The 252496-nt window shown below is 28.3% G+C and overlaps 4 protein-coding genes across 9 annotated transcripts in view; 2 read left to right on the forward strand and 2 right to left on the reverse strand.

Moving 5' to 3' along the window:
* The window catches only part of LOC107454760 (ankyrin repeat domain containing protein 6 diego), a 123222-nt gene extending 67575 nt beyond the window's left edge, over positions 1–55647 (reverse strand). The window contains exons 1-2 of one of the 5 annotated variants that reach the window (XM_043040552.2): positions 55336–55634; positions 20693–20807 (exon numbers count right to left, since the gene is read on the reverse strand). The gene's annotated coding sequence lies outside the window, so the exon portion shown is untranslated. Of the gene's footprint in view, positions 1–20692; positions 20808–25596; positions 25727–55335 lie in introns of those variants that run through there. The other 4 variants (XM_043040553.2, XM_043040551.2, XM_043040556.2 and 1 more) reach the window with 4 other exon arrangements.
* Positions 55648–70417: 14770 nt separating this feature from the next.
* Positions 70418–75911, forward strand: LOC107454756 (Vesicle transport through interaction with t-SNAREs 1b). 2 transcript variants are annotated; one of them, XM_016072036.3, is made up of 2 exons: positions 70418–70630; positions 74334–75911. In XM_016072036.3, exon 2 carries the CDS (start codon positions 74340–74342, stop codon positions 75024–75026), a length of 687 nt encoding a protein of 228 aa, XP_015927522.1. In that variant the 5' UTR covers positions 70418–70630; positions 74334–74339; the 3' UTR covers positions 75027–75911. The 2 variants fall into 2 exon arrangements, with proteins under 2 accessions (XP_015927522.1, XP_071035142.1); XM_071179041.1 differs by lacking the exon at positions 70418–70630 and adding an exon at positions 72047–72137.
* Positions 75912–77773: 1862 nt separating this feature from the next.
* Positions 77774–180601, reverse strand: LOC107454755 (dynein cytoplasmic heavy chain beethoven). The gene is made up of 74 exons (XM_043040557.2): positions 180102–180601; positions 177444–177744; positions 175308–175574; positions 174119–174351; positions 172650–172898; positions 170858–170931; positions 169139–169292; positions 168161–168330; positions 166437–166629; positions 164473–164700; positions 163755–163853; positions 163513–163652; positions 161280–161508; positions 161078–161205; positions 157732–157978; positions 156930–157079; positions 156226–156428; positions 154988–155140; positions 154784–154907; positions 153821–153988; positions 153392–153550; positions 152367–152590; positions 151115–151247; positions 150801–151031; positions 148251–148370; positions 147121–147389; positions 146716–146855; positions 146057–146175; positions 145018–145200; positions 143767–143990; positions 143560–143678; positions 142513–142718; positions 140015–140191; positions 138682–138769; positions 137123–137330; positions 136911–137040; positions 136032–136187; positions 134058–134156; positions 133815–133972; positions 131399–131645; positions 129810–129961; positions 127897–128041; positions 123297–123573; positions 120661–120777; positions 120121–120353; positions 118330–118552; positions 116994–117136; positions 115232–115435; positions 113664–113801; positions 112480–112609; positions 110777–110921; positions 107755–107878; positions 107238–107359; positions 105655–105868; positions 104189–104440; positions 102868–102966; positions 102214–102337; positions 101858–102021; positions 99662–99916; positions 97781–97924; positions 95279–95434; positions 95067–95186; positions 92640–92844; positions 90068–90228; positions 89075–89200; positions 87504–87614; positions 87225–87380; positions 86257–86338; positions 85739–85932; positions 83247–83468; positions 82363–82578; positions 80089–80288; positions 79015–79213; positions 77774–78047 (listed from the first exon to the last, which is right to left on the reverse strand). Exons 1-74 carry the CDS (start codon positions 180300–180302, stop codon positions 77889–77891), a joined length of 12813 nt encoding a protein of 4270 aa, XP_042896491.1. The 5' UTR covers positions 180303–180601; the 3' UTR covers positions 77774–77888.
* Positions 180602–180638: 37 nt separating this feature from the next.
* Positions 180639–243404, forward strand: LOC107454758 (sister chromatid cohesion protein PDS5 homolog A). Its single transcript, XM_043040559.2, has 34 exons — positions 180639–180863; positions 185486–185616; positions 186754–186951; positions 187368–187454; positions 187540–187640; positions 189750–189876; positions 189954–190034; positions 191534–191668; positions 193082–193197; positions 193279–193376; positions 195025–195170; positions 196303–196460; positions 196873–196986; positions 197698–197730; positions 198108–198205; positions 200256–200395; positions 202066–202275; positions 203657–203817; positions 203898–204027; positions 205945–206121; positions 207125–207193; positions 207738–207871; positions 208975–209098; positions 210067–210271; positions 212796–212910; positions 213264–213396; positions 217687–217806; positions 220218–220274; positions 223973–224073; positions 225220–225819; positions 231421–231705; positions 234450–234558; positions 237695–237766; positions 243243–243404. Exons 2-33 carry the CDS (start codon positions 185521–185523, stop codon positions 237719–237721), a joined length of 4485 nt encoding a protein of 1494 aa, XP_042896493.1. The 5' UTR covers positions 180639–180863; positions 185486–185520; the 3' UTR covers positions 237722–237766; positions 243243–243404.
* The last annotated feature ends 9092 nt before the right edge of the window (positions 243405–252496 follow it).

Consider the following 252496-nt stretch of genomic DNA (forward strand, 5'->3'; position numbering starts at 1 on the left):
ACAAAGTAGCGTTGCATATGAACTTTAAAATCATTTTATTTGTAGCGGTGTGGAAAATAAGTTTAAATGAATAACAAATAATGCCCAAAAACATTTACTTAGTTACCACCAGAATAAAGTTTTACAAAAAGAGTCAAAAGTTGGCAGCCCTGCAAAATTATGCCTCCTTTTCTAAATATAAGGCTAGTAAAACACTTACCCTGAAATAATTAAACGTTATATCTGGAAACGTTATCTAAATTAAAATGTGACTTATTCTGTAAATTTTTTACATACGTCGGAACAGAAACTATTTTAAGTTAATTGTAAGTTTTTGAACAAAATTAATTTTTTTTCCACGAAACTACCACACATTGTTCCCAACCATTTGATATAGATCTCGATCACCCTAAGAAGCTCCCTACGCTCTAATAATAAATGTAAAAGTAAAGATAATATAAATCATAACCTGTTGAAACTCACCCCGTCATCTTTATGACAACAATTGCGCTTGTCTATCTTCCAAAGATATGCCTTGTATAACACTTACAAAGCCACAGATATTGGACAAAGGATGCAGCGAACTCAGCTGCACTTCCTGTTCCAGCTTACAGCTCTAATTTCCCGCTGTGGAGCAGTATTGGAAATGCGGCATTTGCAATTGACATCACGTAGAGAAGCAGTTAACCATCGCCGGCAAATCCGAGAATGCGTGAAGTCGAAGACAAAAACCGAGTTCGATTTCTCAGCTCCAAGCATTGATGCGAGGAAGATGCCGAAAGTGTGCACTCCGTATTTAGGTATTGCTTTTTGTTTTTAACTTCTCATTGGAATGAGACAGAACGAACATAACTGAAGAATTAAAAGACCGATAGAAGCGTGACTACTTGTAAACTATTGTTGTCATTCGAACAAATGGAACATATTGAAGAAAAGCATAATTCAACAAATGTAGCTGGCAACCTACATACGTTTCGAAGTCTATTCGATAACTATGAAATTAAGCATAACGCGGTTTGTTAAAGTAACCAAAACCTCAACTAACCAAAGCTCAGGTGACATGATGAACTTATGACTAAACGCACCCAGAACAAAAGGTGATGACCTTGCACGAGGTTTTGATTCCCATTGTATCGTTCACCTGCTCTTTAGATTTAATAGTTAGGGTCACAATTGTATGCTTCTTCAAATTATCCAAATAAGATTCACATTATTTGTCAAAATTATTATATGAAGCAAACATTAAGACAGGCTGATATAGACAAACGGAAACTCTTCTAACCAGCAATTATAATTAAATTTTATTAGCATCAATAAGGAGTTTATTCACGTAAGTGGATTTGAGGCAATAACGTTTGATTTCGTAACGTTAAACTTTTGCATATGATCCAGAAGGCAAACCCCTTGCACATTCTGAGAGACGCACTAGCACATAACTAGACATAAAATGCTGCGAATTTAAGAATTTATCTACAGAGAAATCAAGTAAGTCTATGTACGATAATGCTGAAATTTTTTTTAAATACGTAAATTGTCGCGTTTTTATTTTATCTAACAGCTAATATAACAACAAAACTATGTTTTTCTTCCATGATTTGTGCTAAAGAAAAAATTTTTCATTTAGTTTGTTCATTTACATATTTATTTCGGCTCGCGCATTTTTCAGAATATAGTGGGAAGGTATTTTTCCAGGTCTTACAGCGTCCGATCAGATGGGGTTACTGGTTGAGGTTTTAGAGAACTGTGATTGTTATCCCTTTCTACTTTTTAATTTATTTTCAATGTAAACTTATCCATATATTTGAGAAAGCAGCTTTATTAAAAACAAAAAATAGCAAAGTGTCGATGTAAACAAATCTTTGTTACATAGATGTTAAAAAGTCTATGTCTCATAGACTCAAAAGTCAATGTAACCAAATTAACAACACTGATATATAGTTGAGACAATATCAATGAAACAAAATTTGCATTAGCCAGATCAAACAACTCAAGTATCGACGTAGAGATTAGAACGTATTTACAATGTTGAAGCATAAAGTGAAGCTTACAAAATTAATCTTCCGAAAACATAGGATGTCCGGAACAGTCTGACAGCTTACGACGAAATGTTTGTACAGCGTGTTAAGTTTAAATTAACAACATAAAATTTTGATTCCTGTCTCTACTTCTTCAATCCCGAGGTTAAATCTTGTATTTCGAATCTCAATAATTCCTGATTTTATGTTGTTATTTCTCCAGTTAGAACAGACGTAATTTTCGAAGAACCTACAATTCATAAAGTAAGACTATTCCGGTAATAGGCAAATACCTCAATGAAATTAGCATACTTAAGTAATAGGCAAATACCTTTATGTTTTTACAATAACTCGGTAATAGGCAAATACCTCTATGAAATACAAATACTCCTGTAACAAACAAATACCACCATTAAGTTAGAGTATTCCAGAAATAGACAAATACCTCGATGAAATTAGACTACCACAAGATTGATCAAATACCTTCATGAAATAAGAACATCCCATATGTTGGAATATTTGTTTCATTTGAAATATTAACTGTACTAGCTATGATTTCGATTTAACTCATTTTTTACTAATTTTTCAATAAAATGAATGGATACTATTCATGATCATGGTACGAGTCAAAATTCATACACGAAACAGGAATACCGAAATATCTTAATGAAATAATAATACGTCAGGAATAGGCATTACTTCCATAAAGTGAGAATACCCTGGATAAGGTTTATTTGCTAATACGTCGTATTGATGGGCTATTGTCGACAATAACCCAAGAATAGTCAAATGTCATCCTTCATGAAATAAAGAATACCCCGAGGCAGGGTAAATACCTCCATGACGTAAAAGTAACCCCGATAGTAGACAAAATAACTAGATGAAGTAAATATATCCCAGGTATAGGCGAATGTCTCAATCCAATACAAATTTACATCGGTGAAGAAAAAAAACCTTCATAGAAGATTAAAAGTATTTAGACCCACAGAAGAGTTGATGGTCTATCATTTTAAAGCACGTATTCCAAATGGTTTTTCGACTCTTCAATCCAGCTTTAAGGATCTTCTCGCTTCGCACGTGTTTAATGAATCCAATGAAATGAAATAAATCTACAGAACATCCGAAGAAACTGCACCATCTCAGGAACCCTATTATTATAGGTCTTCAAATCATCGATCATACATTGACAGAATTACATTTTAATGAGCCTATGATGATGACCCAGTCCCGGGTAGGCTCTGTTTCAATTAATATCTTCTGCAAAGATGAAAATTTCTCAACTGGAGGCTCTTTTTCTACAGAAGAGTGTTACATGTCAAAGAAGCGGCCTTTTGATTTTTCTTCTATTCCTTTAATTGTCCCAATGGAAATAAATGTTCCTTATCTTGACGTCAACGGAAAGATTTATCGATTAGCTTTAATTTGAAGAGAAAATAAAGAAGAAATTTTCTGTGGGTATTTACATTTCTTTATTTGCTAACGGTGTTGTTTTAACCTTTAATGCAAAGTTTATTCCTGAATTGCTTCTTCTTTATTTATTATTCAAGCATTACTATAAAACTAATTAGAGAGTTTAGTGGAAAAACATGTAAAGTGGCCGCTTGGAAGCACTTTATGTTCCAGGTTTGAAAACACGTTAAGATGAGTTGCCGAAACAGAACAGGAATTTATTTTGTTAAAGGTGTTTTTAGAAACTCTCTCGCCTATGAAATTAAAAAAAAAGCCACTCTCTTAACTCGAAACATAGTTTTAATTTAAACAATATAAGCCATCTAGCTAAAAAAAAATTAATTGAACTTAAAACCGACTAAAATTTTTAAAATTCTAAAAACTTATTTATTTATTTTTATAAATCACCAACTTGTTAAGTTTTCCACATTATAAACAAATTTCGTTAAAAACAACGTTTAAAATCACAACTATTAAGATTTTATTAAAAGTTATACCGGTTTGGTGGTCACTATTGTACACCTTAATGAGTAGGATAAAAGTCAGGAATAGTAAAAACAGAGATGATTTAATCCGACAGAGTTTACGTCATACTGAAGGGGAAAAACATATAGTTAAAAAATAAAATGAGAGAAAATTAATGCTGTTGTTGTTGTTACTTTACGTCGCACTAGAGCTGCACAATGGGCTATTGGCGACGACGGTCTGGGAAACATCCCGGAGGATGATCCGAAGACATGCCATCACAATTTTGATCCTCTGCGGAAGGGATGGCACCCCCGCTTCGGTAGCCCGTTTGAATAATAGGTAAAAAATTAATGATGTCCAACTATTTGACAAATGTCTTATAGCCGTAAGGTCATCCATAATAGTTTTGGTTTTCGATTATGTAGTTATTCCTAAAATTCCAGATCAACACATGAAATATATTTATGGGTGACGATGAAGCTCTTTCAAGAACTCCACCGTTCATTCATCGCAAAATATTGCTGGACAGATAGTCATTGATTTCTCCTCACCTCATGAATATATTTTATGTGATGAGCTGGATTTTTGGGAGAGTTTCTACATCTTTAAAAAAACAACAATTCTATTGTTAATGACCTTACAGCTATACCATATCAGTCAAATATTTGGATTTTTTAACCTTCTCTCATTTTACCTTTTCACTGCTGTATATTCATCTCTTTAATATGACTGTCGGATTAAACCATCTCTTATTTTACCATTTCTGTCCTTCATTCTACTGATGAAGCATTGCGACACCGAAACGCATTTTGGAATTAATAAAACTTCAATATTTGTGATTTTAAATAGCTGTTTTGTTAAATTCTTTGTTTTTAATGAAATTTAATTTTAACACAAGGAATTACTTTACTTTATAGAGTATAGTTATTAACAGTGTTTTTCAAAGTTCTTTGTGCAAAGAAAATGAAGAAACTCACAGTTTAAGTACCTTATACTCGAGGAAAATCAATAATTTTAAACTCTACGCACCATCTTGCCATAAATAATTATCTGGACATTAGAACGCACAAATAACTTAAATATTTTAATTTTTTTTTTAAAACTTTTCTAACAATTTGTAAGTTTAGTTATTGCAAATTTTTTATAAGCTCAGATAATGCAGAGTTGGAGAAATTTAATAAATATTTAAAAAAAATTAAATTACCAACTCTTTTTCAATTTACCGAGCTGCAGCTTTTTGTCATTTTGCCGTTTCTCAACGTTTTTAAAATTTGAATTGATGGCAATGGCTAAAGATAGTCTTAACTTGACATAAAAGTCATGAATAACTGTTGCTAACTCACAGCATTTAGAAAAATAGCATATTATTAGTTATTTATGTTTCGACAGAGTTATATATATATATATATGTATATATATATATATTTATAATGGCCAATAAATTACACGAAGAAAAACTCATACCAAAATATACTGTATTTAAACCATTTATTTGGTAATTGTTCCGTTTATATGGTAACGATTTGCCGGAAATTCTGATTTTCAAAATTATAGTTCTTATTGTCACACATTTAGTCAATACAAAACTGAAAAGTGAATTTCAACAAAAAAAATTTTTTATGCTATGTTCTGAAATATCTTGATACAATTACTAAATTTTATTAAATTTTCCAAATTTTTTNTATAATAAATAAATACAAAGAGAAGAAAAAAAACGAAGAAAATTAAGAAAAACAATAAGTTTAATTTAAGCTGCAAGAAAATAGAATTCATAAAAAAAGTTCAAAATCTAGAGAAAACATGGAGAAAATTACAGAACAATGAAAAAGGGGGAGAAAAAAAAATAATTAAAAAAAAATCCTAGCTCGTTGAAAAGAATTGGCTCGACTTTATAACCGATAAAAGACTTAAATATTTAAAAATTTATTAAATGATAATTAATATTTAATAATTAATAATTTAATAATTAAACTTTATTACGACGTCATTTAATAATGAAACTTTATTAAATGACGCCGATATGACGAGATTTTTGCTCTTAGATAAAAATCATTAGAACCAATGTGTCATTTCCAATGCACATTTTAATGAGTCCAAAAAATATAACTCACAGCACTAACTTTCAAAGTAACTTTTCAAACATTATAAAAACTAAATCACATTGCATTTCCAAAAATCTGCGGATTTCCTTCATATTGACATTTTGACTTATTATTAACTCAGAGGACGTTAGTTAAAAACATAGCAACCAAACTCTGCCAATCGAAATTTCGGTCAATCATCGAGAAATATTAATGTATTTTTTTAACAAATCAGTGATATATAAGATTCTGACAAGCATATTATTTAAAACATTAACAAATTTGATACTGATATTTCTCTTAATAAAAACAAATTAGAATTTAAATGGTTTTATTACCAATTGTTTCTCTTTTCTGGGTAAGAGGCAGTCCCGGTTTCGGAAGCAATTAAATTTTCTTATTTGTAAATAACGAGGCTGAACCCACAGATCCACTTAGCTTAAATGGACACCATGTATATATGCTATACTTTTTACAAAGAAAAAAAAACTGCCTTAATATATGCCTTTCGATTTCCTCAATCATTATCAATGAAGTTTATTCAAATTACATTTATGGAGAAAAACAACGAATCCAATTCCATAATGATTGATATATCATAGAGGAAAACAAACACTATCATTTTGAACCGCATTTGAAATTAGCCATATTATATTACCTATAATTAACCTATTACTTTATAACCTTCGACTAACAACCTGATCAATTATTCTTTTTTTCTGTATTCATATCAACCAGTATTCGATTACTCGACTACTTACTTATTTGGATTGTAAATCTTATTTAAAACGAGTCGAAACTAATAATCGTGTACATCGAACACTTTAACGGAACAATCACTCAGGTGGCGTATCAAGCAGTTCTGGAGAAAACAAAATGGCGATTGTGACATTTTATGAAATTGCTGATAGTCAGTCTATCAGTGATAGAATAATCCTGTTGTAGGAGCATTATTATTATTTTTTTTTCTTTAATCTTTGAAAAATAATTAACGTTTTCACATATGACCTATTTTTACGTAATAGATCATTTTCGCTGTGATGAATGGTTACACCGAGCCTTCCATTATTGGAAGTTATTAAAAACAATGTTTAATTTGATAACTTGAGACAGCAAATGAGCTCGAAGACAGTTTTTGTTTTAAGTAAAAGTAATAATTACTGACAGTAATATGATTGCTTTTCAGATTGGACTGACAGTAATAGGATAGAGTAAAATTCTAGATATTATTGAAAAGTGGTACAATTTGAAATCTTTAACAATATTTCCATTTATGAGTGATTTTTTTGTCTAAAAGAAAAAGAAGTGCTCTTTTTCAATTATTTTTAATAAATCAAAAAGCATTTTTACGATATTCCACATGTTTCGAACTTAATTTAAATTTAAATGAAGTAGATTATTTGAAATAGCCTTAATTACAGATAATATTAGACTACGATTTTTTTGAGAAATTTAAAGAGGGCTTTAAAAATGCTGACAATATTAATATGAAGATGCGGCAATTTTTTTATTACCGATTTTAAAATCAAATAACCTTATATTCTTTTAATTTTATTTCTGGAATTTTTAAATTAATTTTAACCCTCAGCAAGTTTGATAAAATTAAATCTAGATATAATTGCATGATAAACGTACGAAGATGTGTGTGTGCGTGTTAGTTTTTTTCCTTCAACTAATTGTATTAGGATAATTAGCAATATGGAATCAACATCTTCATCTACTATTCCACATCAGAGCAATTAACAAATTTGCACCATCATCAAAAAGGGTAATCAAAAAGGGTAACCCTACGGGTCAGGTAAATCGTCGAACCATTTCTAACTGCCCCGCAGATGAGGTGCTCAAAATCTCGCAAAATATAAAAATGCTTTTGCTGAAATCTCAATTCCTTATCACTTGAATACCTGCCAACTTTTCTGGATTTTCCGGAAGATTTTATTTTTATACTACTTAATGTGGTAGCAAATTTTATTCACTCTTTATTCTTGTTTGAATGAATGTGATTTAAAATTATTTTAACTAATATTACATTCAAATAATTTAAGCATAACTATGGTAAAACTGCTGGCTCTCTGAGTGTTTTTTAGTGATGGCTAAACTTCAACGAAACACCAGATTACCTAAGCTCAATTGAATTGAACGTTCCTAAAAAAAGTAATAGTTGGAAGGTATGCTCTTGGAAAAATTATTCTTGGAAAGAGCAGAAGTTGGTACGTAAGGTATGGATGTAAACAAGTTTTCTTAAAATAATTTTATCAGGGCAAAAAAAGTTGCTACCACAACTTTTTTTCAAAAATATATTATGAGTCGTGGTGTCTCGAAGGGATAGAGAGTTCACCTTCCAATGAGGTGAACCTGGTTCGAATACGAATTCCGCACCGACCATAGTGCTGACATAAAATAACCTCAATGATAGACGGATCATGGGTTAGAGTCCCCTTGCCATTGGGCTAACCGTGGGAGGAACTCTGAGTATTATTCTCTTATTTATTTACCCAGGGTCCTTACAAACTCTAAGAAGCACTGTTAACATTCTAATCAAGATGTTGTAAATTTTTTTTCGTTTGCTTTTACTTTAAAAACTCAAAGTCCTACACTCCAGATTTTGCAACTACATTTATTTAATTAGAAATATAAAGCACAATTGTAAATACAAATTTATTAAAATGCATTTTATTTTCTTAATTTTGCTACCGTTTATTAAATTTTTAAGGACCATGGTTATGCGTCAAAATTAAAAGCGCTACCCAAACATTAATGTCTACTTTTTTATACTATAAGTTAATTTGAAGGTTTCACCAGAAGCCACATTCAGAATCTGCATTGCTTCCTATTCATTCAAAAAGATCTAATAGCAAAAGCAACTTATGAAATGTTATAATGCTTGATACTGCTGAGACTAGCTTAGAGCAAAAACCCAAATGATTATCTGAAAAAATGGCTTAGATCAACCTCGCACCTTTCCCGGGAGCCGTGGAAGTCGAACCACCAATTCTTTACATTTAATTCCAACCTCATTTGTTCCCGGAACAAAATATTTCGGGCGATGTTCAAAACACCTTAAAAGATACCTGCATCCTTCCAAATCACGATTCCATGCTGTTATCGAAGCGAATCAAAATAAATAAACACAAAGTGAAGACTAAATCACAAAGATTCAAAAGGGAAAGTGCCACCCGTGTACCATGATAAGCGAAATTAAGTAAAATGTTCTTTTTGTGTTCTTAAGTTCTGGTTTTTCTTGTTCTCAGATCACTATTAATGATTTATTAATGCAGCGACCTTTGCACCAGAACGTCTACACAAGTGGCAAGATCTTCGGGGCAGTGTGAGGTAGAACTTTCAGCCCCAAGAATTAGAGGAAGGAAATAAAATTACCCCATCAGCGTTTTGTTCTAAATGCATTTCTTTATTTCTCCGAAATGATGGGGCCCAACTTCTAGAGTTGCAATTTTCCTATCAGCCTGATGGACAATCCGTAAATCGTCTGTGCAATCAAAAGCAGTCTCTTGTTGGCAGGGCTGACTCTAATTGGTGAAGAATATCTACGTTTGATGTCAGTTTTATTCTGTTATTGGGTCTTTGAAACGCAGGTGTTCCGAATTATGACGTGTGAATATTTCAATTTAAGTCAAAACAAAGTTACGATGTAATTTAGATTAAACAATAATGAAAGTGGACAAATGAGGTATCCAACTAGTTTTGAATTTTTTTTTCTTTTTTTTAAAGAGATTCAATTACAATTTTAATTTTATGCTTCGTAAGAAGGGGGCCTAAAATTATTAATTTAAACTATATTTTAAAACATTTTTCAAAATAAGAGAAATTTTGAGCTTATAAACTGCAAATTTTTCATGTTTCGCGAACAGCTCTAACCATCTGTCATACAGAAGTTTCAAAATAATATTTTTTCTAGATCAATATTGTGATCAAAACAAGTTTTAAACTAAAACCTTAAAAACATTAACAAAAACAATAAATTAGAACTAAATACATTGTTTAATACTGAATTTTTAAAGAAAATTTTTAAATATTCTTACTTAAAGCTTGATAAAAGTATCAAATTCACACTTAGACCTTAGCTTTTAGTTGAAAACATCGCTAACATTAGAAAAAAACTACATATAAAATTTAAATGAATTCCATAACAAACTTTTTTTGTAATGTGTTAGAGTAAAGAAATTTTCTCAAAATCAACGTTCTTCAGAAAATGCATTAAAATGCAAGAAAATTCTAACAAAAAAAATAATAATTCGGAAATTAACTTCAGAAAATGAATTTTATTTGTCTTTAAAATATAATTTAGTCAAATAAATAAGGGTTAAAATCCTGAAAGCAAAAGAAAAGAAACATAATAATTTCATTTTCGGAAGTTTACTTTCAGTTTCGGTTTCAGCTGTCAGAATACAAAAAAACAACTTTAACTTCATTTCTAAAAGTCAGAGATTAAAATTTTGAAAAGTATTGGAAAGCTAATGAATTAAAGTTCAAATATGGTAAGTAAAAAAAAAATCGAAAGTTTCGCCAAAATTTCCAATTTTTGCTCGATCGAATACCTTAAAAAGTATTTGTAAAAATTGAATTTTAGAAATTGTATATGTTTTTTGGATGAATGTGAATTTATGATCTGAGAATTGATATCGATGCAGAGAAGTCTACTTCTAAGGCTCAAATACGAGGAGTTTTTTTCAAATTACTTAAATTGCCCATGAAATGTTTTTCCTCTAACATTTGATTACTGTTTAAATTAGTTTGGCTTAAAATGATTTTGGCCAATATTACAAATGAATGTTTTAAAGACATGTATATCGTATATACAGTACGGGACAAAGTAATTGAGACTTTCAAAAAAAGCTTTACTGAGGTAAATAAAAGTAGAAATTAAAATGCAGTTTAAGATGTCTACTTTTCTTTATAAAACATTATGCAGATAAATCCCGTTGTAAATTCTTTCTCCCTTAGCATCAGTAACCATTTGAAGCCGTTTTGGCACAGATGCCACAAAAGACATCAGAGCGTTGAAATTTGTTTCTTATACTTTTTCCAAATCTTCTTTTAATTCTTGAACTGTCTCCTTTTCCGCTTTTTCAAGTTTATTTTTCAGTATTCTTCACGAACTCTCTTTGGTACTGATATGAGGGGGTGAAGAAGAACACTTTAAAATATTTATTCCATTATCATCGAGCCATTTTGTGATTCGTTCAGAAGAATGAAGAGAAGAATTGTTTTGTTGCGACAGTAAACAGCAATGCTAACTTGTAGCGGACAGCGGATAAATATTTTCGAGCGGTACTCTTTTTACGCATGATTTTTGATTTAGTCAATTCGATTTAAAGGGTTTTTACTCAAAAATACTTCTAAATAATTGAAAGGCGTATGTGATACGCCATTTTGGTACCGTTTAGCCGTTTTGAGCCTTTTAAAAAATTGGCAAAATTAATCATGAAGCGGCAAATTTTAGTTGGTAGTTCTCTACCGTTTTTAAAAATATATTGTCGAATCCGGAGCAGTTGGAATCTCTGAGCTAGGGTAATGTGCTTCTATAGGGAAAAGTGAAAAGGAACTTTTGCTAATCGTTCAGAACTTTAAGGGAGTTGAAAGGGCCAATAATGCTGAAACTGACCTTTTTCGATGTACATATGGTCAGCATCTTAACAAGATATTGCTTCAGTTTTTTTTTTCTTCACAGAATATTTACATGTATGTGTATACACTGCATGTCTATACACATTAATGCATATCTTTGGTGGAAATATTTTTTTTTTAAAAAATATGAACTTAAAACTTTTAATTTTTATAAGTTTCATCATTTTTTGAGCAAAAAGTTTTCATAACTTTAAAATACTACTACTGATATAATCTACAGCATACTACTGATATAATCTTAAATATCCCCCAAAAATTTCAAAGCGATATTAAAAGTAGTTTCTTTGAAAAGGTACATCGAAAAAGGTGGTCAGTTTTAGCATTACTGATCTATTCTCTACCAACTCCCCTTAATAATCATTTTTTCATGCTAAGCATGATATTATGAGATTATCATATGCTCAGAAAATTAGAGGTCATCCAGTTCTTGGTCTTCGTTAAGCCCCTTCCTTAATTTTTTGACGGTTTTCCCATACAAAAAATTGTAGCTCTGTTCTTTTCTATCACTACCATCAGTTTCCCTCCAAGAATACACACGCTCATTAAAGTTCAAAGTTTATTTACTCGAAATAAATTTTTTAAATGAAGTATATTTTTAAACAAAAAATTTTCATATGGCATCATGGATGCCAACTGCTCCGCTTTCAGCTAAAGTTTTAATAAATTTGCCGGACGAGGATAATTACGCTCACTTTTTTAAAAGTCTTATCACGAGATAACTGCAATAAAGTTGCCTTTCATATGATAATTTGAATTATTTATATGTAGTGGGGGGAAAAATATTTAAAAGGAAAAATACTAAACTGAAAGTAACCGAAATTTCATTACCACTAGAAAATATTATATCGAAAAGCGAAAAAAGTAGACATTTCTGTGTATTTGGTATTTATATTCAGTTGTTTAGATACCTTTTAACATCTTTTATATTCAATATAAAATGTGACAAGAATAAAAGAAATTGCAATACTTAAAAAATCTCAATGTTTTTTGCTTAGAACAACAAATGTTGGAGAAATATCTGAATGACTAACACCTCTCAGCGCTTTTTCGCATATCTGCAAAACTAAGCTTGACTTGGATTTTCTCTGCTCTCTTCTACAATTTAACACTGAAAACTGCTTTGAATATCTATCTCCAAAAGAGCTTATTGCAGTAAGGAAAAAGAATTGACCACCAATCTGTTTAAGTTTCAGCGGTGAAGGACATGCGGTTTCTCTGCATGTAGCGTCATTAGTTTGGGCGTCTATACCATTTTGGTTGGGATAATTGCTGTGTGATGATTGGTTATTTATTATAAGCTTCAGTCATTTTATTGCTTATATTTCAGTTTTTATTTGATTTTTGATGATTTTGTGTCAATTATAGCAAAAAATCTATTTTTAGTATTTAAGTGACTCAAAACGGTTTTCCCTCTTCAAAAAATTTTAACTGATTGTTTTAGTGCCTTTTTTCCGGTATTCCTTGACCTGCATATAAAAATAATTATTATTCTTCACTGTAAAAAATTGTGGATTAAAGGGTTAAAGAAATTTCGGCTTCGCGAATTGTTATGACACTACCAGTTATTGTGGAAGGAGGCTGTTGGTAGCTGAGTAGATGGAAGGTTTCGGTGAAAAAAAGGAAACAAACCCATATTTGTAATGTATTAAAATTAAAACAGCTTAAAAAACTCATTCTTACAAGTTAGTTTTCCAAACTTGTGAAAAACAATACAATAACTTTTAGCATACTAGGGCATGAACGTGTATTTTACACAGATTAAAAAATCGATTAAAAATTAAAACAATTTAACTATTACCTTAGAATTAAATTTATTTTTCAAACAACTCTTTTGAACTGACTGATTGAAATTTTCTGAACGAATTTTTTGATCGGGGGATAAAATCGTTGCAATTAATTAGTGCAAATGATTCTGGAGTTATACGAGAATTAAGATAGCGTCCAGACATAAGTACAGAAAAAAAAATACTGAGAAAGCACTGAAACATTACTAATACTAGAAATTCGAGCTTGATAATAGATGAAACAGCACCATGTAAGTCCGAATTTGCATTTATGCAGGCATTTACAAGTATAATTTACAAATATATATATATACATATATATATNAAACAAATTTTTTAATAAAAATCGGGAGAAAAAAAAACATATAATTTCTTCATCATCTCACACGGATATAATCGTTTGAGCTGATGAAGAGATTATATGTTTTTTCTCAGATTTTTATTATGTTGTTTTATTTTAATAATTTTCTTAATAATTTAATTTTTCCGTGTTTTCTCTATATTTTGAGCTACCATCGGGGGCAGGCATTAAATCAGACATTGAAGGAATTGTAAAGGTATCGTCGACTTCGGATGATCTTCAATGCAATTTTTTTCTCACTAAGGGGGCCAATGCTTCCGTTGGACACCGAGAAGATTTATTAAATCTATTAGTAATGCATTTTAGTCGACACTGTCCAAAGCTGTAGAAATCAAATCCAGAGCTTCTAAAACATTTATTTTAGCTTTTGAAACATTTTGTAATTCACCGGAATAATTTAAAATTGAAAATTGCTAAAAAATTATTTAAAAAATGCCAGTTGTTTAATGTTACGTTCTTTAAATTATAGGGATTTCCAAGATTCAAAGACTGAATTTAGCAGAAAAAAACGTCACTCTAAAATTTTACAATTTAAGCTCCCATATTTCATTTAGTCACTTTTCCCATGCTTTGCCCATCCTACCACCCTTCTGATTTTGACTCATGGGGAAAATCTCCACTCAGGACAAAATGACAATAAAATAGAGCAGAAAAAAGGTTTTATTTGAAAAATTGATTAAACGTAGTTTTATAACGTACTTTCTTTCCTTAAATATTGATTTGTGACCCTTAATAGGTATATTTACGACTTCATTTTTGGAAAAGAATTTTAAAATATACTACGTTAAGAATGATCATCATGGGACAAACTGAATACTGAAAGCTTTAACAGAGATTTCGAATAGTGTTTGTCTCACGTTAACTGAAACGCAAACATTACTTCCTACCCCTTAGCGATATTGAGATTTGTTGGGAAATTTCGCGTATACCTTGTGAAATTCGAAAAGCGCTAAAATTCTAGTAAGCCGCAACACTTTACAAAATCTCTCTCTTAAGTAGAATTTACACTAAATAACTTTTAATTTATTAGTAAAAATAAGTTAAGCAAGAAAAAACCAAATTACAAACTAACGAACGTCTTCTATCCTGACTGAGTTCAGCCACAATCAAAGGAACATAATCAAAACTCTAATATCAACTATTTGTTTTCCCTTTAGCTAAAGGCATTGTTTTGAACAGATTTTTATCTTTAAATTAATATTCTTTTAATGGTAATGGCTGCCATAAAAATTCTCTAACTTGAAGATAGGGCGTTGTATATTCATAACTTCGGTTAAATATTTGAATCGAAAAATATGCCTTGCAAGTTGCTCTACAAGATATATAACTAAGATTCACGCCTTTAATAATGAAATATGACAAAGAGGGACATAATTTTCACACTTGACAGAATCACTGACGTCGTTATTTAAGTGACTCCATGATCAGCTTTTATCTGCTTAAAATCGTGCATTGTGGCCCAGAACTTGAAACAAGTTCTCAATTGTGACCGAACAAGTTATCTTAAAATTCCAAACACATAGAGCCATTTCTCTTTTTTTAATGGATGGAAAAAAACTTAGATTTTTTTCTTTATTTTTTAACGCCAAGCCTTGATAGCTATTGATTTCCAGAGACTAAAGTTGAAAAATGTTTCAATTTTCTTTCTTTTAGTTTATAAGATATTTTGTTAGGTGTATAAGGAAGTAGAGAAATTGTTAAGAAATGGATAAGTTTTTGCGATTTAATAACACTGTATTTAAAGGAATTATGTATTTTTTTTCAATATCAGAAAGATTAAAAATAAAATTAACCATATCATGAAGATTTTTACCCACCGTCCATTGGAACTGAAAAGCGGATGAACATACTGAGCAAAATACTTTGTCTTAAAGAGCGAAATTGTTAGGATGAGCGAAATTGTTAAGCGATTTGAAAATTTGAAAAATGTTTCAATTTTCTTTCGTTTAGATAGTTTGTGAGTCGCATACGTTTTGATTACTTAATAATACTATATTTTAAAGATTAATGTCTTTCTTTCAGTAAAAGAGGGGGGGGGGAGAAAAACACTATCGAGAAGATTTTTGAGATAGTAGATGAAGAGCTTAATTGAAGAATAAGTTGATCGAAATTGTTTGAATGGTCGAAAACAATTGTTGAAAAAATTGATAAATGTTTCAATTTTCTTACTTTTAGATATTTTGTGAGTAGCATACGCTTTGATGATTTGATAATACTATTTTTAGAGTGGGGAAGGAGGGGGAAGAAAAACACCATCGAAAAGATTTTTGATATAGTAGATGAAGAGCTTAGTAGAACAAGTTAAATGGCATAATTCTTGAGCAAATTAAAAAGCTGAAAAATGTTTTAACCACCCAATTACTGTTAAGTAATATTTAGATCATTAAAAAACTCAATATGATACGCTTCCAGGTATCCAATTAAATCTGATCCGAAAATTGATTCAGTGTCATAAGAAACCCAAGCTTTAGAGCTATAACGTGAAGAAGCAATGCACAACAGCGTGAGTCGGAGCAACCATGTGATTCGTTGCAAGTACCCATTCGTAGAGAAATTAATCGAGAAGCCAGATGTGTTTCTTACAAGATTGTGGCCAGATGTGTGAATTCTATAAATATTGGTTACTGTTATAATAAACTACTGCAAGGAAAACTTTTATCAAGACCTCTTGACATTTGTTTCGCATTAATGATGTCAAACAATTTAGTAAAATAACATTTGCTTTGGAAATTCATTACTAATAAAACCATAACTTATTCTAAAAGTAAGGCCTAAAAACATACAAAAAAAATTATTTTTTATTATTAATGGAAAAAATTTTCTTTACAGTTAGTTACAGAAAATTGTACTCTACTTTACGAATGCTATACGTTTGATTTTGGATATCACAAATGGCTTAGGCATGAAGATAACCAAAAACTAACTTATTTGGAATCAAAATTCTATTAAGATTTAATTCAGTCTATTAAGATTTAAAACGATCATAAACGTAAGGGACCACTCACATTATTTGAATGCTAAATGAAGTTTATTCTCCTCTTTGTTGTATGTAACTTCTCTTAGAATGATATAATTCATTTAAAGAACTTACTATCTGAAATTATTAATTTCTCTCAACTTTCAAAAAATACAGAGGCACCAAGGGTCTCAAAAATGCTGTAAGGGGTATATACGATGAGAAACTAACAGTTTTTAGTAGGTTGCCCTGAATAATTTCGTTTTTTCTCTACAGCGGATATAATTATATTTTTTCACAGCTGATTTCACACTTAAGCCGCATAATCATTTTGACTGCAGATAAGCAAGGTTTGCTTGTGAAAAAGTTTGAATGATTCTACGCTGTAGCCTCTGGTTGGTGCCCTATTAAATATGGAAAGGGAGAAGCAGAATTTTCCGCATATTTTAATTTTTTAATACAGAAGCAAAATTGTTGTTTAAGCCAGAAACAAAAATTATCCGATGCTTATTGAGAAGATGAATCGGCAGTAAGCCAGGGCCAAACTGGTTTACAAAATTTCTACCCGGCAAAAATTCTATTAAGATGCATGAAGATGCAGAAGACCACGCCAGTTTAGGTTGATGAAACACAATAAAGGAATTAATTGGCGCAAACCGATGAATAACAACTGAAATCCTTGAGACATTAGATTTATTGAATTCAACCGTTCGTAATCATTTAAAAAGCCTAGGGTTTAATCTTAATGCTCGACATATCGTTTCTTCATATTCTTACGAAAAGAAATTTGTGGTGTCACGTTGGCGTTTGTGATTTGCTTTTCAAAAGTCAAAAAAATTATCGATTTTTGAAGCGCATTATAACTGGAGACTAAAAATGGGTTGTCTACAACACTATTCTTGTCTCTTGAAATTTTTTTAGACTTTATGGAAAAAGGTATTAGACCAGAATTGACAATATATGATTCAATAAAATATTTATCACTATAAAAGAACCGCCGTCGATTTAAAAAAAAAAAGAAAGAAAGAAAAGAAAGGAAGAGAACGAAATTACTTTTTGCACAACCCAAATACATTCGGTTATGCTAAGCAAACTCTTTCAAAAAATTTAGAAGACCAGCATTTTCCAACAAAAAACAAAGTAGTCACTAATATTTATTTCGTGTCATGCTTTATGGACTAATATATTTAACACTGTATCACTATTTATTTTTAGCTAAAAATATTTTGTATAGACGTGGCAATTAAAAATAATCAATAATTAGCTTAAGTTTTAATAAGAATAAGTTTTTTAAAAGGCTATATAAAAAAAACAAGCAATTCGTACATTCCGGTCAGGCTTAGCAAACTTTATAATCTATTTTAAGAAAATACCAACATTTTATGAAAAGTGGTCATTATTAATCATTTTTTCCTTCTGTGTCATGTTCATTTGACAAATAAATTTAACATTACATAACTTCAATTTTAATTGTTTACATACTATAATAGACAACTCAAAATAATTAAAAACTTCAAAATGTTTCTTAAGTATATGAAAAGAGAAGCAAACGTTTACGTTACGGTTAAGCTTAGCAAACTAAAAATCATCGAATGTAAGAAAAAAGACCGATATTTCCTAAAAAGTAGTCATTATTATTCTTTTCGTATCAGATTCTTATAACAAATACATTCATTGTTCACCAATTTCTTTTTAGTATTTTATCTATTGTATAGACAAGTAAAAATATTTTATAATTTCATAATATTATATTTACAAGGCAGGCAATTTTTAATAGTATGTTTAGGCTTAGAAAACATTGTCATCGAATCAATACTATATTCTTATATGGGATAATTAATATTCCTTCCGTATTATATGTTATGTCGGCAAATATATTTCATATTATATATCTATTTATTTTGAATTCTCTTGTTGTCAATATAATGTATTTAATACTAAAAATAATTTATGTCTCAAAATTTATTCTAAAACTATACAAAAAGCGACAAGCAATTTTTACATTATGTTTAGGCTTAGAAACTTCTATGGAATTTAAGGAAAACAGACATATACTTTCTAAAAAATGCTCGTTAATATTCCTTCCGTATCATGTTCTGTCGACAAGTGCATTTTAACTACCATGCATGGACAAACGACCATTGTTTCGATTGTAATAGAGTATGAATCAAATCCTGCTGGTCAATCTGACGAGGTGAAATTTTCTCCCAACTTTTTAACTACTTGACCGACATTTGAGATTGATGAAAATTCTGATAGACTTTCCCGCACGAAATCCCCATATTTCTTGTATATGTTTACGCTGTTAAACTCATTTTAATGCGCTATCGTGTAATTTTCCTATTATGCAATCCATCAAACGCCCGGAAATTACAACTTTCGATTCTTTTCGTTACATTGATGGAGTAGATGAGAATTTATTCTTTTTGTGGAACAAACGAAGGAAAGGTTGTTTGGGCCATTCTGAAGAAGAGTACCAATTTAAAATTGATCAGTATGTGAACGTGGTGATGACTTGACATGGAGAATATTAACTAATTTTAATGACGTAATTGTACCAATTATAGGAAGTAGCGAAATAATATTACAGGATGGTAAAATTCATGAATAAATAAAAAAGGTGCAGCGCAAAATAGGAGATAACTGATTAAGAAGATTTTTTTCTCCCCTTTATTTCTTATCGTTATCATTTTGTTCGGAAGAAACCTATTTCTTCCCAGACACTGAAAGAAATTGAAAAAAAAAACAGGAAAAACTGGACGAAATGGGAAAATCTGAAAATGACCAAGGCAGTTGCTTAGCAATAAGTATCCTAATTTTGATTTTAACTTGTTTTACTCATATGAGATAACAATTTAACTTGACGGGAAATTTCTTTGAATGTTTGAAATGGTATAAAAATTTTTTTTCGATATTTGTGTTTGGATTAAACTTTTTAACTAAAGGCTGTGCATTCATTTAAAATAAAGCTTTTTAATGAATATGTTAATTTTAAAAAAATGAGTTCGTAAAAGTTATTCATGTCTGTTAGATAAAGTAGCATTGCCCATCTTTAGTCAGTGATCTCTGTACTTATTATGAAAAGGGAGCAAAATGTTGAAGAAATAATAATGAATTAATTAATTAATTGATAAAATTAGAAAGCCACAATTTAACGAACATTAAAAGTAACTGTGATCTAATTTTCTGATATTTCAAAACTTACTCGAACGCTACATTGTTTGGTCTTATAAAATTTTTGCGGAAAATTGAGAATTTTTCATTTTTTTAAAAATAATTTTCAGTTTTTGAAAAAATTTCGCCGAATTGGCTACTTTTCTTTAAAAAAAATTTTAATTTTTTAAACTTAGGCTGATTCTAAATTCTACTTTATTCTTTACGGTAAGAAAGTATATAAAATTTATTTTCTTTGACATAAGAACTTCGAGAAGCCGCCCCTTAAAAGTTTTTGATGACAATGACATTGTAACAAATTATAAGTGCAGATTTTTTTTTTAACGAGTTATGGCTGGCGAGACCAAATTCAGCATTTTCGTCCATAACTTTTTCTTTTCAAATTATATAGCCATTTAACAGATCGCAACCAATAAATATCCAGTAATATATAGCCTCAAAAAGTCGCCTAAGAATGTAGAACATCCATGTGAAAAAAAAATGGGACATATTAGTTGATTTGAAGTGGATAATTTTGCTCTCTTACCTACCACTTTAGCCTTATGAAAGCACCAAACTTTGACTTCATATCCAAACATTAATATTTACATTATTACTGTGTTGTGGTAGACATTTTTATCTTATTTCGGCAAATTAAATCTTAATTATGAAACATGCTAGTTTTACTAATACAGGTTCGCTCTTTCTTTCCTTCAAAAAGAAAAAAAAAAGAGCAGCCCTTTAACAAAGACACTTGGCACAAATGGGTAAAACTATAAACATGTGAACTCTTAACTTACTATTTTAAATTAAGGCAGTGGCTATTGCACCAATATTCAGTAAAATATCCTCACCGCTATTCTGCCGGCTTTTGACAACAGCGACTCTTTGCAAGAACTAATCCGAGCACTTAACCTTAAAATTAAAAGAGAAAGAAGAAAAAACATCAGTCATCAGTGTAGGGTAAAACAGGTGAATGTATACCGGTCCAGGTAAATGTATGACCGGGCCATAACACTAGGCCTTAAAAAAATCAGTGTAGGCTGCTTATACCAGTCAAAAGTGTAAACCAGAAGATGGCACTCACGTTTCTTGAATATTCAGATTGTAAAAAATAAGCGGCTATTTTTAACACATTGCACGTGGGCAACTTTTCTAAAAAATGTATTACAGAGCTGTCAGAGATTAAAATTTTATAAAAGTGGAGGGCAAGAGTTCATAAAAGCTAGAGTAAACTCGTCTCTATAGCTACAGACAGCTTCAATTTTTTAAAAAAAAATTAAGACGTGCGATTGTAGTCCTGATTACATATATACTAAATCATTTATGTTTATAGTAATCAAGAATGGATAATTTCTTTGAAAAACAGAGAGAAAACGAAGTAGTTTTGCCATCACTTCTTAAACTTTTGTATGGATTGCAGAAATTTCGAAAGAGTATTTTTACGTGACCCGCTTGCAATGTGTTAAAAACAGCAGTTTTCTCTTAATCTTTCGAAAGAAAACACTTACAAGTTCTAAAAAATCTTTCATAAGATGATCGCCGCCATGATTATCGAAACTAAACATAATTCGGAAAAGGTCACGTGAACAGAACACTCAATTCTTCCAAATTTGCCTCGGTATAATATCAAAATGAATTTTATTGTACTGACTGATCGGTGTGAAAGACACTCTGCTAAATCAAAAATTATGACTTTTAAAAGTAAAGTTTTTATTGGAAACGAAAACCATTCATCAGTGGAATTTTAGCATGTGTGTTTCAAGACAATAGTATTGCTTATTTTAATCCACTCATAAATTTTCTGACTGTCATTTACAACCAACAACCGAAAAACAGACACAAAAGCTAGTGACACTGCCTCACTTGGAGATGAACAGAACCGAGCAAAGGATTATCAGAACTTCCGAAATTGCCACAAATCAAACTTGAACGGTCAGAAATCAAACCTAAATTGCGCAATCAGTGTAAAAAGGACCACTTTTATGTTACTATTATTTTTTTCTAAGAAAAGGGGAGGGGTGAAAACAAGAAGGAGGAGGATCACACACAAACCAATTTTGTATTGGGTGGGGATGTTGCAGAAAATGTTACAGAAGTAAAATTAGCTGTAAAACTGGAAAGGGCACTGGTGTACCTATCGAAGCTTCCTAGACGCCACAGGAATTCAGAAAAAGAAGAAGAAAGAAAAACCAGTGGTTACTCTCAGTGTTATTAATGAAACCGTTTCCGAGATTTAGATCCAGCAGGTAGTTTTCTTTAGATCTGCGTAACCTTCATTGTAGTTTATTTGTGCGCTTTTCAACGCAAACTCGTGAAGTTTTGAGCACATAAAACAATGATTTCTAGTTCGTAAATCGTTAATTAACTGGTATTCACACTTAATTTTCAGTAGATAAACGTCTCTTCTGCTTGTTTATAGCATATTCTTCAACATGTACTTCTTTTTGGAGGGGGGGATAGAACTAAGCTAATCAGCGTCTCCAAAGAAACGAAAAAACTGGTATTAAAATTACTATACGAATGTTGGAAAACAGCTGCTTTAATTTTCTGAATTAATATTCTCAGCACAGAGATCCTTCGCAGGAATTCTCTAACAGAGATAATTTTTTTTAAAGAGATAAAGAGGTAAGGTTAGGGATGGTAAGTAAGTCAGTATTAGTAAATGTCAGTGATTTTGTCGAAACTTTTTTTTTTAGTTTTCTTAGGTCACCTTAAATATTTGTCATTGCTACAGAAACATATACTGGCTTGCGAATTGTGCACTAAAAAAAAAAAGGATCAGTAGTTCGTGAATCGAATAATAGATATACGACAAATTAGAGAAAGATATCACAAAGATAAACAGTTTGCAGGGGATTCGAACTAGTTACCTCCACGCTTCGAGGCACTCGCGGACGGAGGAGGAGCTTATCGTTAAATACTTTCCTTGGTGATATTAAACTGAAGCAGAAGTTTCTCGAGCAGATTGACCATTTATATAACTTATTCCCTAACTTTGGAATAAGCCCCTGGTTTGGATGACCATTTATAAGTTTAATTTATTTTTATGAAGTAGTGGACATTTTTTTTAAAAAATTCGAGTTTATTAAAACAGTAATGGTGCACTCCTGTTATTATCATACAGCAAAATATTTTCTGAAACTACAAAAATTCCGTAGTAGTTCGAGTACAGTGCGCCAAAGGAAAAAAAAAGTGGACACCCTGAATAACTTTTTGATCTAATGATCGAATTTTCACTCTGTAGAACTCAAACTTAATGGTTAGGGGGTAACTTCAAATATGCTAATTAATTAGTACAGGTGATATTTTATGTTACAAAATCAAACACAAAAACGTACTTTCTCTGAATAAATGTAACTTTTTCTGAATGGATTTGAATTTTTGACGCCAAAAATATAGGGGGTAGTTCGATTTAAAAAGTCCTCCACGAAGGCTATTTATTTATTTATTTTTTTCAAAACTTCGCCGTTTTGTGAAAAATGAATTTTTAAAAATATCCTACGTGCAGCGATAACTACATTCATGTGGTTTAAAAAATCAAAATGTATTTAAATTTGGGAGATTTTTTAATTTATGAGCAATGCAAGTTATGGGTAATTTAAAAATAAGTTGTAAACCTGGTATTTTAAAAGAGCATTTTTTTTTTTAATTTTGTATTTGTAACATTAAAAAATCCTTCTTTTTCACAGGCCTTTACTGTGTTGTTCCCTTTTAAATCAAATTTGTGAAACAAAGAATGATACTTTAAATCATAAACTTAGCTACCACTGGAAGAAAGATTCCCAAAAAGTGTAAGTTGGTAGCCCTGTCTTAAACAATACATTCTAAGTGAAGCAACAAGCTTTAGCTCTTTGTTGTTTAAAGAATACTCATACTCATACTCATACGTGGTGGTTATCTTAGCATCAGCCCCGCCAGAGGCTCTAACTAATTCAATTTAAAGAATAGTTGTTGCCAAGCATTTAAAAGCAATTATAGTTTTACATTTCTAGTGGTTTGTACCATTGGGTGAATTAATATTGCCAGATTGGCTCTACGACGCAAAGTGTTAAAGCACGACTTTACTTTTACGAACCTGCCAACTATCTAGGATTTTTGGCAAAATTTCTTTTATTGGTAGCTAAGTTTATGTTTTAATGTACATGTGAATGATTCAAAAGATTATATGAAAAGCAATTTTGTTCCCTGTCTCTAACGTGGTGTAGCTTTATAATTTAGCAAAATTATCAAAAATTCTGAAAACTTTAGTTTTTTATTGTCCATCACTCTCTAAAATATTCTGAAGAGAGTGTAGCAGTTGGTGGAAGCCCCACAATTGTGTAATCGTAACAGCTAATTTTATACCCATTTAGCCTTTAAGACTACTGTGACGAAAACGCACCGTTACGTTAAATGCACCGTTATAATAAAAATGATAGAAATCTAATGCTGAAACTAATCAAATATCTTGGGTCGTATTAAAGAATCATTTTAAATGCTGTACAGAGATAGAACGTCGGGGTTCCATGTTCCCGTTGGCATGGTTGGCGTGGGTTGGCAGCTCTACTCTTAATTTTAAAAATGATATTTTAAAAAGAATATTAATAAGAAACACTTTAGTAATTATTTTACACAGGTATGAGGTCCGGAAACAAGCATTTTCAAGAAGGTCTTTCATTTAGAAGTGAAAAAAATAATGATATTTATTTCCTGAATGGACAAGTGCTTAAATGATAAAAAGAAAGAAAGTTGCTAAGGGTGCAGTATGATTCAGAATAAAGTCCCTCTTCGCCATTGGAATACAAAAGATAACCTTTAAATGTGCAGTGTTACCCGCAAAGACGCACCTCTCTTTGGGATTGGCTGAAGAAGAAAAAATCCCATTTCTTCCTGGTTATATTCATAGCACCAGCAATCACTCAAAGACAGTGTGTGTCAGGTCACATAACACATCATTTTAAAGCACTCAGTTGACAGGTAATGCCAAAATTTAAGTAATATTTAATTCTGACCTCTAATTCCTCCACCCCTCCTATATATAAAAAAAAGAAAGAAAGAAAGCAATGACCTAAAAATTTCTCTCTCAATACATACATCCTTCATAGTTTTATAGGCATGGAATATCTTAAGCAAATCGTTTTGCAATTTTAATGTTCGTACAACAAAAATTATTGCACAAAAATAATGAAATAAACATTGTTTTCGTGAGATGTGAAATAAGCTCTTATTATTCTAAACTATTAAAAAATCGCAAACTAAAGGGCTGAAAGTAAGACGGAAAAGTGAAAAAAATTACGGAAAAATCATTTCATTTATATCTGGTTTTCGTGAGGTGTAAAACAAGCTCTTACTATTCTAAATTATAAACTGTTCATCAGTATCCACTTATTGAACTTACTGTGTATTACTGAAACGCTTACCAAAATAATTCTCAGTTATTCTCGTTTTCTGTATAGGATGCAGAACGAAAAGCATAGAATTTCATAAACTGTTACAGCGGATAACTACAAAATAAAATTCATTTGGAAAATCAGAAATTTAATATAGTAAATTAATATTAATACATTTAATTCATTTTTATACACCAAAATATATTTGCATCAAAACATAATTTGCACGAGACGTAAATATGTATTGCAATTTCAATTATATTTTAATGCATCCAAAATTTGTTTGAATTTTTAAAAAAAACATTTTGCATAAGAAAAAAAATATGTCTTACATATTCTCGCTCAGTTGAATTTCCGATCCGTTTCAATTTCGCACAAAAAAGTGCTAGAAACATTGCCTTGACCAGTTGACTTATCTAAAATTATTTTAATTCTCACAGTATAATTGTAATCAAAGTAATTTGCATTTAAAAAAAAAGAAATTATAGTTTCCTGTTCAATTTATTTTACATTTTGCTCTTAATCATCTGATTTGTACCGTCCAATAATATTGATGATATGCAAATAATAAACAAGTTAACGAGGGACCCTTCTCCCTTCACCAGTTTAAACCGAACATAATCAGACCATCCTAACAACATAACCAGAAATAACGTTTGCAAATCAAGTTGGGTGAGGAAGGAAGGCAGGTGGCGCCTAGAAAAGGTTGGTTGTTGACCTTGGTGAGGAAGGAAAGGGAGAGAACATATTTCTTACCTCTGTCTTTATTCTTCTTTGGAATCAGGTAAAGGACACAGGAATGTTTTAGGGAGATATCAGTCCCCCAAAAATGAAAGTGATGAATTGAGGGGTCACGTTCCCCTAAAAACACCAACAAACGGGCAATTCTAGCAGGTCAAAAAAAAGAAAGAGAATTCGTTCCACCCATTCGTTAGAAAGGGCTGGCTACTCTTAAGTTTGTTATGACAAATATTTTTCAATTATATTCTTAACTTCAAAAATAAAAATGTAGTGTGTGAGGCAGAAGATAATGAATTTAAAGAATGGGAAAATGGTGGGATGAATATGCAATAAAACCCTTTTTAAAAAAATTTCTTAAGGAAAAAAAATCGCTTAAAGGATCAAATTTGTTAATCGAGTAAACTAAATTATTTCTCTAAAAAAATAATTTATTCTATTCACTATATGCCTAATGTCTATGTATTACAAAACAGATTTAAAAAAAAAATACTTGGTTACTTTAGAATATTATAATATACATATTGAATCAAACTTATTGAAATTTGACTCAGATATTAATCGACTTAAATTAATAAAGAAAATATGAACTAAACTATTCACCTAAATTATTTTTATGTTTTTATACTTTATTCACCCAAATTACAATAATTGTGATATTATGCATTCCCCCAAATTATTTTTATGTTTTTCCTTCCTGCCTTTAAGGCAGGAAGTTTCTATTCTACAAAAGTCAAATGTAGTGTATTGACCGACTAGAATTTTTTTCGAGAATCCAGAGATATTTGAGGTGAGAAAACATTTTAATCGCAATAGAGTTGAAAACAATCAAACTAATTAATTAATTAGAAATTTAATTATAATTTATTAATTAAACTAATTAATAAAATTTATTAGTTTGCGAATCATATAATATCCTTAATTATAGAAACTAGAAAGCATCTTCAGCAAAAAGCGTATAAAAATGATGGTGATTATGCCTATTTACTTTTGCTAACACTAGGGTTTGTTGCCTAGTTTGCAAAATAGGAGTTTGCTAAACCTCTGGGTTTTAGTACCTTACACTATTTAAGTTGTAGTGAACTAACAATTTAAAGATAATCCAAAATGTAATGCAGTATACGTATGTTTAGTTTTCAGTATATTGAAATAAACACCACATGATTTTCACACATTTCATATTGATGTTTAAATTTATTTCGTTATCGTAAAAGTTTGAATAATTTAAAATCGAGTTTATAAGAAACAAATATCATATGTTAAAAACACAAATTAAATTTACGGAGAAAAGAGGTCTGGGAAATTTCTTCTTTTTCATGAATTTATAAAGATAAAAAAGGGCGAAATATGTATATCGAAAAAACATTTAATTACTTCCTATGTGTGTAGAGGGGCAAAGTATGTTTCTTTAGTTGAAGTGACAAAATACGTGAGAAACAATTTACATATTACACTGAGACAAATTTTCTTAAATTTTTATTAATAAGTTTTTTTTATTATTTTTTTTTTATCCTGGGAGATCCACTCTCATAATTGGACTTTCAATTTAGTTGTTTTGACTTATTTGATTCATCATGATCATGAATTACTTCTAAATCAAATTTATTAAACTCTGTTTCCTGTTTGCTGACCCTCTCCAACTCCCCCCNCCCCCGATGATTGCTTTTGCATGCTCACTTCGCTCGCTACTAAGTCAAACTAGGCCTGAAAGTAATCATTCATCACTCACCCCCCCAAAAAAAGTAGCGACTTGAATTAGATAAACAACCGGTCACTTTTTCTTATCGCTTTTTTATAAAGCTTTTCGTTTTCCACCAGAGAAAAGAATTTTCACTCAGAAATTTGTAAGCATGCACGTTTATGCTTATGAAAGCTCACACGCTTGATGTTTCAATTCTTTGCTGCTAACGTGAAAAAGAAATGAGAACTTTCTTTGTCCCCATATAACAGGGATATGTATACATAATAAATATTTAGAACTATTATATAGGTTAGAAATAAAGGAAAAAATATATTACATTATTATATTATATATTAGTTTTGTAACCATGTTTTTCTTTGGTTTGTCGCCACCCTTAAATTCAATCATTAAAAGCATTCAAGTCGAATCTTCGACAAGATCTCGTAAAAAGTATGAAAATATCTCCAAATTTTAGTACAATGAGGCCAAAAAATATACAGTATAAGACCTTGATTATCCGAAATTATTGGGACCGGTTTTGCTTTGCATATTCGAAATAATTAAATTTAGTAACATCCTTTCTTTTCAATCAAAAAACTCTGAAAATCGAAACTCTGAAAATATTAAAGCCCTATACTTGTTAAATTTAATATAACCATTTAAATCTCCAATAGCATATTAGTATAACCATTAAACTTGTTAAATTTAGTAAAACCATTTCATTTTGTCTAATAAGTACCAAGGCATTTAATTTTAAAATTAACTCCCACTATTGCCCCAGATATTGGCACTTCTAAGCTCCTACTTAGAATAAATTACTCGTTCAAAGCATCATTATAATTCTGAATTGTTAGCTGAATGCATTGATTTTCTAAGTTAATTTCATTATTTTACCCTTACATGCTATATATTTTTCCCGATTCCGTTTGCACTAACATTTTATATAGGAAGACAAAAATGATGCTTTTAGTTGAAGTAAAAGCCTTAGTGAACGAACTAAACTGCACTAAATGAAATGACTCAGCTGACCAGCGTCTCCGGAAAACTAAGATACTGGTAGCGAAATTTCTAAAAACGCATTCTAAAACTCACCCTTTACCTCTCCAATTATTTAAAATAAATAAATAAAAAATTATGATTTCTGTTAAAGAATCACTTCCAGGGATTTCCGTTCTAAGATTGTTAAATTAGAAAGTTGAAACGAAGAGTTTTCGAATATCTTTTTAGAAATTTTACTACCCTATTTTTAGGTTTGCAGGATGCTGGTCAGCTTAGCAATGATTAAGGAAAATTTCAAATTTTTTTCTGTAAAGCCAAAACAACCCACTTCACTTACTAACAAAAAATTTCGTAATTGTTGCTGTTGTTCCTAATGCTACTTGCCAATCTGCTTTATGAAACCAAGCATGTTTAAGGCAGAGGGTACATTTCTTTTTTCTTTTTTTTCTCAGTTGTGCCATCTATGACCAAGAATACAACTTCAGCCACACACACGTCACAACCTGTTTATAGGGCGGTCACACTCATGCATCCATTTATTCATCCACAGATCATAATTTTGACCTGAACCACAGATCGAATTTCATAATTAGTTCTATGTATCAACGCAGTATAACTCTTTGATGCAAATGGGACACCGGTGTCTCGTTTATATATTTTTTCGACGCTCTAACAAGCAAAAATATATTTTGGTATTTTTTAATTATAAAAAACAGTCTATCATTTACAAATAAAAATTTTTTTGATTATTGGAATTATATTTGTACAAAAATATAAAATCCAAAAAAAAGTAGTTTTTTAAAAAAAATGTTCCTTCATATTAAAAAAATTCATCAATAATTGATTTTGTAAATTAAAATAATTTCAATGATGAATAAATGTTTCTCTTAGATCGAAATAACTGCAAATAAGTGAAAATTTGAAATATTGTTTGGGAGATTTTATCTTCAATTAAGAAAAAGACACCGGTGTTTCATACTGTATTTCCTAACCATAAATTATTAAAATCCTAAATATGTGTTTCACTTATTCATTACTCTCCCAAATTAATACGAAATAATAATTAAAAAAAAAAGTATGAAAAATATATTGAAAAAAAATTCTTCTCCGTCAAAGGGATTGAAAGCTTTATGTTTATTTTATTATTGCAGAATATTACTCAAATAGAAAATAAAAACAAATAAATAAAAATAAATAAATAAAAATAAACAATAAAAATAAGTGTTGGTTTAAAATTTAAAAAAAAAATAATTTTAACATTTCGGAATCGACTTTGATTAACAAAGGCATTTGGAATAAAGATGTTCGAATAAACGAAGTCCAACTGTAAGAGAAGAAATTTACGCCACTGACACAATTAATAAAAAATTCCCTACTTAACAACAAAACTGAGTCATTGAGATAATTGACCAAATTAAGGTTTTGGGAAAAACTCTTTTTAAGAGCAATGACACGCTAAGGTTTCAAAAACATCACATCTTAGTTATGCCTCGTAGTCTTAATAAAATACAATAAAAATTCCTAGACACACCGTAAAAATCTTTTATGTCGTGTCAGGCCATAAATTAAAACACCACGCATTTACGGTGGAATCATAAAATTATTTTCAATACCTCTTTCAGAGAGTGGTTTAATTACGGTTGTACTTTTATGATCACTGATGCTATAGCCGCGAGGTTGCTAAAACCGATTTTCTAAGTCATTCCGTTGTTATCGAATTAATAATCTTCTCGATACAACAGACACTCTCGGTTACAATGCGATAAATCTTCATAGATTGAATACTCTGCCGTTCACAATGTCTAACTTTTTCTTCCATCGTAATCAATAAATCCAGAAATAGTTCCTAAACTGGTCATTAAATGAAATTTAACTGAACTGGCTAATCGAAAATATAATGATCACATGCTTGAAGAGAGTAATATCCTAGAACAAATTAATTTTTTTTCCTGCTACGTACCAAAGCTTGAAAAGAATGTAAGTTGGTAGTCAATTACTCTTAAGCCTATTTTTATCTAAGCTCGAAGTAAAAGTACTGTTTTTACATTCATAATTCCTGTAATAAACACAGCTAAATTATCTTTCAAATTTCACACAACCAGAAACCATTAATGTAAAATTACCCTATTCACCATTTTTATAATATATATATACTAGAGGGCTCCTCCCCCTGCTCGCTACCGCTCGTCAAAACCCGATAATTGCTACGCAATTACATTTTTGTTCGCTTTGTGAACAAAATTAAAGTCGTTTTGTCGTTGTTCTATTGAAATATCATTATATTTTGGCAGTCATTCCTGTTACCACTGTGTTCCGCGCAAACAGGAATGGCGCCAAACATAAGTCACCAATTTCGCCAAGGGCGACCCTCAAGTATATTTATACCAATTTTTTTTGTCATACTGAATACTAATAAAAACACAAATATAAAGTGAAAAAATTATGTTACCAATGATTAATAAACATTTTTGTCTGAATTGTTATAAAAAAAAATAAGGTGAAAACAATAAAATTAAAAATTATTTACTATAGATCTCTGAATATTCACAAAACCTAGCCATGTACATTTTATATTGATTTTTCTTTTCACATAATTTTGTGCACCAATGATTTGCACTTTTATGCATTATTTATGATATAACTCAAACAAATATGAACTGTTAATTAATATTTCTTACTGAACGATTTTTGAAAGTAAGTAAAAAACAATTAAAAGTAAGAAAAACAATGATAAAATTAAAAATTATTTACAAAACCTTCTTATATACAACATTTTTTATCAATTTCTTTTCCATATTATTCGTTTTCATTTAAACGTCTTGACTCTTCAACGTTTCTTCGCCGCGTGTTTCGCTGTCGCGTATTGATAGATCACTACGATTATTTTCCCGGTAATTTTGCGCTGCTAAATTATGTTCAGCCCTATGTCGCTATTGATATCGCCAAAGATATTCGCGGCGATCCATTTTTTATAAAAGATATAAGTATTTTAAAGTAAACTCTGTTCAATATATTTCACACATTCAATACAAAATAAAAATCGCAGCAAGATTTAGCTGGTAAGTTTAGTTGTAACATTTCTGCAGACAGCATAATTAAAAATTACTACTTTTTCACACACATGCGTTCTCAATTTTGATTGACTGTTTCGTGCGTTACTAACCAGAAGTCTTCTGTGATTGACTATGTGTTATCATTCCATTCTCTTCTTATATATACATATATATATATATATTAATATATATATATATAGTACCGCNATATATATATATATATCGATATACCCTTTTAAAAAAAAGTTATGCTCTTGGGAATAAATAAATGCTGCTGGCGAATGTGAACACTTTGGGAAATACATTTATTTAAACAAAGGTATTTATTTGGGAATTTTTTATTTTAAACATTTGTATCTAAGAATCCATGCATTAAGAACGATTAAAGAGAAACGAGTTTAATCATTTTTCGAAATAAAGGCTTGAAAATTTTCACAACCAATAAATGGAGCACTCAATTCATTAATCACTATGTCGTGGGGTTTAATTCAGTTTAAAATTAATTCTAGGCAATAGAGATAAATTTAGCCTTCAACTATTAATTCAACTCCAATAAAATAATAAATTTAGCTGAAAAGATAAATTTAGTTCCCCACGAAAGATGAACTTTACTACAAAGACAAACCAGCTCCTTAGTGTAATGATAAATTTAGCTATATTTAAATAATAGATAAATTTATTTTTAAAGAGAAGAATTCAAAACTTAAATTCTTTCCTAAGAGCACACGAAAAAACTTGAACGATAAATTTAGCTTCCTACTAAAGATAAATTTAGCTTCAAAGAAAAAAAAAATCAAAAACCTCAGAACCACCCATGAAGACACACTTACTGTAAAGCCTAGTAAAGATAAATTAAGGTTTTCATAAGGTAAATATAAAAAGAAAAGAGAATAGTTAATGCTGCATTTCATTATTTAGTAATTTATGATTTTAAATTATATAAATATTTTAAGTTTATACCAACACTCTTACCACGCATGTTATTATGGTATAAATGGTGTTAATCAATATGCCATAACATTAAATCACATTTCCTAATTTATTTACAGCGTAAGAATGAAGACTTTACAAAATATATAATTGAATTGTTTGAAATTCAATTTGAAATTAAATATCCGAAACTTATTAAAAACTTTTAAAATACAATTATATCTTTTAGTTTAATTTGCTGCAGATTAGTTTAAAAATAATCAGAGTGTTTTTAAAATATGCCGTTATTCTTATCCAAAACATGAATGTAAAAATTTAACCATTTGTTTTGGTTTTTAACCCGTGGAGGAACACCATTTCTTTCTCCTCAATTATTATTATCCGAAATATCTATGTAAAAATTTAACCATTTGTTCTGGTTTTTAATCCGTGCAGGAACACTATTTCTTTCTCTCTAATTATTCTTATCCAAAACATGTATATAAAAATGTAAACATTTGTTCTGGTTTTTAACCCGTGGAGGAACACTATTTCTTTCTCTCTAATTACTCTTATCCAAAACATGTATATGAAAATTTAACCATTTGCTCTGGTTTTTAACCCGTAGGGGAACACTATTTCTTTCTCTCTAATTATTCTTATCCAAAACATGTATATGAAAATTTAGCCATTTGTTCTGGTTTTTAACCCGTAGGGGAACACTATTTCTTTCTCTCTAACTATTCTTATCCAAAACATGTATATGAAAATTTAGCCATTTGTTCTGGTTTTTAACCCGTGAAGGAACACTATTTCTTTCTCTCTAACCTCCAGGCGTTTTTTCTTCTTCACTTAAAATAAGGTCTGTTGAGTAAAAACTTGTTAAAATTACCGGTTTGGTAGAATATAGCTTTAAGAGACTTTAATGACAAACTCAAATTTTAACGAATACCTAATTGCTGCTATGAAAATAATTTACATTGCTTAAACTCTTGAATACGAAATTCAAAATTCTTTTGCATGAATAAACAGTTGAGAGGTGAACCGCCATCCTATCTTCATAAACAACCGAAAGTGAACGCCCATAATTGCCAGTTTAAAAAATTAAAAAAAATTTCTTTCTCATAAACTGCAATCACGACAAAAAAGAATTTGAACTGACTATACCTTAAAAAAACAAAATTTAATTATCTATTCAAAACTGGATTCAGATACAACCATTCAGATATGGATGCACCGAAGTCGTTGCAATCCATCAAGAAGGGCGGTGCTATGCAGTTTAAGTCTTGATGGAATTAAAATGTCAAGTATTTCACCATGTGAAGTAAAAAAAAGAAAACTATATCATTTGCCTGACAAAATGGCCAGCTTAAATCGAATATCTATAGGCAGCAGTAGCTGTTGTTGATGGGGTTTTTGGTTTCACGACCCTGAAGATACTCTTACAAAGATTTCAATTATAATGTCAATGCGTAAAGTGATAAGAATTTGATTCCCAGACAGGCTATTCTTTGTTTTTATTAAGCGTGGGTTGTTCTGAGACATATTTGGTCGCAATCATCGTAAAAGGAAAGAAAGAAACCAATTAATTTTCTTCACTATACTAATTACTTATATATAGCAGTAAATTTGAATGTTCATTGGGAAAGATTTTATTAAGTGGTAACTGTTATTAAGACACTTTTGCTTATACATAGCTGCCAATTTATACTGTTATTGAGAAATATTTTTCTAAGTAGCGGTAAAATAAAAATTGGGAAGAATTTTCAGTCAAATGTAAATTACCCCGTGAATATCCGAACGGTAAAAGCTTTTCCGCTTTCAGTCGTATGCCTGCTCTCAGTCATTGCATTAAAAATCTATACTAATTTTATAGCATTAAACAACACTGATTACTTTTATAGATAGCCGACCTGGTGGCCGAGTGGTTAGCGTGTCTAACTGCGGAGCCACTGGCCGAGGGTTCGAATCCTGCTCAGGGCATGGATGTTTCTTTCTCTTTCTGTGTTCCACGTCCTTTCCTCTTTGTGTAAATGTGATTCGCCCTATAAACGGGTTTGTAGTTGTGTGAAGTGGGCGACGCTGCTCCACCACCTGTGGCTTCACCACAGGCGGTGGAGCAGCATCGCCCACGCTACAGGCTTCGCCACAGGCGCCCACTGGGTAATGAGAAGAGAGTAGCAGTTCTGGCATTTCTGTGACCAATGGGACAAACCCCAAGTGCCCGCCATTTAGGGAAAAAAAAGAAAAAAAAACTTTTATCGATAAGCTTTGGAAATATATTTAATTCAAATTAAATTAAATTGTGTCTGTGTAATAGCGTTTTTTCTTTTATAAAAAAGAATAGTATTTCTTCCCTTCAAACCTGCTTGTTATATTCATACATCAAAAACTATTTCTGATCAGTATGACAACTATATCGAAACTTCATATGAATATAACGTAGAAAATTTAACTAAATGTAGATAGGAAAAAAATTTCTATAATCCTCCTCTACTCTGTAAAAATTTTAGTGTATCTTCACACTAAAAATGGTGGCAATCACTTTACACGAAAAGTGGTAGAGTGAAACGCCACAAATAATTCCAAAGTGTAATAAAACTACTTTCACTATTCTTGGTGTAAAAGTAGTTGACCCCATCTTCGGTGTTCTGAAAAGCCAACATTTATAATAGCAAATAAAAATAAGATATGATACACGTGGGAATTATTTTTACAATATGATTAAAATAATAGTATTAATTGAATATTATAAAATTATTTAATACAATTAAGAAACATAATTATCCTTATTTCACAATTAAAAACATCAGCGATGCCGAAATTTTGGTTTTGTTGACGTAAAGCAAAACATTCCATACTCTACAATAAAATGGTATTTTAAGATGCGAAAATAATTCGCAAATGGTGTGAATGCACGTGAGTTTGGGCTAAAAATTCTACATTAATTGATGTTTAGATTTAACTACTAAAAGTTTTAAAGAATGTATGAACACTCTATTTGGAATTAACTTGAAATGAAGTGTTTTGACACACAATTTGTTTTAGTTGCTCAACACCGAATTTTAAAAGCTATTACCTCACAAATTTTATAATATATATTATTTTTAAGAAAATGTTGAAATGTAATTTTTAAGAAGTGTTAAATTTGCCACAAACACACTGTTATTTATTATCCCGCAATCCACTTATAGCGTAATGAAGTTAAACGAAGATAAATGTTTTTAAAGTTATATCACCCGTTGTATGAAAATATTTAAGAAATCATTTATAAAATATTAAAGTATTTATAAATCGAAAAGAAAACTATTGCATTCTTATAAATTATTCTATTTTTATTGGGCATAATAGTATTGTGTTCTTCGATAGAATAGAACGCAATTTGCCTCTACTTAATTTTTTGTTTAATCAATTTAATTTAATTAATAAAATTTTATTTATTTTTTAAATGAGATTTTTTAAAATAAATATCTCCATGGGTTATTGAAATTGCCTTCAAAAATATTATTCAAATTCCACGCCTCACTGATTCGAATGGAAAATATGCATATAAAGTTTCATAAAATAATAATTGTTTTCCGAAAATTGAAATTGTTTTCTGATTTTTATCAACAAAATTAAAGGAGCTATGATTATATTTCTATAAAAAATAAATAAAAATAAAAATAATCAAGCGATATTTTATCTTATCAAACGATACTGTTCAACTGTAGAATGAAAACAATGGATAAACACGATTTAATTTTGATTTTTTGAGTTATTTAACAGGGTATCCTCATTTTCCCGTGAGTAATTTAATGCACGGGTGAGTCTCAAAATTTCGATTTTTTTCGTTAAAATTGAACTATTACATCTTACCAACTACAAGTCCCAGCAAAAAAAGAAAAAGAAAAGAAAAGAAAAATGACATTCTGTAAGTCAAACGATGCATGAAAATATGTGACTAGGTTTTATAATACAAGCTTGCATTCACTATTTACGAGTTTATAGTTTTGTTTTGTTTTTCCTTTTTAGATACAGAATTCTCACTGGAGTCAGTTGTTTCCAGTTAAATTTTTAAAATTTTATTCTTATCTTAGATGTTTCGAAAACATTTTATCCGTATTCATATTCAAACTAAAAATTAAAATTACCAATTTTTATACGCTCCACAATAAAAAAAAAAGTAATAATAATCCTTCTTTAAATAGTCTTGCAATATGTGAGTTCTGTTAGCCTGATGTAAACAGAACTTGAGAAAAAGGGAAGCGAATCATTGAGTCTGCGAAATCAATGAATCTGTATTAGTTAATCGGAAACTTAATAAACCGGTTTTTTAATGAATTCGCGAATCGTTTAATCTGCACAGAGTATGGACGAGTTAGTTTTTAAACAAATAAAATATTTATAAACCTATATTTTGTGGCATTACAGAATCAGATGGATGGGGCACATTTTTTGATGCAAAGATCTAGATCCAGTCAATAAATTGACATTATTGAAGATCCGGGGTACATGAAGAAGAGGCAGAAGTGTCTGAACAGCGAAGAGAAGATAATTTGTGGCAACCGTAACTCCTTTTTTCAAGGCAATACTATTTTATTTCATCGACGCATTTTAGGATTTATGACTTTCTATATTCAACTCTATCACTTTACAAATTTTTAACTCAACTCAGAAGACAAGGGATCTGAATTGGAAGAAACTAGTCTTCGTGAAGGACATTTTGATGGAGATAATTTGCATTCGCTTTACATGGTGAGAAAAATCAAGAAAACCTCCGACGGTTAGTCCAGTGACAGGAGGATTCTAATCCACGATCCGTTAATCACCGAGAAAATTTTACTACAACACTGTGAGATTGTTGCAAAATTTATATCGACCAGACATAATCAGGTTTCGAACCTGGGTCACTTCATTGGGAGGCGAACGCTGTACACCTTGAGTCAACGCGATTTTCATAATATTATAAAGAAAAATTATTTAACTTTTAAATACTATGCAGGAAACTAAATGTAGATTATTATTTTTCAATTTCAAGTATTATAAACATTAATTATGCAAAGTATACAAAATAAATAAAGTAGTTAGTACTCTGTAAGGGACATCATAAGAAAACGAAAACTTTTAACTTCAAATATATAGTTAGCTTATAGTCAATATACTTCAAATATAAAGTTATCAACATAACTTTTGGTAGGGAAAACGATTAATTATTTTGACAAGAAGTTCATTCTATAGTGAAAATTCTCGATAGTTTCAAATACAACAATGGAGGTTAATAGTCATGAATTTACGAGACAACGTGAGGGTTATTTGGAGTAATAGTTTACAATAGAAAGGAAATACCTGAATTTAAAATCTAACTAGTATTTTTGGTACTAAATTTGAGCGATAAAATAAAGTACACAGAGAAAGAAAGTTCAGTGCAGGAAAAAAAAAAGAATGTAATCCAAAATACTACATTGAAATCGCCTGCCGTATTTCAAACTAGTGCTTAACGAAACTACTTCATTCTAATCTTAAATTTATGAGCAAAAGAGTGTTTAAAAATAGAAATGAATTCTAAAGACAACAGGAAGTAATAATGCAATGTCATTAAGCAATAATTATATATTATTTCAACTGTTAAGGATACACACATGACTACACTTTTACATTATTTTAACATTTAACAATAACTGCTTTTCACAACACTGAAGTAAAAACAAAATCTATCAAGAAAATAACATATTCGTTCCGCATGTACTTTAAATGATATTCATGGGCAAACTCTTTGAAAAAGAAACGAACAAATAAACATTTTGTTAATTCTTAAACATATACTGTGTGTGCTTTTCCTCCCGAACAAATAAATGCTTGTTTAGTTTTCATAGCATAATATTCTTTATGAGCAATGTGCCATGAAAACTTAATTAAAACAAAATTTCGTTATTTGAACGAGAGTTCATTGATTTTTATTATTTAATATAGTAATAGTTAAATTATTAAGAGTAACGATAATCTATGTATATATTTCTCTTACTCGGCGACAAAAAAAAGCCTCATTACATCTCCCCGAATGGCAACACTAGAAAATAGACCAATGGTTGCCGCTAGAAATGTCACGTGCCAAATCTAGCTGAGGTGGCTCAACATGTAGCGCTTTTAAGAACGGAAACTGAAATAACCAGAGAAAGCATTCTCACCAAATGTGATCTCTTCCGAAATTCACCCTATCAGCTGCGGCAATCTTATACTATTAAGCTAGGCAGAAGTGAGTAGTCTTTGTCGATAGATCTCTATTTTAGTATTTTCTCGAAAGCGCTTTTTTTTCACGAATTTATATATTACGAATTTATTTGACGATTTTTGATTTATATCACGAGTTTATTTGTTTTATTATTGTTATTAGTTATTCATTGAAAAATGAGTCTCAGTCGTGCTGTTACGCTTTAAGATTTTATACTATAGCATATTTCTAATAGGTTTACGGAATTACATGTCATTTATTTGAATTCAAATTTATTTTAATGGCTTAGTATTTACTAAAAAGATGTAATTTTTTTTTAAAAAAGAAAAGTTGTTATATGGATTTGAATGATTGTTTTGAATTCTTAGAATTTTGTGCATTTGCAATGTACCTAAGTTAGTAGCGAGCGAAGCGAGCTTGGTTTGCGAAGCAAACCATATAAGATATTTTCTGGGGTTGGCGAGCGTTAGCGAGCAGGGGGCATTGCCCACTAGTGGAATAATAAAGTACATTACAAAATAAGTAATGAATTTTATTTTGAACTATCACAGTTTTGTTTTTATTTTAGGCTTTTGTTTAAAACCTATAAATTTTCTTCAATTAAAATATTTAATTTGAATTTATATTACTTAATTATGCACTAAATTTTCTCCTACTTTCATTCTGTGGGCATTGCAGTTTTTTTCTTAATTTATTAGAATTTAATTCTAAACTGAATTTTCGTATTGCATGATATAATGAAAAAAAACATTTCTTTTCTTCAATGTTTATTTATTTTGATAACTCTATTGTTCATATGATAAAAATCGCAATTTTTTTTGTAAAAAAAAAATCGCAATTTTTTTTGTAAAAAAAAAGTGTAAGTTTTTTTTATTTTTGAATGAATTCTAATAATTGAACACCTTTAATTTTTTACAAATAAATTACTGAGTTTATTGATAAAAAAAATAGAATGCTAATGTTTAAATAAACATTACTACATTTGTCATTAACATGTCTAGATATATGTGCGGCCCTTCGTTAGTCAACCTGCTGTGCAAGTGGCCCTTCACTCAAAAAGGTTGTGTACCCCTAGGTTAAACCTCGATCCAGCATTCCTGCATCTTTCCTTATCCTGTATGTATCCCCTTGTTTTAAAAGTCCAGTCACAAGTGTTATCATTATAACGCTAGTTATTATTAATTTTAAACTCCTACGTTTACCTGGTAGCAGGAACTCAATGCCAAAAATACGATATGTCCAAGAATTGATTTTCTTTTGCTCAATCATGATGATTCTATTTTATTAATACACAAACATTATAAGTAAGAGCGATTTTATTTTTAGAAAACGATTTAATAAATGAAGCAATTTACTAGAAAATCGTTTTCTGGTTATGAATTCTAAATGCTTGTTTAGTTATATAACAAATAAATATTGAAAATGAACCGAATAAGCAAATTGAAAAATTAACTATTTTAGAAATTCAAGTAATGTTTTTTTAATAAAAAATTGAATATGAATTCTAAATGTTTGTTTAGTACGTAATATAAGATAAATAAGAATTCTGCTAATTGAAAAAGTATCTGTTTGAAATGTCTGATAAGGAATTTTTTTTAACAAAGAACAACATGATTTGCTTATGTCCATTTAAATAAAATATTTTGAAATGTCAAAAAACATTTAATTCATCACCTCCTCCGCTATTGCATAACATTGATAAAAGGGCGACGATAAGCAAATTTGAACGTCAACTTTTACGAACGTATTCCTTCAATTTGTGACAAGTTAAGCTCGTAAAAAAAAAAAAAAGTTTTCGTGACCAAAGAACATTTTTTCCAACTGTCTCGACAAACATCTATGAGGAAGTAAGGACATGTGGGTGTATTTACATATTGTTCTTCCGCCCACACTGCCTGATTACGAACTTAGAAGAATAAAAGAATGTTGAAAAGCAATGGTGTTGGATACATTACCTGTATTAGATTTATGTAAATGTAGGAGATTTGAAAAGAATGTTTTTTAATAAGTGATTATTATTCTATACAATTTAAAATTAAACTTAGCAGAAGAAGAAAAAACTTGTCGTTTTCAGAAACTAGTTAGACCCATCAATGCCCCTGACAGAGAAAGTGATTTATATCTAAAATCACAACTGCAAGTTTTTGACGATTTGTATTTTTATCCGATTTTAACCATGGTTTTAACCGTCATGTCAAAAAACCCCTTTGAAAATTTAATTTTTGACAATTATTTAAGATTTTGGTATAAAAAATAATCATTAGTATTATAAAAATGAAGTAATTATAAATAAAAGTATAATATAAAATAACAAGGGATCAATCAATTATGCTCCTTAATTATTTTGACAACCTTTTTTAGTTTTGATAATTACTGTCAAAAACCCCCCAAATTTTAGTGTAGAAAATTGTAATCTATTATTATAAATAGTAAATATATATAAATAAAAGTGTGTAAAATCGCAATTTATCTGACCTGTTAATTTGTTTAATTACTGAAAATTTAAATTCAGAAACATTTGTGTCAAAAACCTCTGTACTCCGAGTTTTTTTTTTTTTTTTTTTTTTCAGTTTCGAACGTATAAGACTGATCTATTCTTTCAACTGATGCTGAGCTGTATGGGCAAGAATGCAAACATACAAAAATTATTATTACATACTAAAATAGCATGTATTAAGAAATTTATTTTAATAATTATGCTAAATATTGATAATAACTTAATTAAACACTTGAATAGATTGAAAAAAACTATTAACCCATTTAAGCAAACATTTAGATTTTAGCAAATTATTATCAGTTTACTTATCAGGGAATGTATTATAATCACGATTTATAGCACGGTTCATTTAGCTTCATTTAACCTAAATAATCTACCTAAATTGTGGTATAAACGAATTCAAATCAATATTTAAGTTGATAACAATTAATAACTCATTACCTGTGATATAAAGTGAATAATTATAATATAGCAAATAATATTGATCATAAAGTATTAATTATACCATGTTTTTTTAAAAAAAACAGTTAATAGTTTAAATATTTTTTTAAGGATATAATATTAGCCATATTAAAAGACCATAAACATATTAAAGATATAATATTAACCATAATCATAGTAGTAATTATAATGCATGTGTTGCAGTCGATGTTTGGAAGATATTACCTTCATCTCAGTAAAAAACATGCTGCATTTCATAACATTAAATTATTAAATTTCTAAATACAATATTTTTCACTTATTTTGACTTAAATTTATACAAAATATTGTAAGAAGTATGAAAAATATGTTTAATAAACATTCTGCGTCAAAAGGTAATAGCTATAATAGCTGTTCCGTCTAATAGCTGTTCGGAGAAAGAGTCGGCACCCATGGTATTGTGCATAATTTAACCTGTCCATGACTTTGCATGATTAATCTTGTTAATGCTTAGTTGTTTACTGTGCATGATGAATAAAATGTCATTAATGACAAAAAAGAATCTTGCCACAGGATTATGACAGTTTCCGACAGGTTTTTGACATGTCATGACAGAAGCAAATTTTTGACGTTAAAAACCCAACTTGGTCAGAAATAACTCTTTGACTTCGTTTACAAATACAAATATTTATATAAATAAGATATTCTCTTACATACTAATACTTCATATTAATAATACATTATGTATAATTAGGATTATACAGTAACTATTTTGTGTCTGCATAATATTCCAAGTAATGAAGCACTCATGCAGCCAATATTTTCTTTCTTGAAAAAGACACCCTCTTTTTAACATCGATTTACTTAAATTCTGAGTCAAGAGGAAAACATAAAATAAAAAAACTGGTAGTAAAATTTTGTTAAAGAAATTTTTTTACTTTATTAGTTAGTTGATTAGCTATATCTAATCTCATACATTAACTAAATGCTTAGTCATTTGTAATATATGTAATCTATGCAATTAAGCGGGTTATTCGATTAAAAGGGGAGTGCAGTATTCAATCTTAAATTCTGGATTTTTGCGAAATTGAACTTTTTAATGGTATTTAATGCATAGTATGGCATTTTGATTAAATAAACTCAGTTTTATGTTCTATAAACAATTATAATTAAAACTGCCTGCGTTAGTATCATAAAATATAAATGTTATTTAAAGTTACATAAAAATAAATCAATGTCAGAAAAAAGTATCATGTAGGTACTAAAATACTATTTGATCCCTTCCGAAAAAATCTATAATTGAAGACTGTTTTTTTATACTCGTTTAATTCATCCATTTATCAAAATTAGATATTCCCTTTCAGTTTCTACTAAAATTTTCATGACTTGGGCGTATTTCTTTCAAGCACATTCAGAATTAAATTATTTTTTTCTTACTTATTATTCATTTTTTTAATCTTCGAAACTTGAGAAATTCCAAATTAATGCGCAATTTTAATTGACGATTTTTTTTAAATTTATTGTTTCTAAGATTCATTGTTTTGCCTTTTTCCGATTAATTTAAATCATTCCTTTTCACTCTCAACTTGCAACCCACTCAAAGTAATTCGCTGGATTAGGCAATCATTCTATTTAAGAGAAAGACACTCTGTACACTAGTGTGTTGGGTTTTTGAAACTTTTTCTTATCAAAGCTAATAGTGCATCAAGAGGGGACCACAAGACAAATCACACTATCCCTTTTTTACATTCTAAATGTCAAAGAGGGGTAAAACCCCCTTCGTTTACTTCAATGTATAACTGGCTGCAAGATTTGATTAATTTTTCAACTTTACCCCAAACAACTACTAATGAATAAGAAGCTCCTATTGAAATAACCACCTGTCTATCCTTATCTTAACTGAAAAAGGGAAATTCCACTTTAGCTGGTAAAACTTTTTTCAAAAATAAAAATAAATTTTTTTTTCTCATTTCAGTACCACTTCTTTATGCAATTAAGCAGGGACAAAGAACAACAAATATTCTTTTAAACGGGGAAGTTTATCATTAGTTTCATATTAAATGATTTGGTTCCATTTAAATTTAATTCGTATAAGCGGGTTATTCGATTATCCGATATGCGATTAAGTGGGGACGACTGTATTTGAAATAAGGTACAGTGCGCCAAAAAAAAAATGAACCACCCGGAATGACTTTTGATCGAATGATCGGATCTTCACGTTCTAGGAATCATTCTTAATGGCTCAAAGGGGTGACCTCAAATATGCTAATTAATTACTGCATGAGTTTTTTAAGTTACGAAATTAGAGAGAAAAGCGTACTTTCTCTGAATAAACATACCATTTTTTTTTTTGAACAACTCAGAGTTCTGATCCCCAAAATATAGAGGATAGCTGAAATCCGAAATGTGGGAAATAGGGTCCCTATAGCTTGGTCAGGAGAGGGCTCCAAAGTTTGGACATCTTTATGTTAATTTTACTATTTACGTATTTCGCTATACCTTGAGAACTTTCGAAGCGAAATGAAAAAGATTTTGCACACAATTATAAAATTCGTTTATCCAGAGATAATTCCATGCAAAAAATAATTTTTTAGTAAATATTTATTATTTTTTATTATTTATTTTATTGCTATTCAATAACAGTCGAGAAAAATTTAAATAGTAAGCTATACGATTTTTTTCATTATTTTAAAGAATGAAATTTAAATCAGTTGAAAATTTCCTGAAAAATTGAATCTCAAAAATACTTAAAATTCGATTTCTCAGTTGACTGAGTTTGCTCAAATGTTGTATTTCGCCACGTAAAATTGCATTCTCTAAAATAATGCAACAAAAAATTTTATATTTTAAACGACGATTTTTTTTCGTCCATTATTATATGAAATATTAATTATTTATAAAAAATTATTTTTTTGCCTGGACCTATCTTTAGATAGACGAATTTATAATCGTGTGCAATATTTTTTTAAAATTTTCTTCGGTAGCGAAATACGCAAAAAGTAAAGCGATTTGTACATTTTTATTTATTTTAATTACTACTATATTTTAAACAAAAAGTTATTTTCGTGATGTTTGATTTTTTTGTATCAAATTATATTTTAAGATAGTTGAGGATAAAGCAATTCTTTTCATAAAGAATTTATTTCAAAAATGAGCATTTACGAAAAGAAATGGAATACATTTTATTTCTAAATGATAATTTTTCATCGATTTTTAACTTACAATAAATTAAATTGTAGACACTTTTTTTTTCAAGAGTTATAAAAGTGCATGAAGCGTTTTAAAAATGCTACAAAGTATAATGAAAGTAGACATAAAATATAGATATTCATAAGTTTGAAAATTAATATTTAAATGAAATGCTCTATGAATGTAAATGCGACATTGTGAGACACTATTTATGACTAACAAAGAACAACTTATTTTATATATAATAAATTACTATTTTAAGTATGATTTACAGAGCCTTGAAAGCTACATAATTTATAATTTCAACAGAAAGTAGAAAAAAATATGCAAAGCAAAACTAGATAAATTAAAAGTAGTACAAGAAAAAAATTAAGAGAANGCATTTACGAAAAGAAATGGAATAAATTTTATTTCTAAATGATAATTTTTCATCGATTTTTAACTTACAATAAATTAAATAGTAGACACTTTTTTTTTCAAGAGTTTTGAAAATTAATATTTAAATGAACTGCTCTATGAATGTAAATGCGACATTGTGAGACACTATTTATGACTAACAAAGAACAACTTATTTTGTATATAATAAATTACTATTTTAAGTATGATTTACAGAGCCTTGAAAGCTACATAATTTATAATTTCAATAGAAAGTAGAAAAAAGTATGCTAAGCAAAACTAGATAAATTAAAAGTAGTACAAGAAAAAAAATAAGAGAAAACCCAGAAAAATATATTACTATTCTGTATTTTTAAAGTATAATAACACTTCATAGTTTCAATCAAAAATCAGTGAAAATTGACTTTCGGAATATTTGCAGCCATCGAACCACACGAGAAACAGAAAGCAAAGCATGGTAGGCTCACACTTTCTCTACATTTACCCATTTATAATAAACACGTCCTTTTTTTAAAAGGAAAAAAAGGAAAAATTGCAGCATTATTATTATTAGGATTTACAGGGGCTGAACTAAAATATAGAAATACTTCTATATTAACTCCATGTAAACAATCTTTCTTTTGGTGGTAAATATTTTGGAAGACATGGCAAAACTGTTAATACAATTTGAAAGATAATACTTTCAGCTTTTATAAATGGTGTCATTTTTAATCATGCAAAGTTTGCGTCGACCAACATGAGAGTATTCTAATATAAGTACTGTAAACCTATATAAAGATTTTAAAATCTCTGGTATTAAATAAGAAAAAAATTATTAATTGTCTCATCTCATTTTGATCGATCCGAATTTTGCCTGGGTAAATATGACACCATTTCTGAAAAGGTTCAGCCATGATCTTTCAAATTGTTTTTTGCCGCGTAAAATGTTCCGAAACATTTGCTGTTAAAAGAAAGATTGTTTACGTAGAGTTCCAAAAAGTCAAAGAGATTCCAAAAAATTTCCAACTACAAAACTCTAAAATGAAATCTACCCCTCTCGATTTCTTAGTTGTTGTTATTTTTCTCCTTTTCCAATATGTTTTAATAATTATAAATCTATAAATTAAACACAGGCTCTTCAAATAGTCTTAAAAGTATTATTTTTTTTAAACTCTTTTGTATTTTTTTTAAATAATTCGATATTACCATAAAAAGCGATTTAGCAATATTTTCGTCATTTTTTTTTTCATCAAAGAAATAATGGATTGAGCTATCAAATTCTTCTATTAAGAAATAACTGTCAAAGAACCGATGAAGAAAACAGCTTTTGTTTGATCGATGAAGAAGGATTATTTTTCAACCGAGCGGAGATTAAAGGTGTGAAAAGCATGGATTTCAATCGATATCCAATAACATATAATTAAAAGCAATTATTCTCAACAGCGCTGCCATTTCTACAAAGCTATTGCTGGTAATATACAATATAAAGATGGCAATTTAGATCGAATCCACAAGAATATTCACATGAAAAATATTTCTAAGCATGAACGCCTTTGATTACAAAAGATAGAGCCGACAAATCCGCGAGATATTCTTATATATCGAATAATTGCTGCTTTTAATCCTCAAATAAATTAATAAACTATTCACTACAATCATCAATGCAATTTATGACATGAATTCGTTTAAAGACACATCTTTCATTCAAAACGATAAAAGAAATTGATGGCATCCTTATTTCATGATTAGTTTTTTTCTTATTTGTTAGCAAATCAATACCTTTAGGGGTACTGGATCGGAGATTGATCTTGCTCTGTTTCAGGAAAAAATTACGATCTTCGAATGGATGGATGGTGAGTGAATCTGTCCTCCCGGTAAAACAGGCTGTGACGTATGTATGTGGCAGAAGTCAAATTCTTGGCCATCAATGGGGCCACTGGAGAACAAGAAGAGGAGCACCCTCTGCCTTAAAATAGGCTAATTGACAAGAGGCATAAGACAACAACGACATCTTATTTGTTTTTATCTTATTACTTCATTATTAGATTTTCAGAGGAACAAATCATGCCTGTCCACCGTGATATATCAGTATTTAAGTTGGGATCGAAAATCATTACCATTACCCAACAATAGCCGAGCCTCATTTTTAGGGCTTTATCTTTTAATGGCTGTTGTAGGAATGTCACGTAATTTCGACCCTAGTTAGACGACGTAGACAGAGCCTGAGCTGATGCCACTCCATCCAACTTCCATCTCTCCCAAAAAACGAAAAGACGGCAATCAACGACACAACCAACAAAAAAAAACATTTTTCATTGGGTGGACGTGGCCGAACGGTTACTTTGTTACATCGAAAATCGCGAAATTGAAAACATTTTATCATTACAAATATTTTATTTACTCGAAAATAAATCCACAACGAATCTCACTTATCAAATTGGTTAATGAGGACTTTTATTAGTTTATCCAAACAACGCTCTTACTTGGCTTATTCTTATATTCATACAAAAAGAGACGCAAATTAGAAAACGGTTTCTGAAATCATTTATAAAATCATTTTCTCAATTGTGTTCTTTTTATCATTTTAAAATGATATTTTTTTTGATATAATTAACCACATAATCATTTAATATAACAGATTATTATACAGTTATAGTTCGTAAGTTTTGTAAAAAAATAGAAGTTTAGTTTGTTGCTTTTTATGTATAGTTTGTTGCTTTTCAAAAAATTCAAATGATAATTTTATCATATTCTTCTGTTCTTTTTAATGAAATATATCGTTTTTTCAAATAATTATTTTTCAAATTTATTTTAAAGTATTTTTTTATGTAACTAAGACACTTTTGGCATTATAGATTATTGAACACCTACAGGAAGTGAACAAAAATGCTTAAACTCTTTTATACTTACTCTATGCAAACACTTTTTTTTTTAGTATCAAATGTTTTTGGAAAATTTTACATGTCAAACCTATTGCCTCAATTTTGAAGATCATGCTTGGTGCTTCCTATTCACGCACAACTTACATCGACCAAAATGAGTTTAGGAAATTAAAAGCTTTTTTTTCCTTTAATTATCACTGTAGTTTAAAAAAATCATTTTATTATAAATATTGCAATCCTATAAAGAATGATGTCAAAACTACTGGTGCTAAAGTATAAAAAAAAGTTATTCACTTCCTCTCTTCGTTTTGGTCGATCTCAGTGTTGCATGGTTAAAAATGACACCATTTCTAAAAGCTGAAAGCATGATCTTTCAAATTATGCCAACATTTTTGCCGTGTAAACTCCTTAAAACATTTGATGCTGAAAGAAAGATTGTTCGCATAAAATTAGTGTTGTCAATTCGAGGTGTTTCCCTTTTTTTGTGCAACCCTTGTATAATCTGAAAATTTAACAGAATTCAAATGAGAATATTATCGTAGTTTGAACAGTTGGACCTCTATTTAACGAAGTCACTAAATCCCGATAATAAGTTCGTTCTGTGGAAAATTCGTTGAATAGAAAAACACCTTTTGAAATACTTAAACAACACAAAACAGGTTTTAAATTCATAAACATTAGACATTATTAAAATAGCTATTCACACAGCTTTATCTTATATACTAGCATCTACTATTTATTTTATTAACTACAAAAGAAATCTGCATAGAAAGCGAGAATCGAGCAAAACATTATCCAGTGTTACATTATCATGCTACATACATTTTCGACTAAAAAAGGCTCAATTTATGTATAAAATTATAGTTGCATTTATTATGAAAGTAATTTTAACCATACATTACCACATGCGTTCTTTAGTTTAATTTCTACTGATAAAATCCGTTGAATTTGTCTGAGTTTTTCGTTCGAAATGCAAACAAAAAAGTAAAGGGATTTTGCAGCTTTCTCTAAAAGTGAAGTGGCTCCGAAAATCAATTCAGGGACATTTCCCCCATACAATGCGGTAACAAGTTTGAAACAATCTGAAAAATTTTGGGCAATAGAGAAAGTAGATCTCAAAGAAAAGTTCGTTAAATAGAAAATTCACTTAGCTATTTGGAAGTTATTTTACGAGGAAATTTCCAAAATCTTCTTGGTTCCTCGAAAAAAATCTCAAAATAGAGAAATTCGCAAAATGGAAGTTCGTTAAATAGAAGTCCGACTGCAATTCTATTTTATTTCGTACATATGTTTTTTTATAGTATTTTTTATTTTATTTTATCATGTGTAGACACACTTTTTTTTAATTTTAAAGTAATATTTTTTGATATATAAAAAAGCTCATGTAGACACTTTTGGTGTTACATGTTATTGCTCAACTGTAACCAATAAGTTTTACAGAATTCAAATAAGAATTTTACCATAATTTTTTCGTTATAATTTTTGTAATTAAACATAGCGTTTTATTTTAAAAAAATTTTCTTCTTTTGAAAGTAATATTTTTTTTTATATAATTGAGCACATGTAGACACTTTTGGTGCTACAGATCACTGTACAATCGTAGTCTGTAAGTTTTACAAAATTCAAATGATAATTTTACCATAATTTCTTTTTAATCTAAACTATTAATAATGAGTTCTCGTATACTTTAGGGATAGATGACAAGATCCTTAACTGATTTGTTACTAATTCATAATCAATCATGCTCAACTGAAGCTTAAAAGGTAATAATTATGCACTTTCAACAAACTTAATGTGCTTTTAAATGTTTGCTACATTTTATCCATTCATGTACTTGATAGTGGTATGCGGCAGCATTTATAGATTTAAGACAAGAGTAGAGCTCGTTTTATTTCATACAAAGCATTCTTCTATAACTAATTCTGTCTTAACTGTAACCGTATCATCAGATGATTGATAGTGTATACATTATCCAACACAGGGCGTTTATGTCTACTTGATCGCCAAGACAATTTAAACATGTAGTCCTACGCAAATACGACTTTTTAGGCAGATTCGAACGTTATCTATAATGCATACCTTTTAAATCTCCTTGATTTCCGGGGGAGATTTCTTTTTGTAATATTTAAAGCGGTGAAAAATTATTGACGTTAATATTTTTCGTCTTGTTTTAGCAGAGTTGATTTGTAATGATTTTTAATACTACTACATGTAAAGTAGTAAAATAAATTTCTAGATGTCCTAAACATTATTCTATACAACGATTAAATGTCACAGCTGAAATAACTGTTATACTGCTGTTATATTGTTATCAAAGAATAACAATCCAAAAATGTTAAAAAATGACAGTTAAGATAACACAGTAAGCAATTTAAGCATAGAAAAATAACTGTGAATCCTGTTACAAGTAACAATTGTACACATTTACCGATGAAGAATTCATTCTTTTCAATAAATTCCTATTTCTTCAAAAAACATTTCATGCATAGTAGATTCTCTGTATCTAACTCTGTTAACGCTCTTTTTCTAAGCTCTGTATCATCAAGGAAAATAAAAAAAATATATAGTTTAAGTGCCTTACACTTGAAGCAACGCGATGACTTTAAACTATGTATACATAATCTAGTCGTGAAGAATTATCCGGACTTTAAAACAGACAAATAACTTAAATATTTTAAAAGTTATTAAACTTTTTAAAAATCGCCAATTTGGCGACATTTTCCTCCCTAGATGAAAATTAGCAAAATTACTGCCTTATTCTCAGTGTTGGCACATTTTTCTGAACCCAGGTAATGCAGCATTGGAGTAAGTTTTTAAATATTGAAAAATTAGACCACAAACGCTTTTCATGTTCACAAAATTGGCTTTTCTCCATGTTGACGTTCTGCGCAAATTTCAAAATAAGCATAGATAGGCTAAACTCAACCTAACAGTCATGAGTAACAGTTGCAAACTCAGTTTCTTAAATGGATTTTTAGATATTTTCGTGTTGTTAATTTTAAATCTGCATTCGGTTTCTCTCTACAAGCTACAGTTTTTATGTAATTTAATAATATATTCCAAATCAAAAAATTTTTTTAAAAATTTCACTCGAGTGAATTTTAAGTGCCCTCTCTTTTCTGTTACGTAGGAAGTAATAGGAAGAAGACGATAATACATTTCAGTTTGTGAAGTGATACGTAAAGATCATGTATTTTTTTGTCTTAAGCATTATTTTCAAATAAGTCCATACGTTCTTAGTAAACTTTTACTACATTCAGACAAAAACTAAACAAAACAAAAAATATTGTTCTTAAAAAAAGAAATTTTTAGTTTAGTGTGTATTATAGAATCAAAAAGCTTTATTTCATTTGAAAAGAAGAAACGAAAATATCAGAAGAAACTTACGAAATTTAAAAGAAAAACACATTATCTAAAATCCCAATTAAAAATGTCTGCCTGTTTTATATCTTATGCTTGGTAATCTCAGAAGAATACAACGTTTTAAAAATGCGGATATGTAATTACTGATATAACAGACAAAATTGTGAAAGGAACTCGAATAAATAAAAAAAGAGGTCCTGTTTCGGAAGTAACTCAGGTAACTACAATAACTCCCCTATTTTGGTTCCTCAACGTCTCAAATAACTCTTGTTTTATGTCATACATTAGGTTTGAGTTCATTCGTTAAGATAACAATAGACTGTAACATTACTTAGAGCCTTTGTATTATCTATTGTAATAATGTTACATATTTTCTACAAGAAATACGACTAAGTCTTTAAATTTTACAGTCGAATGTTGTAAAATAATCTTTTTCCCCCAAAATTATCCGTATATTCTACAAGAAGAATGTTAAAATCAGCTTTCAAATTTAGCCGGCAATTTAGGTTAAATAATCTTCTCTAAGAAAATTATCTATAGAAATGTATTAAAATTAATTTTCTAATAGAAAAATTGAGGTACAACAATATTTTCTCGAAAAATTAATCATATTTTAATGCATCGAAAATTATCCATAAAAATAATTTAAAATTAGTTTTATAACTTCACAAGGAATCTAATTAAAATAATCTATTAGCTAATAAATATATAAATTTTCTGAAAGAAGTATGTTAAAATTAATTTTCAAAATTTGCAGACAACTGACACAAAATAAGCTTTTTCTCCAAAAGCTTTTCATATTTTCTACAAAAAGTGTGTCAAAATCAGCTTCTAAACTTCACAAACCAGACAATTTAGGTAAAATAATATTTTCTCCGAAAATTATTCATAAGAATATTTTTAAATTAGTTTTCTAACCTTACAAGCATTTGAATTAAAATAATCTTTTCTCCGAAAACTATACATAGAAGCGCATTAAAATTAGTTTTCTAACTTTACAAACAATTGCTATTAAATAATCTATTATCCAATAAATGTATAAATTTTCTAGAAGAAGTATGTTAAAATTATTTTTTTCAAAATTTGCACTCAACTGGCAAAATTAAGATATTTTCTGAAAACTATTCATATTTTCTACAAGAAGTTTTTTAAAATTAACTTTTAAAATTTACAGACAACTGATGTAAAATAATCAGCAGCAAAAATTATCCTCGTTTTCCAGAAGAAAATTTAATAATATGTAATTGCAGTGAAACATATAATGGAAATTTCTCCATTATTTTCTAATTAGCCTGACAATTTTTATTATAATTTCAGAGCACTCCCCATATAATTGGGCTATTTAGAAAATAAATAAAATATTGCATAATTAATATTTCAGACAATTTGAAATAAACCCTTGGGTAAAAATAAAAAGATTAATTTCACTAAGCCTAAACTAATTCAACCTGACTGAGTAACTCTTCTCGCATTTCCAAACTAGTTGAAAGGCATATGCTTATTTTTAATGAACCTAAAAAACGGCAGGCATATTAGAAAATACTGGAGACTTGGCTGGCGACAAATAACTACCGACATAGCAATAAAATTGGCACGCTCATTCATACATTGACTCCTCAATTCACTTATCCACTATCACGCAAATTCACTCATCTTTTTTGCTCTTTATTTTTTCCACTCACTCTCTCTATGAAAAATCATACATTTGCTATAACGACTCCCACTATAAATTTAAAATAAACAATATTAACAAGAACGGCTTATAGAATAAATTAATTGAAGAGTAAAGTGAAAATATCTCAAAAAATGACATCCTATTAAATAAATACCTTTAAAAAAATGTAGGGTTGTCCTATCAGCGGGAGAAAATTCAATGACTCGCGCTAATAAGTGACGTTAGCTAGCGAGAAGTTTCGTTTTTATTGGACTAAAATAAATTTATAAATCAGCAAGTTGACACCTAAAAATATAACCAAGTTCACAAAAGAATATACAGATAAGTTGACGCTCGTATTAAATAATTTTTCAATAATTAGTGGGTAAACAAAGGAACATCTTCTAAAGAAAAGATTCGATGTGACCTTTTGTGATTATTCGTAACTGTTCTTAATAATTTTTGATAAGCGTTTTCACTTTATTCAATATTATTTTATTTTATCAACGGCGTTGAACGGATCTAGTTCTGTGTTTACTTCAATCAATGTTTAACTCCGCAGCCTTGTAATTTTGAACCCAACCCAGGAAACTCCTGAATCAAGCAATTAGGACAAACCATCCTTCCTGGGGGACTTTTTGATGGAACTAACCAGCATTTGTGTTACTTAGGAAAACAACGAAAACCTCTCACGGTTAGCCCAATGTTGAAGGGATTCTAACCCATCATCCGTCTACTACTGAGGATATTTTTATGTCAGCACTTTGGACGGCGCGAGTTGGGAACAGAATTCGCATCAATCAACCACATCTTTGATCCGAACCTGGTTCACCTCATTGGGAGTCGAATGCTCTATCCCCTTATTCACCGTGGCTCATTTAATATTATCACAATAAATAGCTCTCAAATTTGTTTTCTAATCTTTTCAAATTAAAAAAGTTAATACCTTTTTTTAAATGAGTATAATTAAATAATAGACACTTTTAATATAGTTAATAATTGATACAAATTTCTTTTATAGTAGAAATCAATCCTTAATTATTTCAGTAGTTATCGATAAATTATATTTATATTTTTGATTGTAATTTTTGCTAAGTATAATAATAATTTATTATTATCTAAATGATTATTATTAAAATTGCTGATTGTAATAATCGGCACTCCTTATTAATTTAACAATTCTTGTCATTTATCAAAATATTTACTTATCTTTTGGATAGTTATTTTTCTCTGAATTTTTACTTATAATTTCAAACAAAATTATTTAAAATTGCTTTAACTTATTATTGTTCTTTATTATTGTTCTTTATAATTACTCTCAATCTTTATTATTGAAAGCGCCGATTGCAAATATCAATATTTTGAATATATGTAATGATTATTATCACAGTTATTTAATAATTATAATAATAAATTATTAAATAACTTAATTGTTATTAATAATAAGTAATTACATTCTTGTTACTTAAATTTGACTGAATTTTCAATAGTAAATTCGAACAAAATTATTTAGAATTGCTTTTAATTAATATGGTCATTTATAATTACTTTAAATCATTATTATTAGGAGTGACGCAATTATCGGTGCTTTTAATGTCTTTAATTATCATCCGAAATAGTGAATAATAAAAATTAATTAAACAAAATAATAGTTATCAATAACTTATAATTATTTTTTGGTTATAATTTTTATTTATAATTCCAATCAAAACTATGAAGGATTGCTCTCGTTTATTGTAGCCATTTATAGTTATTCTTAATCATTATTGCTAATTGTTCCAAATTATTATTTATAATTATTCCAAATTAATATTATTTATAATTTCTCCATATTAATAATATTTATGATTTTTCCAAATTATTATTATTTATAATTGTTCCATTTTATAGCCATTTATAATTTATTCATATTATTTATAAATCCACCAAACTATTATTATTGTTTTTAAATTTACAAGCTTTTTCTGTTCATATACACTCTATCTCATGTTTCAACAGAAAGATTTTTATAAAGTATTGATTAGACTATATTTAGATACGAACAATTTAAAATGATCCAAAAACAACTGTTTTGAATGAAGCATGAAAAGAACAACATACCCGAAACCAGCAGACGACTTAAATTTCCCTCATCAAACATCTGCCGCCAGGTGATAAAAAAGTCGAAAAATTTTCTTTTTTTCAACAATAAATTGATGTATAAACTCCAATCAATGTAATCCAAAATTTTGACAGGGCAAATAAAAACACACTTCACTATTTCTTCTTTCCAAATAGAATTTTTTTTTCCTCTGAGTAAATAAAAAATCCAGGTAAACACGCCAATGACATGTATCAAATACGGATCATATAGACATGGGGTTGCCGTCTGAATGGGACGGTGAAAAACACGTAACTGTAGTATGGTCTGGTAGGTAGACCAGGTAGTTTGCAAACGCCTTGTAGCCTCCCCCCCCCCCTTTTCTAAACAGGTTTCCACTTGTTTTATATTCTTTCTTCGTGGTTGTGATATTTCGCCAATGATGAAATCGTTCTACGCCAAAAAAATATATATAAAAAAATGCGTCTTCATCTTTAAATAGTTGTTACTGAGTTTGCGGCAGACAGAAATGAATGAAACAATTCGATCGGCTGAAAAAATAAATTCTAAAAAAAGGAAAATAACGGAGTGTAAAAAATAATTCCTTATAAATATAATACGGAAAGTAATAAATAATTCATTTTCATTTAATATGCGGCAAAAACAATTGTGATTTTTTTTTCTTTTGAAAAAAATATTGTTATTTTGTAGTACTGATTAGATAAGAAAAAAAATTGCAAAATGATTGGTAATTCATAAAAATCTAGACATATATTTTATATAAGCAAAAAAATTAATATATGATATAAATTTAATTATTTCACAACAAAATATTATTCATTTTTTCTTTAACATAAAGAACACTTAAAATTTATTGGCGTTATTTCTTTTTATTTAATAACATTAGAACTTCATGATTGAATTTGTTTTCGAATAATATCATATTCTTCAAAAAATATTTTCCTTCATTTGAACCAAATATTTTCCTGTTAAAAAATTTAATATTATAATCAAAACGATAGTTCGAAATAATGGTAAATAATCAAAATAATTGTTCATAATGATAGTTCATAAATTGAAGTTTTTGTGACTTAGTCGTTGCATACCTTTGACTGGATGAATGATCTTTACCCCCCTTTTTTTTGCGGCACTAAATTAAACTTTTTAACCCTGTGCATTCAATTATTTTTTTCCAAATTAAATAATTTACTTCGATTTTTATTTTGCAAACTAAACATATAATGCGAACTTAGAGCGGAATTAACTGAACTTCGCAGCATTTTTGTTAACACGCTTTCGTGTTTTTGAAGGTGGCATCTTACAATCGAAATTTTGACCACTTTCCAACTTAATAGAGAGTTCAAATTTCTACTTAAAATGTGTGCCTAAAAATCTGTGTTTCAATTATTTCCCTGCTCGCTACCAGAAGAATTAGTGAATAGTAATAAGACGACGCGGTAATTGAACTAGAGTGCTCAAATCTCTAACTAGAAACTAGAATACCTGATGACAATGAAAGTTTCAATTGTTTAATGATCTCTGGTAGAAGAACTAGGGATTAGTAACAAGAAATAGTAATTGAATTAAATAAGAGCTCAAATCTCAAACTAGAAACCCATGCCTGATGACAATGAAAGTTTCAATTGTTTCCTGATCACTAGTAGGAGAATTATTGAATGGTAACACGAAGCAGTAATTGACTAGAGTGTTCAAATCTCTTCTAAAAATCTGCGTCTGATGAAATTGCAAGTTCCAATTGTTTCCTGATCATTACAAGCATTGTTTATCACAAAATAGAATTTTTTTCCTTCAGATTTCCGACTAACTAGAGAGCTCAGATCTCCATTAGAGTTCCGTACCTGATGACAATGCAAGTTTCAATTGTTTCCAGATTACTACAAGTAAAATTTTATTTCAGCCGAAAAATATTTTTTTCATACGTTCTTCCCGAATAGACAGCCAAAAATTTTTAAACAATTTTTAAGAGGAAGCTTAAATTGTACTTTTTACCTGCTTTCAGAATTTTAGGATTCTGGCACAAGCGGTTGTACTACATGGAGTAATAAGAAAAACACACTTTAGAAATACAAACTTATCGTTTTATTATTAGGAACATATCTTTATAATTGTATTTTGTAATTTATGGGGAGATTTCCGCATCGTGATCTGTGGCAAAATAATTGCCAAGTTTTGGCAACTTCCAGGCAACAGTCAGCGATAAACTAAAAAAAGGATAAGAAGAAAAAAACATCGTAGAGAGGGACCAAACTCGAAAAGAGTAACTCGTAGCCACCCCCAGGCAAACCTCTACATTTAAAAAAAAATTACAAGCTTAAAATCTATTTGGCGATCGTAGTTGGGCAACAGATCACGATGCGTAAACATCCCCCAACCGTAAACATCACGATACGTAAACAACATGCTCAGTAATCTAAACACACAACTTCAACAACCTGAAGCGAACCGGGTTCGAATTCAAGCGATGACTGGTTGATACGAATTCCGCACTCGGCTTGCACCGACGACAAAGCTGAAGTAAAATATCCTCAGAGGTAGACGAATCATGGGTTAGAGTCCCCTTGCCGTTAGGCTAACCGTGGGAGGTTTTCGTGGTTTTCCTCGCCATGTAACGCAAATGCGGGTTAGTTCCATCAAAAGTCCTCCACGAATGCAAATTTCTCCCAATCCTTGACTCAAGAGTTCCCTTCTCTTTCGGATTGGGTTCAAAATTACGAGGCTACGGAGTTAAGCATTAATAGCCGTAAACCCAAAAAATTGTGTCGGCTGTTCAACGACGGTTATAAAATATAAAATAAAGCTAACAACAACACCAACAGCTAATTTCTTTAAAGTGAAACGCATGCAAAAATCGATTATGTTTCTTCTTTTCTATTGTTATGAAGAATTCCGCAGTGCAGTAGTAGATAAACAAATCTATTGACAGCCGAATCATTGTAGGATGACATGTGAAGGGCTATGCATAAAATTGACCTTAGTAATTTGTTGATTTCAGTTTAGCGAAGCGTTAAAAGGTCTGTTTAGTTTCATTAAACACGCCGTCATTATCATCAATCGAAACTGGAAACGCACATTTATCGCATGGATAGATATGTCTTGTAAAGTTCAATACAAAAGAATTACAATAAGCAATAAATTTTAAACATTAAAGATGCTGGCAACATATTTACATTGTTTAAGATTAAAGGGTTTATGTGATAAGTGATGAGACTTTTTTTCCCTAACCATGAAAAAATATAAAGTGATGACAAAATTTCATAATCTGTTTCAGACGCGTTAAGGATGCGAAATAACTATTATCGAGCGAATAGATAATTTACGTTTCATATGACTATTTGAAACAAGTTTTTTTTTTCTTTTGTATCTTATCACTTTCTCAAGGATGCCACAAATGACTAAAAATGCAAAAATGGTAGAAAGTCAATTTTTTTAAATTTATTTATTATGTCTTTCATTATTCAATCAAAACAACCACAATGACTGACATTTCAAATTATTCATATGTCAAACAAAAACATTCTCCGCATTAACACTAGTAAACCGAAAAAAATATACTACCAAAATTTGCTAAATTTTAAATTCTTTCAACAAAATTGTTCAGATTTTTTGCGTTTTCAGTCGCCCGTGGCAAGCCTGCTTTCTCCCAATGCTGTCTTTTAATTGAATCTCTGATTGAATAAAATGAAAAACTTTCTATCACTCTAATTTTAACATGACTTTTAAAGAAAATATCAGTCCTAAACTATATAACGTTAATTTTAATTATAAATATTCACTGTGTGTACTTAACCGGGAATCGATTAAAAACACTAATTTAAAGTAATCACAATTTTTTTTTAATATTTTATACGATAATATTAATTATATAAAAATATTAATGATAGAATTTAACACACCTCTAGCATTTTTAACTAACTTTCCCCTCAGATATAAGTAAGATATAACGTACGAATTTATAGTCTGCTACCGTTTCTTTTATTCTCCCATACTGATTTGCTACAGTACACTGTCATTAATTCGGTCACCCTCTGGGGCATCATTCCATGGGAAGAAGTGTAGAGTCCGTTCGGCGGACAGGAACATATACATCCTCAGTCTAAGAATTTATCAACCTCATCGTCTGCTAACTTGCTTTCACATCATCGTTTTAAATATTTCAAGATGGATGAGATGAAGGCCTCTGCCCGCCCCCAGGTGCTCAGATTTAAAATCATACTAGGACTAGAATTTTATTTTATAACCGTCGTTGAACAGCTGACCCTATTTCGGGTTTACGACTACCAATGTTCAACTCCGTATCCTTGTCATTTTGAGCCCAATGCAGAAGGATAAAGCATTGGAAGAAATTTGAACCACCCACAGGTCTGACGGCTAGGGGACTCCAACCCATAATCCGTCTACCACTGAGGATATTTTACGATAGCACTCTGGTCGGTGCGAGCCGGATGCGGAATTCGTATCGACCAGCCCTCGCTGGGATTCGATCCCCGGTTCACCTTATTGGAAGACGAACACTCTATCCCCTGAGCCACCACGTCTTTAGGACTAGAATTTATTAGAAATTAAAAGTAAACGCTTTAAACTTGGGTAGTCCGGAAAGTTCATTCCAATTTTCGATAGGCGGAGCTTTTAAAGGTCCGCCAAAAATATTCAAGCTGCGGCAAACTATACTCATCACAGCAATTTGAAGTTTTCCTAATTTCGCAACCATTTCAAACTAAATAATATTCTTCCAGCAGTTTTCCGACTTCTATACATGCAAATAAGTTTCCAAATCTTTAGGGCTATTAAGAAAATCTAATGATCTATTTTTAAAAACAAGAAATATAGTTAAGAGTATAAATCTTGCTATCACTTGAATAGTTTTGGTGAACCTTAGGAAGCTCCGCCTATTGAAATTCGTCACGAGCTTTCGGAACGACCCAATAAATAAGTTAAAGTTCAATAAACAAGAGAAACTCCTCTGTTTTTACTCCTCTTTTTCATTTAATTTCTAAAATTCAATCCTTCATTTGAACAGCCGATTCTTATCAGATTTGCAGCTATCGTCTTCAACTCATGTAGAATTGTAATATTTTAAACCTACGCAAAAGACTGTGGAAATTTCGAAACTAGCATTGGGACAACATAGTCTTGTGAATAGTGATGGATGACTTTTTGAGTAGAACTAGTCATATTATACGGGGCAAAACGCAAGAAAATTTATAAATCAGCATAATAGAATTAGATAATAAAATTAATAAAATGTATTTAAAAATTCTAGAGGACTGTTTTATAGGGCCCTCAAAATGCTTCAGTACAGAGGACGACAAATATATTAAAAATAAGTATGTAATAGTATAAAATTTGAAAGTAAAATTACAAAAAAAGAAATGCTGCGTTTTTTTATTTAGGAATAAAAGGGAAAAAATTATTTTAATTTTATATTATAGATGAAAATCGGGGGGCTGAAAAGAGTGATGGCCCAGAAGAGTACATTTAAAGGGCCTCCCAAAATGCAAATTAGAGCGATGACTCTATAAATCAACCCTTTGCATAATCATAGCTGCCAACAACTGCGGATTTTCCGTAGTATTTTATTTGATTTAAAGAAGTAATGAATCTTAAAAATTTCTTCTTAGTTCTTGAGTTTATAAATTTAATTTAATATGATTTTGCCTATCACTAAATGCAAATAAATCAATCTTTTATATTAGAGCAACTTAAGGAAATGAAAATGAGTGTAAGCGCAAATGAGTGTCAGTAGAAGCAATGAAAATGACTGTGAGTAGAAATGAAAATGATTGTAAGTAGAAGCAATTGAGAAAAGTTAATTTTATTTTCAATTACATTTGAATCAGGCTTTCACTGTCGCTTAGGAAGTATTTCTTCTAGAAAAGGAAAAGTTGTCTAGTCTGCATATTATTGGTGAAGAAGTATTTTTAAGCTCTAAGTTTTTCTTAATTCTTTTATATTTTGTTAATTCTCTTAAATATTTGAATTTTTGTGAATGATATTATTTACTGGTCTAAATAATATATTTTTTCTTGACTAGTGATTTCATTATGACCCAGAAAAGTTCCTATTTATTTGATCGTATGGTCAGATATTTTGTTCTCCTATTTCGAAATACCTGCAGGTCAGTTCTTAACGTTAGCTTACATACTTTTTTTCCTAACAACTGATTAAAAAACCTATTTTTAAAAGCAAATAACATTATTATAGCTAAGTTTAAAATGGTCAATCATAGATAATTCAAAATGCTCACGATTACAAACCGGTCTCAGGTGAACGCTGGTGGACGACTACTCAACGATTGATGTAAATCTGATGGATCTTTCCAGGCTTTATGGACGTCGTTTAGGCATAATTTTATAGGTTAGTTTAAACTTTTATTTTTATTGTAAACCATCTGACTACGTTAGTGAACTTCATTAAACTTTCATTAAAAAATGAAAAGTATGGCTTTCTTAATGTTTCTACCTTTTTAAATACCCATAGAATGAATGAACAAATGAAAGTATTGACATAGTATAGTTTCGATTCTATAGACAAGTACCTTCCTCAGTGTCTAAATGATGGTTGAGAAGTAAAGAGACAAACGCATGAAAAGGGGTTTAACCAATAGAGACAGAGAAACAAGTTTATACAAACAACATCATAAAAAAGGGAGATAAGAACAGAGCGAGAGGATCTGACGGAAATCTCAGGATGCAATAGAATAAATCAAAATAGACTTCCAAATACTGGAAAACGGTATTCTAAAAGATCATCAACTAAATTATTATAATTTTTCAAAATGTGAAATGTCTCCCAAAAATCAAGTTCAGTAAATGAACAGCAATGTTAAATGATTTTAGCAGAAGAAAACTCATACATGTGATTAGAATTTCAACTATGAAAAGCAATTTAAGATCGGTTAATATCCTAAATTTTTGATACATCTTTTGTGTTCGAGTTTATGTTAAGTCGAAGTTTATGGCTGCTTTTAGTTCGACCAATAAAACTAATAATATATCACATTGACACGAAATTTAATGAATACTCCAGCGATTAATATCAGCAGAGAGAGACTTTAGGGTTGGTGAAATTAAGTTTGTTTACCTGGAAAAAAACGACATTAAACTCACATTTATACAAAATCTTAGTAATTTTGAAACTGATTTTCGAATTATAGTTTAAAAAAATTGAATTATTTGAGTTACTCGAATTATTGAGTTTCTTTAAGTGAAATCAATAATATAAGAGAGAAAACCGCTATGTATATCGATCGTTTTAAGGTAAAGGAGGTTCTTCATTGAAGAGATAACAATTTGAACAAATTTTAGGAGCACGGCAGGAGGAGCAGCTATATTTTGGTTAGGGGGAATGGATGAATGGTTAAGAGGGGGAGTTAAAGCGTAAATGGTTTCTGATTACCAGAGTTGCAATGAACAGTAGCATATTAAATTCGGAACAAACACTTAGAAATACAGATGGGGACATTTTGCAAATTTTTTATAATTATTTACAATGTGGAATTTTCCTGAAATATGTTGCATATTAAAAAGCCGTATATCTCAATACATTTTTAATGAAAAATTTTTGTTACAAATTGTTTGATTCAGAACATGCTAAGATCCGCCCATGAATATTGCTAGCATGCGGTAGGACATTCTACTAATTCATTACAATCTTTGCAATATTTTTTTTCATTTAAAACTTGTTTCATGCTTAAAAGTGGGGGCTAATTGGTTGAAAATACCAATATATGTCAATACATATTTATTAAAATTTTTTACTTACTATTTGTTTAGCTCAGAACATGCTAAGATCCGACCATTGGGGCCGGGATTGCCTGGTTGGTAGGGCAGTGGGCCCATGCCCAAGAAGTCGTGGATACGATCCCCACCGGCCGAAGACTCCCCGTGCGGTAAATGGTGACTGATGCACGTTGAATCTGTTGAGTCACAAAGTCCTCCATGTTCCCATAACAAATCCTTCCTCTGGGGGTACTGATACAGGAGTTTCCTTGTCTTCTAGGTTGGTTCAAAATTACAAAGCTACGGAGTTAGTAGTATCAGTAGTCGTAAACCCAAACTTGGGCCGGCCATAAAATTATTTAAAAAAAAATAAGAAGAAGAAATAAAAAGAAGATCCGACCATGAATATTACTATCGTGCGAAAGGAAATTTGACAAATTCTTTATTTTTCTTGCAATGTGTTTTTCATCTAAAACTTGTTTTACGATTAAAAGTGGGCGCTAATTGGCTGGAAAATATGAATATATATAATACATATTTAATGAAAATTTTCAGAAAGTTATTGTTTTTTTTTCCGAACCAAACTAAAATTAGAGAATAAATATTACAAGCATAAGGTGCACTCTGAGAATTTCTTATAATTTTTTGGAATGTGGAATATGTTTGAAACATTTTTTTGCATTAAAATGTTAACCAATTAATTTGTTAGAAAATAATCATATTTGTAAATGGAATCAATAATATAAGAGGGAAAACCACGATCTGTTTTTAGATAAAGGAGATATTCTTCATTGAGAAGATAACAATTTGAACAAACTCTAAGAGCAGATATATTTTGATTAGGGGGGGGGGGGGGAACGGAAGTGTGAAAACGTAAATGGTTTCCAATAGGCAGTAGTATGCTAATTTCAGGAAAAACATTTAGAAATATATAATAGGACATTTTGCGAATTTTTCATAATTTTCAAAATCACTTGAAGCATGTTGCATATTAAGAAGTGAGAATCGATTTGTAGGAAAATACCATTTAATGATATTTTACATATTTAATGAAATTTTTTAGGTACAAGTCGTTTAATTCAACACAGACTAAGATCCGACCATAAATATTACTAGCATGCTGTAGGACATTCTACAAATTCATTATAATCTTTGCAATTTGTTTTTCATCTAAAACTTTTGTCATGTTTAAAAGTGGACGCTAGTTGGTTGGAAAATACCAATGTATGGATGATTCCTTGGAAACATGACAATTCGGAAAAGAAAATTTCTTCAAATTTAAAGTCTTCAAAATGATCTAAATTTTTTTGGTATATTTAGTTACATTTATTAATATCTTACAGACAGCAGTGTAGTTTATTGAAATTTGCTCAAGCAAAAAATATAACAGAAATTCACCAAATTTTGAATGCCAGGAAAATGACATATTAGCTTAGAAGTTAAGAAAACAGTCGTTTTAAGATAATAGAAAGTAACTCAACTTAAGAAACTCAAAAAAGACAAAGTTGAAAAGTTAATTTTAACTTTTCATGTAAATAAATTCCAAAAATAATTATTGTGAACAATTTGAACTTACCGTTTCTTCTCGTCTTCTCGTTTTTTTCTTCCTTTTTTTCCCCCCTTGATTGTTTTTAGGCCCCATGTTTTAAAATAACCAAGTAAAATTAATTTTATAATAATCATCGGAAATTTTTTGATAATATTACATAAATTTAAAATGTTTGAAATCATTTTACTCTGCAACTTTATTACATTCTTTAATTTATGCATCCAAGTAAAATTTTAAGACTATGACAGAATTAAATTGTACAGTGATGCTCTTAGCTTATCCTTTAAATTTTAACTATCTGGTTTTTGAAGAAAAAATAACTTAAAGCCTTTGCGTTATATGGACCACGAATTGTTTAAATTAATTCCTTTAACCACTGTTAAAAGAATCAAAAATGTTTTTGTTGTTGATATATTCAGAATAAAATTGTGCATTAAAATCATTAAATAAATAAATAATTTCGATTACATACAAGCATATTACGTACAATCTTACATAAATTGGGTATTAGGCTAATATTTGCTTTCCCTCTTTTCATTATACTGTTTAAAAAAATTTCTGATAACTGATGGCACTCATAATCCAGGAAAATGACAACCAGGATAATGACAATTTGCCATTTTACAGCATTTAACTTTACTTTAATTTAACATTTCGGCCAACGAAGTTTACTTTCCGTAGAAAACAACAGGATTTCTTAAAACAACTCAGGTAAATCTATGTAGTTTATGCTATTCAAGAAGACAGGGAATTTACTTAAAATTTTTAGGAAGTTTTTGTTTTTTTCCGAAACAAACTAAAATTAGAGAATAAATATTACTAGCCTAAGGCTGAGAATTTCTTATAATTTTTCGGAATGTGGAATTTGTTCGAAGCCTTCCTTATACTAAAAAGTGAGAGCCAATCGGTTTGAAAATAATCATATATGTAACGATGTATTTATTAAAATTTTTAGGAATGACATGTTTATTTCAAAACAAGTTCAGGGCATAGGCCGGGATAGCCTGGTTGGTAGGGCACTAAGCCCCTGTCCAAAAAGTCGTGGATTCGATCCCCGCCGGCCGAAGACTCCCCGTCTAGTAAAATGGTGACAAATGCACGTTAAATCTGTCCAGTCACAAAGTTCTCCATGTTCCCATAACAAATCAATACCTCTGGGGATACTGATCCAGAAGTTTCGTTGTCTTCTGGATTGGTACAAACTTACAAGGCTACGGAGTTGAACATTAGTAGTCGTAAACCTGAAAATGGTCGGCTGTTCAACGACGGCTATAAAATATATAAAAGTTCAGGGCATGCTTAACGAAATATACGGGAGGACATTTTGTGAATTTTCCATACTTTTTAACAATGTGGTATTCATGGCATTCAGAAACATGTTTCATATTGAAAGGAATGTATATTTTTAGGTATGTGTAATTCATATGAACCTATTTCATGTTAAAAAGTTGTACAAAATCAATCTGTTAGAAAATATCAATATCTGTCAATATATATTTATTGAACATTTTTGTGAAAAGTTTGTTTATTCCAAAGCATGCTAAAACCAAATCTTGAATGTTGAGTATAATGGAGACATTGCGTGTTTTTTTTCTAACTTTTTGCAATGCGTAATTCATTTGAAACTTGCTTCATATTCGAAAAGAAGTTCCAATTTCTGTGAAAATACCATGCATGCAGAGATGTCAACTTGCTCCGCTTTGAAAAAGTATTTTTCTAGTGGTAACGAATTTTAAGCTATTTTTAGTTCATTAATTTTTCATTTCAAGTAATTTTTCTACCACTAAAATTAAGGTTAGTTAAAGCAAATTAAAAGTATCATTTTCTATACGTATTACTATATAATTTGCTACCAATTTATTAAAACTCTTGCTGAAAGCGGAGCAGTAAGCGTCCCTCTGAGCGTTGCTAGTTTCTTTAATGATTTTTNTTTTTTTTTTTTTTTTTTTTTTTTGCAATTAGTAACTAATCTGAAACTTCATTAATATTAATGAACGTTAATTTGTTTGAAAATAGCTATATTTATTAATACAAATTTATTAAAAATTTGTAGTTGAAAACTGCGTCCATTATAGTCTATTTCAGAACATGAACAATCATATCGAAACTTTAAAGAGGATATCTAAAAGCAAGAGAGGGTATATACTTTGTACTACAAAAACTGAAGCAAAAAACGACTAGAATAAAGCACAAATAAAGTACAGAAATGATTATGCTTTAGTTTCGGTTTTACTAAGCAAGAACCTTCAGCAGTGTCGAAACGATTTTTGTTTAAACATTGAGAAAGATATCTAAACGAACCCCGTCTACTACTTGCTAATCGAAACGAACTTGTTCATCTCTGTACTTAATTAGTGCTCCATTTTGCTTCAGTACAAGAAAAGACACGTTGTTTCTTAACCTTTTTTGCGATGTTGTATCCATTTTAAATTTGTTTCATATTAAAAAGTGAACTTATTGCTATCATAATGGCGGACACTTTATCAAAAAGTGAGCGTCAATTTGTTTAAAACTACCCATATTTTTCAAGATATACTTATTGAAAACTTTTAGGAAGAATTTGTTTAGTCCAAAATATGCTGAATTCAGAATAATCGCATCGAAAAAATAGCGGGGACAATTTCCGATTTTTTTTAATAAATCATTTTCATCTGAAACTTGTTTCATATTAAAAGGTAAGGGTTAATTTCTTTAAAAGTACACAGATATGGCAATATAGATTTATTGAAAATTTTTAGGAGGAACTTCTTAAGACCAATTAGTAATTTTAAAACAATTTGTTCAGTCGAAAATACTTTGATTTTTTTTTTTTTTTTTAAATTTCTTACAACGGGAAAATTCATCTGAAACTCATTCTTTATCAGAAAGACAGCGTCAATTTTATTTTATTTTATTTATTTATTTTTGCAGGACCCATAATATTTCAAGATATATTTATTGGCAGTTTTTAGGAGAAACTTCTTAAGTCAAAATGGGCTTATTTCAGAGCAATCATATCGAATTATAAAGGACATTTTGCGAATTGTTTGTAATTTTTTTTCAGGTGGTATTCATCTGAAACTTGTTTTACATTAAAATTCGTTAGTCGTAATATACATATATGTCAAGACATGTTTATTGAAAATTTTAAAGAAGAACTTTTATCTGAAAGCAGAGAATGCATTTTGAAGAGTAAAGGTTTAAAATTTGTGAATTTTTTATTATTATTTTTGCTGTGTGTCATTCATCTAAATCTTTCTTCGCTTCAATTTTTTTTTTTTTTTTTTTTTTTTTTTTTTTTTTTTTTTGTAATACCCATATACTTCTAGACATATTTATGAATAATTTTAGGGAGCAAAATATGCTAAGCATGCATATCACTAAAAAAAGGAAGGGCACTTAGCGATTTTCTTATAATTTTTTGCTGTGTAGAATTCATTTGAAAATCGATTGGAATAATACTTTTATATCAGCTGATAACAACAATGAATCGTGGATAGCCTTATTAATTACCATGGATATACCATGATTATAGCCTTAGATACTATGGATTATATTATTACCATGGACAGCCTTAAGCAAAATTATCTGTTCAGGAGTATTATATTAAAGTTAGAAACTGTTCATTTAAAATATTCTAAATTTTTTTATTGTATTGCCGAGACTTTGTTTTTAATTCCATTCTGATTAAATTTAAACTTAATGATTTTGCTTGATTACTATCTACAATTTTCCGTTTAATTTTCATTTAATTTTCGGTAATAATGAAATTTTTTAAATATTTTTCAACAGAGATATTTAGCAATAATGCGAAAAGTTAATACTTAATAATACTTCAGAATTTTTAGCAGCAGATTTGTACTAATTATTTTAGTCACATATGTTCATTATTCACAATTTTATAATATAATAAATCGTAAAATTCATTGCACAATTAAGTATGTATTACTTTTTTAAAATGTCAGTAGAACTTTTTATCATTTAATAATTGTAAAACGGCAAATAAATAACTTCGTCATAAAATTTTGCGTAATAAGATAATTATGCGATTGCTTTATAAAGCAATAACAACAATTTTAGTATAAATTTTTTGCAGAAAAGGAAAAAAAATGAAAACTTTTTCCTATCATTGGCGTTATCGATCGGAGAGTTAAAGTCAATTTTTAGAAAAAATGACTTGAATTCTGTCTAGTTTTTTACATTTTGTCAATTCGCGATCACAACGCTTGAATACGTCCTCTAGAGGAAGTACTTTTTCAGGCTTTTATTTATTAAGTTTTCATTTAGTTCTATCATAATAATTGCTAGAGAAGAACGCCATTTTTTTCAGCAGAAAATAAGAAGTAAAATTTCATTAAGGAAAAGGCAGAAGAACTTCAAAAATTGACCCAGAACGCACCCAACATTTGAAGAACAATTTCTCAAAAATTTTTTTCTTTCCATTATCGACAAACTTGCTATCTGATAACTTCTGATTTCGTGATCGCAAACTGCTAAAGATTTGCGTATTAAGGTAAAATACGTTTCTTTGTCTTTAATTTATTATAAATTAAAGTGAAGTCTACATTGCTTACTTCATTCCACTTAATAAATAAATGTGATTTCAGAACGTGCAGACCTGTAATAGTAATAGAATATTCTTCTTCTTCATAGAATAGTATATATTTCTGTATCTATATAATTCGGAAAACAACAATAAAGAATCATCCGGATTACTTGCTATAGTACCATTTGTGTTGATTATTAATAAATTTTAATTGTTCTCTTGCTAAATATTTTTTCAATTTTGAATGATTAATTTCAACTAGAATTCAGCTTTCTGTTTTTATGTTACATATTGAAATTCATATCGAGATCTTGCAATTATAAAATTTCATTTTGTGGTATATCATTTTAAAGTAATGAAGGGATAATATATGTACATATTATTTGAGAATAAAATTTTCAAACGAGGAACATTTCATTTTAGAATTCTCCGGATTACTAAAGCAGATAAGTGCTTTGATTTTCATTAAAAAAAACATTTGCTTGTAAAGAATTTTTTTTTCTAATTTGATGATAGTTCTCTATAAAATGGTTTTCTACGTCTGATTAAGAATAAAAAAAACAGCATGAAAGTTTTCAATTTTAATGTGAGGAATTTTTAGAATGGTTTTTTTCGTAATCATTCTTTATTTTACGTATTTTTGTTTATAAATAATAATTTTTTATTGAAACTTAAAATTTTTTGATAAAATTGTCAATTTTTTTTTTTTTTTTTTTTTGCAAATTAAATTATATAACATTATTGGTTTATGTATACTTTTTACCTATTTTAATGTTTAAAGTAATATGATTCATAAAACTATAGAATGTAAAGTTTAGATAGATCTTTCGTGTTATATCATTAAATTTACTAAAAACGATTTCGAAAGCATAAGGTTTTAACTCTAATAAGAAGATAAGGTACTTTTTTCTTTCGTTTATTTACAAATATTTCTCCGATGTGTTTTGAATGTTCCTTCTCTAAAAAAAAAAACGATTCCATTTTGTTTTCGCTTGCATAAGAAAAAATATCAACTTTTTTTTTTAAAATTTAATAAGCCACAATAAAGATGGAACGTTACCATGCTACACTGAAGAAATCTCCAGTGCAACTGATGATCGTGTTGTTCTGCCAGCAGTGATTCGTCTCAAATAACTCCTATAGGTCAACTTCTCCTTCTCTCTGGACGATGATTAAAGATGTAGCAATTGTGTGCAGTGAGAATTCTCCCTTGAACTGCTCAGGATCTTTTTCTTTGCATTTCCGTTCCCGTTGCTTTCAACTTCTTCATGATAAACTCAGATCGCTTGCCGATTGGAAGAAATATCAAAATCACGGTTATCGTTATAAGGGAAAAAGCTTTTATCAAATGTTAAAAGATACTGTACGTACTGTACGAAATTGTTCATTAGATCATATGCTGCGAAATAATTTTGTTTATTTACTGCAGGATGCATTTGATCTTTTGAAAATTTTATTGCCTCCTTATATTGATTTAAATTAAATCAGGTTTATGAAATTAGGTTTGTTTGTTTTCCTTTTTGTATAGATTTCGGTAAAATGCATGATTTAGACCTCAAGTTTATTAATACCATTTATTTGTAAATTTAATAATGACATGTTATCAATTAAATTAAAAATTGATATTCTTCTAAGGAGTGTTTAATATTTTATTGCTAGTTCAGTACTTTAGTTCCATATTATGAATACGTTTAAAAGCAATCTTTGTTTGCTTCTTAATATGTCGACGAAGAACTAAACAAAAGCAAAACATTTTGACGGGCCCATTCAATATTTTCTTATTTCCAGAAAAATGAGTCGCAGTTTAGTTTAAATCATCAGTGTTAATTTTCTGTTATAATGTTCGTTATTTGAGTAAATAAATCTGCACTAAAATTAATAGGTAATCAGGTAATATTGATTGTCACACCACATTCCATTACAGTTGAATTAGCAATTCTAATGAGTAAAATTAAATTTGGTTTTTATACTTCTATTCTGAATTTGAATTATCCATTTTCTAATGTTATAACTATAATTAAAGCCTTTGTTTCAAAACGAATTAATCACCACTATTGCTGTTTTAATACTAAGCATATGACTAAATCAACAACCTTAAATATTGCTATCACTTACATATTGAATGTTTAGATCAGCAGTTCCTAATTTTTCTCTGCTATAAAAATTTAATGATCGAGCATCATTTGGTGGAACCCCAAGTTTACAAATAAAATAGATGCAAATATACAAACAAAACAAAAAAAGACTACTAATTAGTTTGTTAATATTTAATGTGAAGGAAAAAAAGTTTTTTTTCATTCATCATTATTATGAATAATAGTCTTTAAAATTATGTTTTGCTTTAAACAGTTGAATTTGTTGTTCTAGTTCTGAATTTGTTTTTGGTGTACGCATAAACTTAAAATGAATTATGTACTCTGAATTATAATTTTCGAAAAAGAACTATTATAAATGTTAAGATTGGTATAGTGTGTCTGCGACTACAAAAATACTATTCCAATTCACAAGTATATGAGACATATTAAATCGATTGTATATTGGGGTACCTTTTCATAGTTGATGAAGGTTGATGTGACTCTCCCCATAATTGCTTATCAGATAATTTTTTATTTTAGAATTTGGCTATTTAATTTTGAATTGAAAAAGCTGATTCGAAGCACTGACACATTTTTTTTTGTAAAAGTATATCTTTTTTGTAATTTATGCCATAAATTGTTCTTGGAAGAAATATATATATATATTTTTTAAATTACTATTTCTTTTTTTTTTAGTTGGCATTTTACTTAAATGATTTCCTAAAAATTGCTAAAATATCAAATAAATTATAATAAAGTAAGGATTTTTGACACCTGTAATTAAATTAATAGGTAAATAATAAATTATGGTTTATTATTTACCTATTAATTTAATTACAGGTGTCAAAAATCCTTACTGTTAAAAAAAAAACTAAACTCTAGGAACCCTCGTGACCCTTCTGTGGATCCCGCCGGTTTCGCGGAACAGTATTTGGTAACCGCTGGTGTAGATTGAATTGAATTCATTATTTAATGAAATTGTGCTTATAAATATGCTCCTAAAATTTATCACCTAATAATACAATAATTTATATTAATTTTTATTCTCAATATTAATATGAATTATTGTATTATTATTTCTCAATAAGATTGTTTGAATTAAAATGATTAGCTATTTTAAAAACCAATATTCTTAGAATAGCTGATGATATTTATGGATGATTCATTGTTGCATTATGGACACTTTTTAACTAATATACTTTCTTAATTTCTGCCTAATTAGCCTGATGTATCTTTATATCCACAAAATTGTTTACTTGCAGAAAAATCAACATTTCTTTGTATGTATATCTTTAAATAAGTTATCAACTATGGTTGAGTTCCGCGACACGAAGCTTTTGGAACACATTCCAAATTCTTTCTACTTTTGATATCTAAGCAGTCCTTTTAAGACTACCCAATTTTTTAACAATCCAGTTATCTTTTTCGCATGGTGTCATTATTTATTATTTACTAAGGATAGTTTTATCACTATTTTAAATAAATCTGTTAGGAAAAAAATCTACAACAGAAAAAAATTAAAAAATAATAATTTAATTCACAATTTTTAGGAAGTTAGGCAATATTCTTATTGGATCTAGTTTGACTTGTTCTGCTTAAATTGCACTCATCAGTAAATTTTTAAATGTATATTTCATATGAATTTTTATCTTGATGAAAAAGTTTACATTTAAGAATACAGTTGGTGTATCGTTGGAAAATATTTTATATTGAAGTTAAACAATTTTTTCAAACATTTTAATTCAACTTACAATCCTTTATTTGTAACAAATATTGGAGAAAGGAATATTTGTAATGTCTCTTAAGTACCTATAAAATCAATTTTAAACTTTTTGTGCTGTTTTGAACAGCAATGTCAAAACATTTTATAGCTTAATCCAAAAACTAAAAATCTGAAAACTCACCCATTCAATTATTAAAATAGCACAAATAAATAAATAAATGGAAGGCAATTAATCATTCAAACCTTTTTTAAAATCTCTAATCTGTATCAGGATTGATGTGATGAATTGAGATTTTTTTTTTCAATGCAAGAAAGTCTTTGTAACTTACTTATGTATTGTGCTTCATATTTTGTATTTTATAAAGAATTTATTCTGAAAAATCAAACAGACCAGGTGCTCAAATTTAAGTCTAATGATTCTGTTTGAGAGCATTATCCCAGTTATCAATTTATATTTTTGCAATCAGAAAGAAATAAGAGTACAAGGGAATTTCATAAAAAATAAGTGAATCTTTTTTTTTATTTTTAAAAGAGGGTTTTTCTGAAAATTAATTTTAGATTCATTATAATGAAATTGCTTTTTGAACATATTTTCAAATGCTGCTTATATGGCTACACAACATAAATTTTTATTTAGCGTTATATTTTAAAAATATTTCATGATTTGTAACTCGCAATACATTTTTGTTCTTTTCTTTATTCATTTTTGCATTCTTTCAAATTTCCCGGAAATTTATTATTAGTTTTTTTTTTTTTATATACAATTGAATTTGTGTTGAGTATTTTTAAATAGAATTATGAATTTTAAGACCTATGTTATTATCTAGCAAGTTTTCTGAGTTAGTTTCATAGTGCTCTTATTTTCTTAAATTATCCTAAAATATGAAAAGATTCTATATTCAGCTATTAATTTAAAAAAAAAAAGAACTTCATATTAACTATAAATTCAGGCAATAATTTTAAAATTCGTTAAAGTTATGTCTATACTATTTGATTTAAATTGATTTGTCAAAAATATGTGTAATAGGGCTAAAAATTCTGGGTGGTTCGTTGGTCTGAGACCACGAAAACTTAACACCATTAAATAATTTTCAGTGTTCTCCAGGACCAGCAGTCCATGTTAAAGAATGGTTTTGTTCTTTGATTTTCAGTTTTATGTTTGGTTTGAGTTTTTGTCACAAAATAGCATTATTTGTGACAATACTTAGTGTTTACATTGTAATTTTCCCATTAAACTTTCCTTATTAACTTTTCTTTAAAAAGAAATCTTATTCAGACATATAAACAGACTAGTGAAAAGACATAAAAGCTAGCAATATCTTTTAGTTTAGTTAGTTATGTTTAAATTAAATGACCAAAATGTCTCGATTTGTACCCTTATATAATATTAAAAAAATTCTATTTTAGGGTAAAATGTCGTCTGAAATCTTTGAAAATTTAGAAGAGGATTTTATATCTTCGAGAGATGGCTTGAGTATAAAAATTGATGAACTTGTATCTAAATCTTCAGGACAAGCCAGAAAAAATCTCTTAAGAGAAATACAGAGAGAATTAGATGATGCTCAAAGTGTGTTAGAAGATCTAGAATTGGAAGCTAAGAAAGCTCCATATCCTTTTCGTTTGCAAATGAATAACCGATTAAAAAGCTATCGCCTAGACCTCAATCATATGAAGAAAAAAGTTAGTCAAAGTGAAAATAATCTTGCAACATCAAAGCGAAATCAGCTTTTAGGGCCTTCGAACCCATCGAGTAGTGCAAATTATCCTTCCGGCAACGTTGCGGCTGGAAACCGTGGGAGGTTGTTGCAAATGAATGAAACTATAGAACGAACTGGGCAGACGATAACTAGAACACAGCAGATTGCTGCAGAAACTGATCAGGTTGGTATTGCTGTTGTTGATGAACTTGGAGCTCAGAGGGAGTCTTTAATAAGGACTAAAGAAAGACTTGTAGACACTGACGCCAACCTGTCAAGAAGCAGGAAAATTTTACGTTCCATGTACCGTAGAGTTATGACTAATAAATTAATTTTAATTGTAATCATAATATTAGAAGTGGCAATTTTGTTTGGCGTTGCATACTATAAATTTTTTCGATAGTGATTATTTATTAATTTTTTTAAAAAAGAAAAGAAATTGCTTATTTATCACATTATCAAACTGTGCCTATATATAAAGATTGAATCAAAACCAAGCAATTTTTTCTATGCAAGTATATAGAAAATATTTATGCTATTAAAAGAAAGACTGCTTTATAATATTTACTTACATTTTAAAAAGTAATTTTTATTAGTGTTATATTTTTTTCATTTTCAATTGTATTTTTCTAATAAAACTTCCTTTTGCATTAAAATTATTATTTTTTTTTTCATTCTTGTATAATGCTGGAAGCTTAGAAGCACTTTATAATATCTGTCGAAAATAAAATGCATTAAAATCTATATTTATATATGCATAAAATGTATGTTTTTCTTTAGTTTCTAGTATGTTTATTCTAGTATCTTAATTAATATTTACTTTATCTACTAAATAATTTTAATTTGTAAAAGTTATTACCATTTCATTTAGTTAAAATGGTTCATTAAGTTAAGTCAAAATGTATATTTGTCACATTATGAAACTTTGCCTACATATTACGATTGAATAAAAAATCAAGCAACTTTTTCCATGCAGACATAAAATATCTTTATTATTTAAAAAATATAAGACTGCTTTTTAATATTTACTTGTATTTTAAAAAGTAATTTGTGTTTGTTATGATTATTTAACCTTAAATTGATGGCTCATTTTTTGCTGATAAAGCTGTCATCTGCATTAGAATTTATTTGTGTGTAATGTAAGAATAGAAGTGCTTCATTATAACTACCTATATTGTGATGCATTAAAATCTATATTTATGTGTACATAAAATGTATGTTTTTCTTTAATTATTCTAGTATGCTTAAAATATGTGAATTATCTAATAAATTATTTTAATTTGTAAAAGTTATAATCATTTCATATAGTTAAAATGCTATTAAATCTGTTATATGGGATGTTTGATTTTAAAACCAGCTCAAAAGTGTTAAATATAGAAAATAAAAAGTAACTTTTATTGGAGGAGAGATTGTATATCAACTCAATTAATCACTGATGATTATGTTTAAAGGTTTTGTTCTCAGACTATTTTAATACACACTTTTTGAGTCTGTTATCAACAAAGAAAGTTGGGAGTTGATTTATGCACCATTTATAAATTTAAACTGGAAGGTCCCCCCCCCACNAAAAAAAAATCTAAACTTTTATGTACCAAAAAAAAAGAACATACTGCACATCTTTTAAGTTAGCATTATTCATCAAATGTTTCAACTGTGCCAGTTTCAGACAAATGTCAAATTGGTTAGCATTTTTTTTCCAACTTGTATGAATTCAAGAGCTGACTTGTACTTTGAATTATCCCAAAATCTTCCATTTAAAAAAGGGTCACATATAATACTGGACTTAATTAACTCAACTTATTAATTGATGATCAAATTTAAGTACAGTATTTCTCTCTTTTTTTTTTTTAAGAATTTTTAGATTTTTTTAATATTAGAAAATTTTTTTCCAAACATTTAAAAAGTTTTTTTTTTTTTTTTGTCTTATCAAAAATCTTTTACTTTTATAATATTGAAGATTATGTTACAATTACTAATTATTGTTTGCATAAAATGTATATTGAGTTGTAAAATCTACTGAATTTTCTTTTTTACTGCTATACATATAGATGGTTATATGTTGGTAGCTATACATCTATATGTTGGTAGCTATACATATAGATGGAGATAACTTAACTAAATTTTCAGAAGTTTGTGCATTTATTTATATAAACTAATTTTTCAAATCTTATAAAGTTACTACAAAAGTGTTTACATAATTTCAACAATAACATGTTTTTTTAAATTGGTTTTTATTTAGAATTTTCATATAAAAAATAAACTGAGTTTTAAACTTGTTTAGTACATTATGATAGATGTACAGTGCAGGGGTGATTGTGTGCCCAACTCAAAAATCCTGAAAATTTCTTGAGTAAAAGCATTAATGATCCATTTCAAAAAACTAATTTCTTAATAAATTTAAATCATGGATATTTTCAAAACATGAAATTCTAAACAAATTATGTATAAGTTTGCTTTTATCTCTAATCACATTTATTATTCTACCAAAAAAATTTTTACAAATGAAAAAGATGCCAAGTATAAATTCTAGTTCTAATATTTTTAAATAAAATATACAAGAATTTTTATATATAAATGTGAAACTTCTGGATCTTAGATTTCCAGATTGCGGTTAGCGAAAAATCCAGATTTTTTCCGCAGCACAATTATCTCTGCCAGTGCGCCAAAAAAAACAGACCACCCTGAATAACTTTTGATTTAATGATCTAGGACTCAATGGCTGGAGGGGGTGATCTCAAATATGCTAATTATTAAGTGCAGCATGAAAATATTTGCATGGATTTATCTTTGGATAAGCAAATTTTATAATTGTGTGCAAACATTTTTCAATTCGCTTAAAAAGTTCTCTAGATATAACGAAATACAAAGAAAGTAAAATTAACATTAAGGGGTCCAAACTTCGGAGCGCTCTCCAGATCAAACTATTGGAGCCATATTTCCCAGATTGCGGCCAACCCCAAACAAAAAAAATCAATCAATGAAAGAAAGCAACAGACAGAAATAGTATTTTTTTTTAGAAAAGTTGTTAGAGTAAAATTTCTCCATCAAAGCTCATGAAAATTGCTACAACATTACTTAAGTATTTCTATTTATAATTTGATAAATGATGTACAAAAATGTTTCTTTTAGAATATTAAACAAAACAAGATATTCTAAGACTTAAAATACTTTATTTATAATCAATCCATCAAAATATATATAATCATCATGGACGGTTAAAATGACTAGTATCACAGTTTTTGTTGCATTATTTTTATTCAAGTTCTCAGCTGTTATTCAAAAACAGTGCAGCACCCGACTGTATCCACTGATCGTGGTTTCCACCACAGGGCAAACTGATGCATGTCACTATCTGTTCTCTGTCAGAAGTGAAATAAAGAGGTAATGAAATAACGTCATCTTCATTATATGGTGAAGGATAATCCTAAAGGACAAAAATAAATTATAGTTAGATATATTCATTTCAAGTAATTAAATGCAGATTTTGCACTTTAAAATTACTAGTTATGTTTGAAAATCCAGCTTATATATTTGTTCAACTTCATAATTTATAAATCAATATTTTCCATAATAGTTAATTTTATATTAAAATATTTTAGAAAATCAAGTCAAAGGGGTATAAATTGAATAATTGAGAATAATAAACATGAAATGGAAGATAAGAAAGATGTCTTTAAAATTAATGTAATGTACTTTGTGTTATAGCAAGTTAACTGTTTTTGTGGCTGACAGTTAATTATTAATTACAAAATTTTATAAATTTGAATTTAAATGTGCATAAAATCAGCGAGATAGGAAGGAGTTGGCATACCAAAGTTACCAAAACATACTTTATTTGGCATACTACCTAGTTGCAGAAAAGTACTCGTATCGATCGATGCATTCGCTACGGCCGATACAATTGCTATGGCCTAGCATAAAACATGTTTTCTAAATAATTTAATAACTTTATAGCATTCAATGCTTATAAAGGCGGTGATTGCCATTATTAATATTATAGTGGTGGTTGAAGTATTATCTCAAGGAAAATGAATAAAATCGTTTAAGTAAAAAATTCTATTTACTAAGTAGGAATTAGTATATTCAAAATAACCATATTTAAAATATACACATCATTAAAAAAAAAAATCCCTTAAGGGGACCAAGATAACATTCTCGACATCATATTAACACTTTACTTATCTATTCTCAAGTATTGTTTCAATTATTTAAGTTCTCAAAGCAGTCAAATTTTATTTCAATGTTAGGTTCCATATCAATTATTTATTCATCTAATTTCTATTCAGGAATGGTTTCAATTTTCAAAATCGTGAAATGAATCAAATTTCAATGTTTTACACCTCATGAAAACTACAAAAATACTTGATACATCAAGAAATGAATGTAAGGACCTTTGGTATCCATGCAGCAGTGAAGGATGGAATGAGTGACACAACAGGTGAATCATGCTGACATTTTGATAGTTGCTGACCATTGAATAGGCATCCTTCTAAGTAGATTCCAGTGATAGTAATATTCAGTTTGGATTCTGAGATTTTCCCTTTCCAGCTGCAGACAAACTTCAAATTATCCATTGATTCTTTGCAATGCCTAAAAATATGGTTTTGTGAAAAGAATGGCTAGAAACTCATACATATATTTATGAGTAGATAAATTATATCAATTTACCGTATCATTACTTACGATGATGGATTTATGTAGTTTTTATCAAAAGACATAAAAAGTTTTGCACGCAAAAGCTCTTAATGGAAGAAGATTCTAAGTAACACTTTCGGGAATTTAAGATACTGCTTACTAAACACACGTACTACCTTATTTAATAACCAAATTAAAAAAAATTCTATATGTATAGAAGATCATACCCACCCGCCAGTTCCGCATTGATATTTATATCGGAACTAATATTAATTTTATTTATATTTAAATTGCTTTGATGTCAAAATATTTTTCATTGTAGAGAGCACGTGGATAATCAGGAATAAAGTCGTTAAAAATTTGTTGAAGTGAATTTTGCGTGTGTAAAAATTATACCAATAGTCCAAATTATTAATCTTTGCGGTCTGTGATGCAACACTGAAATATTTTGTCGGCCCTTCGAATAAATCGGGTTGAGAGGCACTGTTTTAGATCCAAAATTTTGAGCCTTTAATGGGTGCCTCTTTAATTGTTAACATTGGTTACAAGTTTTTCATTTTACATGGCAAATATGAAGACTGATTCAAAGTGTAAAAAAAGTGCCAACATTTAGGTGAAGTTTTTTTTTAATGATTTACAGGTGAAACGTTTGAGCATTTGACAAATTTCTAACTCTTTATGCTATGCACAACACAATCACTAAACATTAATACCAAGTGATTAAAAATAAAAACTTCTCCATTAAAAAAATTTCATGAATATTTTCAATTTATAAAACATATAACATTGATTAAAATAAAATAAAAAATTACTTGATGAAATATAATTACCTAGCAGTTTGCTGTCGCAGAGCATTCAGGAATGTATCAGGATGGAAGAGATGAGATAAATCTAGGTTATCATCCAGCAAGACACCATTTTCGGCTTTTGGCAGCCATGTTTGGACAGCAAGAGCCCTACGCATAACTCCACGTAAATAGGACAGAGGGTCCTCTGGTCCTTCCCATTTCTTTTGCCAAGCATTTGGAGTCTGTTACAAATTTTTAAAAATGCACTCAATTTCAATTTATGAAACATGACAATAAATAAAAGTTTTGATCATTAGTTTACATTATTCTTTACAAATACTGAGCATAAAAACATTTTTTATTTATTTTATAATCCTTTACATTTGACTCCAAAATTTTATCAAAACAAAATTTTATCAAATAAAATTTGTTCTGCATTCCAAAGTATAGTACTGTTAATAAGTTATAGATTTGTAAGAGACATGGCTCAGATAGTTTTTTGAAAAACATAAAATTAACAACCAAAAAAAATTTTTTTTTAAGAAAATCTTATTCTACAAGCGAAGTAAAGCAGGAGTGTTTGCGATAAGAAATTTCTGAAAGTTTTATGCTACTAGTTCAGAAAATTTTGAGCTGAATTTTATAAAAATATTTCGGAGATTTGGATAAAAAGAAAAAACTATTTGTTTTTTTTATTATAGCAAACTATTTTGAAGTATCATATCTTAAGTTCTTATTTCACAAGTTTTTGCCTATGTCATTGGAATGAACACGATGTATGTACTCTTGTCTGTTATAATAATCTGTACACTATTCTATATTGTAGAGTTTCTTAATTAAAATTTTTAAACTATATTATTTAAAAAAGAAAAAAATTAATTTTTTTTTTAATATAAGGGTATTGTTACATTTTTTTCCTGAGGGGATGGAGGCTGTGTATAGATTAAACTTTCGTATATTTTTAGAAAATTTCGCAAATTTTTCAGATAATTTTTTTTTGAATCAATCACTCTCCTGATGCAAAGTTTTCACTGTAGTGTTAGTTTCCAAATGAAATATTTTTACTCATTGAGATATGTAAACAAATTACTCATAAAATAAGAAATTTCATTTGAATCTTATGTTTTTGATGCAGAAATAAGCATTCACCAGCTAGATTAAAATCTGTCCTATAGTTGCATAAATCCATTTTTCATTTTTGTATTTAAGAACACCAATCTATTTTAAACATTAATGTATTTTTAAATTTTTGATTCACCATGAAATATGTGTGCAATCCAGTTTAAAATATGCAAAAATTTAATTACTTAAAAATTTATTGTATGCATTTTGCTAGTCCTGCCCTCCAAAATTCGAAAAAACTCTCTGTTTCAGAATACAAATAAAATATACATATTTTTACTAAAAATACAATAATTTTAGTTGTTTTAGAACCCCTATTAATTTTATGGATATAAATATTGTGAAAAACATTTTTAAAAAATATAACTATCACTGTGGAAAAACAACATGGTATGGCAAAAAAATATTTTTTTAAACTAAAGTGGCATGAAGTATTGATTGTTTGGAAAATGGGAATCTTAGTTATTTTAAAACAATTTTATTATAAAATTTGATTTAGATGCGAAAAATGTTTCTTAGAGTTCAAATTATTATTTTAAAACTTCTCTTAGAAACTCAAAAAATGTTTTTTTGAAATGACATTGCTATGTGTCCCCATCCAACTAAAGCACAGATTATAAATGAGCTTTGCTTTTTTTTATTTTTATTTGAGATGAAGAGATAGTATGCATCAAAAATGAATAGAAAAATAAGAACTTTCTTCGAACCAAAAAATTTTTAAAAATGTAAAGAAAAAAAAAATTACACCAAAAATCTAGCTTTAAAACATACTTTTTTTATTTGTTAGTGCTTTCGAAGCGATTAAATACAGATATAATTAAATTTGACTGATACCCTCAATTGTTAAAATATATCTATAATAAATGTTTAAAAAAATAAAAATAATAAAAAAACCTCAGAACCTTATCTCTCATATAAAACTTAAAATAAAAGTATTTACAATACTTAAATGTCCCTCCTACTAAAATAAAAAAGCTTGATAAAGATTTATTAAACATTTAGATCTTTGTACCAGAGCTAAGCAGTATACGAATTATGTATTTCAAAACACTAATTTGAATTACAATCTTATAGTTTAATTTCTTTTTTATTTTGAAGTTTCATTAAGTATTGCGCATAAAAACTTTTAATATGTTTTACGCCTTTTTGTGATGCAGACTAAAAATTTAATTTTTATTTAAAAATATATATTACCTCATGTCTCAAAAGTGAAGTGGCAAGTGTATGTATTTCATCAGTCAAAAGAATCGCTCCTCGTATGACTTTGCTGACACAGGCTAATGATGAATGTATGTTCTGGACAAGTCTAACACCAGAATAGTACTCCAGGCGAATAAAGGAGAGAATGGGGGGTTCTTCATCTATTTGACTTTGAGGGGGCGTCAGCTGCAGGTGAAGAAGTTGAGATCCCTGAAATAGGATTTAAATTAATTTCAGAATCAAATTTCATATCATTAGCTATAATTTGGATGTAAATAAATATAACCATAAGATTTTAGAGCCTTAAATTTTACATTACGACATCTTTTAAGTGTTTCACAAAATTCTTACAAAAATAGAAGTTAAAAAAAAATTAAGTTCAAGAGTTTAATAATTCTATAATAAAACTTTATGAATATCTATTTTATAAGCAAATTAATTTTTATGAAATGAAATTATTTTTAGTATTACTTATTAGTTAAAAATATGTTAAGTGTTTTTGAAAAAATATTTATACTTTATTTCTTTGAAACACTTTTTAAACTAAATGTATAGATATACATATAAATTTTTTAAAAGAATCACTACATTTAATTTTAAAAAATTAATCAGTAATTATCCTTTATTAATTTTACAAATGGGAAAATTACACCTAATTAAAATGATAAACTTAGATAACTTTTTTTCACAATTTTGAGTAAATGAGACTTATGTAAATGACTATAACTTCATCAATTACTTTTTTTTAAATCCAAAACAGCTACCTTTCCTTTAACTTTTTTTCCCTTTTAACCTATTTTTGTTGGGTCTTAGTTTTAAATAAACACATGCATACAGATTTTAGAGCAAAATATCTAAAAGAAAAATAGGTTTTGTACCTGATTGAGTTTTTTCCATAGAACCAGTATTGGCGAGAGTTCTGCATTCCATCGATTGACATCGAATCTGTCAGCTATCTCACTCGGCCTCAGAAGTCTCTTCAGTTGTTCAATCATTCTTCGACTAGAATTTAACTGAGCAGATCTCTCTATGTTTTCAGGTAGTCCAAACAGATCTGGATTGTCTGCGTCTGGTAAGCCACGGATAACCTGGAGGTGCTCCTGTCAAACAATTACCATAATTCAGCTTAAAAGCATTTCATGTTTTTACTTAAATATGAAAAGCACTCATTTTGCTATATAAGAGAAAAAATTATTAACTATGAAACCGTTTGTAACAATGCTTGTTAATTGGAAAGGATTATGTAACTACAATATTTCATAGACCTGTTTACAATTTGGTGATTAAGTCTTTTGAGTGGTTTAGTTTTTCTTATGTTTTGTTTTTCTTATGTTATGTTTTATGATAGGTGAGGTTGAACAAAAGACAATCCCGATTGTACTTGTATGTATATATATATGCCTGATTTAGATAATTTATTGGATTCTTTGTTATATTCTATACTGAATCGAAAGAAATCAAAAACAAGTGGATGAAATAAATAATTTAGAAGTTATAAGAATAATAAATGTTTCATATGTGCAGAGTATCTTAATACCAAAGTGCTTCATACTTTCCACAATACCTATAAATACTTTTAACATTGCTTTTTATACAGGTGCACTATTGCCATGTATGCAATTTTTATTCTTAATTCAATAGGATCAAAATAAACTCAATAAAACTAATAGCTCAGTAATGAGTGTTTTATGAATAAAAATTATAAATTTTGACTTGTACCTTTTATGCATATAACTCCAATAACCTTTAAATTATTAGTTCTATAAACTTTGCTCTCATCTCATTCAATTTAGCATAAAAATATATTTAAAAACAATGCTTTGCTTGTCTAGACAACAATGTCAGATGTGTAAAAGGAAATTTTTTAAAACATTTAACAAATTTTTTTTATGTGATACCTTTTTATAACTTTGGAACTGCATGTTAGTAAGTCCTATTGACTTGGTACTATACAAGGGTAATTGTGAGCCCAAGTCAAAATTCCGGAAAATTTCTTGAGTTTAAAAAAAACCAAAAAAAAAAACAGTTTAATTTGAAAAATGAGAAAGAAATTTAAACAAGGTTTTTTTCCTTTTTCTCAATATTTCTTAGTTTACTTAAAATATATTTAAAATTTTACACATGCCTATACCATTTACACATACCTATGATGACCTGGAGAAGTAATTAAAATTTACAAATATGTCTTTCTTTCTTGAGTTTATGATTATAATAACTATTTACTCATAAAATTATTATTAATCATGAATATAAGCTTATAAAGTATCTGGCTCTCCCTTACAAACAAATAAAATAAACTGTGTTTTTAAGTTCCACCTTTGAAAATTTGATTTCCGGAAACTTCTATGATCAATGATTTTTTGAAACGTCTGGACCTTCGATTTCGGAAACTTCCGGATCACTGTTAGCGAAAAATCTGGAAATCCGGATTTTTCCGGAGCACAATCAGCTCTGACTATCGATAAAAAATACAACAAAGCAATACCCCACTTATCTAGATAGTTCTAAATGCATACTTTCATTTTTCTTAATGCACAAGAAAAAAAATTAGATGGCTCATAATTCTATTGATCCCATACATTGGTGTACCATTATAATAGATTTTCAAAGGAAAGAAATACTTCATAGCAGTATTACTAATGCAAGTGGCATATGAACATCATCAGGGAATACTTTGTATTTTTTTATACCTTTGTGCCAATTATGTAGTACAACTGAATAACAAATATAATAAAAAGTAAAGTATTTTTGCAACTGCCAGTTATTGACCAAGAAAGAATAATGGAGGTTAACAAATAAAGTAAGGCTCAACAAATTTGAGATCAAAGTCATGAACAGAGGCGATGAAGCACACCTTTTACTTCCCAGACTAGCTTAGAGTTATTAATCTAAAGCTAGACAGGCTTCAAAATTCTACTGTGGATAGAAATCTGGTTCTTCACAATATCACTTTAATTATTCACTGAATGAATATTGAACAGCTACAATCAAAATTGTAAGAATTGACTGAATGTCTATTAAGATGCACTAAATTACTTTTGGAAAACGTTTCTAACTTCACCAGAACGAATTTTACCAAGTATCTCTGATTAAAAGTATCCATGTATTCTAATAAAAGCTTCTAGAAAGCAATAAACTCAAATAGTTTTTTGTATACTTAATACTATTTAGACCCGGATGAAATATACTGATTGCTTTTCATCAACTGGAAAACAAGAGCTTCAAGCTGTCATCTACCATTTTAGGGTTAATAGCTCCGATGCAGATCCAGAAATTTACAAAAGTTATTTTAATACAGTGGCTAGTATAAACTTGGTACAGAAGCTAACTGTTACAGATTTATAGTTTGAATGTCACTTATATTGTTTACCTTAAAGTCAGCTGATTTAGGAAGTGATGTGTTTCCACCTAGAGCTTTCCTAGAACCACCGCTCAATATTTTGCTGTCAAAAAATTCTCTCAAATAAGATGAGAGGACACGTAAGTCGAAGAATACATCAATCCTTCCACCATACACAGCAGTCTCAAAAAGACCCTGAATGCATTCCCATTGAACTGTTTGATCTAAATAGAAAAATCATTAAAAACAACTTATCTTTTTGTGTTGTGAGCATAAGCTTATATGTAAAACTATATTAGAATAGAAAAACAGAAATCCACACAAGGGAACATTCTGCATTGTTTAGTGACATTTTCATTAAATAACTTTTTATTCAGGGAAATTTAATAAAATAATCTGTTGCTAGACAACTGAGAAAAATTTGATAAAGGTCTGACTTTTTCCGGTTTCTAAACGTTTTCCCCTCTAGTTGCTAAGCAACAAGTTTGTAAATGAAAAAATTTCCCCCAAATGCTATAAAATGTTCCCTTGTTTGTTTCTTTTTTTACTTGTGTTTGAGAGGAGTCTATCAATAATATCAGCTGCTACACGTAAATCGGCAGAGCTAAACTCATAAAATTTGGTCCAACCCTGAAATTAAAATAACTCTTAGATATTGTCTTTCAAAGTTATAATCTCAAATAGTCTGAATAAAAGTGAAAGGTAATAACATTAGAAATCTTGTATAAAGAATAAAATAAAACAAAGAATAGAATAAAACAAAGAATAAAAATAAAATAAAGAATAAAATAAGACAAAGAACAAAATGAAAACAATTTCATACATTAGCTTTTTGGAAAGACTATTTCACATAGTGTTCACATAGTTTGGAAAGACTATTTCACATAGTTTATAGTTCCATTTAGTGTGTGTAGATCAACAAAGCAGTAAATAAAAATGTACATGCCTAAACTCTATACCTAGCAGATTTTATTTTATTTCTTAAATCTATTATAAATAATAATCAAAATTCTGTTATAAATCATAATTAAACCATTAAATAATTTTGGTGTAGAAATGTACACATTTTTATGAAGATTAAAAAGTTTTTTTTTTAAAAAAAGCAGGTATGCAGTCAATTAAAATTCATTTCCAAAAAACAAAATCTATTTTAAATAACAAAAATTACATTTTTGATTTTTTGTGAATTCAGCTTCAGATTTTTACCAGAAAATAGTAATGAAACAGTTCTTTTTTAATTTATTTATTGTAATAAAATTGGTAATTGTTATTTGTTAATTGCTCTTTATTTTAAAGAAATTATTTTTTAAAAAAAAAACAAATCAATATAAACTAATAATTACTACTAATTTAATATAAACAGATACAATGAATTAGATTGCTATGAACATCCCAATGACTTTTCACCAATAAAAAGTTTCAACTGATCTTTCAAGAATCAGTAACTTAAAACAATTTGCTTCGAACAATATAATAATAGACAGTACGTAAAGTTATCAAAAAGTCAAAATAATACCTGAGGAATATAAATTCTTCTTTCTTGTATAATGGCATGAAACCAGGATAAGATAAATAGAGTTCTCGATCTCAAAACATTTCCTCCCTTTGATAGGTATGGAGGAGGCCAGGAATCATATGTTCTTAACATATTTCTACGTATTCCAGGAGGAGCCTACATATTTTTCAACAAAATAAATAAGCTTGCTACATTTCAATAATTTGTTAAGAGTTCTTCAACCCTTTTTTTAGAAAATGTTGCAACAATTAAACATTAGCAATAAAACATTATTATTACCTCATACGTAATTTTAAGACACATTTCTAGGAGAACTGGTGAAAAATTAGGGTGGACTTCAGATGTCAACCAAAGTCGAAAATTTGAAGATGGTTTCAAAAATGAAAGTTCCTACGAAATTATTAACACAATAATTGAAATATTAATTTAACACAAGCTTAATTAATTAAACACAAGAAACACAGATTATATTTGTTTCATAAAAAAAACAATACATTTTAATGCAAATGCCAAAAAAATTTAACAAAAATACAAGAAACATACATAGGGTCACCAAAGAAGACATTTCTTTTGTTGCAGAAATTATACAATATAACATACATAATATATTACAGTACAATGTTGAAAGTTGATATAATATCTATACAATGGTATAATACTAGCAAGAATATAATTATAATAAATTAAAACCAATTATAAAAGAATGTGCAAAATAAAATTTTACTATAAAACACAATCAAGATAAAAGTTTTAAAAATAAATAACACAACATAATTAAATGCATAACATTTTAAAAAATGTTAGAATAAAAATTCATTTGATTATATAGACATCAGACTTGCATTCTGTTATAAAAACACGAGTGAAAATATCTTTAAAATATGTAAATAAACAATAAAATTTCTTCTAAAAGATCTTTTTTATTTATTTTTTTAAAATGTAAAACACACATTCTATTACAATGAAATGCACTAAGCCGCACAGAAATACATTCTATTACAAAATTCTTAAGCACATTTTATAGAATATATGACAACAACTTATTATACTGTTAGAGAAGTTCTAAAAAATTGTATAACTTCATAAATATGAGTGAATCAGGATTAAAACTTTTAAAAGTTGAACCATTTGTGCACATGTAAAATAAGTATGAATCATTATTTTTGTCAAAGATTAACGCTGGGTCCTTTTCTCGAATAAGAATATTTATGAAAATATTAATCTTTATAAAATAGGAATAGATTTTTTTCGTCATTTTCAGATTTAAAACAAAGGGCAAAAAAGTTCACACAGCAAAAAATCATGCTTAAAGGAGTGTAAAAATATCTATTGGCTGGAAAAGTGATTTTTTTTTTGAAAATTTAGTCATTAAAAAGGAATCAGTTCATAAATGTTTCATGCATTTTATCATTCGGCATAGGTTAAAATTTCTACAATCTGGTACGTTTGATCAAAGTTAGTTTTTTATAAAAAAAATAATAATAATAAAATAAAAAATTTTAAAAAAACTCTTATATTTAAAGCATTCTACATTTTCCAAAGATTCGAACACCTGAATGTTCTATAGTAAATAATGCAATTTAAATTTTTTCCTTAAGCTATTTTACTGTTTCTGCCATCTACAAAAGGTCTTGAAATTAAAAAAAAAATGCAGCTGTTATAAAATTAATGTAATGTCATTTTTCAACTCTCTGTTGCCTCATTTGAAGAGAAGAATATTTTTTATTTTTACAGAAGTCTTTTATAGACAGTAGTAGTATCAAAATCTAACGTGAATATTTCAAAGTCTGGAAGTTTTCAATAAGCAAGCAGAAAGGCAAATAAAAAAATTAATAGAAGGAAGAAATTACTTTGAGTAATGTTGGCAACCAATGAGTCACAAGGTGCAAATTTTTCAAGCACAACCAATAACCATCCGCAGCACACGTTTTAAGGTTTTCAACAGCAACTTCCATCTGCCCTTGACCCATCGATACCTAAAGATGAAAAATAAATGAATATGTAAATTAGACAAAACCCTCTAAATGCAATTTATATGTCTTTTAAATATTAGAGATGATACATTGTAGAATTTAACTACTGCCCTTGACCAGTTAGAAAATATTGATATTTAATAAATTTCCAATTTGCATTATTTTTTGCATTTATCAATATTTTCGTTACCTATATTAAACTATTGAAATTTCCAAATAATATCTAATTCCATCATTATTTTAATAGATAACAATTGCAACATTATCTTATTCGATATTTATCATCGTCAACAATGATCACAAATATTATTGTATTTGATTATTATAGTTATTGATATAATCTAAATTGGTTTCAATGGTTGTCTATAATTATTGTACATTCAATATTTATAAAAAAAAACTAAAGTATTTCTGCAACTGATAATTTTGTGCAAAGGAGTTACGAAGGTTAAAGTTTCACTGTTTGTGATCAAGAAACAGCATGATGGTAACAGTGTGAATCGCATTGCACACCAGAATCTTTATTTCTCGTAATCAGGCAGGTGAGCTTCAAGCAACCGCTGGAGACTGAACCCTAGTACTTCACAATGAGAGCCCAGTACCATTCGGAATTTATATTAAGATATAATATTTTAGTTGTATTGTGAGAATAATTTTTAACTATTGCTATGGCAAATTTGAAAAACTATCTACCTCGCACAATTAAATATGGAAAATAAAAGAAATATATACTTGAACATAGTTTTCCACACCAATAGTGGCATAATATTTTAGTTGTATTGTGAGAATAATTTTTAACTATTGCTATGGCAAATTTGAAAAACTATCTACCTCGCACAATTAAATATGGAAAATAAAAGAAATATATACTTGAACATAGTTTTCCACACCAATAGTGGCAGTTGCTAACTCATACAGTTCTTGAGATGGATCAACACCAGGAGAGATAATTATCAAAATGGGTTCTTCGTAAGAAGTGGTCTGTAGAAGGTTTTTCAGATTGACAGCTTGAGGAAACAGCTCTTTCAGACCTATAGATGTTTAGGGCTGATAATTACTCAGAATTCAAACAAGAATTATATAAACTCTGCTTTGCCTTAACTAATTGAAAAGTATTACAGAAGCTAATGTATGCAATATAAATTTTTTTATTTCGGTAATTGTAATTAAAAATATTCATTACAGAGGAAAATTGGAGAAAAAATATAAAAATTGAGAGCCTTTTTAATGTTAATCATATTTTGTTATATACGTATGTCATGTTAATCATATGTTTTAAACTGTTACAGCAATATTTAGATACATATTATGTGAGCATGCAATATTACACGGACAAAGTTAAAACTTTTATGGCTTCAATTATTATAATTATTTAAATTATTTTTTTACAAAGGACATATTTATTATTCAAACTATTTAAGAACTCTAAAGGGCAATTTTTGGGAAATTTTCAATACACTAGTATATAAATATCTCAGTTTCCAAAATGTCAGTTGAAGTACTTTGGGTATTGCAGAGTGTGATTATGCAATTAAAACAATCGATAAAAACATTAAAAAAAACTCTGAGTTTCTTGTCATGCAACATGTTTTTTTCTTCTTGTTAAATACACAAAAATACTATTATTTCAATTTCATAATTTTTTCTAACATCTAACCAGTAAATAACTTTTTGAACTGTCATCAACATGTACCAGAAAGCAAGGTGTAACACTTCTCTTCAAAAGTCTTTCATTCATTAAACATTATTTGAAAGGAAGGGAACATTATTTGAAAAATCAAACTTTCCTGTAACTTAAGATTAAATTAACTCATAACATTGCAGAGAAATTACACAAGACTTACAGACTTTATTCAGACCTAACGATTCTTACTATTATTTGAAATCCTTAAATTCGATGCAAAGTAACCTAGTATTGGATTTGCTAGCATATATAAATTGCATGATAAATTGTTTGGATAAATATATTCAAATGATGTTACTAATATTAATTTATTTTATATTGAACAGGAATGAATGGTTACTATGTAATTAATTGTTGCACTTGATGCATAAAAAATTATTCTTCCATCTTAAGAACCATTCAAAATATACTAAAGGGTATTACAATGCATGGCAATATCCAGGTATATCTTCGAATCAAAATACTTAAATAGAGAATAACGTTTCCATTATTTTCAATTTTAAAAATTACTTCTAAAGCACTTAAAACAATACATGATTTTCAACTCATTCTAAAAAGAAAGAAGTCATTTTGTTTAAATGCCATTGTGTAACCTAAAAATATTTAAGGTATAAAAAAATATACAGTTTATGGCATCAAAAATCAATCAACTCTAGATAATTTTCAACAGTAAATTATATACATATAAAAATTAAGTTTCCCACAAATATTGAGCTTCTGCAATTAACAATACTGAGTTAGACAATTATAAAGAGTATACCGTATATTCCGGCGCATAACGCGCACCCGTAATTTCTAATACTTTTTTTAAATTTTAAGATATACTCTTCCCAAATGTAATTTTCCAAAAGGTATTTTTGTTCATGTCCACGAAAAATGCTGGATGGACGAAAATTGTACTAAATTGTGGGTAAAAAATGTCTGGCAAATCCGTCCTGGTTGCGTAAGAAAACCAGAAAACCTTTTAGTGTGGGACATGTTTAGGTTCCACCTTACAGATAATGCAAAAAAATTGTTGAATGAATGTAACACCGATATGGCAGTTATTACGGGCGGATTGACACCATTAGTTCAGCCATTGGACGTCTGCTTTTAAAGCCAATTTAAAAAAGCAGTGGAACACTTGGATGTTGGAGGGCGAGAAAACCTTTACGAAAGGAGGACATATGCGTCATGCAAGTTTGGAAACAGTGTGTGAATGGATATTAAAAGCATGGGATGAAATTAAAGCCTGAGATGCTTAGAAAATCATTCAAAAAATGCAGCATTTCAAATCATTTGGACGGATCAGAAGATGACTGTTTATTTATGGATGAGGGTAACACAGATGATGAAGACGAAGCAGATTGTGATGACGTGCCTGAAGAAATAACGGAAGACGAATATAGTGAACTACTTATGTAATAACGAAAATCAATAAAGTATATAGGTAAAGGTATGTTATTTCTTTAAAATAAAAGTATTTTTCTATATTTAAATTTTTTAATCTATAATTTTTTATATTCGGTGTATACCGCGCACCCGTAAATTCCAATGTTATTTTTTGTATTAAAAGTGCGCGTTATACGCCGGAATATACGGTAACTGTATTCATATAAATATTAAGTTCAACAAGCTTCAAAAAAAGAGCTAATGCAATTAAAGAAATTGAGTTCATAATCAGGAGTGAAATTATAAAGACAAATACTACAAATATTGGCCTAGTGCCATTGATAGGACATTTATAATAAGTGAAATAATTCATAGTTTTACATTTACCTAATACTCTACTAGCAAAAAGAGCACTTGCACTGTACAATCTATCAGGCCTTAAGGCTTGCACAAGTAGAAGCTGTTGAAAAATACTAATTTTGGATGACACTGCAGGTGGTAATTCATGCTCACAGCGACTACTTTTAGAAAAGCTCTCCCACAGTTTTGCATCTGGTAGTTGCAGCACACTGAATAAATGTGGAAAGGTGGTCTGAAAATAAATATTATTACCATGATTGAACAATTGATTTCATTAATCAACAATTGACAATAAGATTGAGCAATATCTTAATTCTTTACACAACAATAATGTGATACAATTAATAAAATGATGAATTAAAACATTATTGTGCAATTTCTTAATCTACTCATCGTGACTTATACCAGTATTGCTATTTCAGCATCTATATCTTTTGATGAAAATGGCGATTTTTAATTGAAAACTAAATCATACTGTATTACATAAAACAGGCATATTTATTCTTGATCTATTGCTACTGTCAACTATAAAGTTTAGTTGATATTAATAATCATACTATTTCGATATCTATCACAAATTCAAAAACTTAACACTTAAATTTTACAGTATAGAAGCACATAAAGCAACATTCGGAAAACTTTAAATTATAAGCAATATGATTTATAATAAAAATCTAATTAAATATTTATCATAAATTCATCATCTTTTTCTTAGTTTATAAGTTGAAGATTATAGCTTACAAACATGCTGAGCAGCATTCCCAAAATTTTACATTTTCCATATTTCAGAACCTGTTGTATCAGATATAAACTTTGATTTATTACCTGAAGTCTTTAGATAAGGTGGAATTCAATGGAAAAATGTTTGCTTGAAAACTTTCTTAAGCTACAAGCAAAACCATCAAAAGTTAAGCATATTTGCATCACGAATGGTATGGCTCATGAACTTGCATCATGAATGCAATATTTTAGAAATTTATATTAAAATAAATAAGAGAGTCATAGATTTGAAAAAAAAATTCACCCAATAACAATTTTAATTTTTAATAATTTAATTCCTATTCATTGCAACAAGATATTATAGGCAACCGCGTTTCATTTAAATATTTAAAAGTTACTACAAGAAATAGAAAATTTTGTGAGTACGAACTACTTATTGACGAACTTAGATAAAATGAAAAACTTTTAGGAACACATATTCTCAATTAAAAAAAACTCTCTGCAAACAATTGATTAGCTATTGTAGCTAGTTTCAACCCTTTTGTCACCACCTCATTCTGGTGACATTCGTTTAAACAAATGCTTTAATTTTTATAAAACTATATATTGATCCATACCACAGGGATGGGTTGGGTAAAAAAAACAAAAAAGCAGAAAATAGCAATCCAAAAATGTAATGCGCACACTTTTTAAATAATTGAAGAAAAAAAACACTTGAAATTTAAGCAAGAAAAAAGTGTTCTTTGGAACATTGGTTATCAACATTTTAATAAATATATCAATCAAGAAGATTTTATTCATTTACTCAAATTGTGTGAATATTCTCAATGTATGATTTATAAATCACGAGAATACGTATCTTGATGTTTGATTTAAAAATCGTTTGAATACAAATCTCGATGTTTGATTTTAAAATCGTGTTGATATGAATCGCGATGTTTGATTATCAAATCTCGAAAATACCAATTCTAATGAGCAATTTTTAAGTTATTTGAACACGAATCGTAATAGTGCCTTTTAAATTGTATGAATACGAAACGGGATGTTTGATATGAAATTGTGAAAATACGAAGCATGATGTGTGATTTTAAATTGCGTTATTACGAATCACGAAATGCGAATTTAAGTCATGTGGATGTCGCGTTTGCATAGGTAGGTAGGAAAATGCGGAAAACGAATTGTTTTCTTCTCGGGAATTTGAAAAAGACAAACTGTCTTTGAGAGGGCCGGGAAAACCTGGTTGGTAGGGCATTGGGCCAATGTCATTTAAAGAGAATAGGCCAATGTTCAAGAGATCGTGGGTTCGATCCCCGTCAGCTGAAAACTCCCCGCGTAGTAAATGGTGATTGATGCATGTTACATCTGTTGCATCACAAAGTCCTCCATGTTCACATAACAAATCATACCTCTGGGGGTACTGATCCAGGAGTTTCCTTGTCTCCTGGATTGGTTCAAAATTACAGGGCTACGGACTTGAACATTTGTAGTCATAAACCCAAAATTGGGTTCAACTATAAAATAAAAACTTTCTTTGAAAAAGCAGTTTTTTCTAATTAAATTGAAAAGAGCCTCATTCCTGATACCAGCATGTCTGAACTTCAAATGCAATGACGTAATTGCAGGAAGTGTGCAGCAGGAAAAAATTCTCATAACAACCTTTCGGCAATGGTGACAAATTTTTCTAAAATGGCGCTAGTATATCTGCTTATAGAATTTAAAACAAATAATTTCAACCTTCAACAATGCAACGGGTATAGCTCTTCCTTCTTCCATCCAATTTGGAAGGGCAGCCTTCAGTTCTTCCTGATCAAACTTTGATTCAGTAATCAGAACACCTGTAAAAGCCTCCCATTCCTGCAACAAATCATAATGGCTAGTTAGATTATGATGGGGTGTAAAACAAAACAGAACAGCTACAGATTGCAAAATAGAATCCAAGATATAACCTGATGCTCAAAAAGCTGTGAGAAGACACCATGTATGAGATGAAGAGCAAATGTCAATCTGTCGGATTTGAAGAGTGATCGAGAGACAGACTCGTAGGTTATGTTTTGCAAAGACTTGATGAGGCTGGTAATCCTTCCAGTAGTTTCTTTATTGCTCTAAATAAGTAAAAAATAAAGGAATTAATTATGATATGATTTGAGAAGTTATAATAATATATTTACAAGTTAAACCCTTATTTAACTGAACAACTGCTTTCGGTTTTTAAAGAATAATGATAAAAGAACCTATTGCCAGCATCAAAAAATACAAAATTTAAAAAAAAATTTTTTTTTTTGAGATAAACAGAATAAAAATTTGCAATTATTTCTACGATATACAAAATGAAAGCATATACATTTCTAGACAACTTAGATATAGAGAAAAATTAAAAAATTCAATGTGAAAATTGACAAATTCGCAGATTGGCTATCTCATTATAGTGTTAATGATGTGATGTAGCCTATAGGCAAAAAGTAAAATTAAATAAAATATAAAGCTTTAAATTTCTATAAAAATTAATTTAAAAAGTTGGAGAAATAAAAAGATTAAATTTTCTTTCTTGTCTTATTAATTGAGTAGACAAACTACCAGATAGCGCAAAATAAAGTCATCGAGTGTTCAAACTTAACATAAACAATAATAATATTAATTGATGAAAATGATAAAGTTGAAACTTGAGCCATCATTCTCACATCTTTTGTTTTCCCATATATATCATTTTGTAAGAACAATCTCACCCCAAATATTATTTTTATAATTTTAATAATATTAATTTAGTTCTATTTTTTAGGCAGGCAGATTCCTGCATCTATCATTCTAAATTTCTACCAACATTTAAACAAAACAACAACAAAAATTGAAGTTATTTTGTATTGTGAAGGAAGCCAGTAACTCCTGATGCTAATGAAGAAGAAGAACGCTTCAAAAATTGATATTTATGCTGCAATTGGTGAAAATATTGAAACTTGAGATATTGTTGTTTCAAGAAATGGTTTCAAAAACTAAAAAAGCACAAAGTAATACTGATAAAGACGATGCAACAGAACAACAACTTGTGTCAACATTTGCAGAAGGTCTCAAAACATTTAAAACGAAGAGGAACATTTTCTATCCACACTTAACTAAAGTAAACTCAGTGGCTCGACAGCACAAGGAGGGCCAAAGCCTACAGTGCTCATCCCAATTCTCTTAACCTTTGGCTCTGGAGTGCAGGAGCAGATGTTCCAGTTGGGTGGTCAGTTGCACGCGGAACCCCTAAGTCCCCAAGCATTCCTAGCGATCATTTTATTGACCAACTGAAGGGTTGAAAGACTGATGAGATTTACACAAACTTGCTAAAAATGAAAAGTGGTTTGTAACAAATGTCCAAAATTTATTGTTTATTTCCCTTAAGTCCCCAAGCATTCCTAACGATCATTTTATTGACCAACTGAAGGGTTGAAAGACTGATGAGATTTACACAAACTTGCTAAAAATGAAAAGTGGTTTGTAACAAATGTCCAAAATTTATTGTTTATTTCCCTTAAGTCCCCAAGCATTCCTAACGATCATTTTATTGACCAACTGAAGGGTTGAAAGACTGATGAGATTTACACAAACTTGCTAAAAATGAAAAGTAGTTTGTAACAAATGTCCAAAATTTATTGTTTATTTCCCTTAAGTCCCCAAGCATTCCTAACGATCATTTTATTGACCAACTGAAGGGTTGAAAGACTGATGAGATTTACACAAACTTGCTAAAAATGAAAAGTAGTTTGTAACAAATGTCCAAAATTTATTGTTTATTTCCCTTAAGTCCCCAAGCATTCCTAACGATCATTTTATTGACCAACTGAAGGGTTGAAAGACTGATGAGATTTACANTTTCCCATGTATACAGTTTTGCTAAAATAGCCCTACCACAAATATTATTCTTATAATTTTATTAATATTATTTTAGTTCAATTTTTAAAGCAGGCAGATTCCTGCATCTATCATTCTAAATTTGTAAAATCATTATATTGATAATTTTTTTATACTTATTCTAAATTTAAAAATTTTCAAGTTCATTACTTTTTTATTACCTTTCATACATTCTCAAGTCATTATTTGATACTCTAAGCAGACTCATATTAATCATTTTCCGATATATATTGGCCCCACGAGAAATAATCAACCAAAGTTTCGCTGTCTAATAATAATTAAAAATGCTCTGGTATGCGCAATACTTTTTAAAAATTAAAAATTTCTACATAACAAAACTTATTTCTTACAACAAAAATTTAGAAATTTTTTTTTCAATTTCATCCTTTTTGCAGATTTGTAAAAATTAATAAATGAGTTTATGATTTATTACTCTTAAAATATGTCGTCCTAAAATTTTTAACACAAAAAGAGTTATTAATGAGTAAAAATAGGTCCATTGTTCAAGTTCTAATAATCAAAAAAGTTTCACACAAAAACGAGAAGTAAGATTTCCTTACTGTTGATGTCTCTAATGCTTGGTTAAATAGTTTGAAAAAAGATGTTAAGCTGAAGCAATACATGTTGTTCATTTTTCGAAGTTCTGCTATTAAGAAAAACAAAGTGCTGCCAAATTCAGCTAAAGGTAGATACATTTTCCTCTCCTGGAAAAAATTATTTTCATAAGTTAATAAAGGATACTTGAAATAGTTTAAGACAAACTTATAATACAATGGAACCCCGGCTGGAATGTGGTTCGTTATTTCACTTCCTACGTCATTTTCTGCTGGTTAGTGTAAATTGCCTCATAATGTTAAACTATCCCATATTTTACACTACTCCTTTTTAAAAAAATCCCGCTTTATACATTTTTCGAACAGATCAATATAATTATTTCTTCACAAAACTTGCACAAAATTTTTCTGGGTTTTCTTTTTCTTTTTTCCTATAAAAAAGACTAGTTTATTACCTGTTCTGAGCTTTTTTGAAATTTTTTCTAATCTATATTATCCTTTTGTCAGTGAGAGGGGATTTTTCCCCCCGAGTCATAATCAAGAGGGTGGTGGGATGGGCAAAGCACTGGAAGGGTGGTTAAAGGAAATATGGGAGTTTAAATTGTAAAATCGTTTAAAGATCGTTACACTCAACAACTGGTAAGGTAATCATTTCTTTTTCTTATTTCAGTAACCTACAAAATGCTTCTAAAGCAAAAAATAAATATTCTGTAAGTTCTGAATTTGATTTCCATAATGTTGGATATTGTCGATTAAATGCATTACAAATGGATTTAGTAAAGCTTATTCAGGGTTAATTGTTTCTTGTTATGGCCATTCAAAATAAAATTACGTGGCAAAGATCTTCGGAAGTCGATGACGCATACATCAATTGCAACACACATCCCATTACCTTACAATTCTTTCAATATCTGATTTAATACCTGCTTCTGATAATAGAGATGAAAATGACAAAAATGAGCAAAAAGTATTGAAGGATATGCCCACAGCTAATTAAGAGTTTGAAAGCATAAACATTTTTGACATTTTGAATGTAAAACAAAGAAAATTTATAAATAACAAGTATTGAGAGGGATATTGCTGAAATTGTAGTTAAAAACTATAAATATGTAAAAATTACACATTTTTTCTAGAAGTTCATCTGTAAGCATCCATTTTCGAAAAATATGTTTAAATTTTTTACCCCAAGTTTGCATTAGCCCTATTAATACTTTTTGTAATGCCAGTGTGTCAGAAAACGTAAAACCAGGGTTCCACTGTATAGTTATCAAATAGAAATTTAAAATAGTAAAATCTTGATAATTAGACGATAAAACTACATTTATTATATAATTTGAAATTTCAAAATTAAACTCTTTCTAAATAAATGCGTCATATAAGCAACAAATAAAAATACTAAGAATTATAATAACAAGAGCATAAAAGCACAGATTGTCCAAGTCCACACCAAAGTAAAAAAACAATTAAAGAAAATGATAATTGTAATATCATTTCCATATTATGAAAGGAGAAAAAAACTTTATTTAACAACAGCAATTTTTTAAACAATAATTTGATAAAAATTCTGATCTTTACTATATTTTTTGCAAAACATAGTAAACATTAGAACTGTGATCAAACTAATGGTATTAAGCATACTTCTTCTAATGATTGTTGCAGTTATATGATTTTTTAAGAACCATAGCGATCTCGTTGCTGCAGATTTTGGTTAAATGAGTTTTGTAAAATTTTGTCAAATGATAATTGTGATATCATTTCCAAATTATGAAAGGGGAAAAAACGTTTTTTAATGACAGCAATTTTTTAATAACAGTTCAAATCGTTACTGTCATTTGCAAAACAAAGTAAAGATTAGAACTGTGATCAAACTAATGGTATTAAGCATACTTCTTCTAATGATTGTTGTAGTTCACGCGATTCCTTAAGACCCATAGCGATCTCGTTGCTGCTGCTTTTTGTTTTGTTCAATGATGCAATAAGTTCTTCATTTTCCAGCACATTTCCTCGAGCTGATGCCAGTTCCTGGAGCAGTGATTCTTCCAGCTGAGTCAATTGGAGTTTCATTTCTTCCTCTCTTCTCAGAAGTTCTGTGCGTCTCAATTCCAGTTCAGGCTTTTCACGTTGCAATACAATAGCCAAAAGCTGAGAATAATAAAAAATGTCAAATTTTATAAAAGATTAGAACCTATTTACAGTATAAACACATTTTATGTAACTTTAATGAAACTAAAGAGAAATCATTATCTTTTTATTTGAAGTTGTGAAATTTCATTAGCTGCTTGCTTCAATAAGATCGTTTTTTATGAAAATCACAAACAAGAAAAATAATTTCTATTATTTACATTAAATTGAGGTTATTTTGGAGAATATTTAAGACACTTTTTAATAAATTTTATTAAATTAAACAATGTTCTGCGGCTCAGTGGTAAGACTTCACGCACTCCTGCCACAGATGCTTGGTTCAAACCCAGAGCGGGGCTAGGTTGACTAGGCCATTCATCTCCCTCCAGCCAAACGCAGAACCCGCAGTGTTCTGCGTTCCACTGACCACCCAACCGGAACATCTGCTGTTGCACCTCAGAGCCCAAGGTCAAGAAAACTGAGATGGACACAATAGGCCTTGGCTTGGTATGGGCTGTCACATCACTGAGCTAAGTTTTAGCCATTATAAACATTAATTCTATGATATTTCCGGGCAGCATGAGCAAGGCTGTTGAACAAGTGGGTAGGTTCTAAAAACAAGATAAAACAGTTTTTCTTTCACATGGTTAGTTTCTGGAAGCGAATTGCATTACACTTGAATTCAAATGATTTCTTAGAGATGAATTCTCATAACTTGCTGAGAAGATGAGTCAATTTAAAATCCTTGTTTTTTTTAAGTTTTATTTCAGCATAAAAATAAATAAATACACTTCAGATGTCCTACTGAAATTTAAAATTACTTTAGTAGAACTTAAAAAGATAATATATATAGTTTAAATTCAAAGCATTCGTGGCAAAAAGGATTTTAAAAAACACCGAATCTCTAGATTTTTACAACTACTTTTCCAATATTATTTATTCTGAAATTTGTTAAGCATTGGTAAGGTAAGGCAGGCACTTTCAAGGATTTAGCTTTTATTTTAAGCTTTCCTATTTATTTTATTTTAACTTGTAAAAAATTAGGCTGAAACTTCTGACAAAGAAAAGAATGCATTTGTATTTAAACCTCATTAAGCATTTAGTATTTACATATTAATTAAATTATAGTAATATAAAGATAAAAACCATAACATATAACCTTAGCAATCATGAAATTGTTTTTGCCAAAAATTGCTTCAGCATTATAATTTTTTAATGATTTCATTGGAATCTCCAAATCTATTTCATTGCAAAAAAAATCAGTTACTTAAAAAAGTAAAAAGAATACTCCTGTACAAAATTTCAATTGCACTCAATAACAGTTTATAAGAGTGATATACAATGTTAACAAATATATCCAGACAATATATTTTCTAATTAGCATTTAAATTGATATTATTTTTCTGGAGGTTAAATTCTAATAACATACCAAGTTCTAATTGGGATTACAAATATAATTCATAAAGTTCACAAATTATAATTATTTCTTTTAATTTTAATAATACTTACAAGAAAATTTATTAGATTATAATGATTAAAAACAATGTATAGTTTCACAACATCAATAATAATACAATATTTACAAGAATTAGAATTATATTCCAATGTAAATTATAAACATAACATTTTATTTTATTGCATTAGTCTAAACTTCTGATTTGGTTAAAATATCTAAATTAAAATATGTTTCTTAACAATGATCTCTTTCCTGATACAAGTTTTTGTATATGGGCAAGTTTGTTAATAAATGTTTCCTACGGTCTTCTAACTGTCATAAACGGTTAGCTGCCTAAAATATTCCCTAGTTAAATACATTTTTTCCATATTATGATAATTGATTTACAGCTAAAGTATTATGCAGTTATTGTAAAATTATATGATAATGGCACAAAGGGAAAATAAAAAAAGAATTAGAATACAAGTCTACTATAATAACATATATGTTGTTGAAATTTTATTTACCTGTCCAGCCAGTCCAGCTTTTGTTGTACTAAAATTGATTGTAGACACAACAGCATAAAAGTTTGGAGGTAATTCTATTTCTGAATATTTTGTGACTAAAAATAGTTGAAACTGAGGATTGTAATCCACCACCTTTTCCCCTATTTGTACAACATATCTTGGTCCTAAAATATACATTCATTTTTGAAATTTTTAAAAACAATTATCCTCATACAATAAACTGTTAAAAATAACTTTGAAACAAAAATCTAAAAAAAAACTATATTACTTTTAGCTTTGAAAGAGATTTTTTTTTTTCAAATTAAAAATAAACTACATACAATTTAATGCTAAAAAACTTGGATGGAAGTTTTTACCTTGATTAACCAAATCTTTGCGCAATAGAGGATATAAAACAGGGTGAATAATATCAACATCTTGAATCAGGAGTGTTTTACCAAATCTCACAGCCATTTCAACAGAAGTTAAGAAATTTTTATCCTAAAAAATGATAAATAAGAAGTTTGCTAAAATTTAAGAGCGATAATGTTTTTAATAAAAGTAAGAGAAAACAATACAATTAAATATGTAATTCTCAATCTTGCTCTAATCAACATTAAATACAAAAATTTACAATATATTGTGCTTAAAATTAGGATATAAATTACCTAAAAAGTGACATAGTGGAAATTTTGCAAAAAAATTTTTTTTTTAAATTTAGTAGATATTATTTTACTTTTTTACAACATAGTTAAACAAAGTTGTGTTTTTTTTCAATTTATTATAATATATTTTAATGATTAACATAACTAAAATCCTTAAAATAAAATCAATATTATTGCTTATTTTGATGAACAAACTTCCTGGTTGAATTGGCAAATTATGTTTTACACACTATATTTCATACAAATCTTAAAATTTAGAAAAACAAATTATTTAATCCTTTTAATCATCATTAAAATAAAAAATGAAATAATTTCTTCAAAAACAATTTTAAAATAAAAAAAAAGAATATTAACAAAGCAACTTACATGAAAGTTGACAACTTCTAATTGGGAGCCAGCCATATTAGCTTTCAGCCAATTAGTAGCTTGAAATGCTGGATCAATAAGAAATGGAACTAAAGAGTTCTGAAATAATCAATAAATTATATAAGTTATAGTATTTTTTTGCATTTCAGCAATCAGATTTATCAAGATCTTAATTATTTTGTTCAGATTGCCACCCAGTTTTGCTTAAAAGTTTAAGCTGTACTTAACAAATCTAAATCTACACTCTTAACAATCTCATAACTGTTTTATGTTAATCAAAAACTATTCTTATTTAACCACTTGAATAGAATGAAATATGTTTTTGAGAGACAAGAGTCCTCATATTTTTAGATATAAATTATGTCTGGTGCATTTTCTTTAACATGCTTTCTAAGTAGAAATTATTTCAAACTAAAAGCATTTGTTTAATTCTAAGCACTATTTTGAATATTTAATGAATGCAAATAAAATAATTACATACCTGCCAACATTCACTCCTTTCGAGAATGGATTTTCCAAGTGGTAGTGAAACAATTACCGAAAAACAATCTTCTTCAAAAACTATATTTAGATCTTAATCAAGTTGAAATTCGCAATTGTAAGAACTAATGTGCTTTTATATATGACAAACTGATCTAAAATTATTATTATAATTCAAAAAGTTTAGTGAAATAACATGAATTTTGCTACCACTTTAAATATGAAAATAAAATCTTCCAGGAAAACCGGAAGAGTTGGCAGCTATGTAATTAAGTTTATTAACTTAAACATTCACAATTTTTTAATGAAAAATAATATAAATTGACTTAATTTTGAACAATTTTTATAAATAAGTAGAGTTGAAGTAAATATGCAAAGTACTAAAACACAAATAAAACATGTGTATTCATCTTTGATAAAATTTTATTTATGATAATTTATTTAAACTTTTTTTAACTCTTGATCCTGGACTGTGCTTAGAAAAACAAACCAGTTTTTCTTGTTTAAAACTCTTCCTATGCCAGCAGATTTTTGTGCAAATTTAATTGAGTAGTTTCAGTTAAAGAGAGATTAATGAACATTTTGTACAAAAATTATGTAATTTGATTTTAATAAAAAAAATGAAAGACCATATTTTGAAACGTTCATTAATAGTTAATATTTTAAAGTTGAAATTTTCAATTCTGATATAATTATATGTAGAGCTATTGGTAAATAGTTTTCACCTTCAAAATAGATGCCTATTCTCACATTTTTTCAAAAATAAAAATGTAAATAACTAATTTTTGAACAAAAATAAATACTAATGCGCAGTTACAATTTAAATTTACAGAAAACTTACATTTAAAATGCATATAGCATTTTCAATGGATAGAGCATCCAATGGCAATCCTTGATTTTTCCAAACAAGTTGTTCCCGTTCAGTACTTAATGTTTGAGCTAGTGAAAATTTGTCTATTCCGAACTCTTTGCACCAGCCATCAACAACTAATCGGCGTGTATTTTCAGGCTCTGCACACAAATAAGTTATGAAAGCAGCAGCAAGCATGGCTTTCATTGGTAGTTCATCTAACTGCTGATCAATTTCTTGAAGCTGAAAAAAGGAAATAGCTTATATGCATTAACTAAAAAATTTTAAATTATAGTCGCTGTCATATATTTTAAAAGAAATTTATTTGAATTGTTAAGACAATAAAAATAAGATGTATGGTACATAGATTAGATTTTATATTCAATAAAAATTAAAGAGATTTTTCAGAAAACTATTATACAAAAGTACAATATTATTCATTTCTTTATTAACAGTAAAAACTAAATACAGATTTTTTTTCTTCTGTTGATTAAAAAATTAACTGAAAAGTGTTTGGAAAATACACAAAGAAAAGGTAAAACGAATATAATTTCTTGCCTGAGTTTATTTTTTTTCACTTAAACTTTTTTTAATTGACAAAAATAGAATTTTAAAAGAAAAACAAAATTTTTTTTTCTAAAATTTTAAAAATGCATTCAAAATTAACAGTTTTAAAAATTTTCAAAATTTAGAAATTGAAAAAGGAAATTTTTCAAATGTGGAGAATGATGGACTATTTTCTTATTAAATACCAAGTAATACACTACACATAAAATATTTTAATATGTTTACAAAATGATATTACAATTTGAATAAACATCATACATATCTTGTAATTAAGAAATATTAAATCTTGAAGGAATACTAGAAAAGTATTTGCAATTTTTACTAAAATTTAAATATAAACGTGTGTGCAATAATAAATTTTTAAGTTAAGTTTATGACATATTACCCAGCTATTTTCAGATATTTCTGAAATAAACTCATAAAAATCAAATTAAGAATAAAAATCTCTTAACTAATTCCCATCTAACTAATATCTAACTAATTCGCATCTTTAATTTAAAACAGAAACTTAATAATATTTCTAATTTTAATTTATTAGATTTTTATTTTTAATAGATTGTAGTGGATATGTCACATTTAAGTGACAAATTGAGACAGGCATACGGCTACAGCAAGAACAGAACCTTGAAATTGCTCAACTGCGAAACGAGTTATGGATATGTGATTTATGACGAAAAAAAGTGGTGTTTCAATATGAAGTTGCAACAACATTATAAAAAGAAAATTCTTCGGATAAAAAGGCATAGAATAAATACCACTTGTAATATATATTTCCAAATTAAAAATAATTATGCTGTTTACCTACACATAATTCATTATATTAATTTTTATTTGCAGATTAAAATTACAATCATAAGTAAAATAATTAGGCCATAGAAAATTAAAATCACCTGATGAGTCCATCTACGATATTCATCATCTAACTTGCTGACCAGGGACTCAGCAGATGCGATAGTCTCATTTGCTTGCTTCAAATTGATCTCTATCTGAGCTGCTTCTTTAGTAAACTTGTTCAATCTGTCTCGTAAGACTGACACTTCTTCTTCAACGTCTTCCAGAGCAGAACTCAGCTTAGTAATTCGTTTTTCAGTTGAAGCTAAATTGCTGCAATAAAACTTTGTTGTAAACTTCAAAAAATGCATTTTTAAATGTTAACATTACAAAACAGATGCAACTAGTTTGAATTTATAAAAATTAAGTTAATAAAAATTTTACTTTGTAAAGCATTCTTCTCTTTAAAAAAATAAATTAAAAATCAATATATAGGGTGTTCACCAATAGTGTGAAATTTTTTTGGACTGGCTACATTCTTTGAAAGACTTGCTATCTGAATGTATATAAAATCCAATGTTAACAACATACATAGAACAACTATTCAAGAACTATAAAAATTAACAATATAGAACACAGTTTTTCAAATTATTATTGTTGTAGAACAGTTTTGTTATCCAAAGAATGCTAATTAAAATTAAAAAGTTATACCGTTAAGAGAAAAAAGAGCAAAATTTAAAAAAAAAATCTATAAATTATATTTTTTCGGAATTGTTTCAGAGCTTTCAATTTTGAGCTTTAGTTATAGTATGAAATCAGACATACTAAGATATTTTTTGGAAAACAAATTATTCTAAAGTTTAGCGTATGAAACTAGAAATAACATTTTAACATGTATCTTACAGAAAATATTAAATCAGAGTTTTACAATACACTTGAACACAAGGAGACAACTGTTTTAAAGAAGAAACCCAATATGTTATCCTATTTTCTGAAATACAAGTATGCTTGTTCAAGTTATATACTCAAATAAAAAGAAAATGTAAATGTTTAAATTTTTTCAAAACTTTTTAAGCATTTTTAACTTTTATGTTATCGACACTTTTACAAAGGTAGATAAAAATTTATCTATTGATTGCCAACACTAGAAATAAGCAAATTTTAAGAACAAGAGAGCCTGCAAGAAAATGAGGTACCAAAAATTAAAAATTAGCACTTTTTAAGAATATGAGAACTAAGAAGTGAATATGAGATTTAAGAAGTGATATTTTAATATATCTTATTTATTCAGAGTCAATTGTTTTCTACAAAAGCAAAAAATAGATATTTAAGTTTTATTAATCTTTAAAAAATTATTTTTAAATTATGTGTGAATGAAGCTGACATTTTTTCCTAGATTTAAAAATAATGACGTGTGTGATAATGAAAGAACACATTTTTCATAAGGAGATTTTGTTTTAAAGTTAAAATATTCAAATTCTGAAAAGCTCTGAAGAAGAGTTTAAAAGAGTTTAGAAATCTGATTAAAAAAAAATAATGAATGTTTTTATAAATTGTTTAATGTGAAAATTGAAAAAACTGTTCTAAAAAATAAAAAGATTTGTGAACTAAAATCTTTTTGGCACACAAATTTATAAAAATTATGTAAATTTTAAAATATACTTAACAATAAATATAGTAAATATATCTTCATGATACATACTGCTTCAGCTTTGCTTGTTCCTTTTCAAGTGGTTTTATTTTTTCCAACACCCTGGAATATATAACATTAGCTTTCACCCATGAAGCAAGTGGTGCAGCTGCAGCAGAGGCTCGTTTGGCATTCTAGAGAAAATAAAGTTTAATTTATCTTCCAAAAAACAAATACTAAATTAACCAAGTACAAATTACTCATGCAGTACTCTGACTCATTCCAAATATAGATTTAAAAAGGACAACAAAAAAATTTTAACAATAAATCTTTTTTAATATACATTTAAAAAAGCTCAACTTCATTATAAGACTGTATGTAAGTATAATATGCTTCATAAGGCTTAAGAAACGATAATCAAAGAGAAAATGATAATATATTTCGAGAAAAGTCAGGAAATTGCATAGGAATGTTCACAAATGACACAAGAATGTTTGTGTGGAAATGTTACAAAAAACATTTACATGATAACAGTTCAAAGTTGAACAAAGAGCATATGACTAGTAATTGAACAAAAAAGAGTGCAAACCTTGGGATCAAATGATTCTGCATTCTTCTTTAGCAGTTTTTCAACACTCTCTCTTATTTCAGGTGAAATATTTCTGGCATCAAATGCTAAAATCTCTTCTTTGATGCCTCTTTTTGAAAGAAAACTACAAATAAAAAAGATAACACATTTAATAAGAATAAGCATAACTTCAAATTCATTGCTTAGAACTTGGCAAGACAAAAGCTTTTTTATGTTTGATTTCAAACTGGATAGTACAGCATCTTAATTCCTTAGAAAAAAATAACTGAATAATAATTTTTTTTCCTAACAAGCAAAGTTGTTATAAAATATATTTGATGGTTCACTAACTTTCTCATTCTGCATCGATTTTAATCTTTTTCCAAATGTGGCTTAGATTAATCTCTTATATTAATCCTCCTTTAGCTTAGATTAATGATTGAGTGAGTGGGGAACGATGGCAACCTTCAGCTATCAACAGTTACCCCAAGATTGAATCAAGTTAGCATGTCTTAAATACTAGTGAATTGATGTTTAATAATAGTAGTGGTAGTTACGCCACAATACTCCCCCATCAGAATTTTATCAGGGATAGAATTTGATAAATGGATACCACTAGCTGCTGTATTTGAGAAAAACCAGGAGAGCTGTATTAAGCTCACAGTTGTGTGTGTGGTCCCTGTGTTGCTAGTAACAATCTAGTGTGTGATAGAGACAGAATAGCAACAGCTTGGGGAGGACAATGACATAGCCCCGAATAGCAAGTCAACTGTTCAGTGTAACTATCAGTTCAACCATCGAAGTAAGCATGTTCTAATTAAAGGGGACGTTACATTCAATGTTCATATCAAGTCCACCGGTCACCGAGGTGGGGAATGTGTTATCGGCAATGCCAACCTTCATCTATCAAAAAGTACCTCAAGATTGAATGGAGTTAACGTGTCTTTATATACTAGTAAATTAATGTTTAATAATAGTAGTGGTAGTCACGCCACAAGTTTCTATGCCAATGTTTTGGTATCTGATCGCATAGTTGCCACGTCTACAATACTTTCTATATTAAGTGGCTGGAATCCACTAAATGTATCATTTATAACTTTGGTACTCTCAGATCTTTATCTTTTAATAGTATTTTCTATGAACTTATTAAAATCTAATATGTGCTTCTAGTACAAACGCTTCTGCAAACTTTTATAAACCAGCAGTAATAATAATATGATAAGAACATTTCAAAAAGTAGTGATGCTCATAGAAACGTTTTGTCAGATACTTTATAATTATAAACATGCTTTCTCCTTGATACTAAAATATTAGTGATTCTACATTGCGCAAAATAAAAAACGGATCACCCTAAATAACATTTGATCTAATGATCAGATCTTCAAGTTCTAGGACTCTATCTTAATGGTTGGAGGGGGCAACCTCAAATATGCTGATTAATTGGTGCAGACAATATTTTAGGTTACGAAATCAGGCACAAAAAAGTACTTTCTCTGAATAAACATGCCTTTTTTTCGATGGATTTAGATTCTTGACCTTCAAAATATAGGGGTATCCCTAATCTGGGAAATAAAGTCCCCATAGTTTGGCCAGGAGAGCGATCCAAAGTTTGGACCCCCCAATGTGAATATTATTTTTTTGCTTATTAGCTAGATCTTGAGAACTTTTTAAGCAAATTTAAAATAATTTGCACAAAATTATGAAATTCATTCATCTAACATTAAATTCATGCAAATTTTTTTTTTAAATATTTGTTATTTTTTATTATTTTATTTAGCAATAGTCGAAAATATTTTGAATTGTAAAGTATACAATTTTTTACATTTTAAAGTATTTTATTTTATATGGCAAAATACAAAGTTTGACGGAAATCGGCGGAATAGTGTCTGAGAAATCGAATTTTAAAAATATAATATATTTAAAAATTGATTTCTCAGGAACTATGCACGAATTTTGTATTTTACCAAGTAAAACTAGATACTTTAAAATTATGTAAAAACTTATATACCTTACAATTCAAATATTTACTGAAATTTATTTTTTGCATGAATTTATCTTTGGATAAACTAATTTTATAATTATGGGCAAAGATTTTTCAATTTGTTTAAAATACGTAAAAAATAATATTCTCATTAGGGTGTCCAAACTTTGGATCGCTCCCCTGATCAAATTATGTAGACCCATATTTCCCAGATTGGAGCTACCCCCTATATTTTGGGGGTCAAAAATCATAATCCGTCAAAAAAAGGTATGTTTATTAAGAGAAAGTACGTTTATGTGTCTGATTTCGGAACTTAAAATCCTGTCTGCACTAATTAATTAGCATATACAAGGTCACCCCCCTCTAACCTTAAGGATGGAGTCCTAGAATGTGAAGATCCAATTATTAGATCAAAAGCTATTCATATTTCTTACTTAACACAAAGACAGGCAGGAAGCCATGTAGAACATAAACAAACTAATTATGCATCGAAGTTGCTAGATACACAAAACAAAAATATATCATGTGTTACAATAAAACACATAAACAAATAATAAATCTAAGAAGGAATTATATTTCAAAAAACTCAATGAGCGATACAGAGCTGTATTTAATTAACTTCACGTTAATTAACATCCTAACTTATGTAGAAAAACTTAGCTGAACTTTGACACACCATTTTGTTTATTGATGATCAGCTGGCGCTGACGTCATGGGTCACATGTGTGGGTATGTTTTATCTTCTTCTTTTCAAAGTGCAAGTACCCAATTACTAATTTAGATCAACAGTTACTAATAATAATTTTCCTAATTAATCTCACTTCAGACCTTTAGTTTTAGATAAGGGTAAAATGTGAATTCATTTTTCTGCGCAACAAGAATATAAAAAACATGTAAAAGTTCTTTTAAAATCACATTTGAAAAATTAAAAAATCTAAATTTCAGTTTCAGTGCTTAAATAATAAAGTTGAAATTTATTAGGCACTAACCATTATCATTATATGTTAATCTCCTAATCACTATAAAAAGTTTATCAAGTATGTATTTTAAATGAGTTTTTACCTTTTCATGCTGACCCAAGAAGTGTCAAAGATGCCCATGAGTCGCAGCACCCCTTCTAATATATCTCTGATAACATCCGGTGGGGCTCTCAAAGACCTTATTTCTGACAGTGATTCAGATTTTATACCACCAACAGCAGATTTAGCTTGAACACAATTATTAAATCAGAATTTGAAAAGAACTTTTATAAATTTATTCTATTTTTTTTCCTTTATACCGCATTTAGAATACTTTAAACTGAAAAATAAATTTTTAAAAAAAATTTCATTTAGAGAATTTCTCAAAAAAAAATATAATCAATTCAGAACAACACAGATGTTTAAATATAAAGAATTGAATTACATTTTAATTTCATATGATGTTAAGATTAAGAGCACACATTTCTTTTATTTAAAAAGCATGCGCATGGATTCATGTTAATTGGCAAAACTGCCCAAAGTAATAATTAATTAGTGCTAATGTATATAAGGAACTGTAAATATAAATCAACAGAAAATTGAAAACAAAACTTGATTAATAGATTTAAATATTAAAAGTTTAGGTTTTACATTTATCATTATATTAAAACTAACAATTCATTATACAATATATTGCTTCATTTAAATAACAAGCTTAAAAAAAGTATTTAAAAATAAATTTCCAAACTGAAAACTTTAACTAAAATTGTAAAACTAATGCAGTGAAATTTCCAGGAAAGACCACCTCTATGTAGCAACTTCTTGCTTTTATGACCACTTTTGGGAGACTTTTTCTATAAGACTTTGCATGGGAGAAAACCTTTAGAAGAGACCATCAACCCCCCCCCCCCGCCCCAGTGACTGGGCAAATCTCCACACCAAATGCGGTAAAGGTCAAATAAGAAAAAGACAAGAAAAAAAATATTAAAAAATCAAACAAGTAGATTAAATGAGTCTTCAAAATATTTGCGTTAGGTTCTTACTTAGAGAGCTCTTTTTGACAATCTCTGAAAGAAATCTACAATAGCATGTTGTAGTCAGAATGCACTAAAGACGATGCTACCTGTGATTTATTTTTACAGTTGAGAGTTCAAAGAGAAAAAAAATATTATTTTAGGAAAAACTAAGGATCTCAAACAAACAAACCTCTTCTCACGTTTTAAAGCCAACTAATTTTTATGATACAAAATGAAATGCAAACTTAAACAAAAAACATAATTGTTTGTTTATTTAAAATAGTTCTATTATTCATAATTGGTAAATTTGTTTTTACACATTATTATATCAGTATGGATAATTTTTACTGAGGCTAAATTTCATTCCATGATCTAGTTTTCATGACGCTAAGAGAAATAGCATTTTCACACTAAAGAAATGACACTGACAAAAATTAAAATCATTTGCGAAAAATCATGTACCTTTGATGACATTGTAAAGTCAACGGAAATAACCTCTAAGAACGACCCACCTCCATTAACGGCCATTTAAGAGTGGTTGCTTCCGAGAAGTTTCACTGTATTTTCCAACATAAATTTGTATTCAGAATATGAATATATTCAGATATATGAAATGCGTTAGATATAAATAAGAATTTTTCACCTACACATAAAGCTTGAAGTGCAGTTAACATTAACACATGCTGAACGAAAACACAGTGCGAGTTAACTAACAGTCAATAGCACGGACACAACACATTCTTGAGTTAAATAAAAGGTGCAGCAGAACAAAAAAATTGTTAAAAAATACCTTCTTGAACAATGGGTTCAATTTCTTTTAATTCTAAATCAATATCTTTCTTCCGTTTAGATAGTTTTACATTTTCCTCTTCAATTTTAGCTTTCAGTTTTTCTAGCTCAATCTTTTGATCGCCTGTATTCTATAAAGTATAATGTATTGTAGAAATTCTTACAAAAGATGTTTTCAAGAATAATAGTTCAGATAAATAATTTTTTATCCTTGATTTTATTTCCTTATGTGACAGAAATTTACATTTACTTAATTTTAGTTCAAACTTGACATTTATATTCTAAGCATTTTAATGATAAGAAAATATAAAAAAATTATTTTGTGGTGGATAGCTAACCCTCTAATGATAATTATCCCTTTATAACAAAATAATTATAGCAATTGAAAACTGTAGGTACAGTCACAATAGCTAAGAATGTAAAGCTGTATTAAAATTAATAATAATGCTGTAAAAAATGGAAATTTTACTAAAAAATGAGTTAGTAGGCAACATTAGCTAGTAGGTAAGTTATATACTTCTTAATTATTTAAAAATAATTCTTCTCAATTATTCTAAATTGTAAAAGAATTAAAATAGCAATAATAAAGCTTCATAATTAAAATAACAAAAAATGTTAATTAAAAAAATGAAATTTGTTCATTTTATGAAAAGAAAAGTTCAAATATTCCTCAAAAAGAGAAAAAAAAGTTCAATTGAAAGTTGTCGTAATTTGTAACATAGACATAGTAATTAAAAAGGATATAATAATAAACACTTACTTAAATATTTAATGAATATTTTTAAAAAATATTAAAACTTAAATGGGTTTACATGATTGGAGTTATCATTTTCTAATTAAATCTTTAAACAATATATTAAAAACAAATTTTTACTTTTGTGTTATAGGATACACAGGTGCTTAGTATTTACAAAAATAAATTTTATTTTAAAAAAAAACATAATAAAGTGATGTTTAGGAAAAATAAAAACGTCCAATTCATGGTGGTCAAGTAATAAAATTTTTAAAAAAATTATGTATGCTACGTACAGACATGCTGGTNGGATAAACAGGTGCTTAGTATTTACTAAAATAACTTTTATTTAAAAAAAAAACATAATAAAGTGATGTTTAGGAAAAATAAAAACGTCCAATTCATAGTGGTCAAGTAATAAAATTTTTAAAAAAATTATGTATGCTACGTACAGACATGCTGGTTGTAATCAACCTCAGAGCTTCATCTGCCTCAGCTTGTTTTTCAGCTAACAAAGCACTTTGTTCCAAAGCTTCAGAATTCAATTTATCAACAAGAGAGCGAGCTTCATTCAGTTTGGATACACCAGCCTAAAATAATTTATAACAGTCAGATATAAAGTAAAGTAGGAAAAGTTTTTTCATATAATTTACATGCATTTTTTGAGTACCGGATTCTAACATTTTAGAGAACTTCACTTATATTTCATTTTTTTGTTTGTTTATAAGCTTTTAGAAAACGTAAATATACAATTGAATTTACCCTGGCAGAATTTTCAATAAGAATGAAAAGTTATAAAAAAGCAGACCTGCTAACCACAGATATTCAAAATGGAGATTTTTTTTTGTGACTACAGCAGAACGTTATAAACAAAAAATAATAAACATTTTTTTAAAGTAAATTCTGGCACTCTTGCAATTAAATTTATACAACCAACTTTTTATACCTAAAAATCACCAAAATAATAAATTATTCTATTAAAAAAAGTTTGAGTGACTAATTTAGCATTTTTTAAAAACATTACATAAATTTCTCTGAAGCTCTATCTGGTTTGCCTTCTTAGTTTGTTTTGACCAAGAATTTAGGTCTGGATTTTCATTATGTGGCAAACTATTCTCTCATAAGATCTGTGAGGAATACTCCCAGCTCAACTTAGTCAACACACTTGTAGGTATTACTTTCACTGATTTTACACCATTTTGATTTAGTCCTCCAATTTATACACTTAATGAGTCAGAAAAAATACTTTCATAGGCTGAGGACACAAAAGCCTGACACTCAAGGCCTGTGAGTTGGCAAGTCTTACACAGGTGATTCAAGTAACCCTGCTGACAGTTTCATGGCACATAAATATCTCATTATTAGAGTCCAGTTTCACGATCAAAATATGAAGTGATATGCTGTAAAAATATTTTTCAACATGTAAAAATACTAAAAATTAAAATTTATCATTTTTAAAGCAATAAATAAAACAATTAATTTGGATCAACTAATTTTATTTTATTTTATAAACCTTGTTGAACAGTTGACCCAATTCTGAGTTTACAATTACTAATGTTCAACACTGTAGCCTTGTAATCTTGAACCCAATCCAGAAAATAAGAGATCTCTTGTATCAAGTATTGGGAAAAATTTCCTTATGAGGAGGAACTACGGCCCATTTGCGTTACATGGAGAGAAAAACCATGAAAACCTCCCACAGTTAGCTTGCAACTCTAACCCATGATCCGTCAACCATTGAGGATATTTTTTCAGCAGCACTGTGGTTGGTGCGACCCAGGTGAGGAATGCGAGGCTTAATTGAATTTTTTTTTAAATATTGTGTCAAATTATTTTAAGCTACATATTTTTAAGTAAAAATTATATTTTCAGCCATTATTTAAAGCTTGATCTGAGGAGATTATATAGAATTTGCGCAAATTAATACCACTTACTCCCAAATATATAATTTGTGTAATTGATGAACAAAACATTTATTTTTAATAAAATGATTATCCAAAGATTCAGTAAGTTATGACACCTGTAAGTGTTGTTTTCTCGTCTGTATTTCAGAAGACTTCATTAAATAAATTTTCTTGTAATTTTGTATAAAAGCAATGAACTTTCTTGGAGCTTGATTTTTCTTCGTATTTTGCTCATGGATTCTAGAAAACCAATCATAAAACTCATTTTCTTGAAATTCATCAGACTCCACACTTTTGTTAGACAAAAGCAATCTCGGAACCTTTAAATAATTAACAAAAAAGAACAAAATTGCAAATTAAGAAAAAGACAAAAGCTTCTTCAATATAATAATAATAAAAACAGTTGTTTATAAATAAATATTTTATAAATTCAATATGAAACATTGAAAGAATAAGAAATACATAATATTTTTTTACTTATAATAATTGCAATTAACAACAAAAAATGCGTTTTTATCATTTTAAAACTAGATTTTCATATTTAAATTCATCTTGTCAAGACACATTGTGTTAAGAATACATTTATCTAACTATTACTTTAAGAACTATGCAACCAAAAAGATATTGAACTGAAAAGATATTGATATTGAGATATTTCCATAAATTCTTAAAATTAAAAAGGACTTTGGGAAACGTTTCAAATCTGTATAAAAATATCAAAAAGAAAAAAAAATACTTAAAAATGAATTGTTTATTTTTTTTAAAATTTTACCATTATATTTTGAATATTTTATTTAGCACTATATAAAAAATATTAGTTAAGGGAGTAATAAAAATTATTAAAATTCTTTGACTTAAAGATTTTTTAAATTTATTATGAAATTAAATGACTAAATATATAGAATAATAATTAATGTTTAAAAACAATACTGTTTTTCAATAAAAATAGCAAACAGAAACATCTGAAATGCTTCATAAGACAGCATAAAATAAATATAAAACAAATAATAAGAGAACACACATGGTAATTAATTAGACTAAATAATGAAAGCTTTCATAATATGAAAATATATATAAAAAAATTTATGTGATAAATTTAAAGCTATTTAGAGAATTGGTTCCAAAAAAGAAGTTCTGCAGAACTGTAAGGTTCTACAAAAGAGTTAGCCAGTAATAATATTTCAAACCTTTAATTATATTTATATCCAATTAATAATCCATTAGTTCAAACTTATGGTTGCTTTTATGAAAATTTAACTAAAAAGTAGAGCAAAAATAGCAAAACTGAAAAAAATATTTTCTTAAAGAACAATATATATTGAATAGACTTTAAAATTGATATGTATTTATAAAAAATTGCATTAATATTTCTCTTGAAACTCATCAATTAAAAAACCAAATTAAACAATAAAGAAATGTTTCTGATAACCATTTTCAATGTTTATAAACTGTTATTTCTTTTTATTTCAACTACCTCAAATTCTGCCTATTTTATTCATTTTTAAACTGAAGAAAATGAAACTCCAGACAAATGAATTCAACTGTCTACAGTTGAGCAGGTTGTGTACACAACCTGCTTTTTAAATTATTATTTTTAAAACAAAAAATTTTCTTCTTCACAGTAAATATTTTCAAACTGAATATTAATAATGTTTGCAATAACTAAATAACTTTATCGGTAAAGCAGAGGTTCTGCCGAAAGAGGGTCGATAGTTTTGTGTTCAATAGCCAAAAAAAAGAAATTATAAGTAAAATAAAGCAATTCTCGTTTATAAATAATCAACCATTTGAAAGCGCAATAAAAAAAAAGATTATTCAGTTAAAGGAGAATTAAATAAAAATTTAAAATTCATGCAAAAAATACTTCTTTTTCTATACCTTATGCATGCTGGATTCACTCCATTCGTCAATCCACAAAACATTGCAGGATTTATAAAGAGAAGGATTACTCTTGCAGCGAAAGAGGAATTTTGAATCAGTAAAATCCATTATCAGAGCAATATGAAGATTCTTTCTCACTCCTAAGTAAAATAAAAACATTTTTTAATTAAAGTCCAAATACTCATAAATTTGCACTTATAAGAAAATTAAACGTAACTTTAAAATAATGATGCATATAAAAACTTAAATGTTATAAAAATAACACAAAATAAATTACATATGAAAAAAAAACAATATCTGATAAAATAAAAACTTCATTTTCTTCAAAAAATTAAGTTGAAATATTTTGAGCTTTCAAAAAGTAGGCGCTCATTCTCAAAAAAAGCTAAACATAAATGTGGAAAACTTGAAACGGGGAAAATTTGAAATAATCAAATTAGTCAAAATTTATAAAAAAAAAAACTATCTGAAACGGAATGAATATATAATATGCGAGTAAACCTTTTATTGTCATAAAAGTAGAGAACCACATTTTGATATGCATGGTTTATCTGCCTACGAAACTCTTCACTTTTAAACTTTTGATTTAATACTGAATTTTTGCGCACTAAACATAATTATAATGGTTTAAGAGAGTGTCCTGTAATAGGATAATCAGACTCCAAAACATAAACAATTTCTTTAAATAAATAAACGTTTTTTTTTGTACAAAGTCAGATTTTGATTCTTAAAGTATGGGCCCGATATAGAAAAATTGCTACGATTTGAAAAATATTAACATATTAATATGATATCTTTATTTAACAATTCCATCAAAAATGATTTTTTATAATTATTAATAATTTTTATCATAGAAACATTCCTTCTCTAAATAAATAAACCTTTATTTGCTGAGATTCAAATTATGATTCGTAAAGTATGAGCTAGAATCTAGAAAATGTAGCAACAATTGGAAAAATGTAAATATAGTTATAAAAACACCTTTACTGAACAGTAATTCCAAGAAAAATGATGTTTTATATTAACAATTTTGATTATGGATTTTAATCATGACTGAAAATTCAATAATAACTAATAATGAATTTAATAATAAATGAAAAAATTTTGAATTGTAAAATTCTATAAGTTTTTATGTGATTTTAAACAATGTTTAAGGGTCAAAAATCTGAAATCATCAAAAGAAAGATATATTTATTTAGAGAAAGTATACTTCAATATCTGATAGTTCTTCAGGTGTTCTGTTTGTCCTTTTCTGCACAGTTTATATACAGTAGTACCAAGTGAATGTATAACTAAATTATTAATAAAATGTAGATGAAAGCTAGTAATTTACGTTGAGCAAAAAAAGCTGCTGCAGAACCCTGAAAGCCTTCTTGTGAAGCTACATCTTTTAGGGGATTCAAAAGTGGTTCCAGTTCTTGAGGAGTGTAAAGACCAGGAACATCTCCAGAACACAATAAGCTGTCCACAAGTTCTAGAAATTCTTCATCCAAAATTTGGTAATCTTCTATCATAAGTAGAACATCCTTCCCTTCAATTCCAGATAACTGCATCGCCTAAGAAGGTTGAAGACTTTATCAATGTAAAGTAAAAAACAATATTTTCATTTCTAACAGCAACAATTAATAGAAATTATTCGTAAGAGTGTAAAAGTAGGAATAACAATTACAATGCAAAAAAATTATTAAAATATAGAAGAAATTTATTGTGATTAGGTTTCTTATGTTTTTAAGAAGTAATTTTTGTGGTTTTTGTAGCAATTCAGCGTTAAAAATTTTGTATTTTGATGGTAGTTTGAAGCATATATTTTAACAAAACAGATAAAGGAGAAAAAATATGACGACAAAGTGGTTTAAATCACTTATCAAATATTCTGGGTATTCTAATATCAAACGTGTTAACTTTTTTATTAAAATATACATTATTAAAATATGAATCATGTTGTAGTACGAGATTCTTCTCATTCTAAGTAAAATCAGTTGTTTTTTTTCTTTTCAAAAAAGAAATGTTTATATCCTCTTTGATAAAACTAGGTTTTCCTATTTGAGAAATCATATAAAGTTATGAATTAAAATTATAAAAGAACTCATGTCATATTTCAATTAGTTGTAATGCTACAGAACTACAGTTTCATAATACTGCAGCTGTTTGGAGCTATATTTTATCTTCTCCTGAAATAAGGAATCAATTTCATTTTCATTGCAACATGAATGATTTACTTGATTATTATTATTTTTGGACAAATTAAGTAGTTTTCTAAAAAAAGCTAAAGATTTTATAAAGTAGTGTTTCATTCAGAGAAGTTTGATGAAATTATAGTTTAATGGAACAGTTTGGAACAATTGGAGGAGCACAGTCACATTACTTAAATTCTAAAGAAAAATTATAAGCACAGAAAAATGTTTTTAAGAAAAATTAAATGCTAAAAGTAACACACAAAAATCATAAAATGCTCAAAATGATCAATAAGCATATAAAACAAAATGAGCATCATTTCCTAAGAATAATCTTAAGTAATGTCCAGAGACTTCAATGCCTTAGATCCAAGAAAATGCAAACGCAAAAAGAAAAAAAACACTTCTTCAAGAGTAGGAATCCAAATTTAAAATTAATTCTATCCAAAATTTAATTTTTAATAACATTACAAACCCTGGTTATTATTATGATCAAGTGATTCAAAGCTGCCATTTTTAAATAACGAAATAAAAAGCTCTAGTGAGAGAAAATCTATGCTGTATCAGCAACCTTGTTTGGATAAAAAAAAATATAATAAATTTGAATGTTATGATTTTGAAATTAGACTTGATGATAGTGAAAAACGAGGTAAATCTTTTACATCAACATCCATATATTGAAGAACTACTATTAAGAATTTAACATGAAGTAGTGTTCAGCAAATATTATCTTTATAAAGAAAATACAACTGAAGTGCAAAGTAAAAGAAATTTTTTTTTTACTTATTTCTAAAACACACCAGAAGCAGATTATTTTTTTTTTGCATTGTGCTCAACTCTGATGAGGAGAGGATCATTCCTTTCAAAATGCATAGTATTGTAGTACATCTCTTAAAGGTATATTTTCAGAGTTTATAATAAAAACATTTTATCATAAAAATAAAACTCACATTTTTCAAATCATTGGAAAACTGTTTCAAACCATAGTTTGGGTGTACTTTAGGAGTAAGAATTGGCATCTGCTGAGCATGTGCAACAACAGAAACAGACAAGCGACGGCCACATCCATTTTTGCCCACTAGCAACAAGGATCCATTTGGCTGAGACAGTGCTCGATCCACTTTAGCCATATTTTGCAATACCTCTTCAAAAATAACAACATCCAGTTCACGCATCTCACTACCTACAATCAAACAATTATTGAAATGAAAATTTCCAAAGTTAAAAGATTTAAAAGGTTTTGTGTTGGCGCATTCGCGTCAGTAAGTCCAGACAGTCTGAACCAGATGGCTTCTAACTGAATTTCAATGAAGTGGGCAAATAAAATTTCCCTGAAGCTCACAATTAAATTAACTACTTATTGTAAATAATGTAAAAAGTACATATAATAAATTTAAAAAGATGCAATGGTTGTGGGTCCATCTTTGAAATAAATATAAATTTCTTCAAAAAGATTAAATAACATTTTGAATATGATAAAAATGCCTTACTGTATAATTTGACATTCCTTTGAACAGTAGCGAGCCAATCATTTGATGACAATTTCTCCAGAGGTTTACCAAACAATTTCGTTTTGGAGCTGTGATTTCCAGACACATAATAAAAATCTAGAATGAAAGAATGATATTGTAGAATTATAGTTTTCAAATTATTTTGTCAAATAATTACCATCAGAATTACCTAATCAATACATATAAGACATGTGGCAAAATATTAAGTTAGCCTTTAAGTAAACAAAGATCTATCAGTAAGTAAAGCACATAATGTAAAATAAAAAGGTAACTGTAATTAACAACAATATGACTGGGGAATCACTTTTTCAACATACAGTCGAACTAGAGATCAGGGGATAGAGAGCCGGGCTCTCAATAAGGTGATCCGGGTTAGAATCCGAGTGATGGCTGATCGATGCTGATTCCGCACCCGGCTTGCACCCACCACAGTGCTGACGTAAAATATCCTCAGTGATAGACGATCATGGGTTAAAGTAGGGTTCCCCTGGGGCCCCTTGGGTTTCTCTTCAAAGTTGAATCATGTGTTCTCCTTGAAATCATCTGACCGTGGGAGGTTTTCATGGTTTTGCTCTCCATGTAACGCAAATTCATGTTTGTCCCATCAGAAAAGTCTTCCACAAAGATAAATTTCTCCAAATACTTAATACAAGAGATCTCTTATTTTCTGGATTGGGCTAAAATTACAATTACAAGGTCATAGAGTTTAAATATAGGTAAGCGTAAGATCAAAATCGGGTCGGCTGTTTAACAAAGGTTATAAAATATAAAAAAACACACAGTCGAACTATCTGAAAGCAACTAAGAAGAGACCAAGGCGATTTCTAGTTAAAATAATGAGCTTGTTAAATTTATTCAGTCAAAATAAAATATAATGATTAAAAATACACTAAAAATGAATAGAAAAGGGGTAATTTTAAACTGTTTTTATATTTGTTCTGAAGAAGAGAATGTGAAATCTTTGTTTATGTTTTAAACGTATGATTTCATCTGCAACTTAGCTGAAGTGCAAGACCTCATGGCACAAAATACATTATCCCCACAATTATTGATAACAAAGTGTTAAGTGTTAAACAAACTTCATTAAAGCTATGTTTATGTCTTCTTCCTTTAAAAAACGATTTTTTTGTGTGAAAAAATTCTAATTTTACATTTATCAATTATTGAAGCTGTGGGTTAAGATAAAGAGAAGATTGGACAAATGATTCACAAGCCTTTATGTAGGAAAATGCAAGCAAACATATGAGTATGAAAAATTGGATTTATAAAGGTAGAATCTAATATTAAGTCATTACAAGTTTCAAACGAATAAAAATATTTGCCAAACTCACTAAAGAAACATAATTATTTGAAAAGGTCCTGTTGATATAAATTTTTTACTATGGTATATCCTGGTGTATAAGTAGACATTTTAAACCCTCAAAATTTAAGGAAAACCAGGGTTTTGACTCATACACTGGTTATAGTCAGATATTTGTTGATCATGAAATATTGATGCATTATAAACAATGAGACAGACATGAACAACTCTGCATCAATTTAACATTTTCAGAAATTATTTTGAATGCAATTAAATTTTGCATTTTCTCTCATCATACTTTCTTTACATATAAAGGTTTTTTTTTCACAAAAAATACTTAAAATTGTGTTCAGAGAAAAATTAAACAAAGAAAAGTTAGTTCATTCTTAAAATATAACACAATAAAAACTTTTAAAACATATCATAAAGCTACTTCATTCTTATGACCTAAGTACTACAAAAAATCATCTTCACCCCCATTCAAAGAATTCAAAATTCCACACAAAAATATTTTACTGTAACATTAGAATTCATATCCTGCAATGTGTCTAGTATCAATTGACACAAGACATCTATGGGAATAATAATCGACTTATTGACAGCAGTTGACTCATGCAACTTACATACCAAAAATTTGCTTTGTCAAAATCAAAAACAGAGTTTTGACTTACACACCAGAATATATAGTCCTATTGCAACACCATGAAAAAATCTAAGATGTATCTGCAGAGCTCATAATTAAATATTTACATTTATTAATTTCTGCCAAAAAAAAATTAATTATGCAATTGGGCTTGTAATAAATTTTCTTATTGCCTTTTAGCAAACTTTGATGAAAAATTAGGTGAAACAGAGTTTTAATATCATTCAAACAAAACAAATTTTCTCATTTTATCCAAATATTGTTCAAAACTGCTAAAGTACTAATTTATATAAAATGTTTTTAAAAACTACTAAACCAAAACAGTGTCTAACACAATGCAAACATTGCTTATAGTTTTCAAAACCAAATAAAACTTTAAGGAAAAAAATTTGAAGGCTAAAAGCATTTAATGCATCATAAATTACACAAAATGAAAAATTCTTATCATTGAATTTACAGTTATAATTACTTATATCAACTCTAAGATAATGTGCAGAAAACTTTAAAATTAATTCATTACTTTTATTTTCAAAAACTAAAGAACACAGTCGGAACTCATAAAGATTGTAAATATAGAAAATGTTTCCAACTATTCTGTGACTTTTCATCTTTGAATAAAATATCATCTAAAAACAATGAAATATTTCATAGTTCAATCTTTTTAACAATCACCATTTATAGTACTGATGTCTGGAGCTCCCCAATCTTTTCTTAATATGCTTGATATGATGCTATTGAATTTCATTTTCGCTTCCATATTCATCAGTCTATCCAGAAATATTCTACAAGCTTCATAAGTCCATGCCCTAAGAAGGCCATCTGGTGATTTGGAGGTAGAAAACCCTTCCTGGGCCAGGTCATAGCGAAACAGAGAAAATGACCAGCGGGTTAAATCAACTGGCGTAAATCTGCAATTACCATAGACATCACTGCTGAATTCAGCCCTCATCTACAAAGGACATTTGAATGATTAAAAAATTATTATATTTGATAACACTGATAACAATAAACTTGACCCCTTTGACCCTGAATAACAAACTATGCAGATAAAAAATGTAGCAATGACTGGTAGGATACACTGGACTATATATAAGTATACATTCTGCCAATTATCAAACTAATTAAAAAATTTACCAATGCAAAGCTGTCAACATGGATAGGAAAACATTCAGTAGATTTTACAAAATAATACAAATTTCATGATAATTATCGCAAAATGTACGAAATATTTCACTCATAGGGAATTTTAGAGATTTTTATAGTCATCAAAATAGAAAAAATGCTATACTTTCCAATTATAATTAACATTAAATGAACTTGAAATGTTATGCTTTAAAGCATAGGTTCCCAAAGATGACAGATACGGTTCCTAAAGAAAAATTANAATATAGAATTATTTTACTTCATTTTTGATAAATTGTCTGAAATTAAATAACTTAAACTTAAATCAAGAATAAATTTTTGAAATTTTAAGATAATAACTTTCAAAAAAGCACGTGCTTTCCTCTACTAATCAGCATTATAATCAGCTTGTTATAAATAATTTGCAAATAAGAGGCGATAAAGGATAATCCTCTAGCACCCCTCTTCAAGCTTCATCTTAGTTCTTCACCCCTCCGATTTTCCTTCTCCGATTTTGACAGTTGAAGATTGATTAAGGATTACGCCCACTGAAGAGGGGGAGAATTCCTGTGACGAAGGAGCTCGCACACGGTTCCCAAAGTGGTCCAGGTGGACCCCCAGGGGTACATTGGAGACCACACGGGGGTTCACATAGAAGTGAAAAGAAAACAGGGGTTCACAAGTTGTAAGTGGGGGTCCACAAAAAATTTTCTGGTTTTCATAATAAAGAACAAAAATTTTGGTGCACCAATGAGGAACTGAAGGTGAAATTTAAAAAAGGCTATCAAACATTTTGGCTGCAGGCAGAAATCCCCGAAGAATATCCTGGGCTGTGGGAAATTGCGAGAAAGTTTTTGATAGCGTTTCCTCGTCATATCTTGTCGAAAGAAGTTTTAGTGCCGTTACCAACCTGTTAACAAAGAAAAAAGGGGAGCAGATTGAACATCACAAAACGGGGGTATTTGAGATTACTTCTTACAAAACTGAAGCCAAATATTGATAATTTGCTGTCAATTCATCAAGTACATCCGTCTCATTAAAAGTATGACTATTTTTTATTGTTTTACATTTCAGAGTTCATTGTTGATTTTTTGTCAATTGTTGATTATTTGTAATAATAAATGTTTATAACTTTGTATAACCATAAGTATTATTTTAATAAATAGGACACAAGAAAGTGTGCTATTTTTTTCTTCTTTTTAACACCCCCAATTTAGGGGGATATTTTTTAGGAGCTTTGGGAATACAGTAGAAATGTAGCAGCAGGGGGTCTACGGAAAATAGTAAAACTTTAAAAATGGTCCAGGGGAAAAAAAGTTTGGGAACCTCTGCTTTAAAGTTACTATTTAATTAATTTAAAAAAGAAGTTATGAATAAAAACAAACGCAGCATTTTAGAGCAAATAAAATTTTTAACTGAATTTTTATAAATGAGGCTCGCTTTATTGCGTACTAGCAACACTTATTTAAATACTCAAGTAAGCAAGAATCTACGCAAAAGTTCTATTTTGATAGGAAATTTTCTAATGAAACTTAATCAATTTTAGGGAATTTTCTAAAATATACAAAAACTAGGAGAATTTTTATGAAACCAGTAGACCAGGAGAATTTTTATGAAACCAGTAGACCAGGAGAAACTGGCCAAATCCAGTAGTATACTGGAAAAAACAGTTGGGAAGCTATGCCAATAGAAGGACACCAGGTTATAATTAAGCAAAATGAGAACATTTTATTCAGTTAAAGCTACTGAATTGGCATAAAGAGTCGAATTTGTATTATGAAATAACTTTAAGATCCAACGAATTACATATAATATTTTGAAAACTACTTATTGATGCATTTGCCCTTTAATGCAAATGGCTAGAAGAATTTTTACATATTTTTTCTGCGGTGGAGGTGCTGCCACCAACAGAGCAAATTTGATAACATGCTTCTCTTCTTGCATGTATTATTAGTAGGGCACCAGGTTTCTAAAACGCTACTGATACTAAAACAGTAGGGTTGAAGCGGTTAATCACCTTATTGTTGTTGTTCACCTTATTGTTAATTGCATTTAACAATCTATCTAAATGAAAAAGCTATTTGATCATTGAGCATACGCTTCTTTATGTAATGTAAAAGTTGTTATTCTTAAGTTTTAATAAATAATCCTTTGCAATATTTATAAGAAATAATAAAAATATTAAATAATGATCAAGATCATTAAAGTTTGTATCCTTTACCACAAATCTAATAAGGTTACATAAATTTATAAAAAGATTTAACATTTTGTAAAGTTAAAAACTTCATTTTTCAATTACACTGTGATTACCAAATACAGTTATGAATTTTGGATTATGTTACTTCACAACTAACAATTTGAAACAGTTTAAGCTTTGATATTTCAATGAATACAGTAAGTAGTCAGTTTGCCAGCCAGGGGGCCATGGAGGTTTATGGCTCCTCATTTTTCAAGCCAAGTAATAATAATTCTCAAACCGACAACAATTGTCACAGATTAAAAAGCAAGAAAAATAATGCTTATTTTCTCCTTTTCTTTACTTCTATACTGTTCTCTTCAAATTTATCTTCTATTCAATTAACAATAATTATGCACTGCTATGATCAGGGCCGGATTAAGACCTCTTGAGGCCCTAAGCACTGAAAATATTTTGGTGCCCTCCCCCCTCTAACAATAAAAAATATATCTAGTACTAAATCACGTTTTAATTCAAAATATAAAATCAAATTTTTTTTGTAAAAAAAANTCATTAAGGATTTTCCTTATTAGTTATTAAACATATTTTAAAATTCAATTAATAAAAATATCTTTCTTAAATTTGCTATTTATTTTTAATTTGAAATTTTCAGTACTTTTCTTATTTCTTAATTATAATTTTTACAAATTTCGTTACAAGATGCACAAAATATAGTTTACTTGCACTAAACAAAATACAATGATTGAAAATTTGATTTTATTGCTACTTATTTCTTACATTTGCTTTCAAAATTAAATTAGTTTTAATGGGTAGTCTTCTTAAGGTATTTTTTACCGTCAACGAACATCCGGTTCACATTGAGAATTTACACATTGTGCTCAACTTTTATAACATTTGTATTTATACAAGACTCTAAGGACTAAGGAACCTATAATTCTTTCCTTATTCAAAAACTAGCTGCTTGCATTCATATTACGTAGTATATATTTTAAATCTTAAAATCTAATTTCGGTATTCGATATATATATAGATAAAAAAAATCTTAAGTGATGCGAAGTGTGTGATCATATTTTTCGCAAATATAACCTCTCCTCCACAAAGAAATTTCGAAAAATGATACTTAAACGCAACTCCTTTTTCTTAATTCAGTGAATAAAAAAAATTCGTTGACGTAAATTTTTGAAATAAATTTTTGCAACACAACCTTTACGTAATTTGAGGACTTCTTTTCCAGTTGCAATGAGAATATAATTAAAAATATAGTATAAGCAAATATTTTATGTAGTATAAACAAAAACATGCACAACATAGATTTTTTTTTCACATCAAAAATCACATTTTTTACATCATCAAACCATTGCATCAAAATTTTGAGAATAAAATTTTTTTCCATAAAAATATCAAATTGCCGGAGTATTAACTTGCTATAACTGCGAAAAATATTCTGTAAACATGAATCGTAGCAGTATGTTATGGAATCCTTGTAATGGATAAATAAATATAGCTTTTATCGCATAGAAATTCACTTCCTAATTTCATTAGAAGAACGAAAATTTTTGATACAAAACATTTTTCGTTTTTTTTTCTTTTATTATGTGAAATTTCGTACTTAGAAATGGTTGTTATCTACTCTTAAAATGGAAGCTCAAAATAATAAATTTATTATCAATGTTTCTAAAAAAAAATAAATTATGTACTGCGAACATTTAGTTAGACTTTGTGGTGCCCCCCTATCCTCTGGTGCCCTAAGCACGTGCTTAGTGTGCTTAATGGTTAATCCGGCCTTGATACATTTCTGTACTTTTATGATCCAAGTTTGAAGGCAGTTTAAAATTTATAATCATAAGTTATTTTATATTCAATGTATAAGCAATATGCAAAAATATTTTATAACAATAAAGTTTTTAATATTTTATAATATTTAAAAGTGCATTATAAATGATGTAATCATACCGCTTCCAATAGTTGAACCATAGAGCCAATGAGTTGACGAATTTTTGAAGCATTTCCCCACACAACATGATCTTTTAAGGAATCATAAATAGTAGGAGTCAAAATGTAAGAATATATACTTCGTAACTGCTCCTGAGTAGGATAACTATAAAAAAAAAGAATATATTCCCAACACCAATAAATACTAAAAAAATATACAATATATTCTTGAATGGTTTAAAAATCACAATAACATACATGCAGTTATGTAAAAGCAAATTCAATAGGTGATCATTTTTTATAATATGGGAGATAGTATACATTCAAAAATCTATACTAAAAAATAAAAAATAAAAAAATATATTTATATAAAAATATAAAAATAAATAGTTATTTGCAATTTAAGTTTCTATCCAGATACATGGGTGCTACTCTAAATAATTTTTAAAGCTAAACTTACATTTTAACCAATTAACACAGACTAACATTATTAAGCATAATTTTTCAGAAATTTATAGTGCACTTTGTATGAGACTGATTTACATATTATGTCAATAATTTGATTATTTTTTCTATAAAAAAACCCTATATTTTTCTTTATTTTACTTGTTTATTTTTTACTGCAAACTGAACAAAAATAAAAGCAAAACTCATCTATCTTTCTAAACCAATTACTGAATTACACCACTGAACTTTTTCTTGAAGCCATTCACATGTCAACTTAGTTTTTACTTCATCATCATTAATATTTTGTCCCAAAATAATCTTATATTGCCCAGCTTCTCAAAATGCTGAGGGGAAAATGCAAACTCAAGCATATTCATATTCAACAATGCAAATTTTATTTGCACAAGCAGATGGTCAGTCTATTCCATTTTTTCATTGTGATGTGACACCATTCTTCATCAATAATTATGACATTTGCAATAAATATGAAAAATAACAATGTTTTCTTAAAAAGTTAATTTTTTTTGTCAATCGTTACATTTTTTTTAAAGGGAAAAAAGGAAAATTTAAATTTTTTCTGAAAACTTAATTTACAAAACAAATTAGACATAAATATTAATTGTAGGATGGAATTCAGTCCACTAATCTTTTCTCTTGACTGATTCCAGTCATTGGGATAGAAGGGTGGCACCTAGGCAGACAGAACTTTCATTGAAATTAATTATTTTTTAAGCACTAAGTTTTTTATTTTATATTAATGACAAGTATGAAATTGCAATATATAAATAAATTAAAAAATTTAAGCAAATTATCACCAAAAAAAATAGTTTTAAGAATACACAGGAAACAATTTAAAAAACTATTTGTCAGTGATAAATTTATCAAGCAACAAAATATTTTGCTTGAAAGCTGATTCATGGGACATTTTACCCCATGAATCAATGCAATGAAATTGAAATAATTTTTTCAAATCACAATAATAAGATCTAGAAAAAAAAGAAAGAAATGTTTTATTGACTTTGATTGTTTAAAATTTTGAAATTGAGTATTACTCAATAATATTAGCTAGTTGCTTGATGTACTTTTAAATAATGAGAAAAAAAGACCTTGAATGTTTTTAGAAACACTATATCACAATTTAAAACTATATATTATTAATTAAAACAAGTTTTTTTTAAGTTTTTACAAGAATATGTCAATAATAATTGTACAGGATGTCAATAGAATAATAGTTTTAAACATAAAACTTAAAATGATAAACTGGTTAGATAAAAATAAAAATCTTTGGATATTGGTGAGTTTTTATTACATATAAAATCCTCTAAATCTGATTTTTAAAATCAATAGCATAATATAGAATAAAGAAAGCAATAAGATACAAAATAAAAAGTTTGTGTGTTAGTTGCTAAGCAGTAATGATAAAGAATTTGAACTGATAATTTTTTTTTTGAAGTACAGAATATTTTATGGAAAAGAAAGATACTTACTCTACTGCACATATGCGCATAATGCTTGTAAATCTAGGAGTGAGCGAATGACGACCCGATAATGACACACTGCTTACTGAGCCTGCAATTTGTATGCCTTCAATACTTATAAACTCTGCAGTTTCATCATAATATCCATGATAGGTCAGAACCTTTAGAATATTAGAATTTCAGTCGACAAAAAATTTTAAAGTACTACAATAGGCTCATTCTGCTCGAAGCTCGTATAACAAAGTAAAATAAAATTTAAAGCAGCATTTCAGTACCTATATTCTACTCAACAAAAGTTGAAAAATGTTAATCTCACCCGATTATATACCTGAAGTATATTTTTTATGACTTTTATGAAAACTGCCAAGCAATTGAAAGGATTTCTAAAGAGTAATTTCAACATTGAATATTGTAAAGTTGCAATAATAAATGATTATGTGCAGTTTTGAACTAGTTTTTATCAATCACACAAAAAATTATTTCCATAAGTAATTTTTTTATGTATTTTAATTTTAAATAAAAATAATTTAACTAACATAACTTAATTCACAATATTGAAAAAGCACATAAGACCCATGAAAAATAAATTAAAATGAAGCACTTTTGTTTGCAGGACTTAGAAACAAGAGAAAAAAATTTTTCATGCAAAACCTGAAAAATTATGATTAAGATGATAGTCGTAATAAGAATGCTTAGTTTTGTATGAGATTATAATTCATCTTCTCCTTCCCAAGAGAAAAAAGTTTTGCCACCCTTCTCTTGATATTTGAATCCAACATAAAATTTGAAATCAAATTCTCTTTCAATCTATAACTACAATGGTAGTGCATGTTTTCAAAAAATGATGAAATATGTAGGTCGTGATGAAGATTCAAAAACTATGGCGCAAATTTAAAAAGTACTTTTAAAATTCTGAAAAATGTTGCAGATGCTTGTTTATATTGTTCTTGGCTAACTTATGTGCATCGCAGAAAAGTTTGAAATTTTGAGAACATAGAATACCATCAGATTATGCAATAGAATACCAACAGATTAAGCAATAAAAGAACATTACTTTTATTTTATACAAAAACAAGAAGCTTTAAGTACATTGCTTGTTTTGTTTCAAAAACTCGTACTTTTGTTTTCGTTTATGACTCTTAAATATTTTTGTTTCAGACATGTATTTTGAAATACTCAGATTAATTCTATCTGAAGTAGAGTTATTCGTTTTAGCTGTGATTTTTAAAGACCAGGATTAAAACTTTCTAATAGGGTGCCATTTGTATAGATCATAGAAAGTGGATCTATAAATAAATGGATGGCAGGAGGATGGGCTCAGGACCAGGGTGCCTGGAAAAAGATATTTGAAGCCTTTTTGCAGGCACCCCTGTCCAGAGACTAAATGGAAGAGATTTAAAGCTTCTTTCCTCTTTGAATGATAGCAATTTAAAAATATGTTTGTTTTTTTAAATATAAAATTATATTTTAGTAAACAAGAAAACAAATTTGATGCACACAGAAATAAAAATGTACCTATAGACTTAAAATTGTACTTTTATAAATAAATATTCAAAAAAAATATTATCAACACTCTTAAAATAAATTGTTAATACTACCTGTTGTAACCAAGCTAGCAACTGTGAGGTTCCCCACTTATCAGGTTTAGGCAAACTCAGATCTCTGAGATACAAGACTAAATGATCATGTTCTTTTGGTCTTAAAACTTTGTTGTTCTGTGCACCAATGATTGTACAAACAGTCATTAGCTTTTGCAGAACATGGTGTGGTTTTGTTTGAGCATTGCAATGTACCATAGCAGAAGTGATAGTTGACTTTTGTTGAAGGCAGTTTCTTAGCAGAGTACTAATAAAAAACAAAGCCAATTCAGAATTAATGGAATGGATAGGAAATAGCAGAAGCTTTTAATTCATTAGTATGTGATACATTTGAATGTATTGTGATATAAAATACTGAGACTCAAGGATTCTTGAGAAGTTTGAATATTTCCCTATTTTCCATCATTCTATGTGATTTTTTAATTATTTTCTTTATTAAATATGGAATTATTATAAATATTTTATAATATTCTGAAAAATACTTTATACTTGTTTCCGAAATTTTTTCGTTACTTTAAAAAAGAACTTTTATTTACACTACTTATATTCATTGTTGAACAGCAGACCCAGTTTTTTTGGGTTTATGACTACTAATGTTCAACTCAGTAGCCTTGTAATTTTGAACCAATCCAGAAGACAAGTAAACTCCTGGATCAGAAACCCCAGAAGTATGATTTGCTATTAATTGGAACATGGAGGACTTTGTGACTGATGCACGTTAAATCTGCAATCAGTCTCCATTTACTTCACGGGGAGTCTTCGGCGAGTGGGGATTGAACCCACGACCTCTTGCACATGGACCCAGTGTCCTACCAATCAGGCTATCCCGGCCCAGAAATGAGCCATGTCATACTTACCATAGTTTGATAAATATTTTAAGGAATGCCTTACATTATTTTTTTTTATCCTACACCTAGCCCGTGCCTATCGGCCATGCACTGTCTTTGCTTCCCAATAAAAAAGTGAAAAAGAAGAGGTAGTATTCCCATTGTCAATAGCTCTCAGTTTGGTGCACACAAAGAAGTGTTGTCGATTCATGGGACTACTCCCCCTCCTCACAAAGAATATGAGGCAGAGGTTGATATGCCAATAATATTAAGAGGCTGCTGAAGGTAATCATGATCTATCAACATTCCAGAACAGGCAACACCTATCTTCCTCGGTAAAATAGGGGCAATTCTGTTTCATTACATTATTAATAACACTAGCTTTTAAATTCCTTAAAATTTTCAATTTTTGAAAAAGTAACCACTGTTAAAAATCCTACAATTGACTAGCAGAAAAAATTCTTAATATTGCCCTATATTATATAGTATAAAAAGAAGTATGAATTAAGGCATTATTACTTTACATAATGATAAAGGAATTATTATGCCTTTATGTACATTAATGCAATATTTACAAACAATCCTGACATAAGAGACAGATGTAAAGTTATTTTATCAGTGCCTTTTCAAAAAAGACCCAAAACCATTCTTAATAATCATTAATTTAGTTTTTGAATTAAGTTTTATGAGTTTATTTTCCTTAGATACTATTTAAAAATAGACTAAATGTATGTTTCGTTTAGGTATAGTCAATTAATAATGAGGCAGATAATTTCATACTGTTTATTTAATTTAACTCAAAATAATTCTTAATTTTTTTTATCTGCTATTGCAATGGTTTAGGCATTTATCTCATGTGAAACTAATTGCACAATGCCATGTTCCTAAAAAAACTTTTAGTTGTTGTTTGCATCAGCCACACGTATATTCTTTGACTTTATGGTCAATTTTAAGCCCCTATGTCAGAAGTATTTATTTTAATTTATTGAAGATGTGGCAGAGACGCAGTGACACAGATCTGAACTAGAGAGTGGATGTTTTAATCTATAGCTCACGTTCAAGAGTCAAGTAGTTGGAAAATTGTAACATGAACACACTGTGGAACTTTAATGTTTTCCTGCTTATTTTGAGAACTGTACCATGGATAAATCCTAGCATGGTAGAAATGACATCTTATGTTATGATTTCAACAAATTTTATAACATGCTGAGCTTGCTGTGTCAGTCATCACTGCCAAACATAAGACAGAGACATACAGAGCTCACGATATTGGTTGATGAATTCTATCTCACCTTACATCTTTCTCTGTCAAATAACACTCAACAATCTTTTTGGATATCATCATTACACACCATTCATAGAAATGCAATGGGTGGACTGATAGCCATTCAGTTTTTGTCTCTTGATCATTGAATGCAATTCAACTTCTGTCATTTAGAAAATTAAAAGCATGTGAACCTTTTTGGTCATACAGCAACTACATTTCAAGTCAACCTCCAAGTTTTCCAAAAGCCACAGTTTGAGTTTAATAGCCCCTGACTAGTTATTATTTGACGCAACCTAATATTAATACACTCCTGATATTTTACCTTTTTCCACATCCATCCGGTCCTACCAAGAGGAATGGTTGTAACTTGTCATCTAGTAGCCAAGGAGATAGATGATCAAATGTTCTGAGGCAATCCTCTGTTTGTATCACAGGAAGTGAGGTATTGTTTTCAAACTCAGGTGTCATATATTCATCTTCCTTAAATGGCAACCACATCATTGTTATTTTTTAACACATTAATGAACAAAGTGAAGTAACATGGATACAAGAGGCTCTGCATTACCTGCATTTGGTAAGAATCCAATCTGCCAGATGTCTCATTGTAAAAGGTGTTAGAAGGAGAATTAGGATCAGGAATAATGATGTTAGCCCACGAAAATATCTAAGAGTAATGGAAAAAATAAATATATTTAAATGACTGCCATTATATTTACAAAAAACTTTAATAAGACTCTAGAAATTATCAACAAAAAAAAATGCAAAATTCCTTTGAAATGGTTGATATCGGTGAAACTTTTTTTTAAATAAAAAAACAATGCTTGCATTTTAAGTTTAATATTGTCTGAAAAAAAAAGCATTTATATTGTGATGTAATCATTGAACAGAATTGTTACTTCACAAAAGTTGATTTATTTATTTAGAAAAGTCACTTTAAAATGACGGTCTGCTTTGTTCATCATAAACACTGATTTAACGAGAACATTAATTTAACAAAGTAAATTTTATGTATTCAGGGGTCTATCTAGGTTTTTCTGAAAGGTACCTATTTTGTGAAAATTTAGATATAATTTGTGAAAAATTAAAAATTATATTAAAAAATCAATACAAAAACATGGTAAAAATATAGATTTATCGTTTCTTAAGGTATACAAAAATAAAATTTCAAGAAAAAGTATTTTGTGAAACTACCGTTTTTCCTTAAGTTGAATTTGTGAAACTACCGTTTTACCTAAAATTGAATTTGTGAAGGTACCGCTAAACGGTAGTAAATTCGGCCTGGACAGACCCCTGGTATTGGTTGGTCTTATCTGTTATTTTGAGCATAACTACTCAAGAATTATTTTAATGAAGCTGTCAGTAAAAACCTTTGACTTTTCACAGAAATTTAATTTTCTTCTAAAGTGCATGAAAACATCCTTTTAGTTCAATTTGTCAAAAAATTGTACGTAGATAAGTAAATTAGGCAAAAATCAATGTGAGGTCCTCCTTCATAACCAGTCATGAATCACTCAACTAGCGGAAGCTACTAAGCTTAATAATAGATTGTTGATTGTATTTACAAGAGCTAAAAAATGTTGCTATTCAAGCTATTAAAAAGATTCTACACCATCTGCTGTTGTCCATGCGCCTGCACATACGCGCCAGACCAAATGTTGGCAAAATGCAGAATCAAACAATAATGGGAAAGAACAATTAAACCACCACAAATCCCCATTGAGAGATAAGATATGAAGTTTGGTGAGAAATTTTCTAAAATTAATAGATGTTGTAAAATGTATTTTGTACCATGTGTGTTGCATAATTGCCAAGAAAACACGCAAAATTCAGATAAAAAAATTAATTTCCACGTCATGTTCTTTTAGTATCACTAAAAGGTAAGTCATTTTTATACAATTTAAAAGCAATTTTTTTTTTGCAATTTAAAAGGTAAATACTTAATAATAATAAATATTCTTAAAAATAATTTTTTGTTTGGAACTTTTCGTTAATAAACAAATTTTACAATTGTATGCAAAAAATTTTTTAGTTTGTTTAAAAACTTCAAGAAATGGCAAAATTCACAAAAAGTAAAATTGACATTAAGTGGTTCAAACTTTCGACCACACACTTGAACAACTATTGAAACCATATTTCCTAAATTTGCAACTATCCGCCACATTTTGGAGTCTCAATCCATCAGGAAAAAGGTATCTTCATTCAATAAAAGTGCTTGGTTTCATAACTTAAAATATCATCTGTACTAATTAATTGTTAGGATAGATACAGTTAGGCCCTTGAACTATTAAGATAGGGTATTAGTATCTGTAAATCAGATCACTTGTTTTTTCAGGGTATGCCATTTGGGGGGGGGGCAAACTGTAAATTTTATCTTTAACAATCTCTGCATACTTGGATTAAACAAGCCCCTTACGCAACAAGCTATTTGCTTCAGCCTCTACATTTTCCTGTTAAACAAATTCAATTTGCATTGAAAATGACCATGTAAACATACCTATGAACTGTCCAAATCGAAAATATTAAAATAAAATCGGAATACCTCTCTTATCAAACCATCTTTGGAAGGTTTCCTTAGGTTACCACCAAGACCTCTACTCAAATCAACAGCAAACTGAGCCACAGATCTTGACTTTTTTACTTGAGAAAGCCCATCCATGATAGTTCCAACTATAGAAGTTTCCAATACAAAATCATTCTGAAAACAATAGCACTCAGTACGTGAACACTTTTACACTTAATAATGCTCAGTACGTGAACTAGTAAATAAAAAAAACCTTCTAAACAGTTATTTTAAATGCTTTGAAAATGACAGCTATAGCTAGGTTTGAAATGAAGAAATATCGATTTAGTTTATAGACTAAAAATTAGAGTGTTTTTTTAAGTTCTTATTCGGTTATAAACTGCTAAGTTCTATATTGATTTATAAACTGCATAAATCTCCAATTCAAAATTATTTTTACTACAAAATTACTATTTCTACGATATTTTTATTAATTTTCATTATAAGAATAAATTTAGTGGGGAAAAATATACTACTAATTGCCAGACATAAATTACAAACATTTTGAGCTTTTATTTTTTTATAGAAATACATAAATTAAATTATGAAATAATAAAATCAGAATAGATAATAATTTAAAATGATACTTTATTTAAAAAAATATGTGCCATTAACCATCTGGAAGAATCATAAATTTTGTATAATGTTTTTCTCCCCGTAAACTGTTTTTTATTTAAAAATACAGAATAATGATTTTGGCTATACAATGAATGCAGTTCAAATTAAATTTTCGATAAGTCCTATACAGTTGAAGGGTTATCATTGATCTCGTTATAAATATCATTGGTCTAAATTAAATACAAATACATATTTCATTCTTGTATCAAATTTATGTCTTGTAATTTCAAAAACACTCACTTGCTTTAAGACCCAGTCTAATGCTTTGTAAAAATAATCATCTATGTATGTTTGAAGTGTTAATCTCTCATTCTCATCTTGTTGAAGTAACCAAGCAGTTACTATGGATTTCACACTAATATCTTCATTGCTAAAAATAACATACGAATTAAAAGAAATATAAAGGACATTGAACTAATTTTTTTCCAATTGTCAAAATGAAATATTTTCACCTCAAAAATATAATGCCCATTCTTGAAATTGTTGCAGGAGAAGCACAACTAAGATCATGTGTTTCAAATAAAAAGTTGACGTTAGACCCAAACTGTATCCGTTCCCCTGATGGCATAGTCAACAATCGATTATCGTCCAGGACAGAATTGAGAGATTCAATCCATTCTGGATCAATATCCCCATCACATATAATCCATGAGAGAATATCTAAAAATATAAATAATTGTTTTAAAACAATTAAGAAAACAATTATTTCTAAATATAATTAACTGTAATGCAAAAATAAATAAATAAATAAAATATTCAGCTAAAATGCGATTTAATAAAAAACATTAAAACTGTATAGTGACCTGTAGTTATAAAATTGCATGTTTCTATTTTGTATCATTCTTTAACATGTATAATATTAGTTTATTTAATTTATATTACTCTTTTTATCTAGTGATAAGACTTCATGCTCATTGAAAATTTATATGCACCAATTATTTGGTGAAATGTATTAAACAGAACAAAATTGTATTATTTTTGTTTCAAAATATGCAAACAAAAAGAAAGTCTAATTAAAACTATACAGTAGAATATATCATGTTATTCATTATAATAGCTTCAAGAGAAGTTTTCTATGCTATTATAATACATTATTATTATAACACTTTATTATGATAACACTTTATTATGATAACTTAAATTAATATAGCAATAATAACTTAGATGCAAATATTTCATAAAGAAATTGTATTTAAAATTTCAATAACATTTCCTCAGGGTAAACTTCCAAAATATAACACTTACATTTAATGAAAATAATTTTTGATAAATGAGCATGCTAGATTTATTTCAATTTTCAACTTTTCAATGAACAAAGATCGGAAAATTCTTAAACTTCTAGTAACTGTAAACATTAAAATTTCAATCATTCAAAATTTTAACAAATGTAACTAATTTCAGTAAAACTAAAACTTAACTTTAACTAATTATGCTTTTAATAGTATACTAGAATAGTAGAAACATTTTTTATGAAAAATGTGAAAGATAAAAAGAAAATCCTAAAATAGGGATATACTTTAATATTTAAAAAAATAAAGTTGCAGTATTTATGATTTTTTTTCTATTAGTCTTCAAGCTTTAGGGGAAAAAAACAAAAACAAATTTTTAAAATCATTATTCTTTTGCTCATATTTTAAATGAATATAGTAAAAACTTACAATAACTAGATAAATATATTTTTTAAAAGGTGCACAGTATTTTTATTATTTTATTCATGAGCATTTAATATAAATTATTGTAAATAGTCAAAGTATTGTAAATATATATATATTGTAAATATATTTATATTGTAATATATATTTACATATATTGTTAATAGTATTGTAAATATATTTTTGTCTTTAAGACAAAAACTAAATGAATGAGAGCTAAAACAATTCAAAACAAGGATATTGCATTTTTAAATTAAATTTTAAAGAAGTAAGATTTGATATAAAAATAGCTACATGCTAGTAATTTGATTAAAAGGTCATAGTAAGATGACGTGACCGGTGAAAATGAAAAATTATACCATCTTGCTCCTTTATAACTTGTCGTGAACTTAAAGTTAAAACTCCATCATGCCATTCTCTTGTATCCAAATCAATGAACCCTAAAAGCTGAAAATAGGATTAAAAAAATCACAATTTATTCTCATTTATTTTTGAAATCACATTATTATTGCTAGAGATACTTTCTTATTGGATTTACTAAGCCAAAAATTAAAAATTTCTAAAATAATATTTTAAATCTGTTTTGAGATTGATTATCACGAATGGGAAGCATGAATGAGAATTTGTAGGTAAAAGTTCATATTTAAGGCATTCAATAAAATTTTGAGATTTTTAATTTTCAATTTTCTGAGACACTTCAGATGATAAACAAAAATTTTATGAGAAATCAAAACTTAACTATGTACAAAAGGAAATCAATACTACTGGTTTCGAAATAAATGAGTAAATTTCTAAATATAAAAATTTTACTTATAAAAACAATATAATTAAAGATTTAATACCCCTGAATTCTTGATATCAACTGAAAAATTTAATTTAGAATGTTACAAGAAAAAAAGAAATCTAATTTAAATTTAAAAAATCTGAATTTTATTGCAAATAAAGTCAAATACAAAACTAAATACAAATTTTTCATAAGAAACTGATTTTATCTATCAGAGTGCGTAGACAAATCTTTGAATCAAAAATAAGCACTTTTTAAAAGATTTTCAAGCACATAACAAAAGTTTTCAAGCACTCAAAAAATTCATATTGAACCAATGATATTATTGAAAAACAAAAACTTTTTATGAACAGTTTTAGCATTAAAAAAAAACTCAAAAAGTAACGGACGTAAATCAAAACAATCAGTACTTTCCCACATCACCGAGTGAATTCAACTTGACTCTGAACTCAGAAACAAAGTACCCTTACCCCCTACATCAAAAAAGTGTTAGAAGTAAAATAAAATAAACAAGAATAAAATAATAAATTAAAAAGAAAAACATTTAATAAGGATCTGACTCTATCCGAATTGGAGCACTCGGGTTTCAGTTTCGAGTGTGCGCGCATGCGCAAGTCATAACGTGGGTACGACATGAAGTCCGTGTGAATGATTACGTAGCAAACACCCCATTTTTCGTGAAATGCAGGGGATCCGCCAGATATCACTGAAGGAAAAAAAAAATTTTCGTGAAAAAAAAGCACTTTTTAAAAACGCCAGCTGAAAAAAGCACCTTTAAAAGCTTTTAAAAACGACATCTCCCAAAAAGCACCTTTAAGTACTTTTTACAAACGCTACGCACCCTGTCTATAATAACATTTTCCACCAAAGAATGGATTATTGTAAGAATGTTGTAAAAAAAGGCTTACTTGTGGCTTTGGTATAGACTTAGGGTTGACAACATAATGCTTGACTTGCTGACCAAGAAGAATCAGGGATTTCATAAGAATTTTCCATAGTGTTGATTTTCCAGATCCACTAGGTCCCACTATAACTACACCCATTCTCTGTTGCAATTGCTCATGTAGTTCCAAAACTTTCTTCACCTGAAAAAGGATGCAACTAAATCTCTAACAAAACTTTTAAAATAATACAAAAAAAACTATATAACATTTGAGAAAATTTTCATATTTGAAAATGGTTTCTAAAGTAGGAAACAAAAAGCCTGTGGTACACAAGTAACTAAAAAAAATAAAACTATTTTCAAAAAAACTCTGGGAGTTATCTATTTGTCTGGTGCTTTACCATTGTTTTGTTGACTTGTCCAGTGTAGGAGTCCTATCAAAAGCTATGCTACGGACGTCATAGCTCAGTGGATCCTCAACCCTTAGCAAGCCTACTCACCATGAGACACAAAAGCTATTGCAGATAAAGGTGTTAAAAGGTATGAGACACGAAAGCATTGTACGCACAAAAAATATTGCATTTCATTTTTTTTAAAAAAACTTATTACAATTTGGAAACTTGTTGTTCAAACATTCCTGTCATAGACATTTGTACTTTCCATAAAATACACAACTACACAATTCAGTTTACAATCAATAGGTAAAAACAGCCTACTCTATATATGTACATACAGTTAACTCCCAGTTATCCACGGGTGGTCCACCCACTTAGCAGATCATCTGCGCTTCACTTTTCTTTTTGCAATGATAAACAACATGGCATTTAGAATTGAAAATTAATAAATTCATAAAGATGGAACTATTTTAAGAGATTGGAGAACATACTACCAAACATTCATGTTTGTAGCGCAGGTGTTGACAATTAGTCAAATAATGGGTCTACATTTAAACATTGCAACTTCAAGTGCAATACCTAAGTAAAAAGGAGGATTGAAAGGTTTAAAATGGGGAGGAATTCAAAAAGAGAAAGACAACATGAGTCATGTTACAGCTGTAGAACTACCAATGCAGGATGAAGTTCAAATTTCAATGAATAAATTCTGCATCCATCAAAGCACTATCTTCTTCTGGATCCTATTGTTACTATTCAGAGCAATGATATTGATAGCAAGATGATAGCAGCATGATTTGCTTTCTTATAATGAATGGGAATAAATTATCCTCAGTAATTTATTTAGTCAACATGCAACACATTCTTGGAACTCTTATCAATTATAAAATTGATAATTAACAAATGAGTATAGGCCTCACACAACCCCTGATATACTTAATACCTCTGAAGGAAAAAGAATGAATCAGGGAATAATTTATGGACCATATTCATGACTTCAGAATTGCTGTCAGTTGTTTATTTTTAGTTTTGTTACTGATAAGAGTTTCTAAGAGTAGTTTAGGTATGGTAACTCTTTATAAGAACTAATTCATGTGTTTTGAACATTGTTTTGGGTTTTGTGCTAATCTTTTCTAAATAATGAATGAACACCTGAATTAAAAGTCTGCTTGCACATGTTTTATTTTAGCCTCCTGCCTTTCCAACATCAAGCATACAGTAATAATAAAAAAATTTAAAAGACGAAAATGTGAAGAAAACCGCTGATAATAGATAATCAAAGATATTAAAATTTATCATTTGTATTAAAATTGACGATGAGTGTCTTTTTTATGCATTTTGCAGATTATCCGTGAATTCGCTGATCCGTGCTAGGTAGACCAATCAATTCCACATATAATCGGGAGTTTACTGTATTTCAAATAAAAATAGACGATCAAAATAAAAATAAAAAGAGGTAAATATATACATTTCCTTATTTGTCTTTCTTCTACTATTTATACATTATGTTTATTAGTCTAAAATAGGTTTGTGATGTATCTGAATTATTGCTATAGCGGACTTTATTGTATTAATTAATTTATTGATTTAAACAGAAGTAAATGTTTAAAGAAAAACAATTATTTCGAATAACATAAATCATACTATTCATCAAACCATTACTAATAAAAATATCATTTGAGAAATTAAATTTACAGAAATTAAATTACCAGTATTATTGTAAATTTTCAGTAGAGGAACATTAAAAATTCAAACGTTTTGCAAAAAGAACTTACATAAGTGTATAGAAGCTTTTGTTTTTATTTGAATTTGGCTTAAAATTCTCAAAATTACAACTACTTTAAAGTAAGATTTTGCCCATTTAGATAAAATTCAAAAATTTTAATTTAAAAAAAACAGTTGTCATAAAATACAAACACCACACAAAAATATTCATTTTTATTCCACTTATAACATAAACCTATATGTACTAAATAAAAATAAATTTTAAAATTAGTTTTTAAACTAAGTTGGGATATTAACAATTAAAACAGAATTTTATTGAAGAATCATTGAGGGTACTCCCACGTACAGGCTTCACAATGCCTTTGCATAAAACTATAAATAATTTATAAACAAAACGTTCACTTACTTGAATTTCAGAATACACTAGTTTCATTTGTTCCATAGAAGTTTTAATAGCTTCTGAAAGCTGTTCATATTGAATATTCTTGAATTGAACACCAGGAAATAAATCACAAATTAAGGCATCAAAACGACAACAATCAGTATAAGTAAGTTTTGATAGTGTGTTTGTACGAAGGGCTTGTACTACAAGGTCGCTTTCAAACTTTTTATCTGGAAAAAAATATACTAATGAATTTTATACTGGCAAAGAACAATTAAGGTAAACAAAATATTTAAATAAAAATATAGCATATTTAGATAGTTTTTATTCCCCAGTGGACTGTTCGAAAGACACTGTTCCCAGCAGAAAACCAAAGTCGAGCATCACTGACGGTTGTGGTCAATAAGTGGGTGGGGGACCACTTTGATGAGTCTGCATAGGGACCAAGGGTGCGCTGTATAGACCCTCGTTAAACTGTTCCATCGTAAAATTTTCGACTTCATGCGCAGGTCGTCGGACTACCGAAGGCAGGGGAGCCACCCCCTTTGTAGAGGATCAGCATTGCGATGACGTGTCTTCGATCATCCTCAGGGATGCTTCCTAGACTGTCTTCAACACCCCATTTTGTGCAGTTCTAGTGCAATGTAAATAAAGTACCTAAATAATTTTTAAGTTAATAAAAAAAAATTTAACCATTTTCTTGTAAAGTGTTGTGAGGAAAACGTTGATATAAAACCATGTTATAAAGTTGTTCCTATCTATAGTAAAAGAATTAAGTCACTATAGGGCTGGTTAGTGAAAAAAATTAAGAAGAAATAGTCAAGATCATATTAATAAAACTCCAAATAAAAATATTTTTATACACAGGATGCCACTAAAGCCTCTTAACTTTCAAATAGCTGCAGTTGTAATGGTAGCTATGTTATACCTAAAAATGGTGTCTAGATATAGGAAAATTACCAGATGAGGCCACTTAGGTGTCTGGTGTCTTTAATTCATCCTATATCGCACATTAGTTCACATAATATCAAAATTTACTTTTCACAAAGTGACAAACAAGGTACTGAATACCTAATTCTTTGCCAGAAGATGAATGCTTAGCTGATTGAAGCTGTTCTCCACAACTTTTAAGAACTGTTTTTAATGCACGTAATCCCCAGTCATAATGCTGCTGTTGAGATAAAAGCTCTCTGCAAATAAAAATTATAAACTGTCTTTAATTGAATAAAATAAAACAGCAAAACTTATAGAAAGGATGATCCGTCCCATTTTTCATACTTAGCGAGTGAAAACACAGCAACAACTTTCCGTCCTAATTCTTTAGAATTTTTGTAGCCTTCAGAGAAGAGGAGAACTTCAGCGATGAGATCATTATCAGGTGAAGTCATAGCAACAGGACGAAAGAGCTGTTTTAAATTGTCTGGCAATTTTTGGCGTCCACCATATTTTTTTCCAGCTGGATTCATAGTAATAAATATGCCAGCATTAAAATCAATGCTCACCTGAAAAAAAAACAGGTTCAAAGGATTTAAAGTATTAATGATTCAAGCTATTATGAGTCAAGTAACAGCTTGATTTTCAAAAAAATAGTAACGAATGTATATATTAATACGTACATTAAAATATATTATATGTATTAAAACGTATTATATGTGTATTAAAATGTATATATTAATGTCATATATTAAATTTAATAAGCTAAAGTTCATTAAATTTAAGATTTGTAAGAATTAAACTTAAGAAAGATATCAAAAATTCTGATCTGCATAGATTGTGACAAGCTGATTATTTTATGGCAATATACAGTAAATTCTCTTAAAAGACATAAAACAATTTTTTTTTATTGAAAATACATGTCACTGTAGTTAGAACAAACTAGTAAAGGACTTAATATGTATAAATCGAACAATAGAAAAGGCAACTCTTTTAATAAATAATTAAGTAGCCTTATTAATTTAAAATGGTTTTCCGTTTAATAGGAAATACTCAAAGTTGAAATTATGTATATAAATAGTCAAAATGAAACAGTTTTTAAAACATGGAATTGTTCAATAGGTACTTATTTACAGTTTTTACTCAAAATTGAAATCATTAGTAAATAAATAGCTCGAATGAAATAGTCCTTAATAAATAAATATGTTCAAAGTAGCCATTCACATTTATCAATTAAAATAAAAATAATTTTTACATAAACAGTTCAGAGGCGACAGTTCTAAACAATGAGATTATTCTAAAAAGGAACAAAATAATTTCAGAAAAAAAAACTTCTTATCCTGATTCCTACATATATTTTATTGTTTTTAAAATGTGTTTTATTTACAATTATAAATTAATAAAATCAAATAGTAACTAAAAATACATAGCATGTTAACAGAACAAATTCAAGGGTGAAATTATAAAGAATGATCATCAAGACAGTAATGATCATAGATACTAATGACTATTACTTTATTTTGAATGAAACCACAGTACATGCAAATGTATTCAATAGTTACAATATAGTATTTAACAGGATAAGCATTTGTTTACTTTTTTAGAATCCAATTCAATTTCTCTTGTGTTTGCTTTCAGAGCTGTTTGAATTATTTGTATTGATACAGATAATGCTGATAGGACTGATTCTTCGAGTCGGTTAAACTCATCGAAGCAGCCCCAGGCTCCACATTTTGCTAAACCAACAAAAATACGACTCATTGACTTTACATCAATACCCTGAAATAAACAAAAAAAAATTTCAGGAAATATATATTAAAATTAAATGGTGCTCAATACTAAAATGACAAAATTTAATCTCAAAAGCTAAGAACAGTTGACTCTTAGTTATCTAACAAGTATAGCACAGAAGGATTTTACATTGTTGAAATATGAACATGTTAAACATACTGAAAAACAGTTTAACCAGTATGTTTCATCGGTTAAAAGTTTAAGAACATACAGAAACGGGTTACTATGCATTCTGAAAAAATTGAAGCAATTCAAGAAGAATAATGGTGTACTGAAAATTGCTCAAAGCTTCACCTGTGCTCTATTTATTTATTTATTTACTTTTTTAATGGTAGACACCGAATTTATCCTTCTTCGCCATGGAAGATGCCGAAGGTGTTGTTCATTTTGCGTTGCCTGGTGAGCACCTTGTGACCCAAAGTTACAGAGGCACGCAACATCACACATGAACACACTGCCACAGTACCCTTTTGGACCCGCGTGGGCCACATTCATACTACAGAGGATAGCACTGAGAGAAACATCCTTACCCTGAGAGGGTTCAAACCCGCAACCATTGGCTTCACAGTCAGTTCTAACCGTTCGACCAGCTGGTCGGCTGAATTCATTTTACTCTGTTTTCAACAAATATCAATTCAAAATTTTGATTTGTGAGAGTAAAATTCAGTTTCATTACAATTTCTGAGATACATCTGCTACAATGGAAGAGGAGCTCATAAAATAACGAAACATTGTTTTTATTTACTATTACAAAGCTTTAAGCGTTTACATCCAGTTTAAATTAATTCATGCACTAGAGTAAATCGAATAAGTTGATGAATTTAATTATGCATTCCAAGATTACCTCATCACAGTTAAACACCAAGACTTGGCGACCAAATAAAGAGCCCAACGCTTTGACAGATTCTGTTTTGCCAGTACCAGCAGGTCCATAAGGATTTCCACCCATGCCCATATGCATGCCTGAGAAAAATTAAATAATCTATTTTAGAATTTAAATTAAAATAAATTGCAAATATTAAAACAAATGAAGATATTGAAGCAATAAACAATGCAAATGCAGCACAAAAAAGTACAGAAATAGATATACTTTAGTTTCGGTTCTCTAAAGAAGAACCTTCTAAAGAAGAAACATCAAACATTTGATATTTAGATGCAGAGGAACGTTCTCGTTAGGGGAACCTGTACTTTATTTTTGATTTAGTCACATTGTTTTGTGCTTCGATCTATGTAGAACAAATTATACCCAATCCTCCTTTTAAATAGTTCTACATAATAATATACAATAAAAATTCCAATCTTTTAAAATTTCAAAATAATAACACTAAAAATTTCAACCTTTTGTACTCACTGTTAGTAATTAACAGAAATAATATCAAACAAGTAAAATAAACAAATATAAACAACAAAATAAAATAAATTTAATACAATTTAGAAAAAAAACAATAAAAGATCAAATACAAGGAAAAAAAAAACATTTATTGTCCAGAAAACGATAAATACCTTGAGTCAAAGTAAGATAGCATTTATCAGTCAAAGGAGTATGAACCAGTTTTGCAGCAATACCTTGATACTCATAACTATACTCAAATTCCGCATCAACCATTCTTCCATACACTGTACCATTAGAAATCATGTAAAATCTGGAAATAAATATATTTTAAAATAAGACACACTACAAAAAAAGTAATAAGAGTTAATTCCTAATTCTTCATGCAAATTAAATTTTTAAAATAAAATTTATTTTTAAACAAACAAAAATATTGATTTTTATTGAGTCATTATGTTCGGTCCTTTAGTTTCCTTATAACATCTTTTACATAAAAAAAATGGTGACGAGATTCACAGAAAATGCAAAACTTATAAAAGTCTCAATTTTTTGCTCCATACTGCAAACCCAATACACACCTGAGTCTCCTAAGCCATGACCAATCACTTTTAGCCCTCACCTTGTCCCTCAAGAGCTCTTCTACAACACTTATATCATAGATAGTGTCAAGAATGAGGGCTTTCAGTTTTAAGTGTACAATGGGCACCTCTCTTGAAGAAGTCATATTGGCTGAAGTGTATGAATCCAACTGAGACTGCAGTTCCTTGAGGTAACTTGAGAGCGAACCTCTGGAGATGGCCTCTTCACATCGCTCAGAGAACAAGATCTGCTCACTCAGGCACAACACCTAAATAAGAATAGTAACAGAGAGTAAATACTATAGAAATGACTATGTTTAAATAAGAGGAACATCATTAGGCGATAAAGAAGGCAAGAAAACAGTTGAAATTAAAAATACAGATAAGAATTGCCTTGATTTTCTTAATGTACATTAAGGAATTTTCATTTAACAGCTTTTTAATATGGTATTAGATAAGTAAGTACAGTATTAGGTAAAAAAGAAACAATTCTTGTTTATTAACTATGGCAGAAAAGTATTCATACAGATGAAAATGGATTTGCATGATGGAACTTAGTACTAGTCTTAATTTATCAAAGTTTCATTTTTTTATATATTACAGATTCAGTTTCTGAAAAAACTTATGATGTTTAGACAGGTTATAGCAATGCAAAAGCCTAGCTATAAATCTTTCTACTGCATAAACTATATATCTTTAAAAATGCAACAAAAATATGCTACACATAAATAGCTTTTAAATATTAATTTAAAGATAAATGATTTTTCCAGAAATAAAATACATCAGTCATACATTTTAAGAAAATTACATTTAAATAATGAATTATTGTATTTTTTTTCAGATTGCATGATGAGATTTAATAAAATATTTTGTAAGAGGCTTGCACACATAAAAATTGTTAAAAGATTTATTTTGTTAATATGAATCCTTTGAAAGTTCTTAATGATATATAAGAGTTTTGTTAACATATCATTTTGATATAATATGTAAAATTTAGAATTGGTACATGTAAAATTTAAAATTGGTACATGTAAAATTTAAAACTGGTAATCTGGAAAGACTGGTAAAAAAAAAGATCTTTTGTGGTATCAACGTTTTTAAACAAATAATAAAAGAGAGGACAACCTTACCTGAGTAGGGTATTGAAGAGGATTAATATTCTGATCTCCTTGCCTGCTTTTCTCAGTACATTCTACTAAAAGAGATCTCAAAGTATTTTGCATTTCCTTGGCCAATTGATGTAACCATACCTGAAACAAGAAATTCACTGTACGTTATAATTACAATATATGTTTTACAATATTGAATCTTAATTATATTGTATGGCAAATATAAGTGCAGACAATATTTAATAGAAGAGTCATAATACTCATCCATGAAGTTGCAATATTTCAAGATTTACATCTGATTTTTATTTACTATAATTGTATTAGTTGAGATTTAAATTACATCATTACTACATAAGTAAAATTTACTAAGAATGAATACACTTTGCAATTTTACTATAATAAATTATACGTGATATTCTTGATAATGTGATTTATTAAACTTTTTCTTACACATTAAAGATACTGACATAAGTATTAATTCTAGTAAAATAAGTTAAAATTTTTTATTTCCAATGGCAAGTTACAAGACACCTGAAATCACAATAACACAAAAACATAACAAGAATAAACGTGACATCAGTAAATCTATAAACTTAGGGCGGCTTTTGCCACCCAATAACACTTCCAAATTGAAATATGGGGAAGAGCAGGGCAGATGCGAAGATGACAATAGTCCACCTCCTCTTTAAGACCACAAAGAGTACATAGAGAGTCCGATGTGACATTAATGGAATGAAGATGTTTAAGTAGGCAATCATGCCCAGAAACAAGATGAAAAATTGCAACAGATTTCTTTCTGGACCAATCGGGAATTTCACAAATCTGTTCTATCCGTGGTTTACCACTATTTTTATAAGTAAGATCCTGGAAAAAGGAGGTCCTGAAAACGCTTCTAACAATAGCCTTAATGAAGTGATAATGGAGACCAGAAATTGTTTGCTGGATTGAAGCTCCCTTCTTAGCCAGGAAATCGCAAAACAAAAATATTACGCATTTAAATCTTAAAATGCCCTTATATTGAGAAAATTATGATTATTACAGTAGTTTGAATACATCTATTACTGTTAATATTTTTTTTTTCGATTTTAATGGCTTGGGGGGAAGAATGAACAAATCTATTTCTCAAATTCAGCCTTTTTTTGCATTAAATATCACAAACAGTAACAAGTAAAAAACACCTTATTGCTGACACATAAAGCAATTTTAAAGAAGGCTATTAATCAAATTTTAAAAAAATTAAAAATTTCCCATTTAGTAAAAACTAAAATTTCAAATCTATAAAAAAAATACTAAATACTTAAAATTACCAGATTAATGCAAATATTTCTGCTAAGTTTTAGAATATTATATCACAAAAGCTCTTAAACTATTGAGTACAAACTAAGTTTAGAGTAGCACTTAGTTTCTACAAATCAGTCTTTTTCTATGTTTTTTAATAGAAAAGTTCTGAATAACAGGGAAATACATAGCCGTTCAAATTTCTCAAAGTAGCTGAACAGCTAATACGTTAAAATTTATACAAACAAGTATTATTTTTATTAGTAAAAAATTAAATATATAACCAAAACAAAATTATTAAAAAAGGTTAATTTATAATGAACCATTTAGGCCACCGTGCAACCATATCCTACCATTAATCACAAAATCATGAATGCTTAACTTCCATGATCCCCTGGCCTACAACAAACTGGTGTGGGAATAATTCACTTTACTTTAATATTCTGACAATGAGTTCCCATTAAACAAATTGACTTTTTCAAAAAAAAATTTTTTGAACGACATATAATGAAATTCTTGTTGAAAAAAGTTATTTTTTGCATCAGAAACTTTCAAAATCTTCTGATAATATTTGAACGCAAAATCTACAAACTAAATATAACTTAGCTATTCAATGTAAATGCAAGTTTAGAAGAAAAATATATTTTCTTCAATAGTTTAATTATTATTACAATAACTCAACTATTTTTTTCAATAATTCAATTATTTTTTACTTTTTAAAATTGATTTTAAAAAGCATTAAAGAATGCAATATAAATAAAGTGGGTACAAAAATAACAAAATAAATTTTTTTCAGACAATGTTAAAAGCTTTCAATAATTTAATCTTATAACCGAAGACGAGGTATAACAAACTTAAAACATTTTACTGAACATTATATGTAAGTTTCTGGTCTTCATCTTTTAATTATTAAGACAAAATAATATTGTTCTTAATACACTAAGAAATTAAGAAATAATTTAGTTATAAGATTATAAAAAAAAACTAAAATTTATAAAAACTAAGTTCATTAAGCTCTCTGAAAGCTAAATTTTCTTTCCTTCTTTCTTTTTTTTTCTTCTTTTTTTTGTCTCCCGCTTATAAAAAGAGTGTAGTGCGCATTCTTAATCTAGAAAAACATTCTTTTCTTATTACTCCCACGGTGTGACAAGAAAATTTTTAAATATTTTTTCCTTTTTTTAAATATTTTTTTACTAATAAATGCTACTTATTTCACTTGCCAAACAACAAAACAAAACTTTCTAATCAATTGACATATTGAAATTTGAGGAAATAAGGCTCTATAGTGTATACCTCAATATCTGATGATATAAAAACAGGCTTTTTAAGGTGAACAACTTCTCCTTCAGAAGAAACAATAGATGTTATTTTTGTGATATGTTCATCAAACTCAACATGATGAATACCAGCAAACAGTTTTTTAAGATGTGACTGAATGACTGTAGCTTTTGTTGATTGTCCGAGAATTTCAAGCAAATCCTCATCTCCCAAGAAATAAAACCTCGGAAACATTGACCGTTTTTCCTGGAAAAAGTATAAAGAAGATAAATTATAAGAAATTGGAGAAAAAAAGTCGAATTCAATAAGTTAGAAAAAATGGATTGTACTTCTAAAAATGCATTTAAAGCACGCTGGCAACGAGTCAGTTGGTCTTGAAGGTTGTTCAGTATGTTTGGCAAACCTGATATTGAAACCAAAGACAGGACCCTATCATCTTGGCTAATGCTATTCATTATAAACCTGAAAAAGAAAAGGATAAAATTGAAATGAGGCAACAAAAAATATTTTTCAAAAAGAAAATATTCGCATGCAGTGTTAATTCAATGACTTGAAATAGTGTTGGAAGTAGAAAAACTTATATATTACAAATTCAACTATAAGAAAATTGAATTTTTCATGTTTTTCAATAAAAAAAATTTTAAAAATAGTTTGCATTTTTTAAAACACAAGAAAAATGTCGTTAAAATCAAAGAATAACAGACACTATTGTTTGCACCATCATTTTCAAAGTATGTAGTGGAATACCAAAATAATTATTAAAAAATGCAATGTGTACGATTTGTATTTATTGCTTACGTCAAATCACATCTAAATGTACAATTTTTATCTAATAATAAAAGAAATGGTATCAGACGGTTTAAACTTTTTGAAAGAAACTTAAAGAACCCAAAAAAAAATTTTTTTTTTCGGGTGATGATTTATAGATATAAATTGTGTATAGATATAGATGGTGTTATAGATTTATAGATATAGATGGTGTTATAGATATATAGGTGATGATTTATAGATACAGGTGATGATTTATACAAATGACTTACCTTATTTTAGTTTCCAACTTAGAATATAAGTTTTGAAACAATTTTACACTTTACTAGGAAATGAGGTTCTAAGCTTTATAGACGACAGAAAAAAAGTTGAGAGAATTGTACAAAAAATTTTATAGTTCCGTAAAGAAAAATAATTCTTTCCAGAGAATCCTTCCTGTCTGTAAAATCCTTTGGCATCAGCAAACTTTTTCGAGAAGTAATATTTTTCTTAAAAAAATTACTTTTAGATGTGATTTGACATTTAGGAGCATTTGGTAAACAAAAATTGACTTGAATTACTTAGATCCAAACAAATAAAGCTATAATTACATAGTTAACACCCAAAACTTCCTTTCATGTAAAATTAAACTTTAATTTTACATGAAAGGAAGTTTTGGGTGTTAACTATGTAATTATAACTTTAAACTTTAAAGTCAAACCCATATAATTCGTGCATTATAGGTAGAAAACTACAAATAAATTATTAAGAATCAGTTATAATAATTAAGATTAAATATAGTTGGCAGATAAGGGAATAAAAGAGATAAGATACCTAAATTCTTTACAAATGGCAAGAAAACGAGTCTTTTCCGAAGGTAGTGAACCACGACCAAATATGGGTTCCAAATACACCCATTTTCTTTGGATGACATTGAGCTGATGTAAAGACTGATCTAAAAGTCCAAGTCTAGAATCCCAGATGGATGCTCTATCTTTAAAATGTTCATAAAAAGTGGTGTCTTTAAGAGATTGAAGGAGACATTGATTTTCACCAACCTAAATTATATAAAATATTTTTTTTAATATAAACTACAAGAACATACTCCTACAGAGTTAATAAAAAAGTGTTCTTAGTTATCAAAGAGTTAGAAGGAAAATATAAATCCAGGAATTGAATTTAAAATATCAATAGTGCAGTAAATTTGGCATTACATCTGATATCCAAAAAGAAAGTTCAAATCAGTGGCAAGCCGTTAACTAATTTCCTTTTAGTAGGTGGTAAAAAATTGCAAGATCTAATGCGTCAGGTTTTGGAAGATAGTAGTGAGTGAAGGTAATCTTTTTTTAAAAAAAAAAAAAAATATGAGTTAAANGTGAAACACGAATAAACCTTACTTTCATAACCTATCTTTAAATTAACTTTTACAATTTCTCAAATTTTATAAGAAAGATATATTCAAAATGAACAACCCTCATATGCATGTAATCCTCATATGCTTTTTTAAAGAAAAAAAACTGCGTTTGCTAATAGTGACAGCCAAATTTAATAAGCTAAGCAACAAAAAATGTTACATAATTACATGTGTTAATATATTTCTTAGGAAAATAATTCTAAACGCACTACAAAAATATTGTTTATTGAATATACCAATTTTTGCTACTTATTGCATTTTAGAAAGAGATTTGATGCATAAAACTACTGATAGATCAAAATGGGCAGCATTATAATACAATTCTGTTCTATTTTAATGTACTAGTTAAAATTTTATTTTATTCTTGCTAAACTTTCAAAATTAATCGAAATATATACCATTACAATGTGATTAAAATAGAGTGGACACATAGACAATGACTCACTTTGTTGAGAAGATCTCGCCAATCCTTGATGAGTGAGATTGCATTTCCAGCAGAATCCTGATGTTCAGTGAGTGAGAATCTTGCTTTGGCTCCCCATAAATCCAACTCATTCAGAGCCTCTCGTATGGTGACCTCTCCCTGAGCCCTATCATTCAAATTCTGCAGAACATTTAAATATGACTTATTACCACTAATATTTTCTCTTAGAGAAAAATATGACACATTTTCTATAAAATAGTCTCTTATTTATTTTTGTATCTCAAGCATCAAACAATTAAATAAAACTTAATATTTTACTAAAAACAAAAAATTAATATAAGTTTCTTTAAAATAAAATCTAGCTTAGGAATTTATTTATTTTGAGACTACATAAAATGTAAATTCAAAATTTTCCTCTACATCCTAATGTACATTGAGTCAAATAACTACCTTAAGTGCTTCTGCATTCAGCTTGATTAAAGCTCTGGCTCTGAGAAAGTGCCCGAACTCCAGACGATCAACAGATACTTCAGGAATATCCAGTAACCTAAACATTTCTCCCCAGTGTTGAGGGGAGAACGTGTCGCCACGACAAAATTTTAACAATGGAAGAACCTCCTATAAAAGAAAGAAAAACATATGATTGAAGCAAAAAAATTCAGTGCCAATATGAAGAACCAAAAACAAAACAAATTAGAAGAAAAGGTAAAAAAGGATAAAAAAAATTCTATTTTAGAATTGTATAATAAAATGAATGATATATAATTTCTTCAGCGTTCTTGGCAAGTATCATTGATGCACAGGACAAAATTTACAGTCACCACTGGTAACATGGCGACTAAATATAACAAGTGGTGATAAAAAAAAAAATTGTGGTGATTAATGACACCAATCATTACTTGATTGCCACGTTTGGGTCCGAAAATTTACTCCATGTGTTATTATTATTATTTTTTTAAATAATAATAACACAATCTATCAAATTATTAAGAATACTTTATAATATTTGTTTATTTCATGCTTATTTCTTAAATTTTTCATTTTTGAAATAAATCTAGTAATGTTTACCATACTTTGAGAAACGCTTCAGAAGAAATGCTTTACATTATTATCAATAGTTTTTTTTATTCCATTAAAATTTTCATTTTTGAAAAAGTAGCCTAAGTATTAAAATGTATGCCGTTGTTAAAAATGCTGCAACAGCCCAGTAGAAAAGTTTCCTTTCTGACACATTGATGCCAACATAGAAAGATTCCAATTCAAAAGATAAGTTCCAAGAATGTAAATGATTTTCAAAAGCACTGAACCAGTTGTATGTCCCTAAATGTTTTATTGCTTGACTGTGCATTATATGTCCCTCAAACATAGGGTTCATATTTTTTTTATTTAAAAAAAACAAATACGCAAACCTACCAAATAATCTACAATATCTTGATGTAGTCTTAATGACACTGAGGTGGAATCTCCGGATGAACTCTCATTGCGAAACTTTTCCATCCAGTCATTCAGAAAAGACTCAAAGAGGTGAATTTTGTTTCTGAAGAAAAACCAATACATAGCAATCAAGTACGACTCAGGAATAGATGACAACAAAAGAACAAACATCTGAAATCCTACCGGAAGACAATCCACTCCTCTTTAGAATATTCATCCAACTCATTGTGGAATTCATCATATGTCAGCCAAAGTTTTTCTGCCGTCTCAATATCTTCTCTTAAATGTTCAAGTTGAAAAGTAGGTTCAGGCAAGTTGAAGTGGCGAATATCACCTCTAAAAAATCAATTAATTAAAAACTGTCACTTAATGAAGCATTGTAAACTTTTATAGATTTAAATTTACTAATTTAAACAATTTTTTCTTTTCTTTTTAAAATGCTACACCTAAATTTTATTTTATCTGATTTCCTTATTAATTTATTTAATAACAACAATTCATGGTATTTATCAATAGGATTAGGTACATAAAACTGATAAACATGAATTAAGAAATTGAATAAAATTAATACGGAAACAAATTTCATGGACTATTCTCCACTGGTGAAATTGCATTAAACTCAATATCATTGGAATATATTGTATATTTTACAACTTTTTAATTTGATTACAAAAAATTTAGCATCATAAGTAATTCCTTGGGATACTATGAACTTATTTATGATACTAAACCAACTAAATCTAATATTTTAAATTAATTTTTTTCTTCAGTTTTTGATAAGTCTCAGGTACCTCATATATAAAATGAATAATGTAAACCTACTATGAATAAATGAATAAATTTCAATGAATGTAATAAAAATATAGATTTTCAAAACACTATGAAGTACATTCAAGTAATTAAGAACTTAAATAAAAGAAATTTAAACAAAAAAACTTAAATATAAATAGCTTGAAAAAAAACGTAAATAAGTGAAACTTAAATTCTTAAATCTGAAATTTTTTTTTAAAAAAAATAAAGGGACTTTTGGAACTATCCCGAATGTTTGATGCAAGTCATAACACAAACCTAATGTCTAATGTATAGAATAAGTAATGTAAACCATATTAATGAGATTAATAAATGCATTAAAAGCATGGATTTTCAAAATCCTCATTAAATTTAATTTAAAAATTAAGTGAAACATAAATATTCAAAGTGAAATAACTACTCAAAATACATTAATTTTCGATCAGTGTTACAGATTTTTGATTAATTTTGAATGTTCAGTGTAATTACCATTAATGAGAAAAAAAATTGAAGGGTTTTTAACAAACATAATTTAAAACTTAATTTCAACCAAATATAAATTTTCAATACAATTCTATAATAGTTGGATTTATTTTTCCTTCATAGTATAGCAGAACAAAAAAAAATCTTACAAAAGTCTTTGATTTTTTTCTTCTAAGACATTAAATTCAGATCGTTTCTCCTTAAGAAAGGTCACAATGTCTTGTATTTGCTTTGAATCTTGTATTTCCACATCGCTTCGTGGCTTCATCTGGTGCCAACGTGCTGCAAACCGTTCTTCATCCAAAGTATAACTTTTGAGTTGAGAAGATACAGCAGATTTCAGTACTTCCATCTAAAACAAACAAGAGCCATTTTTGTTTTAGTTTCCTAGTATGTTTGAAATTTAATGCATATTTTTACAATAATTATTTTATATACTTATCCCTTATTTATTGCTATAAAAAAGTTAATTACTATGCCGTTGATTTTAAAATGTTATTTTTGATACAAATAATTTTTTCCATTATATTTTAAAAGTGTCTCATTAGCTTATAAAAAATTTTAAGAGCAAATTTAACAAGGCCAGTTATATACAAATGAGGTATACTTTTCTATGTATGAATAAAAAGAATTAAAACGAACAATGTGAATAAAACACAAGTGAACCTTTATTTGTGCTTTACTAACGGTTTTGTTTTCTTCAATGAAAGTTTATAATCATCATAATTATGCAGGTAAGAAAATGGGAACTGTATTAAACACCCTTCATATTACAGCATATTTAGTTGCTGTACTCAATAAAGCCTTAAAAATCACAACTTTAACAACAAATTAAGCATCTTTCAGTTCTTACTTGTTGTTCAACAATTTCATTGTGATCAGACAAGGTGTGTTCAAAGTTTTCCCACAATACTTTAACTTCTCCTAAGTCAAAAGAGGCTTGCTTCGACCATTTACTTAGAAATTCATTTTTAGCTTCCAACTCTTTACACTCATTCAATATCTAATAAAGAAATTAGCAAACAATTAGTAAGAAAATGACAAATCAATGATGTAAGAAGACTGAGCAAACAATTAGTAAGAAAATGTCTGAAATGACAAATGAATGATATAGGAAGAATTAGCAAACAATTAGTAAAAAGATTAGAAATCAAAAGACTAGAATGAAAAATCAAAAATATAGGAAGTATTAACAGAGAAATAGTAAGAAAATATCAAGTCACTAGAATAACAAAACAATGATCTAGAGTGATTAGCAAACAATTAGTAAGAAAAATGACAAATCAATGATGCAGGAAGACTTAGCAAACAATTAGTAAGAAAATGACTAAAATGATAAATCGATGATATAGGAAGAATTAGCAAACAATCAGTAAAAAATGACAATGACACATCAATGATCTAGAAAAAATTAGCAAACAATTAATAAAAAATGAGAAATCAAATACGAAGAATGACAAATCAATGATATAGTAGGAATTTGCAAACCATTAATAAAAAAACAACAAATCAAATGACTATAATGGTAAATTAATGATTTGGGATTTATTAACAGACAAATAGTAAGAAAAGTAATTAGAATTACAAATCAATGATCTAGAAAGAATTAGCAAGTAAAAAACTGAGAAATCAAATAACTTGTACAAACTACACACCTGTTCCCTTTTCTGAGTGAATTCCTCATGTTTTCTGGTTGCTAAGGCAATATCTTCAATGGATTCTGGATGTTTTGTGAGAGTGTCTGTGGCATCATTAAGAAATTGCTTCACAGAGCCCATTGATGAGGATATGGATTTTTGAAGACATCGTATCATAGTATTCTCCAATTCTGAAATCAAGTAATCAACATAGGCTTTGGTAGGAGCATAGCTCACAACAATGCAGTCGAATTTCTCTTCATCCCTAAAATAAAGCTTATTTTTATAGTAATTTATCTTTAGCTATAATAAAGTGAAGTTAATTGACCCTGAAACACTTAATTTTACAACAGGCATTGTGGTTAATGTTTCAAGTTTTTATAAGAATAAAACCCTGGTCCTTCCCAATGACAACTCAGTGTTTCAACCTCTGTGCTAACACAGCACTAAATAATGATAAAATAAAAACATATAATTTTTGTATAAATTAAATGGATAATTGTTTTTCTTCAGAGGTATGTGGGAAGATAGAATTAATATACTTAACTATATCAACTCAAAAAAAAGGCTTGAAAAAAGGAGCATATTTTTAAAAATTCAAAAAAAATGTGACAAAATAAATGTAGGAGTTGGTGGAGAGAGGGATGAAATAAAGACAATAGTTTAATAATAAAACTTAACAACTAATAAAAAAAATAATAAGTTCAACAGCGATATCATGAGCTGCCAACATGCAGGGTTGCCGGATCAAGTATAAATGCGAAATTAGATTGTTCTATGGAAAAGAGTTAATTATAAATTTGGGACTTTTCCCGTCTAGGCTATATGGCTCCGTGGATACCAGGGCTTTCCCTTCTGGAGAGGCTGGCGCCCTTCAACAAGGAAGAAGATGATGCAATTCTCTCAAGTATTACATTCTGAAACTCTACATAAATTAATTTAATAATGAAAGGAGCTCAAGAATAAAAGTGTTGCACTGACTACAGATTAGAAAGAATACATATTTAACCTAGTAAATCATATAACCTCAAATAAAATTATTAGTTAAAAATATTAAATATTTTTCATTTAAATTACTTGCATAGTAGTTTCACTGGAGCTGAAGAAAAGAGTGTATGAAAACTGAAACACTGATTCTTGTCTTTGATTGGTTCATTTATTTGCATTTAATGGAATTATTAAAGGTCACTGCCAATAAATTCAGGCATTAAAGTGTTCTTTTCAAAATAAATAATATAAGGAGAAGAAAAGAAAAGAAAAGGAAATATGAAAATAGGGACAGAAAAACAATTTTTTTCAAAAAAAACTTTTTGACTAGTTATCAAGGTACAATACATGCAAATAAGGCATAACGAAAATCATTGTCACTGCTGCAAGTAGAATTAGAATTTGAAAAACAAATAAATTTTTACCAATATGGTATTGGCAAGAAATGGAAATGCCATAAGAGGGCGTTTGCTTGGTTAAAATAAAGAATACAATAAAAATAGATAATAAAACACAAAGACTCTTTATTATTTAAAAGCTTACAACAAATAAAAAAAACATGAGGTACAATGCACCAAAAAAAAACAGATCACCCTGAATAACTTTTGATCTAAAAATGGGACTTTTATGTTCTAGGATTCAATCTTAATGACTCGAGCGGGTGACTTCAAATATGCTAATTAATTAGTGTATATGATATTTTAAGTTGAAAAGTCAGACGCAAAAACGTAATTTTGTGCAAAAATTTTTCAAATCGCTTAAAATGTTCTCGAGATAAAGGGAAATATGCAAAAAGTAAAACTAACATTAACTTTCACAGACTTTTCTGACCAAACTATTGAAATCATATTTACTAGATTGCAGCTAACCCCTATATTTTGGAGGTCAGAAATCCGAATCTATCAAAAGAAAGATATGTTCAGAGAAAGTACGTTTTCGTACCTGATTTCATAACTTAAAATAACGTCTGCATTTATTGATTAGTATATTTGAGGTCATCCTTTCCAGCCATTGAGTCCTAGATCATTAAATCAAAAGTTATTCAGGGTGGTCCATTTTTTGCGCACTGTACATTGTTGATTTCATAGCTGCAAAGGAGATAATCAGGCTGGCATTTGAAGATTTTTGATATTCCATTAGTATCTGCGTCTCCCACAGAAATTCTGATGACAAACTTGCACCCGTGGCATTGCCACTTGAAATCCCGCTTATAAGGTCTAATCTGCCTTCTCCACATTCTAATGTGTCAATATCTCATAAACTCTAAAAGATGATGCCTTCAAAATGCAACATTTCATCCACCCTACAGAAAGCAAGACCACCCTACTTGGCTTTTTTTTCTTTTCCACTCTAACTGTATGATGAAATTTGTTTGACTTGGAAAGGTATAAAATGCCTTACTGCTATAATTATTAGTTTTATTACATCCTGTATACTGCGGTACAGTTGAAAAAACAAGGTAAAGGCTTTACAGCAGATTTTGAGAAAAAAAACTTGACATCTATTTTCCTTTCCTTATTGCTAATGCTGTCAACACTAAAGTAAAATTTCAGAAAACAAATTTTAAAAAAAATAAAATCGATTTTTTAAAAAGGATATATATATATACAGTAGAGTCCCGATTATTCGAGTTAATGCGGACCGCGACTAACTCGGATAGCTGAAAAACTCGGTTAAAACGAAGAGTACAAAAAGGAAAGAAAAAGAGTAGGTATAAATGTAATATATATAACAAATACAACATTTATACGAGTATACAACATACAATTCATATTAAAATGAAAAAGCTTACTTAAAAACACATAAAAAGCATACTTTACTAGAATTAAATAGTTTTTATTTAAAAAAAGTCCTTAATCTTTTTTTGTTTTGCATAACTTAGGTGCTTTTCTGCAGCAATATTTCGCCATTTTTTAGGGATAATAGGAAGGCTGGTGTCACCTCTTTTTGTTGTTCTATATATTCAATAGCATTTTCTCTCTCTTAGTTCATCTGTATGAGAGATTTTTATATGTTGATTTTAATCATCGCTGTCTTCATCATCTTCGCTAGATTCATTTTCATTGACGATATTAACGATAATTTCATTGGATCAAGTTGTTGGATTTCGTCTTCCTGAGTGTTTGGAAGATAAAATTCAGATTTATATTTCGGCGGTTTTTTTAAACATAAAAAATAAACTAGAACAAAAAAATCCATAAAATATTTGATAGCTCGGTTAAAGCGGACCGAGCTCGGATAGCTCGGACTCGGAAACTCGGATTATCGGGACTCTACTGTATATATATATATATATATACAAACAAGTAATAAAACATTAAATAACATAATCATTTCAAAATCATAATTATATAAAGATTAAAATATAAGTACATACAAAGATATTTTACTAAATTCTTGACTCTTCAGTTTTATAGCTTTGAAGTTTCTTTTCCAATCATCTATGGAGACACAATTCTGAGAGACAAATTCTTCTAAATTCACAGAACCAAGTGAAACCCAATCCTAAAAAAAGGATACAAAATAAAAGTAAATAAAGTCAACTATTCATCAAATCAAAAATGAAAAAGCAAACTTACTTGGAATTTGCTTTTTGCTTCATCTAATCTCTTAAACAAAGCTTCAGTTTTACGATACAGATCAAGAAAACTGTAGGCATTACGATCGAGTATGATGGGAAATATGAGATTGTCCAAAACATCATTTACTCCCTTAAAAAGTATTGGAATAGATATAAACTTTTTCATCTGATTATAGTATTTGGCACGGACTTCTTCAATTGGTGGACGGAACTGCAAGCACCCATTCCTAAATTTAAAAAAAAAACTATTAAAAGACAGGCGCTGTGACATCGAGTCACACTATAATCTATTTTCTGATACAAATCATAAAATTTAAATAAATACTGATCCAATTCTTACTCGCCCCTTAATGCATTAGTGTAATTGGGACACGCTCCCTGCACATTCCTTCCCTACCCTTTTTTCTTGGAACAACACCTGGCCCCGCGGTATCTTTCATGTCCATGTGAAGGCTACGAGTGTAGGAGTATGCATAACCGTAACTCCCGCATTTTCCATCAGAAGGTGGGAATGACACTGAAAAAATAATTGATATGACTACTAAACTTCCAATGGTTAGGAAATTTCACTTTAACTTTAAGCATTTTTGTATAAATATCTGAGCGCCAGACGCTCGAGAGCATTCGATACTCAGTCGTCAAAAATAAGTTGCGGCTCTCCGCTTATCGGAGTTTTATTTTTCTTTGCCTTCTCGCTGAGGTGGGGAATTTTTTTGTTGTTGGAGAAATGGCTTCATTTTGCGCCATCTTTATTTTTACCAAATTGATTTTGGGATCCTCTATGTTAGTCAGTTTTAACAACCAGCTTGAAATCTGCCATGCAGTGACGTGGTCTACAAAATTTTCCTTTTTTCCATGTTTGATCAAGCATCCTTTTTAATGTGATAAGTTGGTCTTACATTGCAATAGAAGTTTTTGACTGACTATGGATTTGCGACGACCAGGTGCATGTGGTAAATGAGGCAACGCCGACGAGCTTGCCTTGAGTTATCCAGCCAAGTTGGACGGAAAATGCTGACATAACCACGCTCCTATGTTTTCTTGAAGATCTGATATCCATCCACTCCTGTGTTTTGTTTTTTTTGGGGGATTTATTGCTCTGAGTTGAAACCACGAAACTCCCAGATACTCCTAACCACCACGCTCTCCATACAATGTGCAGTCTGCGATTTTTTTCTGATGCTGCCATTAAGCTAATATGAAATAAAACGAACTTTATTCATCTTAAAACGTGAATCTTTTTTAGTGAACTTTTAGTTTTCTTTAGATTTAGAAAGGTGACCTACTGTATGTGGTAATTCTCATCCCTATCATTTTTCTTCTAGATTGTATTGTCATTTTGTTACAAGGGTTTTTGTCAGAATACATTCGCCATGTTCCAAGCCACTATAATTTTTATCACGTGCCACCTTTTTTCATATTGTAATTTTCAGTTGTAAAAATCTCCCTTTTAGTTTTTTTAATTTATATTTTTTTACCCAGCATTACCGGTACAGGCGAACAACAGCATTTTAACAGCGGAACAAGAAAACTTATTGAATATTTTGCATAATAAAGCATGTTTGTCTAATAAGTATATTAGTGTATTTTAATCTTACAATACAATACTTCATATGTTTAAATTATAATTAAGATTCATTTTTTTCCTACCTAAAATTAAAATTGTCTTCTACTTTCTATACTGTTTTTCTATATCTGAGCTATAACTTTTTAAATTAATAAGCAAAAAGTCTTTCAATGAAGTCAAATAATATGTTTAAATGGTTAAAATTGGAAGAAAAAAAATCCCAAAATAAAAATTGACAAAACTTAATAATTTCATGGTATTTGTACAAGAGCACTTTTTTAACAAATTTTTATTATCCTAAATATTTGCTAATTTGAATTTAAACAAATTAGAAAAACATTTATTCAGAAAAAAATATTCTTGGGCCTGATCATGAAACTAAATATTGGAAAAAAAAACAGCAATAATTAATTTATATATTTATTTTTGATTATTAATGTTTAAAACATGAAAATTTCATTTTAACAGTTAAACATTTTAAGTCTTAATCAAAAAGTATTTAACAAGTGTCACTTTACTGACTCTAATTATAACTAAAAGTTTAATATTTCTGAATTTGCTTAGTTTCAAAGCAGAAAATCACTCATTATAAAATAAGTTTATTTTTCAAGAACAATTTACACATACCAGAAATTTCGAAAAATAAATGAAACAAAAACAATACCTGTATATCAAGTCAATTCTTATTTCAGGCAAGTGTTCAGTCAATACTTCAAGACCAAGTTCATATTGACATTCTAAGGCTTTGTATAGTTGCCTATCCCAATGTGCTCTCCAGGGTCGCATGTTCTCAGCAGAAAATCCCTGCAAACAAAATGAGTCAGTTCATCACATTCTTCATTCTGTTAAATATTTAATAACATCAATTTGTTGTATTGTAAAAGAATTTTGTTTAAAATAATTTACCTGTTCTTGAAGTTTCACAAAGATACTACGAATTTCAACTAGAATGTCTTTCCATGTTTGTTGTAATCGAAGTAGGTCTGTATTCATTAATTTGAGAACCTAAAAAGAAAAAAGTTAAATTCTCATTTATAGTGTATTATATTAATGAATATAAGAAACTTGCATGCAAACAACACTGAAGAACATAATGTGCTGCTACTTCACATTCAGACTGAGAAATATTTTGTGGAAATTAAGACATTTTTTAACCAAACTACTAAATATAAGTTAAACCAGTATTGAGGAATGAAAAATCAAAGTAACAAGATATGGTCTAATTTTGAATAAGGAAATCTTTGTAGACCATATATTGAAAATATAATAACTTTGAAATTACAATCAATACTTAATTTTCACTTAAATAAATAGTAATTAAGTTATTTTTAAATAAATCAACATTAAATATTTTAGTGAAATTTATTAAAAATAAATTGAATAAATCATTATTTTTTATCACAATAGTTTCAGTCTTGAAATTAGCTTTGTGCATGGGGTAGACAAAAGGTCACGATAGCAATTAGCCCATTGCAGAAATAAAAATAAGATTTTTTATTTTAAATCTTATTATCTTTAGACAGTCATAGAAATGTTTAGCATTTAGACCTGGGAAATATTCTAAACATAATGCTTTACATAAATAGAGAACTAATGACTCCCCCTCCCAAAGAAAAGGACAAACCATTTCTGCAACCATAAAATGTTGTTTCCTCAAGAGCCTATTTTCTTTTGATAGCCTTTCCACTGATTGGTGCAATCTGCCAATGTAAGTGTCCAGAGCAACTTCATCATCCCAAGTAACAGCATTCTTCTCATCCACTACTCTGGTGAAAGCCCTGGCAGCTTCCAACATTAAAGGCTGCTGGCTTAATATCATGTGGTCAGCAATGGTTTTATAAAAATTCACCACCTAAAATGAACAAATCCATATTTTAGGAATCTATCCTTTTATCCATATTTTAGGAATACAATATCACCACTTGCAAAACTGAATGAAACAAATTTTGGTAGTATATTAATATTAGGTTTAATTTGTACACCAAGTACAGACTGGGTATCAAGTAGGATCAATAAAAATATATGAACATTTGAATCATCATATATAGAGGGTTTCTATGGCAGATGGAGAAAAAAAAACATAAATAAGAGTGTTAGAAAATTGTAGCATAGATATACTTATTTATTAGGAAAGGTAGAATTTGCTTAGGCATGTGCCAATAGTATACATTAAGTAAAGAATCAAGAATTTAATTAACTACAAACTTTTTATAAGCAAAATTACTTGTTTTATGCTTATATATTTAGTTATCTCCCTTTTTTAAAAAAACTTTTTGCAATTTTTTCTTCAAAACTATATAGTATTTTTCTACTTAGTAACTTTGCCTCATGTAAAATACCATAATATACAGTCTAAACAAACCAAAAAAAAAATCGAAATTTTTGAGCCATTTTTCTACCTACCTTTTAAACACTACAGCAATAGGAGAAAAAAGTGAAAGCATTTTTCGATGCACTCTACTGTACACTCCGTTTATAAATTTGAGTATGTCATCAAACTGCGTAGATAATAAAAGAAGGATATTTCATCTACCATTTAAGAAGAAAGATTAACAGTTATTTAAATGTGGAACATTTGAATAACTTTTTTAAATAACATTTTCCTTTTTCTAACATATAAAACCAATTTCATCAATCTTTTAAGAAATTCTGGAGTAATTAGTTTTAAATATAAATAAACAATATTATCCTGTTACTGCTTTAGTTCTTACTCTATTTTTTATGAACTTGTATGCACTATTCTGAAAAGACAATTGTAAATAGTAGGTAATGGAATATAATCAGATTACCAAAAAATAAATTAAAAAAGTTAGGAGTAAAATAGAAAACTTTTTTATTTTTTGTTAAAAAGGTAATTTATTACTTTAAAATAGCTTAAAGAATTATAAGCAAAAACAATATCCTAGTATTTGAATTTTGAAAAACACTTCCTAGTTCACTATGCACTAACAGAAAACTTTAAAAGCCACAAGGTTAAAATTTGAGTGGTTATGCTCAACATTCACTAATTGACTTCAAATTCAAACTGCAATTTCATAATTATTTTTTTAAAAGAAATACATGATTTACTTTATTTTATTACACATTGACATAGTTGCATTTAATTGATCATATTAGAAAAATTTTAAATTTTTCTCAAAAAAAACATGCCAATCTTGAAAAAATTAACATATAAAAAAATTCTATGTACGCATTTTACACTAATTACACATTTTACTTATTAAAATGTAAACTCTAAAAAAAAAAAAAAAGATTTTCTCTAAAAAAAAAATTTTTGATTTATTCTATTGTTTTGCTTTGAAGTATTTTCACATTTTTTTTATCTACCACTAAAGTAGCTTAACTTATAAGTTGATTTGTTTACCTAAGAAATTTACTTATTTTTAATGCTTTATTGATAGGTAACAGAGGTTTTCTGAAATAAACAATTCCATTAACACTAAAAAACACAAACTACTGTCTGGCAATCATGAGGTGAACTCTCAGTGAAGTTGTCTTCAGTTTCGTCCATGGTTCAGCTCGTGATTGTCAGACAGTATAATTGTTTCCTACATCTCAAATCAAACTTTCTTCAGAAACAGTAGATACCTGCTGTAAAGTTTTAGCTTGGGCATAATGCTTCTTTGCCTTTTCTTCCATTTCCAAGATTTTATTAGGAATGCTGTATCCAAGAACTCTCAATTGTCGAACTTCTCTCATAAGGGTGACTAAACGAGGGCTGTAACTCACCTGTGGTTGCCCCCTTTCATTAAGGGATATGACTGGCCTGCCAGTATCTAAACTGCAATAAAAATTTCACTCTGTTAAAATAAAGATTATTGAAGACCTAAACATCATTGAAAGAAATAAAAAGCTATTAAAAATTATTAAAATTATAAAATATAATAATTTTATAAATATAAATGTTATAGATATATAAATGTTATAAATGTATAAATATAATATAAATTTAAATCCATTTGAAAAAATATGCAAACATGTAGAGAACATTGCAACACTTAAACAGGATTGACAAAATTCATGATTTTTTTTAAAAATAATACAACAATAGGATTTATTTCATTGAAATAGAATTGTTTTGATTTAAATCAGATTTTTTTTATATTTACCAGCCAAATCATCTGATAAAATATGTTAACAGTAATTAATTTTATTTAAAAACAATAATGCAGCTAAAATAGTAGATATTTATAACTAAAGTGTTTCAAAAATTATTATTCAATTATGACAAACTAATCACTGAATCAAAAAAAATCATCGTTATTTTTGTTCAAGCTAAACATCTAAAAGTTTTAAAGGCAACTTTTTAGTTAGATATCCAATGAACAATAAATTAGTTTAGATCAGAATACATTATGGAAAAAAATATTTATAAGTTTCTTTAGACAGAACACTGACAAAACATGTAATATACTTTAAAAGTACTTAAAGTATTTAAATAAGCATAAAATTGAATGGGTATAATTGAAATATTTTTATTTCCAGTAAACTATTTTACATACAGCTAATGGAAAATTATAATTTAACAGTTTAAAGTTACTTTTATCCACTTTGCTTATAATTTTATTTACTTATTAGCCTATTTAGAAAAATAATAATTTACCCTTTCGTTCTTTCTTTTGATAAAATTTTCATTATCAATGAAAACAAACATAAAAAAGAATAAAGAATATATTTGTAAAAATATTTCTGACTTAATGAATTAATTATTTTTTTAAAAAATAAATTGGTTTAAATTAATGATTTCCTTCAAAAAATCCCAGTTGATTTAAATCACTGATTTTTTAAAAAATTAAGTGATTTAATTTCAATCATGATTTAAATCGCGATTTCAATCATTATTAAAACAAGTTATTTAAATCATGCCCTACACTTTAAAGATCTGTTTTAATCATGCATTTTACATATTTTTTTTTAAAATAAAAATAAGCATGTAATAATGAATGATACAAATGTAAAAATGATGGCATAATGAACATAAATAATACTTATCTGTTCAATTTTGTACAAATAAAGCTGTTCAAAAGTATTAATCTTAACATTACATACAAAACAATTATTGCTACAAGAAAATAAATTATTTTTTTATTAAAAAAAAATTCTTGTAAACCCTAATCTGCAGCTATGCCTTAAATAGCTTTCTACAAAATACGAAGAAATAAAATTAGTTTAGCTCATATTTTTTTTAAAAAACGTTTCAACATCATAGCAATTCATAGCTTCTTATTATCAGATACACAACATGAAACTGCACTATATTGATTACAAATTATTACAATAAGTAGTTAGGTTTAAGAAATATAACATTTTACCCCAAACTACGAGTTCTCAATCCATCCAGAATTTCTTGAGTCCAGTTGTCAAATTTTTCTTTGTTGTAACTTTGAAATTCTTGTAATATATCATCAATATCTTTGCACAAATTTTGATATCCATCAATATCATGAAGAAGGGACTTGCTCACTTTTCTTATTTCTTTTATCTAAATTGAAAGAAAAATATTTTTAAAAAATCAAATAAATGATTAAACAAATAAAAAATTGTGCAATCAGTCATACTTAATGTTAATTAAACAAATCTCAGTATTTCTTGTCATCACTCAATAGCCAAGAAAAAATTGAACCATTAAACCTCTTAAAGACAACCATCCGATATTTTTTTTAAAAAATACATTCAAAAACAATGAGTAAGCTATAAAATTGCTATGAAGTTTAAATAAGATTTGATCTGATAAAAATTCTATTTTAATTTTAAAACTTTTTTGTCCCTTATTTTTTAGACTTAAAATTCTCTTAGGTCTAAAGAACAATTTTCCTCTTCCTTTTTGAAAATCTAGAATAGCATTGCTATTTAATCAACTGAAGAAGATAGGTTGATGCTAGATACTTGGATCTGAAACTTTAAAGTTGGTTACCTGTTTAAGTTGATCATTACTATCAACTTCCAAATCCTTGATACATAACTTGCAACATAATTTTTTTCTTTATCTTGCAGGTAGCCACTTAAATTTTGGTTAAAAGCTTTAGAAGTAACTAATCTGAACTTTTTGTAAGTTGACTACTTCATTCACTTAACAATTCACAAATTCATTACTTAAAATTATCAATCTGTACATTACTTGTGATAATTTTTTTAAGACAACACTGAAATTTTACAGAGAAATTTAAAATATCCTAGATTATAACATTAAATTTAAGATTTAATAAGAAAAAACAGCAAACTAACTCAAAAAATAAAATAATGACTACTAATTAACTTCACAAATAAAATAGATAAATACTGAGTCAAACCTTGCTGTCCAGTTGTCGAATCCAAGTTATGTTGTTAATGAGTTCTGGGGCGCAATGTGTGGCAGGTAAAATAGATTTATCTCCACCTGAACAATTCATAAAATCTTTCTGAACAGTTTTCATATATTCCATAAGCTGACCAAGTAAGAGTTCTCTATAAATAAATTTTAAAAAAATAAGTATAAACAGTCATAAGCAGACTTAGATAAAAATGAAAAACTCACTTAAAACATAAAATCTCAATTAAAAAAGCACATACTGATTAACTCTTGCAACTAGTTTCAACCCTTTCATCTCCACATTTTGGCGCAATTTGTTTGAAAATCACAGATTTCTTTTAAAAATTTTACATTTTCATAGAACTTTATATTGATTCATATCAGAGATAAGTTTGATAAAAATTTTTAAAAAAACTAAAAATAGAAACCCAAAAATTTTATGTGCAAAAAATTTTTTTAATTAGCTGAAATTTGAGCAAGAAAAAAAAACACACATAGAAAGCATTTATCCACAGAGTGTTATCAATGTTGGAGTAAAAATATTGATGCGAAACTTTATTCATTTATTTGAATAGTGTGATTAAGATAATGTTAAAATAGTGTGAATACGAATCTTTATGTTTGATTTTTTTTCGTTGCAAAGACAAATTTCTGAAATAAGAAGATATTATTGTACTTACTATAACATGGTTGTCTAGGTAAAAGACAGATAAATGTCCCAGTCTCTTCATAAAAGTATAATATTCATACTAATACAACTAACATTTTGAGGCAATTAATATACATACGTTACCAACAAAAGTTGAAATTTAATATTATAAAGAATGCCAAAAACTGGAAAGCATAGACTGAACATTTTATACATTGCTGAGATATATATTACATCGAATAGAATATTAGTACCTAGCTCTTAACTATAAATTATTGTAATTCTTTATAAATGGGTAAGCAAAAGCCATAGTTAAAAAAAACTAGAAAAGTAGAATAATTAGAACTTCTATTTGCTTAAAAGAAGGAATATTTAGAATACTTTTAAAGTAGCTTTCATTTCAGCATAAGAAATCAAGAAAAGTCATCAGTCTAATTCACTAGTTTATATTAGAAGTTAGCTGTTGTTGTAGCTCATTTACGTCGCACTAGAGCTGCACAATGGGCTATTGGCGACGGTCTGGGAAACATCCCTGAGGATGATCCGAAGACATGCCATCACAATTTTGATCCTCTGCAGAGGGGATGGCACCCCCGCTTCGGTAGCCCGACGACCTGCACGCGAAGTCGAGCACTTTACGGTAGCACAGTTTAACGAGGACCAATACCGCACACCCTCGGTCCCTATGCAGACTGATCCAAGTGGGTCACCCACCCGCACACTGACCGCAGCCAGTGATGCTTGACTTCGGTGATCTGCTGGGAACCGTGTCTTAACGATCAGTCCACTGCGGGACTTAGAAGTTAGCAAAAAAGACAAGTTATAGTTCCAATTAATTTTTAAAAAAATTTTTTTTTTAACATTTACCTTAATTTTATAACGTTTTTTAATCAGATCCTTAAATTTCAACAAATTTTTTAAATTTCAAATTAACTAATTCAACTAACTGCAAAGTCATTAGTTTAATTTAGTCATACTAAATAATAAAAGTATTTCTGTAAAATAAAATAAAAAAAAGTATTACACAAAATTAGCTTAATAACCTTAATTAAATATCTAAACATGCATTACCTTTCAGCAGTAAGTTCTTCTCGAACTCCAGGCAACTTTATAAGTGGCTCATACCTTTTAAATTCCTGCATTAGCTAAAAATACAACAAAAAATATCAATTGATAAACAAATGTTTTTTTTTTATTTTTCATATTTATATTTTTCAACAGAAAAAAAAATTCTCTTTTAAAATATATGAGGCAGTACTCTAAGGAAATAAAGTTTAAAAAAAATTTTTGTAACTGTTGTCTAGGGTTTGGAAACACTTTCAAATTTAATAATAATACTAAAATTATTGAAAACACTTTTAATCTCATTTTTTAAGTATAAACTCTCAATTTAGATTGCGTGTTGAAAGATTACATTATCTTTCAAAGTTGATACAATTTATAAATAATCGTTGTCTGTTAGATGCATAATCATCTTAATGTGTTTTAAAAATAAAATGAAAAATTCCCTACATATTAGCTCTTTTGCCAAGAAAAAATAACAAATCCACAGTCGAACTAATTTAAAATTGAAAAAGCTTTGATTTTAAACATTACATACAGCAAAAAAGAATTGCCTGGACTTATTTAAAAGTATATATAGATTAAATATTTTAAAAAACTACTGTAATTTTTAAAAATTGCCAATAGGGTGAGATTCCCCAACACCTAGATGAAAATCAATAAATAATTTTCCAACTTTTATCTAGTTTTATTTTTCATCTAACAATGCTGCATTGGAATAATTTTTAAAAGATTGAAGATTTGAACACTTTTCATTTCTTCAAATTGTGGCTTCTTTTAGCATTGATACTTAGTTTTTTCATTATAGCTAAAGATGGAAAAAATTTAAAATAACAGTCACTGATAAATGTTTTTAATGTATAATAGTTATAAGTATAGCCTATAATTCACTAAAAAGGGTTATTTCATGTCATTACAAATCCCTTAAAGAACAGCCTCAACAATATGCATAACCAAACAGTTGTTTTTTATAACATTGATGTTTTTTATATTTTCATAAATATGATAGAGGATCATGGTTAAACATGATCAAAACTTTGTCTAACAGTCATTAATAACTGTTAACAACTGCGCTATAGATATAGAGGAGGCCTGAAGCATTGTAACAGCATTGCCCCAAAACCAACCTGATGTAGAAAAACTATTCTTGGCATTGTTGTAATAGACCATGGAAGCAAGGGGTGCATTTGTTCTTGTCTTCCAGTGGCCCCATCAGCCAAGAATTCATCTTCTGCCACACCCATACATCACACCCGTTTTACAGAGTGAACCCATTGATACATCCATTTATTCAACCACAGATCATGATTTTAACCTTAACTAGAGAAGGATTAATCTCCAATTCAGTACCAACATAGGTATTGCTTTGTTATGGGAGCGTGGAGGACTTTGTGACCCCGACAGATTTAACGTGCACTGGTCACCAATTAATAAACAGTGTTTCCTCGGCCGTTCTAGAAGATCTAAATAACACAACAATGAATTAAATTTGTATATTTCAAGTGCGCTGGTGATTATGTTATAGTTTCTTAATGTTCTTATTTATAAAAAAAATTTCAAATAAAAATCTGTAACTCAGAAACGTACAGAAATATATGGTAAAATTGCAGGTGCCAGAGAGCTAGTTTTTTTATCTGGAGCGGAGCTGGAGCTTCAAAAATTTTTTGAGGCAAGAAAAGAAAGAACTCGGTGCTTCAAAAATTTTTTGAGGCACCGGGTTCTTTTCTTAAAGAATATAAAATATTGACTGAGAATAATAGCTGTTTAAGACCAATATTTATAAGATGATGAAAAGAAGAACCTGAAGAGGATTTGCCCTTGATGAGCGCAGTTGCTCTCGAAGTTTTGATGCAACTCTTTTTCGAGCAGTTGACATATTCTGTTCATACTGAGCAACAGATGCCTCCCACAAAGCTTCTGTGTATGGATTATAATTCAAAGGATTGAGCACAGACAATGGTTTTAAAGCCTTATCGATTTCTAGCAAAGCTTTTTCTTCTGTATTCAGCAAACTATTTACTTGGCTATGAACACTTCTTAAATTCAGAACCTAAATATAAATTTCACAGAAATTAGTCAAGACTTCTTAGTATAAAGAATGAGTTAAACATTATAACAAAAAGCACCATTCCAAATTTGGGCATAAATTGCTGCAACATTGGGATAGGGGATAAACAGTAGCAAGGAAAGAACTGGTAACTACAGTTTAAAGAAAATCGACCATACTTGATAAGGTGTAGGTGTTACTTGATTTATTTAAGTAATTATAAATATGAAGAAAAAAAATGAAGTAATAATAATTTATTTAAATAAATGAATAGTAGTTTGAATAACACAAATTCAATCAGGATTGTTTTTTTAATTATCATGTTTGATCAAAATACAATAAAAAATCTTTTTATAAAGATTAATGAATACAAAATACTGAGATAGATCGACTGATTTATGTATTACCATGAACACATGCAAGTTTAATAACGCAAAACCCCAACCTAATCTTTTTTTCTTCAAGACAACTCTTAAAAAAAAAAAACAAGAATACTTTTGTTTAACCCCTTACATTCATTTATTTTGCTTTCTTCTTCAACTCTAAAATTTTCCCTCGACTTGTTGGTTAAATAAGCTAATTCCACTTAACCTTCGTAAAATGCTCTTGAAGAATATGCATTGCAATATCTTTTTTCTCTTTTATCAATTTGTGTTCCAAATGAATAAATGAGTTGAAATATTAGACAGAGGTAGAAAAAGGTCTTTTGGGGGGAAATAGCAGTAAGGAAAAAAAAATAATGGCTAGATGACGTTGAAGAGGATCTTAAACCTATGAAACTCATAAATTATTTTAAAAAAACCTACAAACATGAAATTTGGAGGTGAGTAGTAAAGGAGCCCAAAATCATTCATTGGTTAAAGAGTCGAGTAATAAGTAGGTATATAATTAGCACAAACAAGTTTGAAACACAAAAAATCTTTTTGATTTAAAGCAAAAATCATCATCACTACCAAAACACAGAATACTTTTAATAATAACAACAACAAAAATAATTCTAAAATAAAAGTAAATAAAAAGACTTGAACATTTCATTTATGTTCATTTTTTTCACATTGACTTTTTATAAACTGAACTATCTTATTTATTTCATATGATACTACACATAAAAGTTGGAAAGATAATTTTAAGAGTCATCCTATATTTATTAAACATTAAACATAAAGAACAACACATTTTTAATGCAATACTATGTGAAATAGAATATATGAAAATTGAGTTACTTCATTCAATCTTTTGCTAAAGTTTTGTAGATATGCAGGAATGAAAACATTTCTTCTCCATGGGTGTGGTGCATAGTTTAGCCAGAAAAGTGCCGTAAGCTTCTGGCAAGAATCGATCCAAGTATCACAGAGGTCAATCCCTTGCAGAAGTTGATCTTCTATGTATGAAAACTTTTCTGTCCATAAAGACACCTCTTGAAGCTTAATTTGAATGAAATTAACTGTACTATTGCCTAGAATGAACATTAAAAGAACTTTTTGAATAGTAAAATAACTTCAAGTTTATAAATGATATTTTTCATATTTGACTTGAAAACAAATTCCCCATACAAAAGGAATCACAAATATAGCGTAATGTGTGTAGTTGCCCACCCTTTAAACTTGACTACCTGTCTATTTTGTATAATGACCGCTGAAATAGGTAAATATAATTTTTCTAAGGGTGATAATGAGGGGTGGCTCTTTCAGAGAAATTTATTAATTAGTATGCTAGGCATGCAAATTTTACTAAATTAGTAGCTAAACCAAGACCTCCTCATGAGTTGACTGAGTTGACCATAAAAGAAACTTATGAGAGCTTATGAAATAAATAGGTTTGTAAGTAAAACAAAATAAATTTTAAATTGTTAAATAAAAATACTGTTTAGTTTTCTAATCGTGACTGATTTCTGATGTATTGATATTTGAAAAATTATTTATGATAAATTACTGACATGCATAATTGACAAAATAGGCTTATCTAATTTTAAATTAATTATATTAATATTAAATCTATTAATATTACTAATTCATTTTGTTAATAATTTTACTCTTTAAGATATATGGGGTTTTTGCTAAATAAAATTTTAAATTCATCTTAAAAGAAACTTAATTACATTTAGAATATGTAAGAAATATGTGAAAAACATGAACAACCTAAATAGCATTGTATAGATAGTAAAATAACATGATATAAGAAAGGATAATAAAAAAAATGACATAGCTTCTTTTATTAAATGACCTCCTGTTTCGACCACAAAAGCAATGCACAGCAAGGGATCAACTTACACAGGTTTTACTGTGTTACTAAAATTAATTAAGTAGCAAATTTTGTAAAATAAAATAAATTACTTGAATACTAAGTTTAAAAGACAATCAAAGTTAAATATTAAGATATTGTTTAAAACAAAATCCTTTTTACTCTCATTACCAATTATTTCCATAAGGTTTTCCATGCGGTCTGTAGGAAATCCCGGAGAATGATCGTCTTGCTTCCAAACATCGTCTAAAATATTAAATGCAGATTCCAATGAGTCTTTCAATTCCCCATAAGTCAGTTTTTCTAAATTGGTAAAGGCAGATTCAAATGGTTCCAGGAGCTTAGAGAAAAAAATAGCTCTTTCTTTTTGCTTTTGGGTAGGCAAGTCATCAACCATATCTTTCCAATAATTATATTCATCTTTTGGAGTGAATATAACTGCAAGAGTATAAAATTGTATGATATAAAATAATATTTTAAATAATCCAAAATATTTCATTTCTCATAAAAAAAATATTTTCCAAAAATAGAAGTCTTTTTTTTTGCTCAAAAATTATTATTTTTAAATATGTATATCATCAACTTACAAAAATAATTAATTAAAAAAATGCCTTAAAATATTTTATTACAAATTAAACACAATTTATTTAGTATTTTCTATTAAATTTGAAATATTATGGAATATATAAAGGAACTTAGACATAAACTGATCTGTGGGGAAATTTATATAAACAGTTCGGTTTTAAATATAAATTGTTCTGCAGGCTCTTGACTGTTCTGCAGCATACATCATAATTTTGAAAACTTTCTGCCTAAGAGCTTGGATGCATTATGAAAAATTAATAACTGCAAAATTCTTAATATGGCACATTCCGCTTGATTCTTATAGTAGCCTATACTGCTCATGGGTAGAAATTAAGAAAATTTCGAAACTTTTCCGTGGACCAGTGATTAAAAGATGTTACATGCAACATGCAAATGAGATACTCATACAAATGAGCTCATACACATTTTCACTGGTCCATTTACGCGTCTCTATTAAACTTTTTATTAAAAAAAAAGTTAATAAGGTGAACTCAAATTAAAAAAGAAATTGTAAAATAAAAAATGTGTAACATTTTAAATTTTTAATGAAATATGCTATTTTAAAACAATAACATAGACCAAAACACGAAACTGAAAATCAAAAACTAAAACAACATACTATCCCTTCACTTCGATTGCTGGTCTAAGGCAACACTGGAAATTATTTTATGGTGGTCCAAGTCAAATTTTAGTAGTCCTGGACCATTGTTAATTTTTAGACCTGCTGTTAGATTCTAAATGTGGCACACATCGAATTACTGATTTGTGTGATCAGATATTGACCAGATATAGAGACAAATACTCAGTGTTCTCCCTAAGTGTTTTTAGGAGGGAAGCCTGCCCTTTGATCCCTATAGATACCCTTTGCTCTTTTTTGTAAAAATAAGTTGCCATCCCTTAAAAAAATATTGACTTTTTATTCAGTTTTCATTTTTAAAAAAAAATTTATTAACTGTTCAAATAATAATTACACACAAAAATTATCCGTGTTTACATGTTTAATTCTGATGACTATAACAAATATTTACTTTGTTAGGATTATTCTCAACTTTTTAAATTTTCATAAGTTATTTCTTTTTTTAAGGGGGCATATTAATAAATTTCTCAATTGATTTTAAATTTTAAAAATATTTTTTTAAATAAATACCACTTTTTTTTCTTCCTTCATTTTTTTTTTTTTAAAAAAGCCCCTTTAAGTGTTTATTTTTTCATAATTTTCTGTCTAAATCATAGAAAAATCTTTTAAGCTGGTTATCAAAAGATAAATTTTTTTAGTTTACTTTCTTTTGATAAAAAAATTTATGCAGAGAGATTGTCTCTTACCATGCCTTTAATTATTATTTATAAACTACAAATTTTTCTCTCATTTAGATAATGAGTGAAAATTACTTTTCGAAATATGCACATAAAATAGTATAAGATAGTAACTTAAAAATTGTTGAGGATCAAATTCAGTTATTACATGATATTACACATTATGATAAATTTTTAGGGTGTTAAGTGAGTGCCCTTTCAAAACTCAAAGTGCCCATTTCAGTGCACCCTGCCCTTTTTTATTCCTAGGGAGAACTCTGATATACTGCTAGATTCTAACTGTGACACATGTCAAATATATCTTTGATATTAGTAGCGAAATCATTAGAAACACATCAAAAATAATTATATGGAGCAAAATAATTTATAAATATATGGTGGTTGTCATGATAATCAAAAATGTTTTACTTGATAAAGCATCCCTCTTATTTGAGACATCTTCATCCTCGTTGAGTCGGAGAGACGCGGCCAATCCATCTTCTAAATGCCCTAATAGATTTTGTAATTTTGGATCAACCTGTCTACTCCACTTCTCATCTTTCAACAATACAGGTGCAAAAACTTTTTTTACAGCATGGTAGAGAGAACTAATGGGAGAATCAACCATGGATGCTATGCATATATTTGAGAGTATGTTATCTGGAGTAACAGAATCGGGTACTTTTTTGAAAAAGATAAACACTCTATCAGAAGATCCCTTTGGTTCAACCTAAAATGCAATAACATTTTAAATTCCTAAATAATACAATAATTGTAACTATATTCTGATTAATAAATTCATTAATTTCTATTGCAGCAAAAAAACAAAACTACTTTTACTGTAACTTTATTAAAAATAAATAAATTAGCAAAATATCACAAATAACAATAAAAGTCAGATTTTTATTGATAAATAAAAATAAGTGGAGTCAAAGTTGCCATCTTTTACAGTAATGCAGAGATGCAAACGCTTGTTAAAATTTTCAGCAATGGACCACAAGTCTCCTAGCTTTAATCTATTCCATTCTCCCTGAAGCGATTGCTTTAAAGAGTTCAAACTACACTGTAATCCATGGAATTGAGATCTAGTGAGTGGGATGGCCATTCATCAGATGATATCATGCGCGTAATACCACCCTTGTGCCTTTTTTGGCTTTGTGAGCTGATGCAGAGTCTTGTTGAAATGTTCAGTTTATATTGAAGTGCTTTTTGGCCCATAGAAGTAGAACATCTTTTGGAATAACTAGCTGATACACCTCTTGATTTATTTCAATACCCCCAACCACAACCAAAGATGATTTGCTGCTCTGCATAGATTTCCAGGGGTGGTTGTGAGCTCAAGTCAAAATTCCAGAAAATTTCTTGAGTTAAAAAAAAAACACTTTAAATTGAAAAATTAGAAAAAAATTTAAACAAGGTTTTTTTCTTCCTTTTTCTTAATTTTCTTAGTTTACTTAAAATATATTTAAAATTTTACACATACCTATGATGACCTATAAAAGTAATTAAAATTTACTAATAAGTCTTTCTTTCTTGAGTTTATGATTATAACAACTATTTACTGATAAAAGATGAATATTAATCATGAATATAAGCTTATAAAGTATCTCTCTGGCTTTTCCTTACAAACATATAAAATAAACTGTGTTAAGTTCCACCTTTGAAAATTTGATTTCCGGAAACTTCTGTGATCAATGATTTTTTGAAACGTCTGGACCTTCGATTTCCGGAAACTTCCGGATCACTGTTAGCTAAAATTCCAGAAATCCGGATTATTTCCGGAGCACAATCAGCCCTGGATTTCAGCCCCAGATCATGACCATTGGTTTTCGGCGATATTCAACAACATCCAAGGCACTAGGAGAGCCTGCAAACTGCTAATCCTATCATTCTGGAAGTTGTGAGTTTGTTGGATGGCAAAGAACTTCTCATCAGCAAAAAGGAATGACTCCCAGTGCTGACTTGCAGAAAATTTAAGCATTTGCATCTGTGCATAGTTGCAAAAAGCAGTGACTTTTAAACAAAAAAGATTTTTTTATTAGTAAGAATTGATTCTTATTATTTATTGTTATATTTTGTTAATTTATTTTTAATGAAGTTGTCATAAAAATTGTTTGTCTAGGTTTTCTGTTACTACACCCTATAGTATGGTTATTGTGACCAGCACCTTTTTAAAAAATATTTGTCTGAGGTAAAAACTCAATTGCAGTTTTTATCTATAACGCATTTGACTAATTAACATTTATAAATTGTCAAATGTAGAGCACTATTACTGTATTAAACTATAAAATGAGCTCTCAGCAGTAATGTAGTACTAAAAACTTTTATTAAAGAAGTTCAACTGTGGGAAAACTCATTCAAGACTCATAATGATGCAGAATAGTTTTTGTTTTCCATACTCTCATCCCCAGTAATGATTTGTTAGACTTTGATAAGGCTTTTTTGCTTTTCCTTGCTTAAATATTCATTTATGATAACTAATGAGTATACTGGTTTTACTTCATTTTCGACAAATATTTTAAAAAATCTATATATACTGAATTTAAAGTCCCCAAACGTAATACCAGTATATTCCAGCCCCACTACACCCCTGACTTTCAATGAGGATAGAGGTTGGACAGTGTGGGACATTTAAATTGAAAATTATATCTAAAAAAACAAAATTCTTATCGAGGAAACTTTATAATTAAAACAGTTTAGAATACGTAATTTCAAAAAGATTATTTTTGGAGATGTGTTTTAAAATATTTCTGATTTGTTTTCTAAAATAATTTTGAAAATGTGGTTTTAAATCATTCTAGAAATGTGTTTTTTTTTTTCTGAGACTGACATTGCTTCCAAAAAGGAACACTTGGGTTTAACTCAATCACCAGAGGATGTCCTTTTCTTTGCTTTAATTTTTTCCTAATCACATATTATATGGACTTATTTGTTATCTTAGAATTATTGTTGTCTTTCTTATTTACTGAAATAAGCTTTATTTTTCAGTTCACCGAAAAACTAGACAAGCAAAAATAGTAAAGAAAAAAAGAAGAATTAAATTTATTGGGATAAAACACAAAATAAATGCAGAGAAATGATTATTACCTTATTACACAAAATAATTTCCTGCTTCTCTCCAAATCCATCTACATATGCACACAGAATTGAACAATTTCTATTATCGAGAAAAGTATCTAATGCTTCTGATTGAAGTAAACGAGAAATATTTTCCTCGGATACATCTCTAGCAAAAAAATCTCTTAGATTTGTCAAAATAAAAATTTTCCTGCTATCATTAGACTGCATAATGATTTTAAACTGAGAATGAAGCTGTTATAATATTCCAAAAGAAGAACTATGATATTTTGTAAAGAGCATTTTTGACGAAACTAGACTATAGGGATTCGGTGGCAAATTTGGGAGCATTTCTTGCTATTAATTTGAGTGTTTAATAAAACTGAATGCGAAACATGCCTTTATTGTTATCATCACCATGGTAACGGTTTATAGCTTTTCGTTGCCGTTCAATTAAAAAACAATTTTTAGTTATCGTACTAAAACTGAGAACAAAATGAAACCAAACACCCTCAGATGCTTGAAATATAAGTATTTATTGCCAAATAAATGTAAATAGTTAATCCTACGAAAAGTAAAGAGCCGGTATAATTTAAAACAAGAATTGAAGCCGTTATTTTTTTAGTGGCATCACTTTCTATACTTGGCGTATGAAATCGAAATGTTTACAGTTTTGAAAATACTGTTAAAATGCTTTATAAAATGAAAAATTTACAAAATTTTCCTTTATCTTGTTGATTTAACCAGTTTATAACGTATTTCGTGTATCATCGCTAAACTTTTTATACACTGGTAAGCAAGATTGAGGCACATAAGTTGTTCTGAAAATAATAAAATTAACTCAGCAACAGATGGACAATAAAATACTTTCTTCCGTAGTTGTTTTGAAAAAATGTTTTTTATACCTCATAATAAAATCTATTGCAATTATAAAAGTAATTCTCGACTGTTTTGTCTCTGAAAATTTAAAGTAATACAGATTTCTTCAGCGATTAAGTAAGGAATCACCCATCACAACATATTGGTTTAATTTTAGTGAAATGAAATCTAATATGTTAACGTATTGTGTAATTTTAAATTGGTTTATTTCAAGTTAACCTTTAAAATAAAAATTTTATTCTTAGGTTATATGTTAAGATCGTGTAAAAACTTATGAAGTGGCAATCTTATACTATTAATATTATATTAATAATTGAATGAACATTAGTCATCTTATCTTATGCATACACATGATTGTAAGTCATCGATTTCTATATGATAGATAAACACTGTAAGATCTATAATGTTGTATTTATGGTTTTTTAGCCAACCTTCATCTTGGAAAACTTTAGTAAGTTATTTTTCTGTGAAATAAAATTGTGTGGTAACATTCATGCATGTTAATGTTTAATTACATAGTGGAAATAACTTCTTTCACTGGGATGAAAGTGCAATAAAATTTTGCCTTCCAAGTTAGAATGTTATTTCTACTTTAGGGAAAAAAATTAGTAAAATCTCATCCCAGCTATTATGAATCAAGCATATCTGCACTTATTTATTTATTAAATAAAATAAAGTTTGAAAAAAATTTTAGTAAATTATTGACAGATGGAAAAAAGTTTTTTTTTTTTTACTTGACTTTTACTCCAACCATCAGGTTTTCAAAATAGCAAACCAAGTTAAAAATCAAAGAATTTTAAAAAAAAAATTATTGAATAGTAAAGTTTTAAAAAAGTAAGCGTAGTTACTGTTATAATTGTATCAATGAAGTAAACTATCACTGATATGAGTTCAGAGGCGTGAGATGTTTTCACAAATTCAGGATTCCCCTCCTTTTATGAACTAATCAAAACTTAAAATGGATGGATTTATAAATATTAAGGTCACATTTTGTCTTTTTAAACGTTTGATTAAAGACCATTCACTAATAGATTTTGGTGGTATTTTTTCATTTCCCTTGCATAAGTAAATTCATTTATAGATATTTATTTTTTTAATTTTAACAAAAACTGTCATCTCTTGGTAAAATAACTGTCACCTCTAAAATAAAAAACAGTTGAATTTATGTGTAGCGATATCTTTGCATTGGAATAAAAAAAGTACACCTTTTTTCTTAACTTCTGTATTATACACCATTTTCCTGTTTAAGGCTTTCATATTTATATCAATAATTTTACTTTTGTTTAATAGTATAATCTTATTTTTTAAAAAAAATTTTTTGATGCTGACTTTCTAAGATGGTTGATATGGTAGGGATTTATTAATTCTCTTGTTGAAAGTTAAAATAGCTTGCATATTAATTTTAACTAATACTGTAAATAAAATTGTCATTTTTAACTGTTTTTCATACATGTTCTTTTAATTTCTCACAATTTTCTTCTCTTTTTTCGATCTCATGCCAGTAGAATGATTTTTTTTAATAAAAACATTATATATGTATACAAACTAGTTACTTGGGCTGACACAAATTCAAACATTTCTTAGTATGCCACCATTTTATTTTTATTCAACCACTTGAATGAGGAATCAGTTAGTATGTATGACATAACTTCAGGGATGTGATTCTTCCACGGATCCGCTGATTTCCGCTTTTTTCAGATTTTTCCATGTCTTCCGCTCTTTTTTCATAAATTTCCGCGTGGAAAAAATTTTTATGCAGTAAATTATATTTTGTTGAAAATTTTTTTCTTCCTCGGAGCGAAAGTATTGAAGCCCCCAATAAACCTTTCTTCACATGTCAATCTGCTGGCTGGGGTAAAAGTGGTTGACCTTGGTAAAACAATGCCGTCTCCTACTCCACTACTCTCTTATCTTTTCAGGGATGAAAGACTTTTTAAAATTTCCGACCATGTTCCAAAAACTTTTGGGGAGTCGAACGAACGATATTGTCGGACTTGCGACGAACTCCCTCCCCCCCTGCAGTAGCTTCCTGAGAAAATGATCTTCAGAAGAAAATGGGTAGAATTTCGGCATGTACGCGGTTGTCAAGGCAACGGCTATAGATTGGAAAAAAGAAAAAAAGTCCTAAGCAGTTTCGTTTCGGTCGCTGATATTTGATTTCTTTTGATTGGCTGATTTATTGAATTTTAAATATTAGGAACTGGGCCAGAATCTGCTAAAATTGTGATTCTTATTTAGATGATTTTTATGTAAACCATCAATTTTCGTATTTAACTGATTTAAAAGTTACTTAATGAGATTCATTTTTACACAATTTAAAAATCATTACTCGCAATTCCCATTCACGCAATTTAAAAACCCAATATCGCGATTCATATTCCCGCTAGTTTAAAATCCAATGTCGCGATTCGTATTCATATATATTTTTAAATTTCAATATTGCGATTCGTTATCACGCGGTTGTAATATCAAACATCGATTTTCGTATTTATATGCGGTTTAAGCATTACTCGTTGCAATAAGTATTCACGGACTCTGAAAATTATGCATCGTGATTATTATTTACGCGATTTAAAAATTCAATACCGCAATTTGTATTTTCGTGCTTTTAAAATCCAATATCGAGATTCTTATTCACGTGATTTTAAAATTCAATATCGTGATTCTTATTCACGCTATTTTTAAATTGAACATCGCAATTCTTATTCACGCGATTTTAAAATCAAACATTGTGGTTCTTATTCACGCGATTTTAAAATCCAACATCGCGATTCTTATTCAAGCGATTTTAAAATCCAACATCGCAATTCTTATTCACCCTATTTTAAAATCGAACATTGCGATTCTTATTCACGCACTCTTAAAATCCTACATCGCGATTCTTATCTACCCTATTTTAAAATCGAACGTCGCGATTCTTATTCACGCAATCTGAAAATCCAACATCGCGATTTTAAAATCCGATATCGCCTTATTCACGCGATTTTAAAATCCGGCATCGCGATTCTTTTTCACGCGATTTTAAAATCAAGCATCGCGATTCTTATTCACGCGATTTTGAAATCCAACATCGCGATTCTTAATCTAAGGCCTCTAAAAATTGTGTGAGAAATGAACTTTCTTGTCCTATCAACACTGATGATCAAAAGTCTGCAAAACGCAGTCTACAGATCAGTCATGTTAATAAAAGACCATCGAAAAAACAAAGAACTGATGAGAAAGTCCATAAAGGTCCTTTGACCATTAAAGAAATGTTTTTTAAAATGATGTGATACATAAAATCCTGCTTATGCATAATTACTCAAAGTTATCTAAATTATTAAAAAAAAATTATTTTAATCAAGATTTTATTTAAGAACATAATTACCATTTATTTATATTTATTTGAATAGATAATAATGTAATCATTATCATATTGGCTATTGAATTCATATCATTTTTTCTTTTGCGCGTTTAATGCTACAGTTATAAACTTCCTCTTTTTTGTGTTTTTGTCAATCACATCCCTGATAACTTGGTTATTTCTCCCTTTTTATATCTTTAAAAAATTTAATTGTCTTTTCATTATTGGTAATTCAATTTATAGTATAATTTTGATATGATGAATATCATCAAATTTTTGCAGTCTTGTTCTGGCAACCAAAGTTTATTAAAAAAATTTATGTTCACAAAAAATTAATCTCAGAATTTTTTTGAATATTAGTAATTATATAAAATCTACCAAATACAAACTGTAAAATTTAATATTTTATGATTGTAATTTCTTGTTCATGTCGATTTCAAATGAAAGCTGAATTTTCAAAGTTACAGTAATGTTTAATGCTATTTGTTTTAAAATCATTTATTTAGATGAGAACTGGTTTGTTGGTATGCTGTACCTAATATTTCTCGGTTATTTTCTTTTTCCATATTTTTCTACTAAAATCAGTTGAAATATGGATTCAACATAATAAATTTTGATAATCCTATATTGGCAACTTAAATTATAAATATTACCTGAGATGACAGATCATGACTGTTTGGGGAATACCTCTATCACAATGGCTTCTACATTACTTAAAATTGTACCACCTCTACATGGGGATTCTGAGCTGTCACTGTACTAGTAAGACAGAGAAACAGATCATACCTGTGCTTTACATGTTTTGCTTATTGTTTCCTGTTATATTTATTTTCTCCATGTTTCTTTGTAACTCGCCCTGCCATTGAAAATATCTCAAAATATTTCCTCAAAGAAACTGAAAACATCTGTTATTGTAGTGAGTTGTAGCAACACTACAGTATTATAAAAGTAAGCCCCTTCCAAAACAAAAAAGATGAGATTGCACATATTGTTTTTTTTATATTTTTTAATACACCTTATTGTTTATGAATAAATTTTGTCATTAATAAATTTTAAGTTTATTATCTAGCTATGTTTAATTATAAAAATATGTCAGATGAAAAATAACAATAAAATTTGATATCTGTAATTCTAGTTAAACCGACTGAAATGGGTAGCTTTCCTTGCTAATAAACATGTTTATTATTTTCAGGTATAGATTTTTTTTTTTTTTTTTTAATATAATCAATGGCACAACAAAAAGAGAAAAAATTGGTGTACCCTCCAGGAGTGAAGGAATTGACAGAAGATATATCAACTGATGAACTGTATCGGCGCCTGAAAGTAATATCATTAAAATTGTTTTACAAAATAAATATGATGAATGTCTGTTTTATAATTTAAGTTTAAATATGTATTATGTTTAAGTACATAAAATTAATTCCAATGATTTTAATTTATGTTGTTAAATTAATTTTTTTCCATTTAACAGCTTGCATATTTCTAATATAATGTACATTTATTTGGGTGGATTATTAATCTGGATTTAATTTCCTGAATATTAAATGTTTAAAAGCTGATAAAATCACTCCATCCTTTATATATTTGACTATAGATAAATAATGATTTAAAATTTAATTTGATGAAACTTTTTTTAATATTCTGAACAGAACAATATAAAAAAAATAATAAGCATTTTAAGTATGAGGTATTTTAGAAAATAAAATTTTAAATTATGTAGCATGTTGTAACAAAATTGGAGTAAAAAGTTATTCTTAATTATACTGCTATTTTGTTAAATTTTATTGTTTAAAAAAAGGAAAATGTGTTTCATTGTGCCAGATATTGAAAACAAAGTTAATATCAAAAATCATTAAAAAAAAAATACTTCTCTATTCAAAAAATTAACTAAATAAGAAAAATTTAAAAGAATTTTTTTTTTAATTAATTCTATTCTAAAACAGTTAACATTAAAGAAATGAAAGATAATAGTACCTAATGATTGTAATTTAGATATAATTTTACATTTTTTAGGAAACTTAGAATATCTTCATTTAAATCAAATGAAAATTATTTTATTTATTTTGGTTTTATACATAATAAATTTAAAAATAATATCTTTAAAAAATAAATAAATGTGAAAAAATTTCAACTTTCTTGCACTAAATAAAGTTTTATTTGTTTAAACTATTCATATCTAAAAAATTGACAACTTCTTAAAAAAAATTATAATAACAATTGTATTGGATGTTTTTAATTTTATTTATTTTTCCAGTGTCATGCAGAGCGTGTATTGCATTTTTTTCTTGTATTTATTACCAGTTGTGAACAATAAGTAATATTAAAAAGATTAAATAATATAGTTTGGCTGTGAATCAGAAAAGGTTATAGAATGTGTCATATGAACTGGACTATTAGAATACTGTTTCTTATTTATATATATTTGCTTTTGTATTTATTTCATTTCTTCTTTTGTTTTAGGTGTGTGTTAAGGTGCTTCAAACAATTAGTCAAGAGGATGATAATTCAAAATACCAACCTTTGGCATTTCATCTGGCATCTGACTTTTTCTTAGACCACCGCAGTAAAGACATCAGACGTGGCGCTGCTCTTTGTATTGCAGATATTTTCCGTATATTTGCTCCAGTCAATCCTTATAGTGACCCAAAAATTCTTGAAGTATAAATTATTTTGACTTTATTCTGTATCTATTTTTTTTTAATAATTTTAAAGGACATTTAATTATCTAACTTTTGTTGATGATTTCTGACTTTTTTAAACAATAGCAATAGTAGTTTTCAAATTAAACTTAAAAAGAATTTATGGTTGTTATAACTAAAAGCAGAAAATTAAAATATATTTTACTAAAACTGTATTAAAATAACTAAAAAACTTTAATTATTTTGAAAGTATTTACTCATATGCAAACACCTGAATAATAAATGTTACGTGGTACTTCAGAAAACTAATTGAGTTAGTTTTAACTGTAAAAATATCTCCTTTTATGTAATTCATAATTTTTTAGAAAATATTTGTTTTTCATGTTGCATTTTAATAGTTCTTTTTTTCACATTCTGATTTGTATGTATTTACAGGCTCTATTTAATTTATTCATTGATCAGTTGAAAGGTTTAACATCTGCAAGTGGTACTAATTTCACTGGTTCTTTTTACTTACTTGAGGTAATTTAAAATTATTTCTGAATATTTTATTAAAGCTTTAAATGACATTTATTTCAAAAATGACTGAATTGATTATTTGTTTCAGAATTTAACAATTATGAAAACATTCAACTTGTGCCATGATACTATGCAGAAACCTGAAGAGATTGTGATTCCATTATTCAAACAGATGTTTAACATTATAAGGTTGCTTTTGTATAAAATTTTCATAAATACTGTGTTGTTTAAATGTATTAATACGAAACCTAAAGTGATAGTTTTGTATGCCTTAGCCATAAATGCTTTTTTTTTTTAAATTACATTATGGTTTTTGAACTTATGATTTTTAAAAATTATCATATGATGGGTTCGAAAAATGAGACCTGCAAACATCTTAACCCTTTATAAAAAAAAATATAGCGTTTCGTCAATCGACAAGCATAAAAAAGTCAATCTATCCACTTTGCTTTCTTAGAATTTGTTTACTTCAGAGTTTTTATACCTCTTACGATAATCTCTTAATGATTCGTCAGAGGCAGAGCTGTCACGTTGTGTGTCAAGATAAAAAAAATTAACTTATATTTTCATTTTTAATTAAACTTAATTGTTATATTTATGAGTTGGCATTAACATTATGCAGGTTAGGCTGAAGTTAAAAGCCTGATGTTCCATGTTTTTTCCACTACTGTTGCAGATAGCAAAGGTCACATAATCCTGTGCCAAGTTCTGTATGTATGGCTATTTAATGAAGTGGAAACTGGCTCAAAAATTTTTGTTATTGAGCTGTGTCTTTATGGAATTTAGCTTGTTTTGATTTTGAAAGCTGATGACATTTTTGAGTCAACTTCCAGTATGATTTTTTTCACAGCTAAAACTGTCTGATTCAACTATGGAGTTTCCCAACTGCTATAAATGTGTTCTGGAATGGAAGCTGAGCATTACATTAGTCCACCATCTCAGAGATATAGTAGTAGAATTAGAATATTGAACTTGTTCATTGTAAATTCATGTGTTATGAGACATATTCTGTTCTTTTTGTCAGCAAGTGTGAATCATTGTTAATAACCAATATCAACTAAATAAAGCTCTTACTATTTGTACTATGTTAATTAAGATTTACAAATTCATTGAATAAATTTTTTTGTGTTCCCTCCTGATTTTTTCAATGTAGCATGTTACAAACAATTGGTGTTTATTATTCCTGAACTCGGGGAGCTTTAGAAAGATATTAGTTATTTGAATATCAATTTTTTTCCAATAAAAATAATATATTTTCCTTAATTCCATCAAAAATCTGACTCATTTCAATCAGTGATTGAATTCCAACCTCTCGTAATTTTTACGTTTTTGAATCTTTATAATAATTGTATCCAATTATCTAATCTATTTACTGTCCAATTATTTTAATAACTAATGGAACTTTTAAAGGATGCCATTTATAAGTTTGCAATTTTAAATTTATTTAGGTTTGCCTTTACTGTCTAATTTTCAACATTTCTAATAATGTTAGATGTTATTTTCAACCATATTTGATCTCATCTTAGTTTGAGTTTAAACATTGCACATGTATAAACATTTGCAACTTCCTTTAACCAGAAACTATTGTTATAAAGAGAGGCCATTTTTTTGTTAAATTATAAGCAATGTTTTCCATTTTTAAAGACCTCGTTTCTACTTGACTTATTTGAATTAAAATCAACACTAAAGCTGCACAATTTAAACGTAAACTCTAAATTAAAATTTTCAGAACAAATTTAATAAGTATTTCTGCATGGAATGATATTTGTAATTAAAATAAGCAATAGGAATTTTTACTAAAATCCCCTAAACTATTTTTTACAGTAGAGAGTTTTTGTGGATGAAAATGCTCTAAAGTTGTTTAATCGAACTAGAGATTATAGCTAAGTGATGAAAAAAATGGTAAATAAATTATTGTGAATTAATAGTAAAAATGCATTGTATCAAATTTTTTGTTTCAAAAGCATAACTTTTAACCCCATGATGTTCCAAGTGTGCATTTTGATCTGCATTGTTTTCCACTTAGGAAAGCAAGTTTTTTCATCTTATTAGATTAATATTATGATGAGGAATAGTGTTCTCTCTGTCTTCAAAATTGCCTATTTTTGTGACTGTCAAATTTCCTGTTTGTGTGACTGGCAATTTCCCATGTTTTGTAACAACCAATTTCTTAATTTTGTGACTATTACACATGGTAGAGTGTAGTAGTAATTCATTATGATGATAAAATATTAGATTTAATTTAATAGTTTACAACTTTGAAACATTATGTACTAAAATGTTATATTTTTTCTCCAGGGTCCTTGACAATCCAAAAGTTAGTCGTTTGACATTAAACATGTTATGTCCTCTGATTGCAGAATCTGATAATGTGCCACACCAGCTTTTAGAGTTCATTTTAACTCAAATTATTGAACCAAATAAGGTAATTACTATTTCTTTAAATTTTTATGTAAAGATATTTATTCTAATTTATAAGTAACGATTATGTTACAATTTCAGTCTTCTTGTGAAAGAACTTACAATTTGGCTCAAGATTTGCTCAAGCAGACAGCAACAGTATTAGAACCATATATACAAACTGTAAGTATATTGCAAGAATATCCTAGATTTTTGTACTTGACTCTCAAAATGCACATCTGCAACAAAAATCTTTCTAAGAGGAGTCTGCTATTCTCTTAATTTATGTACAGTTCCGAAAAACAATCTTTAAAAAAAGAAACAAGTTAATCATCATTTGGCATTTTTATTTCTGATGTTCAATGATTTAATAATATTTTAACATTAAAAATAAATTGTAACTATTAAAAAAAAAAGCATTGAAATTTTAAACTTGCAAATGTGAATTTGTGTCCATTTATACTAAATCAGATACATATTACACTCCCAGCACACCTAACGTTCAATAGTGATTCTGCTTTTGTACCATAACACGTCAAATATGCCAAAAAGCGTAAAGACCTGAAAAATAAGTTGGGACTAGTATTCTAAATCTTGAAAAAGTCTTCGCTAAATTCTCTTCTGCTGCTTTTCTTTGATCAATCTTAATTAAAAGCCTTAATTGTTCAAATATACATCTCCTTATTTGCCGGCCGAGCGGTTAGCGTGCCTGACTGCGAAGCCATAGGCTGCGTGTTCGAATCCCGCTCCGGGCATGGATGTTTCTCTCTCTCTTTGTACTGTCCTCTGTTGTGTGTGCGCATTATGTGTAATGTGGCCCACCCTATAAACGGGTTTGTGGCAGTGTGGCGTGGGCAATGTTGCTCGCCTCCGTGACTTTGGTTCACAGGTGCCCACTGGGTAACGCGAAATGAGCAACAATTCTGGCATAGTATAGGCAAAGATTCAAATTCAGTGCCTGCNAAAAAAAAAAAACATCTCCTTATTTTGGATTTTGTTTATTAACAGGTAGAATAATTACAAATATGAACATTAATAAAGGGATAAAAAGGCCCGTGAATATTTTAATAGATGAATGAAAAGTCATATTTTAAATAAGGACTCGCTTTTGGCTTAAAGAACCCAGAAATATGGAAGTCTTGGGTCGTAAGGATCCATAGTTTCCTAAATCTAATCGAATCTCTGCTTAAAGCATTATTTATTCTATGATAAATAATGTTCTGCCACCATAAAATAGCTAGCATTAAAATATTATAAAATCTAGTTAAATGTGACAATAAACAATTACAGATTCTATTGATAAGAATGGTAATAATTATGAAAAATCAGAAATAACATGAAAATTCTTTCAACTTAAAGCTATTTAAAAAAATGCTCACTGATGAAAATAAAATAAAAGACCGATTTACTCACTTATGGGCATATATTAGTTCTGGACATTTTTGTTGTAACCATTCTTCATATTTCTATATATTAAATATACAAAATCCTGTATTAATGTACTGTATTAAATATACAATAAGAATATGTTTTTACTTAAAAACCATTCTTTTATTTCAGTTCAGAATAATTATGAACATAAATTTAAACATGAATTATTTGATTGGCTCAAAATTTAAACATAATCTATTATTTTCTGGAATAATTTTTTGTTTTAATTAATTGTTTTTTACCTCTTTTAGACATTTATTAAAGCAATGGGTGGTCAGCAAGAGGATGTTATTTCTGAACATCTTTATGAATTAATATATGAACTGAATCTAATCATTCCCTCTGAAATTATTGTGGTGGTAAATAACTTAGAAAATAAACTGATGGTAAGTCTATTTAAACTTCATTTCATTTTTAAATCTATTTTTTAGCATATTTTCAAGTTATGTAAATTTTGACAACATTTTCAAATGTAATCATAGACAACTTAATGTAAAATAAATTTATTCAATCTTTGAATGGTATCTGATATATATGCTTAAAAATGTTATGACTTCTTTAATGTTAAGTACCCTCCAAATCTTTTGAAGTTCATAGTTTTCATTTGATGTTATAATTATTTAATAAAAATTTCAGTTTCCCTCTTTTAAAATAATTTTTTTAGAAAAAAACTAACTATAAAATTACTCATAAAAATACTTTTGATATTAAACAGGGTGCATAGCGTTTTTAAAAAGTGATTAAAGGTGCTTATTTTCGTTTTTTAAAAGCCCTTAAAGGTGCTTTTTTCATTGTGTGTTTTTAAAAAATGCTTCTTTTTCCCTTTTCTAAAATGAGATTTTTCCTTTATGATGTTGATTTTCGCTACGAATTATGCAGATAGACACTGTTCACATTGTTCTATTCAGTGTTTTCATAATTAATTCAACCCCAATCTATTTCCCCGTAGCATATGAAAACGCCATTCAATTTGCATGATTCAAAGATTTTGACAATTGTCAAAGACAATGCTGAAAGGTTTTTTTTTTTTTGACGTGACGGTTAAAACTAGATAAAACAGTCAATTGTCAAAAACTTTCCAATCCTACCTAATTGTGATTTACAGTGCTTAAAAACATTTGAATACTTAAAAGGTGCTGATTTTTTGTTGAATAATTTGGCTACGTACCCTGTTAAATTCCTAGTTTTAAAAACTAAGTTGTCTTAAATCCACCTAAGTCGTGAAATATTCTGGTACCCAGCCAACAGATAAGAACTAATATGGATAAATAATTTTATGTGGTTTATACTGTAAAACATAACTTTAATTTCTAACTGTTTTTCATGAAGTTGTATTTTTAATCTAAATGGAGTATAATTGTTAGACATGTGTTATTTAACTTGTTATACTAACTCTTAAATTTGTATTATATTAACTCCATAATTTGTATCCCTTTCTTATGCTAGATCAAATACCCTTAATTTGTGTTTTCAAAAATATGCAAATAATTTTTATATATTAATTTTGTATTTTGCATAGTTTTTTAAGATAAAATTAAACATGTTTTTATAAGAAGTAGGTTTGTCTATTGTTTTAAATACTAACAATATACTATCGAAATTTTTAATTTTGTCAAATTATTTAAGACACATCAAATTTCTCTATATAAAAGAAAACTTAAAACAATAAATATTTTTTTGCATAAAATTTGGTCTGTACTTATGAGCATATGTGTGTAAAGACAACAATGTATTGCTCGTAATTTTCTAAAAGATATATATATATATATATTAAATTTAAATTTTTAAATAATTTACAGTCCAGCCTGGAAGAGGAACGGATTGAGGTTCTGACACTTCTGTCGAAATTGTTCTCTGATAAATCATCAAAGATGATTGAACAAAATAAAGTCCTCTGGAGCAGCTATATTTCAAGGTTATTATTTGATTTTTATATTGACTTTTAAATTTAAAAATTGAAAAAAAAATTTTAAATGTTCTTTTATTTTTTTAATAGATATAAAGATGCATCCACTAAAGTTCGCTGCTTGCATATGAAGTTCTCTAAAAATTTACTAATGAATCATCCACAAACATCAAAACCAGCCCTGATTGGTATAGTTTTTTTTATTATCATATAGAACCAATGATGCAGGCCCTATGCTCAAAATCATTAATAACATACTTTGCTCCAATCACATAATTTCAGTATAATTTTAAAATGTAGTCATACTTGTTAAATACAATGTACATGGTGCATTGTGTTTTTAAAAAGTGCTTAAAGGTGCTTATTTTCATTTTTAAAAGCCCTTAAAGGTGCTTTTTTTTATTGTTTATTATTTTATTTTATTTTAAAGTGTTCAATTTTCCCTCTTCGAAAATGAGATTTTTTTCTTTACCGTGTCTATTTTCGCTATGTGTGATGCAAAAGCATGCTTTTCACATAACTCTATTTAACGTTTTCACAATTCATTCAACCACAATCTATTTCGGCTTACCGTCATCCATAGCGTATGAAAGCACCAATCATTTTACATGTTGAATGAAATACTTGCGAAACCGTACGTGCGCCTACTGAGCTGGGTTTGATTAAATTATTGCATGTGCAACTCTGCTGCATTTAGTAAGATATTCTCAATTTCAGGCTTCATTTTCAGCCCTCTGAAATAGAGAAATAGAACAGAAAAATATCGATTTTTTTATGGTGGCTAATATAACCAAGAAAAGAGTTCTTTGTCAGAAACTAGTTATTTTATCATGATCATGTAAAGTATTTGAAAATTATTTTGCATTTTGTTAATGTATATAGTGCTTAAAAATATTTTTTGAGTGCTCATAAAGTACTTAAAAGGTGCTTATATTTTGTTGAAACATTTGGCTACCCCCCTTAATGTAAATTTAAGAATTTCTAGCCATGTATGTTCCACATAGAATTACACTTATCTTTACTTATTTGATACCATTCATATACTTATTTGATATCATTACTTATTTGATATCATTCATATACATGTATTTCATACGTTAACATTGATTTCTGGGAATTTTTTTACAAAAGCGAAAACTCTATTGTTAATGATCTTACTACTATACTATAATTTTCAAATATTTAGAGTAATTAATATTTTAATCTTAATACATTTACTGTCAAGTTAATTATGTTATTTTTAACTGTATATTTATCTTTTTACTATGATGTAACCTCTGTTGAATTACATAGTCTCCGTTTTGTCATTCCTGCCATTTAACCTTCCCTAAGGTGTAATAATGTGATACCAAAATGCATATTGGTTTTAATAAAATTTTACTATTTTTGATTTTTAAAAGTTTTTTTTTATTGAAATTTAATTTTATAAAAACAAATTACTCGCATAATTTTACAAAGAGGTTTCAAATTATCCTATTGGATAATTTGAAAAGTTGGCTTTAAAAAAACCCCTGATAGATTTGTAAGAATTTTTGAAATAATGTGCAGCTATTGCACTTTAAATTTTTTGTACAAAGGTGTTCTGAGACAGTTTTTATAAATTAAGATAAAATCAAGTCATTCCTCTTTTATTGACATGCAATTGGCTCATTGTAACTAACTCCCGGTGGCTTAAATTCTATTCTTTCTTACAAAATATTATTACCTTTATTATTTAATTTACTTAATTTCTGATAGAGTCTTTCTTTTTAAGTTACATTAGTTTCATTTCAAATTTTCCTGATAAGTTTAAATGTTTAAAAAATATGATGTAAAAAATAATATATTTTATTTTAGAATGCTTTATGTTCAATATTGTTGATCCTGATGATAGAGTACGCAAGCAGACTTGTCAAACCATTTCAGAAACTGTTCCAGAGCTGTACGATGTCCTAGATCCTGAGTTGTGGGAAAGCTTCCAAGAGCGTGCACGAGATAAAAATGTAAGTTCTATGTTTTATAATTTAAACAAAACTGTAGCTTTTTTAGGAATGCATGGTACATTTTGCTACTATTCAATATTCTATACCTCTAGAAAGCGTCCTGCAGTGGACTGATCGTAAATACACAGTTCCCAGTAGAACACCGAAGTCAAGTATCACTGACTGCTGCCAGAAAACGGGTGGGTGACCACTTTGATCAGCCTGTGTAGAGATGAAGGATGCACTGTATCGGGCCTCGTTAAACTGTTCTACCAAAAGTGCTCAAGTTTGCGCACAGATCGCTGGGCTACCGAAGCAGAGGATCAAAACTGTGATGGCATGTCTTTGGATCATCTTCAAGGATGTTTCCAAGACCATCGCTTATAGCCCATTGTGCACTTCTAGTACAATGTAAATAAAGTGCCTACTCACCTCTAGAGAACTATCATAATATCATGTAGAAAATTATTTGGTTTGCTGAATATTTAGCTAAACCAAATAATTTCTTTAGAAATCCATTTGTAAACAACCATGTGCTTTCCAAGTACTCTTTTAAGTATTGTTAACATACTATAAAACTATTTTAACTTATTACTGTTTTAATTATTTTAAAGATTATCATCTGCAAAATGGATGTTTATTTCTCATTTGAAAAAATATTTTTTCTAATTTAAAATCATTTTATTACATTCTTTTCTTCTTTTTTTTTGTTACAAAAAAAATCGATTCTTTTTTATAAGGTAGTAAAAAAAAAAAGAAGATAAGTACAAAAGGGTAGTGAAATTATGTGCTGGAAGATATAACTGATATAATTTTTAGCACCAACATGTAATGATAAAATTGACTTTCAGCAGTCATTAAAATTGAAATTATTTATTTCTCATCAATAATTTTCGTGTGAAAAATATTTTATGAATATGTTTGTGAAAAGGATTAGTGGTTTAACTATGAACTTAAGTGTTAAATAATACTGTAAAGCTAGGAAATATCTAATTCCTGTTAATGGCATAATAGCAATATGAAATGAAATATTTTATGAAATTCGTCCAACGGTCCTAACATGTTTCTGACTTACAAGTAGCTCAGAACAGAAAAAAAAACTTACACTTTCCATTTTATTTTTAAAACTCTAATGTGTCTGATTAATTTTTAGTATGAAATTCGCCAAACCGTCCTGACATGTTTTGGAAAACTTTGCCAGCGTTGGACTGATGAAGGAATTCCACCAGTGCTGTATGACGCAAATTTTAAATTGGATTGGATCAAGAACAAAATCCTGCATCGATATTATGGAGAAAGTGTACAAGAGAAGTAAGTCATGAATATCAGCAAATCATTTAAAATGTTTTATTTTAAATGGTCAATAAATGAATATCTAAAGAAACAAACAAACATTTATCGACCTTGGGACCAGAATAACTTAACAATATAGTTGAAAAAATAGTTATTTTGTGAAATATTTTATGCTAAAACAGCTTACAGCTGTATTATTTTCACATCTGAGCCAAAATTATTTTGCTAAATCAAATACATTTTTTCGTCCTAATTTGGATTTTGCTGTATACATTATTTTATGCATAATTATTACTATGTTTAGTTCACAAATTTAAATATTTAAAACTTATTTTGCTTGTTTAGATTAATAAACCATATTTATGTAATTATATTAAAATAGATGATCACATGTAAGCTTTTTAGTCAAAAGTTTAATTTTTCTTTTTAGGCAACTTGTAGAACAGCTTTTTAATCGTTATGTGGTCCCTTACCGGAAACCTGCAGAAGAAAGAATGAAATTATTTTATCAATTATATTGTACGATAGATGAGCCTGCATTGAAGTAAGTGTTTGCTTTTAATTTGATTTTAATCCTTTGATTTTTCTTTATGATAGTATTTAATTGTATTTTTTATTAACATGTGATTGCATTTTTCAAAACTGGATAATAATATGCTGCTTGAACTCAATTTTTGAAATATTGCTGGATATATTTTATTTAATACAGTAGGGAACCGATTATCCGGAACGATCAGGACCATCGCTATTCCGGATAACTGATTTTTCCGGTTTTCTGAATCGCTACAAAAAGCCGTTTGTTTATTGTTTAACAAAAAAATGTTTTTTTGGAAATAATCTTAAAAAGAAGAAAAAATGATGAAGGAATACACTAATGATTATTTCCAAAATGATGGTAAGGTAAACATCTTTCAAAAAAGAAAAAAAATCCTAAAATCTTATGAGGAAAAAAAATTTTTTTTTTTAAATGGCGCGAAAATTTAGCGAATTTCGTTCCGGTTTTTTGGTTTTCCGGTTTTCTGATTTCCGGATAACGGGTTCTGTACTGTATTATGATGTTTAACTACACATATTGTGGTGTGATAGAATCTTATTGATTTGCTATTTGTGACACCTTCTATTATTGTTTAAACTCAGTCATTATTAACGCATTAATTAATAATTTTGTTTTATAATTAGCTAAACTTTCTATTATATTTAGACTTTCGTTAAATTATAATTATTTTAAAGAATTTAAGAAAACTTTTTTTTACAGGGCTTTAGCTGAAATGATCAAGACAAGAAATGTGTAAGTGTAAAAATTTTTATTATTTGGTTTGTGAACATTTTATAACTTTCTTATTTTTAAAATCATTTAAGCATTTTAGATTATTCTAAACTTCACTTCTTTTATAAGTTTACAAATATTTTATATAAGTTCTTATCAGTCATACTTGCCTATTTTTGGATAGTTTTGTGAAAGGCATTTAAATGACTATTGTTCAAAGTGTACTTTATTTTAGCTTTATTATAAGCAGGATAATTATTTTTATATTTATTATTTGTCTTTTAATGATTATGTTGATTCAAAAATTGCAATTTTTTCTCTAATTTATTTGAATATTTCACTAAATTAAAACAAATTGCATTTTTCTATCGTAATTATAATCCTAAATTTTATCCCAGGTTGCGCTCTCATGTTAATAAACTTTTAGGAGTAATGAACATGGACAATTATGAAATGAAATGGTATAACGTCTACAAAATTGCTCCAGTGCTATCAGGTAATTTAGTTTCATTTTTTTTTTAAGAAATCTTATTCACAGTTGGTCATAACACTATATCATCCTCAATAAATATTTTAACTTACAATTTTTATCTTTGAGAGTTATTTTAGATTACATATTTACACTTTGAAAATATCAAAGACAAAGATAGGAAATAATTTGAATATGAAAGTTTGTTCTGCATCTAAAACTAATCTAATTCTTAAAGTAAGACATGTTTTTAAAAAGAGGTTTGTTGGCCTTAGCTTATTTAGTCAGGTCTCTGCTTTTTGCTCTGGTTGGTTAAATCCTATAGATTAGAAGAAAAACAAAGTTTTTAATCTCGTGGAAATAAGTATGTGAACAAAAATATGACTTAAATGAATATTGTGAAAATTATTTTAATTTAACACATCACAAATTTATTTATCACATTTGAATATGCTTCGTGTTTAATTGAACGATTGAAAAAGTACCTAAATTTTTTAACCACATTTATTTATTGAATGAATTCTTTGCAATTGTTTCCTTGTTCCAGAATATTTCCTGGAAAAAAAAAATTTTGTTTTAATTTTTTTCTTAGATTTTTTTTGTTTTTAGCTTCAAATACTTTATTTTTAGGTTCAACATTTTGTGCTTTGCAACACATGACTTGGTATAATTTACCTCTCATTAAAATCTTCATGAATCAAATAAAGGCTCAAATATCTGATCACCATTTGATTTTTGGGTGATAAAATAAAAACAGAAATAAAATAAAGATTTTTTTATTACCATTCAAAAATATAAGAAAACAATATTTTAAATACCATAGAAAGAGTGTGAGCCTCAATTACTGCCTAAACTTAGTCTTAGCTACTATGAAGTATCCAAGCTCGTCTCATGCCTAATAAAGATGAGTTGTGACTTACTTTTGGAGACCAAAAAATTTCATTTGAGCCTCGTATTCAGATGGGTTAACAGCTTGATTATGATATTGTGTATATGTGTCAAATAAATGCCTAAATTATTGCCAACGGATTTTTGGTTTGTTAAATTTTAAAAAAAACCACATGTTGTCATTTAAAATTGACTATCACTACCTTAAAAAATCTATTTAACCTCAAGGGCAAAACCCAAAAAGGTTTATGCAAAACTTTATCCTCGGTTAAACGAAAATTTGAATGAAGTTAAGTTTTTTTTTTTTCGCTTTAGATTTTCATGAGTTTGAACCAGTTATAAAAATAGTAAATCTTTTTTTTTCTTTAACGCAATTAAGAAATTCTAAAAAGTTGGTTGTAAGTATATTGCATCTCTATCACTAACCACAGTTAGGTACATCATCACATAAGCACATCTCCATGTAAGCAAATAACAGCTAAATGGTGTTAAAGAAGAAAAAAAATTCTATTTTGTTTATCAAAATCTTCAATGGATAATTTCAACTTCTTTTCTCCTTTGATGTTTCTAATGCAAATTGTTTTTTTGCCTTCCCTTCAATTCATTTTATTATTAAATTTTTTTATTTACGGATGTAAATGTATAGTTGTAAGGAATTCTTTTTTATTTAATAATATTATGCAAAATGGATTTTCCTTTTGCTATTTCATCATTACATAGTTAATCTGTTATATTCTTTACCTCCACTATTTCATCTCTCTATAGCAAAATTTTTCTAATCCTAATTTTATGTTGTAAAAACTTGAAAGAAGAAAAAAGATTTTCTAAAGTACTTGTATTAATATACTTTTCTCATTGTTTACTGTTAACAATTAAGCTATTTTTCATTACAATCTCAAACAGTTATTCATTTTAACTTGATAATTCTTCATGAAAAGTAAAATATAAAATTTTACTAGATTTCTCTATTTATTTACTATAACACTTTCCAATCCTAATTTTGAGAAATTTTTTTTTTAAAAATAAATAACTGGTAAGTTGTTTTATTTTAAAAAATATTTCAAGATAGATAAATTACATTGTATTTTTTAAAAAAAAAATCATAGCTTTTCTCTGTTTAATATTATAGTCTTTGCTAAACTATATAGCAGATGTTTTTTCGTACTAGTCATCTAACATTTATTTTTAGTGTTTTCTAAAGAACCAAATAAAGGAAATGCCTATGCCACTGCCTTTGGTAAACTTTTAGAAAAAAATGCTAGATTAAGTACCCTTATTGGTTCTGTTGCCAATGGAAGCATTTCTTGCTCTGCAGCAGCCATACGTTATGTAAGTATATTCAATTATTGGTGGTTACTGTCATATCACTTTTTTTTATAGTTCTGTACGTTTTAGTTTCAGTCATTTTGTTATTACAATTAATACACTGTAATTCAAAGTGTGTTATAGATCAATTATTTTTATGAGTACCTGATCATTCTACCATTAATTTCATGATAATTATTCCTGATTATCTTATATATCCAAATGTAGGCTGATAAATTTTGGAAGAATTTTTAAAGCTTAATTGAGAGGGTTGGCACATAATCAGATCCTGTTTTGTAAATTTCTTGTGAACATTGGCAACAATAACACTTTTTGTTCAGTTGAACATTAGCTATAGATTGCTAAATACTTAAAAATGGCACATATAAATTCATAAAATAGCAATTGAAAATAAGATCCTAAAAATAACAGTTAGAAAAGGAAGCACATAAAAGTGACGATAAAAAATAAATACAATACAAAAAAGTCTCGGTTAAACGTAAAAGTCAGTAAACTTAGATGGCTTAGTAATGCAAAAGGGAAGTTGAGAAAGTAATCCACAAAGATAGCTTCCTTCCCCTCCCCTTCTCTTTGCTTATGAACTATGGGTAAATTTTCTAAGAAAGCATATTCTTGGCTTATCCACGAATAGGCTTACATTCAGTACTTGTTTTTATTTCCTATAACTAAATTTCGTGTTTACTCTCTTTTTTAAAAAAAGATACTGTTTTTTTTTTAATCAAAGCGGTTATAGTTTCTTGTGCCCTCTCATAAAAGTTATATAGTTCCTGAGAATCAAATTTTAAAAATATCGTAAGTTCAATTTCTCAAGAACTATTCATCTGATATTGCTCAAATTTTGTTACGTAAAATTACATTCTTTAAAATGATGTAAATAATCGTATACCTTACGATTCTGAATTTTTTCAACAATTATTAAATAGAATAATAAGAAATACTACCACCTATATTTTGGGGGTCGAAAATCCGAATTCATCGGAAAAAATTATATATTTATTCAGAGAAGATAAGTTTTTACGTCTGATTTTGTAACTTAAAATATCGCCTGCAGTAATTATCTAGCTTATTTGAGATCACCCCTTCGAACTAAGTTTGAACTCCTGGAATGAGAATAAGATAGATTAGATTAAAATTTATTCAGTGTGGTTAATTTTTAATTTTGTGCACTGTACATTAGACTAAACCCATCAAATTAAGTTGATTTAATGTGATGAATAGATAACACCTTAGTTGAATGAGCAGACTTGTTTTCTTTTACCCTTATTGTTTGCATTCTCAGAATCATTACTCAGGTGTATTGTATTAGAATTTGGAATCAATATGAATCAAATTTATCCTGTACATTTCATACCCATCGAAATCTGAGCAGTGTGTTCTTCATATACTGTGAGTTGAGTTGTTACTTCATATACTGTGATACTGACTTCATATACTAGAGTTTGAGTTGAAGCAATTATTATTTCTAAAGTTGTCAAATGAACTCTTATCTTGCAAGATAAAAATGATCTAATTTATAAAGGAAATCAAACCATGAAAAAGAAAGAAGTGGTATTGTAGTATGGAATTCTCTTGCATATTTTTGAACGATATTAAGAGAAAAATATTCATTTTTTGTCAAATTAAACTGATTTTGTATCTTTCAATTTGTTATTCTATTTTATTTTATTTTTTAGAAAGAAATATTGGAAGAAGTTAAGAATACAGAAAAAACTGAATTAGCGAGTTTTGTTGCCCAAATGATTACACGCATTGTACCTATTATTGACAAAGAGTGCGTAAAACATCTGTTGACTATTGTGGATAATTCATTCCAAGGAGATTGTTCTATTGAAGCTGATTTAGGTTTGGAAAATTCATTTTTGAAAGGATTTGAATTAATAAAAGTAAGTGTGACTGTTTGCTAGAAAATGTTTTTTAAATCATGCATTTTAAAAATTTATAAATGCTTAAATTAGTTTTCTTCTTGAGAATTATTATGTATTCTTTGCTGTTTTTAAGTGCCAAAGTTATATTTAAATAATTTACGCATTTTTGCTTTTATATTCTCCACACATATATAGTTGTTTTTATTTAAAAATATTTACATATATTCTCTATGTGTTCCGTTATCTTCTTATGTGGTACCATCAACTCGGGTGTTTATCTATTGGCCACGCTTATTATTCATTTTGTTTGATGGTCTTAAGTAATAATTTATGCAGTGTTAAAAAATTTGTTGTATGTTCAATATTTATTTCATTTTGTTAGGTTGTCTTAAGTAGTGTTGAATGGTTAGTTATGTATTAAGTATTTAATTACAATAATTTTGTGTTTTTATGAAAATAAGAACTTCGTTACAAAGTAATTTAAATTTATTTTTGATAATTTTAGTAGCTGTAGAAATTTTAAACATGAATAGTGTTATGGTGCCTCATACTTTCAAATCAATTACTGGTGACGGAGCTTGCCTTTTTCAATGCTGAAATATCCCGAACTTATACTTATGGTTGTTTGTGGGATTTAATAGCTGTTGACATATTTTAAATTATTACGAAAATTCAATACTCAAAAAACTTTGAAATTATCTCTTGCCAGATGGCGAAAAAAAATTTGGTTAATGTATTGTTTAAAAGTTAATTAAGGTGTTGAGATAAGAGGAGGGGTTGAAGAACATTTAAATATAGTTGTGCTGTGCGTTCAGCTTGGTTGCCATTAAAGTTAGTATGTTGTACAAGAAACAAATATTTATTGCCCCTATGAATTTATTAATGTACCAGTGAAACCACATATTGTAAACATTGAATTAAGTATTATGTTCGATTGTTTATGTACCATTCATTTTCTTTACTTTGTTTATAAAATTTATATTGTTTGAAATTTTTTTATTGACTACTATAAATTAGCATAAAATAGTGCCAAGTCTATATAGAAACACCAAAACATTATAATACTCCTTAAAATAACATGCTTTACTAGCTTAACTAAAGTTCATTGCCTAATTAATAACAAAATGTCAGCATTTACTTGTTTATTTATGTCATTTTTTCTGAAAGCATTTTATTCACAACTCTCTTTATTGCCTCACAAATACATTATAACAGACCATTTAATTTATGCTATAGCTATCTCCGTGGGCCGTTTAGTAGTTCTGTTTACTTGTGAGTTCTCCGATATTATCTTGTCGCTCACTTGTGTGTGTTTTGATTTCAGATATATTTCTTCATTTCCTATAATGTACTAGGAGATCCAACTGAAATTTGTATTTATTCTGAAATCTTTTCTTAGATGTTATCTTTATCAAATCCTGCTTTGTTTCAAAATGAAGAAACATTCAAACTTCTGATGTCGTATCTTCGTGTTGAGAATGAGGAGGTGACTGTACCAGCCTTACAAATACTCTGCAACATCTGTAAAAATTTAAGTGAAACTTATCCTGCCATTTATGAGTAAGTTTCGCTCATCTTTATCTTCATAAGTATGGTTTATTTAGTAAACTTTATTCTTTGTCTGTTTTGTTTTTCTCTAGGCAACTTTCTCCCATACTGTTACAATATGCAGAATATGGAAAACCTATGCAAGCAAAGCATTCTGTGTTTCTTCTAAATAAAATTGTGCCAGAAAATTCAAGGGCTGAATTTTTTATGACCTTGATGCGAGTATGTGAACTAGTTTGCTTTTCTCTGTGTTTTGTAGAGTATATGCTTTTGTTTGTTTTATAGCAAGTACTATAAACATATGATTCTTCCGCTAATTTGTGGGATTCCGCGAATCTCAATACCATTGATTTTCGGAAATCAGTAATTTATATTCCAGCAAAATTTTCTCACAGTTCCACTAATTTAAATTTTTTTATTTACGCAAAACATTTATACCACCCTTATCGGCAGTTAGCACTACTGATTTTTTGCATATTTCTTAAAATATCGATATTTTTAATAGAATATTATTTATTACAACATGTGAATCTCGAAACTTACGTTTAATTAACCCCTTTTTGATGCGCCCAATTGGTGTAATTATGCCTTAAATATTTTTGGTTTTATCGTCCATCTTTTTTAGTTATTGCAGTGATTTCACTGTTTCTTGATTTTTTTTCTTTTTGATGTGATGATAACTTTCAAAGTGTGAGAGGGAGGAATATGTAAATTTTTTTCAGTCTATATATATATTTTATGTATTAGTGAGAAAAATTTTAGTAAATAAAAATTTCTGTTTTTAAATTTTATGTATCTGTACAAAAAGAAGAAAAAAATTAAGTGCGAAAAAAAACTGCATGTAGGAAAAAAAATTAGATAATTTCATCTTCCAGCTATTGCTAGTAGATGAAATAGTCTATATTATTGTGTTTTGATTATTGTGCTAACAGGGCGGTCATAAAACAGGGAAAATTCAGGAAATTTAACTAAAATACCACATCTGGAATTCTAAGTCAGAAAAATTAATTAATTTGAGTTTCAAGTACCTAAAAATTTAATAATTTTTAAAAAAATGTCTTGTAATAATTTTTTTATTCTGAACTAATGGCAAATATATGTGTTTATAATAATATGTAAACACTTAACTATTTTTTTAACACTTTTACTTTATGTTAACATATTTTATATTTAATAATAAGATGTAGTTGAAATATTAATAATGAAGTTTTTACCTCCAGTTAAGTCAGGAAATATTAATAAAACCAGTCTGAGAAAAGTCAGGGAATTTTTTTTTTCTGTGTATTTGTCATCACCAGTGAAAAAGAATCTATGTACAATTTCTTATTTAACAAAAAAATTACAATTGGTAGTAAATCTTACTAGACTATAATTTCTCCTTTGTTCTACTTTCATATGAATTATGTCTAAATATGTTAAATTAGGTATTCTAGACAGTTACTACCTAAAAATATCTCTATTGAATGGATGTTTTACTAGAAGAAATCAATTATAAAGAAATTGGTATTTTAGAGTTTTAATCAAAGCAGAAGCAATATGACCCATGATTCCCTATCCTCAATTTTTAGAAATAGACTGTTGTTACTCACATTTATCATGAATTTTCTCTTCGCTGTTAAATTAGTCGGAAATAGGTATAAGCAATAACTTCTTAGCTTAATTTAATTAAAAATAATTTCATTTATATGATAAACTTACTGTTCCTAACTGCTAGTGCTTGACACTATTAGAAATATATCAAGTATAATTAATATTTCATAAGGTTTTATGATATTTTTCGATTTCAACTAATTTACTTTGTTTTATGTTTACCGATAGAATGTTAAGATGTAGCATACTCTGTGATATCATTTGGACCAGGTCCGTTTGTAACGCTGTATCAGTTATTCATTTATTTTTTTTTATCAAAATAAAATTTATAAACTCGCACAATAACATCGTACTCAAATACGCCTAATATAGGGTAAGCCTGCAAGCTTATTTATACACAGCCATCAACCAGAAAAGTTGTGAAATTGTGCAGTGTTTCGTTTGGTTAGAGCTTTTTAATTCCGGCCTTATATACAAACTTAAAAATGGCTTGTGGCATTTTGAAATTTTGTTGTTCTAAGAAGTGATTGCTTGAAAATTCTCTTTCAGACTCTACAGATTCATTTTACTCTCAAATCTGAGCATTTTAAAACTGCTTTAGTATCTTCTGGTCATATTGCTCACAACTGGCGTCATTTGTTCCCAAATCCAGAATTCAAAGACATGGTCACCTTCATCGTTTCAACTGTTCTTATGCATGATGGCGTAAGTATCATGCATGGCAGAGTAAGTACTCTGCTTATATTGTTTTTTTTTTTGTTTTTTTTCTTTTCTTTTTTTTTCTTTTGTGAACTTGCATAATAAGTAAAACTTACCAAATACACACACATTTAAAATTTTATCGATTTTAATGATAAGCAGGTTACTCACCTCTTATTTAATCCTAGAATTGTTGAAAAATTGAATGATAAACACTTAAACAAAANTCATGCATGGCAGAGTAAGTACTCTGCTTATATTGTATTTTTTTTCTTTTCTTTTTTTTTCTTTTCTTTTTTTTTTCTTTTGTGAACTTGCATAATAAGTAAAACTTACCAAATACACACACACACATTTAAAATTTTATCGATTTTAATGATAAGCAGGTTACTCACCTCTTATTTAATCCTAGAATTGTTGAAAAATTGAATGATAAACACTTAAGCAAAATGTAATAAAATATTAAACCTTAGAAATTAGAAAAAGTAATGTGTCGAGAGTTGATCTAATTTTCTATATCGCATTTTGTCCATGAAAATAATGAGAAATTTCTAAAAAAAATAAAAAAATTCATATTTCATTGCGCAATTGCCAACTGATTTTTATTTATAATTTTTTATTGCAAATTCTATTTTACTTCGCTAATTTTTTTTCCTTCCAAAAATTTTATGTTTTTTCATTGATATTAAAGACATTCAGTTTAATATTCTTTTATTTTTACCATTTTTTGGCTTTATAAGCGAATGAAATCTATGGAATTGGTATTTTTTATATCAACGCAGATTTTATGTCCCCCAAATTGGCATACAGGTAAAAAATAATTTTCGGCAAGAACCAATTCAAAAATATAACTTTTGTCAAAATATTGTTTTTAACTTTTGTGTAATCAGTGAATTTGCAAGGAATATGCTGTTTAGTAATTTATATCCTATTTGCAGTCTTAAATAATAATAATATTCACTCAAAATATACATTTAAAAGAAAAGAAAAACCACTCTTACCATTGAATGTTTTTCTCCCAAAATTTCAGGATTTTCCCCGAGGTGGTACTGAACTCTGGGGCCCTTATGACAATCTCCCAGATGAATCAAAAGTGAAGGTATATTTTGCTTTATATACTATTTAAAAATACTATTTTACCTTACATTTTTGGCCCACTATACTGATTTGTGATAATTTATATTTGTACTACAGTAAAACTGCTCAATGGTAGTATAAACATCAATTTTTTTTAAATGCATCAACTTTACAATCTCTAAAGCAAACCAAAATTGATAAATTTGTTTTAATGCTGTTATAATTTATTTATTTTGAAAATAAGGAGTACTTAAGTGCTTATTTTTGTGTTTTAAATCAATTTTATTTAAAAATCATTTTAAAACATTAATCTGCATCAGATTTATGTATTGCCATATTTATTTGGTAAGTTAAGCGATTGGTCAAATCATCTTTGTAACACAAAATATCTATATAATGAAAAGCCTCACGCTTCAAGGTTTGCAGTTTAAAGATCTTTTACTGTAGAGTACTATTGAATGTTATATGTTTATTTTTCTGTGTTTTGATGACAAATTCATATTATTTACTATTATTGAATAGTTCAGTAGAAAGAAAAATCATATGGTGGGCATTTTTATAAATAGATTGAAGGTATGAAGTGTATTGTTCGATGGCTTACCGGAAAAGAAAAATTTGTGAAACCCACAATAACTACTTTGAGATGTTTGTCAACATATATTGAAAATGGTGGTGATCTAACTGAGCAAAGACATAACTCGTGAGTATTTATATATGTGTATGATATGTTTAAAAAAAGTATTTTATGTATATTTAATTTTAGCATATGTTAAATGTATGTATTTCTTACTATATATAAAAATCTAATGATGCTGTTGTACTTTTCCATTGTTGTCAATACATTTTTATTAGCTGGAAAATTACGTAGGAACCAATTTTCCCTCATTAATTTTCTTATTGGTTTGGTTGTCATCAGCATAAAATTTATATAAGTCATAAGGTGATTGTTTTGCTATAAATATTTTTGTTTCCCTAATTTAAAGGTTAAAATTAACTGTACTGGGTAAGCCTGTTGGACTCCGTGGAAGCATGTTGAATTTGAAGAAGAGCCTCAGAGCTCATATAAATCTTGTTAGGCTAAATTAAGCCTTACCTATTGAAACGCAGTGCTATAAGCGAAAGCAGAGAGCACGCCACACTTTACGATACTCAATGCTTAACTGTACTGTTATTATGTTTTTGATCTTGTTTGATTTCTCTATAGAGTTTAGGAGGATTGTTTTTATTATTATTAGAATAATGTAATTCTCTGTCACATTTTAAGATTATTTAAATGGATGTCAGATTTTATTAATCGTTTTTTAAATTATAATTTTTTGATGCAAATTACATTAATATATTAAGAATTACAGTTAAAGAGATTCGTTAAGTGATATAGAACTAAACTTTCAGCTTCATGCACAAAGTGAGGAATGCAAAAATTGTATTTAAAATACATCCATCTGTTTGGTAAGCAAAAATATTAAATTACTGTTGTGAACCCACCAAATTTGTTATAACAATATACTTTTAATTTTAAATGTTATTTCAAAAAATGATCACTTAAAAAACTTTTTATGATCGATCTTAATAGTATCATAAGAAAAATTTTTAGATATGAGAAATGGAGGCACAAGCATTCTTTTTAGTACATTTTTAGTTAAATAATTTCAACCGTTTTATGCCAATAAACAGCAATTATTGCAAAGCAATCATGAAGGTTTGTGAACAGGTGGTTTAGCTTCCTAGTAAATGTATGTTAACCTTTTCTATTGTGACAAAGTATAGAAAAAATGTAGTCATATTTTTCTCCCCTCTTTTTAGGCCCATGGAAAACTCATGGTTGAGATTGAGTGCTGCTTGCCGTATGCTTAAACTGTGTCATGTTCCCGATTATGCTGTTGCCCTTAGCCTAAAACAGTTTCAAATCCTTGGTTATGTTTTAAATGTAAGTCTACATTTGTTCTTTATATAATCTTATTCTATTGCTGCGTAGCCTCAGAAAGCCAAACAGCTGAAGGATTTGGAATTTCCGGATTTTTGAAATTTACGAATATCAGATATTTAATTTAAGTCAATAGAATTGTCGAGAATCTATTTTACCATGGTTAAATAGTGGAATTATCTTTAGAAAAGCAGATATTCTTTCCAGAGAGTCGGAAGTGGAAATATTCCTATTCCAGACTTTTCTAAGAGTTTGACTCTGACTTATATTCTATTTTAGAAAAGTATTAATATTAAGTCATTTCTAATTACAAATTATATGTTTCTACTTTTTTTTATGTAGGATTAAAGTAAAAAGCACTTTATTTAAAATTTCATTTTGTAACAATAACATAACAATTTAAAAAAGTAATTTGAAATTGTGGAAAATCATTATTAGAAAAGAATTGCGTATCAATATCAGAAAGTGTTAATTTAAATAATAGTCACAATATTCATGCAAATAGTATTTTTGTATGAATAGTTTTTGTATTATCAACAAATAAAAAATTTCTTTCTTTTAATCCACAGGACTTTGAACTAATCAGAGTAGCATGCATTTTTTAAGCACTAACTTCGCACCCCTGCATCCTTCAGTTTGAAAGTTGTGTGTGTTTCTTTTAAAAGATTTGAGATGGTTGTAATATTTTGAGTTTTTGATATTTGTTTATTTTTAAGTGACGCGTAATTAAGTTTGTAAACAATGTTTATTTTCATAAGAAACAATGTTATAGTATTCTTATTAAAGGTTTATGTGTTAAATCTTATGATTAGGAGATTAATCTTTTTTTATATATTTCTTCAGTTTTGGACATTAGATTTTTGGATATTTTGAATTTTATCTTTTATCCCTTTTAATTATCCATGTATTTCATCAGTTTTTGGTGTCTTTATTAAATGTTTATATTTATTTATTATCTTTTTTTTTTTCAGGATCCATGCCCAGAAGTCTGTGATATCTTTGCCAAAAAGCTGAATAAAGCCTTGTATCTCTTTAAACTACCACTTCAGTTTTTAGCTGTTTTTGCCTTGGGAGGGTTAAATGAAAGAAAGGAGTTTAAAGCCAATATTAAAAACTATCTAACACAAAATATTGAAAAGCGTCGGCAAAAGCTGAGAGAGAAGGCTGTTACTCAAGGTTTGTTGAATTTCTATAGAAATTGAAATAATTCCCTCCAGTTTTTACTTATTAAAATTCCTATGGGTCATATGTAGGGTAAGTGAAAATTAATGCTTTAATTTCACAGGATCAATAGGCAAAATGTAATGAAGGTATTCATTAAAAATCACGCAGAAGTAATATAAGCAAGTTTTGAATGTATTCTTCACAAATATTTGTTATGTGCTCTTTTTGTTATACAGCAGGCATCAAGTCTGCTATATAATTCTTGCCAAACTGTACAGCCTGTTTGTATTGACACTCCCCGTGGCAGAATCGTCGCGACACAGTGACTTTTCTCAGAATGTTACAGAGCTCTTGCCGAAAGATTTTTCTTATGGAAAGTAAAAATTATTGGTTTTCTTTTTAGCAAAAATTTAGAGCAATTTTTCTTTTCTGCAAAATTATATTCAAAAGATGCCGTGCATAGGAAGGGAAAGAAATGCTCACGATACTCATTTGAGAAATAAAAATTTGGTAATGGCTGGCTTTAGCAAGATTTCAAATGCTTATTAAAAAGAAAAACATATACTATTCCAAAATCGCGAAAGTTTAAAAGAAATTTTTATTTCAGAAATCATGTTCTTTCCTTTCATTTTTTTAAAGGACACCATCTTTTACATTTTATGATGGCGAATTGCAGATTTTGTTATAAATTCAAATTTATAGCAAAAGAGGTAATCAATCAATACAATATATTTTCTCCTTTTTTTATAAATTTGGTTGAATAAAATCTATCAAATATTTTTAATATAATATGCATAGGAAAATTCTAAATCGCATAAAATATTATGTAATGTTTTGATCATTTCTTTTTGGCAATTATTGCAACAAATTTTCACTTTTTTTTTTAAATAAGTCCCTGTTCCTTTTATTGCTCAGGTACTATTATTGATTCTCATTATTTTTTTAATACCTATATTATTATGGCACGCAAAGTTCGAATTGCGGATTCAATAAATCACTTTTTAACACGCTAATATCATCATTGATCCATATGGTGTTTCAAGCGTTCCTTCAACAGTTATTGCTAAGAATTTTCNTTTATTTTTTTTTTTTTTTTTTGAAGAAATCCTTGATGATTTTTTTAAACAATTTTATTACACGTGAAACTCTTCGCTTATTTGATGTTTTACTTTTTAAATGCAACAATTTCAATTTTTTATTTTTTTGTTACTTTTCAATGTTATTGCTAGAGCTACCAATTTACATGGGTTTTTAAAATTCCGGGTATTTCTCAGTTAATAAAATTTCTACGTGTAAAATTTGAATCACACATTTAAATAATCACTCTCTGATGCAAATCACAATTTATGTCAATAATATCGTAAATCCATAATGTTTCGATTGTATTTTTGACAGTTATTGATATTGATTTTCAAGTGGTTTTTAAAATTTGACATTTTTAATATGATGTTTATTACAACTGAATCTCGAAACGAAACACGCATTTTAGTAACCCCTTAAAGAGTCTGATTCGCATAATTTCATTGTCAATGTTCTTTTCGATAATTACTGCAACAAATTTCTCAATTTTTAATTAGATTTTTTAATGTGTGAAAAAGGTGAAATGTGAAAAAGGAAACGATTACTGCGTTTTTCTCCTACAAAGAATATTAGAATATTGCCCATACTATTAGAATAAAAGAATATTGCATATTCTATTAAAAAAAATGATATCTAATTCATTTTATCCAAATAGGCTTTTTGTTTGTAAGCAACGCTTTTGCTACTTTAAATTAGTAACGTGTATTTGTTATCATTCAAAGTTTCTTGCAGAAAAATATTAGTGCTGGAGTGGTTTGTAGCAGAAAGCTCTAAAAAATTCTGCTACAAGGTTGACACTGGTGTTATAACAGCTATGATAGGGGCTTTCAAATCAGTCATGATCGTTGGACCTGATAGCACATATGTGCAATCATGTACAAACTATCGCAGGAAAAAGTCGCGAGAGAGAAGGGAGAATCGTGATAGCTAAGACAAAGATGTATTGTCTGTGATTGATAGATATGCAACCAATCCAATATCATGGAACGTGTTATTGAGACCAATGCTTTTCTTCCCTTTTTATTTTTGCAGAAACTCTGATGACAATTTCATTTCCAGGGCCATATATAAGTGACTATTCAAAACCTGCATGGATAAAATCTTTTCATAAATAATTTTTAGGATACTAATGATACACACCTGAATGTATGATAACATTAAAATTAAGGTTGTATCTAATTTTAAATTTCAAAATTCAATACTTATCTAAAAGATTTTTGGACTTTTTTAAATCTGATTTTTTTTTCTTTGGTTTTTATTCCATACCAAATATTACCTAAATCATTTAAATCAAGTAGAAAGAAATTGTTATCTATTAAAAAAGTATTGGTTTAGTTAGCAATTTCAAACAATTTAGGAAATTTTCATATGTATCATTTATAAATTTTAAATATATATTTTCATTTAATTATTGTCTATCTAAAAAGAAAATCTGAAAAATTATATACTTTTTTAGCTGATAATTTATCCTACCTGCCAGAATACACCCTTCCATATGCTATCCATTTATTAGCCCATGCTCCATTCTTCGGGGATTATAGCTGCATCTCTTCTTTAAAAAAAATTAGGAAGTAAGTATTTATTTATGAAGTCTTGACATTTTTGATGTTAGCTAAAATAGTTTTCAATTTACGAAATAAGTTAGTCTTTTTCTATATTAACCCTTTTATCTGTGAACTAAAAATAATTGATAAATTTATGTGTTCAAATAGACTTCAATCAATGTATTCATATTTATTCTCAAGTCTTGGTATTGAGCCTCATTACCTTAATGGGAATTACAATTCTTGATTTGATATTTACCTTTCTTTTTTATCACATTTTCTTCAATATCTTGCTATTGAATTCTGTAACAGAATTCAAATTGTATTAGTTTAAAATTTAAAAAAATTACCATTATTTTTATTTTTAAATTTAATTTAAGTTGCCTGCAAATGTTTATGGAGTGTTTGATTGCTAAAAATGAAGGCTACAGTTTTGCATTTTTCAAGAGACTTGTTGAAAACATAAAACAAACTAAGGATAAACAAGATCCAGAAGATGAAGATACAAATTTGGTAAGTGGATTAATTTAAAAATTATTTGATATTCATTTTCTATTAATATTTTTTTATATAACACGCATTATCAAATTTAAATAAATGCATAATCTGTATTCTTTTGCTGCCATTTTTGACTTACAGTTGGAAGGCACATTAATTCCAGTATTCTTATAGCAGGGCTCATAGCTGTCCTAATTTTTTGATTAAAAAATGTTTTAACTTATTTGTCCTGATATTCCTGATTTTAATGTGGGTTCAGTCCTTCTTGTTTTCTATAAATTCAAATGTGCATTTTGAAATAATCAAATTAGAAATCAAAAGAATCGAAAAATTAGAAATTTTAATCCAACATCTTTTTTTAACTTATAATGCAGGGCTGCCATTGGAGACTAAAAAGGCGACTAAAATGACTATTTTAAAGCAATATAGCAATAAAGCTATTTTAGTAGAAATATGGGTAAAAACAACTCATTTGCAATGATTTTCGTAAAATCGGCGACTTTTTTAAGCCAATCGACTAAAATGAAGAATAGCTTCAGGAGTTCCCCCCTTCCCCCACTTTCGTCTTATCCTAACTTTATTATTTCTCACTGTTTGATGTCAAAAGCATGACAAACATATTTAACCTATCAGACTGATGGAATTGGAATTCGCACTACGTGAATGCTCCTCCTGCTGCTTCAGAAAGCTAATGTAATATCTCTGAGGATTAAGTTTTCCCCCCTCTTTTAATTTGAACTAAGTAGCAAAATTAGAGAAATTGTCTTTAATTACACAAAATGTGTTGTTAATTTTTTTAGAGCTATTTAGAATAGAAAAAAAGGTACATGGAGATATTCGTTTTGTCGAGTTGTGATCATAATTTTTTTGATAAGCATAAAAATTTGGAAATATGTCAGTTATGAAAAATAAACAAAATAAAACGGAATTAAATTGCAATATTTATTATTATTTTTTTTTTAATGTCTAAACTAAGCAGCTGCAAATTAGAACCAGGAAAGGAAATTCAAGTTTCAAATTCAACTGTTCTGTAACAGATAAAAATAAAACTCCCTGTTTTTATGCTTAGTGTGAAAGAATATATTGTTGGCAAATCCACAAATAAATGTACATTTTTTATAAAATATGAGTATCTAACTGCCTGTTATTTGAATTTTATGCTACTACAGCACAAATAATTTAAATTATGTTAGAGGAGGATATGATGTTAGCAACTATTTTATATGTCTTGGAGACTATTTATGAGACTTTTTTTCATATATGATGCAACTAAAGCAACTATTTTTCTTGTTTTCATCCAGTGGCAGCCCTGATAATGCTATTAAAAATTGCAATATTCAATAGTTCAAACTTAGGGACTGTCCACTAATAATATACATGGTTCTGGTTTATGACCTGACTTGCAGAATTCGTTGAAACTTTTGGGGATCTAGTTATTTTAAGAGAGAGAAAAAAATTTAACTAACAATTTTGCATTTGCAGTGACAAATTCAAGAAGCATCTACTTTTTTTTTTTATTTTCAGCAAATGCAGTAACAAACCTTGTTGGATGAAATTTTGTAGTTTCCTATTTATTGAATAGTTTCTTTTATCTAATTTTAAAATTTATTGATCCTAATCGACAATGCAGTAATCTTAGAAATCTTAACTGATGAATTGAGGGATTATTCCCTTAATTACTTTTATACAAAACTGTAAGGCAGCATTTTCACTGTGTTTTCATTTTGACATTATTGATATCCCACATTAAAATTTTACTTGATTAAGGAAGTCTTGAACTTTAATTAAATATTGGTATTAGAACTCACACAAATTCTGTTCTTGTTGTGAAAAATCTTGAATTGTTTTTGTATTGCATATAAAATACTGCTGTACTTTGAAATTCTAGGTTATTAATAACTATTATATATATACAATATCTTTTGTAGCAAACAGTTTTACCTTTTATTTTTAGAATGATGAATATTTTTCAGAGTTCTCTCTGGGAATAAAAAAGGGCATTTTGAGTTTTGGAAGAGCACTCACTTAACATCGTAAAAATTTATAAAAATGTGTAATACTATCTAATAACTGAATTTGATCCTCAATAATTTTCAAAAAGTAATTCTCACTCATTATCAAAATATGAGAAGAATTTGTAGTTTATAAAATATAATTAAAGACATGCTAAAAGATAATCTCAGTGTATAATTTTTTTTCAAAAAAAGTAAACTAAGAATTGATAAACAACTTGAAAGCTTTTTGCTATAATTTAAGCTGAAAACTATGAGAAAACAAACATTTAAATTTTCATTTTAAAAAAAAGGTACTTTTTTAAAATAATAATAATTTTAAACTCCAGAAAAAAAGTTGAACCAGTTGAGAATTACCCTAGAGAATAGTTGATCAAGAATTGAGCCAGTTGAGAATAAAGTAAATATTTGTAATAGTTGTCAAAATTAAACCTATAAACACAGATAATTATACTAGTGTGGAATTATTATTTAAACTGTGAATAAATTTTTTTTAACCCATTTTAGGCCGAGGATAAGAATTTTATAAAATGTATTATTTTCATTGAAATATGTTTAATTACATTCATTAAGACAAGAAATAAGTTTCCTGCTTGAAAAATAATATTTTATTTAAGAAATAAAATGATGCATATTCGCACCATTGGCCAGATCAATGAACAATTCGTTTAGTTCAACGCTTATATTTTTAATGGAAACGTTCGAAACATTTTGAATGCGAATGATCCTTGCATTTGATGCATAAATTAGTCGTGTGGTTTTTGCGCACTTTACATCGTCTGTTGGTTTTTATTTTCCATGCCCATTTATTGTATATCCGATTCTATCAGTCTGTACTTCTATTAGTAGAGCTGTGGATGATGGGCAACCTTTGTTTGAATGGGTAACACGTAATGAACTTTCACCAAATGGATTGTTCTTGGATTTAGATTTTAATTAGAAAATAACTATATAAGATCTAAGTGATAGTTTTGAGCTAATTGAAATTCTATGTAGCTTCTGGAAATTTACTATAACGCTATCAATGATGTTTAGAAATAATGGTCACCACCATTTCTAACCTTGAATCTTGATGCGGTATTCAGCTATGGCATTGTCATGTAGGTCTACACCTCCCATATGCTTATTCTAATCCGAAATAACGTTGAGTTGCGAAATCACAACTTCTTTTCTTGAGCCGCAATGGCTCAAGGGATAGAGCATTCGCCTGCCAATGAGGCAAACCGAGTTCGAATCCCGGTGATGGCGGGTTGATATGAATCCTCATCCAGCTGGCACTGACCACAGTGCTGGCGAAATATCCTCAGTGGTAGATGAATCATGGGTTAGAGTCCCTTTGCAGTCAGGCTAACCGTGGGAGATTCTCGTGGTCTTAATCTCCATGTAACACAAATACGGGTTAGTTCCATCAATAAGTCCTCCCTGAAGACAAATTTCTCTCAATATTTGATCCAGGAACTCTCTTGTCTTCTGGGTTGGGTTCAAAATTACAAGGCTACAGAGTTGAACATTAGAAGTCGTAAGCCCGAAAATTGGGTCAGCTGTTCAATGTTCAACAACGGTTATAAAAAAATTTTTAAAAAAACACTTTTATTTTCTTTGCAACTGTATCGTTTGGCAATGGGTAAAATGGTATCGTTATTAGTACAATTGTTAACACGGCATTGTCATTCCATTTTATTATGAGATTTTTGCAAACTGTGCCAGATGCAAAGAAACCCTTTTCTTTCAAAATTTCAAATAAACTATAGAAAGAGAAAAAGTTATCAAAACTTAAATTTTTCCATCTCAGGTATTGAAACAACTCTAAGTAACTTCAGAGCAACGATTGTTCCTTATGGCATATTTTGTTGAACACTGTTAGCCTCAGCACAATAAAACTTTGATAAAAATAAAAACTTAACAAATAAACTTGATAAAACTCTGAATATGCAACAAAACTTCAATAAAACTCTGAAACCTGGCATAAAAAGTGGGTTTTCATAAAAGGTAGTATTTTTAAAGGATAGTAGCTTATTTTTACAAAGAGGGGCGTGTTTGCAGGTATCTACCCTTCTAAAAATGCTTAAGAAAAGCACTGAATTTTTTAAAGCATGAAAAAATTTTACCCTTCAAAGTAATTGTAACTTGACTAATATGTCTAGAAAGCACCTTTATGTAAAATGTTTTGTAGTTCAACAAAAAAGAAATAATTTTGTATTCATTAAGGTACATTATTAATCCTTTTTCTCAATTTTTAGATTTTGTTTCACTTTTTTGTTCACTGACTGTTTAATTTGGTTCCTAATTTTAGAGGCTGTATGCTGTTTGTGATTTGGCTTTAAACATAATTATGTCCCAGAAAAACTATATTCTAAAAGACTTCCCAGCAGAGCCAGTTCTTAATAAAAGATTCTTTACTGATCCAGATCTAGTAAGCTCGTTTTAATTCTTTAATACTTCATTTAGTAATTATTTGATCATTTTTTTGTTATAGTTAAAATTTGATTCTTATATAAGGATATGATCCAATTATGCCTGTCAAGTTTACCTCTGTTATCAAGAACAGAATTAATCAAAGATGTATATGGAAAAGAAAATTTATTATCTAAAAATTTTAATAGATAAAATTTGTCAATAAAAACATGGAATAGTTAGAAATGAAATCAAAGCTTTTTTTTCCTTCTTTTTTTTTTTTTGACAAAACCATGAAAAATTCTGTAACCTTTTTAGAAAAAACATTTCAGAAAACATTCTGCTAGAAAAAACCTTTCTTAAATTATTCTATTTATAATCATTCTATTATTTTTAACACACATGCGCGTTTATCCAAAAATTGCGCAAATTAAATAAAATTTTTCTCATATAATCTTTACTTCCAAAAATATTTCGAAAAAGAGTTATTATACTAAGACAAACTCTAAAATTTTGGGGAAATTTTGATCCGAAGAAAACTTTGTTCTGGGGAAATATTAGACTCTGATATGCCTGCTTATAATGTATATGAATGTTTCTAATAAATCTGAGCTATAATATAATGCCTGATAAGTAAACTAATCATAGTTTACAAAAAAATATAAATGTTTGTTTTTACGAGTTAATAAGTTTTTCAATCAATCAATACTAGCAATATATAGTACAGTTATTAGAATAAATTTACTAATCACATGTTATTTTATAATAGTTTCAGTATCTCTACATTCTAGTTATGCATCTGAGCATCAATCGAAAGAATATTTTCAAATTTCAGTCTTGTTCATTAAAAAAGAAAAACTGAAAAATAAGTTTTGTAATCACATGTTTCGGAGAAAGGATGGGTTGAAATAATAATAAATGGAAATTGATTTTACATCTAATAAATAAGATGATAGTGAAGTGCTTTTTATAAGATGATTGTTTTTGTATTTTTATTTTCAACAATTAAAAAAAATTAACGAATTGGATAAATTGCATTTTTACACATTTTTATTTATGATTATTTAATATTTTCCACAACAAAGTTTAGGTTTTTGACAGTGATTGTCAAAGCAAAGAGAGTTTAATGTTAAAATAATTCAAGAACATAATTGATTCGTCACTTGTAATTTTATATGTATGTTTATAAATACTTAATACTTATAATGACTAATAATTATCCTTGCACCAAAATTTTGGGGTTTTGACAAATGTCAAAAACAATTTCCAATAAGGTTTTTTGACACAACAGTTAAATCTGAATAAAACCATCCATTTTCAAGAACTTGCCAACCCTTAAACTAGAATATTAATTTTCACAAAATATTCTTTGTTAAACAATTTCTCATTTTCTGGAATAGAGTTATGTTTTCATTTCAGTTACACAATTAACTAAGTTGGTAATATTTGTTTTTAAAAATTTGATCTTAATCGCAAGTAAAATGCATGCTTGCTACATGGGGCAGATATGACTCAATATATTAACCATTAATTTTTTTTAAAGTTTTCCTGTTCTTGGACAAATTTCTATATACTGTAATTTACATATTTATGTATAATAAAGTATATGCTGTTTTTTATTTTTACTCCCCCCATTAGTACCCTCTATAACTACAGCTACGTGAAGTATCTTCTATAGACGCTATGTTATTTTAACACCCATTGAAACTGAACCATTCATTCCAACATAGTGACTAAAAATTTGCTTAATTCCTAGAAAATCACCCCAACATTTTTGTGCTTTCAAAGCTAAAATGAGTCAATGGATAAATAAAGTCTTGAGAAAACTATTCAAACCACTATTTATTTTGATGAAACGTGAAATATCTCTATAATTGATGAAAGAGTTACAGGACCACTTGCTCTTAACTTAAGAGGTCTTGAGCGTAGTCTACAATGTAAGATTAATAAATCATGAAAAGGGGCTGTTATGCACAATTTTTTAGTATTTGCACGTAGTTACCTTATATGGTATTGTAATATATTAAAAAAAATTATGCAAAAATCTTTTTTATTTTTTAAACATTTTTATCTATTGTATCGTGAAATACTAATTAAATACCCAATCATTTTGACACTGAGTGCCCAGTTTCTAAAATACCATTTACAATTGTTACAATTCTAATGTGTGATATGATGTTGGTTGAATATATTGATGGTTGTAATTAAAGGAAATATAAAAAAGACTAAAAAGAGCTGTTTATTCACTGTTGATTTCTTATCCTAATTTGTTAAAAATTTCTGAGGGAGTTTTTGATGAAGTTGGAATTCTAGTTCAGTCTAATATAAAAGTTCAAAATTATCTTGTTTATAAGACGTTTGTGCCTACTGTTGATATTGCTATTAATGTGTTCTGAATTATTTAATGTGTCATTTCTTTTTCTTATATAGAGCTACAGCAATATGAGAACGTATTTACCACCTGAATTTCTTCAAGAACAACCGGTGGTAAGCAGAGCTTTGTTGAAATACTATTAAGTTTTAGTGTCAATTTTTTCTGAAAGTTATCATTGGAATTATTGATCTGAGAACAGTCATTGAAATTATTATGTAGTGAATTTGTATTTCAACTGTCAATTATTACTTTAAGTTAAATACATTTGCAGACCTGCCAATTTGTATGATATTTCACTCGATAGTACGACTGTATGGGCAAGCTTTAAAATCGTACGGTTGCGTATTTATTTATTGTTCTTAAGTTTTTTCTTAAGAATAAAAAAAATTAAATTAACAGCCTGCTTATTAAAATCATGAATTCAAAAGTTTACAAGATTTTAAGTGCCAGTTATGAAACTCATCACAAAAAAACGACTCCCTGTTAGTTGTAATCGGGTTGGTTTTGAGAGCCAATTACGTTAAGCGAAAAAAATCGTTAACCAATGAGAGTGGGTATGCTCCTCGGCGAAATGAGCCAGTGGGAACTCTGATGTAGGAGATCATGTGACCGGTAATCATGGACTAGATTAAGAGCACATTTTGGCAACGGTTATGTTTGTGTTTACCATATGGTGCACATGGATTGCAGCGTGATTTTTTTATTTGTAATAATGCCACCTAAAGTTTACAATCAGATATTTTTAGAATCTTATTCTAAAAGCTTTCCTTGCATAATTAAGTCCAACAATTTGCAGCACTATGCCTTTTGTAATGTTTGCGAACTAGATTTTAAAATAGCACATGTCGTTAAAAGCGGTATAAATGATCATATACACACGAAGAGACATAAGGATTTAGCGGAATGTGTTAATAAAAATGAAAGGTTTACTAAGTATTTTGCGTCTGGAACTGATGACAATGTAATATGGGCCGAAGAGTATTTTACGTCGTTCATTGTAGAACACATTCTACCTATTAGTGTCGCAGATCATGCTGACCCATTGTTTAGGAAAAAGTTCCCTAAAAGCGATGTTGCAAAAGAACAATGGTGCAGGACGAACAAAAACTGCTGCTATTGTGTCAAAAATAGCAGACTTTAAAAATGCTTCAATTGTTGAATCTCTTCAGAAACAAATGTTGATGCTGATGGCAGCAACGATACAGGTGCACAACTTTATCCTATCGTTGTGTCTTACTTCGACACCAAGGCTGGCGAAGTCAAGGTAACGCTGCTTGCCGTGCCGACTTTGGATTCAAGCTCTACAGGACAGAACATTGGTAATTTGGTGTTAAATACTTTAAAATCAAAAAATATTCCTTTGGAAAATTGTTTGGCACTTAGCTGCGATAATGCTCCGGTGATGGTTGGCTCAAAGAATGGTGTCGCTGCTGTAATTAAAACAGCAAATCGAGAAATTTTTGTTGTTGGCTGTCCTTGCCATTTAGTACACATTGCTGCTGAAAGAGGGGCTGCTGTGTTACCTGTATCAGTTACTGATGTTTTGGTTGATATTTTTTTTTTTATTTAGAGAAGAGTGCTAAAAAGAAACTTGAACTCCAAACTTTTATTTGATGTTGATGCACATAAAATTTTGAAACATAGTTGCACAAGATGGCTCTCATAGTTGCATAGATGGTAGATGCTTAAAGAGAACAATGGGAACTCCTGGAACAATGGGATCCTCTGTGTAGTTTTTATAAGGATCAAATAAGTCGAAAGAGCAAATGCAATAGTCTTAATGACTATTCCATACCTTTAAAAAAATCGGCAAATGACAACAAAGTGAAGAATGAACATATTTCTAAGAAGAAAAGACCTTTAGAAATAGAAAAATCTGTGAAGAAATTGAAGATAAGTAATTGCTCAAATAGTTCTTTGAAAACTTCTGAATGAGAATCAGAAATGGAAAAGCCTGCAAAGAAATTAAAAGCAGGTAATTGTTCCAAAAGTTCCTTAACAAAATCTTCTAAACAGGAATCAACTTTGACTAGGGAAGAACAAATGCTTCTATTTCTTTCATTGGATATCTGTAAAGCTTATTGTTTATTTTTAAATTACATTATCCCAGTTTTTGAAAGAGCCTTAATTATCTTACAATCTAAGGAGCCAAAAATTCATACTTTGAATTCTTTATTATTACATTTATTAAAAGATTTGTATCAAAATTTATCAGAGCAGACGTTATTAAAGGTTCTTCCCTGATGGACATTAACTTTATGTCAGAGAAGAATCATAAATTGGATGATGATATTATAATTGGCAGTGCTGCTTCCAAGTTAATATCAGTCTTAAAAATGGAAAATAGGCAACTCTCTTGTAGTAATATAAGAAATTATTATATTGCTGTCTGCAACTATATACGGCAGAAATTTCCCTTGAATAGTGAGTTTTTATTATCTGCTGAAGTTGCAGATGTTAATAAATTACCCTCAAAAAGATTAAAAAATGTTGATATCTTCTTGAAAAAATTCCCATCGATGTGCAATAGTGAAAATGTTGAAGAAACTGAAGATATGAAAAGAGATAAACTTTTAGAGGAGTTTAGTGATATGCAGATTACTGATTTACCTTCTGTGATTAAACAGGAAACAAGAATGGACAAAAAATGGGATACCATTTCTAAAATAACATCGAATGATGGATGTTTCAAAAAGTACAGTAGAATAGCAAAAATCATGGTAGCTATATTAAGCATACCTCACAGCAATGCAGAATGTGAAAGGGTATTCAGCATAGTAAAAAAAAAAAAGAACACAGTTTAAAAATTCTTTCTCTGATAAATCTCTAGCGAACATTCTAATTGCCAAAAGCACACAACTGGATGTTGTTATGAGCAGACCTTCCATATAGAATTCCTAAAAGCAGCTAAGTCTGCTACATATGAGCATTTAAAGCAATGAATGTTTTTAATTAAGTCTAACGTTTATTTAATTTTTTCCTTTTCTTATTAATCTAGAAATTGAATTTTGAAATTGTGATTAAATGTAAGTATGTGTTAAAACAATTATATAATAAAATAGTCAAGATTTAAAAAGAGTTTTTTGTTATTGTTTTCACTATGAATTTTTTTAAGAAATAATTTATTTAAAATTGACAAGTGTATTTAGTAACAGACCTTAATTTTGTGTAAAAAGGTCCTCTTATAACACTTTCTGTATAACACTATGTCGAGTAAAACACTAGCTCAGAATTGTAAGGTCATACAGATTACAATGTTGGCAGGTCTGCATTTGCTATTATGTTCAATATTTTTTTTATTTTGTGTACTATATTAAAAAATTACTTTGAATCATTGATGTGTAAATAATTGTTGAAATTATTGATTTGAGTTTCAATTGTTAGCACTGCTGTAAATTGAGTAAAGTTCAAATAAATGTGTGTTATTTGGCAGAGTTGAAAGATATAAAAAATTTCATTATTAATAAGATATAAAAGAAAGATATAAAAAATTCATTTTCTTTGTAAACAAAAAATGATTAAGTGTCCTGACCATCCATTTTTAAATCAATAAATATATGTCGTAACTAAAAATTTAATTTGCATTTAAATGACTGAAATTTCATTCTGAATTCCCAATTAAAAGATTTTTATCAGAATATAACTTAAATTTTTCACTAAAAATTGAAATTTAAAAAAATGATCATTTATTTTCTGTTTTGTTCTTCTCATTTGTACTACTATAATCAGTTTTGCAAGAAAAAATTTCAAAAGTTATTGTGATGAATCAAATGTTGGATAACAAATAAAGTCTATTTTTGAATTTATTTAGCAATCTTGTTTTGAGATTGATTTTGCGGAAATGTCAAAACTTCAGAATACAACATCTCAAATACAGACTTCATTGGATAATACTCAAGACAATCTTTCAAGGTATATGCAATTATTGTAATTTATATATTGCTCTATTTATATGCATTTTATTGTTTAATGAATTTCATGGGTAGATTTTTATTGTTAATTCCATATATTAAATTATATGATAAGCTCATTCTGATATATTCATTACAAACATGATGCTGGGACTTTGAGAAGAAAGAAAGAAAGAAAACCTAGGATACCCTAACAACTCTGAAAATATTCAGATTCATTATTTCATTTAAGGTGCCTGTTCAATTATTGAGCCAATATTTGTGAATCTGTTTTTAAGGTGGAATCAGTGTAATTTATATCTCAATAACTATTATTGATATTCTAATAATATATGCATTTATTTTGTTTTCAGATCAAGTTGCACAATTTATGCCTTTGGTTAAATGTGGCTAGCAAAGCTGTTGGTTTAGCCAATTATTGAATTACAAGCAAAATATTATTTAAAATAATAACTTGTTTCACTTTTTGTCCCTTTAACAGACATTCCAAAGAAATAGAATAAAACAAATTTTAATATACATCTTCCATATTCACCACATCTTATCAATTCAGATTTTCATAAATACAGTTCTTAACATAAAAAAAAAATCACATATGGAAGAAATCAAACATTCTTCCATTGAACTTAGCTATTTCTAGACGAAGAAGGAATTCAAGATTATTTACAAAATAAGAGTTCATATTATTTTGATAATCCTTTTTTGAATTACTAATTTCTTGTTTGTATTATTCATTGATTATGTGTCTTTTGTTTCTTTGCCTTTTTTTCCAACCTTCAGGTATGCTTTGTAATCAGAATATTTAGTTTTTTTTTTGATTTAAAAGAAATACTTCATTAATAATATTGTATTTTTATTGTTTATTAGTAAACTAAAAAACACTCTATGTTAATTATCATATTACATAGTTTGGAGTTTTAGATTAAAATATGTAACCAAAGATCCTTTGTATCTTTGGTTATTTATCGTATTCTAAAAATCCATTCTATATAACCGGATAATTATTGTTTATTAGAATTAAGATGCTTATTATTCTCTTTTGAATTCTAATTATTTTCTTTTTGTTAGTTCATGCATACTTATTTTGCTGCATAATACAATTTTTATTTATTTTTAAATCAATTATTGATTTGTTAACTTATTCTAGATCTGACAACGAAAACAGAGAAGATTTAGCTAGCGAAGAGGAAATTTCAGTGGTAAAGAAAAAAAGAACAGCTCCTAAAAATTCTCATCAAAGTCAAAGCAATGTGGAATTTGCTGCCCCGGGGGAAAACCGGAGTAAAAGAATCCCTGTAACTAAAGTGCAAAATGGATCAGTGCGAAAACGTGGTAGACCTAAAAGAATTACTAAAAAGAGCGGACGGACAAAAGACAGTGCTTCGAATTCTGAAACCGTCTCATCAGATGAAGGCGGTAATTCTGATGTGCAGGTGGACAGTTCTGATGGAATCAGTGTGAACATTTCAGATTCTGATTCCATCAAACGTTTGATCAAAGAGTGCAATGTTTGTTTGAATTTGGATGAAATTGAACAGTATGCTGGTCCACTCCGAATGAACAATGTTTCTCCCATCAAAACGAAAAGGGGAAAAAACAACTCTTTAGTTTTAAATAGTCATTCATTAAAAAATGGTGCTCCTTCCTTTCAGAATAATTTAAGTGATAGTGAAGTGTCTGCTGGAAGAAGTAGTAATAGAAAACGGGTGGCTAGCCCAGAGAAGGAATCGCCTACAAATAACAAAAAGTAATACTTATTTTATTAGGTACATTATGCATGTTTTTTTCACTAATTACAATTTTTCCCTTTTTTAATTATTTTTATGAAATTTCAATGATATTTTCAATTTTTTTAATTTTTATTTTTTCTTAATTTCATGTTTTCTAATTATTGTCAAAAATGGCATTTAAATTACCTAAGAATCATATTTTTAATCCTGATTTAAAAATTTGGTTAGCTTATCTAACTACAAACCAAATCTTTTTAAATTAAGATTAAATATATAATACAGAACCAATTTAAATGCCATTTTCCATAATAGTTGTTAGAAAACATGATAATCTGATAAATGAAAATACCTGTTCAAACACATACGTTGAAATGGTTCATAAAAGGAAAGTGCCCCTATCAGTGTACTATGACATTTCCAGTCATGCGCTGTTGCGATACACTCTGTATGAAGATTTTTTTTTTTAGCAATATGCAATCTTTAAATTTTGGTAATAAAAAGCAATATTGATACTCTTGAAGATTGTAATTAAAATATGATAAATTCCTATTAATCTTTATTTTATTTATTAAGTACATATTTATCTTATTTTTACTCATAATTAACTTTTAATTTAACTTTTTATAAATTCAAATTACAATGTGTATATACAGTCAAACTTGGATAATTCGAACGTCTTTAATTCGAATTCGTGTATAATTCGAAGCTTTTCTACTTCCCTAGACACATGTATATTCCGTTAATGCTAAAAAATCTTGGTTATTTCGGAATCCAACTTCTTTAATTCGAAGTTTTTACCCTTTCAAAAATGACAAAATCTAGTGTTTAAATGCAGTTATTTTTGAAAAGTATTCTGGTTACTTTCAGCTATTATGGAAAAATTTTTTAGGGATGACAAGGGGGAGGGAGAAAGGACGACGGGAAGGGTATTTCGAATCACGTGATAGGATACATACATGTCATTGGTCGGAGCGGAGGAGAAAAAAATTGTCACCGGCTAGGCGAGTCTTCATGATCTTGAAAAAAGTTATGTCTATGTGAGTCGTCCTTCAAAGGTCATCGGGCAGTTGATTGACAGGTGTTCCTCTAGTAGTGGTGCGTTTATTTTTTTCATGAGATCACCTTGCATCCGACTCCGGGAAACTGGTGTATAATCACGGCATTAAACACTAGGACTGTAGTCGACATTACTTGAGTTTTCTACATTGTGATTTTAGTTTTGTAGTGATAGTTCAGTACCAGCATGTATTTAGTAAGCCCCGTGTCCCATATAAAACCTTATCTTTCGATGAAAAATTGCTGTAATTCGAGAAGTAGAAAAGGGTGTAAAAAAATGCATCATCGCAAAAGAGTTTGGAATAGCCCCTAACACTCTTTCGACTTTTTTGAAAAATAAAGAAAGAATTTTTAAATCTAATGGAAATCGCAAGCGAGCTAGAGAGCCTGATTATCCTGACGTGGACGAGTGTGTTGCAAAGTGGTTTAAACAAGCACGGGACAAGAACATCCCTCTCAGTGGAACTCTTGTACGTGCTAAAGCTGAAGAATTTGCCATCAGTTTAGGTAACAGCAGCTTCAAAGCAAGCTCCGGATGGTTAGACGGGTTTAAGGAAAGAAATGCAGTTTCTTTCAAGTCTGTGTGTGGTGAAAGCTCAAGTGTGAACCAAGGTGCAGCAAATGAGTGGGGAAAAAAAGTTGCTGAAATTATTGAGTATACACAGGACAGAGACATTTTGAATGTCGATGAGACAGGACTTTTTTTCAAATGTACTCCTGCAAAAACTCTTACTTTTAAAGGTGAAAAATTTAATGGTGGAAAACTTAGTAAAGATAGAATCACCTTACTTGTAGGATCAAACATGGATGGCACTGAGAAATTACCATTACTGATGATAGGAAAATCACGAAGTCCAAGATGTTTTAAAAATGTCAAATCAAAGCCTATAGGATACCATTCTAACACAAAAGCATGGATGACGATTTTTGAAGAATGGCTACTAGATCTCAATCGCACATACCAAAGAAAAAACAGAAAAATCATCCTGTTTATTGATAACTGCACTGCTCATAAATCGATACCCACTATGGAAAATATCACGGTTGTTTTTTTTCCCGCCAAACATGACATCAGTGGTGCAACCAATGGATCAAGGCATCGTTAAAAATCTGAAGCATTTTTACAGATGTCTAGTCGTTCAACACCTCCTTACTGAATCTTCTCAAAAGCTTCCCATTACNTGTGTTGCAAAGTGGTTTAAACAAACACGGGACAAGAACATCCCTCTCAGTGGAACTCTTGTACATGCTAAAGCTGAAGAATTTGCCATCAGTTTAGGTAACAGCAGCTTCAAAGCAAGCTCCGGATAGTTAGACGGGTTTAAGGAAAGAAATGCAATTTCTTTCAAGTCTGTGTGTGGTGAAAGCTCAAGTGTGAACCAAGGTGGAGCAAATGAGTGGGAAAAAAAAGTTGCCGAAATTATTGAGTATACACAAGACAGAGACATTTTTAATGTCGATGAGACAGGACTTTTTTTCAAATGTACCCCTGCAAAGACTCTTACTTTTAAAGGTGAAAAATGTAATGGTGGAAAACATAGTAAAGACAGAATCACCTTACTTGTAGGATCGAACATGGATGGCACTGAGAAATTACCATTATTGATGATAGGAAAGTCCAAGGTGTTTTAAAAATGTCAAATCAAAGCCTATAGGATGCCTTTCTTCCTTTCTAACACAAAAGCATGGATGACGACGCATATTTTTGAAGAATTGCTACTTGATCTGAATCGCACATACCAAAAAAAAACAGAAAAACCATCCTATTTATTGATAACTGCACTGCTCATAAATCAATACCCACTATGGAAAATATCACTGTTGTTTTTTTCCCGCCAAACATGACATCAGTGGTGCAACCAATGGATCAAGGCATCATTAAAAATCTGAAACATTTTTACAGATGTCTAGTCGTTCAACACCTCCTTACTGAATCTTCCCAAAAGCTTCCCATTACTCTCCTCGATGCTTCAAGAATGTGTTTAAATGCATGGTCCAAAGTCAGCCAAAAAACAATAGCAAATTGTTTTCGGAAGGCAGGATTCATCAGGAACACTGTCCCGAGAGTTATTTTCAATGAAGAAAATTTACCTCCCCCAGTTGCATGGGAAGACAACATTCAGTTCGATGATTACGTCAGTATGGATGAAAATATAGATATTTGTGGAGAATTATCGGATAAAGATATTCTATCTGAAGTTCTAAACAATAAGAATATTACAACAGAAGACGAAGAAGATATTGAAGATGAGGTAGAAGAACAGAGGCCAATTCCAACTTCAAGTGAGGCAGTCGTTCATTTATCAGAATATCGATGCTATGCAGAAGGACAATCTGACGTAAGTGAAGCTGTGTTTAGAGCTATAAATATTCTTGAAGATTTTGTCAGAAAAAATCAAGCAAGCTCTTTAAAGCAATCTGATATAGCTAAATATTTTTAAAAATTGTAACGTTTTAATTTAAAATTAATGAACAATCTTTGTTTCGCAATTTCTGTTATGAGTAATTATTTTAAGACATAAAAATAACATTGTTTGGATAATTCAAAGTTCGGATAATTCAAAGTTTCGCAGAGACCCCTTGCCCTTCGAATTATCCAAGTTCAACTGTATATATATATATTATAAAAAAATGCTTATATACAACATGTTTCAAGAGATTTTTAAAACTTTATTTTTCATTTAAAGTGTATTTTTAATAGTTCTTAATGCTTTTCTGCATTTTTATTTATTTATTCTTTTGAAATTGTTAGTTTATGAACATACAACTTGCCTTATCTCTTTAGATTATTTTTAAAAATGTTTTTTATATTACATATTTGTAGTTTTATAAGTATATTCCAATTTTCATACGAATAAACAAAGTTCAATATGGAAATAATCATTAGGTATATTTTTAAAGAATATATCACACCACAAAAAGATAGAGAGTTGAGATATTTTATAATATACTGAAAACTTAAAAAAAAAAATTTACTTAACTCTTAAGAACTCTTTATTATCTATCTTTATATAGGTTGAGAAAAAAAGTATAACTGATGAAATTTCAATTTAATTAAAGCAACAGTCAAAAATGGCATTACTTTGTAGAAACACATTTTGAAAAAAATAATAATTTATGTATAATTATGCTTAAAATCATACAAATGTATGATTTTAAGCATAATTATCATACAAAAATCATACAAATGCATTTAAAGAAATCTTTATATTCAAGCATATTACTTATAAATTGATGTATATTTTATTTAGCCGGAATTTTGAAATATTACTTTTATAAATTTTAACTGCTACTCCAATATAAATATAAAAAATAATAATAATAGTTTCTTACGTGTATCAGACAGTTCAATGAATTTTATTGAAGTTATAGTTTTAATTATGGTGTAAATTAATATTGATTTCAAATTTTGTTTCTACAATTTAAGAAAGGCATTTGATATTTAGAAATGAATTATGGCCTGTTTAAATGCATTTTCTAGTATGTAAGTCAAACCTCCATATTTAACTTCAAAATTGTAAATTTTGTCAATATTCAATTAATAACTTGACTCTTGAATTCACACTTGTTTAAAAAAAATCCAAATATCAAATATATGCATCTGAAAATATGGAAACCTGAATTCTTTAGCCATTATGTCTTTTTCTTCTGTATGTGGAATTTTGTATCCCTGAGTTGTTGAACGTTGAGAATCAGCCCTGAGTGTCATGCCAATAGCAACACAGGTGATATCCTGACTTGTATCTGTGGTTGAAATTTGGGGGTTAAAGGATTATTTCAACCTTCTAGCCATCGAGCACTTGTATTTCCTCTTCAACAATGTGAAGTTTTTCCTGTCCATATCTATAGTAACAATGAATTTAACTTAGCTGTTGTACTTACTCTACAGCAAACTAGTTGTTGTGCTTAATCAATAGCAAACTGTGTTGCCCAAATGTATTGATAGTGGTAGTTGTTTTTCATTTACAGCAAACTCTGTTTTCTTAATGTGTTATAGTAGTTAATTCTTCTGATACATGCCCATTGTGAATGGTGTACAGCTATGTTTCTATATCAAGCCCTAGTCCATTTTTCTACTAACATATCTTGACTAACAAACCTGCAATACATTTTTTTTTTCAATCTTCTGTCAACTTAGTTCATGTACAGTAGGTCACAACCTAAAGAAGGAATGATGCATGTTTGCTTTTTCCTTCTTTTAAAATGAATAAAAAATATCCCCATTGTGCCTTTGCATATTAAACATTACTATCTTAAACAGTAGAAAAGTGTATTTCTCTCTAAAAAAAACTTGTCTCTATAGTGGGAGGCTAGAATGTTTATTTCATTATAAATATACAATTTTGTATCTTAAATATTTAAATTTTGATGGTGACTTGGAATCTAGTCATAAAAGTAAACTTCTTTCAATATGCCATACTCTTTATGTCTAGTTTTTACTCTCCGTACATTGTATATATTATTGAAGTTTTCTAAACACTGCACTCTAATTACGACACTCTGTGTTTGTCTTTATAAAGAGTGATAAGTTTTATCTAAACTTTATTAAATACAATTTGTAGGAAGAAAGATACTGCCCCTTCTCTTCGCTCATTACGTAGCAATGCATCTTCCTCTGCTGTGGAAGAAGAGTCATCTGCCAGTTCCTCCATAAGTGATACAAAAGCAAGCTCTTCTGTGGACTCTATACAAAGCTTTACATCAAGTATTATAAAGTATGCTCCCAAAAGATCTGGTGCTGCTTCAGTCATTGTTCAGAACTCTCAAAATAATGCCATAAGGCAAACTAAATCTAAAATCCTGTCCAATCAAATTAACGAGTCTGTTGAGGAGAACAGTTCATCGAGGTAAATCAATTATTTTTTTATTTTTTTTAATAAATTAAGAATGTTTTGTCGGAATTGTAAGTACTACTTTTATAATATCCTGTTTATCATACAAGCTTATAGTTAGTTTGTTTCCATTTCATTTTTATAAATTTAGTTTTAAATGTAGTAACCTTGAATATGTTTCAATAGATTGTCTTTTAGTCTACCAACTAGTTATTTGCTTTAATATTTTTCCTCCTTTATTTTCTTCCTTGCTTGCATCCTTATTCCTCAGATTGCATTGACTACACAATTTAAAAATATTAATTCACCAAAAGACAAGCTCGTAAGGCTTTCTTACACTTAATAAAAACAATCATTGGATAAAATACTTGTTTAAATTTTTATGGTCAGTTATAAGTTGTTTTTTTTTTTCATTATATCTTAGAAAATTTAAACTGTGAAATAAGTTTCAGAATTGGTTACTAAAGCTTCAGGGAAAATTTATTCATTTCTTCTTTTAATTCTTAATAATTTTTCTTTGTTGAAATGTAGTCATAATACTGGTAAATTTACAGGACATTCCAAAATTTGAGTTAAGAATTGAGAGGTGTGATGAAAGGTATCAAGAAGATGAAAACTTACCATAAGGGTCACAAACCATGTTGAGAAGATGGAAATCAGAAAAAGCCCTTGTGGGGTTTTGATACCATGTGTGAGCACAACTACAAAAGATTCTACTGACTTTTTAAGTGCTAAAGGATTTATTTTATTAATTATTACAAGATTTTTTCCTAATGGCACTCACTGACATTATTGCCTAGTTTACAACAATGCAAAAATGATTCCCAGATAAGCAAAACAACAATCTACAGTATGAAATCCTCCAGTGGGTCCACAATTGTCCCTAAACTCAAAGCCTTTATGCATCTTTATATGTGGCCCCATTATCTATCGAAACCTTTCATTCTGTTGATGCCTTTTATCACCCTTCCAAATTTGGAATAATCAAATCTTGGCAGTACCCTGCTTATTTAGCATTTAATCCTATAATTAATAATTTCTAAAAAAAATTTTATTGAAGAACAAGCTTAATTTTAAATGTTGTATCAAAGCTTCTTTGAAAATCATTGACTATCTTTTTTCTTTTAAACCTTAATAAAAAAGAAATTCTGTTAAACATGTAGTAATAAAACGGAAATCTAGATCCAATTGTTTATTGTTAGAATCTGTTTTTTAAATATTTTTTATAACACATAGTTCTATTTTAGATAATCCTTGGCTTAACTCTGTTAAGCTTAATTTATTTTTTCACTTAACCAAAACTTTTGTTATTTTTGGATGATAGCTTAAGAATATTAAAGACCAACAGTGAATAAAGTAATGTTAGCACTACCACCAACATACTTTATTTAATTAAGAAACAATATTAATTTATTAGCTCTGGAAAAAAATTATATATTAAAACTATTAGCATGCTATGAAAACTTAACTATCATAACTTTCAAATTATTGTTTTGGTTTCAAATAATTTTATTGTAATCGTAAGTTCTTTAAAACTTTGGCGCTTTTTGAATAACATAAATTTTATCAATATTTATTTTTATTCAAAAACGTATTCTTTTTAGCGTAAAAAAATGTAGATTCTTAAAATTGCTTTTATTGAAAGAAAAAACACAGTCTTTCAACGTCTACCTAAAACTGTAAAGTTAATACATCATTTGCAAAGTTACAGATACCTCTTCTTTTAAAGTCTTTCATCGAGACCTTTAAATTTATATTTTAAAAAATGTATGGCTGTTATGCAGAAAAATATATTATTCCCATACAATTGATGAAGCAGTGTTCTTATACTTTACTGAACTTATAGATGGTGATCATGTTATTTTGTTCACCATCTATAAGTTCTCTTAAGGAACAGGGTGCAATGGGAGATTACTTTTTGTAATAATAATTGCAAGAAATATCAAACAAAAATCCACTATTTTAAAAAGTTTTTATAATAATGAGTTTAATCTTTATCCCATTTTACCACACATATTACATTTAAACTCTAAATAAATTTAAAATTGATGAGTTGCTATCTTTTGAATGAACTTGCCTTTTTTCACTATTTAATTGCTTGAATTTTGAATTACGATTAATCCACGAGATTTTTTTTTCTTTACTTTGTATCATTCTTAATATTGAGTAAGTCTGAAAAACATTTAGAAAAGAAGGAATAAACATGTAGAAAAATGTATACAACTCTTGAAAATTATAATGAGTCCAGTTGTCTCCAACTCCTAAAAGCACATTCTAGAATGTAGACATAGGGTTGCAGATCACTGCTTTAAGCCTTTCTGTTAAAATAAATTGAAAATTAAATTAGAATTGTATGCGTTCAAAGCCTGTAATTAGCTACACTGTTAACCATTCCTATAACTTTGAAGATTTTTGTTTTATTAAAGTATTTTGTTTTATTATTTTTTAAGTTTTTTTATTTAATACATGATATATAGTTATTTAAGTAAACTAAATTAAAAATTGAATCCTATTTTTTCTTCAAAATATTTTGACATTTTAAACACTAAAATAGCCACAAATAAAGTTTCTTGTTAGACCCCAAATTTATTTTGATTGAAATGCATTAGAATTGCATGTTGAATGACTAGTTTTTAACAAGTTGTTTTAATTTGATTTATTTTTCACTTATGTTTATGATTTGAAACAGTATAAGTTACCCAATTTTTTGTTTCTTTCCTTTTATTTTGTTATTCTTTACTTCTTTCCCCTCCTCTTAGAAAGGAGAAACCTGTTACAAGGAGTAATAAGGTAACAAGTTCCATAAAGACTACTAACTCTATTGTGACGAGAACCTCTGCTAGAACAGCAAAAAATAAAGTGATTGAAGTGAGTAACTATTGCAGCTCTCTCACCTAGAAAATATGCTTATCTTTTAATTTTATTATTTCACTATTCGCTTTGTATTTCAGAAAAAAATCTATTTGAATGACTAGCACATATACTGTTCATCTTGTTTAATAATGTTACAACTGAAAGATGTCCCGAAATTCATACAGAATTTGCACTAAATAATAAAATGTTGCCAACAAAAAGATGGAGCTGCTAAAAATTTAGGGTTGTTGAATATAGAATACTACTCAAAAGAACAACATGTTTTTAAAATTGGGTCATATAAGTCACATAATTGGCCCTAGTCATATAATTTCTTGTTTTGGTGATTAAAAATCTATGTCAATATCATGTGATTTCATTCTGTTAGAATTTTTATTTCCTTGTCTTAGGTTTATGTCAGCAAGCCAACAACTACCCACACTTTTAAGAGGCACTTTCTCTCCCAACTGTCTCTGGAGATGGGAAGGGAAAATTCTAAATATGCTTTTAATCCTTTGTATATCATTTTCACAATTAAACAGGTGATAAATATTATAATTATTTGGCAGTATCTTCTGATGCATGTAAAAGGAAAGTCCCCCTCCCCAATCACAATTTGAGATATAAGGCTGCTGTATTGATTCCCTTTTAATATTTTGTGATAAAATTATGCCAATACAATTCTGCAATCAAGAGTTTTTGATAGGTAGTTAAATATTGCCTGTTTTTAGATTTTTGATAAATATCTTTGTTTTTATGCAAGTAACATTAAAATGATTTTTCGTCATCCACGAAATCTGTTTTCATCAATTTAAACTGCAATAAAATTAGATTTTTAAAAATCTAAAGAACGAGTAGTTTTAAATTACTTACTCATTGCCACAAAACACATCATTTTATTTTTTTAAAGTTTTGAGGAGAAATTAATCGAAGTTCTAACAATTATCAAGCGCTATTTCTTCTAATCGTATAAAGCGATCCCTTTATTTTCTACCCTTTTTTTTTAAATTATTATATTGTCTAATAATACTAAATAATCAAAACTGTTTTAAGTGCAAAAAAGTTTCTTAGAAACACAAATTAAACATTTTATCTAAAATCAAAGATTGGAAGGGTAGAAGCTATCTTAAGAAGGACATTTAGCACTGTATCAACAAAATACTGCAACGTATGCCTTCAAATCTGAGGAAACCAGTTTCCTGATTTACTATTTCATTCATAACTCTTTATTGAATTCGTCAATTAAAAAAAATCACAATTTTTAATTAAAAGTCTGAGTTTATCTATCAACATTATATTGCGTATGAATTTTGGGATACCTTTTACTTGATGAGCTACTTGGACAAAACTTTACCCTCAAAATAATGCTTTCCTCTTAAAGAATTTAAACAAAAACTGGTTTGTTATGGGGAAAAAATAACCGTCTATTTCAAACTCAATAAAAGTTTAAAGATTATATTCTTGCTATTAATGGTTGGCAAAGTATTCTGAATTTTCATCGTCACTTCATAATGAAAGTACATGATTTGATATTGAAACTTACCGAAAATTGTGGTCTTTTATATTGATATTAATTATTATCAAAACAAGTCTTGTTATCTAACAATCTCACTGAAATCACTTTAGTACTGTACTGAAGAAAATGGTACTAGTGATATTGTACCTGCGGTACTAACATTTATTATTAATTTAAAGAATATATTTCCATATATATTTATTTCTTTTAATATCAGTTATCATGATTTATTAAGACAGTTTTAATCATCTTTATTGAATATGTATATATTCTGATTTTTAAAAAATGGAAATTGTACATATGCCTTAACAAATCATGTTCATAGTCAAAAATATTGTAGTTATATATTAAAATTAATAAAATATTATTTATATTTTTGGAAGATATTATTTGTTAAGGTAAGTTAATGTGCATTCAACAGATATGAATGTAATTTTTATTTTATCAGAGATGATTGTGCTCCGGAAAAATTCTAGAGTTTTCGCTAACTGCAATCCATAAGTTTCCAGAAATCCGAAGTCCAGAAGTTTTAATAAATCATTGATCACATTCATGTATAAAAATTCTTGTATAATTTATTTAAAGATTTTAGAACTAGAATTATACTTGACATCTCTTTCATTTGTAAATATTTTTTCTGATAAAATAATAAATGTGATTAGAGATAAAAGTAAACTTATACATAATTATTCATTTAAAAAATGCTGCATATAGTTTAATTTATTTAGAATTTCATGTTTTGAAAATGTCAATGATTTAAATTTATAAAGATATTTTTTTAAATGCGTCATTAATGATTCTACTAATGAAATTTTCAAGATTATAGAGTTGGGCTCACAATTACTCCTGTTTTATAATAATTTTATTAGATTCTTTTGATTTAAATAATTTCTTTAAAGATACTTCAGTTAATAATTAGGTTTTATAAATATAATCATTATTAAAACATTAAAAATAAATCATAATACATTTCAAACCAAATCAGTCCGTTAAAAATTGTTTAATGCGTAGAGATGTATGATACAGGTTTATTGAAATGGAATAAAAATGTACTACTATTATTAACAGCTGAAATACAGGCAAAAAAAAGTTTTAAATTTATTTTATTAAAAATAAAATGAATCCATATTTAATAACTTCATTATACTTTACATTGTTCTTAGTTTGCATTTGAAAAATTCTCATGAATAATGTAATTTATTAAATAAATATCATTTTAAAAGTGCTGTAATTTGTTCTGCACTAAGTTACTTATGTAATTTTGCTAATTTAAACTTATTAACATAGCACTATATTTATTTTTGCAGTATGTTTTAAAACTATAAAAATCAATAAAACTTATGTTAAAGTGTTTTTTAAATTAATCATATCTTAAAAAAATCATTTGATTGAAATCAATGACTTTTTTTAAGAAAAATCATTTAAATCTTTATTCAAATCAAACTGATTTATGAGATTATTAGTTGTTTAATAAGAACGAGAGGCAGCTTACATTATCCCTAACCACTATTTAAATAAGGTCCAAGTTATTTCTTGTCAACCTGTAATTTTGATTTTATGTCAGTATTTTTTTTCTTTTAATAATGTGTGTTCTAGTCTTTTCCTAATTAGTATTATTTTTAATCTTTTTTACAGGCAAAATCAAGGCCAAAGCGAAGATGATACAAAAGCTCATCTTAATTCAACCCTCATTCTTAGGTTATGAATGTAAGTTAAGTATGAACTTGCAACAACTTACTTACCCAGCTTAAACATTCATGTATTCACTTTTATATATGATGAAGTGGACCTTCACAGTTACTATTATTACTTAGAATTTTTATAACTTCATGTCTAGTTTACTCGAGATATCTTTTGTTGCACTAATAAGGAAGTTCCTGAAGTGTCATTATTCATTATGTTATAGTTCTGAGGACAAAAATTGTTGAGTGAGTCATTAAAATTTCACCAAGCACATCACACAGTTCAGCGAATCACTTTTTAAGAGTTCTTAAGCACCAATAGCCTTAGTCTCCTTAAACAAATGTCTTAGAAGACTGCTTAAGACATTCAGCAATATATAATTGTTGTATTAAAATTTTCTTTAAAATGCTGAGTTGTGATGAAAATTTAGAATATATAAGTATATGTATAATTTTAATTCTAATTTTTAAGTGTTATTTATTTTTTTCTATTTACAAACACATATGTTAAAGTTTTTAATTGAGAATAAATGAAAGCATTTTATTAAAACAACCCTTTTCAGCCAATCATGCTTTTCATCTGCGGGACAAATAGAATTTAAGAACAATTCCCCCATGCATGAAGTTCATTTTAAAATAAAGAAATAAATAAAACAAAGCATCAATCTCAGTTTTAAAAAAAATAAAGCAATTTTAATTGTTTTTGATAAAATAACTTTTAACGGCATTTACAATTATTCCAATTTTTATTAACTTATTAATTTTAAAACTAATGAAAGTAACTAAATATTGGAATGGGTGTTAATGACGCCATGATTTATCTTAACAGAAATTAGAACCGCCTTTTTTTTTTTTCTTTTTTTTTTATTGAGTTATAAGGTAATTTTAAAGTCAGCAAATGTGATATTTAATAAATGGCGCAATTGCCCTGAAGTACACATTCAATGCAAAAATTGCAATTGAAAAATTATGCATTAATAATTACTTTGAAGTAGACAAAATAAATAGTGTGTATTATTTTCTAACTTAAAAAGAACTATCTACGAATGGGGGTGGTGACACTTCAAATACCTTCCTTGTTTAAAACACTGGAGTGCTTGTTTTTGATATTTTTGTCATTGACCACTCCAAAAGTTTGATACATTTTTAAAACCATTCTATTTAGCCAATGCAAGTTATCATTGTAGAGTGATTTTATAGTATACTTTATAATTATTATTATTGTTTGTTGAAATTTAAATTTATTTTGAGGCACATGAACTCCAATTGTGTCTAAATCATTTTATACCTATAATACCTATGTTTCTTTTTATCTAATTCATTGTAAGCTTTCTTTGAATATTGAATACAGTGTTTTTATTTTTTAAGAATTGCAATTAATGTCCAGTGCTATGCTGTATATTTTTTTATCTCATCAAAGGATAAAACAATCTTGAATAATTTATTCAGTAACTGGTGCTGCCAATGTGAGTTTGGAACTTTTTTAATGAAACTATAATTGCATTGCCAATTTTTTAATGTGTAATTGTAAAATCTACATAATCTTTTGTTAAAATAATTACTGAAATTTGTTTATTCTGCAGTGTGTTTTAAAAACATGTCATATTTTTTCTCTGTAAAGCAAGGATAGTATTTCTTTAATATATTTTGTTTAGTATTTTTGCTGCTTGTCATTATTGATATATTGTTTATGAAGATTGTTTATCTTGTTTCTTGTTGGAAATTCTTGTAAAAACTTAATCAAAAATTCGTTATTTTCATTTTTTTAATTAGGCATTTGTTTTAATTGAATACTTTTTTACCTGCAAGTTATTCAAATGTTAAATTTGTGGATGGTTATTTAATAAAAGAAATATGACACTGTGTAACCTTGATATAGTGATAAGATTTTCTGCTTCCAAGAAAACAAATTATTCAAAAATTAAATTTATTGACATTAAACAAAAAATTTTATGACATTATTTTTTATCACTAATTTACAATTTTTGTTTTATGATCCAAACTATAAAAGTAAGTATTAAATTATTTTTTACGTCAAAATACAAAATAATTATCTGAGTTTATAGGTAGTAAAAGAATTTTCATAACTGAAAGAATATTTAATTAGGTTACCTAAAAGAGATGAATTCTATAACTTAATGAAGGAATATTAAATCATTTAAATTAAAAGCTGAGATATATTTTTATTTTATTTTCGCTGTGAAATACTCTACGACTTTCAGCGGCTGGGGTATTCTTTGCTGTAAAATCTTAAAAATAACTTTTATAATGTGTGTTTTTTATTGCATTTCTCTAATTCTAATTTTGAGGGAAACATATATTATTTTATCATTTAATAAAGCTTTTAATTTTTTTTTTAAAAATCTAATTATAAAATTTGATTTTTATTAAATGAAAATCGAAATTTAAAAAAAAAATTGTTACTATTTTATGATAGTTTTAAAACTTCACTTTTTTTTTCTTTTATATTATTTATCTGTTGCAATTTATGTATATGTTGCTGCATTGTATATATTTCTAGTAATGTTGTTTGATACATTTTGTACTTGATTAAGTAGGTTCATCAAAAATAAAGGTGGGAAATTATTCCACGTTTTGTGTTTTGATGAATTGTTTTAAATTTTAAGATGTCATTCATTATTTTTTATGTGATAGCTATCACTATGTTTTTTTCAGAAATCGCAAGTCTTGTGAGTCAAATTTTATTTTATTTATAAAAAAAGAAAAATGAATTACCTGTAAATTATTTCAATAATGTTCTTCAGACAGGCTTTCTTGAGAAGTCTTTTTTTCCCCCCACTTATGTGGACAATAATGTCATCGACTTAGAACCTTGGCCCAGTCTATAAAGTTAAGGAACCCTTTTATTAGCATTGAAAAGTTTAATTCATGATTTGTTTTAATGGTGAATTTGGTTTTTTAATTTGTTAACTATCCCTTATTTTCAGACAAACCTTTAACTTTTCATATTATTATTAACTTATTTAATTTAGTCACTAACTAAATTTGAAGCATTCTATAAAATTTGGCCCTTAATTGTCAATCTGTATGAAGTTAAATATTGTAGGCTATTTTATTTCAAAAATTTTATAAAATGAAATAGCAATTCTATATTTTATTTAGAATTTTAATATGATTGTGAAAAGTTATCTCTGCTACTCTAAAGAAAATATATAACAGTGTTATGAAATAGAAATGTCACCAAAAGTTGGAATACCTGTTTATTGATATTATTCTAAATATATTGAAATATAATGAATGATAAGACTTTTTTCTCTTAGAAGTTTTAGTATTACATCTGAATTTTATAATCATGTGATATTCTGTGTATATGTAAAATTCATCTATAGAAACCATGTGTAAAAATAAAGTCAAATATATTTTTGAAAATCAAAAATGTTATTTACATGCTTGTCAGCTTTAAATACTTTGTACTTCACTGCAAGAATACTATTTCCATACTTAGTTAGCAGATTTTATCCTCTTTCAAAAAATAGAAATCACAATTATTTTCATATTTGATTATGAGAAATTCGTCATAATAAGTATTTAACATTCTCATAATATTAATATTTCCATTATGGTGTATGGAAATTAAAGGATATATTATTTTCATATTAATAACACAAATTACATTCAATTCAATTTTATTAATTTTTTTCTCTTTAATTCATTATTTTTCTCTATACCATATTTTGATTATCAAAATGGTCACAAAACAGTGAAAAGTCTGGAAATTTTATCACTGTCGAAAAATTGGAAATTTTAGGGTTAAAAATTTAATTTTTTTCCCTTTTTAATACATTGATGAAGTTTACTTAGAAATTTTATTAATTTTCAAAAATATTCTTTTGTAAATTTCGATATTTACTTAAAATTGTTGCACTATCAAAATCAAAAATTTTTGTCCTCATTAAAAAACAAATATTTTCCACAGTGACTGAAAATAACTTGCAGTTTTCTTTGATCTGTCATAAATAGCAGCATAATATTAACTAAAATGTGTAGGCCATCCGTCACGTATTATATTTACTCTATTCTTAATTTACTTTATTTTTGTAATATTTTTTTAGAAAAATAGTTATCTATTTTCAGTTTTAATACCAAGTGAAAGTGTTTTTTAACTATGTTTTATGTACTTGAATATGTTGAAATTTAAAATTAACAATAAAATGTATGTCATCAGTTACAAAAAATCAAAAACAAAATTTAAAATTGGTTTAAAAAATTCAGGGAATATTTTCCTTCCTCAATAAAGTGGCAAAAATAAAGATTTATCTTTTCTCATTTACCTAGCAAAACTCATACAAAACGTATTAAAAATATATTTTTATTAACAAACAATATCGTAACAAAAATAATTAAAAATTTCTAACCAAATCATGTAAAAGTTTTCTGTATTTAATTATTAGAAACTAATCACTAAAAAATTAAAACCATAGTTACTGTTTGTTCAAGCTCAGCACTAAGCACCCTAATGAATTTGTAAAGACAAGAAGCCAATTGGTCAGCTTAATATGAAATTAAGAATAATTTTGATCAAAAAACAAGAAAATCATTTAATCTTTATTACTCTTGGCAGAACAAGTTTTTGTCATTATTTATAACACAAACTACTTATAAGTTTTAAAAGTACTGTCAGCGACCTCATTGGCGAGATTGTAGAGCACCAAGTTTAACTTCCCAGCATTCTTCCCATTCAATAAAAAATTATTAAATGTTGCAGTCCAACTTGCTCTTTTAGCTCCGACAAGTACTAGTATTTAAATAAACATAAAACTACATGAGAAATGTTGAATTATATACTGAAAAATTATAGTATTTCAAAGCTACTTGTTACTTTAATCCACCTTTAGTCTTTTTTTTATTATGTATTATTATTTGTATATTTTGAACATCAATTAGTAATTTACATACATTTTCCTCTCATAAATTATCTATATAAAACCTCCATTGTCAATTTAACTAGACATAGAAAGAAAAAAACACATAAACTGAAAATGTTCTCTTGATTGTGTATTCATAATTTTTATTAAAAAATATTTTTGTCATAAGACAATGATTTCTTAAAATAAAAAAAATTGGGTAATAAATCAAAAATCTTTTTAAAATTAATTAAATGATTTAAATCATGCCAATCCTGTTTTTGAAGAGGGAAATAAATATATACTCTTTTTTTTTTAATTATTATTCCATATTTTCTTTCTTGCTTTGATGAAATTTGAAGGTAATTATGATATAAAAAGGAAAATATCTTCTACTTACTGTAAAAAAAATACAATTGTTAGATGTATCAGTGAATATTTGTGATTTCATGTCTTGTAAAAAGTTTAAAATTTTTATATGCTATAAAAGTTTTTAAAATAACATACATGTTTTTTAATGTATATGAAATTTTTGAAAAGCTGATTTTATTAATAAGTTTGAAATACTTCTGGGTATGTATGAAACTATGAGAAAGTTGATTTTTCTGATAATTCAAAATACTTCTTTTTTTTAAGAAAATGCAACAGGGGAGGAGAAGAAACTTCAGGAGAGTAAAAGAGATTAATTATTAAGAAATTAACAATTGTAATTATGTATAAAATAAGCCATTTGTTGTGTAAACTGTAGAAAATTCTTTCTTTGTAAATTATTTTGAATAAAAAATGGAAGAAGAAAAATTTAGAATGCTAGCTTTTAAAATAAAAAAAATTACTATTTATTAAAAAAAATTAAAGTCTGGGTGAGAAGAGAATTTTTTTTTTCTTATTTACACATAGTTAAGCAAAATATAATTGATTACAGCAGTGTTTTCCAACTTTATGACTTTTGTGTACCCTTTCTAAATTTTTCGTAATGCTGTGTACCACTAATAAAGAAATGAATATATTTTTTACTATAAAAAGAATTGCACAAAAGTTAAAAATCACATTTGGCTGTTGACACCACTAATTATTAACTGTTAATTCTGCAAAAAATAGCCGATAGAAAAATACGTAATCGTAAATTTGAATGGCTAGCTTTGTTTTTATTTAAAAAAATTTGAAATTTTCGTTTGTTGCAAGATATTTTGCATAAGAACGCATACCCCCGCTAAATTGTTCCCGTACCCCTGGGGGTACGCATACCACCCTTCAGGAAACACTGGATTATAGTAATCAATTGCTTTCTATTTATAATTATGCGCAATTAAAATAACATGTCATCATGATAATGTATAGTGAACTTTACAATTTTATTAAAGTTTAGGTTAACCGTAATTACTTGGAACTGTTATTACTTTTAATCCAAGATTGTTTACTCCGGAGTTGGTTAAAATGTAATTGTTTACGGTAATCACTTGCTTTGTAATTAAGACATGTTATCATAATTATGTGAAATAAAATTTGCTTATTTTGATTTAATCAAAATTACAATTGTTATCTAAATTAGGTTTTATCATAATTGCTTTTATAAAAGCTGTTCAATATTAATGTTGCAATTGCTCTAATCTCTTGAAGTCAGACAAGATCTACAAATCGGTTGACTCTCTTGTGCTATATATAGCCACAAGAAAAGGATCTGACCCATATTAATAATTGTAATTATGATTATTTATGACAATTTCAAGTTATTGATGCTAGTTATCATTTACATATTGCACAAATCTGATTTACATACACTAGCATGCAAAAGTTTTAGGTCAGCGTGTGAAAAGCATTTTAACCGTTCTATGCATTTTTTTTTTTTTTTTAAGNGCTTTTTTTTTTTTTTTTGAAGAGATGATTTCTGTTTTATTTAGTCAAGCCAACATATATATTACACTTGATTTAAGAATTATTACTTTTCTTGCAATTTAATGAAAAATGTAATCTTCTTTGGATTAAATTTAAATCTTTGCACTCAGTTCAATTGAATATTTCTTTTTTATATATATATATATTTCGAGTCTTTTAAGAACTAATTCTTCAAAAATAAATGTCAATATTAAATTAAAGTTAAAATCACAATTTCCGTAAATAAATATGCAAAACTTATGCTTATTTGTTAAAATTGTATCTTTCAATTGTATTTTCATCCAATTCTTAGATGTAAAAAATCATTTCACGAAAAACAAATACCCTACTAATATGAAAATTGCATTTTATTTAAAGTGGCTTTCAAAGCTCTAACTTTTCATTCTGGTTGATAAGCATATTAAGAATGTTTTTGAATAAAATTATACATTACTTATTACATTTCCAATCAACCATCGATACTATTGAGTTTGACTAAAGACTTTTGCACGCTATAGGAGGTTGGCATTGTTCATTAAACATTCTTACACCACTATCTAGCCTTAGCGGGGAAAAAATTAGAGGTTAAGTTAACAGTAGAGCTTTATGCACATAGTGTAATATTTTATGTTAAAACTAGACCTGAAAATTCAAATTTTCAATTAGTAGCCTGTGGCCAGTAGACCAGCAGCCATTTCCCCCTCAAAACTAATAAATCATGGATATCATTTAATATTCACTTTTTGGCACTTTTTTTTTTTTGCTTTTAGTAATTTATATATATTTTTTTTTTAAAGAAAATTCATATTAGAAATCATTTACGGTTATAAAAAGTTATTTCAACAATATAAATATCAGACAAAATTTAGTTAAAAATACTGAAATTTTTCGGGCAGCGAAATATATTTAATGTATGTATTGCAACTTTGAAATATGTGAATTGCTTAAAAACTCTCCTTTTACACGAATCTTTCCATTACAAATTAATGGATGCATAATAAATTTTAATGAAATTTTCTGTTTCTCAGAATCATTCTGCATTAATACCATTTAAAAATTTCCAAAAAAAATGACCGGTTGTCCATTCAATTGAAGTTGTCATTTTTTTTTCTTGTTGACTCGTTGCCACATTTCAATTGGTTATTTTTAGGTCTAGTTAAAACTATGTATATCCAGAATTATTTTTATTTCGTTTGGAAGCAAAATTTCAGTAATAATTTTTATCAAACTATTAACTCTGGCAAAAAAATTTAGATAAACAAATTTTGTTGATTATAATTTTAAAAAATAGAATGCGCATTAGAGTTCGGATTATTCCACGGCCATGAAGCAGAAGTATGTTGGAAAAAACAAAATTAGGGATGCTAAAAAGATAAATTTTTAAACTATAAATAAAATTATTTAAATACTGTCAAAGTGGATTAGAAGAACATCTTAGGAGGCATAAAAAAACCACAACATTTAAATAACAATGGTACTGAAAACATTTACTTTTTCTTTACACTATATTGCAAATTCAGTTCATATAAATTGTACAAGTGATGTTTGCTTTTTAATTCTATATTAAGATTCACGAAACTTCCATCATAATTGGTTATCATACCATTGGTATTCTATGGCTAACAAATGATGCATCACAATTCTCTCGATTTATGTATCATAATTCATATTCAAGTATCTTATGTAGCACATATTGTGATTTCAGTATCATAGAGAATTGTTGTTGCGAATTGTGAGAGTAATTCTGTGAAAAAACGGCAGTAGCACTCAGACAAAGCATCTCCACTCCAAATTTTCCACATTATTGATTTGTCAGAACTATGTAATCCTTAAAAATGTGACAAATGAATGTCACTTTAGTGAAGGGACTTAAACCATTCTTCCCTCTTGATCTTCATGCATGTTAACGAAATCGCTTGCAAGTTTTAATAATTATGTTTCTATTTTACGTTTTAAATAGTGGGAATTCATTTAAATAATTATAAAACATTGTTAAATTCGAAAATAATGTAAAACTTATATTTGTTTTTGTAAAAATGAAACAATTGTTGAATTAATCAAATTATAATGAAATTTTAATTAAAAATCAATGTTCGTTGTGGTTAAATGTACATTTACCTGTTGAAATCACTAAAATGATTTCAACAGGTACCAATTAATTATGCTCATGAGAGTCACTGGAGTCCATCAATCTGAAATAGTATTTTTTGTTTTTCTAAAACCAGCTGGTTAGTGATAATAAATAAGCTATTAATGTGCTCTTTGAAGTTGATTTTTAAGTAATGAAAATTTTACTCATGTTTGAAAATAAAAATAAATTATGATTGTTAAAAATTCGTGCCTGTATTATTTCCACTGATAAATGCTGCTGGATTACTTTCGGCTTACAATTATTGTTTATAGAACATTTTTATGCTTTGTTAAAATATTGAATCGGTGTGTATTATATTAAATGTTCAATGTTGTAAATTTTTCTTATCTCGTCGTGTAATGCTTTTTGAAAACTGTAATAAAGATTTTAAACCTTTGTGGTTGGAAAATTCTTCCATAAAACTTACAGTTGAGGGATTTAGCTACCGCTCAATCCATTTTCAAATCTCAAGACATGGTTCCTAAAGGGTTAAAGAGTGGATAGAAGAGCTATCCTGCCGCTTCTGATTTCAGTCAGTGACGTCACGGCAGCGCAGCGTCAATTTCTCGCTTTAAAAATAAATTGTATCGCATTCTTTTTTTTATACTTATTTCAATACATTCATTGTTTTCCTTGATATTGAAGCAATTATCTTCTCATCTGATATCAGGAATTTAACACTCAAAATATACTAAGCATATACGTATTGCATTAAGCATACTACAATATAATTATTCATATTGCACGTACAAACAACGTTTGTGCATATACATTGTATATGTACGTATATGAATCACAAATTGTACGTTCATGCGTGCGTACATTCTATACATAAAAATATGTTAACCCATACATACTTACATAATGAATTTGCATATAGTATCCAATCGTAATAACTTGTAATCGTATAGTTTGATTACAAGTAATCATGATTACACGTAATCATATATTGTGATTACTTGTAATCATAATTACTCGTACCGTAAACCGGGGCGAGTCTACCCATCCAGGGGCGAGTCTACTCATTTTAGTTTTATTTAATTTTCACTATTTTAAATTGCAAATNACTTGGAATCATGATTACAGTTGTAATCAAAATTTAGGTGAATTGTAATCAAGATTGCAAGTAATTAATTTCTGTGATTAATTATTGCAAGCACGATTATAAGTAATTGATTACTGTAATTGTTTGTTGTAATCACGATTACAACTGTAATCAAAATTATGTTACCTGTAATCGATTACATTTTCGGTCAACTCTGTTTAGACACACACATCTATTCTTTGAGCCGATATCAATGTTAAGAGAAAGAAAACAGTTCAAAAGAATATATTTATTTGGCTTAACACGTTGAAGACCATGGCATGGGGGTCTCCGGTGACCGGCACTGAGTTTGTTCGAAGCGGTCACCGATGAAACCAAGATTATTAGAAACACATAATTCGAGTGTTGTGTAGTGATAAACGTTAAAAGAAAATGCACTTTATTTAATATTAGACCTTGCAGTATAACATATGGGTTAAAGAAATAAATTTTAAGAAATATTTCAAAAGGTTTTCATAAGCCATTCCTTAAAATTTATTATTTCTTATATAATAAATTTTCCGAAGATAGATATCTTCGGATTTTTTTTTCCAATCAAAATAATGTATATATTATAACTATGTTTCTGTGGAGTGAATTATTCTTGTATTTTATGCAAAAATAGAAATATTCAACATTTTTAGGTCTCTTGTTCCTAATGCTGAAAAACCTAATTTTTGTTGTTTGTGTAATAAAAATTTTTCACAGAATAAATAGCGTTCTAGTTGTTTGTTCATTATTGTGTGATTTAATATTGTATTTTATGCCAAATGTGATTGCACAACATTATGAAAAGTTGAATTTATATGGTTGAATAACCTAACTATCGTAGTTGAGTAAATGTCGTACCTTAAATCAGTGTAGATATTTGTGCCATTTAGTGGAGAACTTTTACTTTCAATATATATGTAACAACAGTTACTATATGCTATGCTGTGTTAGTTACTCGTTTTTACTCATTTTTTTTATAAAAAAAAAATATTTTCATTAAGATTTTATGCTTCTTTTAAAAAAAATTTTAGGTAATAAAATATCTTAAAATTCATTTTACCACATGGCAAAACCAATGATCCCCTCCTTCTCATTCACTTACAATGTTAGCGGATTCCTTTTTACTTTGGGGAAATGTCCACTGCTTAAAATTACTCTGCTTTATCTTGATATCTATGGGTGTATGTTATAAGAGAAGATATTTTGTTTGTTTGAATTTGCTTATAAATGCTTCATTTCCAAGAATTTTCGGGGAGTGTTTTTCGGATTGAAATAAAATTTAACCAGTGGATGGAGGACTTAACGAGAGTGGTCATAACTTATCACTAAGTTTAAAAAGGGGGTGACTCTCAAATCAAACTCTTTCTCGACATTCGATCGGGAAACTTTTACAAAGATGCGCTCAAATTTTGTTCAATCTTGCTGGCTATCTTCAGAACTTATTAGTATATTTTTTAAAAATATTTTTATTTCAATTTAGTGGAATATTTCTTTTTTTTTCATACATTATCATATTTACCTTTTATTCAATTTTTATTAATAATTTTCCTACCTACATTTAAATCGTGACACTTAGATGGAGAATGATTAATTTATTTCTTTTAAATGGCGTCCTTTAATAATTTTAAAAACACCCTCAAAGAATTTTATTTATTTGAACTTAGTTTATAACCTATTAATGTGTAATGTTATGCATGGAAAGGCTAAAATTCAATTGGATTTCAAATGCCAATTCATTTCTGAAAGTAGTTCTCTTTTTGGTTTTTAAAATCGTTACATTGTAACATTTATTACAAAATAACTATTATTAAAAAAGAAGTTACTTAAATTTTACGAAATCAGTTAATCAAAACGTATGATTAAGAAAATGAAAAAAAAAAATTTCTCGATTAACAAGCTAATAAATATACAACATTTAAACAAAGTTGAAGATTGACGACTGAAAATCTGCTCCCATTTAAATAATTTTACATAAAATATGTGAATTTAAGACATTTGAGCTATTTAAAAAGTTAAATTTAAAGTTAATAAATGAAATGAAATAAGTTATTTTAAGGTCAGTGTTATGGTCATTGAAATTGGATTGCAAAAAAATTTAACAATAAGATTAAATTTACAAGTGTTTTTTCTCACATAAATGCAGCCCTACATTTTAAGCTTTTAAATTTGAACTTGAATGTCGGATTTTGATTTGAAGATTGATTGTAAGGAAAGATTTAATTAGTCGCAAGCTATTATTTGTTTCATATTTCTAATAAGATGGTCATATTAAGAAAAATAGAAGAAGGGATGAAAAAAATAGATAAAAGAAATTGAGAAACAGTTTTCAAACTAAGCATCTTTTATAAAATATCTATTTTTAATTTCTATTAAAAACTTATAACTGAAACAGAAGTTTTTTTTTTTAAAATTCCAACTTTTCAAATTTTAAAACAATTATTCATCATTATTACTCTTTCTGAAAATTATGTTTTCGGGACGAATTAAATCTTTACTTATAAAAAAGAGAGAAAGCCCTGAAGCCCACAATATATTCATCCTCTTTAAGATTTTGAAGAGGAATCCTGTATGAACAGATATTCGTTTTAATTATTTATCGTAAATGTATTTAAAAAATAAATCTTTGTAACAAGCGCAATATTTTTTCAAATGAAAATTGTGAATATAGAAGGTTGAATTGTGGTTTAGTATATGGAAGGATATACTAAATCTGAAAAAACAACTAACTATCTTAATAATTGACTATCGAAATGGGCTACAAGTGGATTAGAGCTAAACTCTCAACTATGGCAATACTTCGCATACTTTCACCATTAGCGCGTGTAAACAATAACAAGCGTCCTTAAACCGGAAGAAATTTAGAAAATTTCCGGTGTATCCCTCCGCTTATGTTATGACTACGAGGCGATGTGTGAACAAGCCAAATATTCTATGCAGTTTTGTTATTGTAATTTGGGTTCAAATCTAAACTTAATTGTACCATTCATAAGAGCTTTCAGAAATGTATTGATTCTCAGAGATCGTAAGGCCAAAAAAATTTTTGGAAAGTTAATATCTCATTGTGAATAATTCTTAAGGTTTGCCATGTTTTGTATTTTATCCCTTATTTGGCTATATTTGAATAAAATGTTACCAAAAATATCTTTAAAAATATCTTTTTAAGATAGCCTAATTAGAAAATATTCTAATGATTATAATATTAATATGATAATGCTGAAGTTTAAAGGCTGAAAGAAAGAACTCGGTACATGTGAAATACTGCAAAAGATATGATGCAATAATATGATGGCGCGTTTTTTCAATCTACGGCGTAAAAATATATCGGAAGCAGTAACTAGAAAGAGCAATTTTACCACTAGCGCCGCCACCCTTAGCTTTACACGATCACCCATCCATAGAGTATACGTTACATTCTGATTAGATTTCCAAATAGATTAAAGTCTTTTGAGTTAGGAAACTATATGGAACTGAATATTGCATTAAACATAGTTCTAAAAGAAAGCGACAAGGAAATTTTAAAATTTTTTTCAGCAATTAAAAAGGAAAAATATCGTAGTACATTCCTATATAACTGAAAAGAGGAAGAGAGGGAAGGGCCAAAGGCGTGGAACCGGTCATCTTCCCAGATGACGTACTCGAGCGTTACGATCGCCTATATAAAATCAAGAAAAGCATAAATGCGCCTTATATTACACACACAAATTTTTTTTATTTTTATCAATGGATGGTGCTTTCTGCACTAGGAAACGCTGCAAGCTTCATACCGCCTATACTTCCGGGTTACTGTCTCTCCGGTGTATTTTAAAGCCATTTGGCTCACAACGTGATCATTGTGTTTTGAGATTCTTGCATACGTGGTATTTGATTACTTATTACTTGTGTTTATAGTGCAAAAGGTGCTAACACTAACGTAAGATGGTGCACAGCTTGCAACATGGACAAACTGTAATAAACAACTGGAAAGAGGCCAAATCAGGACTGCCAAAAAAGCGAGTTATTCAAAATCTAGCAACCATGCCACGTTTTTTAACAATATAACCATTAAAAACTAAAATAAATTTTCACTTCAAACTCACTAGAATTACATAATAACATTAATATCTCATGAAATACGCAGATTTGAGTTCAGAAATTATCTAATTTATTTCTTTTAAAACAAAATTATCCGTTTGAAAATATTGCCTTGCAGAATAACCTGTAGTAAGCAGTTGCAAATTTTCTAACCGGAACTAGAGCAGAAGTAGAGCTCGGGATTGTTATTGTTTACATTTATATTGAAAACACCATACATAAAATTCCAATTAAGAATTTAATTTTTATTAAGAATTAATTCTTTAAAAAAAATTAAATAACTCTTAATTTTTAAGAAAATCAAGCAAATTCTCAAAATTGAATTGTATCATTAAATGATTTAACATAACTTATAAAATCAAGTTTCGAGGAATTGATTTTTAACATAAAACTTACGTGTCTCGTCTTACTAACTTCTGATTAGGGCTCCTATACTATAATTCAGGGGCTCTACTTCTGATATATCTACAATTTTCGCATGCTTTGTTTTCTTTTAAATAAATAACAAAATATAAAAGTAAATGAATTTTAAAAAATCAAATTTTTAAAGATTTTTAACTATATTTAAATTCTTACCATTTTGAAGTTTTCCTTTTTGGAATTTTACTATTTATATACATTATTGAGAGAACTAACTGTACTCATTAATTAATTTTTTCTGTACTCATAAACTAATTCAATATATATTCAACTAGTCATATAGGGTCATGGTTTTTCTCATCTATTCGCATACTTTCACCA

This window comes from Parasteatoda tepidariorum, chromosome 3, assembly GCF_043381705.1.
Source record: "Parasteatoda tepidariorum isolate YZ-2023 chromosome 3, CAS_Ptep_4.0, whole genome shotgun sequence".
Classification (NCBI taxonomy): domain Eukaryota; kingdom Metazoa; phylum Arthropoda; class Arachnida; order Araneae; family Theridiidae; genus Parasteatoda; species Parasteatoda tepidariorum.

Coding starts and splice junctions, on each gene's coding strand:
- LOC107454758 (XM_043040559.2), top strand. CDS start 185,521: ATGGCACAACAAAAAGAGAAAAAATTGGTGTACCCTCCAGGAGTGAAG. Junction 189,877..189,953: donor AAATTATTGAACCAAATAAG/GTAATTACTATT, acceptor TTACAATTTCAG/TCTTCTTGTGAAAGAACTTA. Junction 206,122..207,124: donor TAAGTATCATGCATGGCAGA/GTAAGTACTCTG, acceptor CCAAAATTTCAG/GATTTTCCCCGAGGTGGTAC.
- LOC107454755 (XM_043040557.2), bottom strand. CDS start 180,302: ATGCAGTCTAATGATAGCAGGAAAATTTTTATTTTGACAAATCTAAGA. Junction 107,879..110,776: donor TCTTGGGTCAGCATGAAAAG/GTAAAAACTCAT, acceptor TTTTATTTGTAG/TTTTCTTTCAAAAAGAGGCA. Junction 99,917..101,857: donor AAGCTGGACTGGCTGGACAG/GTAAATAAAATT, acceptor TATTATTCTCAG/CTTTTGGCTATTGTATTGCA.
- LOC107454756 (XM_016072036.3), top strand. CDS start 74,340: ATGTCGTCTGAAATCTTTGAAAATTTAGAAGAGGATTTTATATCTTCG.